This window comes from Ambystoma mexicanum, chromosome 12, assembly GCF_040938575.1.
Source record: "Ambystoma mexicanum isolate Mex_15411 chromosome 12, UKY_AmexF1_1, whole genome shotgun sequence".
Classification (NCBI taxonomy): Eukaryota; Metazoa; Chordata; class Amphibia; order Caudata; family Ambystomatidae; genus Ambystoma; species Ambystoma mexicanum.
This window is the reverse complement of record NC_090936.1, coordinates 783,299,314-783,587,671: the sequence shown is the minus strand read 5'-3', so window position 1 is coordinate 783,587,671 and position 288,358 is coordinate 783,299,314.

The window sequence follows — 288,358 nt, the reverse complement described above, 5'->3', positions numbered from 1 at the left end:
ATACCACTCATATCACACCCTGGAATCCCCCCCCCACCCCCAGTCACACTGAACCAGGAATCAGGCTTGTTTGCAAAGGTAAATATTTATTTATGTATTTAAAATTTAATTACAATATGTTTTTATAGATAAACAACAATCACCAATGGGGTGACAGGACACTGAATAATATCTTTAGTACACTAGGAATAGGTTATACACAGAAAATAATACTTTTGTGTTGCTTCAGATCAGATAGCACTGTGATTAGCAGTTCCCCCTGCAACACCCATCAGCCCCCCAATAGGCAATGTAACGAGATAGGAGGAGAGAGCAGGTATTCAGGAATAGCACAAATCGAACAGAATATCAGTCCCACTTTCCCCCTTTCAAACACAAGAGAAAACGCAATTGACTGTCCAGCTGTCAGAATGGTTGTTAAGATTGTCTTTAGAATGGACTGGGCAAAACACCAAATATGGTCAAAAATACTGAAATTGTTACAAATTCCTATGGGAGCCGCTTTGGATAGTTGCACACAAGCACAAGCAATGATATGGTCAGCAGAAAGCAATGGAAATCTTAAGGTCCAAGTCGGAAGCAGTTTGGAGCTATTTTACACGTGTAAAACTTTCAGATTTTTTAAATCGCAGCAAACATTTAATTGTGCAATATTCACGATAACGGGAGAATGCAGTGCGGTTTTGGGTTCTATGGATAGTTATGGATGTTGGCTACAAGTAGGAGTTTGTTTCTATCTCAAAAACTGAGGGAGTTGCAGAGGTTTTAGTAAAGGTTGTTTTTTCGAGATAGGTGCGAGAATGGAAAACACCTTGAATTGACAGATAGGTTTTCTTACGCTTTGTTAAAGACTACCAAAAAGTAAAATGCCACACAGGAAGGTCATTCACGGCCGCTCATAACAGTTCGGGTGTGATACGCTACTTTCTGTTTGGTTTGGGAATTACTTTCTCAATCAATCAATAGGAGGTTAGGAGGTTAGGGTTTAGGAACACATATGAGAGAAGAGTTTGTGCAAAGATAGTTCTAACAATACTGGTTCTAGATGAAAGATAGGATGGGAATAAACTAGGGAAAAGACTATGCAAAGTACATACGCTATGGGACACAATTCTTCCTATTTATACTCACTGGATAAGTTTTTAAATGGGACCGTCAGCTCTGGTCAGGTTTGGGCCTGGTCTAGGAAAAACAGCACATCAGGCAGGGGACTGGATCCTCCAGGCCGGTCACCAGATTGGCACAGGATCTGCTCTCCTGGTCTGTGGGTATTTGGATCTGCTGGATGGCGAGTTCCTCAGGCAAGCCTAGTGGTGGCAAGCCAGAGAATTTCTGGACACTGGTTCAAAATGGCCTTCTCACACCACAAAGCCCTTTACTGAGTGGGGAGAATACATTTGAGGATGGGGGCCTTGCTGGAAACCAATAGTCTCTATTGCTAGCAAGAGATTGCGGCATCTGGATCTGGAAGAATATTTAAAGCTGGATGTAGGAAGCTGGATCAGAGTGCTAGGCCGGAATCAGGACAGTGGCTGGTCAGAGAGTCCCTATGTGCTCTCAGCTGTCTCTATTTATGCCTTAAAAATGACTTCACAAAAGGGTGTATGGGCCAGCTTAGCTAAGCTTGCCCCTGTGAAAGGTGATCGGGTCAGAGTCTACTCTCTGCCTTGATAGGAGGAGAGAAACAGAGTATCATCTTTTTGATATAATTTTATGATGCTAAGAATCCACCCTAGCCACTGGGACACAAAGTCTAATTTTGGCAAAATACATATTTACACATGTGCAACCAATATAAACATCACATACACAGATTGCATATTTTACATAGCAGTTATTCCTCAAAACCCCGTAGCTGTGGGATCTTTTCTCCGCTTTCTACGGAATTTTTCCCTTTTCACTATGAACACACTTTCCAATTTTTCTGAAAAATTCCACAAGTGTACGTGTTTAACATCGGGATATGCGTGTAAGTTTTCACAACTCTAACAATAAGATATTTAGCATAAAATCACATATCTTGCCAACCCTGTCCAGAACATGTCACACAATTCTGCCGCCTCTTCACACGTGCAGCCAGAAATTAAATGAACAACTCTGTCATTTTTATATTTTTCACCATTTTGAATAGCAAGTTATACGTCTTTTAAAAAGTGTTCTTTGTTCATGTTCAGCAACAAATGGTTGCTTGGCTCTGCCTCTTTTTGTCTCCCTGCAGTGCAGGAGTATGTTCCTCCTTGTTTGTTCCTTTCAGAGGCCATTTACAACCTGCTTCACACTTCCAATTTCCTATGCTGCAGCTTGGTCATTGTTCCTTTGCTCTCTGTAGACCAGATTCTGTCCTACCCTGCAATTCACACCTCCCCATGAGCTTCTGCTAAGGGGAATGCCCTCCTACTGGAAGAACCCTGCTTTCCCAGTTATTTTCAACTTCAGCCAAGCTAATTACTTCTTAAGCTTAACAAAACCCGCCTTTGTTGCATCACATACAAATACATTTCTTCCTTGGCCTTAAAATCTGTGGAATCAAAAACAACTAAAATGTGTATTCCATTTTGGCAACAATCCTGTTTATGTTTGTTAATTCAGCAGACCTTTGAAGAGTTTTAGGTCATTTTAAAGCTACCTTAGTACTCCTCTGACAGCTGTCATTCAGGCATCCCCGGGTACTGCACCCAGATTTTGGCATAGAGGTAGTCAGTTTTTCAGACTTCGTATGTTTCACAATGTTTCATTTGATACATGGGTTTTAGCACGAGGCAAGATTATGAATGTTGAAAAGTGTTGATTTATAGGCATTTTTGACTTTTTGGCAGCAAAACACATGACAATTGTACGCACATTTTGGTTTCACTTGCAAAGTGCTGTTTTTCTCTCTGCACTCTGTTCGCTGGTCATGGAGCCCACTGCCACCTTTTCTGCAGGGTGTGCTCTATTCCCCGCACATGCACCATGGGTGGCAGGTTGTGCATTCCTCTTTTTGCGTGCTGAAGCACACGGTTTTTGTAGGTTTTTGGCGCGCACAAGGGTTTTGCCGCCATTGTTGCTGTTTCCTTCCCCACAACTGGCAAAGTGATGCCGCATAGCATTGCAGAGTCGGTCAATACATTCCACATTGTGGAGCAGGAAAGTTATTGACTTGCCAGTGGAAGTGGTTCTGCATTGTGAGTGTGCATGTGTGTGTGTCGAGGTGAGCATAAGGAGTGAATGTGAAATTATTTTTTATAGTTGGTGGGTGGAGAGTAGAAGTGGCATGATGAAGAGTGTAGTGGAAGAAGGGGAGTAGTAGTGGGTAGAGGAGAGTAGTGACGGACGAGGGGGAGTAGTAGAGGGAGAGAGGGAGAGAGATTAGTGGTGGAAGGAGGAGAGCATGAGTAGGAGAAGGAGTGTAGTTGAGGAATAAGGAGGTTAGTAAGGGTGGAGGAGAATAGTAGCAGTAGGAGGAGGGGAATAGTAGTGCAAAGTAGGGTAGTAGTAACAGAGAGGAAGAATAGTTAAATGGAGTTGAGGAGAAGTAATACCAAAGGAAGGAGGCAACAACTGGGAGGATTGGAACATCGCAGAGATACACAATTGGTTTGAGGTGTAAGTTGAAGGGTGATACAGGAACAGTAGAAGAGAACAGGTGAGTATGTGTGTGAGTGAACCAGCCTGGATTCAACCACGTACGTTCAAGGCTCTATACCAATTTCCTATTATACCACTAACCCTTGGATAAAGTAGGGACAGTTAGGAATTCCCTGAGGGAGTTTAGCTAGCTCGCATGTGAGGAGCCACCCATAGCATAAGAATGAGATTAGACAGTAGGGGTCAACATTTAGTAGTACTATCCAAGAGTTACAGGCATGTGGGTTAGGGAAGAGGGTTAACACAAGACAAGAAAGAAAGGGACATCCTAGGGCCCTACACAAAATAAAAACACATGAACTGTCTCCAAAGACTCAGAGTGATTTCTATGCCATCTGTGAGAGAAGCCTGCCACTAGCAATTGGTTATCATCAGTGCTCTATCATATTACTTACATGTGCAGCACCACAAATCTGTACATAAACATTGGATGAACCAAATTTCATTAAAATAATGCATTTTTTTCAATCCAGCTTGGGCCGGCTCCTGATATTGTACCAGAACACCAAACTCCAAAGGCCATTCAATGGGTTCAAAAATTGACTTTTAAAGAGAATCTGCAACTCAGATTATCATCCATCAAAGTCCTATGAAAGGTTAACAGATAGGCTCACTGACATTTATATTCATGGCACCAGCCATGCACAACCAAGAACAGTCACTGTTAATCGTAGTAACATGGAGGTGGAATATTTAAGCAGAGTGTCAACTTTACCCGTCAGTGGAGAACAGCTTCAATAGCACACCAAAGAAATTCCAATGGATTCACAATAACCAAAATCTTGCTTAAATGTGCAAAAATTAAACGTATTGATGCATCACAACGAAAAATCACGTTGACCCCAAATTTGGCGTTAGTAGATTAAAATAAGCTCCATTGGAATCTTGAAACTGAATTATGATGCAATGTTAGAAACGGCTCAAATTTGCCCAAAAAATCCATAGCAGCAACAAATATTTTCAGGGTTCAATCATCTAACATCTGAAAATGTTCACCCGAAGTACAGAATCTGAAAATATATGTGTCATTAAGTTAGCACAGATGAGATAGAAATTGGCTTCTCTTCAGAAAGGAGGAGCAGCCCTCCGACCTATTTACTCATGTGTAAATCAAAACACTACTCTTTGATAAACCAGGGGTGGGATTAGATGGAAATATAATAGGATGCCCAAAAATAGAGACAGACTCATTAATACTGGGTGAGGAAGAGACATAAGGGGAACATACTAGAGATTGGCGAAAAAGAGAACTGACTCTTGGCAGATGGCAGACAAGTCCATGAGAAATGTCAATTGAGAGAAGGAAGCCAGAGCTGCCCATAGATGGGTGACCAGCCTTCAATTGGGGATGGATTGAAAAAAGGCCACCTAAATGTAGGGTTTTCTGACAGGGTGATGTCTGCTTTACAGCTGTTTTTTTTCCCAAAACCAGAAGTTATATCTAAAAAGGTAAATCAACACCCAAACCCCATATTATCCAATTTTGATCAGGGGAGAATTTGGGAAGATAAAAGGACTGGGAATGCAAAAGGGGGCACACTTTAAAAACAGGAGTACATGTATTGATCAATGCATTGGGAGATGAATCTGTGAAATGTCTCCCTTCTCCCCAAAGTGGAGCCACCTCATTGAGGCTAGGGAGGTGAGCCCGTTCCTCAAGAACCTCCCTAAGGTTTTGGGCACATAGGACTCATTGGGAGTGAATCCCCCTTCAGAGATGAGGACTCCCTGGGTATAAGGGGGACCCCTGAGAAATGTATACTGCATCTGTATGGGAGCCACAGAAATTGTAAAGGTGAAAGCGCATGTTTGTTTTCTGACATTACTGTTGAACCCTCCTTATACTCAGAATCTTATAATCAGTACCACGCTACTTTTTGTAACATATCCTCCTAAAAAACACTGATGTCCTCAGTTGGAGGAGGACATTCCTTGAAGCCAATCCAAATGGAAGGGGAGGAGACATGCAGAGGGGTCGCTGCAGCACATAGCAACACGTCCAGGAGGCAGGACCACAGAGAGGATGTGGTGGACCAGAAGCCTGGGAAACACTGCTGAATCCAGGAACACCAGGGGTAAAAGATCTTCAGCCCCCATAGCCAGAAGCGCCGAAGGGAAGAGAGATGAGGCCCCAAGAAGGCTGCTGTAACAGGAGGCCATAGTGTGGCAGGTGTAGACATACACTGCCAATTGCAGCATCATTGGCAGTGCTGTGAGAGAACTGGTAGGCAGGCCACATAGGAAGAACAGAGGTGGTGGTTCAATGCTGCGGTAAAGCAGAAATCCTGAATACTCCACTGGTGAGTAAACCTGTGAATATCCTAAGCAGGAAGTGAAGTGTCTTGAGTAAAACAAGAAACCCAGTGGGTTAGACAACCCGCAAAAAGCCTACACATGGGTCAAGGTGTCCTGAAGGAAACAAGGACTGATAGCAATATTGAGGGAGAAGAGAACCATATTGAAAAACCCCATAAAGAAGAACAGGCGGAAACAGACAAAAGAAGCCCAGGTTTGGAGAACCCATGAATAGTCTACACAAGGGCAGAGGTGCCCCAAAGGAGAATAGGATTGATACCAATACTAAAGGCCAAGAGAGCCATAAACTAAAAACTGGAACACCCATGCTACTGGGAATTGTGAAGGCTTGTGTGAGAGGTTTAGGCCTTCAGATATAGAAATATTGAAGGGGGCAATGTCGAGTACCCCATTGGACTCATGCATTGAAACCTTAGTTAAATTGAGGTGTTCTTTTTTGAACACTTGCATTTTGAACGTTTTAATTCCTTCTTTGGAAAACTACTGTGGTGACCCATGCCAGGAACCATGTCCTGGGACAAATATTTGACTTTAAACATTGTCTACAGGAGAAGGAGTCAGCTAGGAGGCATAGACAACCTCCAGTGTCAAATTAGTTTGTTAATTTGTGTTTCCTATTTATCTAGTGGTAGGGCCAGTTAAATGGACAGGTAATGACGGAGGACTGTTTTGAGTTGTTTGACATCCTGACAAGCACCTTCCTTAGTTTTAGTAGTGAGGAAGGGAACCGCCCTTTTACAATTGGGATAATGGGGCATTTACTTTAATTTAACAAAATGTTCAGTGTTGGCCCATGTCCTCTGTTCTGAGTGTTACTTTTGGTTCACCAAAATGCCCCGTATCCCTGCATATATGTTGTCAAGGGGCTTGTGGGTAGAGACGTGCCCACAATGCCAAAAGGGAGAAAAGTACACAAGAAGCGGGAGTGCAAGGAGTCCTGCAGACAAGAAAAGATAGGCAACAAAGGCAGTGAACAGAAAAATGCAGTACAAGCAAAACAAAAACGTTAGATTCCCTCTTTGATGTATACAGAATGGGTTAAGAGTTTTCCAGAGAACGAGGGAAGCTCCAGCATACTGAGCAGTTACTATTACAGGGTCCCACTATAAATGCTCATGGAAAGGAGCAGCATCAGGGGGTGTCTGTGTCTGGACCCTAAGGCATGAATAAGGTAACAGTACTCACAAGACCAATGCCTGTATGAGCCCTCCACATACATACAGGAATGTCATCGCTAAAGAAACAGCAGATGTATAAATCACGGGGGCAATGTCTTTGAGAACATTCGTATTATGTGGTTAGTAGCCTGCTGAATTGCTCTTAGGTACACTACATGATTTCTCAATTTGTGTATATCCTGTTTTTGTTTATGCTGCACGTTTTATTAGTTCACATGTTGTCCTCAGAATGCTCAACTTTCTCCAGCTCTATGTCACACACTTTAAATGAGGCTATACTCTAAAGGGAGAAGATGGAACAAAAGCATTCACATATACATGTTTGGTTACTGTGTATTGCTCAATTTCTATTAGTGATCCAGCTAATAGTTGAAACAAGGAGTGGTACACATATCTCAAACTGTTCTGAAAGGGATATCAGCAACAATTAGTCAAAAATTATTTTCTTGGGTTTGTGGTTTTTTGGGTAGTTTATGCGTCCAGAGCAAATAGGTCATTTGGTTTCTTAAGAGAAGGGCAGCAGTGAACATACAACTTTTCACCCTTTTAAGGAACCTCGTCAAGTCTTCTCCAAACCTAAGGAGAGGAAGCAGCTCTCGATGGTCGGGCAGTGATCTACGGACAAGCCATTCGTTACTTGTTAGTTGAAAGGTAATTGTCTCAGGGACACACAATAAAATAACTCCCCCCCTGAGTAACGGATATGAATTACCTTTGTGGTCTTTGCTTGACTGTTAATGCTTTCTCATGGTGTGTTGTTCTGTCAAATTTCGTTAGGAATTGTTGTTTTTCTTCGATTCAATCGTTCATACGCTTGATTGATTAGTTATGTAATTCATCTCATCCTACGTTTCCACAGAAAGCAATTCATATTAGTTACTCAGGACGGATTTCTTTTAGTTATGTGTTCTACTCTTCTTCCACTCTTGTGAGGTCATCATTAGAGAGTTTTTTGCTTTCTTGTGTGCCTCATAATTATCTCCACGAGGCAGACTGTAGACGTCAGGCAATCATTGTAATGTATGTGTTTCTAAATTAATGAAGAGGACACGTTTGAAATGTAACATTTTAGGAAAACAACATATCCTATAAGGGCCCCTTAGCCTCAATATGAAGATCAATGTACAGTGCATTAAAATCAAAAAGAAAACATGGCGAACAGCATTATCTTTAAATGTCCTTCACCAACAAGCACTGTACTTTTGGCTTCATTCTGAAGGCTGTGGATTAACCCCAGGAAGAAGCCAGACCCTATCCTCTTTTTCTGACATCCTTGATGAGAGTGGGGAAAGGCAATGCAACCCAATATCCACCCAGGATCTCCCGTGAGATTCAGACTGGCATCTGCCCGGGTTCCCATGCCCTTCCCTACACACATTGAGTAATACATAGTGATCTCCATCTTGAGTGCACGGACAAAGAAGAGAGCTGCAAAGATGCCTGCAGCAGCAAACATGGCAGCTGCCAGTACTCTGCTGATTTCTTAGGATTGCATCTGCTTGTTAACGCTACAAGAAAAATCTGGAGAATGTGTTGAAATTATAGTGGTCCATGGGGATCAGAGTGTTGATCCCCAACAGCAGGGCGCGTTCTCACTTGGAGACCCCTGTGTTTGTTTACAGCATTGCACAGGGACTCCTATTAATGGAAGCAGGATGAAGAGATTAGGAGCAAAAGCTTGGGAAGTTATGGAAATCCATGTTCAATGTGTCAAAGGAATGCGAAAATAATTTAATGTAATACAATATTGAGTGGCACCATTTATTTTTGATTTTTTTATCGTTAAAGCTAGTTTAACAGTTGTAAAAGTCACACATTTGCAAACCACTTCATTCACTGAAAACGTAAGAGCACTGCTTATGGCATTTAAATTCTTTATATACCCGATACGGCCAGTTTTAAATTGAATTTCATCCAGATCAAACCTGATTTTTAGCAGTAACTTCACACACAGGTAAATTCTGCATTGTTCTGATATTTTGAAAAGAGAATTCACTCCCATCTGCACACTAGAGACTTATTCACTGATTGACAGACATGACTTGAAGGGATTCAAGTAAGAGAGACAATTATAGATAAAAACACAATGCATATATTTACATCCGTGACTGGTATGCAACTATCTTGTCAGTAAATGACATGTTTTATATGTGGCAAGTTAAAAAATGCCAGAAGATGTAACGTGTGGAAATAATTCGATGTGCTTAATTTCTTTCAGTTTCTAGGGATGGGAAAGAGATAAATGTTAGGCAGTACCTTTTGGGGGAAAAAAACGGTTTTAAGGCATTTTTAAATGTAATTGTAGAAACACAATTACTGCACCACACAACGTGGGTAATAATAAGCAGCCCTCAGATACCTGAGGGTTTGTAGCACTATATAAATGCTAATTTTTTATTATTACTGAATTGTAAACAATATTCCACCATCACAATACATTGCTGTTTAACAGGAAGACGTATATCTTATACTGTGGCAGAAATTATTAAAAAAAAAGAAAATGGTGGATTTTGCCATTCTCCTTAGAATGTGGTCAATTAAAATTGGGGTGTGATCTCCAGATAATTTAATGCCAATCATTAAACCCCTTAAAGTCCTTTGCTTGGGCAAATTGGTCACTGGGCACATCAGTAATTTAGTGGGTGACTTGGGCTTGGCCTGTGGTCCATCTGCTGGGCAGAGGGGCCTCTGAGCACGATTGGTGGTCATGTCCAGGGAACACAATATGTGGCTTAAAGATGCCTGAGTATCTATGAGATTCCCAGGCCATGTCCCAGGCATATCATCCACTGGGCATGACCTGCAGCCACAATGGGCTCTGAGAGCTGCCTCGGGCACTGCCTAAACTCATGGCCCAACCCAAGTGCTCACCAGTCGCGTTATCTGTGAGGTACCTGGGTCATACCATGATCGGACATAATTCACCCTCAAAAAGACTGATTTTTTTTTAAAACACTCCTTTGTGATGATAACAAATAGATTGATAAAAGAAGCAAATCAAAGTAGCGTATGAAATAGCAAATTGAATGTGAATGGGTGGACTGCTTCGTGAAGGAAATGAGTCAATCTGCGCCAAAAGCTATATGCCACGATCCATACAAGGGCATCCAGCGAAGGAATGCGCCAGTATTGTTTTTAGACAACCTTTAGAGCATGGCTGCTGTTTTCTTATTTATTCCGGTTTTAAACCCTTCTTGTTGTTAATGCATCTCATCTAATTTTGCCCCTAGATATTCAGTAAAATAATCCTTTAAACCAAGCATCCCATTGTAATGCACTTTGGAGAAAAGAGGTATAACAAAAAAAAAGAAAGAAGACATTCATTTGCATTTGAATGTGTGCAACATGTTCACTCTCAGGGTTTTCTAGTTAACGGTCCCGGTTATTCTGATTAGCGCCTAATAGAGTACAGCATTTCATAGAATAGCTCATGGATTTTGATTTTCATAGAAGTGACCATCTGGAAACGAAATACATCAGAAATTACTTTGAAAAGGACCCAATTTTAGTTACAGCCTGATCAGAAAGTGAATGTAACGTTATGAAATGCAGTAAAGATAAACATGAGAGAATTGCACTCAGATTTCCTGTTAGGATATTGCGTCTATTATTTTCTTAAGGTTTGGGCACGTTTTTCATGTTTGTTGTGCGCCATTCATCCCCCTACCTTGAGTTCCACCCGGTAGCAGTGAGATAAACTCGATATCAGGTGTTTCCTTATACATTAGTTGGAATCAAAGCCATGGTAAGTGAATGGCTGTTGCCATTATTATTGCTGTCGAATTCTTTTTTATCCTTTATTACATTCTTAGAATCCCAAAGAGATAAGCACTGGCACTGGCGGCTCTTATCAGTAGCAAGTAAATGCGAAAACGCTATTTGAACCAAATGCAATTTTACATGTCACCGTTGGACAGGCTGCCTGCCGTTGGAGTGCGTCAGATAATTAAGCATAAGAAAGAGCATTACATTTGAGGCATTTTACATTAAAGTTGAGTGACACTACTCCGTCTGATAAGTGAACGTGGTTAAACATACTGTGAAGGTTAAACATCAAAAAAGAAAGCTGTTTTTTAGGGTACGCGGGATGGAACAGAATCAGCTATTGTATCGTGTTTGGAGGTGTTGATGGAATTGTGACCACTGATTTCAGCTCATGCCTTAAAGGAGTGCCTTTGGAAGGGGTCCACAAGGTAAATAGGACAACTCCATTCAATGTCATAAAAATGTGAGCTGCTCTGTATGTCAGATGGCAAGAAGTGCTACAGGAGCGACCTTGCCCATGTGGAGTGTAATCAAAGGCCCCAAACTAAAGGTCCATGTGGAAAGGACCTACCTGTCATTACGAAAGGAAAAACAGCATTTTACTTCACAAAGCAAGAAGAAATTGAAAGGTCGCTTTCATTTGAAAAACAGGGTTTCCCTAAGGCCAGCATGGCTTGCAACCCAGCAGTTTATAACTGCAATAAAATGCGGTCTTCCTGAAAGGTGTTGTACCTGAAGGCTGGGTTCTGTGCAGAGACAAATGACTCTGGGTGGTGCATCCACGGAATGTAGAGAGGAGCTGTGACAACAGTGGCTACAATTAAGAGGAGCTTAACTTTGAAAGAAATACAAGAAATGGATGTCTTTCAGATTGAAATAGTGGTCCCCCCAGATAAGAGGACAGGCCTTGTGACATCACAGGGCCAGCTTGGCTCATTATCTACAATGGGGGATCTCAGTGTAGCAAATGCAGATCCTATTTATGAGCTGGAACTCCATCTTCAAAGAGACTAATAAAAACATTGTCCCAGAGTGGCAAATGGCGTGGAAGAAGGGAATATCAAATTTGCACATATGAAGATTCCCTTTGTTTAAAAGGACGATTATCATTTAAGCATTTTACTCAGCAACCATAGGCTGGATTTTATTTGATTTACATGTCATTTTTTACATCATTTCCTGGCAAATTTGGTGATATCAAATTCATCTACCTGTGACTTATGGAACTGTAATGGACAGTTAAGCTAGGATCCGGCTAATCTGAAAATGTCCTGAATTTAAGAGTTGGTGAACTGGTGAAGGGTGAAATTATGAATGTGGTGAGTAAATTACATGTTCATAAGTGTTATGCTGTCTGTGAAAATGGCAGAAAAGTGCAACATGGCCATGCAAAATGGTGCAGACCTGGCTGTTGTTTTATTAAATTCCCCTCGATTAGATAAAGCAGAAACTATGCATATATCAATTTAAAAACTTTGTTAAAGGGACGTTATGGTTAAGTTGCGCTACTAAAAACCTATGAAATTCAGTAAAAAAAAGTGTTAAAAGGATGTTATGGTTACAAGTAAAATTGAAAAAGCCCTGAAATTCGCCAATTATGGTAAACTAAGCAATCATAACTCACTCCACCACTGTGCACTGCTAAGACTAACACCAAGGACATCAAAGATGACATCACAAATATCATTGATGATATCACTGATGACATCACATGTGCATTTACTTTTCATACAATGGGTTGTAAATATAATGTTGGCAAAAAAGTATCAGGGATTATCAGGAGATGCGTAATAAACTACATACTTCATTATGCAATGTAGTGTTCTAAAGAACATTCCATTGCAGTGTTCTTTTTAGTACAGGAACCTGCTCATAAAGAAATGTAGGTATTGGCTGCAGCATATACCATAGAGATGCAATATTTGTAATTTTCCAAAGTTATATAATAAAGCAGTGAATGCTTCTATATCAGACTTTTCTCTACTGTGAAACATATACTAAGTAGCTAATAATGCATGACTTACTATTTTGACTAATACACATGAAACATAAATAAACTACAACTACAAACTACAAAATATGGGTCTTACATTTGGAAAGTAAAGTAAGCAAACAAGAGGCAGTATCATTAGAACTGTGCATAACCTACATGAGTGTATTCACGCACAAAACTGATTTCTGTGTTTCAGGCCTGTTTCTTCCCCTATATATGTATGATCATAAGATGTGATTAAAGTCTGAGGAATGTAGTGTAAGAACATGTGAGAATAGCAACATCTATAAATGAAATACCTTTTGAATGTTAAGTTTCTGGCTGTCAGTAAATAAAACCACTCGGCCTAGACATGTCAGTGAACAAAAAAGAAGGGGCTAGACATGTGATGTCATCAGTGATGTGATCAATGATATTTGTGATGTCATCTTTAAAGTCGTGGGTGTTAGTCTTAGTAGTGCATGGTGGTGGCACGAGTTATAGTTGCTTAGCTTACCATAACTGGCGAATTTCAAGGGTTTTTCAATTTTACTTGTAACCATAATGGCCTGTTAACAATGTTTTTTTACTGAATGTCATAGGATTTTAGTAGCACAACCTAACCATACGTCCATTTATCAAAGTGTTTTCATTGAATTTCATAGGTGTTTATTAGTGCAACTTAACCGTAACGTTCCTGTAACAAAATTATGTATTGAATCTACATATATATATAATGTAAATTTGATAAATGTTTACTAGGATGCCCTTAGTTTATATGCATTTAACATAAAACATACGGAACCCCCCACCTGCATTAGTGTGTCTGATATCTGCGGACCATGCGTCTGTTCGCGGACAGACTCGGACAACATCAACACTATCCAAAAACTCAGGGGGTATTTTACATTGTTATATCACCCAAAAAACACTAAACATGTTAAAAAAGGAGCACATAAATAAATTACATTCAATAATAAATAAGAAATGAAACTGTGTATGTAAGACACTAACAGTCCAATTACATAGCACATGCAACATAGTGGAATATATCAAAACACAATAAATATGCCTCCAACAGAATTACCTCACAGAAATTGCACAGCCAAAATCAACAGGACACCTATGCAGCAATCACAGCAAAACTTAGCAAGAAACTTGTGAGCACACTCAATTTATTGTATATATTTATAAACTCTCTCTATTAGGTAAACTAAAATTATTATTATTATTTTTTTTACACAGAAAAGTCCAGTACTTTGGAATGGCTGGAAGAAAATTCTGCTTGGGATGAAATGAGTGAAGACAGTGATACTAATGGTAGACACTACACTTCTCTATATAAACCAATTAAAAACCATTACTTCATGTGTACTTAACACATTTATTTTTCTAACAGACCGTACAGACATTAAAAATAATGTACCAATAGAGACGTTATAAAATCCTCTGCAGCAAATGGATCTAAAAATGAAACTTTGTGGAGGACCATATAAAAGACAACATTGAATATCACTGTCCCACATGTACCTCTTTCCCCACTCCATGTCCCAGCCAACTATCTCCAAAAACTCCCCAACAAAAAAAACATTGAGACTTCGATCCCTTCCTCCCCTCCCATCCATCATGTCCAAAACCCTAACTCCCCTGTATTTGTTTCAGTTTCTGCTTCCCCTTCTCTTTCATAATTTTTATACTGTTATACAATAATAAAATATTAAGTGTGTTGTTGGTATATTCCTCTGTGTCTCATTTTTGAAAAAAAAGCAGTTAGGGTGTCCTCGGACAGTGCTGCTTTCCGGTATGTCCTCAATTAACCAAAATGGGGGTGTCCTCAGGACACTATACCTGTTCGTGTTGTTGGCAATCAAAATGGAGGTTCCCTTAGGATACACAAGATGTCCGCCTGACCGTAATTATCCAAAATGGGGGTGTCCTAAGTACACTATAGCTGTTCGTATTGTTGGAAGTGAAAATGGAGGTGTTCTTAGGGCACACAAGATGTCCGCCTGTCTGTAATTAACCAAAATGGGAGTGTCCTAAATAAAGTGTCCTAAGAACATTTCCCCTGTTTGCATTGTCCGTAAACAGAATTAATGTGTCTGTAGAGCACAAAGCCCGTCCACCTGTCTGCAAAGTTATAACACACATTTGTTTTGTTCGGGGACCTGAACACTGTCCGTAGAACACCTGCGTGAATGCGTAGCACACCCTTGCCCCTACGAACATTGTGCCTGTCCTCAACTGTCCACTGCACGTGTGTCGCACCTTTAATTAGTTTAGGGACTGGAACACTCTCCGTAGAACCGCCACACGCATGCATACGCCCATCCCTGCGCATTTGGTGTCCTACGTATAGCCATCCCATTCGGCATCGTGTCCTCGACATCATCAATTACCCGCGCTAAGCGTAACGAACACTGTCCGGGCCCCCGGACACCTACAAAGTGTTTTTCCCAACAATCCAAGGTATGTTCCCGAGAAAGTTCACCCTTGCACATGTCCCACACTATGTCCCTTTTGATCTGCATACTTTTTGGAAATCTTTTAGCCCTTTCTTGGTGTTAGAAATGTTTGGGCACAGCGCAGATGTCCGCAAACCTCTTTATTCTTTGCGGTGCTACCCTGCCACAACCATTGAACTTTTCGTTGGGAGGAAGTGTGGGCTCTGAAAAGAGCGTTTTTGTGGTGTTTTTTTGTGTTTTGAAAACTTCAAATGGTCAACACCTACTGCAAAATGGATTGCTGTAATTCCAAAAAAGGTTGCATGCATTTTGTATATTTCGCAGAAAAATCTGATTGCCGGCATAAGTAAGATGTACTCCATCTCTGCGAAAAATGTGTGTACTATGAAACATACTATTTTCATTGTGAAAAGAGGGTACACCAACATCTCTCAAAAAGGCACAGACAGCCTTGTTAAAATTGCACCTTGCTTTCCCAAGTCCTTCTTTCATTGCAAATTGCAAATAGATTTCAGACACATGTCTTAAAATGTTCCCTCCACAATGAATAATAACAATGTCTGGATGACACTGTCACCAAAGTAGCACAAAGAGGTACCAAACCCATCCACTTCATTTCACGCACTCCATGCCAGTGCACTTCCACATGAGGGAATCCAAGATGTACAGCCACTCTGCGATCTGCATGCACCTCCAAACAATGTATCCACAAATCTCCCAAAATCCAGACAATCTGCTTTCTGAAACACACAGCCATATCTATCTTTTTGTATATTTTGCAGTAAAATCTAATTGCTAGCATACGTAAGATGTACTGCATCTCCGTGAAAAATGTGTGTGCTACGAAACATAATATTTTCATTGTGAAAAGAGGACATGCCAACATCTCTCAAAAAGGCACAAACAGCCTTATTGACATTGTGCCTCGTTTTCTCCATTTGTGGACCAAAATAAGAAGAATGTAGCAACATTTGTCTCTGTGAAATACGAGAAAAATTACTTGGGAATTTGGAAACATGTCCATGCCTTTCCCAAGTCCTTCTTTCATTGCAAAGACATTCCAGACACATGTCCTAATCTGTTCCTCCACAATGAATATTAATAATGTCTGGATGGCACTGTGTCACCAAAGTAGCACAAAGAGGTACCAAATCCAGCCACTTCATTCCATGCACCCCATGTCAGCGCACTTCCACATGAGGGAATCAAAGATGTGCAGCCACTCCACAGCGATCTGCATGCACCTCCAACCAATTTATCCATGAGTCTCCCAAAATCCAGACAATCTGCTTTCTGAAACACACATCCATAGCTATCTGCTCTCCCCTCAGGAAAAATACTTTCTAAACAAACTCTCTGCTCACACATCACACCCAGTAAACCCTGTTGACCAATCCCTTGCTGTGCTATGTCTCATTTTCATCCCTCTCAACCTAAAAAATCCTGTGTACGCGCTGCCCGCGGACAACCGCGGTGCCCATGGACAAATCAAAAAATCTGAGCGTGGGGAACTAAAATTGAAATAGTGTGCCCCATTTCCCCTTTGAGATTAGCTCTGAAAAGAGCCTTTTTTTGTTTTTTGCAGATGCTTTAGAAACCCCTTTTATTTTGTATTTTTTGGGGTTTTTTTTTCTAATTTTCTACCAAAAATGTTCACATTACCTTCTCCAAAGCAACCGTTATGTTCCAAAACAGCATGGCATTTCCCATAAAAGATAAAGACATTCCATCTTCCTTAAAGTAATCAACATTACCAGAGTCAATGGGGGTCATTCCGAGTTAGGCGTTAAGGGAAAAACGATGCCGTTAAAGGATTACCGGCATCGTTTACCTTTATGGGCCATTCTGACCCTCTGGACCGTTATTTACGGCTCCGTAAAGTACGAGGCCGTAAATAGCGGTCTTGTGGCACGTGCACGACACCCCATGCCGAAATTAGCGACATAGCTTAAACCGGAGCTGATCCCAAGTCATGCGGACATGCAAAAAACGGCCTCTACAAGGCTGCAAAGTATCTTACCAGCATGGAGTAAATACCGGCATCGCCGAGAAGGTGTTAAGAACCCTGAGCAGTGTTTCCACCTGGCCTAGATATGTATATATGAACAGAAACAAGTGAGTCATATATAAGTGATGTGATCAATGACATTTGACATTTGTGATGCCATCTTTGATGTCCTGGCGAATTTCTGAGGTTTTTAGGTTTTTGTAACCATAACGTCCCTTTAACAAAGTTTTTTCGGTAGCGGCCGTGTAGTTATGGTTGAGTTGCTAAACTCAAGAGGAAGAGAGCACTCTTTCGGCGTCTTATAACTTCGCTCCCCCTGGAAAATTCCTCACCAAACTTTGCAAAAAAAGTATATGGCCAGCTCTAAATGTTTTTGCCAAGTTGGGTAAGGTTTCGTGTGTGGGAGGGGAGTTATAGGGAGGGTCCCACATTTTTTTTCTCCATAGACGGAATATTGAAACATTTTGTGCATGGCTACAGCCCAGACCGATAGACAGATTTGTGGCAGGAGCGGGGGCTTGGGTAAGAAAGCATGCTTTTGTGTGTTTGGTGGGAATTTGATCAGTACTTTTGTTGCAAATGACTGAAATGTATGTCTCAAAAAATAAGGTGATATCAAAGTCTGCTCGGGGGTCGAAGTCTCATTGGCCTGCGGTATGCCGTTCTGTCAGCAAACAGTGGACGTGGCTGGTGGTTGGCTGGAAGGAAGCGTGCTGTGCAGCAAAGGTTTTGGGGAATGCTTCCATGGTGTATCGGAGGAGAGTGCGTCAGCGGAAGGGTCTGGAAAATATACCGTACACTATGTGTTGGTAGCAAGAAGGGAGGGAAAGGGTAAGCAGTGAGAAGTGGTTCATGTGAAATATGCAACTAGGTGGAAGAAGACGGAGGAGTGGCTGCAGTATTTGTACGTATTGCGCCAAATCGAGGGTACCTAGACAGGTGACTACTTTGTGTGGTGATTGGAGGCATCTGTCGTTACGGCCCGATAGCTTGTGCCATGACCTGTTTGTGCTGACCTGTTTCTGTGGTGAGTGGAGGCAGGTGATTTTCAGAAGGGGAGTGATTTGCACAAGACATAGGTTGGTTGGGAGCGTGGGTGGCTGTGCTGTGTGGATGGATTGCGGTTGTTGGGCACATGGTGGCATGCATGGATGCATGAAGTTGCGGTGTGTCTGTTGAAGGGTTAGACTATTCGGTGCATGGCCCAAGGCTGTATGCCATAGGGCATGCAGTCAAGAGCATAGGCCTTCAGCACACCCACTGCAGCAATGCATGTTTTACTCTGCATTCGGTAGAGAGTAGTGCTTCCATCATGTGGTGTGTGCAGATAGGTTGGAGTAGGGCCAATGTTGCAAACAGTATGTGGGTAGGTTGGCAGTGACAGAATGGTTTGAGCATGGAAGTGGGTATGGCCATAGTATGTGAATGAATGTGCACAGGGGTGCAGGAGACAGTTGTTTCTTTCTACATTATGGTAACGGTTCCACTATTTTGCTGCATAGCTCCATGTAGGTGCAGAGGGTGGGTAGGAGTGCTGAAGGCAGTGGTGTGAATGTGGATGCCATGCACTGAAGAGCCTAGGCCTTGAGCACACTGATGGCAGTAATGAATTTGTGACTTTGCAGTAGAAGGCGGTTGGCCATAGGCCATGCACTAAAGAGCCTAGGGCGTGAGCACAATCACGGCAGTAATGCATTTGTGACTCTGCATCAGTTAGAGGGTGGTGACTTGCACGGAATGGGTGAGGAGCACATTTCAGATGTAATAGAGCAGCAAAAGTGAGCTGGCATGTGTGTACATTCGGTTGCGAACATGAGATCGCTGTTGGGACATGGTTGCTGACATGTATGGTTGCATTATGGTGCAGGGAATGTGTGCAAGGAGCACACCCACTGCAGCAATGCATGTTTGATAGTGCATCAGGTACAGGGTGGTACAGGATGGTGGGCTTTGGAGAATATGTGTGGAGCACAGTGTAGATGTGCTGTAGTAGCACATGTGAGTTGAAAAGCGTTTATTGTGCATTCCATGGTGGTGGTGATAGTTACAACATGCTACAGTATTTGGTGTGCGGCAGGAGATGGTGCAGTGAGAAGTTTTGCAGTGTGGACACAGGGTGCAGTGTTTCCCTCTATTCAGGACTCTCAAACATGGGTGTTTTTCTCTCCTGTTTTAAAATTGCATTGTGAAAGTATTTAAAATTGCATTGTGGAGCCTTTTTCCCTCTATTCAGGACTCTCAAACTTAGGTGTGTCTCTCTCCTGTTTTAAAATTGCATTGTGATTGTCCTTTATATCTGACTGTCTGTCTTGTCCATTTGTTCAACTTCTCTCACCTCTCTCTGTCTCGTCTGCTTGCACCCTGCCCTGTGTCCATCCCCAGGTCTTCCTATCGCTGACACCTATACCAGTGCCTCCTCCAGGCACATTTTCTCCAACATTCTCTGTGTTGTTCCCTCACCAGACCTATGGACCCTACATATGGTCTCTGTGTTCTCTCCTTTCTCTTCTTCTCCCATTAATGGTGGCACCCAGTGGAAGGTCCTCCTGGCCTCCTTCGACTCCTCTGAGGTCATCATTAATGTTTATGTGAATGGTACCGTCTTGGTCCAAGGCCCTCAGGCCAACCTTCTCCTCTTCGATAGATGCTTCCTGCACCTCATCAATTTCCTTTCTTCTCCTACTGTCCTCTCCATCCTTCCACGGCTTCCTTGCCTCCCCCTACTGCCTCCTCCATGGCTACCTTGCCTCTGCTCTTTCCCTTTCTGCCCCCCCCCTCAGGCTTCTTCTACACCTCTGCAGGGCATACCTCTAATTTGTACCCCTCCCCGGAAGTCTTTCAAGGACGGCAACCTTCTCCACTCTTAACTCTTGCTCAGCTGTCAAACACTGCTCCGACATCTGACACCTTCTGGAGGAACTTGACCTCAATGTCCTCAGTCTCACTGAGACATGGTTCACGGCCAGCTCTGTCACAAGCTTTGACGCTCTCCTCCCTGATGGCTACACAATGCTCTCCACGCCCAGATCCCACTATTCCAGAGGTGGTAGAGCCCTGATCTTCCCCGAGTGGATTCCTGCCTCTGTCATTCCTATGCAGGCCTACTCCCCTTTTGAATGCTTCATCTGCAGGCTCTTTCTCTCTCCTAACCATTCCCTTACTGTGGCTACTATCTGCCAGCCACATGGTCAGATCTCCTCCTTTCTCTCTGAGTGGGCAGACCTCTCCTCCTCCCTCCTAGTCGTGACCACTCAATTCCTCATTCTTGGAGACTTCAACATCCACTTGGATGCTTCCAGTCCTTCCTCTTTTGCGACCTTTGTGACTCTCTCTATCTCTCGATTCTCCCCTCTGGCCAAACTCACTCTGCAGGGCACACTCTGGATTTTCTGATCTCCTCAGGCCTTCCATTTTTTATCCCTCTCACCACTCCTCTCTCCTAGAGTGATCACATTCTCCTTTCTTCCCAGCTCACCCTCTCTACCCCTTAGGCCAAGCCAATCCTATTACTGCCACCCACCTATCCGACCCATGAAGCGCGTGTCAGTTGATGCTTTCACCGGCACTTTCTCACCCTCACTCCCCCTTTGGCTGACCCGTCCCTGACACAGCCTTTCCATGCTCCACTCTGCTATATCTGATACTGTTGATGCTCTTGCTCTTTCATGAGGATCGGCGTGAAGCCCAAAGCCAAATGCAACTCTTGGTACGACTCAGACCTTGTCACCCTTAAACGCAAGTGCAGGGTGGCTGAGAGGAAATGGCATGCTTCATGTGCATCCTGTGACAAACTGGCGTGCCACCTGCTCCAAAGGCAATACTGGTTCTCTGAGCACACCAAGAAGAGAGCTCACATCCAGGCCTGCCTCTCTGAGGCATCTAACAACTTGGCTGAACTTTTCAAAATCTGCAAGGAACTGGCCATTCCTGCCGCAGTCTCTACCTCACATGTCCCTTCCCAGGCCCTCTGCACAACACTGGCTTCTAATTTCATCTCTAAAACTCAGGACATCCTGTCCTCTCCTCCTCCTCTCCCCTTCCTCTCAATACTCCCTGCTCTTCCTCTGGCCCTGCTTCCGCCACCTCTCGCCCCTCCTTCTCTGCCTTTCCCCTGTTCTACCCAGATGAGGTATCTAGACAAGTCCAATCTATGAAAGTCTTGTCAAAACAGGTTCATCCCTGTTCCTCCCAAACGATCAAGGACCACATTGACAACAGGGCCCCTGCCCTAGCCGACTTCTGTACCCGCTCCTTTGCCACTGGAGTCTTTGCTTCCCCTGGATGCACTCCCTTGTGCACCCTCTCCTTAAGAAATACTCTGCCGACCCGTCCTGTCTGGCTAACTATCACCCAATCTCCATCACTCCTTTCGTGGCCAAACTCTTGGAAAAGCTGGCCATCACCCAGCTTAAACTTCACACTGAATCTGCTGGTTGTCTCCATGATCATCAGTATGGCTTCAGAGCTGCCAGAAGCACAGACACTCCTCTCCTGAACATCCATGAAGACCTGCTCTCCAACCTTGATTCCAACACCCCGTGTATCCTCATCTTGCTTGATCTCTCTTCTGCCTTTGACAAGGTGAACCATGCCATCCTGCTCAACTGTCTCCATGATAACCTGGATATCACCGGTCAGGCCCTGGCATGGCTGACTTCTTTCCTCTCTAATCAACCCTCCCAGGTTTAACTTGGGTCCTTCCTCTCCTCTATCTCTATCTCTACCTGTGGTGTTCCCCAGGGGTCTAACCTCTCTCTCTGGCTTTTCAACCAATACCTGGAACTTCTTGTCCACCGCATTGCCGCACTCTGCGTAAAGTTTCAGTGCTATGCGGATGACACTCAGCTTATTTTCAGGAAACCCTCAGCCACCTCTTCTCCCTCTCTCATCTCTGATTGTCTGTCCGCCATCCAGGAGTGGTGTGCCACCAATGACTTCTGCTTTAATGCCAGTAAGACTGAGATTCTCCTCATCAACAAACCCCCTCCCTCCTTTCCTGTCACTCTCTGGCCAGCCTCTCTTTGCCCTCTTCCTGCTTCCACCTGTGAGGCCCAAAACCTTGGGGTCATCTTCGACTCCACGCTCTCCTTCTCTCCTCACATCTCTGATGTCTGTAAACAGTCTCACTACCAGCTGCACCTCCTCCGAGGTATTCTTCCTTTCCTCTCTTTCCCCCAGAAGCTCACTGTCTCCAGAGGCTGGACTCTTGCAACAGCCTCTTTCTAAATCTGCCTGCTTCTACTCTTCTCCCTTTGCAACACATCCAGAACAGGACTGCTAGACTTGTCATTGGTCTCAAGCCCAGGGATCGTATCCCTCCAGGACTGTAATCTTTTTACTGGCTCCCATTGGCTGTGAGGATTAAGTTCAAAACCATCTGCATTGTCCAAAAGGCCTTCTGGGGACTGGGGCCTCAATACATTCAACTCTCTCTTCCTAAATATCTTCCTTCTCGAGCTCTTCACTCGTCTGCCTCCAACTCCCTCAGGGTCAGTTGCTTCTCCAAGCAATGAGTTGGTGGTGATCTCTTTCTTCAGCTTGGGCCTCCCTCTGCAACAGCCTTCCTGCCTCCCTGAAACTTGAGGAGAATCATCTCCAGTTCCAGAAACACCTCAAAACCTTTCTCTTTGTGTTTGATTTTTCTCCTCCTCTCCCCTGCTATCTTCCTGGCTGATTCTAAAACTGCACTGTTTTCTGGCCACCATCTAATCTCAGGCCCAGATTGCACTTTTCACCTGCTGGCGGTACTTTTACTTAGTTATTTTTTTTATTATCCCATGTACTGCACTGTCCCCTCCTCCTGCACTTTCCTCCTTCCCCTTACCATGCACTTGCGTGATCTGAATGGCACCTGGCCTATTAAGATTGTTGTCTGTCTTTCCTCTGTTCCCCCTCCCTTGCCTCGTCGCGCCTTGAAACACTTGTGTATAGGCACGTTATAAATGCCATATCATATCATATCATATCATATCATATCATATCATATATCATATCATGTCATATATAATGTGAGTATGGAAGAGGGTATGATTGAAGTGCAGCTAATATGTGCTTGGTTAGTGTGCTGTGTGCAGATTTATGGAAGTTGCCCCAATGTTGGGAAGCTGTTGTGGTTAGTTTGCCAGTGACACAATACTTTGTGGATGGCAGTAGGTAGGGGTGGTGCAGGCTGTGGTATTTTCGTGGATTCTGCTAATTGTGACACGCTTGGTGACATGGTGACATGAATGGTGGCATTACGTTGCAGTGGGTGTGTTTAAGGCCTAGACCATGGGGTGCATGGCCGAAGGCTGTAGGCCGTAGGCCATGCACTCAAGAGCCTAGTCTTTGAGCACACCCACAGCAGTGATGCATTGGTGACTCTGCATCAGTTAGAGGGTGGCGACTTGTACAGAATGATTGTGGAGCATATTTCAGATGTAATACAGCAGCAGAAGTGAGATGCCATGGCGTACATATGGTTTTGCAGGTGAGGTCACTTTTAGAACATGGTAAAGTTTTTCATGTGTGCTTGGAGATTGTGCAGTGAAACGTCACGCATTGTGGGCACTGGGTACAGTGTTTGCATATTCTCAGTATGGTTGAAGAGGTTATGGTTGAAGTTTAGCTTATATGTGCTTGTATAGTGCACTGTGTGCAGATTGCTTGGAGTAGGGGCAATGTTGTGAACAGTTTGTGGTTAGGTTGGCAGTGACACAATACTTTCTGAGTCGAAGTGGGTAAGACCATAGCATGTGAATGAAAGGGTGTAGGGTTGCTGGAGACTGTGTAATGTTTGATATGGTAACTGTTGCATGTAATGCTGTATAGCTCCATTGCAGTGCAGAGATTGGGTAGAAGTGCTGGTGCCAGTGGTGCATAAGTGCACAGTGGTAGCTGGTGACATGCTGACATGCATGGATACATTACGGTGCGGGGAATGTTTGCAAGGAGCACACCCACTGCAGCAATGCAGGCCTGATAGTGCATTAAGCAAAGGGTGGTGATCCTTGGAGAAAGGGTGTTCCATGGTTGTGATGATAGTTGCAACATGCTACAGTATTTGATGTACGGTAGGAGATGGTGCAGTGAGAAGGTGTGCAGTGTGGCCACGTAGTGCAGTGTTTATGTAATGTGAGCATGGGAGTGAGTATGGTTCAAGTGCAGCTTATATGTGCTTCGTTAGTGTGCAGATTTATTGAATTAGGCCCAATGTTGTGAAGCAGTTGTGCTTAGGTTGCCAGTGACACAAAACTTTGTGAATGGCAGTAGGTAGCGGTGGTGCAGGCTGTGATATGTTTGTGGATTATGCTAATTGTGACACATTTTCATGAATGGATGCTCTATGGTGTGGGTGAGTTGGGTAGAAGTGCCAGGACGTATGTTACTTTTGTGCATATTGTTAGCTGCCCACATGGTTGCATGCATGTATCCATTGTGTTATGGTGGGTGTGGGCAAGGGCTGCACTGTTTTGTGCATGGCCAAAGGTGTGCTGGGTGTGCCGCAGGATCTTTGGTGATGCTGCAATCGTGCATTTGTTAGCAGAAGTTTCTGGTGGAGGGGTTTTGGAATGAAAGGGAACGTGCACTGCAGTGTGTAACGGTAAATATGAAGTGGTGTACAGAAATTATAGTGTGCAGGGGCGTGCCTTGGAGCTGACGCAGACAGCATGGCTCCCTGAAAGCTCCTGGCTGGACTCATCGATCGAGCATGTTTATTAAGCTAATCTCCTCCGCTGGGTGCCCAAAACACAACCGCAGTGTGCTGAAACAACTCTGCACCCAATGCTGAGTTTGGGTCTGCCGGAACAGCCCCAAAACCCAAATATTGCCAAGTGAATGCCGCGCTCGACTGGCAACGAAACGAAAATGGCCATTGCCAACCCACAGAACCTGGCAAGGAGTGGGAAAATACGGAGGAGCAGAAACAGCGCCAATGACCTGAAAGCCTAGCAGCACACCACGGCTGAGGTGTGCGATACATGCAGCGCGGGACCAGTGTGCTCCAAAACTGATGTGCCGGCGGAGAGCTGCGACCCAACACCGGCAGCCGAGGCTTACGTCAAGGGGCTTGAGTGTAGTGCCAGCACCAGAGGCACCGGAGGCGATGCACCAATGCCTGCCTGCTGGAACATACTGAGCCGAGCTGCCGGATGAATCGGGGGCACCGCAACCAGTAACCAGGGAGACATTGGTGCCAATGTGCCCTGCAGCGAGACCCATCCAGGCAACAGATAGAGGGACCAACGGGATCCAGCGCCCAACCATCTGGCATACCGTTGCAACCCGTCAGCCTGCACACACAAGGACGTGGCGCACAAGCTGGTCGGTAAGCTCCCTCCCTGCCGAGTTAAAGGGTGCAAGCTGACAACCCAGAATGGTGCTCTGAGCACTGTGCTACGTATCCAGACAACCGTAGTCGGCAGTCCAGGGGATCCCAGCAACACAGTGGGAGGCACTGCGGGGCTGACTGCCAGAGGGACTGGAGCGGGTGCACTAGTGAGCACGTCCTGCACGTGACCCAAGGGGGACTGGCATTAATACCTGGCACTGTCACGGCCCTCAGCTCTCAAGGGGGATGACCCATAGTGGTCCCAGTGGGGCCAACAGCAAGTTTCTAAACCTCCCTGCAAAGAAGAGAAGAAGGGCTCCAGGAGTACTTCAAAATAAAGGGGAAAGGCCAACTGATGCAGTGCCCCAGGAGAGACTAGGGCAAACATCAAACGCTGTGGAATACGCACCAGACAGAGGTGAGGTAGCACCAAGCCCTGGGACCAGCCAAAAAAGCACCACACAGTCCCGGGATCACTCCCCACCAAGAGACACTCCGATCCAGGCTCCATGTAGAGGGGAGACAAAATAGTCCATTAATCTAAACTATTACCAACGGAAAGCCCCCAACCCACCAGAAAAGCTGAGCCAACAGGCCCCCCAAGGCACGAGTGCACCCACTGTCATCCTGTTCCCCCTCCTGCCTACAAAGATGATGTGAAAACCACAGAAAGTGCCCTCCAATCTGAGGCTCAAACAGCTAAAGGGTTCAGCAGCAGAAGCAAGTAACCCCAGAGCCAGAAAGACACCTGGGGGGAGCACCAACACACAGCAGAACCAGGGACACAACCGCACACTAAGACAGAGCACCCAGCTGCCCTCATAGCATACCTGCAGCAGCTGAAGTTCCTGCATGCAAACCCAGAGGGTGGACGCATGCTACAGTGGGCTGGGTTCGAAACCAGCATAGCAGCCATGGCGAAAAGTGAAAAGGCAACGAAGCAAATGGACATCGTGGCCCTGATGGGCACACCGCCTCTGAGAAGCTAAAGAAAGCCGAACATACAACGGACTCTGTCACAGAGGTGGTCAACACACCCGAGTGAATGAAGTGGCCCAGTCGGCAACCAAGTCTGACCTCAAAGACCTACTGGTGGCAATAACAAAGGAGATCCAAAGGGGGACAGAAGAGGTCACAAAGAAGATCACATCACTTGATAAAAGGGTGGCAGAGGTGGAACAGCGCAAGAGACCTGGAAAATACTGTATGCGACCATGCCTTCGACCTAGAAAAAAACATGGTTGTAGCCCTGGAGGCGGGGGCTGACCTACTAGAGTCTAAGCAAGAGGACGTGGAAAATCATTCCAGGAGGAACAATATTCGCCCCTGGGGCATACCCACAGCAATCACAGATGCAGAACTGGAGAAATTTACAAGGGAGCTATTTAGATTAATCCTAACCCTACCAGATAACCCCCCCCCCGGAGCTCGACCAGGTTCATCGAGCAGCCCGAGACAATCTTCCCCATTTCCTCCCAACGTCCTAGCGAGAATCCACTTCTTCAAAATGAAGGAGGAGATCATGAGGAAGGCCAGAGCACCTAAACAGATTCTTTTCAGGTGGGCATGCATCTCATTGTATCAGGACCTAGACTTCACTACCCTACAGAAGCGGAAGGCACTAGTAACCACACAGAATGGCCATTAGAACGGAAGGTGCAGTATCACTGGAGTTTCCCAATGGCCCTAAACTTCACATGGGAGGGGCCTCGGAGGCACATCTGCACCCCAAGTGAAGGGGAGAAATTCAAGGGAAAAGGGCCAGAAAGTGGAGTCTCCGGATCCAAAGCACATAGCCAAGGCAAGATGAAACCCTCTCCGATTGGCACATGGACCTGGGCCAAGAGGAAGCGTAGACTCAGGGGCCCCTGGAAAGCTACTGATGTTACATTCCACTACCGCCGTTGGTCTTTTTGGCATCGCAGCAGAGTATACCGCTCTGTATTCCTGACCCCTCCTAAAATGGCCGCTGTTTACGCCTGCTTCGTTTCAGCGTGTGGCGCTGGATTCTCACTTACGGCATGGACACCGGCAGATGATCACGTGACAACATATAGTGGCAGCAGTTCCGCAATCTGATGCGTCGCTACCCCACAGCAAGATGCTCCATAAGTTTTTTGTTCCTAGAAGCCTTTCCCTTCACTAGTTGTGCTCTTCTCTTATCTCTTCCTTGATGTATATGTCCGTTTCTTCCTGGAATTTCACCTGCTGTCCTGCTAAGAACTACCATTACTCATTCCACAGAAACACTCCCACTTCTGGATCAGACAACCTTTCCAACGTTTCTCTTTGCCAGGACTTAAATCTCGAAGACTTCAGTAAGGGGATCTTTATCCGATTCAGTTAGTCAATCTACTTCTCAATCAGATCGGGTACTAATTCTGTTATTTTCCTTACCTTACCTCAGACGATCGAGTCCAGTTCTGATACGTTACGTATCCGCGCAGAATTCCTGTCTACCTTTCACTCCAGTGCTGACTAAGTAGGTTTCGCTACAATCCTTTCATGGCCTCCCATAATTAGAATTACCTGGCATCATACTCTCCTCTCTACCCCTTACAGAAAGGTTATCAGACCCGCCACTGCACAAAACGACAGCCATCCTCTATGCTATACAGGTGGGTGGTGTCCAGGGTTTCACTTTTTACTACTCTCAATATTCACTTAGAAGTAACATCTTCTCTCTCTTACTAGATACTTTCCTAAGAAGTTTTCGGGAGACTATTTGCTTCATACACTCACCATTGGATCAGAGAAACCTCCCAGATTCCTGAACTGAAGCCTCTGAAGTTACTACACTGTGCCAAGTCTCCTTCTACATCGACCAGGTTTTTTACCCCAGAGGGTTTCCCTGGGGGTGTTGCCTTCCACCGTTCCTGGTACTAGGACGGAGGGGTGGTAAGGCTCCCAGGGGGATTCTTAACTACTTCTTTCTGCTCTCTGCTGTCATCTGACCAGGTTGGTGGATTCTGCAGATTTCGTATTTGGGCATATTCAGAAATATAGTCATTACCGTTAGCGACGCCAATACAGAAAGTATGAAATAGGCGGAAGCCATGGAAAAACAGATGCAACAGCTGATGTCAGCCATGCAAACTTTATCTCATGAAGTACAGGGTCTTAAACAAGAAAATGCTCAGCTTCGGCAGCAAGTTGCTCAAGTGAGTCTGGAGGTACCCCCTTCAGCATTGCCCACTGGCAAGTTTGATGGGGAACCGCACAAACTTAAGGAATTCCTAGATGGTTGTACTATCCAGTCTACCTTTAAACCCGATACTTCACATCCGACAAGGATAAAGTAGGATTCCTAATCTCCCATATGACTGGTCCTGCACTAGCTTGGGCTACTCCCCTAGTTACATCAGGGAATCCTGTCCAGGACTCTTACCCAGCATTTGTAAATAGTTTGAAATCAATGTTCAACAGACAGGAGATTTCGATTGCTTCCCAAGAACGTCTCCTTGATCTCCGACAAGGGTCACAAGACCTTATGTCATACATCACTCGATTTAAACAACTGTTTTCAGAGACCGCCTGGCCTGATGATGCTCTCCTTACCCTTTTTCGGCGTGGTCTCACTGAAGAGCCCAAAGACAAAGTATATAGAGTTCTTTGTCTGGCTAATCTGGCCGATATGATCACGGTAACTATGCAGATGGATTACTGGCTTCAGGAACGTTCCCATGAACATTAAAAAAAAAGGGGCTACCCATCCCGCTCTGAGCCACTAATTTCTCCTGTCCGCTCAGTTTCCATGGATGAACCGATGCAGTTGGGCACGGCTAGAGGACCACTTTCCGCTGTGGAAAGAGACCGCCACAAATCCCAAAGCTTGTGTATGTATTGTGGATCATCCGGGCATGTCTTGAAGGATTGTACCCTGGTACCGCCCCGACGATCCGGGTTCTAGAATTCAGGAAACTCCCAGACCCAGCCGCAAGAGGAATCACGGCTAGGGTCACTAGGAATGGTTCCTCCACAACCCTAAATAACTCTCATACTACTCATTCAGTCGACCATTCCATGGTGGTTGTCATGCTCAGTTTAATGTTCCAAGAAAAGGAACTTCGTGGAATTCCTGCCTTGATAGACTGTGGAGCAGCCAGCAATTATATTGATGACAAATGGGCAGTGGAGCAGGGGTTTGGACGTACTCCTAAATCCATTGTTACTCCCATTCAAGGAGTAGACGGAAATCCTTTGAGTTCAGGACCAATGTGCGAGCAGACAATTCCTCTCACGTGTGTCATCATGTCCCACAGAGAAACTCTGCGTTTTGACTTGATAAAGGCTGCTCACTTCCCTATTATCCTTGGCCTACCATGGTTGCATTTACACAACCCCTATATCAATTGGTCGGCAGGTATCCTCTTTTTGGGTTCCGAATATTGTGTTTCTCACTGCCTATCCCAACAGTCCTTGGGTGTTCATGTTTCTCCTAACAATTCTCATCCTACAACTTTCACAACAGTTGGCAATGTAAGTCAAATTCTGGATTGCTACTCTGAATACTCAACAGTGTTCTCTAATCCCCAGTTCTCAAGACTCCCTCCTCATCGAAGAGAGGATTGTCATATTGAACTTCTACCAGATCAACCTATACCTTTTGGGCACATGTATATGCTTTCTCAACAAGAAAAAGAGGTTCTGAAGGATTATTTACAGTCTAATCTGCAGAATGGTCTGATAACCGAGTCTAACTCTCCGGCTGGAGCTTCTCTATTTTTTGTAAAGAAAAAAGACTCAAACGAATTACGACCTTGTATTGACTACAGGGGTCTCAACAGGATAACCGTGGCTGATAAATACCCAATGCCTTTAATCCCTGACATCCTGGTGGCCATGCGCGGAGCTACCATCTATACCAAAATAGATCTTCGAGGTGCTTATCATCTTATCCGGATTTCCCCAGGGGATGAATGGAAGGCTGCTTTCCATACGCCCTTTGGGAATTTCGAATACCGTGCAATTCCCTTTGGCCTTTCCAATGCTCCAGCAATATTTCAGCATTTTATGGACCACCTTTTTGCTGACGTTTTGTTGCATTATGTTGTCATTTACTTGGATGACATATTGATCTTTTCTTCTAACCCAACTGAACACATACGACACGTGTCATTAGTGTTGAATAGATTACAAGCAAATCAGCTATTCTGTAAGGTTGAAAATTAGGAATTCCACCAATCCAAGGTCACTTATCTCGAGTTCGTGCTCTCTTTTCATGGAGTTTCCATGGACCCAAGGAAAGTTTCAGCAGTATTAGAATGGCCAAATCCATCTAACATCAAATAAATACAACGATTCATCGGGTGTGCTAATTTCTATCGTAAATTCATTCCTGGATTCTCAGAATGAATTTCCCCTATTACACGACTACTGAAGAAGGGTGTTCATTTTTCCTGGGACTGTTCAGCGCAGGAAGCCTTCGAGAGGTTGAAGACTCTATTTACATCTGCTCCGATACTGGTCTCGCCTGATCAACATAAACCTTTCATTTTGGAGACTGATGCCTCTCACTATGCCCTTGGGGCCGTTCTGTTACAGGAGACTAGTCCTGGAAGTGAGTCCCCAGTAGCGTACCTTTCTAAAACGTTCACTCCATCTGAAATCAATTACTCCGTCCTAGAGAAAGAACTCCTGGCAATAAAACGCTCATTCGAAGAATGGAGGCACCTACTGTTGGGTTCACCGCATCCAGTTGTGGTTAGGATGGATCATCAAAACATCAAAGTCTTGCAACACGCCCAAACTTTCAATAGTCACCAAGCTCGTTGGGCACATTTCTTTCTACCCTACAGAATTCTGTTAACCTTCCTTCCTGGAAGACAAAATCTTAGGGCTGACGCTCTTTCACGCAAAGAACTTTCTACTTCTACGTTTTGTTCCAGAAGACTATTTCCTGGAGCCTGTATTCTCTTTGTCATTTCTTACTTTTTGTTTCAGATTATATGGGTGACTGCGGAACATGAACAATCCTGTTGTCAAATGAGAAATTATATTGTGCCTCTTATTGCAATGAATATATGTATATTGGCCTACGCCAAGCTGTGTATAAGTCGCTTGTGAAGAAATCCGTGTTGCAATGTCCTGACCTTAAAATCAATGTAAACCGCCATTTTAGGTCGATCCGCCATTTTAGGTTTGCTTTGTAAAGTCACCCTGTGAGTAAAATGGTGGACGATGTCATTCCGAAATACAACATGGCCGTCTTGACCTCTGTACATAGCTAATATGTAACTTGCCTGCAGGTCACTTGTTGAGGTCGTGAACTGAGACCTTGTCCTTCGTTGACCTGTGTGTAAAGGATGACTCGTGCAATGAAACTAATCCACGAGCATATGTTAAGAACAACGTATTCAAATACTGAACGTAGAACACTTGTTTAACTACATTGTATCAATGTTTGAGAAGACCTGCATGGGAAATCCCAGAATACACAGTTGCCGTGTAGGCTTGTTGATATATGTATTAAAAGCAAACCAGTTACATGTGGATATGCGAACTAGGCATGAACCCTAGATCAGTAATGTATTAGAGGAATATTAACCCGAAGTAGGGTTGGACATCGTGTTAGCAAATAGTATAAAAGAGCCATGAATATGGATAGGGCTTTCTCACTTGAAATTCAGAAAATCTATCCTTCTAAAGACCTTCATGTTTCCGACAAATTCATAGACAAATTGTTAAATGAACAAAGGCCTGGTGCCAGGGGTGGACTGGAAACCAAAAGAGGCCCTGGAAACAATTTTCAAAGTGGCCCCATATTACACATTTTCAGCGGCCAGTCCACCGCTGGTGATGTGCGTGCCATTCTGCCCGCACATTAATCAAATAGGGATTTGTGGGCAGAATGGCTCGCAAATCCCTATTTTACACGCAAATAATGCCATGAATCAGGGTGATACTCTGTAGGTGTTGTTTGTTTATGTGCCCACCCATTGCCTGCCCATGGCCATGCTAATCCCTATGGACATTCGCACCCATTCCTGCCTCTGCTCGCCCAAAACACATCCTTGTGGGAACACTTTGAGCTTGCTTTCATCAAGCCCTTCCATCAGGCTTTACATTCAATTTCATCAGGCTTTACATTCAAAGTGCCTGCCAGTGTTTGTTCAAAGCAGTCTTCTGAGAGATAATGACTTAATTGGAGCTGTAAACACGCCACTGGTGTAGTCAAAATGACTTACCAGGCCTGCCTTCGGGATTCAATTTATAAGCACTATGCATGTCCTACACTGAAGTCCTGTTAAAAACAAGCATTGGAAAAGCCACTGAAGTTCTGTTCAAAACAAGCATTGGAAAAACCAACATCTTTGGTGAGTGCATACGTTGTACGCTTTTATCAGGCACTGCCATTAGATGCCCAGGTACTTGCACCTTTTGCATCTGCTACCAACAGTAGTAGATAATATACCACTACGGCTGTGTCTGTTGAGTGTCTTCCCTTAACTACACAAAAGCCAAAACTGTTGGCATTGGCAATGCTGTTTAAATGACTTTGGTGTGCACCAGTAACAGGAAACAGATAGCTGTATGTTAGAATTCTAGAAAATTAAAATGGACACATTCATTTTTCACATGAAAATGTCCATGAACCATCATGGCATGAGTGTTTGTTTTCTTATTTTCCTATGTAAAGTGTCATGCAACCATAACACAGTAATATTACAGAGATGGTGAAAGAACATGTGCAGTTATGATTAACCAGATTGAGACACATAACTTTGGTGCCTGCGGAGAAAAGTACATGAACTCTGCACACAAAATCATGCACGCTGATAATCACGTTTGTGTTTTGCGTGTGGGCGCATGTGTATGTGCGTTTTGCCTTTGTGTTTAGAGATTCTTGCACACATGAATAGGGATTCCAGTCTTCAAAATCCGTAAATTAAGGGCATGAACACATTACCTTCGAAGTATGTCAGTGTTTGTTAAAAATAACTATAAAGCATTATACCACTTCATTATTAGCCCTTTGCTGCTGCACTGGGACCATTTCTGCTCACATCGCTTCCACTTCTGACTGCAGGATTACCCAGTGACGCCCAGTTCTACAGGTAGACTCCCTTAAAAGGGCGTGACTCTGCTCTTCATCAGATCATCCCACAAGCTTTTCCCTGGCTGAAACCCTTCACAGTTCGCAATCTCTATATTATTTCTGTTCATGCGTGTAAAATAATGTCTTCCTGGTTGGGTATCTCCTCCCACCCCACCCCCTGCCTGCCCGAAATCTGTGTGCCTGCTTAAGGTGCTGTCTCGGGCATTGGCTTTCCGGGCAGACTGCAGTGCTGCAGTGTGCAGTGCAACAAGCTGTGGACCTCACGCATATTTTTAAAATGAACAATACCACCGAAAAAAAAAATAAAAATGCACGCCGAGAGGCATTTCGCCTTCATGGAAAATGGCAATCAGATATTTTGTGTGTATTTCGTGGCACACTGCACTGCTTTCATTAAAAGCGTGCGTCTGCTTACCTTCGAGTCTCCAGCCGAAAGCCTCACTCCCGTAGGGACGGCTGCTGCCTGCTACCTGACCTGCGCAATATGTGTGCAGGTCACATGCGGTTCCCCAGTGCCCAGGCCCTCCAGCACACGCACGAGCCTTGATCCCTGCAATAAAGAAAAAAAAAAAACAGTGCAGCGCCTGTGGCAGCCAATTCAAAAGTAACCACCCAGGCGGATTCACGCCAAGTGTATCCTTCCCTTCCACACTAAAGAGGTCCTGTGAGGCCAGAGGCCTACCGGGGGATGTCCCAGTGTCCTGGTGGGGCAGTCCAGCCCTGCCTGGTGCCTCTGCGCCACCTCTGTATGTTCCTCTTCCTGCTGCTTTGCCTCTTCCTCCTGCTATTCCTGCTCTACCTGCTGTTGTTCCTGTTGTTCCTGCTCCTCCTAATGTTCCTCTTCCTCCAGCTCCTCCACCTCTTCTTATCGCACCAGTAACAGTACCTCCATTGAATTTGCCTGCTCCCTCTCTTCCAAGTGGTCCTGTGCTGCTTGTAGTCGATCGAGGTGCAGGGTCGAAGGTTGTCACTCGCAATACTGTACCTCCAAAGAAGAAACATGATTTGATTTCATGGGCTAAGCATTCTATGGAGAGGGATGATCAAGCTAATGTTTTTGCCACACTTTGTAATATGGACAATTTTCCTGAGAAAAATGTTTTTATTGAAGGTTTAGGGATTCATTTATGTGTAATGTGGGGTAAATTAAATAATGCAGATCTTCCGCAAGGGTTAAGGGATCTAAATACTTTAGCGTTTTCAAGAGACTCTGTGGAGAAAGTAAAAGAGCATGTCGTTAAGTTATTTGAGTATAGAAAGGAGTTAGAAAGGTTACAGAATGAGGATGACGAGGGGGAAAGTATGTATGTACAGCAACGGTTCCTTCCTTGTCGAAAAACGATATCTGAGGAAACACGAATTTGTACGAAGGACTCGCTTAGATGGATTTCAGATATGTTGATAACTCCAGTTGAAGTATATGACACTTAGAGTCAGTATATGCCAGAAATGCAGAGGAAAGTGATACAGGTAATGATAAAGTACCTACAGGATGATTGTGTAAAAAGTAAGATTAGTTGTCCCACAGAGTTATTGAGTATTTATTAGAGAGCTTTTTCACTTGACAATTCTTCGACTGCTTCAGGGCTCGTCTTAGCTCTGTTGCTTAGTAAGCGTTCAGAGTCACCTACTTCCCAGTTGCCTATGAGAGAGGTCCCTCCGACATTTGTCCCAAAGGTTGAGATTGCGGCCGATGCTGCACGGGGTATAGACGCTGTGGACATTCCTGCACATTATGTATCACAGTTTGTCTACGTCCCATTCTCAAGACAGGAAGTGAATACTATTAGACAATCTATTCCTGATATTAGGAAAAATCCGACAGGATTCAATAAAGAAATAGAGTCCGTCTTGCAGTCCGCAGTGTTCACCTTAGGGGATATTGATTTGTTATTTCCTGTACTCCTGCCCGTAGATTTGTGGAAACAAGTTAGAACTATAGACGACGTATCAGGGTTGGGAGGTACATGGGCGAATATAACTAGACTCGATGGAGAAAGGCCAGCTGGTGAAAGACCGCCTCAGGTGATACTAACTTTGCCTGATAGAATCATTGCAAAATTGAAAACTATAATTCCAGAGAAAATAATTATTTGGGACAAACTTACAGCCTCTGTCCAAGGGAAGTCTGAGGGTGCTACCGAGTTCTTTAATCGGTTCGAACAGGTATTCTCGGATTTCAGCGGACAAGACCTAGGCACAGAGTCTGGGAAAAGGTTATTTGTGGACAAATTTGTGCGTGGATTGCTGCCTGACATCCAGTCACAAATTATGTCTTCTGAGAGCGCTTGGCAGGCAAAGTCCCAATCAGAAGTACTGCATATGGCTCAGGACTACAAGAATCGTGTCAATAATGAAAAAGATAGAGTTGAAAAACAAAAAGGTGATTTAAAGACTACAGTGCTATTACAGCAAATTGTTAGAGGCCTCAGAGGGGGTAGTTCGCAGATTAGAGGTCAGTATGTCCCGCAAGGGAATGTGCCCTTGGGTCCTGTGAACATTAACCAGTGTGCCTATGGTCGTCAACAGGGCTATTGGCGTGCACAATGCCCCGTCCTTCGACAAAGGTCGAATAACACATTTGGGAATATGGGTAGACGATCCAGAGGTCGCCCGGGTGTAGGGGGCCCTGGTAGAGGTCAGTTTACACAGGATCCTCAGGAACCTTTTTCACAGGATAATCAGACTCCGAGTGTGGATACAAGGAACATATTTGATCATCCTTCTGCTGTATATTTATCTGAAAAGCTTCCTTTTGATGACATTCTGTTTCGTTAGGATTGCCCGAAGCAGGGTTTGGAACCTACACCTATTCCCGTCAATCAGAAAGGTCCCTACGCTGAAATGGTGGCAGGAAATAGGAAACATCAGTTTTTGATAGATACTGGAGCACAGAAGTGTTCCATTGATCATTCACGGGTTCCAAACATTCCACTGTCAGGGCAAACCAATGTTTCTGTAGGGTTTTCTGGCACGCCAGTTGTTTGTCCGGTTTCTTCGCCGGTACCCATTTCTTTGGGTCCCTTTACGGACCACTGTCCATTTCTGTTGACTTCGAATTGTGGAGAGAATTTGCTGGGGTTGAATTTGTTAAAATAATTAAATGCAGTGATTTATTGTTCTTTTGATTGAGTGCGCTTGACGATTTCACCACTGCAATTTTCTGTCTCGCAATTCTTGACTAGACCTTTGCCGCCAGAATTAATTGATGTACCAGAGAGCTTATGGGCTGTTGACGACAATGATGTCGGTGATTTACAGATTGAGCCTGTTAAGATAGCTTTGAAACATGGAATTGAGCTGCCACGCATTCCCCAGTATAAGACTTCAGTTGATGGCGAGCGAGCTTTGAAATGCATTGTTTCTGATTTTGTGCATTCCGGGGTGATTGAGGAAATTTCAGGAAGTTTGTGCAATAGTCTGATTTTACCCGTGTACAAGAAATGCAACAATGCAATTCCATTCTGTTTCATAATTGATTTATGTGCCATTAATAAAGTCGTCGCTCCACAATTTCCAATTGTTTCTGATGTGACGACAATATTGACCATGATTCCAGCTACGGCTACTTACTTTAGTGTTGTGGATCTAAAGAATGCTTTCTTTAGTATTCCTATACACAAGGATAGTAGATACTTGTTCGCGTTCACCTTAGGGGGACGCTCGTTCACATTTACTCGTGCACCTCAAGGGTACACAGAGTGTCCTAGCATTTATAGTAGGGCTTTAAAAGAACAGCTTGATACTCTTGAATTGCCCTCTACTTGTACATTGCTTCAGTATGTTGATGACTTGCTTTTAGCTGCTGACTCTGAGAGCACCTGTAAGGAGGGCACTGTGTTATTGCTTATCCATCTAGCTAAGCATGGTCACAAAGCTTTGTTTAAAAAGTTTCAATATTGTTGCCAGGAGGTCGCCTATTTAGGCTATCTCCTGTCAAAGGAGGGAAGAAGATTGACACCTGAAAGAATAAAACACATTTCTGGCATGTCTGTCCCAAATACACAGAAGGAAGTTAGAGCCTTGATAGGTATGGCTTCTTACTGTAGGTTGTGGATCCCAATTTTTTCACTAGTGATCAAACCGATGTTGGCTTTGACAAAGAAGGGCATTTCTTCGCCATTGCCGTGGAACGCGGAACACTAGCAATCGTTTGACTTGCTCAAGACTGCATTATGCTCTGCACCAGTTTTGGGCACACCAAACTATGAAAAGGCCTTTGTGTTGTTTGTGCATGAATGTGATGGATGTGCTTTGGCTGTATTAACACAGGAACATGGAGGGAAAAATAGGCTGTGCAGCTACTTTTATTCCGCCCTTGATCCTGTAGCATGCGCTTTACCAAGATGTTTGTGAGCTGTCACTGCTGCCGCTGCATCTGTAAAACAGAGTGAGGGAATAGTCCTAGGCCATGATCTAACCCTGATGGTGCCTCACTCTGTAGATGTTCTACTGAACTGAACCCAAACGCAACACCTCACTTCCACATGGTTGACAAGATATGAATTGATCTTGTTTGCTCCTCACATTCAAATTAAGAGGTGGTGTGTTCTTAATCCGGCTGAACTCCTACCTTTCCCGCAAGGCACTACTTGCAGCGATGAAGAGTCACATGACTGTCTGTATACTACCGAACAAGAGACAAAGGGTAGAATTGATTTGAAAGACACTCCTTTGGATAATCCGCAAGGAGAGCTGTTTTGTGATGGCTCCTGCTTCAAACTTCCGGATGGTACATCCACAGCTGCTTATGCAATCACCACATTCAGCAAAGTTGTGGAAATCAAGAGAATCACGCATAACTCTGTGCAGGCCGCAGAGATTATAGCATTGACCCGAGCTTGTGAACTTTCCGGAGGGCTTGCAGTAAACATATATACTGATAGTCAGTATGCCTTTGGGGTGGTTCACAACTTTGGGAGACTTTGGTCAGAGAGAGGGTTCTTAACTTCACATGGCGCTAAAATCCAACATGGCTCCCTAATAGTACAACTATTCTCAGTGCTTGCGCTCCCTACTCAGTTAGCTCAGTTAGATGCAGCACATCGAACGATTACAGATGACATAGGGAAAGGGAATGCTTTCGCTGATCAGATAGCTAGACAAACTACTACCGATCCCCTTACGGAGATATATGTTTCAAGGGAGACTGTAAATGCTTATGCAATGGATGAGCGTGTTGGGTCTGTATGGGATATCAAGCTGATGCCACGTTAGAAGAATCCAAGAGGTGGGCTGAAGGCTTGGGGAAACTTGATGATGACGGGTGTTGGGTGGACATAGTTGAAATTAAATGGCTACTCGCGTATATAATGATGATGGTCATCATGGCCCATGGTCCTACACATGTATGTGTCCAGAAAGTGACAAAAATGTCAGAGAAAGTTTGGGCAAATGACAAAATTTTGAAAATTGCCCAGCGCTACATACAGGATTGCATGATTTGCCTACAACACAATGTGGGAAAGGGGACAGCAACTGCAAGGGGACGTTTTGGGCCACCCTCTGTCCCCTTTGAAGTTATCCACTTTGATTTTCTTGAAATGGAGAGGTGCAACAATATGAAATACGTGCTGGTGGTCATCTGTGCTTTTAGCAAATGGGTTGAGGCTTTCCCCGTCAAAGATGCTACAGCCAAGACTACTGCAAAAACCATGTTAAAGGAATATTTTCCTCGGTTTGGGCTACCAAGAGTTATCTGGTCGGACAATGGTCCACATTTTATCGCTGCTGTAATTCTGAAGATATGTGCGGCATTGCAGATCGACAAACGGTTCCATTTGGCCAGACATGCTCAGAGCGCCAGACTAGTAGAAAGACACAACGGTATCATCAAGAACAAGCTTGCTAAGCCGTGTGCCGGGACTAAATTAAAATGGCCGGACGCCTTACCGATCGTTTTATTATACATGCGTATAACCCCTCAAACTAAGACTAGGCTCTCTCCATTTGAGGTGGTAATATGGAGACCTGGCAATATCTGGAACCATCCTAAATGCAGATTGTTAAGAAATGTTGAAAATGTATTACTTTCAGATTATTGCAGCCAGTTGACTAAAAACAGCATATGGCCTGGAAGTTGGGTGCTCATCAATGCATTTGAGCGCTATTCCTGCCTTGCACCTCACTGGTGGGGCCCGTTCCAAGTCCTGTTGGTCACCCAAACAGCAGTGTGGGTTTCTGGAAGAAAGAATTGGATCCACGAATCCCACGTCAAGAAACTGCCTCACCCTGTGCCACACGATACAGAAGAAACAGAAACCCTCACTAACGCTGCAACCAACGATCCCAAAGCAGTAAATAGCGCTGAGAGTGTGTCAGAGAATCTTTCTGAGCCCGAGAGAGTTTGGGGAAGCAGCCATCTTGTCTCCATACTCTCCAAAAGTTTTGCATCCGGAAACTGTTGTTTCAAATTTCGGTATCTTCCCTTGTCTCTGATACGTTGCTTCCAACGGGAAGTGACGACAGATTGTTTCTGGATCAATCAGTACCGGGAAAAGCAAGGTACAATGTTCGTCCAAGAAAATAGAGTTACGGCACGGTTCTGCTGTGCATCTGATAGACTTACGGCACGGTTCGGCTGTGCATTTGGAGAAGGAAAGGATCACAGAGGGCTTGTTTTTGCCCAAATTTGAGAAAAGGGGATTCTGTTGGCTAGGGTTGTGGAAAAACTAAGAAGTTGCGCGGCCGGGAGGTCGCCAGCAACGAACATTGGGGTTTCCATTTGAAGACACAATGCCTGCCACCGCTACCGCTCGTATGGGACTTGGAAATGATGGGGTGACCAACCGGGACAATGAACAATGCACCTGGGCCCCGAAAATGTATTGCTGTGTTTTTATAATGATATTTGTTTTTTTTAATAGTCACTGTCTTAGGTTTGTGGTACCTCGAGGAAACTCATCCTTTAGAGTCCTTGTTACCTTCTGAAAGTGTACCTACTGTTCCTTCTCCCTTTTTACATTTGTATACTATGTCCCCTAGGGACTCTCAGCATAGACAAAGGTACCACAATAATACTTATAATGAATGCTACGCATGCCATTTTTAATAAATCTAACTGTTGGGTCTGCTCACATTTACTGCAACACGAGGATAAGGGGCTAGATTAGTATATTCATCCTTTACCTTTGACAACTGCTTGTTATGCTTCTCTTAGAGCACTGTTCTTTGGCCGTTGAAATTATAGCATCTCAGGGAACTTTAACGGCGCTAATTTGAATAGCTTTGAGAAACGTGTTTTGACTCCCCTGGGATGCTCGCTTTTCGCAAACAGGAGTAAACCTAACGTTGCTTCTATTAGGCCTTCTGATAGACTGTCTCGTCCTTTCCAATCTTTGATTTCCTTTAAGATGGCTCCGATAGGCATGCCTCCTTCTTACACTGTTAACCATAGCCCCGATTCAGTTTCTTTTTGCATACAGAGGAATGGCACTCAGTCAATGGGAGATTTTCTAGGTTGTGTCAACTTTGCAAATTTGACTTGGGAAAACAGACCTTTGTATGTAGGTGAACCTGTCTACTTTGTCTGTGGTAATGTAGCATTTGCATGGTTGACCAGGGATTGGCAGGGAACCTAATTATTTTGGGAATCCTGTTTTTTCTTTGTTGCTGTATTCTCTGTCTACTTAGTATATGTTCGATGCTAGGGGGATGTTGCACACAAGCGATAGGTACGATAGGACATAAAGTGTATGCCCCAGATAAAACTTCCAAAGAATATGTGTTAAAAGAAATTGTAGCAAATTACCTAATGGCAATATATATCTCCGACAGCGATTCAGGGTGCATGGACAATGATACATGGAGTTATTTGCAAGGAGATTAGAAGTAGTTTAGCACTTGGCAAAGACCAAAAGGAGGGTTTGTCAAATGAGAAATTATATTGTGCCTCCTATTGCAATGAATATATGTATATTGACCTACGCCAAGCTGCTTATAAGTCGCTTGCGAAGAAATCTGTGTTGCAATGTCCTGACCTTAAAATCAATGTAAACTGCCATTTTAGGTCGATCCACCATTTTAGGTTTGCTTTGTAAAGTCACCCTGTTAGTAAAATGGTGGACGATGTCATTCCAAAATACAACATAGCCGTCTTGACCTCTGTACGTAGCTAATATGTAACTTGCCTGCAAGCCACTTGTTGAGGTCGTGAACTGAGACCTTGTACTTTGTTGACCTGTGTGTAAAGGATGACTCGTGCAATGAAACTAATCCACGAGCATATGTTAAGAACAATGTATTCAAATACTGAACGTAAAACACTTGTTTAACTACATTGTATTAATGTTTGAGAAGACCTGCATGGGAAATCCCAGAATACACAGTTGCCATGTAGGCTTGTTGATATATGTATTAAAAGCAAACCAGTTACATGTGGATATGCAAACTAGGCATGAACCCTAGATCAGTAATGTATTAGAGGAATATTAACCCGAAGTAGGGTTGGACATTGTGTTCGCAAATAGTATAAAAGAGCCATGAATTCTAATGTACAGCGTCTCTCACTGAACACACTGAACCACGCTGGCGTTCGCTGTATTGCACTGAGGGCCGATAGCTATCTGATTTTGCTCTGTTCTTTATAACTGAATTCAGTATAAAATAAAGTACTTTGTATGTTCCTTTGTAACCCGTGTTCGGTGTATTTCCTTTTGGGGTACTCAGCCTCGATATTTTGATCTTGTTTTCACACTGTGAGGACCTTGCTCCCGTTCACCAACTTATACGGGAGAAAGAGGTTTTCTTTCATGGGCAGCAAGTTTTTATCCCAACTGAAGATCTTTGGAAGGAAGTACTCAGAATTAGTCCCGATTCCCGAGCTGCAGGTCATCGGGGTATCCATACCACGTTTGATCTAATTAAACAACACTTCGGGTGGCCCTCTCTTCAGTCCGATGTTCAAGAGTATGTTTTGGCTTGTGCTGTTTGTCTCCAATCCAAGAACCCAAGACAAGCCCCCCTGGGACTGCTTTCTCGGATGCCAATTCCTGATAATCCATGGCACCATATATCCACAGATTTTATTGTGGATCTCCCTCCATCTGGAGGTCGGACAGTCATAATGGTTACCGTGGATTATTTTACCAAGATGGCTCATTTCACCCCTTTAGTCAAACTTCCTAATGCAGATCAGATGGCTGGGATCTTCATCTCTGAGATCTTTGCTCGTCATGGTCTACCCTTGGCTATTGTCTCTGACAGAGGTCCTCAATATACCTCTCATTTCTGGCAGAAGGTTTGTGACCGACTGGATATTCAGAGAGCTTTAAGTTCTGGCTATCATCCTCAGACCAATGGCCAGACTGAGTGATTGAATCAGACTTTGGAAACTTACCTGCGCTGTTTCGTCTCTTCCGCACAAGATGATTGGGTTGAATTGTTGCCCCTGGCTGAGTTTGCTTAAAATAATGCACCTCATTCTGCTCTAATGACTAGTCCTTTTCATTGCACCAAGGGCTATCATCCTTCGTTTGACCCAACAGTTGCCCCTGTTTTCACTCGTATTCCCAGAGTGGATGCTCTCCTCTCCGATATTCGGACTGGTCACCGTTCGGCACTCTTGGCCTTGCAGGCAGCACAAGATCGGGCCAGGCACTATGCCGATATTCGGAGGAGACCGGCTCCGAATCTTGTTGTGGGTGATAAAGTTTGGCTGGCCGCTCGTTTTCTTCCTCATCATCTTGTTAGGTCCAAATTATCTCCGAGGTATTTTGGTCCTTTCCGGATCCTCAGATTGGTGGGTGAGGCTGCAGTGCATCTTTGTCTTCCCTCGTCATGGTCCCGGATCCATCCGGTGTTCCACCTGTCTCAGATCAAGTTGGAGGTGCCCGATCGATTTCAGAGGACGCACTCAGTCTGTCTGTCTCCTATTGTTTCTCCTTTGGGTCCCGAGTTTTAGGTGGCAGGCATTTGTGATTCCCGCTATCACAGGGGTCGTTTGCAGTTTTTGATTGACTGGAAAGGTTACTTACCTGCTGAAAGGTCATGGGAGCCTGCTTCGGAGGTTCATGCTCCCAGATTGGTTCGCCGTTTCTATCGGCTTCATCCTGGTAAACCAGGTTGTGCGCCTCTGCGAGGGGGGCATACTGTTACATCCCATTACCGCTGTTGGTCTTTTTGGCATCGCAGCAGAGTATGGCGCTCTCTATTCCTGAACCCTACTAAAATGGCTGCTGTTTATGCCTGCTTCGTTTCAGAGTTTGATGCTGGATTCTCACGTACGCCATGGACACCGGCAGATGATCCGTAAGTTTTTCGTTCCTAGGAGCCTTTTCCTTCACTAGTTCTGCTCTTCTCTAATCTCTTCCTTGATTTATAGGTCTGTTTCTTCCCGGAACCTGCTCTCCCGCTAAGAACTATTGTTTCTCATTCCACAGAAACACTCCCTCTTCTGGATCAGACAACCTTTCCAACATTTCTCTTTGCCAGGACTTACCTCTCGAAGAGTTCAGTAAGGGGATCTTAATCCGATTCAGTTATTCAATCTACTTCTCAATCAGATCGGGTACTAATTCTGTTATTTTCCGTAGAGTCCTTACCTTACCTCAGACGATCGAGTCGAGTTCTTAAACGTTACATATCCATGCAGAATTCCTGTATACCTTTCGCTCCAGTGCTGACTAAGTAGGTTACGCTACAATCCTTTTTTGGCCTCCCATAATTAGAATTCCCTGGCATCATACTCTCCTCTCTTTCCCTTGCAGAAAGGTATCAGACCCGCCACTGCACAAAAAGACAGCCATCCTCTATGCTATACAGGTGGGTGGTGTCCAGGGTTTCACTTTTTACTACTCTGAAGTTTCACTTAGAAGTAACATCTTCTCTCTCTTACTAGATACTTACCTAAGAAATCTTTGGGAGACTGTTTGCTTCATACACTCACCAATGCATCAGAGAAACCTCCCAGATTCCTGAACCGAAGCCTCTGAAGTTACTACATGCTGTGCCAAGTCTCTTTCTACATCAACCAGGGTTTTGTACCCCAGAGGGTTTCCCTGGGGGTGTTACCTTCTGCCGTTCCTGGTTCTAGGATGCAGAGGTGGTAAGGCTCCCAGGGGGATTCTTAACTACTTCCTGCTGCTCATTGCTGTCGTCTGACCAGGTTGGTGGATTCTGCAGATTTCGTATTTGGGCATATTCAGAAGTATAGTCATTACAACTGATCCATACTGAACCAAGAATAACAACCACTACCAAAAGGCCAGCTGCCCATCGCGACAATGCAATCTCCCAAGGTGCTCCAGCAGCACAACCAAAGGCACCTTTGGGTGAGCTTGGACACACCGATGACCCAAGGTGGCACCACAGATACACAGACCCAATAAACTCTCACATTGAGCCCACCGCAGTGCACACAGTCCTACTCTATTAACCCTCACACTCTCTAGTCATCCTGTTGATGGCGTTTGGGGCCCATTGGCCACTATCAGCTTGACGATGAAGTCCAGCCAGCTTACCCCATTGGATGTGGCTGGTCTCATACCAAGGAGTTGGGGGGAGTTGGGGGAGACAGGGTGGGTGGAAAGTTGGGGTATTTTGGCCTCTAGGAAGGCCTACCAAGTTACAACTCAGACAAACACAGACATGACATGCACACATTTGCTAACGGGGGCCCCAAACCTTGTTGCGATGACCCAATATAAAGAAGCCCAAAGCAGCATTGACTCATGAACCTGACAGGGCCGGAGGAGGATAGAAACGTCTGCATTCTTACATGGAATAAGGGTGGCCTCAATTTGCTGTGGAAATGCAAATCAGTAGAGAATAGGCTCAACAACCTGGGGGGCGATATTGTAATCCTCCACGAGATGCACCTGTTGGCCACGGATGAGCACCACCTGAGGTTTAGGTGGTTTAAACAGACCTACTTTGCCTCCTCTGGGCAAAAGAAGCAGTGGGTAGCGATCCTGTTGAGCAACAATTCCCCAATCCGGGATCCCACCGTGAAAATAGACCCGGAAGGTAGATACCTATTAGTAAAGGGATATATCTCAGAACAAACAATCACCATAGCTGGGATTCACTGTCCCAATAAGGGCCAAGACAAATTCCTGCAGAACCTAATTCCAACACTGGTAACATTCACTACAGGACACCTTCTTATGGGAGGGAGGGGACTTTAACATGGTGCCCGACCCACTAGTAGACAAAACCCTCCCACCATCCAACTTGGATTCCACGTGAGCTCTAGCCTTTGCCAGGCGGCTGCAAGAAACGGAAACAGTAGACGCATGGCGGCTCACAAACCTAGGGTCCAGGGATTATATCTTCTACTCTTTTGCCCATGAAGGTCATTCGCGGATGAACCTATTACTAATCACTGGGGCCCTATTCCCATGTGTGGAGAAAATATAAATCCACACCCGGGTGATCTCAGATCATGCCCTGGTATCAGCAGACCTGGCAATAAGCGGGTTACCAGAACCCCCTCCGAGGTACTGGAAGCTAAACAACCCAATTCTCCTAGATGAAGTAATTAAAACAGGGGTGAGGGACTCACTGACTAAATACTTTAAGTAAAACACAACACCCAATACACCCATTGGAATAACATGGGAAGCCATGAAGCCCTTGATAAGGGGAATACTAATCAGCACAGCAGCGGAACAATACCTGATCGCTAAGATCCAAGCATCCACCCTGGAGCTGAAAGTCTCAGTGTTGGAGAGGAACCTAAAAAATTGCCATACCAGGAAGTTAAAAAGAGAGCTGAAGAAAGCGAGAGTCGCATGGGGAATCCACTGGGCAGATCGCTCGGCTAAAGCCCTTGCATACACTAAACATTTCTATTATAGCAAAAGTAATAAGGCAAACCGCATACTCGCCCATAAACTGCAGCGGGTACACAAAAGGAACAATATAGTCTGCATCACCAGGGAAGATGGCATAACCCGATATACAGACATTGAAAAAATGAATGCCCTTCTAGCCCATTACAAAACAATTTTGACTAGCCGGTCTACCCAAAAGGGAGATCAACGCCAAAGCAAACAATACCTACAATCCGTCATAGTGCCCAGCATGAAACTCCAGCTTGAATCCCTCGAAATTCCAATAACTATAGAGGAGGTTATGGATGCTATCAAGTCCCTGAAGAGCACCGCCCCGGGCACTGATGGGCTAACAGTGAAAATTCTTCAAACTGTATGCTCAGACACTAGCTCCTCAGCTCACACAGGTATTTAACTCATTCTTAGAATCCGGGAAGGTCACCAAGTCAATGGGGGAATTGCTTACCTTATTACTCCATAAACAGGGGAACAGGGGAACGACACAAAGGAGGTAGCCTCCTACAGACTGATAACGCTCATGAATATATACAGGAAGATCTACTCCAAAGTCTTGGCCACCAGACTGGGGAGGGTGATCCCAGACCTGATAGACAGGGACCAAACCGGTTTCATTCCTTGGAGGGGTACGTTTGATAACATCAGAAGAATGCTAGACATTACCGAGAGCGCCACACAGCAGGAGAAAGAAGTTCTGGTCATATCCCTAGATGCTCACAAAGCGTTTGACCTTGTAGGATGGGACTACATTAAGAGTACACTCGAAAAGATGGGTTTTGGCCACAACGTCATAACATGGAAAATCCCCAACTACTCAACTGCGGGTGAACGGGAGGAGATTGGAAAGCATAACCATAAATCAGGGAACACGCCAGGGTTGCCCACTCTCTCCCATGGTATTTGCACTGTCTATGGAGGCCTTTGCGTGAAGGATTAGACAAAACCAGGGCATACAAGGAATCTCAGTGGGTGGCAGGGAATATAAAGCAGCATTATATGCCAACAACGTTCTCCTAACAATAACTCATCCAATCACCTCCCTTGATCCCTTACTAGAAGAGCTGGAAGCATTTGTAAGAGTGCCGAGATTCAGTGCAAACTAAGACAAATCCTCTGCACTAGCAATTAACATCGCAAAGAAGAGGAGGGAGGAGCTTATCCCCAAATCCCCTATCCCATGGGTCGAAAGAGTAATCCAATACCTGTTGATCCACATTCCCAAAAGCCATACCCAGATCTATCAAAGCAACTTCCCACAACTGTTCAGAGACCTGAAAAGAGACATATGCCACTGGAATAAACAGGAGATCTCATGGCAGGGCAGAGTAGCAGCAATAAAAATGAACCTGATACCCAGACTAATCTACTACTGCCTGGCACTACCAGTACACATTCCAGAGAATGAACTAAAAGACCTACGGTGATCTATACTGGAATTCATCTGCAGGGGGAAGAGGGTCCGAATAGCGAAGTGGATCATGATCCGAGGCCGCAAAGCTGGAGGACTGGGAGTGCCACAGGTGTCCAGGTACAACTATCCCACCATTCACTTGGACACAAACAGCAGACCAACCATACTGGAAACAGATAGAAGAAGCATGGTGCAAATCCCCCCTAACTGACCTCCCACACATGTGTGTGCCAGAAAACCAGCTGAACACAGGACCCCTAAAAGCAACACACAATACAGTGGCGAACTGGGAAGCACCAGCTCAGAAATGGGGATGCACAGGAACACTGGGCCTTCTGACACTGTTATGGAGCAATCCAGACTTCTCACCACACCTTCAGCCCCCTGGTAAGAAGGGGGCCTTTGAACAATCTCAAACTTTCTAGAGGGAGGCAACCCACTCACATTTGAAGAGTGTAAATCCAAATTCAAAATCCCAGAAGGGGAACGGTTCAGATACTCCCAGATATGCCACTGGCTATCCCAAAGAACGGTCAAAGAAAAGGGCTCCAGGGACCTAACGGCACTAGAACTGACACTATCATCGGTCTGACCTAGAGGGAAGGTCTCCACACTATATCGGCTTCTGGATAAATCAGACCCCATGATCAAAGAGAGATATATGATCAGCTGGAAAAAGGACTTGGGGCGACCAATAGGCAATGAGACTTGGAACAAGATCTGGGCGAGAACCTATAAAAGCACCCATTGCATCACCAATAGAGAATGTGGATATACGATCTGTTACAGATATTACATCAACCCGACGCAGCTACACAAAGCCAACCCAAACATCCCAGCAGGCTACTGGAGGGGCTGCAAGGCCGAAGGAACATTATTCCACTTACTATGGACATGCCCACAGGCAGCGAACTATTGGAGAGAGGTACATGACCACATTAAAGTAATCACATGCCTTGCAATACCCTGGGACCCAGGGATTGTTTTACTAGGGAACACATGGGATGGGGAATTCCCTCTGACAGGTCACATAACTCGCTTATGTACACACCTCCTAACAGTAGCAAAAATCACATTAGCACGGCTCTGGAAGAATCCTACGGATCCATCAATCCCGCTATGGTGGGAAAAGTGTTGGGACATGGTGGTGGCTGAAAAGATTACAGCACTACGAGCAGGGAACCTGAACCAATTCCTGAACACTTGGGCCCCGTTTATGGACTTGGCAATGGAGTTCCCAACCCCCACTCGAAGACCCCCACTCACTCACGAGAGACTATGATACATCATAGTAGCAGCGCTATCACCTCCTCCCCTCTCACCCCGGAATGAGACACCCAATCCAGAATTAACCTCTCATCACCAAGAAACCAATAAGCCATTATGATAAAGTGTGTTATGATGCAATCTGGAATATACACAATGTCTGATGTTATTGTCATATGTTAAAATGTCAATAAAATGTTATGTTGAAAAAAAAGAAATGAAAGTGTGCAATGCAGAGGTTTTGTATGTGAAAGCTGCATGCATTCTTTGATAATTTGACAGCATTCAATGAGGGAACGGTGAAAAAATGACACTGCAAAGGGAAGAAGTATTGTGTCTGCTTTACTGGGCTGTGGCCTTCACTGTAGATGGGAAAGCGCATGTCGCACATCCTGCCATTATGAGAATGCTGGCCATGGAAATGTAATTGTGGGAAATAGGCAATTATAGTGTTTGGGGTGTGCTTCACAGGGAGGGGCGGTACCATTTTGTACCCATACTGTGTTGTGAAGTTGGTGGAGATGGAGAGACACACATTGCTTATCGTCAGTGATACTTTTGTGCACCATTTGCACAGGTGTTGTGTACAAAGAGGCGTTGCTGGTAATTTCGGGTTGGAAGGGGTGGATGCTTTCTGGGGCTATCAGGGTGACTGCAGTTTCGGCGGGATGGTTCGGCTTTGCAGATATGTGGCTTCTGTCACAAACGTATAATTTGTCATGGTGCACTATGGAAGTCTAAATTTGGGTTACATGTTGTGTGGACATTTAATCCGTCACCTGAAGAGGTTGCTGAATGCAGTGATGTAGATTTGTCCTACTGCCAAGGTTGCTTTCTCATGCATAACACCAAGAGGAGTATGGGCCCATGACGGTGTAATTTGTCCCCAGCCAGATGTCGGAAGGTGTGTTATAAACAGAATTATGCGTGAATTTATGCAGACTACTGGTGTGTTCCCCACCCACAATGAGATCATGAGGTCGTAAAATATGCAGTGGTTCCATAGAAATTACATTTATTTGAGCGCCATTGGCAATGCCGTTTTCTTTTACACTGTGCAAGAAGCATTGACCAGAATGTGGTAAAAATGTGAAGAGAGGCCAAACAGAAACGCACAAAAAAACAAAAAGGTTTGCTCGCACTCACGTTAAAAACAAAAACTTTTATACATCTACGAAGGAAGACCCAATCCCCTACCCAGCTTTATATTGCTTACCCCACCAAACCCTGCAACACTCTGCCCCCCTCCGACTACAATCATGAAAAGGTAGCGGATTCTGCGGTACTTTCAGGATTACACGCGCCACATCCTGGGTGGCAATGTGGTTGTATGCGGATGGAGAAATCGTGCATACTTTTACTGAACTTTGTAGTGGACAAGCTTTGGAATGGCACGACACTTGTACTGGAAATGTGTAACGGTACATTTGAAGTGTTGTACAGGTGTGACAGTGTTAGATGATAGTGACATTGATGTGATTGGTGGATGTGTGTGTGCCTATTTACTTGTGACCCAATGAGGTAGTGCTGCAGAGAAGATGCAAAGGGAAGAAAGACTGTTTCAGCTTTACAGGGCTGCAGCCCCCGCGATACTTTGGGAGGCACACGTGCCAGATTCTGCCCTTCGAGCATGTTGCTCAATTGCCATGGCACTATGGGGATTAGCCAATCAGGTACTGTGGGTGTGGTTAAGGGAATGGGCAGTGAAACTGTTGTACATTATTATCTCTGTACTGAGGGTGGCTGACATGGCCAAATGCATTGTGTTGACTGTAGGTGATCCCTTTGTCATAGATTTGCACAACTATGCCCTGGAAAGACACGTTAACAGCAATTTTGGTTTGGAAGGAGTGGATGCGTTGTGGAACTCTGTGTATGAGTGCAATTTCATCGATATGCATGCATTTTGCAAAGACCTAGCCATTTTTGCAGCAGTAGATGTTATTGTCACCCACTACGGCAGCATGCATATGGGTTACCTGGCTTGATTATATTTGTTCCGTAGACTGAGGAGATGGCTGGATGTCGTGAAGACGCTTTTTCCCACCGACAAGGTGCTTTTCTCATCCATAATACCACGAAGAGTATGGGCCACTGCTCATGGATGTTGTTCAGAGCCAGATGCAGGAAGGTGTCTCATCAACAGGATCAGGTATATTTTTTTGCCCGCTGTTCTTCTGCAACAAAGATCTCATTAGTTGTGGAAATGCAGAGTTCTTCCAAGAAAATGGCATTTTGTTGTCACCCATTGGCAATGACTTTTTGTCTACAGGATGCAGTGAATAATTTACTGTACTATTGTGATTACAAGAAACCACAAAAGCAAATAAAAACAAAAAAAGGTGTTTCTGTAGAAGCATCTAAAAAAAAGGCTCTTTTAACAGCTGCCCCTTACCACAAACTCCCCCACCCTGGTTGCAAGTTATTCCCCCTTGCCCGCACGCAGCACGAAAAGCCACATCTGGGAATTATGAGGGTGGCAGTCACGGAAATGGGACTGTGGGGACTGTCCAATGAGGTGCTTGGGGTGTGCAAAAATAGGAAGAAGGACTCCTGCTTCACTAGGGCCCAGCACTCGCCGTATTTGGGAAAGCGCATGTGCCACATTTGGCGCTTCTCAGCATGCTGGCCTACAGAAATGTGACTGTAGGGTTGTCCTATCAGGTGCTCAGGGTGTGTGTCACAGTAAATCGCGCCAGTAGGAAGAAGCATTCCTCATGCTTTACTGGGGCGCGGCCCTCCTGTACTTGGGCAAAGGCACATGCCACATTCTGTGCTTCTCACCATGCTGGCCAATGGAAATGGGACTATGGCCTTTGGCCAAACAGGTGCTCAGGGTGTACGTCACAGGAAAGAGCATCAACAGGGAGAAGGACTCCTCCTGCTTCACTGTGTTGCGGCACTCGTGCTAATTGGGGAAAGGCACGGGACACATTTTGCACTTCTCACCATGGCGGGCAGTGGAAATGGGAATATGGTCTTTGGCCAATCAGGTGCTCAGGGTGTACGTCAGATGAAAGGGCAGAAATTGTTTCTTCCATTACTTTGTGTAGTGCGGCTGGCCAACATGGCAGGACACACAGTTTTCGTCATGGGTGCTGCCTTTGTGGAAGATCTGGTCGTGTTTCCCCTCCAAGAAGGCTTTTTTGGTAATTTTGGCTTGGAGGGAGTGGAGGCTTTGTGGGGCAGTGTAGAAGCATGCTGTTTCAGCAGAGTGCTTGTAGAATGTCAACGTATGGCCAATTCCAGACCTGTACAATTTGTGGTTGTGCTCTTTGGAGCCTTCTTTTTGGGTTCCATGCCCTGTTCCCATGTGTACCGTCAACTGAAGAAGATGATGAAAACAGTGCAGCACATTTTTCCCACTGCCAAGGTGCTTTTCTCATGTATACTCCCCAGAATATTGTGGAACTATTCCAATGATTCCTTTCGCCATTCAGAGTTCGGAAGGGGTCTCATCACAGAAGCATGTGTGACTTGTTGAGTGCTGCTGGGATGTTCTCCTGTGAGAATGAAATTTGTTCTCGATATATGTACCCTTTCAAAGGAAATGGCATGTCTTTTTCGACCAGTGGCAATGACATTTTCTTTCACAATCTACAGGCTGCAGTGAAGACCCTATTGTAAAAATGTGAGCTGACGTAGAAAACTCAGAAATACTGCTTTTGTTTTAGAGTTTTGGGTATTGTGAAACGTGTAAGAGGTAGCTACCATTGCCTCAATAACTACATAATTGCACTACTGCACAGAAAACGAAAAGAGACCACAATGCATACATATATGAGCGTATACAGGGAAATTACAGTAGGCAAACAAGGAGCAGTATTACCAGAAAGTGTTCATAACATAACTGGTTACCTTCATGTATAGAAATGAATGCTGTGTTTTACGCTTTCTTCTTCCCCTATATATATATATGTATCGTACGATGTGAGTGAACCCTGAGGAAAGTAGTGCAAGAACTTATCAGAAGGGTGCCGTACACAAAGATAGAACCTTTTCAATTGTTACTTCCTGACTGATAGTGAAGAAGAGCACCTTGCCTACTTATGTTAGTGAACAAAAAAGGGGCAGCCACACATGTGATGGCATATTTGATGTCATGGGTGTTAGTCCTTGCAGTGCACACTGGTGGCGCCAGTTATGGTTGCTTAGCTTATCATAACTGGCGAAGTTTGCTTCTTTTTTTGGTTTTTACCTGTAACCATAACATCCCTGTAACAACTTTTTCCATTGAATTTCATGGGTTTTGCAAATGCAACTTAACCATAACGTTCTTTTAACAATGTTTTTGTTGGTGATTTATATATATACATATAGATATATATTCAGTAACAAAACTTTCTTAAAGGGACGTTATGGTTAAGTTGCGCTACTAAAAACCTACGAAATTCAGTGAACTTTTTTTGTTAAAGAGACGTCATGATTCCAAGTAAAACCGAAAAACCCCTGAAATTCCCCAGTATGGTAAGCTAAGCAACCTTAACTCGCGCCACCACTGTGCACTGCTAAGGCTAACACCCAGGACATAAAAGATGATATCACAAATGTCATTGATGACATGACATCACATGTCTGGCTCCCTCTTTTTTCTTTTACTGACATGTCTAGGCCAGTAACAGTCAGGCATTAAAAATCAAAAAAAGTACTATATTTGTAGACTTATACTTCAAATATGTTCTTACAGTAATTCACTTGGGGTTCACTCACAGCATATGAAACATATACATAGAGGAAACACAGACTTGGAAGACAGCAATGCTTTCTATGTAGGAAGATGATCAGTAAGGCTATGAACACTTTCTTATAGTTCTGCTGTTTTTTTTATTATTTTACTTTCCCTGTATATGCTCATATTTGTATACATTGTACTCACACTACTTTCCTTAGGGTCAAGTCACATTATGTGATATTTATACATAGGGAACTAGTAGCTTTGAAGCAGCACAATCATTTCTCTGCATGAAGATAATCAGTTAGGTTATGAAGATTGTCTGGTAATACTGCTGTTTTTTTGTTTACTTCATTTTCCCAGTATATGATCATATTTGAATGTGTTGTTTACTTGGTTTGTGAGGTATTGCAAAGTACTTTTTTGTTAGAACTCTGCGCACTTTTCTGTGACTTACTCTAATTGTCAGGTCACATTAACGTAGGTAACAATGGAGTCCTGGGTCCTCTACTCCATTCGGAAAGACAAAGATGAAAATGGTTACACTCACATTAAGCTAATGCACCCATTTTCTGAATTAGGTTCTGAAGAAAAAGATCAAAGCCTTTGTGTTTGATTCACAGAGTATTGATTTATATGTGTATTCAGTGCCCTTTTGTGATGACACGTGTTTCAACGTATAAACCGTCTTTTTCAAATCAGGTCTACATACCAAAAGTAAATCACAATCATTTGACTAAATAAAAACATGATTGGTCGCAATTGTCATGATCATGGCCAAATACCAAAGTGAAAAGCGAAAAAAATATTCAACATTGTGTGTATCCATACGCTATGAAAAATCCAACAATTGTGTGTACACATGTTAAACAAACATAAAGATGGCTATTTTAGGTAAGGGGGAAGCGTAGGAGGTTGTGGGTATTCAACAAGGAGAAAAAAAATGGATAAATCAATAGCAAACAGTAGAAAGAACATTATTAAAGTGTAGTCACCTTAGCTTGTGGTGACTTTCATTTGTACAAGTTACACTAGGTTGCAGCATGCTTGCGCATCTTACCCAGTCCTTTTGATGCACCTTATATTTTTCACAGCAATGACATCCTGTCACGGGATAATCCAAGTTTACCTATTGGAGAAACCCCCAGATCACATCCATGTAATGATACTTGTACAATTGTTATAGTGCAAACTATGTTCCTTTGCTTTGCACTTTTCCTAATGCCTGAGGCTAATGTAAGTTCCTTCGTATCCATTGGTTTCCACACTGTATGTCATTAATTCCTTATTCTGATTTTTTGTTTATAAATACGTGATGAAGTTCAAAAATCTTTTCTCTACACCGTGTACATGAAACAGTCTGAAATACTGACTGCACCAGTTCCTACACATGTGAAATGGTAGCCATGAAACTGAAACCGCGCATGTTAGTTACATGTGCGCGTTCAAGCAAGGATGAGGAAAGACTCTTTCCTCATATGACTAATGCGGGCACAGTCCATGAGGGTCCATGTGCGCTTATTAATCTATGGGCAATGCGCTTGCAACAAAGTCATAGGGTCCGTGTAACTCTTACCCTCGTCCTTCGTGTTCTGTGCTATTCGGTCCTCGTTCTAGTCTGTCCGCCGGCCATATTGTTATTAGGTCGGGTCGCTTGGCAACCTCGTCCTATTACTATTTCTATTTTAGTCACCATGTTTTGGGCTATTGTGCTTTCATTTTCATGTGTTCTACGTGCCTTTAATACCATTCCTACTGCTCCTTGCAACATTAAAATACATTTTTTCAACAGTATTAATTGTCCTTCGCACTTTGAACTACGTGTGTTCGTAGGGCTGTAATATTTGAATTTACACTCTACGTGTATTAATGATTAAGAATAGTGTGGTGAACAACTTTGTAAATAATCACTCGTGCTGTGCTGATTAACTTTCCTTGTAAAATTTTCAAGGAACCACAGAAGTTTCAAATATAGAAGTGCCCAGAGTAAGGAGATTTCCCTTTGTAGATAAGATAATTTCTGGCTTTGCCGTGATTTATGTGTCCCCTATTAACGCAAATTGTTGGGTAATTAGTGAGTTCTCTCCTGATTAAATGTTTACAGCAGAACCATACCTGGGATTGCGTCCCTTTTGTAATCAAAAGATGAGTGAATGATTTGTTTTCCCGTCTAAAAAACAGTGTCCCTTAAATAGTGTTGCGGTTAATGTATATGTCACTGTCCATGTACTCACATCATTTTGTTTCAAAGATCCTTCCTATAGATAAGCCATGCCAGAGATAGAAAAAAAAGGTTATTAATAGGGATATGCCAGACTCGACCAGGCATGTGTATATGCATGGCCGATAGCAATGGAATGTACATTTCATGTCCTGTGTTACATTTGTCAAGATCAAAGCATTATATTTTGAAGAAAAGAGTACATTTTATTGTCTGAGTTTAAGCCTCTTTCCACTGAGCGGAGTACATTTATCTCATTACAAGACCTAATTACAGTGTCTCAATTATTACTAATGCGACAAGGGTAATCAATATACACCTTATCCGTATCAGCTCCCAGTGGAGTGTTTGCTCTTCCAGAGGCATTCTGGAAGATGTAGTGTTATGTGGCTCAGGAGTCAGGGCAGTTATGCAAATGCCATGCAAACTATTTCATAGCACTGAGTTTGGTGTTCCTCATAAAATAATGAGAGTGTTGCTGGCTCTTGGGCAGGCATTTGTGTTTCTACGTGAGACGTAAGCGACGCAGTGGTTTCGGTGTTTCGTAAGGATTTTATCTAGATTACAAGTGCGGGTCCAAATTGGATGAAAGAATTATGCGTGTATTTACCATATTTGAAAACATATTATTTCCAGTTACCAGTTTCCATAATTAAACGCTTACAGTCATGAACATAAAATATTATTCCCAATTTGCATCGTTACATCATTATTCTTAGTGCAAAAATGATCCCTTGGCAATCTGTTCAATGCAAAATGCAGTGTGCAGAAGTCATAGAAAGTATGACATTTCATTGTCTGTATTGAGGCCGGTTTCCACACATCTGAAGAAATTAATGAGTTTGGCCTCCTCCTGGCATAGCAACAGTTCCTGGTTGCCTCCTCTGCACCCTAGAGTCACTTTTTTTAAACCAATACATTTGATATGTTGCTTATTGTCCATCTGGTGTGCGCGCTGCCAATGGTCAGTGAGAGGCAGATTCTTGTCCTGGCTTACGATCACTACCAGGTGTTCTCTAATCCTGAAGCGAAGTTCACGAATCGTACTCCCTATGTAGATTTTCCTGCAAGTGCAGATGATTGCATATATGACATGTTTACTTTTGCAATTTATCTGTTCTCATATCCTGATTTGAAGTCCATTGTCTGCTTTAAAGACATCTGTCATCGGTGTAGCATATTTGCACATTGTGCAGGTGCCACATTTTCTAAAAGCTGGACTCAATTCTTTTAGCCAGGTCGCAGTTGCCTCTTTTCTTTCTTCTGGTAGTAGTGACGGGCTGAGACTCTGTTTCAGGGTTTTTGCTCGTCTGTAGATCATCGACGGGTGGTCATGTATAAGTGCCCCAATATGGGGGTCCAACTTAAGTAAATGCCAATATTTTCTAAGAGATTTCGTGATAACATGCTTGTCTGCACAGTATGTGGTAATAAATCATATCTTGTCAGATGGAATGGGTTCAGTCCGTTGTGTCAAAGTCTGTATTCTCAGTATTTTTTGTGCTTTATTATGTGCAATTTCAATGCTCTTTGTCGAATAGCCCCTGGCTCGGAATCTTCTTGACAATATTTCACATTCTTCGTTGAAATGCGATAATTCTTTACAGTTTCGCCTTGCCCTAATGTACTCCCCTTTTGGGATATTCCTAATTACTGGTTAATGGTGGCAACTGGTGGCATATAGTGTAGAATTTACTTCTGTCTCTTTCCGGTATGTTCTGGTTTTGAGATGTTCTCCTGAAACATAGACATTCAGATCCAAGAAATTGACCTCTGACTTACTGCAAATTCCTGTGAATTCAATACCTAGTTTGTTATTGTTGATTTGAAGTCTGAAGGCTTCCAGTTCTTGTGGTGTCCCGTTCCATACGAAGAAAACGTCATCGATGTATCGAGTCCATTTGACGATGTGTCTATTATAAGTCTCTGTAGTATAAATTAGCAGGTACTCAAACATGCCCATTACTAGTTTTGCTAGTGCTGGTGCAAATTTAACCCCCATGGCTACCCCCCGTTTCTGTTTGAAAAAGATGTTGTTGAAGGTGAAAATGCTATTATCTAGGGTGGCCATGAGCATTTCTTTTAGCATGCAAACGAACATGAAATGTGATGCTGATTCTTCTTTAAAAATGTAGTAGACGGTATCAATGGCAAGATCATGTCCAATGGACGTATAGAGGGCCTTGACATCCCATGTGGCGAGATAGTATGTGGACTGCCAGCGAATGCTTTCAATGATATGTATTGCAGCAGTTGTATCTTTTAGGTAGGCTTTTACCAGTTTGACCTTGGGTCTTAGTATGTTATCAATGTATTCTGATGGTGGTTCCGTGGCCCAACCTATTCCACTCAGAATTGGTCTTCCTTCTGGGATGGTGGAGAAGGCCTTGTGCACCTTGGGAAGGAAGTAAATGGTTGGTAATATCGGTTTGGGAATGAACAGAAAGCTTTTTTCCTCATCCGTGATGAGGCCCTGTCGGTACCATCCGTCAATTGAATCCTTAAGGTCTTGGACAATCTTATTCTTCGGGTTACTTGTCAAAGCTTCATAGCAGTTTGGAGTGTCGAGATGATTTTGAGGCATCTTAATATAGTCCATACGGTTCATGACAACTATATTTCCACCTTTGTCGGCTTCTTTAATGACCAGGTGTCGATTGGTTTTCAGTTTGTGGAGTGCGCTTTTCTCTTGTAGTGTGAGGTTCTCCCGTTCTGTCTGTCTGCGGTTATTTCTCAGTTTGTCTTGAGTCTTGTACAGGTCTTTCGTGACTGATTTATAGAATGCATCTATCATATTGTCCGGGGGTATTTGTGGTAAGAATTTAGATGTGGGTTTGAGTTCTTTACTGATTAGACCAATAGGTAGGATTGTTAGTTCTTGCATGGTCTGATGAATGGGGAAATGTTCTGGTTCCTGTAATGATCTCAAAAGGTGAATGTTGCCTAGTTCCTCTATCGTGACTTCACTTGTTCTCACTGGATCTGAAGTTGGTTTCACTTTTTCTACTTGAGTCGTGAAGAATTTCTTAAGTTTTAATTTTCTCACAAATTTAAACAAATCTATATGCACTAGCATAGGTTCCATATAGGCAGTTGGTGCAAATGATAATCCTTTGTTAAGGAGAGAGATTTCATCCTGTGTCAGTTCTGTGTCTGATAGGTTAATCACAAGAGTATTCATTGGCTCTTCTTGGCCGCTGCAATTAATACTGTTAAAAAAAAATCTTCTAATGTTGCATGGAGCAGTAGGAATGGTATTAAAGGCACATAGAACACATGAAAATGAAAGCACAATAGCCCAAAACATGGCGACTAAAATAGAAATAGTAATAGGATGAGGCTACAAGCGAACTGACCTAATAACAATATGGCCGGTGGACAGCCTAGAACAAGGACCGAATTGCACAGAACACAAAGGACGAAGGTAAGAGTTACACGGACCCTATGACTTTGTTTCAAGCACATTGCCCACCGATTAATAAGCGCACGCGGACCCTCGTGGACTGTGCCCATTAGTCATAGGAGAAAACAATCTTTCCTCATCCTTCCTTGAACGTGCGCATGCAACTAACACACGCGGTTTCAGTTCCATGGCTACCATTTCACATGCATAGGAACTGGTGCAGTCTGTATTTCAGACTGTTTCATGTACACGGTGTAGAGAAAAGATTTTTGAACTTTAATACGTAATTATAAACAGAAAATGAAAATAAGTAATTAATAACATACAGTGTGGAAACCAATGGATACGAAGGAACTTACATTAGCCTCAGGCATTGGGAAAAGTGCAAAGCACAGAAACAAAGTTTGTGCTATAACATGTGTACAAGTATCATTACATTGATGTGATCCATTAATACCTGGCAACTCTCGCCCACTGCATTGCCATTTTCTGCTCAAATCCAGTGCTACGCTGACAACACTCAACTCATTTTCAGGCTGCCCTCTGCCACCTCCTCTCCCTCTCTCATCTCTGATTGCCTAACTGCCATTCAAGATTGGTGCGCGGCCAATGACCTTTGTCTGAATGCCAGCAAGATGGAGATCCTCCTCATCGGCACACCTTCACCATCCTTTCCCCTCACTCTCTGGCCGGCCTCCCTTGGCCCTCCTCCTACCCCCACCTGCGAGGCTAAGAACCTCAGGGTCATCTTTAACTCCACCCTTTCCTTCTCTGCCCACATCTCTGAGGTCTCTAAAAAGTCGAATTTCCGACTGCACCTCCTCAGAGGTACTCTGCCTTTCCTCTCCTTCCCCCAGAAGCTCATGGTATCTCAAGCTCTGGTTCTCTGTATCTTGGTCTATTGTAACAGCCTCTTTCTAAATCTACCTGCCTCTACTCTCCGCCCTCTGCAACTAATCCAGAACAGGACTGGGAGACTTGTCCTTGGCCTCAAGCCCTGGGATCGTATCTCTCCAGCTCTGAAATCTCTCCACTAGCTCCCAGTGGATGCAAGGATTAAATTCAAAACCCTCTGCATTGTCCACAAGGCTTTCTGGGGCCTGGGACCAAAATACCTTCAGCTATCCCTCCGCAAATACCTCCCCTCTCGAGCTCTTTGCTCCTTCTACCTCCAACTCACTCAGGGTCAGTCGTTTTTCTAAGACACGAGCTGGGGGTAGATCTCTGTCTTCAGCTGGGGCCTCCCTCTCGAACAGCCTCCCTGCCACTCTAAAACTTGAAGAGAACCATCTCCGGTTTCGGAAGCACCTCAAGACCTTCCTCTTTTCTTCTGCCTTTGCTCCCCCTCTCCCCTGATCTGTTCTCTCTTGGCACCATGCACCTGGCCACCCTCTGTCTTTTGGGCCCAAGTACTTTCTCATCCTGCCACCCTCCCGCACTGCCTCTGGGCCACCCCTTGCACTGGGGTCTGTCTCTGTACCCATACGCCCCCCCTTTTCTTCCTGCACTTATCAGACCTACCCTGTCTGTCGCCTTAAACCTAGCACTTGCAAATTGCTGGCTGCATTACCACTTTTTGTTGCCTTTATTATTTATTTATTGTTATTTATCTGTTTCTCCTCTGCTTCGCACTTTCCACCTCTCCCCTATCCAATGCACTTGCGCGTTCTCAATGTCACTGGGCCTAGTAGGATCACTGTTTTGTTCTCCCCTGTTCCCCTCCCTTGCCTTGTCGCGCTCTGAAACACGTGTGTATGAGCAAGATAGAAATAAAATATGAATCAATCAATCAATCTCGGGGTTTCTCCAATAGGTAAACTGTGATTATCCCGTGACAGGATGTCATTGCTGTGAAAAATATAAGGTGCATCAAAAGGACTGGGTAAGATGCGCAAACATGCTGCAACCTAGTGTAACTTGTACAAATGAAAGTCACCACAAGCTAAGGTGACTTTACACTTTAATAATGTTCTTTCTACTGTTTGCTATTGATGTATCCATTTTTCTTCTTTCTTTTTCTCTCTATTGTTGAATACCCACAACCTCCTACCCTTCCCCCGTCCCTAAAATGGCCATCTTTATTTTTGTTGAACATGTGTACACACAATTATTGCATTTTTCATAACGTATATGGATACACACAATGTTGAATATTCTTTTTTGCTTTTCTCTTTGGTATTTGGCAATGATCATAACAATTGCGACCAATCATGTTTTTATTTTGTGAAATGATTGTGATTTACTTTTGGTATGTAGCCCTGATTTGAAAAAGATGGTTTATACGTCGAAACATGTGTTATCACAAAAGGGCACTGAATACACATATAAATCAATACTCTTGTTAATCAAACACAAAGGTTTTGATCTTTTTCTGTAGAATCTAATTCAGAAAATGGGCGTATTAGCTTAATGTGAGTGTAACTATTTTCAACTTTGTCTTTCCGAATGGAGTAGAGGAACCAAGGACTCCATTGTTACCTACGTTAATGCGACCTGACAATTAGAGTAAGTCACAAAAAAGGGCACAGAGTTCTAAAAAAAAAGTACCTTGAAATAGGTTCCTCACAAACCAAGTATGTTATTTTGCAATTGGTACCCTAGAACCTGCAGACCGGGATTACCCCACAATTCAGACAAAACAAAAATATTTAGAAACCAGTGAAGAGGACGCTGTGAATCTTTTTGCTCCCAAAGAAAGTAATGCACATGCTTTTGATTCTAACATGCCAAAACCCAGAGAAGATCTATGCTACAAATTTGTCAAATTAGAAACAGCATCTCGAAAAAAAGTGGATAAGTATTGGGAAATCATATCACTAAAGAACTATGTATCCAAAAAGCAAACACCTAGAGGTTTAAGGATTCTGATTTTTCCAGAGTTCACCAAAGACGAAGACAAAGATCTATCAGACTCATGGGAAAAGAATCTCAACCAAAGTTTAAGCACTATGTTGGAACTCCTAATTAAACACGCCTCACAAAAACATAAGAGGATAACACAACAGATAGAAGCAATTATAACAGAAATCACAGAGGCCAAAGCCCTGGAAGTAACAAAGGAAAAGAATTACCAGAAAATGTCTGAAATCCTCAAAGACTACCAGGATGAAATCAAATTAAGAAAAATTAGAACATTTTTCCGAGATGACAGAGATTATCAGGATGACAAAGTTTATACTTTTCAGGAAAAATACAGACAAATCACAACACGGGTATCTAGCGAGAGCACTCCAAATACATCACCTGGCAGTTCAGATGCAGAATCAGAAGGAGATCAAAGGAGAGATACAGAAACACTGGAAAAGACAACGGAGGGAAAAGGTTTTCTCAATCAAATTAGAAGGTACAAGAAAAGTAACAAGATAATCTCCAGAAACAGGTTTGGTTTTTATCACCCCAACAGACCAATCTACAACAACAAACAGAAACAGGCAACCCAGACACTCTAGAAGACTTCAGGCGTTTAACAAGGGCAGAGGCGAGAGAAGCAGTGAAAAAGAATAAGTGAGTGACTTAGTCCTAATCCTATCGGATTATCATTTGAAAACAGAAGAGATCTCACTGTTGAATAAAGGTTTTTCCTTTGCTCCGTGCACCAATTTTGAAACAATAGATGTGCACATAGACCTTTTCAAATTCGTTAGAAAATTAAAATTAAAAAAATATTTTGCAATACAAGTTTCAATGTTCGATGCCAAAGAACCAGAAATTGAAGAAAGCGGTTACACAATTAAAGACCTAACAAACATTAATTTGCTCAGCTCACTGCAGGATATAGGTGAACGGCCGATTCATGAAACCATACATGACCTACGTACACAACAGACCAGTCTTCAAACACAGGACATGACATTAAAATCTAAATTCACACCACAATTGATGCCAGACAATCTTATGGACACCTTCTATAAAGCTGTCACTAAGGATCTCAATGACCTCATGGACAAAAAGAAATAAAACAAAAACCATTGCAAACATGAATATGACAATTTGACCAAAGCAGAAAGAACGGCCCTGTGGGAACTAAAGCGAGATCATGGTTTGACTATCAAGGCAGCAGACAAGTGTGGTAAAATTGTAGTCATGAATCGAGAAGACTACATAACAGTGGCTACTAATCATCTCAACACACCCTTTTGTTATACTAAACTTTATTCCAACCCAAAACAGAAAATAGTGATAGAGCTAAGAGACGCCATAACAAACTGGCACAGACAAGATTTAATCACGGATGAGGAAAAACTAATTTTACACATGCAACATCCAACCTTGCCTACAATATACTTTTTACCAAAAATCCATAAGGCCTTTGAAAGAAATACCAGAAGGGAGACCCATTCATAGTGGGATTATTTGGGCCGCAATGAATATGGCGGAGTACATTGATAATATACTTAGACCTCTTGTCAAACAAACCAAATCATATCTGAAAGACACCACCTCTGCAATCAATAAACTGGCCTCAATAGAGTGGGACTCTGATGACATACTAGCCACTTGGGATGTTAAACCACTGTATACATCTATCAGACATGATACGGCAATAGCAACAATAGATTACATTTTCGCTCAAGAGACTGCCTCAAAATTTCAATTAGTAAATATGCTCAAAGAAATGGTACTTTACTTTTAACTCTGCAAAACAATGTGTTTATTTTCAATTGTGGATTCCATCAACAAACGAGTGGCAATGGGGGTAAAATTTGCCCCCGTACTTGCCAATCTAGTGATGGCGATGTACGAGGATAAATAGATGTATGTAGATGAGGCATATCAAGAACATGTCACATTTTGGACTCAATTCATAGATGATGTTTTATTAATTTTGAGAGGAGAAGAAGAAGGTCTAAAACTATTTAGGAACAGAGCCAACTCTAACTCTATGGGAATAGAGTTCACTGGAACTTCAAGCAAAGACAAAATTAATTTCTTGGATCATAACATCTATGTTAAAGAGAACTGTTTGATGACCAAAACATTTAGAAAGGAAACAGAGGCAAACTCAAACTTATTTGCCACTAGCTGTCACCACAACTCGGTGATCAGGAATATTATAAGTGGAGAATATGTCAGAGCCCGTCGTAATTGCTCTGAATAAAAAACTTTTCAAGAAGAATGTCATCTGCTCTCAAGGAGGTTTAATGTGTACACACGGGGTAATCCTGTCCCCGAAAATGAAGGTCTGCAATAACTCCCTGCAGTCAAGGTTTTTACCTTCCTGAAAGACCCTGACAATGGTAGCTTACTTCATTGTCAGGAAGAAAAACAACCACCTTCTGAGTCTACATAAGCCTTTTTATTATTTAGGCTACTCTTGTAGCTTTTTATTTGTTTTTTTCTGAAAGGTTGTTAAAAAGAAACATGATTTTTTTTAACATAACAACAAGTAAAAATAGTGACAATGTGCAAATTTGTGAATAGTGCAAAAAATGCAGTCAATTACAGATATGGAAAGTAAACAAATGACATCTTCTTGTAATCATTAAAAGGGGACTAGAGATGAACACCCTATTGCTTCATATGGGTCTCAATCTCATAGTTCTAATTCTGTACGATGATGCATCTGGTTACTGCTTTCTTTAGTCCAAGTAGTATGGGCTGATAAGGCTTGAAAAGATAAAGGGCCTCATCACGATCTCGGCGGTAACGCCGGCGGTATTAGCGCGGGGGCTATTAGTGCGACTGCCATAGCCCCCGGCGCTAATAGCGCGGGATCATGAGTTGGGCGGACTTGGAAGTCCCCATTCCCCATTGAGCCCATTCGGGAATGCCCCAGGAAATTTTGCGCTCATACCGCCGGCGGATATCCCGCCGGTGGTATGAGCGCGAATTCTCTGCGGATTTCACACCAGCTTAGAGCTGGGTTGAAATCCGCCAAGGCCCTGATTCGGCGGACCCTTAAATCCGGCGGTAATAGCGCTACCGCTAGATTTAAGGGTTACTGTCGAGGTCGTGATGAGGCCCAAAGTCTGTTGGCGCCTAGCACTAGTAGTGTGCCCAGGAGGGGGTCAGACAGATTGTAAACAGTTAAGTCTGTCTATGTCTGGCATTTTGTGGAATGACCAGAAGGGACTGGTCTAAGACCAAGAGAGACTGGTCAACGTCTATGGACAGATAAAGAAAATTTGGTGTGGTCCTTGGTCGTGGTCCAACAAATGTTGCCACGAGGATCACTGATGTTTCGGTTATTGTGAGTCACAACCTTCTTCTGGGGCCTTGTGTATGCAGGTCACCCTAAAGATGGACAAAGGACAAATGTGTGCTCAGTGAAAGGTACATTGGTGTTTCTTGATTAAGTTAAGCAAGTGGAAAGTATAAAAACACCTTTACAATACAAGGTTCAAAAATAGGTGACGGGCTGTGGGCCCTTGGGACCCTTCTCACTGACCTTTCCTAGAAGCATTAGGGGGTCTCCTTGCTCAAGGTAATTCTTCGAGTTTTCAACCCAGCAGACATGCAGATATACGATTAGTCTGCTTGTAATGCACAGTGCTGCATATGCGCCAGTAACAGAGTGCTGGAGGTCCTGTCTGTGATGAATGCCCTGTAGTGAAAAGACACACAGAGAGGGGCAGTTTAGACAGAGATCCAGCCATAGGTAAAATCAAGATCTTGGTAAGTATGGAGTGCTCCCCATACAGTGGAAGCCTAGGTGGGGGACTACAGGTAGTTAGCTTTTAAAGTTCTGTGTGTGCACACTCACCTTTAAAAAGTTAGTCGCTCCGGGGTTCGCCGCAGTGCCTGTATGTTCCGAGAACCCTGCTAAAATGGAGCTGTGTGGAAGGCGTAGCCTCTGCACATGCCCACACAGTGTGTGTCTCCATAGCGTGCATGCACGTGTGGCAAAAATGTCCATGTTTAAGACATTGCCATGGAGACATAAGTTGCAGTGCGGGTTTGTAAACATTGTCGGTAATGCATCCTACTGGCGGGCATAGTGTTACTAATCAGATGGGCGTGTGTCTGTGCTGTGGCGAACCCAGCCATCCGTGTGCGCTAAAAGGCAACGGGACAGGGGGTTGGGACACTGCTAGATGCAACTGGGGAACTTTAAGATTTGTGGGTTTGAAAAAAGTGACTCTGGGACCAAGAGGAGGGAACCAGGAACTCAAATTATGGCAGGAAGAAGCCAGAATGATTTGTAAATTCCGCTCAGTGGACAGAGGCTTAAACTTGGAGAATGAGATGTACTCTTTTCTATAAAATATAATGCTTTGATCTTGACACTTGTAACAGAGGACAAGAAATGTACATACCATTGCTATCAGCCATGCATATACACATGTCTGGTTGAGTCTGGCATATCCCTATTAATAACCTTTTTTTGCTATCTCTGGCATGGCTTATCTATATGAAGGATCTTTGAAACGAAATTATGAGAGTACACTGACAGGGACATATACATTAACTGCAACAATCTTTAAGGGACACTGTTTTTTAGATGGGAAATCAAATCATTCACTCATCTTTTGATTACAAAAGGGACGTAATCCCAGGTATGGTTCTGCTGTAAACATTTAATCAGGAGAGAACTCACTAATTACCCAACAATTAGCGTTAATAGGGGACACATAAATCACGGCAAAGCCAGAAACTATCTTATCTACAAAGGGAAATCTCCTTACTCTAGGCACTTCTATATTTACAACTTCTGTGGTTCCTTGAATATTTTACAAGGAAAGTTAATCAGCACAGCAAAAGCGATTATTTACAAAATTGTACACCACGCTATTCTTAATTGTTATTGTTGTTATTGTTATTGTTATTTTGCATTTATATTGCGCCTTATATACCATCGGTATGGTCTGAAGGCGCTGGTAGGTTGAACGACCTTGGGAACCGAAGTTCATATCAGTAGAGAGAGTATAGAGAGTTAAAAAAAGGGTGCATGTGAGCACCGGGTATGTGTGCAGCTCATGCGGTATCCATGTAATAGCTGCTTTCTAGCGGTAGGTGTGTTGGTTGGGAGGTCAGGAGTATGTGTTAGTTCTGGCAGGATTTATCCAGATCGGATGTGGCTGCGTTAGACCTGAGGAGAACGCCTGGCTAGGGGTGTGTAACCAGCAGTGATTACTTAGAATGATGAGGAGTGAGCGGCGAGTGTTGGTATGAGAACAGTTATACCGAATGGTGTCATAGTATCACTGTGTTCTAGTTGAGTGGTGATGTAAGGAGAGATTAAGCGTCGTGGAGAGATAAGATGGGTTATATGCCCTTTCAGACATTCCCTGCATTCCAAATCGTACTATATACGTTGCGTCCTCCAGTCTGTTCCATGCACTCCTATCTACTCCATGCATCCCAGTCTGCTCCATATATTTCAGTCCGCTCCACGCATTCATGCATTCCGGCTTGCCGCCTGTGATTGAGTCCGCTCCGTGTGCTCCAGTTCATCATGCGTACTCCAGTCATTGTGGGTTATATGCTCTTCAAGCGTTCTTTGTGTTCCAAACCATACTTTAAACGTCACGCAATTCTATGCGCTCCAGTCCGTTCCATGCCCTCCTATCCACTCTTGTCTGCACCACGCGTGCACTCTTGTCTGCTTTGAGCATGTACTCTTGTCTGTCCCATGCTCTACGCATTTGGCAGCTCTACGTGTTCATCCATTCTACGCACTCATCAGTATTGAATGCAATCCATGCTTGTTCGTTCTACATACTCATCCGCTCTATGCAACATGTCCGTTCACTTTGGGCACTCGTTCGCTCTGGCATTCATCCGCTTTATCCCCTCACATGTACTAGGCGTTCACCTATTTTACGCATTTATCCCCTCACACTGCCTCTACGCACTCACCCCCTCCACGCACTCACCCCCTCTATGCACTCACCCCCTCTATGCACTCATCCCCTCTGCCCGCTCACCCCCTCTACCCGCTCACCCCCTCTACCCACTCACCCCCTCTACCCACTCACCAACCCATCCACTCACCCCCTCTACCCATTCACCCCCTCTACCCACTCACCCCCTCACCCCATCTACGTACTCACCCCCTCTACGTACTCACGCACTATAAGCACTCATCCCCTCTACGCTCTCATCCCTCTATGCACTCATCCCTCTACGCACTCATCCCTCTACGCACTCATCCCCTCTATGCACTCATCCCCTCTACGCACTCATCCCCCCTACGCACTCATCCCCCCCACGCAGTCAACCCCTCTACGCAGTCAACCCCTCTACGCAATTCATTCTCACTACACGTTCATCCCCACTACGCACTAATCCCTCTATGCATTTATCCCCTCTATGCACTCATCTGATCCCCACACTCATTTGCTCCCTGCATTCATATGTTCCCCGTACTCATCTGCTTTAAGCACTCGTGCCTTTTACGCATTCAACAGCAATATCCTGTCCTATATATTCATCACTACACTCATCTGTTCTATAGCTTCATCCGTTCTGTGCACTCATTCATTCTGTACACTTATCCACTCATACGCTCTATCTACTCATCAGCTTTATCCACTTATCTACTCTGTACACTTATGCACTCATGCGCTCTAACACTTTTCAGCTTTATCCACTCATCTACTCTGTACACTTATCCACTAATGCGCTCTAGCACTCATTCATTTTATCCACTCATCTACTCTATTCACGCATCCGTTCTATCCACTCATTCTCTCATCCGCCCTATCCACTCATTTTCTCATATGCCCTATCCACTCATTTTCTCATCCGCCCTATCCACTCATTTTCTCATCCACCCTATCCACTCATTCTCTCATCCGCTCTATACACTCATCCGCTCTATACACTCATCCACTCTATATACTTCTCCGCTCTATAAACTCCTCTGCTCTATACACTCATATGCTTTGTACATTCGCTAGGACCACACATTCTCCACACTTCCATATTCATGTGTTATCCATATTGAAGTGCTCTACATACTCATCAGGTTCACATACTCGTCTTTTCTACACACTTATCCCGTTTTACGCTCATCCGTTCTGGACATTCATCTGTTTTACGCTCCTCTGCATTCTACTCGCTTCCCTGTATTACGCGCTCATCGGCTCCATACGTTCATCCGGTCTACACACCCAGCCGCTCTACACATTCATCCACTCAACATGTTCATCCATTCCATATACTCATCTGGTCTACATATTCATATTTTAGAGAGCATGTACTCTTGTCTGTCCCATGCTCTACGCATTTGGCAGCTCTACGTGTTCATCCATTCTACGCACTCATCAGTATTGAATGCAATCCATGCTTGTTCGTTCTACGTACTCATCCGCTCTATGCAACATGTCCGTTCACTTTGGGCACTTGTTCGCTCTGGCATTCATCCGCTTTATCCCCTCACATGTACTAGGCGTTCACCTATTTTACGCATTTATCCCCTCACACCGCCTCTACGCACTCACCCCCTCCACGCACTCACCCCCTCTACGCACTCACCCCCTCTATGCACTCATCCCCTCTGCCCGCTCACCCCCTCTACCCGCTCACCCCCTCTACCCACTCACCCCCTCTACCCACTCACCAACCCATCCACTCACCCCCTCTACCCATTCACCCCCTCTACCCACTCACCCCCTCACCCCCTCTACGTACTCACCCCCTCTACGTACTCACACACTATAAGCACTCATCCCCTCTACGCTCTCATCCCTCTATGCACTCATCCCTCTACGCACTCATCCCTCTACGCACTGATCCCCTCTATGCACTCATCCCCTCTACGCACTCATCCCCCCTACGCACTCATCCCCTCCACGCAGTCAACCCCTCTACGCAGTCAACCCCTCTACGCAATTCATTCTCACTACACGTTCATCCCCACTACGCACTAATCCCTCTATGCATTTATCCCCTCTATGCACTTATCTGATCCCCACACTCATTTGCTCCCTGCATTCATATGTTCCCCGTACTCATCTGCTTTAAGCACTCGTGCCTTTTACGCATTCAACAGCAATATCCTGTCCTATATATTCATCACTACACTCATCTGTTCTATAGCTTCATCCGTTCTGTGCACTCATTCATTCTGTACACTTATCCACTCATACGCTCTATCTACTCATCAGCTTTATCCACTTATCTACTCTGTACACTTATGCACTCATGCGCTCTAACACTTATCAGCTTTATCCACTCATCTACTCTGTACACTTATCCACTAATGCGCTCTAGCACTCATTCATTTTATCCACTCATCTACTCTATTCACGCATCCGTTCTATCCACTCATTCTCTCATCCGCCCTATCCACTCATTTTCTCATATGCCCTATCCACTCATTTTCTCATCCGCCCTATCCACTCATTTTCTCATCCACCCTATCCACTCATTCTTTCATCCGCTCTATACACTCATCCGCTCTATACACTCATCCACTCTATATACTTCTCCGCTCTATAAACTCCTCTGCTCTATACACTCATATGCTTTGTACATTCGCTAGGACCACACATTCTCCACACTTCCATATTCATGTGTTATCCATATTGAAGTGCTCTACATACTCATCAGGTTCACATACTCGTCTTTTCTACACACTTATCCCGTTTTACGCTCATCCGTTCTGGACATTCATCTGTTTTACGCTCCTCTGCATTCTACTCGCTTCCCTGTATTACGCGCTCATCGGCTCCATACGTTCATCCGGTCTACACACCCAGCCGCTCTACACATTCATCCACTCAACATGTTCATCCATTCCATATACTCATCTGGTCTACATATTCATCTGATTCCCATATTCATTCGAACTATATAGTTATCTGTTCTAAGTAATTCATCCACGCCATTCACTTTTGTTCACTCTGCATGCATTTTATCCATTTTGGGAGTTTAAATTTCTTTCCTGATCCCGTATGATTTACTCTTATTAATCATTTCACTGCTTTGATCACCTTTATTAATTTAATTCTGTCTGCCCTTCTAGTTTACATTTGGGGTCGTTAGCTGTTAGTTTCTCGCATCAGGTGGTTTGATGGATTGGTGTCATTGTGTTGCTGTTGGTCTGTTTGGGTTACTTTGGTATGGGTTGGTTTTAGGGGAAGAGCCAGGTTTTCAGCAATTTGCGGAAAGCCATTAAATCCTCTGTCTGGCAGATTTGGGGTGGGAGTGAGTTCCATAGCATGGGGGCCAAGGCTGAGAATGATGATCCGCCTAACCTGATTGAGTTTGTCCTCGGAATGACAAGGAGGCCGGCTGAGCTTGATCTTAAGGTGTGTGGGGGATTGTAGGGTTTTAGCTTGTCTTGAAGATATTGAGGTCCGGTTTTATGCAGTGCTCGATGTGAGATGCACAAGGTTTTGAAAGTCACCCTTCGGGCTGCTGGAAGCCAGTGCAGTATCTTAAGGGCTGGGGGGATGTGGTCTCTTGGGCCAAGTGCAAGAAGCAATTTGGCTGCCGCGATTTGTGCCCTTTGGAGTTTATTCAGTTGGTAGGCGTGGAATCCGAGGTATAGGGGGTTTGCGTAGTCCAGTCTTGATATAACGATTGATTGGACCACGGAGAGTCTGTTGGGAAAGGAGAGATATGGAAAGATGCATCTAAGGGTTTTAAGGTGGTACTGGCAGGACTTTGAGACGTTGTCCACTTGGCGCAAGAGTGTTAGGTCAGAGTCAAGGGTGCATCCAAGATGTTTCACTGAGTTGGAGGGGGTCGGAGAGTTGCCCATGGCGGATGGCCAGGGTAGTGGTTGTGGAATAAGTTCCAGGTTGCCACATACCATGATTTCCGTTTTGGAGGGGTTTAACAGGAGGTGGCTTTGGGTCATCCAGAGTTCTATGTCAAGGAGACAGAAAGCCAGGTCAGGTCGGCAGTTGGGTTTTGAGTTCAGATGTTTGAGAATTAGTTGAGTGTCGTCAGCATAGTTGTAGCACAGGATGTTGTGCGAACAAATTATTGGTGGGAGGGTGATCAAGTAGAGGTTCAACAGGAGGGCGCATAGGCACGCTCCTTGTGAGACTCCCGTGTCGACTGGTCGGGCTTGGGAGGTATAGTTGGAGAGTATCGTTATTTGGTACTGATCCTTGTGGAATGAAGCTATCCATTTAAGAGCGATTCCACAAATTCCTAGGGAGTGGAGGCGGTCTAGGAGGATTGAGTGATTGATTGTGTCAAAGGCGGCGGATAGGTCAAGAAGGATTAGTGCCGCACATCCCACGGAGTCTGCAGTTATTTTAAGGTCATCCCAAATTGAGGTTAGGGTGGTTTCCTTTCTGTGACAGGCTCTGAAACCTGATTGAGCGGGGTCTAGGAGATTGTTGGCTTCGACAAAGGCGTTTAGTTGGGAGTAGGCAGTTCGGTCAATGAGTTTGGCAAGGAATCTGGTGTTTGAGATGGGGCAGTAGTGTTTGGGCTCGAGAGGGTCGATGTCATGATGCCTACCTCCAAGGAACCAGGTCCGACCCAGCAACCCCAGAGGCAGGCATCATTTCCCCCAGGGAAGTGCCAGCGGGCCCAAGCTGGGGCCCTTTGGACACAGTCCTGGCGCCTTAGGTGCCAGGCTCATGTTGGACCCCTGTCCTGGCGCCTTAGGCGCCAGGCTCATGTAGCTAGACATGTGTTCAAGTGTTTTAATGTGCACTTACCTGATGCAGACCATGCTGCTACATCCAGGCCCTCTTGAGGCCTGAATGGAACTACTTTACCTGTGGGACTACTTTCCCTGGGTGTGGTCAGGGAAGGATACATACTTGATCGGTGGAAGGATACATACCTGGAAATTCTTCCAAAGCTATTTAAACCACACCCGATCAGCAACTCACGCTTCGCGTTGTTCTGCTCCTCGCAGCTGGACGCTCACAGTGTCAGCTCCTGCTTCTGGACTTCAGCCACGCCTGTCAGCATCCTGGGTCACCTGCTAAGAGAGAATTGGAGAGAAAGAAGACCTTACCTGCTAAAGCAGCATCACGGAGACATCACACCAACAATCCTGAAAGGGAAGACATCATTTTAAAAGCATTTTGCTTCGATCGCTGCAGCGCTGCATTTCACTCACCTTTCCTGGGCACCTCCATCTTCAGCAGCGATCATCCAGATCCGCAGCCACTTGCCAGAGCCTAGAGAGAAAAAGACAAGAACACAAGGTGAGAGAAGGAAGGGAATAGGAAAAGCTCAGTTTCCTTCTAAGACTTACCTGTTGGGTAATTCCCATTTCATTTCGGGTCCTGCCGCTTCCTGGCATTCCGGACCCCGGCCCCTATGGGGAAAAAAGACAAAGACATTGAATGAGCGAATGCAAAGACATTACCCGAACGATCATCCAGAACTTACCTGTCATTTACTGGAACTGCACGTTTCACTTCGGGTCGACGCCATATCTCCGGCATTCCGAACCCCGGCCCCTAAGGGGAAAAAGACATAAGCGTTAGCGCTTGCTGCAATAAGACAATGAACATTATTATTAAGCTTGAACTTTTGAACTTGCTACAGAACTCTTACAGCGCCTTACCTGAATAGTCAAACTTATTTGAACTCCCATCAAACCTCAATCCAGTGAAGTAACTGGGTTTCAACGCGCCCCTGCATCAGAAGCAGGATGGAGAGCTCATCCTTCCTGACCCTAAGGTGAGACTTCACAGGGAATCGAGGAAGGGTATCGTGGAGGGTTGGAAGGGAGTGGGAGGCTTGAGCACTATTCCGCCAGTAGGTAATACTCCCTTTTCACGCACAGGGGAATATTCCTGCGAGCCAGTGAGTCCATCTTCAGAGTCCTGCGCTTCACCATTGAAGAAGCATCAGCACTCGAAGCCAGACCTGCGCCTCCGTGGGAATCAGGTGAGCGTGACAGTCGAGCAAAGGTTTTTTAATTAGAGAGTTGACATAGGCCGTTTTGAATGCGTCGGGAAAGATATCAGAGGAAAGGGAGGCATTTATGATGGATCTTGCGTGTTCACCTGCGCAGGTGGAAGTGAACATTTCTTTGAGGGTTGTGGCTGGGCATGGGTCCAGTGGCGAGCCAGAGGGTTTGCGGGCAGATAGAAGTTTGTGAAATTGCTCTGGTGATATTGGACTAAAGGATTCAAACGTTGGTTGTGTAATGGTTGCATCTGGTGGGGTGGCCGGTATGGGGGGAGAATTGCTTGCAGGATGTAAGAGAGCTAGGTTGGTGGCTAGAGTATTTGTTCTTTCGAGAGCCGTGGTGAAGAAGTGGAGGAAGAGTGAGTCGCACAGTGATTGTGAGGGAGTCGGGACGGTCGTGTTGCAAGCCGGATGGGTGAATTCGGAGATGATTTTGTGGAGTTCTTTGCTTGGGTTTTTGCAGTTTTGGATTCGGGAGTTGTAGTGGGTTTTTTTCGCTTTCCGGATTTCGGCCTTGTACTGATAAAGGTTGTGGGCCAAGGTAGCCTTATTCACCTGGGTTTTATCTTTCTGCCATTTGCGTTCTAGGTATTTATATAGTTGTTTAGTGATCTTCAACTCAGGAGTGAACCATCTGGGGAAGAGGCCACAGCGGGTTGATGGTTTGCAAGCGGGTGTGAGCCGCGTCAGAGATGCATTGAGCCATGAGTCAAAGGCGTCTGTCAATTGTGTCAGTGGGGACACGCAATTGGCACACTTCCAAGTTCCATTTGTACAGAGAAGATATTAGGCTATTAGGAGCACTTTTAGCTTCAACTGTATTTGGGAGGGCTTTCTTATTGTAGTTTTAAATTCAGTGGTTGCACGCTATTTGCACACTTCCAAGTTCCATTTGTACAGAGATGATATTAGGCTATTAGGAGCACTTCTAGCTTCAATTGTATACAGAGATCATATTAGGCTATTAGGTAGAATAGTAGATTCTAATACCTTTATACAGGGAGGGTATTGGCCAAGATTCTCTAGTTACTTCGCACTTTAGGGTTATTAGGGAGATTAGTCAGTTCAACTAGGCACGCACGGAATTAGATTATTTGGTTATTGGGCGCACTTCTAAATTCACAGAGAGGCTATTGGGCACACTTCTAAATTCATAGAGAGGTTATTGGGTACTCTTCTAAATCTGGCTTTACACAGAGAGGCTATTGGGCACATTTCTAAATTCACAGAGCGGCTACTGGGCACACTTCTAGATTCAGCAAGGCTGTTGGACACACTTCTAAATTCAAGTTCTAAATTCACATTTCTAGAATCACAGAGAGGCTGTTGAGCATACTTCTAAATTCAACAGGGAGGCAATTGGGCACACTTCTAAAATTCACGGGGAGGCTATTGGGAGCAATTCTAGATTCAGCGAGGCTGTTGGGCACACTTCTAAGTTCAACTTTTCAAGAGAGGCTATTGGGCACACTTCTAGATTCACAGAGCAGCTACTGGGAGCAATTCTAGATTCAGCGAGGCTGTTGGGCACACTTCTAAGTTCAACTTTTCAAGAGAGGCTATTGGGCACACTTCTAGATTCAACTTTTCACAGAGAGGCTATTGGGCACACTTCTGGATTTAGCTTTTCACAGAGAGGCTATGGTGCACACTTCTAGAAACAAGTGAGGCTATTGGGCACACTTCTAATTCAGCTTTCCACAGAGAGACTATTGGGCACACTTCTAGAATCAAGTGAGGCTATTGAGCACACTTCTAATTCAACTTCTAAATGTGCTTCTAAATTCAACTTTTCACGGAGAGGCTACTGGGCACACTTCTAGAATCACAGTGAGGCTATTGGGCATACTTCTAAGTTCAACTTTTCAAAGTGAGGCTATTGGGCACACTTCTAGAATCACAGTGAGCCTATCGGGCGCACATCTAATTCAACTTCTAAATGTGCTTCTAAATTCAGCTTTTCACAGAGGGGCTATTGGGCACACTTCTAGAATCACAGTGAGGCTATTGGGCACACTTCTAATTCAACTTATCACAGTGAGGCTATTGGGTACACTTATAATTCAACTTTCCACGGAGAGGCTATTGGGCACACTTCTAGAATCACAGTGAGGCTATTGGGCACACTTCTAAGTTCAACTTTTCAAAGTGAGGCTATTGGGCACACTTCTAGAATCACAGTGAGGCTATCGGGCGCACATCTAATTCAACTTCTAAATGTGCTTCTAAATTCAGCTTTTCACAGAGGGGCTATTGGGCACACTTCTAGAATCACAGTGAGGCTATTGGGCACCCTTCTAATTCAACTTATCACAGTGAGGCTATTGGGTACACTTATAATTCAACTTCTAAATGTGCTTCTAAATTCAGCTTTTCACGGAGAGGTTATTGGGCACACTTCTAGAATCACAGTGAGGCTATTGGGCACACATCAAATTCAACTTCTAAATGTGCTTCTAAATTCATCTTTTCACAGAGAGGCTATTGGGCACACTTCTAGAATCACAGTGAGGCTATTGGGCACACTTCTAATTCAACTTTCCACGGAGAGGCTATTGGGCACACTTCTAGAATCACAGTGAGGCTATTGGGCACACATCAAATTCAACTTCTAAATGTGCTTCTAAATTCATCTTTTCACAGAGAGGCTATTGGGCACACTTCTAGAATCACAGTGAGGCTATTGGGCACACTTCTAATTCAATTTATCACAGTGAGGCTATTGGGCACACTTCTAATTCAACTTCTAAATGTGCTTCTAAATTCAGATTTTCACAGAGAGGTTTTTGGGCACACTTCTAGAATCACAGTGAGGCTATTGTGCACACTTCTAATTCAACTTTCCACAGAGAGGCTATTGGGCACACTTCTAGATTCAACTTTCCACAGAGAGGCTATTGGGCACACTTCTAAATTCAACTTCTAAATGTGCTTCTAAATTCAGCTTTTCACAAAGAGGCTATTGGGCACACTTCTATGATCACACAGAGAGGCTATTGGGCACACTTCTAATTCAACTTTCCACAGAGAGGCTATTGGGCACACTTCTAATTCAACTTTCCACAGAGAGGCTACTGGGCACACTTCTAATTCAACTTTTCACAGAGAGGCTATTGGGCACACTTCTAGAATCACACAGTGAGGCTATTGGGCACACTTCTAATTCAACTTTTTACAGAAAGGCTATTGGGCACACTTTTGGAATCACAGAGAGAGGCTATTGGGCACACTTCTAATTCAACTTTCCACAGAGAGGCTATTGGGCACACTTCTAATTCAACTTTCCACAGAGAGGCTATTGGGCACACTTCTATGTTCTGCTTTTCACAGTGAGGCTATTGGGCACACTTCTAAGTTCACCTTTTCACAGTGAGGCTATTGGGCACACTTCTAATTCAACTTTTCACAGAGAGGCTATTGGGCACACTTCTAAGTTCAACTTTTCACAGTGAGGCTATTGGGCACACTTGTAATTCAACTTTTCACAGAGAGGCTATTGGGCACACTTCTAATTCAACTTTCCACAGAGAGGCTATTGGGCACACTTCTAAGTTCAACATCTAAATGTGCTTCTAAATTCAACTTTTCACATGTATATACATGTATCGGATAGAGTTACCAAATGCAAATAACTACAGATATAATGAATGTTAACTGGTGCTGCTTTGTTAAATGAGTGGTAGGGTAGTATGGCGTGAAGTAATTGCTTCAGTCCCCGCCCTTGCCACACTTACTTATTGTTGGCTTCTTGCTTCTCCTGCGGATACCTGCAGATACAGTCTGGAGCTGCCTCAGTAGGAGCCGTCATTTGCCTCGGGGTCCTTAGCCAAAGGGGGCTGTCGGGCAGAGGGCTGCCCTGGAAGGTCTGTATTGGCCTGTTAACATGGGCGGCGGACCAATCAGGGAAGGGGGGGCGGGACTAGCAACACCAGGAAGCGGGGAGGGAAGCGAGCCTGCGCAAGGGGAGGCCAGGCGTTTACAAACAAATTCCACACAAACTGGACGTTGGGTGAGGGCACCAAGGATGGGATTTTACTCACCAGGAGCTCAACACTGCAATCATTAATACACATAGAGTGTAAACGTAAATATTACAGCCCTATGAACACACGTAGTTCAAAGTGCGAAGGACAATTAATACTGTTAAAAAATATATTTTAATGTTGCACGGAGCAGTAGGAATTGTATTAAAGTCACGTAGAACACATGAAAATGAAAGCACAATAGCCCAAAACATGGCGACTAAAATAGAAATAGTAATAGGACGAGGTTGCCAGGCGACCTGACCTAATAACAATATGGCCGGTGGACAGACTAGAACGAGGACCGAATAGCACAAAACACGAAGAACGAAGGTAAGAGTTACACGGACCCTATGACTTTGTTTCAAATGCATTGCCCATAGATTAATAAGCGCACGCGGACCCTCGTGGACTGTGCCCATATTAGTCATAGGAGGAAACAGTCTTTCCTCATCCTTCCTTGAACGCGCGCATGTAACTAACACAGTTTCATGGCTACCATTTCACATGCGTAGGAACTGGTGCCGTCAGTATTTCAGACTGTTTAATGTACACGGTGTAGAGAAAAGATTTTTGAACTTTATCACGTATTTATAAATAAAAAATCAAAATAAGGAATTAATGACATACAGTGTGGAAACCAATGGATATGAAGGAACTTAAATTAGCCACAGGCATTAGGAAAAGTGCAAAGCACAGGAACATAGTTTGCGCTATAACATTTGTACAAGTATCATTACATTGATGTGATCTTAAGGGTTTCTCCAATAGGTAAACTGGGATTATCCCGTGACAGGATGTCATTGCTGTGAAAAATATAAGGTGCATCAAAAAGACTGGGTAAGATGTGCAAGCATGCTGCAACCTAGTGTAACTTGTACAAATGAAAGTCACCACAAGCTAAGGTGACATTACACTTTAATAATGTTCTTTCTACTGTGTGCTGTTGATTCATCCATTTTTTTCTCTTTCTTTTTTCTCTCTATTGTTGAATACCCACAACCTCCTTCCCTTCCCCCTTCCCTAAAATTGCCATCTTTATGTTTGTTTAACAAGTGTACACACAATTGTTGGATTTTTCATAATGTATATGGATACACACAATGTTGAATATTTTTTTCGCTTTTCACTTTGGTATTTGGCAATGATCATAACAATTGCGACCAATCATGTTTTTATTTTGTCAATTGATTGTGATTTACTTCTGGTATGTAGCCCTGATTTGAAAAGATGGTTTATACATCGAAACACGTGTCCTCCCAAAAGGGCACTGAATACACATATAAATCAATACTCTGTGAATCAAACACAAAGGCTTTGATCTTTTTCTTTAGAACCTAATTCAGAAAATGGGCGCATTAGCTTAATGTGAGTGTAACTATTTTTAACTTTGTATGTGTTGTTGTCTCTTTGTGTTTTGTTTGCATTAATGCAATTATGTAGTAAATGGGTGTTATTAGGTACTTATTAAATGTTTACAGTGTGGAAAACTCTAATGAGAAAGCATTTATAAGTGTAGTATTTAACCTAGCAAGATTATTAATATTGCATCTCCATCATATCTGCTGCACACTATACCTATACCTATACCTATACCTATACTATACCTATGTTTCTACATATGTACCTTGGTATCCTAGAAAAAACTTCACAATAGAATGCTATTTGGTTTAATGCATTGCTTAATGCATTGCTTAATGCACTACGCACCTCATGATATATCCAATGGTCCTTGACACTTTTTATTAACATTACAATAAGAATCCCTTGTACAGACATTTCATGAAAAGTAAATGTACATGTAATGTCTTCAGTCATGTCATCAATGACATTTGTGATGTCATCTTTGATGTCCTGGGTGTTAGTCTTAGCAGGGCACGGTAGTGGAGCGAGTTATTGTTGCTTAGCTTACCATAACTGGCGAATTTGAGGGGTTTTTCGGTTTTACTTGGAACCATAATGTCTCTTTAACAATGTTTCTTTTCACTGAATTTCATAGGTTTTTAGTAGTGCAACTTAACCATAAAGTCCCTTAACAAAGTTGTTTTACTGAATTTCATAGGTTTTAGTAGCGCAACTTAACCATAACATTACTGTAGCAAAGTTTTTTCACTGAATATAGATATAGATAATATTAATTTGATAAATGTTTACTAGGATTCCCTTAGTGTATATACATATAACATAGAAGATACTGAACCACCTACGTGCGCTAGTGGTTCTGATGTCTGCGGACCATGTGCATGTCCGCGGACGGACGTGGTCAATAGCAACACTATCCAAAAACTCAGGGGGTATCTTACATTGTTTTATCATCCAAGAATAACACTGAATATGTTAAAAAAAACAGCAGATGAATACATTACATTCAATAATAAATAAGAAGTGCAAACTGTATATGTAAGACACCAACCGTCCATTGACATAGCATATGCAACATAATGGAATATACCAAAACAAAATAAATATGCCTCCAACAAAATTACCTCACAGAAACTGCACATCAAAAATCAACAGCACACATACGCAGCAGTAACAGCAACACTTAGCAAGAAACTAGTGAGTATACTACGTTTATTGTATATATTTATAAACTTTCTGTATTAGGTACACTAAAATTAATATTTTATTTTTTTACACAGAAATGTCTAGTACTTTGGAATGGCTGGAAGAAAATTTTTCTCGGGATGAAATGAGTGAAAAGAGTGATACTAATGGTAGACACTACACTTCTATGTATAAACCAATTAATAACCATTACTTTATGTGTACCTAACACATTTCTTAGCAGACCATACAGACATTAAAAATACAGAAACAGAGACCTTAGAAAATCATCTGCAGCGGATGGAGCAAAAAATGGATCTATTAATGTCAAATTTCATTCTTTTGAAACACTTTGTGGAGGACCATATAAAAGAAAAAAATAAATATCACTGTTCCACATGCACCTGTACCGCTTCTCCATGTCCCAGCCAACCATCCCCAAAAACTCCCCTGCAAGAAAAACGTTATGAGACTTCAATCCCTTCCTCCCCTACCATCCATCATGTACAAACCTCTAATTCCCCTGTAATTGTATAAGTCTCTGCTTCCCCCTCTGTTTCATAATGTGTATACTTTTATGCAATAATAAAATATTAAGTGTGTTGTTACTATATTCCTCTGTGTCTTATTTTTTAAAAAAAAGTCAGTTAGGGTGTCCACGGACAGCGCAAGTGTCCAAGATGTCCATAATCAACCAAAATGGGGCTGTCCTACGGACACTATACCTGTTCGTACTGTTCGCAATCAAAATGGAGGTGTCCTTAGGACACACAAGATGTCTGCGTGTCCGCCATTGACGAAAATGGGGGTTTCCTAAGGACACTATACCTGTTCGCACTGTCCTCAATCAAGATGGAATTGTCCTTAGGACACACACGATGTCTGCCTGTCCGTGATTAACCAAAATGGGGGTGTCCTAAGGACACTGTACCTGTTAGAGCTGTCCGTAGTCAAAATGGGGATGTCCGCAGAACAAAGATGTCTGCATGTTCTTAACTATGCAAATTAAAGTGGCCTAAGAACATTCCCCTGTTCGCATTGTCCGTAACCAGAATGAATATGTCCGTAGAACACATAGCCTGTCCACCTGTCCGCAAAGTTGTGATGCACATTTATTTTGTTCGAGGACCTGAACACTGTCCATAGAACACTTGCACGCATGCGTTTCATATTCTTTGCCCCTACGAACATCGTGCCTGTCCGCAACTGTACACCGCACATGTGTTGCACTTTTAATTAGTTCGGGGATTGGAACACTGTACGTAAAACACCCGCACACATGCGTAGACCTGACCCCATGCATTTGGTGTCCTATGGACAGCTGCCCCATCCGCAAACGTGTATGCGACATTATCATGTGACTGCACCCGTGCTAAGTATAACAAACACTGTCCGGGCCCCAGAACACCTAAAAAGTGTTTTTTTGGGCAAACCAGGGTATTTTCCTGGGAAAGTTCACCTTGCACATGTCCCAGACCATGTCCCTTGTGATCTGCATACTTCTGGAACTTTTTGAGCCCATTCTTGGTGTTTGAAGTGTTCGCAGACAGCACGGGTGTCCACAAAGCACACCCCAGCACCCCTATAAAAGGCCATACCCCAGAGCTGCTCTTCTGTTTTTGGGCTTCCAGGACAGAGGCTGCTCCTTGTTGCATTGGATTGATCTTGCTCTTTAAAACAGCTGGCCTGATGGCATCCATGGCTGGTGCTACTGCTGTCTGAACGCCACTCCATCCTCTCCACCACCAACACCTACCCAAGAGCCTGCAGATGGGAACAGGAGTGAGGATACAGAGCAGAGTGATGAAGATGATGAAGAGAATGAGGTAGTGGAAGTCCCTACTACTAGTGCTCACTGTGATTCTTAGGTGTGGAGGTTATTTACCACTCATGATGGAGTACCAAAAGCATTTGCAAACAAGGTGACCTGCATTCAGTGTGTGATGGTGCTGAGTTGTGGGAAACCAGGTTTGTGCTGCTATGGTACTACCTCAATGAAGCGACTCCTAAAGTCGTTCCACGGTGGGGCTATTCGTAACGTTGTACCCTGCAATAAAAGTAGTAGGTTGAGTTCCCCTGCAGCATCCTCCGTTTCCGCTCTTGTTACCACAAGACACACTCCTGTGGGGCAGCGCATCCCTCTAGCTGCCTTGCAGGCCATACGTGACACTGTTGATCCTTACCTTTCAAAGGTCACAGTATTGTGCATGTACTGCGATACAGTACTCTGCAGGCGGGAGAACCTTCAAAGTGCTTTCGAGACTATGGTCAAGGAGCATGAGAAGGACTGCTACCTAGCTGAATAAGGTCCAACCTACATCTTGCTCTCTCCATCTGCTCTTTCTTATACCGGTGGTTGGTGTCCCTTCCTTACCCTCCTTTCCCTTCCTTTCCTTGTGAGTCGTATTTAAAAAAACTAAATAAAATATAAACCAACAAACCCCTCCAAAAAAAGGCTCTTTTCAGAGATGCCTTTCATGGTTCAAAAATGGAAGTGTCAATGAAATGCTGCAGGTTCCAATGCATTTTTAGAAGTCCGTGGTTTTTCTTGTGTTTCAAAAACTTCAAATGGTCAACACCTATTGCAAACTGGATTGCTGTATTTCCAAAAAAGGTTTCAATGCATTTTGTATATTTCGCAGAAAAATCTGGTTGCTTAAGCATAAGTAAGATGTTCTCCATCTCTGCAAAAAATGTGTGTACAACGAAATATAATGTTTTCATTGTAAAAAGAGGACATACCAACATCTCTCAAAAAGGCACAGGCAGCCGTGTTGACATTGCACCTTGCTTTCTCCATTTGTGGACCAAATGAAGAATAACACAGCCACATCTGTCTCTGCCCAATTCCTTCTTTCATTGCAAATTGCAAAGAGATTCCTGGCACATGTCCTAAACTGTTCCCTCCACAATGAATAATAATAATATCTTGATGACACTGTGTCACCAAAGTAGCACAAAGAGGTAGCAAATCCAGCCACTTCATGCCACGCACTCCATGCCTGTGCACTTCCACATGAGGAAATCTAAGATGTACAGCCACTCCACAGTGGTCTGCATGCACCTCCAACCAATTTATCCACAAATCTCCCAAAATCCAGACAATCTGCTTTCTGAAACACACAACCATAGCTATCTGCTCTCTTCTCAGGAAATACCCTTTCTGACAAAGTCTCTGCCAAACCTCACACCCAGTAAACCCTATTGACCAATCCCTTGCTCTGCTAAGTCTCATTTGCATGCCTCTCAACCTCAAAAATCCTGTATGTAATACATGCTGTCTGTGGACAACCACGGTGTCCGCGGACAAATCGTAAAATCTGAGCATGGGGAATAAACATTTAAATAGTGTGTCCCATTTCCACTTTGAGGTTGGCTCTGAAATGAACCTTTTTGTTTTGTTTTTTGCTTCAGAAACACCTTTTATTATGTAGTTGTGTGATTTTTTTTTCTTTATTTTCCTCCAAAAATCTTCACATTAGCTTCTCCAAAGCAAACCTTATGTTCCAAAACAGCATGCCATTTCCCATAAAAGATAAAGACATGCCATCTTCTTTAAAGTAATCAACATTACCAGAATCAATGTTGTCATTGTTGCAAAAGAACATGACAGCTCTAATCATAAAAGCAAACATGCCTCGGTTGATCAAACACCTACTAATATTTTGCTGAGGACAAAAAACAGAACTATTGTGTCACGATGCCCGCTCCCAGGGAGCCGGCTCAGGCCCTGCGTCCCCGAAAGCGGACAAAAAGTCCCTGGGGAAGGTCCCAGCAACCCCTTATAGGGGCCCTTTGGACAGCGTCCTGGCGCCTATGGCGCCAGGCTCATAGAAAACGTCAGTCCTGGCGCCATAGGCACCAGGCTCATTATGAAAGTGTTTGGGTGCACTTACCTGATGCAGACCATGCTGCAGAACCGCGGCCTCCTTGAGGCCTGAAAGGAACTACTTTACCTGTGGGACTCATTTACCACCCGGGGGTGGTCGGGGAAGGATACATACCTGATTGGAGGAAGGACACATTATAGGAACTTCTTCCAAGGCTATTTAAACCACACCCGATCAGCCACACGTGCTTCGCGTTGTTCTGCATCTAGCAGCTGGACGCTCACCGTGTCTGCTCCTGCATCTTGACTTCTGCCACACCTGCCAGCATCCTGAATCACCTGCAAAGGAAGGGAACAAGAGAACAGAAGAAGGAAAAGGCCTCACATGCTAAATTTGCATCCCAGAGACATTTCGCCGACAATCCTGAAAAGGAAGACATTTATTTTTAAAAGCACATTGCATCGATCACTGCAGCGCCGCATTCTACTCACCTTTACAGGGCGCCTCCATGTGCAGCAGCGACCATCCGGATTCGCAGTCGCGCCCCCGCGCTTAGGGAGAAAAAGACAAGAACAAAGGTGAGAGAAAGAAGGGAAAAGGGAAGCTAAACCTCCATATCAAGACTTACCTGTTGGGACATTCCCTTTTCATTTTGGGTCCGCACCGCATCCAGGCATTTTAGGGCCCCGGCCCCTAAGGGGAAAAAGACATCAGGGTTAATGAGTGAATGAAAAGACATTACCAAAACACTCATTAAGACTTACCTGATTTCCACAAGGATTTCACCGCTCACCTCGGGTCGGTGCCTGTTCCCCGGCATTCCGTACCCCGGCCCCTATGGGGAAAAAGACACTAGCATTAGAACATTAATGCATGGACACAAGGGGAACCACTTATAGAAAAACTTACCTGGAAGCCAAGCAAGTTTGGTTCTCACACATCCGAAAATCCAGTGACGTAACTGGATATCAACGCGCCCCTGCATCAGAAGCAGGATGGAGAGCTCGTCCTTCCAGACCCTAAGGTGAGACGCTACGGGGAAGCACAGAAGGATTTTGAGGAGGGTGAGAGGGGTAAGTGGGAGGCCGATTGCATTACCCCGCAGACAGTTAACCCCCTACTCTCACCTACAGGAGGATACTTCTGTGAGTCAGACAAGCCAGATCCTGGGCCCGGTCCAGTCCGTCTTCCGAACCCTGCGCATCACCTTAGACGAGGTCACAGCAGCGCGAACCAGGCCAGCGCCCCCGTGGGAGTCAGGTGAGCATTACAGAATGCAAAGCCTTCCTACAAATTCCCACCCAGGCGCTATGGAAACTTCTGAGACTGATCAGTTGGCCCAATTACTGGGGGAATTACGGGCCGAAGTACATGCCGCTCGTCAAGAGACTTATGCCCTCAAGAGGGAATTAATAATATCAAAGGAAAGAACTGATGACCTGGCCAGACAGCTTTTGCAAGGTCAAGCTGGACAAACTCCTCTACCCTGTTCCGGAGGGAACCCCGCTCCTGTGGTTCCCAGTAACCCTGTGCAGATTAATCTAAATGGAAACATGCCACTGGCCCCACCTGAACGCTTTGCTGGGGACCCTAAACGATTTGCAGTATTCATGAATCAGTGTTGTTTGCACTTCCTATGCAGACCTGGGGCCTTCCCTAATGATCAGACCAAAGTAGCCTTTGTATTGTCATATCTCAGCGGCTGCGCTGCCGATTGGTCAGTTCCACTGGTTACTCAAGATGACCCGATTGTCCATGATTTTCAAGGATTTCAAGCAAGCATGGAAGGTTATTTGCTCGACACTCTCAGGGGCAGGCTCTGGATGACGAACTTCTATCCCTGCGACAGGGCAATCAGGACCTCCTATCCTATATTGCAACCTTTAATAGACTAATTGTGGAAACGGGATGGCCAGAGGATAAAAGAGTCACGTTATTTTATCAAGGTCTACGCGGAGAACTTAAAGATGTCTCGGCCCAAGTTGTAAATCCGCCCCAAGAATGCACAGAATATATAGACTTAGTGGTCCAATTGGATCACAGACTTCAAAACAGAAAAACAGATCGGTCCAGGTTTGAGACCCGGGTGTTGGTAAAGACCCACGCTAACCCCAAGGGAGTTGATGTCTCTGAGCCTATGCAAATTGGAGGGGTTAAAGAACCCTTAACTCAAAAGGAACGTGAAAGGAGGCGGCAGTTAAAATTATGTCTTTATTGTGAGAACTCTGGACACTTTCTACGAGATTGCCAGGCGAAACCACCACGAAAAGCGGTAGGAGCCGCTGATAAAAACCATGAAGACTCTGTTTCAGGAAACAACTCAGCCCAACAAGCGTAGGGGTCCGCTTGCCGAGCTTGAAAACTAACTCTCAGACCTTGCATTTCATTGTGCCAATGGTTCTCATAGATCCAGAAAAGCCTAAGCGGTTGCATGCAATAAAGGCATACATCGATAGTGGGGCTATTGGAAACTATGTGGATCGTGAATTGGTCTCTAGGATTAACCTCCCTCTCCGTCCTAAAACCAGCAAAGATGTCATCACCACAGTCGATGGAACTGAAATTGCCTCTGGACCGGTAACACATTCCACTACTGAGGTGACTCTTATTGGTCCTGACGGCCATCGGGAGGCAGTTGTGTTTGATGTAATCAAGGCTCCACAGTTTCAGGTTATTCTTGGAATTCCTTGGTTAGAGACACATAATCCTCGAATTGATTGGCGAGCTAAGAGAATAACCTTCCCGGATTGTGCACAAACCTGCTACCCAGAAAAACTGAAGATTAATCTAGCATCTGTAACCTCTGCCTCCATGCAATCACCTCCGGAATACCAGGACTTTCAGGACGTCTTCCAAAAGGAACAGGCCAACACGTTACCTCCTCACCGATCGTACGATTGCCAAATCGATCTGGTGCCCGGTGCACAACCCCCTTGTAGCAGGATTTATGCCCTTACCGAACCTGAGAACCTGCATTTGAGACAATATTTGGATCAATACCTCGTCAATGGTATTATTCGCCCATCAAAGTCCCCGGCATCCTCGGCTTTGTTCTTCGTGCCTAAAAAAGAAGGCGACCTTAGAACTTGTATCGATTACCGCGCATTGAACCAGATAACGGTTAAAAACCGTTATCCTCTGCCTCTGATTCCTGAACTCCTTGACCAGGTGAAGGACGCTTGCATATACACCAAGTTAGATCTCCGGGGGGCATATCATCTGGTGCTAGTAAAAGAAGGTGACGAATGGAAAACAGCCTTCCGTACAAAATATGGATTATTCGAATACCAGGTAATGCCTTTCGGGTTGTGCAATGCGCCTGCTGCCTTCCAATTCTTCATGAATGTTGTCCTTCGGGAACTCATCGATGTTTGTGTTTTCGTCTATATCGATGACATTCTAGTGTACTCCTCTTCGGAATCTGATCACAGAAAACACGTTAGGGCAGTTCTTGGAAAACTGGGCCAACACATACTATTTGCTAAATTGGAAAAATGTGTTTTCCATACCACAGAAGTTGAGTTTCTCGGTTACATCCTGACATCCAAATGAGTCCGAATGGACTCAAGAAAAGTGGATGCCATCCTCAAATGGCCATCACCTAGCTCTGTAAAAGGGGTTCAAAGCATGCTCGGCTTTGTCAATTTCTATCGCAGGTTTATCCCGGAATTTTCACGCATAGTACAACCCATTACTGCACTCCTGAGGAAAAATAAACATTTTGAATGGTCTGAAGAAGCCGAGCAGGCCTTCCAGGATTTAAAAGCTAAGTTTACCTCTGCACCTATATTGAAACACCCATGTCCAGATCTCCCGTATGTCGTCGAAACTGACGCATCCAGCCTAGCCATGTGAGCAGTTCTGTCTCAAAGAGATCCTGAAACCAACCAACTGCATCCCGTAGAATTTTGGTCCAGAAAATTTTCGGCACCAGAGATTAATTATGCAATCACTGACAAAGAACTGTTAGCCATAAAGTCTGCTTTTAAAGCCTGGTGGCATTACCTGCTTGGCGCTCGACATACCATCACGGTGATCACTGATCACCGCAATTTACAGTATTTGAAAACCGCCAAGGCTCAGTCATCACGGCAGCTCTGATGGGCTTTGTTTTTCACTGAATTTGATTTCGTGATTACCTATCGACCTGGCTGCAAGAACGGCAAAGCAGACGCCTTATCCCGAATTGGAATGGGGGAATCTGATACAAACTCAGAACCAGTACCAATAATTCCCGAACAGAGAATTCTAGGCATGACTTTGTTACAGACGCTTGAAGACATTCAAGTCAGAGTGAAACAACTCCTGGACCCTACAGTCCTACAGGATTGGATACAAAAGGGATCAGACTTTACCATAGATAATGGTTTACCTTATTAACAAGGACGCTTATTCCTGCCGCACAAGGATTTACACGAACTAGTTATTTCAGGTTATCATGATACATTAATAGAGGGACACCCCGGTATTGGCAAGACAATGGAAAAGGTGAAATGACAATTCTGGTGGCCCTCTTGGCGAAAAGATGTTAAATCTTTTGTGATGTCCTGTGGTGTTTGCGCCCAAAATAAAGGTCAAAAGAAAAGACCAGCCGGTCTCCTTCAACCTCGAGACATACCGCCAGCACCCTGGCACACCGTATCAATGGATTTTATTACGGACTTGCCTCCTTGTTCGGGATACAATACCATTCTGGTAATTGTGGATTTGTTTTCCAAAATGGCCCACTTCATTCCTTTGAAAGGTTTACCTTCAGCTTCTGTCCTAGCCAAAGAATTCCTCGAAAATATTGTTCGGCTACATGGATTCCCATCTATACTAATCTCTGACCGGGGAAGCCAATTCATATCCCACTTCTGGCGCAAATGTTGTCAAATGGCACAAATCGACGTAAGATTATTGACCAGTCACCACCCTCAGACCGATGGTCAGACCGAGAGGACAAATCAGACCCTTGAGCAGTACTTACGGTGTATGTTACAGCAATATGAAAGCAACTGGAAAGACATTCTTTGGATAGCCGAATACGCATATAATAATTCGGTACACTCTGGAACTGGCCATAGTCCTTTTTATACCTTGTTTGGACATCACCCTCGAACCTCAAACCTCGACTCACCTCAGAACCTCGGAGTGCCCGCAGTAGAACATCTGCATTCTACCATTACCCGAGCCTTCAAAGAGGCAACCACACATTTACAACAAGCCAAGAGAAAATACAAGGAGAATGCTGACCTACATCGGAGTGAAGCACCTCCGTATCAAATTGGGGATCAAGTGTGGTTAGCTACCAGACATTTACCGCTCAAAGGGCCTCAAACTTTTAACCCAAAATATCTGGGACCTTATTCTATGACGGCAATAATTAACCCAGTAGCGGTTAAACTTGATTTACCAGCTAATATGTGAATTCACCCTGTTTTTCATGTGTCACTTCTGAAACCAGTGGTACCCGGAACCCGACTACTCAAACCTCCAGAACCTATTCAAATAGATGGGGAACCCGAATTCGAAGTGAAGAACATTTTAGATTAAAAAATGTTTAGGTCAAAGCTTTTCTACCTAATTGATTGAAAGGGGTACGGACCTCAGGAGAGGTTGTGGGAACCCAGTGACCATGTGGATGCACCTCGATTAGTCAGGAAATTCCACCGACTCTTCCCAAACAAACCAAAACCCCCGGAGGGAACAACCTTGGGAGGGGCCTTGGGGGGGGAGTGCTGTCACGATGCCCGCTCCCGGGGAGCCGGCTCAGGCCCTGCGTCCCCGAAAGCGGACATCAAGTCCCCGGTGAAGGTCCCAGCAACCCCTTCTAGGGGCCCTTTGTACAGCGTCCTGGCACCTATGGCGCCAGGCTCATAGAAAACGTCAGTCCTGGCGCCATAGGCGCCAGGCTCATTATGAAAGTGTTTGGGTGCACTTACCTGATGCAGACCATGCCGCAGAACCCCGGCTTCCTTGAGGCCTGAAAGGAACTACTTTACCTGTGGGACTCATTTACCACCCGGGCGTGGTCGGGGAAGGATACATACCTGATTGGAGGAAGGACACATTCTAGGAACTTCTTCCAAGGCTATTTAAACCACACCCGATCAGCCACACGTGCTTTGCGTTGTTCTGCATCTAGCAGCTGGACGCTCACCGTGTCTGCTCCTGCATCTTGACTTCTGCCACACCTGCCAGCATCCTGAATCACCTGCAAAGGAAGGGAACAAGAGAACAGAAGAAGAAAAAGGCCTCACCTGCTAAATCTGCATCCCAGAGACATTTCGCCGACAATCCTGAAAAGGAAGACATTTATTTTTAAAAGCACATCGCATCGATCGCTGCAGCGCCGCATTCTACTCACCTTTACAGGGCGCCTTCATTTTCAGCAGCGACCATCCGGATTCGCAGTCGCGCCCCCGCTCCTAGGGAGAAAAAGACAAGAACAAAGGTGAGAGAAAGAAGGGAAAAGGGAAGCTAAAACTCCATGTCAAGACTTACCTGTTGGGTCATTCCCTTTTCATTTCGGGTCCGCGCCGCATCCAGGCATTTTCGGACCCCGGCCCCTAAGGGGAAAAAGACATCAGCGTTAATGAGTGAATGAAAAGACATTACCAAAACACTCATTAAAGACTTACCTGATTTCCACAAGGATTTCACCGCTCACCTCCGGTCGGTGCCTGTTCCCCGGCATTCCATACCCCGGCCCCTATGGGGAAAAAGACACTAGCATTAGAACATTAATGCATGGACACAAGGGGAACCACTTATAGAAATCTTACCTGGAAGTCAAGCAAGTTTGGTTCTCACCCATCCGAAAATCCAGTGACGTAACTGGATACCAACGCGCCCCTGCATCAGAAGCAGGATGGAGAGCTCGTCCTTCCAGACCCTAAGGTGAGACGCTACGGGGAAGCACAGAAGGGTTTTGAGGAGGGTGAGAGGGGTAAGTGGGAGGCCGATTGCATTACCCCGCAGACAGTTAACCCCCTACTCTCACCTACAGAAGGATACTTCTGCGAGTCAGACAAGCCAGATTTGGGGCCCGGTCCAGTCCGTCTTCCGAACCCTGCGCATCACCTTAGACAAGGTCACAGCAGCGCGAACCAGGCCAGCGCCCTCGTGGGGGTCAGGTGAGCGTTACATATTGTCCCATATTGCACTAGGTATCAAACCAGAAAAAAATATCTTTGCATTTGGAGTTAGCTTCATTACCGCCTGAACCAAGTTTTGCAGATCTTCCATCAAAGAATGGGCACTGACATTAACCAAATGCAAAGCACCACAGTGCAGGACAACCACATGTGGACTGTTAACCCTAGCCATATATTGACACACTTCTACCATTGCTTGTAAATTGAAACCAGTCACAGCGCTCCACACCACATCCACTCATTTTACATCAAAACTGTTTCACACATTCCTACATTTTGCATACTGCTCCAAACCATTCACAAACACATCTCCAAGCAACAACACCCTGACTTTCTCCACCTCTGCCATCTTCACTACACACAACCTCTCTCAATACAAAGCAGAACCTCAACACCTGATTGGCTAATCCCTACAGCCCCTCTCCATGCTGGATTTGCTGAGAAACCCTGGATGTGGCATGCCCTGACCACGAACTGCCACAGCGTCTGCGCAATGCGTAACACTGGGACAGCCCTTCTACCCTTTCCACTTCACTCTCTGCACCATTCCTTCCTTGGCTACTGTTAAGCAGTCCCACAACCATCCACCAATCACATCCAAGATCTAACTCCATCATCACAATTCAGCACTTTAGATGTACTATTGATCACTCTGAGACAATTGGGCTGTTACTGCAAAGCACCTACAGCAACTACTAGTAAACTCTCCAACATTTCTACTTGCAGATTCATGCACATCCACATGCATGAACACAAACTACAGGTATGAATATTTTCCGCACAGTACATGTACATTTCTTGTATAAATGCACATACATGCCAACATTCAGAGCCACCTGGTAGGGAGATTTCCACAAGGAAATTGGGAGACCTACATTTCCCCATAGAAATGCATTGGGGCTACAGTACGTTTAGGCAGGAGAATGTGAAAAATAACTATATTTTTTACTGAAAAATCGGGAGTCTCCCGCCTAAATCGGGAGTGTTGGCATGTATGAATGCATATAAACAGAGTTACTGCCACTTACCCTGTATAACCTGTAAAACTAGCTCACTGTCATTTCTCCCATATGCTATGATCACGTGTCACTTGCAAAGTTGCCTGCTCTCAAAATTTTTATTTACTCATATTATTAACTCCAATGTGCAAACTGTTATTTTCTTCATTAATTCTACCATTTGTGTAACCACTGCCATCTATTTATCCACATTTCAACCGTAATAGAATTTAATGCATTATAGTGCATAAGATGTACATACAATTTACTTTCTATACGTTCTGCCAATTTAACATACATTCCATAATTTCAACTTACTTTCCAAATGATTATAATAATAATCAAACACAACACACAGCTATCTAACAACGTGTCATTTCATGTTAAAAGATGGGAAAAATAACAGTATAATTACAGAAAAAGGCGTTCTAGTGTCTTATCAAATGACACACACACACAGGATGAGTACCTGCATCTTTATGTGTGCACACAGATAGCCAATATCATTTGAAAAGCTCCCAGCTGAAACAACCCCATTGCCTCTACAATTGTTCTTCCAATCTAGACATCTCTTTCATTCCAGCTGGTTGCCCATTCCGTTCTAGAATTTACAACAGCATTCAACTATGCACATGTGCATTCATGTCTATAACATCATCTACAACTATGTACAGTGTTGTAAAGCAACCCATACAACATCTCACCCCTTCCCTTCAGTCTGCAAGATCATGGGTGTTAGTCTTAGCAGTGCACGGTGGTGAGGCGAGTTATGGTTGCTTAGCTTACCTTAACTGGTGAATTTCTAGGGTTTTTCGGTTTTACTTGTAACCACAATATGGATTGGTTTTTATTAGTGCAAAGTAACTGTAACGTTCCTTTAACAACATTTTTGCACTGAATTTGATAGGTTTTTATTAGGGCAACTGAACCATAACGTCCCTTTAACAAAGTGTTTTCACTGTAATATATATATATATATATATATATATATATATACATATATTACATGGCCACAGTAGTGGCCATGTAATTATGGTTAAGCTGCTGTTTCCATAGGAAGATCACTTTTTGGGCGGCTTATAACTTCGCTCCCCCTGGACGAATCCTCACCAAACTTTGCAAAAAAAAGTATATGGGCCACTCTGATGGTGAGGATTCGTCCAGGGGGGGAAAAGTTATAGGGGGGGGTCCCAAAACTTTTTTTTTCCCATAGACTGAATGGGAAAAAACTTTGCGCACGGCTACACCCCGAACCGCTGGACGGATTTACACCAAATTTGCGGCAGGAGCGGCAGCCTGGTCCCGAAAGCGTGCTTTTGCAAATTTGGTGTAAATCCGTCCAGTAGTTTTTTTAAAAATGACCAAAATGTAAGGCAAACAAATTAGTGATATCTGTGTTTGATTCGCGGACGGACTTCCCTGTTCGCTCCGCGGACAGCACCCCGATTGGCCCATGGCCTTGAGTCATGTCCGCGGACATGCGATGTGTTCGCTGATTGGATGGCGAGGGGCGTGGAGCGCATCAGATTTTCTGTGGCGCCCGCCATCTTGTATTCGCCAGCGACCGCGTACAGCGCGATGAAACATGGATAAAAAATTGTATTTAGTGCCGTGTGTTGGTGTGTAAGAGTATTTGGGGAGGGTGGGGGAGTATGAGATAGGTTCAATATTTTGTTTTTTTATGTGCTAGACGTTTTTGTTGCGTTTGATTTGTCCGCGGAGAACACGGCTGTTCTGACATTTTGTAAATAAACTAAATGGTGGGGTGTTTAGAGGACGGAGTATGTGTCATTTTTGTTCGCAAGGAAGGTAAAAATGAGCTATGAACACTCGCGGTGTACTTAATTGTTCGTAAATACACAAACTGGGGGTGTCCTCAGGACGCTGTCCATATTGTAATCTGTCTAGTTGAATGTGTTCTAAGAACACTTGCGGTGTCCCGAAATGGTTGCAATTACACAAAATGGGGGTGTTCTGAGAACGTTGTTTGTATTGTTCGTTGTCAGGGTGAAAGTGTTTTAAGACCACTCCTTAAGTCCGCTAATAGTACAATTTGCTATGGGCGTCAACCGACTTTTTGTCCACTAAAGAAACGATAAATCTGGCTGGTGTGCGCCGACATTATGTGATAATCCTATGACTGGCGCTATTGACCTGGATGACTTGCTTTTGCGACACTAAATCATATCTCCCGCCCCTAAACCTGATATTATCAAAGCATTCATATTCCCCGCCTCTCTCCGTGACGTTACAGGGTGCGTCATCAAACGCACCCAGTTCTCTGCAGTCCAAAGTGACTTTACACAGAACCCGGAAGACAACACATATTATGTCACAACACAATTCGGAATATGAAACTGTGGTTTAAAAGTAAACATCAGGATTGTAAATTTTGTAAAGTACATTTATTTGACATCAAATGTTTAGAGAATATTCAGCAATTTGCATTTGTCTTTGTTGTCGATCCGCAAAAGTTCACGTTGAGGCACGCGATGTTCCTTTGCGGTACAGAGGGTGTTAGATCAGCTTACAACTCAGTGCGACACAATTCGGAATATGAAACTGTGGATTAAAAGTAAACAGCAGGATTGTACATTTGGTAAAGTACATTTATTTCACATGAAATGTTTAGTGAATATTCAGCGATTTGCTATTGTCTCTGCTGTCGATCAGCAAAAGTTTATTTGGAGCCACGCGTTGTTCCTTTGCGGTAGATAGGCTGTTGGTTTATGATAAAAGCAGTAAATGGTCGCTCTGATAATCGGAAGGTTGCTCCAACAACGAGCCATTAGACCACCCTATTGGTTGGTATGTTGTTTGTAGCCGCTAGTACTGCGTAAGGGCATATTGGTCCTTGGTGATTGTCCCATAAAATGGTGAGGGTCATGAAGTTGCATATTTGGACCTGCACCTGGCAGTTGAAGACCCCATCCGCTGGAGTCTGTAAATCATGACATAGGCAAAATGGGGCCACATACCTGTTTTAAAAAACATAAATTAGTCTCACCAGCTGATCTTCATTAAAAATCATCAGTTTATTTATTAGGGCGTGAAACTATTTGCTATCGAAGATAGTGCAAAGGAGTATGTTAATAATAAAATAATAATATTTTCCCATTCATATAGCGCTAGGAACCGTGAGGTATCTAAGCAGTGCTTATTATTAACCACGGTGTGTGGTGCTCATTTATCGACCACGGAAGGATGAAAGGCTAAGTTTGGCCTTGCCGGGATTCGAACTTGCGTTAGCAAGCTGTGCACTGATGTCAAAGCGAGTGTTGTACTCGATGTGCCACTTGACAGGGTACAGTGAAGTGGCACAGCGATTAGAGCGCTTGACCGCCTATAGACCGGTTAAATTATTTCTATTAACCCACCCTGTGTTGTCTGCCTTTTTCAGAGCCCTCTAAACGACAGGGGATCAATTTGGCGGTGATAGTGCGCAGTAGAAAACATTATGCCACTTTCAACGAAAAAGTTCAACTTGAGCGGTCTTTAATGCTACGCTATTGTAATTATATTTGGTATAAAATAATCTAAAGGGTTACTTACAGTACAATTGCAATTTCCATTGTCTACGAGTGGTGCAGTCCCAAAATACGACTCTGCGTGTGCGAACGATCTTTCGCATAGTGATATAATATATAAAAGTGGTTTCGTTTCAGAAATGTCATCTTTACCTTCTCTTACATTTTAGCAACACTCCTTCAAGAGAAGTCTTTCATCACAATCTCTGTCTGTCAAGGTCAAAACACAATACAACCTTATAGTCCGCCTCGTGAGCCTCTCCGGGGACCGAGAAAAAAATGGAAGCAGCTGACCTTCACAGAGCATAAATTCTTACTTTGCAACATTCTGTGTAAAGCCATCTGTAGAAGTTGGTTTTTGCACGCCATGTTTGTATATTGTTTGCGTGATATTAAAAAAAGTTTGTTTAAGGGGCGTTATGGTTCTAAGTACAGCCGAAAGACCCCTGAAAATCGCAAGTTATAGTAAGCTATGAAAAATAACTTGCGCCACCACTAAGACTAAGACTAACACCCAGGACATCAAAGATGACATCGCAAATGTCATTGATGAAATCACTGATGACATCACATGTGTATGTACTTTTCATGGAATTTGTGTACTAGGTATTTTATTATAATGTTGCGAAAAAAGTGTCAAGGATATTGCAATAAATATCATACCGTTATTAGTGCTTTGAACGATGCATTGATATAAATAGCATTGTATTATGGGATTCTATCTAGTATACTGAGCTACTAATGGAGAAACATAGCATTGTGTGCAGAGTACAAGATGAAAGTATATTTGTAATGTTAATATGTTGAATAATGAAATGATAATTGTGCTGAAATGTTCGAAAATTCACAAAATGGGGGTGTTCTGCGGACGTTATTCGTATTGTGTGATTGCTTAGCTGTATGCAATGAGGGAATGGCACAGAGAGTAAAGTGGACGCCGTCCGCGGACACTGCGGCTGTTCGTGGACAGGGCGTGCTACATCTGGGTTTTTCCAGGAAATCCAACATGGAAAGAAGACTGTATGGATCAGCCAATCAGATGTCGAGGTTGTGGATTTGTGTTGAAAGAGACTGTGTGTAGTGAAGATGGCAGAAGTGGAGAAAGTCAGGGTGTTGGTGCTCGGAGATATGTTTGTGCATGGTTTGGAGCAGTATGCTAAATGCAGGAATGTGGCAACCAATTTTGATGTTAATGGAGTGGAGGTGGTGTGGAGCGCTGTGCCTGATTGCAATGTACAGGGAATTGTGCAAGTTTGTGAGGATATGGCCACGATGAACAGTCCACATGTGGTAGTTTTGCACTATGGTGCTTTCCGTTTGGGCAACGTCAATGCCCCTACTTTGTTGGCTGATTTGGAACGCTTGGTTCAAGCCGTAATGAAGATCCTTCCAAATGCGAAAGTAATTTTTTCTGGATTACTACCTAGGGCAATATGGGACAATAGTTTAGTTTTTTGTCCTCAGCAAAACATAGCTAGGTGTGTCATCAACTGAGGCATGTGTGCCTTCATGCTTAGAGCTGGTATGTTCTTCTGTAACAATGAGAATATTGATGCCAGTAATGCTGTTAATTTTAAAGAAGTTGGCATTTCTTTATCTTTTACGGGAAATGCCTTTCTATTTTGGAATGTAAGGGTTGCTTTGGAGAAGGTTATGTGAAGATTGTAGGAGTAAAGTAAGAAAAAAAACCAAGAAAAAAAATACAAAATAACAGGTGTCTGTCAAGCATCTGTAAAAAAAAATAAAAATACGGCTCTTTTCAGAGCCAACTTCAAAGGGGAAATGGGGCACACTATTTAAATTTACATTCACCACGCTCAGATTTCCGATATGTCCGTGGACATGGCGGTAGTCCGCGGACATGAAAATCACTACTACATAGTATGTTCTATGTTACATGTATATGAAGTCAGGGATATTATGGTTAAGTTGTGCTACTAAAAACCTATGAAATTCAGTAAAAACAACTTTGTTAAAGGGACGTTATGGTTAACTTGCGCTACTAAAAACCTATGAAATTCAGTGAAAACACTTTGCTTATGGGACATTATGGTTCAAAGTAAAACCGAAAAAAACCCTGAAATTCGGCAGTTATGGTAACATAAGCAACCATAACTCGCGCCACCGTGCACTGCTAACACTAACACCCAGGGCATCAAAGATGACATCACAAATGTCATTGATGACATCACTGATGACATCACATGGCTGGCTCTCCCTTTTTATCCTTTACTGATGTATCGAAGCCACATAGTTTTCTTCAGTAACATTCGGGAAGTAAAAATTGAAAAGGTACTATATTTGTATACTTAGGGTCAAGTCACATCATATGAAACATATACATAGCGGAAGACTCAGGCTTGAAAGAGAGCAATCCTTTCTGTGCATGAAGATAATCATTAGGGTTATCAGCACTTTCTCATAGTTTTATTTGTATTACTCTACCTTCCCTGTATATGCTCATATTTGTATACATTATACTCACTCTCCTTTCCTTTGGGTGCAGTCACATCATGTGATACACATACATATGGTAAGTAGCAGCTTTGAAACAGAGCAATAGTTTCTCTGCATAAAGACAATCAGTTAGGTTATGAACTATTTCTGCTACTGTTTCTGCTTTTTTTGTTTACTTCACTGTCCCTGTATATACTCATATTTGTATGTGTTGTTGTCTCTTTGTGTTTTGTCTGTAATAATTATGTATTAAGTGGGTTTTATTAACTACTTATTACATGTTTCACAGTACACAAAACTCTATTAAGAAAGCAGTTATCATTTCAGTATTCAACATAGCAAGATTATGAATATGGCAACTTCATCATGTATGCTGCACACACTGCCTATGTTTCTGCATGAGTAGCTTAGTATACTGGATAGAACTTCATAATAGAATGCTATTTATATCAATGCATTGCTTAATGCACTAATTAGCTCATGATATTTATCCCAATGATCCTTGACAGTTTTTGGTCAACATTATAAGAATCCCTCCTAAGGAGTTTTCATGAAAAGTAAATGCACATGTGATGTCATCAGTGATGTCATCAATGACATTTGTGATGTCTTCTTTGATGTCCTGGGTGTTAGTGTTAGCAGTGCACGGTGGCGTGAGTTATGGTTGCTTATGTTACCATAACTGCCGAATTTCAGTTTTTTTTTTCGGTTTTACTTTGAACCATAACGTCCCTTTAACAAAGTTTTTTCACTGAATTTCATAGGTTTTTAGTAGCGCAACTTAACCATAACGTCCCTTTAACAAAGTTTTTTTACTTTTTACTGAATATATATATATATATATATATATATATATATATATATATATATATATATATATATATATACATATTATGTCAGTTATTAGTAAATCACACATTTCTTGATACATAACTAGTTTTTGCCAAAATTGTGATATGAGATCAAACGGCGATTACAAATGGGAAGTGCCATATGTCTGCTCCAGACTCTTAAACCAATTTGTCGATAGAGTTGAGAGTTGGGAGGAGAGAGAAGGGTGACTGTCCAATCCTATTTGCAAGAACTCTTGTTGCAGGGTACTTGCCCAAGATTGTAAACTTAATGGTGTCATCGCTGCTATATAAAGTGGAATGCAGTGTGAGGAGGGGACAGAGCTGCTGAATCTTACCATCTGACAACTGCAAGGGAACCCTAGAGGAGATTGCTGAGAGTGCATCTGGAGCAGCTGTATATTTGTGGGAAGGCCTAAAAGCTGACTGGATGCTATGGTGGAGTGCTGGGGCCATCCTTGAGAGTGGAGTGACCAGTCCCCAGCCCTATCTTTCCAGAGGGTTATGAAATGCAGCTGGCTTTCCTGAACTAGAACTGAGCCCTGGGAAACCAAAAGGTGGGGGGTCTGATTGCCTTAACTTCTTTCCCTTTTTAATGGGTGAAGCAAAACTGTGTAGATTCTTAGTTTATTTGACTAAAAATATGAATGTAATGAATTCCCTTTGACAGAACACTACGTGGTGAGTTTTGTTAAAATTCAAAATTAACAAAGCTCACTTCTCAGTGTGCGCTGACAAACTATAGCCTACAATTTCATTGGGAACTCCTTTTTGTCCTGTTGACCCAAACTTCTTTAAGGAAGAGGGGTGTCTGTTCTTAAATCAGTCCTATCTTTTTGTCCAACTTTCCCCCAACACATGCCTTTCAGTGGAGGGGCTCTAATATCCAAAATTCTTCAATCAGCCTAATTTTTCTGGCAGACTTCCCCAACCCAGACCAAAGTAGGGAGAGGGGTCTGAAAAACAAACCGTTAAATTACCCTGTGCTTATTTGAAAGTAAAGGTGTGGGTGAAATAATAATTGCCACAGCCATTTGCCCAAATTTATAAAACTAAACTGCTAGACATTTATTCTTGCAGGAAAATCAAAATTGCACAGCACTACATTTGTAATTGATTGTGTTCACTGACCAGCGATAATTATTTCTTGTATTGAAATTGAAATAAAGTACTGTGATTTGTGTGTTTCCCCAATTCATGTATGTGATTTACTTGTGTAACAAGTAGTTGATTGTGAGCCACAAAGAAGGTGGTGGGTGTAGTTTGTGTGATTTTTCTTAACATCTAATTCAAATAAACAAATATATTTCCTGTACACTGCCTGTTGGCTCATTGATAGCCCAGGGGGAGGGATCCAAGGAATATTAGATGAATTGCAGGTAGGGCTGAATAAAATATTCCATTAAACAGTTTGTTGCGTGACACCTTGAATGGGGAGAGAAGGAATTCCCTGTGTTGAAGGTGACCTCTCAATAAACTATTACACCACTTACTACTAGATGTATACATGCAGGGGATGTTTATAACATGCACATAGCTAGAAATCAGCACAGTGTAGTACAATAGAGGAAGAGGTACATACCATATAAGGAGGAGGTGTGTGGGGTAAAAAAGGGTGTATAGTTGTATTTTGTCATATTTTGTAGGTGCAATATTTTTTGATGAGCAGGGTCTACACTTTTTTCCTGAAGTGCAGATTGGAGGAAGAGAGCCAGGGACTGAATTACAGAGCTTTTTCCAATCCGTATTTCCTATTGGAAAACAAGCTTTTATAAATCAGACTGCCGTCTGATGTTTGCACACACACACACACTCGCACAGTTACTGGCTTCTGATCACATGTCACACAGAAATGATATTCAAATAACTTGTGTTTGCTCAATGCTCTGATTTTTCTGACTAGAAACAAAGGGCCTGATTTACAAAAGCATTTTACAATGGTCTAATCCCATTGTAATTCAGATCCATGGTCTTGAAAGCAACTTTTCCTAATACACTAGATGCCTTTGAGGGATTTGCATTATTTTTAGTTAGTAGAGGTACAGTATATAAGTAAAAAAGAAATAAAACAAGAGTAAAATCAATATACTAGAGACAGATACCCTCTGACCTTTTGGGGTGTTTACAAGAATCTTGTATCAGCTTCAAGCCATGTTGTTCTGAGATACAATGTTCAACCAGTGGGACTTTGAACTGTGGGGAAATGATTCTCTCTGGGCTCACAAGATAATATTTTCTCTTTGGTGCCTTGTGAGTGAGTTTGCTGTAAGTGAAGGGAAGGTGTTCCTGTGGTTCATGACGCATTAACAGTGTTATAGGGTAAAGCCTATATTGACAGTGTTAAGAACAGGCACAAGCAGAGAATTAGCATGGCTTACAGCACCAATTGTGTGGGTGGTTATTACAAGATAGTCTGTAAAAACTGATTGCCACTCATGGATTACTATAATTTCATTACACAATAAAAACCTTCAAGTTGATAAAGATCTGCTCACACAATATGGTTCAAACACAAAGGTTTCTGAAAAGTGGATCAGACATTAGAGCACAGTGGGACAACTGAATCCCCTCTCAACTAATAAATACTGGGACTAACAACAATTTTATGGCACCTTAAAATACCTTGCTACCTAAAGGCAATCACTAAGCTAAAATAGAAACCTACAAATTGATACAACTTAACACCAAAACAAATTCTTCAGATGATCCACTGACACAGAACGTGGAGAAACATGTGTAGAGGTGATACAAAGAATTGACTGAGTCTTGCAAGCAATTAGAATGGAATATGAAACAGTGATCTTGTAAATATTTGACTGCAATCTATAATAAGGTAGTACTTGATTGGCATCTGAAATTAAGACCTATTCGAAAAATCTTGAATTAAAGTGAATTGAAACAATCATAAAGTTAGAAAGTGTGCTCTTTTCAGCCATTAGTACAGAATTGGCGCATACTGAATGATCCATCATTAAGACACAAAGGTTAAATAGCACTGTCTTATTTTCTATGCCTTTTCAAGGTCTCTAGTTATGCATAAAATATGAACATTGGATTCACTGATTTACATACCTATAGGGCTTTTCTTATTGTTACAACATCGTAATACAGGCTATAGGCAAAGTTCCTGAGTCTTTCTATACAGAGAACAAACAAATAAAAGAACAACTGTCTCATCTCTAGCTATACTATGTGATAATTGTGGAGAGCTGCTATAGAGGCTGCCAGGCACAAAATGCCAAGCCTAAATGTGAGCATTAAACATTTTGCTACATTTGGGATAACAGTATATATATACACTTCAAAACCTAGGTAGCTTTTGACCATTAGATACTGTGGTGATAATCTCTGGTTGTAACATAGATCATGTAACTCTTATATAAACCGATCTTTATATGCACCTCTGAAAATACTTTGGTATTGGTACCAAAAGCACAAGGATAAATGAAAAGTCCCTTAAGCTGTAGAACCTATATAATAGATTTTACATAATAAATCAAAGGTTTGTATTAGCCCTAGACAATGTCAGAAAATCTTGTAGAGATTCACCATAAACCAGTAAATCTTAGTTATTCAAAATCTTAAAACAATAAAACAGCTGGTTTATTTTGTTAACTTAGAAGATATACCTAGCAGACGCAACTCAAGTCTAACCAGAATAGAAGCGGCACTAAAAGGGAGACCCAGAAATTGTTTTAGTATGTTCTTTTCACTCAGGTGCAGAGATGTTCTGAAATCTTGACTCCATAATATGAAGCAGATATTGCTTGGTTTTTGTAAACTTCAACGGCATAATGGCATATAAAAATACAATACCTGCCTCTAAATCACTTAATAAAATGTACAGCGACCTCACCTCTTCATGCTAGAATAGGTCTACTCTTAGTTTAACAGACCATTTAATCAGTTTATCAAATCGCACCCCAACATAGTCAAAGCTGTCTACATTGTCTACAGATTCTCCATTAATAGAGATTATCAGCCTATAAGTCACTGGGCTCACATAGAGTAGCAAACTATTACATTTGCCAATGATGTATTTATTTTAAGGCTTTTCTCTAAAGCAGTTTCATAAAACATATGCATTTGACGCTGAAGACCAATTGGGATCTTAAGATCAAAATGGTATCATCCGCAAACAAGAGTACTGCAAGTTTGTGTCCACCAAGTCAAGGGGAACCTGTCTCAAGTTCATTCATAGCATCTATTATATTGTTAATATATAAAGAGAAAAATAAGGGGGTAAGTTGCACCCCTCTGTAACACCATTCTTGATGATTAATGATGCTGTGCACTCACATGTTTAGCCCAATCTTACAACTGCAAAGTTATCTGAGTTAAATATTTTATTAAAGATCTCAATGGAGACCATGCACCGAAGGGTCTGCCCACTGGTTGCGAGATCTTTCATAGTATGTGTACAGAATTGGACAGGGCCTCGGGCGCCTGGCTTATGTGTGTGGGTTGTAGCCACTGGCCAGATTCTTGGGTGCATGGCTGTATTATGGTGTGGTGGTTGTGACCAGCCACTAGACTCTTGGGTGCATGGTCAGAGGACATGCACCCAAGAGTCTGCCCACTGGCTTTAAGTATTGTAATAGTATGTGTACAGAAGTGGACAGGGCCTCGGGCGCCTGGCTTATGTGTGTTTGTTGTGGTCACTGGCCAGATTTATGTGTGAATGGTTGTATTATGCTCCTGGTGGTTGTGGTCAGCCACTAGATGTTTCGGTGCATTGGACAGAGGCCATGCACACAAGAGTCTGCCCACTGTTTGTAAGTACTGCAATAGTATGGGTACAGAGTTGGACGTGGCCTCTGGTGGCTGGCTTATGTGTGTGGGTTGTGGGCACTGGCCAGATTCTTGGGTGCATGGCTGTATTATGCTGTGATGTTTGTGGCCTGCCCCTAGACTCTTGGGTGCATGAGAGTCTGCCCACTGTTTGCAAGAACTGTATTAGTATGTGTACAGAAGTGGACAGGGCCTCGGGCACCTGTCTTATGTGTGTGGGTTGTGGCCACTGGCCAGATTCTTGGGTGCATGGCTGTAGTATGCTGTGGTTGTTGTGGCCAGCCACTAGACGCTTGGGTGCATGGCCAGAGGACATGCACCCACAAGTCTGTGCACTGGCTGTAAGTATTGTAATAGTCTATGTACAAAAGTGGACAGGGCCTCGAGTGGCTGGCTTATGTGTGTGGGTTGTGATCTCTGGCCAGATTCTTGTGTGAATGGCTGCATTATGCTGTGGTGGTTGTGGTCAGCCACTAGAAGTTTGAGTGCATTGGACGGAGGACATGCACCCAAGAGTCTGCCCACTGGTTGCAAGTACTGCAATAGTATGTGTACAGAAGTGGACAGAGCCTCTGGTGGCTGGCTTATGTGTGTGCATTGTGGGCACTGGCCACATTCTTGGGTGCATGGCTCTACTATACTGTGATGGTTGTGGCCTGCCCCTATACTCTTTGGTACATGAGAGTCTGCCCACTGGTTGCAAGAACTTTAATAGTATGTGTACAGAAGTGGACAGGGCCGTGGGAGCCTGGCGTATGTGTGTGGGTTGTGGCCACTGGCCAGATTCTTGGGTGCATGGCTGTATTATGCTGTGGTGGTTGTGGCCAGCCACTAGACACTTGGGTGCATGGCCGGAATCCATGTACCCAACAGAATGCTGAGTGGTTGCAAGTACTGCAATAATATGTGTACAGTACTGCATAGACCAGGCATTTGGTTAATATCAAGCTTTGCAGTCCAGTATGTGCAAAGTATTGAGGGGTTTGTAATTTCATATTTGTTTTCTGCTATAAGTTAGAAAGCTAATTCGAACCATCAGGATTCCTCACTGTCTTCTATTTTGTACACTATGGGCCTCATTACACGGTACGCGCTAAAAAACGGCATTTACCGGCATTGCGCTATTAACGTGTCCGCCTAGGCAAGAGGCCGCTTATTGCGTACCATTACGAGTACACAGACACGAGCATAGCGCCATGCCGTTAAAGACCCCAAAAAAAACCTTAGTGGCACCGACGAAAGCGCTGATAGCACTTCCGACCTCCTGCAGCACGCAAATAGCGGTCACCGCTATTAGCGGTCACCGTTAAATAGCAGAACTGGAAATAGCGTCATCGCACAGGAACAGGAAACAGCATGGCGGCCATCTTTAAAAACACAATCCATTGCCATCCTCTGCCCCCTGGACCTTTATCGACAACTGTGACATGCCAAAGCCACAAGGATCCCCTCACCATGCCAAAGGCCATTAAAAAAACACTGACCGCCAGCGTAAAGAGGAGTTTACGAACAAGGAACTCATAATGCTGACAGAGACCCTTGCAGCAAACTCTGATGTGGTATTTGCCAACGACATGCGCTGGGAGACCCTGATCCAGAACAAGGTCATCTGGGCAGAGGTCGCCCTGAAAGTGAGTGCGGTGGGCACCACCACCCGCATCGTCAGGGAGTGCAGGAAGCGGTGGGACAGAACGATTGGCGTTGAATCAAACGAGGGAGTCGGGAGCATGGAACATGGAGGATGGTGTGGCCACTACATCAGATGAAGGTGAGTGTACACATGAAACAATGCACTGTGAATGTTGAGGCACCCCCCAAATGTGAGCCCAGATTCACCTCATGGATGCGGCCACAATCATACATGCACACAACCCTGCCCATGTGAGTGTCACACCCCAACACACACTCATGCACGCATCATCACAGACAAGTGTCACACAGACCCATGCATGGATGACCCACTCAACAGCCCCATCACATGAATTCCCACCAATGAAGTCCCAATGCACAGAACGGCATGATGAACTGAATCTGCATGAAGCACGTTGAACCATCACCAATGCCATCCCCCTCTTTGTCCCCCACAAGCTCACATACAGAAAGCGAAGAACCTGCCACTGTGACTCAGGCTCCCCCTGCCAAGAAAAAACCCAGGGCACAGGAGACAGTGGACACCCCCACCACATCAAGGGGCACAGGGAGGAGTGAGCCCCTGCAGAGGGGCAAACATCGCAAGAGCGCCACTGCACCAATACCGCAGTCTACGCCAGCAACAATTGCCACACCCACTGATGTGAACCCCCCACCACAGGTTACACCCACGGAGGGCCCACCTTCCGCTGCCACAAGTTCTACTGGTGAGGCAGCAGACACAGCGCTGCTGTCAGATGTGGAGGACCCTATAGAGTTCACCATGCAAATGCACCCCCCAATCACCCAGGAAGCCCAGAAGCAACTCCACAGCCAACACCAGGATCCAGTGTCCATGGCCAGTCTGGCAAGGAGAACATGGGAGGGTGCTGGAGCCCACTGGTGGCCTCACCTGATATGCGGGACGTAGAGGTGGGTGCAGCAGCCACACCACGAGCTGGCCACAGTGGCCATGACCTGGCCACCATCAGGCAGCACCAGGAGGACATTACAGTGCTGGTTGGGCAGCATGTGGAAGAGGCTGCCCGTCTCAGGGGGGAGATCACGGAGACTGCTAGGCAGTCGAGGGAGGCGATGGAAGACTGTACCAACAGGCTGTGCCTGGAGATTGGCCAACTGAGGCAGGTCCTCACGCGTCTAGCGGACGCGATGGACCGCCAGTTCCTTCCACCACCACAGGGACAGACAGCCTCATCATCTGCGAGTTCAAGGCAGACAAGCCCCCTCCGCCGCTCCATGCACACCACGAGGCGCACATCATCCCAACCTTCTAATGGTGGTGGTGGCAATTGGAATTAGGGACAGCAGGGTCTAGCTGGCACATGTGCAGCAGGGCACCAACATTGTGCAAGGCACACATGGGGTCGTTGTGGGGGGAGGGGGGAAAGGGTGATTCGGGAGTGTTGCGGAGGGAGGGGGGAAAAGGGTGTTTCGGGAGTGTTGTGGGGAGAGGGGGGAAAGGGTGTTTCGGGAGTGTTGTGGGGGAGGTGGGAAAGGGTGTTTAGAGAGTGTTGTGGGTGGAGGGGTGGGTGAGAGGGGGGTGGGATAGTTGGGGACATGCACTTTTTCATCTCATTATACCTTAATACACTGGTGACTGGTTAAAACACAGGCTTGGACTTCGTCATTGTGTATGTGTACTTTATTGGTGACAGGGTCCATTGTGCGCTTCACCACAGACACCAGTGCACTAATACCCATATCCATCGTACAGAGTTAAACCATGTGTCTCAGAATATTTGGTTGATCAGATGCTGTTGTACATCGTGTCCCTACTGGGCATCGCCTCTTGCATGACCAGCATCCCCATCACTTCCGTCCTCATCACCATCATCATCCTCATCAGGTGGTTGCATTTCAATGTCAGGGGGCAGTGGCACATTCCATCTGATACACATATTGTGCAGCATGACACATGCCATGGTGATCTTGTCCACCTTCTCATGGCCGTACAGGAGAGCCCCACCTGACCTGCTTAAGCACCTGAACTGTGTCTTCCAAAGGCCAAATGTCTGCTCAATCACTACGCGGGTATGGGTATGTGCACAATTGCAGTCCTCTTCGTACCTGTTCTGTGGGTTCCGTACAGGGGTAAGGAGCCACCTCTTCAGGGGATAGCCAGCATCACCTGTATGGGGGAAGAATGGGGACCTGCTACTGTTCACCTCAAGTGCGGCCTGAAGATATCACACAAATCGACTTTGCAATGTGATTGAAATCCATGATTACCAGCATGCATGCAGACGATCTGTGTGACTGCAATGTGCAAAGGTGATCTCGACCCTGAAAGTGGACATGCCCAATTCATGCCTCCGACAGTAATTGGCATGTCCTGGGTGAGGCCAGGTCTTAGGTGTCCCTGGGGCCAGGCAAATTTGGTACCACACTGCTCGTGTACTGCCATTCCGACATTGATGATGCCATGCTGTGAAGCATCACTTCAGTGGTGCTATAGGTGTGTGGTTCAGTGCTATGGCTAGGGGGGATCCCTTTGCATGCATTCAAGGGCGCATTGCTGTATTGATGCAGTGCTGCACTAAGTCTGTATTACTATCTTGACGCCATGTGCTGATTTGTGTATTATGTGGTGTGGCATGATGTGCAATGTGGATGTGGATGGATGTGTAATATTTGGAAACCTGGATTGTTCTCAATGTTGTGCAGCTTCAAATTGCATGTGGGTTCTTCTCAAGTACATTGTGGCCTTCCCTGATGGACATTGGCATACGTCTGTATGTCCATTTGTCCTACGGACGACTGTCAACACCCAGTTGGAGTATGTATCTCTCCCCCCCAATCACACCCAGTTGGAGTATGTATCTCTCCCCCCAATCACACCCAATTGGAGTATGTATCTCCCCCCCAATCACACTGCCATGTGCTTGCCCTGCTACTCACCAAGTAGCCACGAACGTTGTCCGGCTTGTCGCTCCATGTAGCATGGCATGGTTCAGTTCCGCAGGACCATTGAATCATGGGTTGATCTGGGAAATCGGGAAATACAATGTGTGATTATCTTGTATGCGTCACATACCATTTGGACATTGATAGAGTGGAATTGCTTTCTGTTTCGGTAGACTACTTCATTGTGATGTGGGACCACCAATTCCACATGGGTACAGTCGATGGCCCCGATGCAACTTGGGATGCCTGCCAGTGAATAGAAGCCAACTTTGGTGTTTGCGTTCTCCTGGGCAGTCCGTGGCAGGAATATGTGTTCACGTGCATGCTTCAGGAGGGCATCGAGAACCTGGTTCAGCGTGCGTGAGAATACTGGTTGTGAGATGCCATGCATCTGCCCCACTGTATGCTGGTTGGTGCCTGTGGCCAAGAAGTGGAGCACAGTCACCACCTTCAGTAGAGGGGGGATGGCAGTTCTGATGTCTATGAGGCTCACAATGTCGTCATGTATCATGTCCACGATGCTGGTGATGGTATCCTGGTCCAGACGGTACAGGGTGTGTATCTGCTCAGGGGTTAGGTTAAATGGACTGCTCGGATCCTGGGGATTGGTGGCAGCCTCTGTGGTATTACTAGGTGCCCTGGTGGTGCATACTGCTCCTGTCTTGCCCTCCTCCTCCTCCTCCTCCTGCGTCTCCTCTGTGCTGCCTGTTGTTGTTGCTGCTGCACTGCAATCATGTCCTCCAGCCCATGTAATGCTGCTATTATTGGAACCATCTTGGTGTGGGAAGGGGTGTGTGAAGGGGTGTGGTGTGCTCCTTTTGTGCTGCCACAGTCTCCATTGCCTCCACCTGTGCTGATTGTGTCCACCTGTTGCAGGTGGGAACACTGCTCAGTTCTCTTAACGGGTGGTTCGCGATGCCAGTATTAGCGCCATGCCGGTAAGGGGTTTTTGGGGCTTTACCATGGCGCTATTAGCATGTCCGCATGGCTTGTGATGGTGTGCTATTAGCACCATGCCGCTATTTACGGGATGAAGGGTCGCACGCCCATGAACTACCCGCTATTAGTGGCACCGTACTTAGCGGTGCCGCTAATAGCGGTAACCCGGGTCGTAATTGGCATGGGTATTTAACAATACCGGTATTCCCTTACTGGTAACGTTAATCCCTTACCGCACAACGTGTAATGAGGCCCTATATCTATAGTTTTGGTGCTCTTTGTATAAAAGGTTCTGCGACAACACACACATACTTGGTTTGGTACTCCAGCAGATGTGCTTTTAAATTTTGCTATTTCGTTTTAGTATATGTGTATTAGAAGGTTGTCATATGTGAGGTTGCTGCTACCCTTTACTAAAGTTACTGGATTTTGTAAGAGCTCTACACTTTCAAAATATTTGCTTTGGATGTGGTCTATTTCTTCCAGGAGTTCTTTGGCTGTGCCATGTAGGAGAATGTGATTTAAATGCTCGAGTTTTGCTTAGTACAGTCTCGGGATGAGACTTTGTACAGTAGAATGGTGTGTTGCTAACATTTTGATGTGGTGGAAGGTGTTTTTGCAAGCGGGCCCAGAAATGCAGGCTAATGAATGTCCTCACAGTCCTGTTTATTTGCGCACTGGACTGGAGTTCATGGTTTGCAACATTTGCATTCTCATTTTCTCTTTAGCTTTCACATAGGGATTGAGGAATTGCTGTAAACATTTGGAGGATTGTTTATGTATGTTACACTTTGAGGAGCAGGGCCATTTGTATATGGGACGGATTGGTTCGGTGCAATGAAGAGCAATTGTAAGTTTGTTGGGGATATTCTTTCAATGAGCATTTCTTCTGCCATAAATGTGTTGTCTACCATTTCATACCCTGGGCCACTGCTATGTTTGGCAATTGGGTTTCTCTGCTCTTGTTTGTTTGCCTCTTGATTGAAATATGGCTCTGTGCTGGTTGTGTGAAGCCAGTCACCTGCACACAAGTTTGCAAAGGCATCTATGTTGACATTTAGCATGTTGCAAAGTACTTTTTGTAGTTTACTAATTAATTTTGTTAGTGGTATCAATCTGTTTAAAATGTATATAAACAATTTCCTTTTGAGGAGCAGTGCACTCTCTATGCGAGCTTCCAGGATCAATATTTTGTGGTAGGTTTTAAGGGCCATTTTTATAAGGTTCTGAAGGACTCAATGGTGGAATTTCTTTTGTAAAAGTAATTTTTTGGAATGCTTACCTGTGGCTACGTTAACATTGGAAGATGCAGTGTTAGCACTACTGGTAGTTGTATTCTTCTTCAAACATTTCTTTTTAGTTTTACATTTTGGAAGAGGGGTCACACCTGCTAGCTGGTTCAGTTTTGCTCGGTGACTGCATTACCTGATTTGTTTGAACATTTGGTACAAACTGTTTGAACATTTGGTACAAACTCTGCTAGAGGTGGATGACTATTTTGCATGCTTTTAGTTTATCTGCTCTATTTCTGCATTGTTTTCTGTGGAGTTGCTTTTTGATAGGCATTCTCTTGTGTCTGTTGGAGAAAAAAGGAAAGGGTGGGTTTGGAAGTTATGCAATGTATTTGTGTACACAGTGCATGAGTGTCTGAATATGACGGTAGGTACACATAGAGTGGTGTGTGATTGTGGAATGGGCTGTTACTTCTGGTTAAGAAGATTCTACTGGTATCTGTGTGTGTTGATTTGTGAAAGGGTTGCTTCAGGGTGTATGACAGTGTACGGTGGATGAATAAGTAAGGACATTACAATGTTTTCACAAAAGTATTGGGTGTTACCATACTGGTGTTCAGATGAGAATACAAAGAGTGGACCCGCTGAGATGCAATGAGTAAGAGGGATGCAAATGCATTTATTTATCCAAATTTACAGATAGCATTGTTGCCAATGTACACCTGCATGTGTGTGCTGTCCTTCCAATGGTGCATTTTGTTAATTGTACAATGTATGTACTTGACATGCTTTGGTGACGAAAATACAGTTTCCCTTTTCTTTGTGCATTCTGGGCATTTTACAGCAGGTGTTTTAGTAGGAGAAGTGGTTGTAAAAGTGACAAAATGTAAGAAGAAAAGAACAGTTTGTGCATTAGAATTGGTGATATAGGCAACCATGCATGTTGTCTTAATATATTGAAGTTTCACTTAGGATCTGGCACTTGAATTTGCTGTGCAAATGTTTCCAATGTGGTTTTCTTCTTTTGTTTTATAAACAAATCACAGAGAATGCTGACAAAATTGAAATATGTGGTTGCCAACTGTTATGCAAGTGGGCATTAAAATAAAATTTTGAAAGCATTCAGCCTTGTAAGTAACTGCCACTTGATGTCAGGAGATGGGGCAAATGAGACTATGATTACTGAGTAGGTTATGCAGGGTAAGTAGCAGGCACCCTGTTCACATGCATTTCCAAAAGAGTTGCAAATTTACTCTACAAAATATATGCATACCTGTAGTTTGTGTTGATGGATGCAGATGTGGATGAATCTGGAAGCAGAAATCTCAGAGAGTTTTACAGTACTTTTTGATGGAAGTGTTTTGGAATTACAGGAGACCTGTACTCCAAGTGTTCAACAGTACATCTAAAGTGTTCAACTGTGATGACAGAGTTCTTGGATGTGATTGGTGGATGGTTGTGTGACTGCTTAACAGTAGCCAATGAGGGAGTGCTGCAAAGAGTGAAGTGGAAAGGGAATAAGGGCTGCCCCCATGTTACGGGGTCCGCGGATACCACAGTAGTCTACAGACTAGGCGTGCCACATCCAGGGCTTCTCAGCATGCCTGGCATGGAAATGGGACTGTGGGGATTAGCCAATCAGGTGTTTAGGTTGTGCATTACAGGAAGAGTGGGTAATATTATTTCATTGCTGTGCTGTTTGTGTAGTGGAGATGGCTGGTTGGCGAGAGCCGCATAGAGTTACTGTATGTAGAGTGGGAGATTCCTTTGTATGTGATCTGGAGAGGTATGTGAGGAATAGGTGTTTCTGCTGATTTTAGTTTTCAAGGCTGGCAGGCTTTGTCGTACAGTGTGCCTGGTTGTAATTTGCAGGGAGTTGGTGCAAGAAATCATGCTGATTTTTCCAAGTGCAACGTTTTTTTTCATAAATACCACCAAGAGCACTATGGAAGAACTCTGATGTCCTTTGTCCCCAGGAAAATGCTGGAAGGTGCCTCATTACAGAGGCATGTGGACATTTTTTGCAACGTGCTAAAATGTTCTTTTTCCATAATCAGAACATTGATTCCCTTATTGTGCACTATTTCCCTGCAGATGTCATTTTGTGGTCCACCCTTACAAATTATATTTTATTTCGTAATCTAAGGGTTGCTTTGCAGAGGTTGATGTAAGGCAGTAAGGAGGACAAGAAGAGAAAACCCCTTAAAAAAATACAAAAGAAAAGGTGTTTGCCTACATGTACGTTTAAAGAAAAGGCTCTTTTCAGAGCCACCACTTTACTTTAACTTTAAATTTAACTTTAAACATTTGCATAGTGCAGCCATGGACTCAAGGGCGTTAGCGCGCAGACCAGAGGACAACAAAAAACATAATAGGTGCCCTTTCTAACACAGAAACTCCTCAACCAGTACTGTATAAGAGATTAAGTAAATAACCATGTTTTCAGTTTTTTCTTAAGATGTACTGAAGACACCTGACCACAGAGATCTGAGGGAAGTGAGTTCCAGGTTTTGCATGCTACTATAGAAAATGCTGCATTTTCCACCTTCTTGGTCTTACTTCTGGCCAATGTCAAATAGTTCTGATTGCTAGACCTCAAGGAACAGTTGTTCACCTTGTTTCAGATTAGGTCTTGTAGATAGCTAGGCATTAAGCCAAGTCTACATTTCAAGGTTATCACGAGTCGCTGATACAGAATTCGAGAAGCTACAGGGAGCCAGTCCAATGACCTTCTTGCGACCGATACATGATTGCGGCATGATAGTTTGACCACTACTCTTACGGCACCATGTTGCACCACTTAAAGCCTGTTTGTTGTGGCTTTACTAATCCCCACCAAAAGGCTACCACAATAATCTAACTTAGATCCGATAATTGCTCTGGCTATCGTTTCAGCATTAGCCTGGTCAATAAAGGGATGAAGGCGAGCCAACAATTTAATAAAATAGGCTGCAGAGGAAACTGTGCTCCCCACGTGACCTTTCATGCCCAATTGCAGAGAACAGGTTATCATGCCATGGTTTTTCTGGAGAGGGGTGCCTGCTACCTTTTTTGAAAATGTTTGCAAGGAACTTAGGGTTGGCTACCCTGAGTTACCAGGGGGAATCCAGACATGGACTCACTGCTCACTGTGTTCAGAGATGCGCAGCTCCACCTCACTGATGAGGCCCAACAAGGCTGAAATACGTGTATGGGGTTGCTGTTGGTACTCTTCTTCAGAAGGGAATTGCCATAGCATTTCGGTGCTGGACTGCCCAAGTGGGCGGGACAAAGACTGATATGCAAATGGTATTTCCCATCTGTGAAAGGTACAGTGAGCAAAAAGCGATTGCTGCAAACTCTCAAAGTGGGAAAAAACCACAGAACAGGTTATCATGGCATGTTCTTTCTGGAGAGGGGCGTCTGCTCCTTTTTTTGAAAATAATCCCAACCAAAAGGCTCCAACAATAATCTAGCTTAGATCCGATAATTGCTGTGGCTATCGTTATGGCTAAAGGTGAGCCAACAATTTAATCAAATAGGCTGCATAGGAAACTATGCTCCCCACGTGAGCTTTCATCTCCAATTGCTTATCAAAGATCATACCCAAAGTTGTTACCTTCTTCTGCGGTTTAATCGTGACCTCTCCTAGATTAAATTTGTAGTAGGAAGGGCCCAGCTTCGAAATCATTGCCTGAGTACCTACTATCATTAACTCCGTTTTTTCCCTATTAAGGATAAGAGTATTCTGAATCATCCAGTTTTCAATTTAGTTCATCCTCATCATGAGAATAGGAGCCCACAATAGGGACGACACACTGAGTGTTGTCTGCGTAATTGGTGAACAACACTCCCTCCTGTTCCAAGGTGTCAAAGAACAGGGTCATGAAGATGTTATATATATATGTACAAGGGGAGAGGCAGGCTCCCTGTGGGACTCCAAAAAACACTAATAAAGGATTACACACTACAAGAGGAAATCTCCTACTCAGGGTTAAATTTCTCTCCCCAACCCTTGAATTGGACAATTTATCCGCAGACACCGTGGTAGTCCGTGGATCGCACATGCCACAACTGGGGCTTTTGAGGATGTCAGGCAATTTAAATGGGACTGTGGAGGCCAGGGGATTGGCCAATATGGTTTGCTGGGTGCGGTGTTCAAGGAGACAGTGTGGCAGAGGGTCTGTTTGGTGACAGGAGTGCAGATGGCTATGGCTATGGCTGTGTCTTTCGGGTGGCAGAGTGTCTTGATTTTGGGGGACTCTTGGATACATGGGTTGAAGGTGTATGCAGAGCACTTTGGAGTGGCTGCCCATCTTGGATGTGCGCTGGTATGGAGTGCGCGGCATAAAGTGACTGGATTTGGTTCCCCTTTGTTCCACTTTGGAGACACGCCAAAATCCAGCTATTAGGTTCATTGTGGAGGGAAGAGTGTAGGCCATGTTACCAGAATCTCACTGCAGTTTGCAATGGAAGAGGCACTTGGGAAAGTCATGGACATGTTTCCAAACTTCCAAGTAATTACCCAGAGACAGATGTGGCTGTGCTCTTCTTATTTCATCCGCAAATGGAGAGAGTGAGGCGCAATGTCAACAAGGCTGTTGGAGCATTTTTTAGAGATGTTGGCATGTCATCCTTCCACACTGAAAACATTACATTTCATAGCATCCATACTTTTCACAGAGATGGAGTCCATTTTACTAATGCTGGCAATCAGCTTTTTTTGCCAAATTTCCAACATGCTTTGCTGCTCTTTTTACACATATAGCATGCACTTCATAGCAGGTGATGCATACTTTATCTGAAAACGTTGAAAAAAAACCTTCCAAAAACTAAAAACAGCAAAAGAAGGCTCTTTTCAGAGCTACCACTTCCTCCCTCAAAAGAGTGCTATGGTTTACATGCTGCCACCACCTACATGTTTTGGAAGTCCGTAGGTTTTTGTTGTTTTTTAATTTTTTTATGTTTTTTACATGACACACATGGAAGGAAAGGAAAGGGAGGGTAGGGAAGAGACACCAACCACAGGGATGAAGGGGCAGGTGAAGAGAGGAAGATGTTGGGTGGGCCTCATGGGGGTAAGGGGCACTTTCCCTCATGCTCCCAGACTGTTGCCTCAAAAGCACTCCAGAATTACTCACCCCTGCAGAGTGCCGCATTACAGTATATACAGAGTAAAGTGACCTTTGAAAGGTAAGGATCTGCTGCATTGTGTATGGCCTTTGAGGCTTGGTCAGGGATCTGCTGCCCCACAGGAGTGTCTCTTGCAGTGACAGGTGCAGATGCTGTAGAGGAACTCAACCTGCTACACTGTTCTAGGGGGACAACTCTCCGAACTTCTCCCTTGTGGTACGACCTCAGGTGTCGCCACATGGAGATGGTCCTGTAGCTCTACAGCCCAGGCTTGCTGAGTAAGTGCAGCAAACCTTGGCCACATGCGCCTCAGGTACCCACCCCCCCAGCACTGGTAAAGACCCTTCACACCCAAGACTCACATTGGCAGCTGGTAGTGGGGACTTCCATGAACTCATCCTCTTCCTCTTCTTCATCAACCTCTACTTCACCATGCCTGTTCCCATCCCCAGACCCTCCAGAAGATGCTGATTGTGGTGGGGGGGGGGGGTGATGAGGATCCAGCAGCAGCAGAAGCAGCAACAGATGCCATTATTGAGGAAATTAGTAATTCAGCAAGCCAGGAAACCAGCAAGCAGCAATCTGTATCAGTGCTCTGTCCTGGGTATCCAAAAAAAGAATGAGCAGCAGCACTGGGGCATGGCCTTTTATAAGGGTGCAGGGAAGTGATCTGCGAACAGTTGCGCGCTCAGCGGACACTTCGAACCCCAACCTGGGCTCAAAAAGTAGCAAAAAGTCTCTAGATTGCCTGGGGCATGGTCTAGGACCTCTGCATTGGTGATGCTTCACCCTAAAACACCTTAGATTGCTGAAAAAGCACTTGTTGGGTATCTGGGGGCCCAGACAGTGTCCACGAACAAGGACCGATGCTCAGCGTGGGTGTGGTCATGTGGTGACATCGCAAACATTTGCAGATGGGACAGCTTTTGGTAGGACACCTATTGCGCAGGATGCAATGTGCACATGCGCCAAGATGTTGGTAGGACAGGGGTGGGATCCCCAAACTAATTAATAGTGCAACAGATGCAGTGGACCTTGTGGACAGGCACAGTGTTCGGAGGGCACAGGGGATTAAATGTGCATGCGCCCAGTTGTCCGTAGGACAGGGGTGGAATCCCTGAACTAATTATAAGTATGCCACAAATTTGTAGACCGCCAGACAGGTGCGGCTTTTGGAGGGCAGAGGGGATTGGATGCGCATGCACTTCGGTGTCCGTAGGACACAGTAGAGATCCCCAAACTAATTAAACTACATCACGTTTCTACAGATATATGCGGACAGGGGCGGTGTTCGAAGGGCACAGGGGATCGGATGTGCATGTGACCAGGTGTCCGCAGGACAAGGCTTGGGCCCCCAAATCATATAAAGGTGTATCATCATTTTGTAGACATGTCGGGACAGGCGCGCTGTCCGTAGGACAACTCCATTTTGATTACGGACATGTGCATTGACCGTAGAACACCTCTATTTTGATTACGGACATGCCAGACAGTCGCACTGTCCATGGACTCCTAACAGGGCTTTTTTTAAAAAAAAAACACACACACACACTCAGCAACAATAAACACATACACATTTATTAAGACCGATCAAAAACATTAAATTAGGAAAAGCAAGGGGTAGTGGAATGGGAAACATACACAGGGAATTGGGTTTTTCATAGGCTAGTTATCTGGGGAGGAAAGGATGGAGATCTCATCATAATGTCTCTGATTACAGGGATTTTTTGGGGGTGGTTGGCTGGGATAGGGGGAAGGGGTACAGGTACAAGTGGGCAGTAGTACTTAATAATTTCCATTATATGCCTTTCTACAAATACTTTTATGTCGGGAAAACGGTTGTTCAATTGATTCATGTTTCCCCCCAGGCTCATTAGTTCATTTCCCACACTGTCACTTTGGGTATGTATGTGCCCATCCACTTGTATAGCAGCTGGTGCTTCTGGGCCATTCCATTCACTTGCAGTATGTACTGATAAAAACACAAAAAAATACATGTTTCAGTTGCATGTGAAGCAATGTTCATTAATTTTCCTACTTCTGAAATTTCACTGTGTACCATTAGAGTTTCTATCATCACTCATTTCTTCAAGAAGGAAATTCTCCTCAGGCCACCCCAGGGTGCTTGCCATTTCTGTGTAAAAAAGAAAATGCTTTTTACTGATTATGTACACAGAACAAACTCCACAGTTCCAGGAAGAAACATAATGCACATACCACTTTTGTGTATGGTTCTGCTGTTACTACGTTGCACTTCCCTGTGACAATTGGTTCTCAGTGTGTATGCAAAGTAGCACTGAGGTAATACGTTGGATGCACAGTTTATTTTTCTGCTTGTTGCACAACCAACGTAATTACACTGCTGCTTTTATAAGTACAGGGTTTGTAGACCTACTTCATTTTTCCTTCTAATAAACGTATGTGTTGCTCTTTAAACATCTACAGTTTCTTTGCTGCATGCTACAACAATGTAAGAAAACCGCTGAGCTTTTGGGTAGTGTGGATGCTGCCCAACATCCGCAAATAAACGCACAGTCTGCAGACTCTGTGGCTGTCCCATTGGGCCAGGGGGGTCAGTATGTTCTATGGTACATGCACACAAATTAGGGTATCCTGCTAAAAACCTATGAAATTCAGTGAAAAAGCTTTGTTAAAGGGACGTTATGGTTAAGTTGTGCTAATAAAAACCTATTAAATTCAGTGAAAAAAAATGTGGTTAAAGGGAGGTTATGGTTACTTTGCACTAATAAAAACCTATCAAAACCAACGGAGAAAGTGTGTTGAAAGGATATTAAGGTTACAAGTAAAATTGAAAAACCCCAGAATTTCTCCAGTTATGGTACACTGAGCAACCATAACTCACACCACCACTGTGCACTGCTAAGACTAACACCCATGACATTAAATGTGACATCAAAAACATCATTGATGACATCACTGATAACATCACATATGCATTTACTTTTCATGAAAAGTCTCTACAAGGGGTTGTGATTATAATGTTGGCAAAAAACTGTCAGGGGCTATCGGGAGACATATCATGACCTACGTATTTCATTAAGCAATGTATTGCTATAAACAACATTGCATTGCAGTGTTCTTCCTAGTATAGGCACCTACTCATGCAGAAACATAGGCATTGTCTATAGCATGCACCATAGAGCTGCAACATTCATAATCTTGCAATGTTGGATAGTAAAATGATGGCTGCTTCTGTGTCAGAGTTTTGCATACCGTGAAACATGTCATAAGTACCTATTAATGCCTCACTTACTACAAACTTGTACTACTACACACAAAACATAAAGAGATCACAATGCATACAAATATGCGGCAGATACAGGGAAAGTAAAGCAAGCAGAAAATCAGTTGTATTATCAGAAACTGTTCATAACCTAATTGATTATCTTCCTGCACAGTGTTGTGTTTCAGGCCTGCTTCTTCCCCTATGTATATGCATCATATGATGCGACTGACTGCTAAGGAAAGTAGTGTAAAAACATATGAGAAGGGTAATGTCTACAAATATAGTACCTTTTGAATGTTCAGTTTCTGACTGTCAGTGAAGAAAACCACCTTGCCTAGATAGAACGACCCAGACGTGATGTAATCAGTGATGTTATCAATGACATGTGTGATGTCGTCTTTGATGTCATGGCTGTTAGTCTTAGCAGTGCACAGTGGTGGTGCGAGTTATGGTTGCTTAGCTTACCGTAACTGGTGAATTTCTGGGGTTTTCCGATTTACTTGTAACCATAATATCCTTTAACACACTTTCTCCTCTGGTTTTGATCACTGCAAAGTAACCATAATGTCCCTTTAACAAAGATTTTTCATTGAATTTCATAGGTTTGTATTAGCGCAACTTAATCATAACATTCCTTTCACAAAGTTTTTTCACTGATACATATATATATATATTTCCTAATTGTACTTTATCGATTCTTACAGAGCACATGATCCTAACAACCTCATGTTTCATAAAAATGCATATTACACTGCAATCTTGCCATACTGTGCTACCATTGTTTAAAGGGAACAATTTTCATCCCCACATGCTTCCTGGCAACTTGCCGCCCTCCATCCCAATGGCAACATTTGTACAACTAAACTAGCGCAAATGTCCCTTCCTTTCCTCAGCCCCAACCACTAGCACCCGCTACCACTGCTTTCCCCCTCTATGCATCCTCGTTATTAACCACTCTCAGTGTCTCAAATTGACTTTTGTCTTCCATTGATTAGCCCTAGTTTATCTCCAGTGACCCTCCTCCAGATCAGATACCCTATCTAGGCTTGTGTACTTTGTGATGAATGGAAAGCACGACATCTGCAAGTTTCTCTGTGGGTCTCTGACCAGATAAAATAGCTTCTCCATGATAAATATTTTCTGCCCAACATTGATTAATTACCGCTTTCTGGTTCTATTCTTATTCTTCTAGCCTTTATCCAAGTTGACTCTTGACACTAAAAATAAACAATCCCCCACATGCATTCCCCATAGCATCACTTATAGCATCACTAATGTTCCCCCTTCTTCCTCCAGCCTGACCAGAATGATGGTCTCGTCGATCTTCCTCTCAATTCCATCCAACTCTTTTATCCACAATAGGACATCTCTCCAATATGTTTGCATTTCCCCACAGGACCACCACATGTGCCAGTACGTGCCAGGAACCTTGCACCCTCTACAACTGTGGGGTATAGCATCTGGGTACATCCTAGCTAGCTTTATCAGTGGATGTTGCCACCTGTGCAAAAAATTAAGGGCATGTAATCTATACTTTAAAGCTATAGCCGTTTGAGCCACCCCTCTGCACATGTGAATCCGCAATAGATCATTCATATCTCTCCTCATGTCACTCTCCCATTGCTTTCCAATCCACAGTGGGTCTGTTGCTTCGTGAGGAGAATTGATTTATAAAACAGCAATATCTTCCCTTTCACAAATCCAAAAGTCAATAATTCTTCCTCAAAGGGGGTAATGCCCCTCTTTAGGTTTTCTCCCCAATGCTTGTCCCTTAGAACCCCTTTAAATTGGTGATACAGGAAGGTGGATACTGGTTCACGTTGCAACAAATCCTAAAACTCTGGCAGCTCCACGAACCTCCTACCTATCCACATTTGTACAGCTTTTTCCAAACGGCCACATACCATAATTGAAAAGGATTAGGGTGCTTGATACCATCTCTAATTGGGGTGGCCCATATACAACTCAATGGGAAGGGCCACTTGGATAACGACCTATTATCTCACTTTTCTCTCCAAAGCTCCCAAAATATCTGGAAAACTGGGTGCAAAATAATTCTTTCTGGTCTTGTATTACAAACCACTCAAAGCAAGTTGCACACAGAAATCAGGTTTAGGATTGCATTCTCGAGACGGAATCATTGCAATATGCTGTTTGGATCTAAATGTTCGACTAGCAACCTTAATGCAACTGCTTTATAATAGGTTCCTAGGTCTGGGAATCCAACACTGCCTTGCTCTATGGGTGGGATAAGTGTGGAATACGTGATTCCAGGCCTTGCTCCATTCCATTAAAAAAAACAATAGGCTCCTTCTTACCTCTCCAAGGAAACCTGCTGGGAGCTTCGTGGACAGCATCTGGAAGGACCAGATATGAGACCTTGGGGAGGACATCCATCTTTATTATATTGAGATGCGCCATCCATGAGAATCCTCGTATGGCCCATTTTTGGAGGTCTTTTTTAATCTGCCCTCAAAGCTTTGGGTAATTCTGAGCATAGAGATGTTTTTGGGCCCCAAGTAAGAAAACTCCCAAGTATGCAATTGCACACTCCGTTATTAAAAAACCCTGTCTCATAATGTAGTCTCTCCTAGCCGGGGAGATTTGTCCTAAAGGTAGGATGTGTGATTTGCAATAGTTCACTTTAAAGCCTGTGTTCCAGCCAAACACCTTTATTTGTTTCTTTTCTTTTCTTTCTTTATTTGCATTTTTAAAGCGCTCACACAGCCCGTGGGCATCAAGGCGGTGTTACAGGAATTATTATTTTTTTTTTCTCCAAGGGGGAGAAGGAACATTGGATCCTTAATTAATATATCATCTGCACACAGGGCCAGTTTGTATTCTCCTTTTCGTACTCTAAATCCCTTTATACTCTTGTTCTACCGTAGCCCAATAGCAAGGTGTTCAATTATCACCATTTACAGCTGCTGGGATTGGGTACACCTCTGGTTCTGTTTTGTTTGCAGAGGTATATTCTCAGACTGGTGTCCATTTACCATCACTTTGGCCACTGGGTTGTAGTAAAGCACCTGACATACATATAGCCCAGTTTGACCCAAACCCCAGTTGACACAACACCTTGAACAGGACCGACCCTGGAAGATGTTATTCAAGCTGCAGTGACAGTATGATTGTCAATATCTTGACGTCCACATTGAACAAGGAAATTGGTCTGAAAGAAATGCACTTTGAGCTCTCATTCCACTCCTTTGGCATAGGAGTAGTCAATGCTTTGAGGAAAACTGCTCTCCCCTTTCCAGGATTTCATTAAAGACGTCCACCAAGACTGGAGCTACCACTCCACTGTAACACTTTGCAACAACTCTGGACACTTTGTCCCTTCTCCCCAGAGGGTACCCCCCCCCTTTGAGCATAAGGGGGTGAGCATGCTATACAAGACCTCCTCGGGGGTATGGGCACGTGGGAACTCACTGTGAGTGACAAATCTCTTGAGGACAAGGATTTCCATTCCAGATTGGAACTTCCAGTCCAAACCACCTTGTCTTCATATATCAATGTGGAAAAGATTGCAATATCACCTGTAACCACTATATTCTACAAAGATCCTTCTTTACCGTTATAGGCTAGAGGTAACGCTGAACACAACCTGAATACCATGGCCAACGACAAACGACACTGTTCCGTTTATTCCTGTAATGTGTATAAGAGAAGAGACTCCTATGGAATGAGGAGAACTGGTATGCAGAGGTGAGCCTCTGCAGCATCGATGTCCTGGAAGGGCAGAGTCAAGCTGGGCCGCAGAGCCAATGGCAGCAAAGAGGTGTAGCTAAATGCTAGCCGAATGCCTGAGGCCTGGTGTTCTACCCGACCAAGGAGCCGAGATCGGAGAAGGGGCCAAGATGGAAATGCACCTATCGCACCTGTCGGTGCAACCATGAAGGAAGTGTGGCTGGACGGTAGGCCGGTAACGGATGTCAAAACCAGATCATATGAGGGAGCCCGGATCCCTGAGCTTCGCACAAATCAAACCGTTGCTACTGAGAAAATTAGCCACAGAGAAAGTTGATGAGGTTACGGAAGTCTGAGAAGCCCAAAGTATAGCGTAACACTGAGAGCTATGAACACAAAGAGTGAATGCTATGAAAGCCGATGAGGTTACAGGAGATTGAAAAGCCTTATGGGGAACATACAACTGCAAAGTACAAACATTGTAAATAACTGTTATGAAAGCTACCAAGGTCATGGGAGCCTGAGAAACCGGAGTGTGCAAACAAACACCCTATGAACGGGGGATTGAGAGGGATACAAACGTTGTAAATAATGGCTGGGAAAGATATCAATGGTACGGGAGCCTGAGAAACCCAAGTGTAAAACCTATGTAAGGGGAAATAAAGAGACATGAACACTTTGATTTAGGGCTGAAAATGCCACAGAAGTCAAACAATTTTGTTTGATAAACCAGGGTGGACAGCTGCTCTATGTAAAATAATTTGGGTGAAAGAGAAGCAACCTGTCTGAGGATTACAGGACTGTGGGGGAGTCCCAATTCCTCAAAGGTGACTTTGTTTATATTTCCCAGGAATCCTTGAGGAATGTTAAAAGGAGAGATGGAAACCCATAACTAGATATAAAGACTGGGAAGAATATCCTGCTCTGAAAAAGGAACTTTGAAGCTATTAAATGCCAAGGTGTAACTTGTGATTGTTTATTGCATGCTTTGAAGCAATGTGTAGATTAGAGAGTTAGCACCAGGGGTGTGTCCGTTATTGACTCTCATTGGGGAGTTTGTTTTGTATTTTGGGGACTGCTCACTTTATAAGTTACATTACAATTGGTGGGGCAGTTGGCCCAGTATGGTTATGTAGTGAACGGCTTCATGTGATTGGATGATGGTTTGGCGGGACGTCGGACATCAAGTGCATCAGCAGGACTGGTTGGTGCGATGTGAAGGTCATGTTGGTTCTGGGTGAGGCGTTACATCTTGGCATTTAGGGAGAAAACCATATATTTCATATGTACATTTTTATTAGTTCACTGCAAATTGTTGACCAGGTGAAAGATGTGGGGGTAATTTCTTTCAGGGTCATGGGAGCACAGACACAGTGGAAGCATGAAAAGGATACATTTATAACATCGAGACATCCGTGGGACATGAGCTCAAGCAACACAGGTGCAGGAGGGGAAAAAGGTGGGGGTCATCAGTGCTTGTATTGAGTGATGCTGCAGCCGGGAGAGGAGACCTGGGCAAGACAATGAAATTGAACATACACATAATGGGTCTTCAGTAAGATTCACAAGTGCCATCTCTACATATGACCTGTAAGGGGGTTGGTTCAAGCTAAAGTTGACCTTTTACATGCATCACGTTACACGTCCCTGGTCATGTTCACTTTATAGGAAGATACAATTTTGGTTGTAACCGCCCTTGGGGCCACGAGAATTACATTGGGCCTCATTACGAGGTTGGTGCTAGTCATGGCGCTATTAGTGCAATGACTAGCACCAATAACGGGACCGTGTCCGCCCTCGTTCAATGGGGATTTACTGGTCCAGTCCGACCTTGGCGGGACCGGTAAGTCCCATTCCCCATTCCCATTTGAGCCCCCATAGGGCTCAATGGGAAGGCGTCAATAACATTACCGCAAATTGCGGTACCGTTATTGACCCCAGCATCTTTTAACGGGTCCCGTCCATAACACCTGGTAAAACCAGGCATTAAGGGAGGGACCCACTAAGGGACCTCGGAATAGGGCGCAAAGGGATTATCGGCACCGGTGTCATTACCGGTGCCCGGTATCCCTTTGCGCCCACCTCAGAATGAGGCCCATTATGTCACATGGTTCTTCTAGCATCATACCTATGCGTACATTATGTTAACAGCAATTGGCCTAGACTGTGGGGCATGGGTGCCTGTGCCCAAATCCCTTATCTACTACAATTAATCAGCTAACATATTTATCAAGCGTTCATTTAGACCTCTAGAAGGCTATTTTATTATGGTTTTAGTACAAAGAAGAATATATGGTGACACGTGAGATTAGTGATATGGGTGAATCTGAGTGGCAAACAATCGTGGGGCAGGCATCTGTTACATCAAATAAGGGGTGAGGTTAGAGGTTTTGTGAGTAGTATATCCTTTGAGTGTGGTCTGGGAGTGCCGAGCAGGTTTTTTGGAGATGGATGTTTTTTTTCCCAAGACCAGGCCTTGGCCCGGTCATTCACATGGCAGTGATGTAAGGAGGAAGGCGAGAGATACAGTGTTTGTTTGTAGCCTTTTGTGCCTAGCTTTCCTTGAGAACAGGACAGTCACAGAGACACCAGAGAGGAACTGGAGGGGGGAGTAGCAGACTAACTGACTGCCGACCTAGGGGAGAGGTGCAGGCCTGCAGGCTGGCATTTCTGTGAGGCCTACTAGAGCAGATACAAAATGTAGTCGGTGTTCATACAAAATGGAGTCAGTAATCAGTCCTCTTTTAGAGGTTGCACCTGATGTGTCATCGCGAGGCTGTCTGGCACTTTTGGCCAGAGGCGCATGACCAGCCTTGGAACAAGCATAGTGTGTGTAGGGAATGGGAATAGAGGGGATGGGCCTAAACAACCATTCCCCCCATACACAATTTAGTTAGGTGTCTTTATGTTGGACTTGCATCCTTAGCTTTTGTTTTGCTATGCAGGGGACTTTCCTCATAGTGATAGGGCTAGTTAAGCATTTTGGTTCTATATTTTAATAAAACTCATTGCATATGATCATCCGAGTCCTTCTACTAGTCCATCACACATGTTGTGAGATGTGGGTTATAGGCCAGTTGATATAAAATGATGAAACCTCCTCTTCACTAAGATGGTTGAGAAAGCCAAGAGCCCCTATCCTGACCACTCCACAATCTATTAGTTTTTACTCATATAGGTTGGAAACCTTACTCAAAACCAAGAGGGATCAATGGGTTTTGTAGAGAAGAATCTGAGAGGGGAGAAGCAGAGGAAATCTTCCACTTTTCAACATATCCTAAAACACCTATTTCCATTTTTATTGAGAGTAGGGTTCCTCAAGAAAATCCTCACAAGCAGGGTAATACTTTTATGTCAACAATGTGAAGTAACAGAGATGATAAAAATAAAAACCCCCTAGAACCTCTATTTATCATCTCCAAAAGCATGACCTTGTAGAGAGGTTTGATCAAACCCTGAAAAGTATTCTCTGCAGGTTGGTAGAGGCAGATGGCAGAAAGGGGGACGTTATGAATCCATGAGCACTATTTGGGTCAGGAAATCCCTTCTGCCATCTCTAGGCTATACATAGTTTGAATTTCTGCATGGGTGAGTGCCTCAAGACATTTTTAATATGTTGAAAGAGACCTGAGAGGAAAGGGAAGACGCCATCCTACCCATTTACCAGACAGCCAGAAGTTAAAATCCCATATGGATGCTTCATGGGAAATTGGCACGGGAACATCAAACACCCCTACATCATAGACACGCAGTAGCCAGATCTTTTTCAATAGTAGAATCTGCCCGATTTCTCCTTTCGACCTCAGAGAACAAAATGATGTCCAAATGATTCAGATCCAACACAATTCTAGCAAACAAAGGTCCATTAGACTATGTAGTGGCCCAACCAAACAGACAACAGAAAACCCATTTACCATGCCAACCTGTTAAAAGAATGGAAGGTTGACCCTGTAGAGGAGACCATGTTGACCATGGCCACCTTCCTTATAGACCCTGATCTCTACCACTCTGCCAACCTTTTAGAGAAATTTCCAGAGGTATTTTTGGAACAACCTTGCAGAGTGTAGAATGTTATTCATTATATCCGGACCCGAACTGGACATACAGTGAACTTAAAACCTTACTGGATCATGGCAGCAATAAGGACAGTTATCAAGAGGGAACTCCATGAGATGCTCAAGGCCAATATCATTGAGCCCTCAGAAAGTCCTTGGTCATCCACCATTGTCCTAGCAGCCAAACTGGACAAGTCATGGAGATTTTGCATAGAAATAAAATTAAATTCTATCTCCACCTTTGACAATTACCCTATGCCCAGAATTGACAAACTCATTGAGAAGCTAGGGCTGATCACATATATTTCCATGCTGGACCTTACCAAAGGTTAATGGCAGGTGCCTCTGGATTGACAGGCTACTACCGAAGGTTCATACCAAATTATTCCATCTTGCAAGCCAAATAATGACAAGCTCAAGATCTCCCATCAACAAAAACTAGTCATTGAGAATGCAGATCAGTAAAGTTTTGAAGGCCTCAGATAAATCCTATGCCAAGAGCCGGTTCTAAAAATTGCAACCACAAATTAGATCTGCAGACAGATGCTTCTATGGTCGGAATAGGAGCCATGCTATACTCAAGCTGAAAACTGTTCCCCAGAGAACAGGCATATGCTACAGTAGAAATTGAAGCCCTAGCCATCAAATGGGCAATCCTAAACTTAAAATACTATCTTTCAGAAGAAGACTCCGGCTTTTGACTGACCACTCTCACCTAATTTAGAAGAGTCGGAGAAAGTATCCTAATGCCTGAGTCATGAGATTGTTTTTAAATCTACAACCATTTTGTTTCTTGGTTGAAAATCGAAAGCGGAAAGAACAAGGCAATGTGGAATTTTTAAGTTGTTTCACACTTCCAAATCAAGGGGGAGGCTTTCTTTTAACAAGCTGGGTATTTGACAAATCATAACCGAAAACAAACCCATCTCATCTGGGGGTACGATCACAAGGGAGCTGGGGTGGGCCATTGGGCTGGTAACACATGCTGAGTCCAGATCATATGAGGGAGGCCAGGTCTGTGAACTCTGAATAAGTCAGACTGTAGAAACTGAGACAAGTAGCCATGGAGAAAGCTGACGAAGATCCAGGAGCCTGAGAAACCCGTCTGAGAGCATACCGCTGAGAGGTACGAACACACTGAGTGAAGACTACGAAAGGCAACAAGGTTACGGGAGCCTGAGAAACCCGACGGAGAACATACCGCTACAAGGTACAAGGTACTAACATTAAAAATAACGACTGCAAAAGATATCAAGGTCACAGAAGCCTGTGAAATCCAAGGGTGCAAACACCCTATGAAAGGGGGATTCAGAGGGCTATTAATATTGTGAATTATGGCTAGAAAAGCTATTAAGGTTATAGGGAACCTGAGAAACCTGTGTGTACAAATACCATATATGAGGGGGAAAGAAAGAGACATGAACTTAAGGTTGAAAAATGCCACAGCAGTTTCAAATGTTTGACAAATTAGGGTGGATAGCCACCCTATGTAAAAGAACATGGATGAAAGAGAACCAACCTGTTTGAGGATTACAGGACTTTGGGGGAGGTCCAATGCCTCAAATGTGGACCTGTTTTTATTTCCAAGGAATTCTAAAGGAATGAAAATGTTCACACTAAGAGACAGTTTTCTTCATTAAAAGGAGAAGGTGAAACCCATAACTTGTGAAGAATATCCTGCTGTGAAAAAGGAATTTAGAATACTGAGAACAAGTCAAGTGTAGACCAGGCAGAAGCCCTGATGAGGCTATTTCACAAATGTTCCCTTTTACATTTTTAGTTAGGTGTTTTCTAAAGTGGTAGATCCATTTAGTCGGATAGGATTTAGACCAAAGAGCTTTATTTTGGACTTTAACCTATACCCATAGCTTTTGTTTTGCTAGGTAGGGACTTCCCTCATAGTGATAGGGCTCGTTAGGCATTTTGGTTCTTTTAATTTAATAAAACCTATCGAGGTGATATGCCCCTCTGTGGTGGGCCCACCCTGTGGATAATGGCCCACTGCCCAGGTTAAGGGCCAGAGCGAAGAGTTGGCCCAGCCACCGAGGGGCATATTGCCATTAGCACCCATGTAGCAAGCTACGCATGTGCTAATGTCTTTTTTTTAAAAATTGAAAGTATTTTCTTTCCGTGAACGGGACACCTTGAAGCATCCCAATCACGGAGAGAAAATACTGTACCAACATGGCCACCATGGAATAGGAAGGCAGGGCTCCCTATGGAGCCCCTCTTCCATTTCCATGGCAACCAGAGCGAGGATGGGAGAGGCAGTAGCTGAAGCAGCGAGTCCTGACGCCACAAATAACAGGTAAGTGAAATATGGGGCAGGGATTTAAAAAAAACAGGGTTTGTGGCAGTAAGATTGCGGGCGGGGAGCTGGCCTTCAGGCGGCATAAAACCCGGGCTTTCACTGGTAGTGTCAGCCCACGTTCCTAGCCACCTGATTGGCTGGCTACCCTACCCAGGGTGCTAATGAATATCATAACCCAAGCCCTTCTTCATGTTCACCACAACTTGTAAATGGTGTTTGTGTACCCATCTTCCCTCAGAGTTTTCCCTGTCACATGCCCCTCAAAAACCTGTTGAACCGCCTCCACTGTATTCCTCACATCCAATTTCAAAGCTCCTTCAGTTGTGAGTCCCTGCATGGTGAACCCTCCAAAAATCCACCCATCTCATGTTCATTTTCTCTCTCCTCCTTAGCATACAACCTTCCATAATATGTGGTGAAGGACTTTGTCAGGTCCTGGGATTATTCTACCCTCTTCTCTAGTTATCTATAATTTCCTTTACCCTCCTATGTCGGCTCTGTGTCCTTAAACTGTGCAAAAGCAGGTTCCCAGTTCTATCCCCCTTCTTATAGTATTGCTGTTGGACCAAGTTCATTCTCTGATCAATTTTATTTAAACTTTATTTGCAGAGTCATGACTTTAGACATGTATATCCTGGACATATCCTTAGAAATGTATATGTTACCTTTCGGTCCTGTCTCCAATTAAACTCTTCCTCCTGCTGTCTAATATTTCTACATAAATCATCCTCCAGAGCAGAATCCTTTTTTTTTTCTCTGGGTTCCCTCAGCAATGACCAACACCCTAATAGTTGCTTTTGCAACCTTCCAGACCAGCTCCTTCCCCAACTTCTATATATCATTCTCCTGAAAGAACAGCTTCATCTCTTCCTTCACCGATTCCCAAAATCCTACACCTTGGAACGGTTCTATGTATTTAGGCCGTGCACAAAAGGTTGCACCCACATTTGCAGCACATCATTTTTGTCTGTCCATTTTACTATGCTATGAACAGATGTATCTGCTTGCTGATTGAAGCAGAAGGCATGTTTAAAAGGGCAGGCACAGTGGATGTTATTTTTGCAGTTTTAACTTACGTAGCAAGTGCTTTGAGAAGGATAATATTAGACTTAAGATACTGAATATATGAGATAAATAATGTAAAAATTACTTTTTATGAATTGTATGTGCAATTGTGAAAAGGTAGGTGTACATTATTAATATTTGTTCCATGCTCCTCGGTGCCAGTCATCTGGCTTACTTTCTGCGAACCCGAGCAGATCAGGGATCAAATCCCCTCCACCCTCTAAAGCCAATAGGTTGCTGCTACTTTCAGGACTTGTCCTCACTCCTACTGTGGCATTTGGCTCTGTATCATCAGGCGACACTACTGCAAGAAGGCCTCTGCTCCACCCCTCTCCTAGCGACCTTTGCTGATCGAGGGTCAACTTCCGCTGGGCTCAGAGCCCGCTCACTGCCCATAGTCAGTTCATGCCTCTCTCACCAAAGCTGAAAAAGGGGATTCCATAGGGTAGCACCCAATTTGTGCTTTCACATAAGTCTTTTACCGGGGTGTTTAATTTCTCTGTCAGGGCTTGGACAGGGAATTCCACAGTTAAGCTGACATCTTCCATGCCAGAAACAGAATACATGTTACCAGTATAGGCACCTGATGACAACAAGGGCTAGAATAATTATGAATATCTAATGTCAACAAGAAAGGATCAAGATCACTTTCTGAATTTGATTTTACCATGAAGGTTATTGAATATTACCAATCTGATAAACCAACCAAAATATAATCTATATGGGATTTTCTCTACTGTTGGCAATCTCCCTCCATCCTTCCTTTACATCTTCTTAGGCCTAAATCCTATAGGAACGAAGCTAAACATTCAATAATTTTGCGTCCAAACTAGGTGAAGGATCAAATTGCAAACTATAATCACCAACAATGATGACAGTGTCAACAATTATTTGAATTCCATTGCAATTCAAACAAATGCATTGCCATTTCTAAAAGTAAATAATTCAATAAATATAAAATAATGCCTCTAGAAAATTGAATTTGTAATGTTTGCTTGACAGGAAGAGACTTCTGTAGTACTGTACAGTTCTCACTGAGTGCTGTTAAACCCAGACCAGCAGTACTCCACTTGCACATACTCTAGGGCCCTTCAGAGCAGGGCAGTAATATGAGGATAACCAATCATATGTGTTGGTTCTAATAACCAGGTGCCCTGTAAACATATTCCATCAAAGTATCACTACATTTTGATAATCCAGATCCTCTTGCAAATTACTCAGATCAAAGATGTTCCAGGAAAGAACACTAAATCCAAGTATGAAACCTGAGGATGCCACATGATATGACAGAAAAGAGCTATGAATAGATATACAATTGCCTTTGTCAGGTGGATCAAGATGTCTATCCAAATCAATAATATTTGCAACTGAAATGGGCACAATTTGACCAGGTGTAGCTACGGTCCTGATGAAGGAGGCATTTTTCCTCATGATAGGAATCAAAATTGAGAGTAAAGATGGAAAATGTATGTGGGTTATTGGGAATTTCCCTCCACATTTGGATCATTGACACTATTGGAGGGAAGGGCCTATAATCAATGGAGTGGAACCATCTTTCTAAGAGCCCACTTAGAGTTAGATTTATTAGACAGCCTTGCAACTTATTTTAAGATTGACCGAATTACCGAATGTTAACTCTTCCAATGGTGGCGCCTGTAAATGCACTTTTTAGATATCCTCTAGTACCTGAAGATAACATCTGAACCCTTGTAATATATGCTGTTATGGCCCCAGATGGAGCCAAGAATATTGCAAATGACTGGGGATTGGAGATGGGTGTAGTTGGTCAAGTCATATCTTTATTAAAGTACCAGTGGAGGGGGACAAAACATAGTGCCACATGAATGCCAGCCACAAGCAGGTATGAACTTTGATGGTGTTTTAGGAGAAGAAGGGTGACCCCCGTCCTCCCAAACACCTATCGAAGTCTTGGAAATAAAAAGAGTCACTGCCCCCTTGTGCCAAGACCTGAAGCTTCTACTGCACGATTTGCTTGTGGCCCAATAAAACACACTCACCTTTGCACAAACAAAAGTCTAACTGGCACTTCAGTGGAGAAGTGGAAAAAATGACATCAGCAGTATAAAAAACGACATCTTCTTCTGCCCTTTGGCATTCTCTCCAAAGATACCCTCTGATAGCCCATCCAGCTGCTCCAATTGATATTTCCAATAATGGCTATCAGCCAACTTAATGGCATTGGCTGCGTAGGAATAATGGCCTGCATTCACACTGTCAGAGTGTGGGCAGGCGCCACGTCTGGCGATGTTTAACCCCCTGAGCTAGCATCTTAAATTTGAGCTAGTAGTGTAATCTTACAACCCAGAAATCTTCATGGAAAGCATTTGAATTATCTTACATTGGAGCATTTATGTCCAGTTCTCCCAAAGAGCAAACCGAAAGGACCCGTGTTGCAGTGCATCAGAAATGCCAGGTATATACAGTTAATTGATTTTAGATATTGAAAGCTGTCTAGGTGTGGGAATTCCAATTTAGTGCTGAGGCAATCTCACACCAATTAGTAGGTTGTCATACATTCATGCTCTTGTGGGTTAATGTAACACTTTCCAGTTCTCTCAATTTATCAGTCAATGAACCCAATAGTTCAATAAAAGCCTGACTTGTTAAACTCCAATTACATACCTCTTTTATGAAAACAGTGATGAGTTGTTATGCATTATATCAAAATAAGGTATATACAGGGTAGGGCCTGAGTAGGCAAGGCCCACCCAAAATCTGTAAATGCCCACTCAGCAACGCTGGGTGGTATTTTCGGATATTAACGTCCCTGAGGTGGGCCCAACTACGTTAGCTTCAGGCCCCACTTGTTTTATATATAGTATCCAAACTGATCATTTCCAAATGATTGTATGGTAAATTTGGCCAAATTCGGCCATTACCATTTAGATCGTTTGGAAACAATAAGATTGGGTAATCACTGCCAAACATGGGGAGCGTAGGTTGCAGGGGTGTCCCCTGCTCCCCATTTTGGTAGTAATGGCCTTTGGGGGTAGCAGGGTTGTCCCCTGCTTCTGGAGGTTTGGAGGTGGAGGACGGGAAAAAAAGAAAAGCAGACCCAGCAGCGTCGGATCCGACCCGCGTAGGAGGGACAGATCCGACGGCACAGGGTCAGAATATGAGCAGACGTCAAAAGGTTAGTAGGGAGTGGGTGGCGGAAAGTATTAGGGCTAATGGGGTGTTTAAGTTCGGCCAGATTTGGCCGGGGCATAATTGTCTTCGTGGCCAAAATGATCACAGTCAATATGCCCACAAATAATTGTGCCACGGCCAAATCTTATACATCCGTGAGACAATCCTGGCTACGCCTTAACTAACAAATATTGGATGACCAGTCAATTTGCTTCATGGAATGACGATATATAACTGCATGGTATTTGACAACTTTGGCTGAACCTGTCAGTGACACAGAATCATGTTTTAACAGCATCAAACACGTTCTCCCTACTGTATTGACAATTTACATTGTTTTAATATTATTTGACATTTTAGGTGACCTCCTATTACAATAAAGCACAATGTGTACCACACATATTACTATTACTGACCACAAATCGAGAACACTTGCAAAACCAAGCAGACACACCTAAATCATTTTACAAACCTGCCAGTTTACCGCATCCATTTTCTGCTTGTGATATTTGGCTCCAACTACAGTCAACTTCTAAAAACGATCGTTTGAAACTGGAGCTAGTCAATTTAACGTTGGCGCCATCATTATGCTCTTGCAACAACATACTGACTAACTTAACAAACTCAAGACAATTCGTAAACAAAACATGTTCTAAATGTGCTAAAATATTTAAAATTCTACTACCAATCTAGCAAGCAAGTAAGGAATTCAGAAATGTACAGCTTTAAAATTAATGGAAGCCTTACATTGCATTGGATTTGAATGAGTCAACAGTTGCTCATTTGTGCAATAATGAGGGTTACACAATTAGGCATCTTTTAATAAGTAACGTACACCGAGCAACACGAAGCAAGCTCTCATTACCGTGTGCTTAATTCATAGGAAAATGATAAATGGTGTGTCTCCTAAAGTTTTATCCAGTATGCTCAAAACAAAGTTCCCTACGAAGAAAGGAAATTCCTGCTAACGAGCGATCTGCACCATGATGCATAAAAGCACACAGACAGATGCTCAAACATATTTTGTGTAATGCTAGGCTGCTCAACATCATCTATGGATAATGAACCATGTCAACACGCGTTTGATGAAGCACACGCTGGTAGGGGGACGTTGAGGAGCATTTGTATACTGCGAAAATGAAAGCAGAGAAACACACGCTGTCTTTTCCTCCCCATCCCAAACCATCTCTGCATCTGCAAAGATGTAATTTGTCTCAGCTTGACACTTCGGTGAGATCATAAACACATTTTAAAATGGTGGCAAAATGTTACCACATTGCTTCCCACTGCTTCCCACTGAAAATACACATAGTGCAGTGACTTATTCCTGACTTTCTATTAATGATTATGCAAGGTGAGATATGGGGCCTCATTACAACTCACCCAGTATGGAAACAACGGTGGCGGTAAACCCCCTGCCACCGTTGTTTCCATACCGGGTGATCACAACTCCTGCAGGTGGAGGCATCAATCCCGCCAGGTCTGACCAGGTTTAACACCACCCGCCTGCAGGCGGACGAGGAAACACCGGCACCATCACGAGATGGTGCTGGTGTTTCCATGATCCCCATTCCCATTGAGTCCTGTTGGAGATTTACACCATTTCGCCTCCGGAATTCCCAGGTCACCGGAGTTGTAATGCCCCGGTAATTCCGGGAATCACGGAGGCGGAATGGTAATAAGAGTCCAGCGGTAACCAGGCAGTTTTACCCCCTTGGTTACCACCGGACTCGTAATGAAGCCCATGGTCTTCCAGCTACCAGAAGGGAAGTAGCCAGGAATGCCAATGTGAACCTCTGTTTCAATCTAGGTGAGTGAGAGTGATTGCACATTTCAGTTCTGATTGCCTAGCCTCCTCGAAATTCGAGATCAATCGCCTGGTTAGACTCGCTCTAAATAGTGCACAAACAAAAGGGTCAGGGAGATGCAGGTGAGTTCCACAAAAAAATCAGGACTACTGAATTTCTCAAAGAGATTAGGCTGGCCTATCAGTGCCCTCTCACGTCTAGGGCGGTGGGCCGTGTTTAGGTGCACCTGACTTGTGCCTCCCCACCCCTCTGTTTTGGAGCAGCGCCTTCAGCGCAGCTCCCATTCAGGTGTGCCCTGTTGTTCGCAGCTGTTATAGAACTGCTAACAGTAATATCCAGGTGCAGAGACCTCGGGAGGATTGCTAAGGGGCAACGTGCTCGCCTTGGAAGCAAGATGTCATGGAGCAACACAGGTTTGATCCCCGGTCCGCGCTTAGAAACTTCTGGATATTAAGCGCGTTACAAAAAACCTATCATGTCATCATACTCAGGCCAGCATGATTTTGCCACATAGCTTGAAAAAAAATTAAACTAAATGGCGAGGCACACCAAAATAAAGGTTAGTGGATTCCACTGATGAGCAAGCCTGTTATTATTCTCTAGCTTAAAAGTGCTGGGAGGGAATACAAGCAGTCTCTCCCTGCTGCCCACTTGCACATTCAGTATAGAGGTTTGGGATGCACTCAAATGTGTAACGTTTAAGATTGTCAAGAAATATTGACAATCTTAAACGTTACACTGGTGTTTTTTAAGCAAATTGTTTAGGTAGGCGTTGCCATTATATTCTCTGTGTGAAGAAATGACTACTGCTCTGCAAGAGTACTGGATGAGTAGTGGCTAAAAGTCTTACTAAGCCCGCACACTTCTACAAAGCAAGAGTGATCCCAATCATTAAGGTGAAACAGGCACAGTCAAGATGTATACCCCCTTCGCTTTTGGTTGTAACATGTGCCGAGGGCAGGATATACGCTTTAGAGAGGAGTAGCAAACCAAACAGCAATAGTACAAGACTCTGACATAAAGGAATGCCCAATCAAGAATATACGTGTACATATAGACATGCATATAGACACACTTCAATACAAACATATGGAAAATAACTGACTATAAAAATACTAGCAAAAACCCACTCCTGTGGAAAGAACACAAAAAATGCAGAACATGGATATGAAGGTACACTGGGAACTCTAGCAGGGGTGAAGAGGAAGACATTGCAACAATATCACTTCAAAAGCATATGTCCCAAAGAAAAAAGTGCAAAGGTATGGCTTATCAGTCACTATGGTTTCAAAAGTATCTTATTCTCTTCTTGGTGATTCTACAGTGTTGAACGGGGCTTTTCAGCTCTGTAGGTGGGTCAAACTGGGTTCAAATGCATCGAGTCATGGTGATCCAGGAGACAAGTCAGAGTCAAATTGGGTTCAATGTAAAGCACCATGCTGTTTGATGCAGCATCAGAACGGCACAGTAAGAAGGGCCCACCAGTTTAGGTTTGATAGTTGAGCCTGGTTGAGATGATGGGTACTGATGGGTCGAGTCTATGGGCAAAAACTATGTTTCAGTGGTTCAGGTCGAAGTCCAGTTTGTCTAGAGGCAATGATTTTAGCAATTTGACGTTCAAGACGTCTGCAGATATTAGCTTCTTTTATACAGCTAGAGCAGTGACAGACTATTTTGGCACAATGCAGTGGTGAAGTGGTTTAATGCAGCAAAACAGTATTTTCGAGGAGGGTGTCAAAGGCAGCACCATGGGTTCTTTTTGGTTCGATTGCTTAAAAACGTGGTTAGACTCAGGTCAAAACCACTTTGAAGTGAAGTCCTGTGCCAGAGAATGGCAGGGGATGCAGATCCGGAGACCGATGCAGCATGGCATATTTGTTTACTATGCTTTACATGGAACTTTATACAGGAAGGGTCTGATCAGCAGACCACCCTTTCTGAGATGGGGCACCGGTATCATTGTATTATTTAATACAATTTTTAAAAGCCAGGCTTCAACAATGTTACGAGGTGGCAAAACATTGAACCCTGTACTCAGTCTGGCTAAATTGCTGTACAACTGTCTGTGGCTTGAGTCACCATCTCATTCTGCTTGGCTGCTGCCTCGCCCCTGCCACATGCCTCTGACATCCTAGAGAGCCTGGGAGCTCCATGCTCAGCTCACAGCAGCATTTGCTGCTGTCTTCTGCTGCCTGCCCTGTGACCTGAACTGTGCTACATTGCAGGGGTTCCTACCCTCGGAGTTCCCACTTGTGCTTGGCACAGGGCTGAAAGCAGGGCTTGGGCAAACCTCCACCTGGCCTCTTCCCTCCTGTGTCACCTTGACAGAAGAGTAAGATCCCCTTCCTGGGCAATGCTGTGTGAAGTCTGTGTAAGTTGCTGCACTGCTATCTGCAGCTGACCCATCTCGTCCTGCTTGGCTGCTGCCTTGCCGCTACCACCTGCCTCCGACTGCCTGGAGTGCCTGGGAACTACGTCCTTGGCTCACAGCTGCATTTACTGCTGTCCTCCACTACCTGCCCTATGACCTGAACTGTGCAACTTCAGAGGGGTTACTCCCACCCTGGGTTCCTGCTTGTGCCTGGCACAGGGTTCAAAGCCATGCTCGGACCCACATCCACTGGACCCTCCCTCTTGTGCCACCTGGTCAGAAGGGATAAGATCTCCTTCCTGGGTGAAACTCACCGAAGGCTGGCTAAGTCACTGTGCAGCTGTCTATGGCTGTCGGTGGGTGAAGGCTGTTCTGTATCTTTGTTTCTTCCGAACTTGGAATATCAATGTCTATAATGCTGTTCTCTTTCATCTCTAAATACAATTACCTGCACAATTATTCTACTCATCTTGCCCGACTTCCTTCTTAATTTGTGCTGAAAGTCTTCCGAACTGACTTATTATTTACGATCACTCTGGCACCCGTTAGTTCATTCTTCTTCAGTTTTTTCTGCTTTCATAGCTTTTGATTATCTCTCCTAAATCTTTTGTTTATTATGTCTTCATTTTCCCACCCCCCCTTTACATTCCTCCTTTCGTAACCCGTTAAATTTTATTTACCCTCCATGCACCATCTTCCCCCTGTCAACCTTGATCTAGGGAATGCGGGTTCTCTCTGCATTAAGGCCCACAATGCTATTGACTTGTTTTTTACGTCTCAACTTGCATTTCTTAGGTGCTACTGAAACTTGCATCGCTCCCATTAACACCATTACTTCGGCTGCTCTCTCTTCCACTTTTATGGGTTTCATACACACTAACCACACTTCAGGTAGTGGCGGAGGGGTTGGTATCCTTTACCACTCCTTTTTTCCATTTTACACTCTCCTGTTGATCTCCCCTCATTTTCAAATTCTGAATATCAATTTTCTTCCTTCAAGGGACCTTTTTCTGTAGATTTATTGACCCCCTTGCCATATTAATTCTTTCAGTGATGACCTTGACTTTTGTCTTTCAGTGCTTCTTCTTCTAATGTCCCGCTTATTCTTCTGGGAGATTTCAATCTCCATCTTTTTTCTACTCACTGTGCTGCCCCTTTAATCTCTATTCTTAACTCCTATCATCAGTCTGCTGTTTTTTTCACCTCCATCTCATATATATGGTTCCTCTCTAGATATAATATTCTCCTCTGCTCTCTCTATCTGATCACCATCCACTCTCCTTCTCAATTATTCCTGCTCCTACTCAACCTGCTTCCCCCTCAGTCAAGGATTTTCTCCATTGCAATTTCTGCTCATTTGATGCATCTTCTTTCATCTGTACTTTTACTTCTTTACTCCCTTTATCATCTGATTTTGTTCTGACTTCTGTGGATTTTGCTGCCTCTTCTTTGTTTTGTTCTTGTCTAACCACCCTCGATTTTCCTTATCCCACATTTTCTTTCTTCCCCACTTGTAAATCTCCCCAACTCTGGCATACTCTGCAGCTTTGGTACTTAAGGCACATTCTTTGTCGGGCTGAGCACCGTTGGTGCAAGACCAATGCTCTCTCTGATATCTCTTCCCTTTCTTCTTTTCATGTTGCTTTTGATTCTGCTCTTCTCTCTGCTAAGCGCTCTATTATGATCTTTTGCACTCCTACTCCTCTACATCCCCATTGTCTTTTCCAAACTGTTACTCATTGTCTCTCACCTCCATCTCATTTCCCTGCCCTTTCCTCTTCTCTTTCAGCTACTGATTTTTGCCTCTTATTTTTCTTCTTAAATTACTCTCCTTTGTTCTGCTATCACTCTCTCTGCTTCCTCCTGTTCTTCACTTTCTCTATCTGCATCTACTGCATCTCTTTCTCTCTTTACCCCTCTTGTGGATGCTGATATCTCTGCATTGTTGACAAACGAACATCCTGCTTCAGCACCCTTAAAACCTCTTCTATCTTCACTTATTCTTATAGTCTATCCTTGTATCCTTCCATTTCTTTTTTTTTATTTTAATGATTTTTATTGTTAAAATATTGATTTTGATACAGATATCAACGGGTTACAGACTTTGAATAAAACAAGAACCACAAAGAAATGACATAGTAAATGATTTTGGTCTCTTATAATAGTATTTCTATAAGGCTGAGTCATTTGTTAAAATTACTTACGAATATAATATGAACTATAGTAGATATAAACCGCATTAATATAACAAGTAGTATAAAATGAATAATAGCACAAGTCTGCAAAGAGTGACTTATATGTAGTGAAAATAGAGATTAGGGGGTAGACGTACAGGGAGACAGACTAGAGACATATAAGGATAAGGAGGGTAGAGGATAGCGGGGAGAATGGGTATATTGGATTATTTCATCAAAATAATCTAATCATTTCAAACATTATCAAGTTCTGGCATTTCTGAATGAGTATGGAAATATGAATAATGATGCAAATATAAGGGTGTAGATTCATGTACCATGAGCAGTTGCATTAAAACAGTTAAGATACCTGGTGAAATAATATCATTTAGCATTATATTTAGGAATTGTGTTATGATTATTGGCCATGCACATCTCCAGTTTATGAGTGTTACAAATGGTATTCCACCAGATTTTGGTAGAAAGCAAACTAGAGTCTTTCCAGTTAGCAGTAATGCATTTTAAAGCTACACAGATGAATAAATCATAAAGACTTGCAGAGTCAGATGGGAAATAAGTTGTAATGGCTATACTTCCTAAAATATGTTAACAAAGGAAAAGGGCACATCAACAAAGAAGATACATTGAAGAAGCTTCCAGATTTCCTGCCAAAATTTAACAGTAAATGAACATTCAAAAAACATATGCATATACGTGGCGGGAGATATGCCACATGAGCAACATTTAGCATTATAATTCGGATTAGACTTAGCCAATTTGGCCGGAGTAATAAATGCTCTGTGCATGAAGAAATAATAGTGTTGTGAAATATTTGCTGATACCGATATTTGTTTGATTTTAGCAAACAGACAATGCCATATTTCATCTTCAAACATGAAGCCCAAATCAAGTTCCCATTTCAGACGTATAGGGCAAATCTTAAAAGTTGAGGTGAGCATATTGTTTATTTTTTTTTTTTTTTTTTTTTTATTGATTTGGTTGAATTTAATCAACCTTTCAAACACAAGAAAGAAAAAAGTACAAAAATACAACATTTAACATAAATTCCAACAATCATTGTATAGAAAAGACAACATTTGGTCAATGGTCAATATAAAAAATCTTAAAAGGCAACATTTTGTATGCATTATTCACCACTTAAAAAGATTTGAGAAAGCTATAATTTGCAACATTTAATTAAAATCTCGTTTAAATTAATTGTCTGTTTATTTTATTTATTTTATTTTTAATGTGATACAGTTTTTTTAAAAACAAAAACTTTACACATAAATCAACAAAATAATTTTTCTTCTTACAATTTTTAAACAGCAATTCATCATTTAAAAGAAGAAAAAACGTTTAAAATCATGTTCATATTCATTCTTATTAGAAATTTCATAGGTTATAGCCTGAAGTTAACTTTCATACAGTTTCATGTGATTTCATATAAAGACTCGTTTATTATTTATTGATGCTGAGAGAATTAGCTAGCCTTCAAATTTCAAGTATTCCCTTAACTGTATACCATACTCTATATAAGGCCAAATGTAGGCTAGGATTCAAGGTGTTAATACATGCTATCCAGAAGTCTTTGGACTTAATATGGTCAAGATTGTGTACATATCTGCTATAATGTTTTATGTAAGTTAAACCCAAACTAGGGCATAGTGTGAGAACGTGTCTTGCAGTTTCAAGTAAGTCTTTATTCTTACATACCCTGCAAAAACGCTCTGTTTTAGGAATGGCCCGTTCAGGGCCCAACACCGCTAGGACTGGTAGATGGTTGATACGTAGGAGTAATAAGAAGCGTCTTAAATTAGCCGAGGGGCAAAGGTTGAGATATCCTTGTGCTCTTCTGAAGGTATATAAAACATGAGTTATAAATCCGTAGCTGTGAAGACTCGCAAGATGACTAAAATTGTCTTGCCAGTCCCAAATTTTAAGTCGTTCTGCCATTTGGGACTTTAGATTTATAAAATTGTCTTCCCAGTTAGGGATCCATTCTATCGTCTTAAATAGAGCATTCATTTCTCTCGCAAAACGGGCCTGCTTATTCCTATCAATATCTTCTTTCACGGTTATCAAAAGGGGATTAATCGGGTTAGTATGCAGCTTAATATAGACCTCGGCTCTTTTCTTCAAGACCAGAGCTTTTAGAGAGGGTAAACCCAGCTCTAATCTTAGTATCGCCATTGGTATTCCCGGTGGCAATCCCAGCAGCTTTCGCCAAAAACGTCCTTCCAGTTTCTGTAGCCAATCCAAATTAAGGTTAACTAGGGCTTCCAGTCCATAGATTACCGTGGGTATCAGGCACTGGACGTAAAGTTGGCGGGCTGCCCACATGGGAAAACTGATATATCATAGAGGTAAGTTGCGCTGCTTTTGTTTTGCGGGCTTGTACACATGATTGGGAATTTCCCTTAGAGTCGAATTCAACTCCCAGGTATTTATAGCTATGGGTATATTGAATTTCCTGACCTCTTATAGTCATTCTAGGGCGGCTCACTTTGCCATGACTATATAGGATCAACTCTGTTTTCGTGTGATTAATTGTGAGTTCATTCTCCTCCGCATACTCCCAAAGTCGCTCAGCCGAGCGTAGGATGCCACTAAATGTGTGGTCAAAAATAACCACATCATCTGCGTACGCCAGGATTAAGCAGTGTTGAGAGCCAACTTTGGGAGGGCAGTTACTCACCTCTCTGATACATTCTGGAATATCGGAAACAAACAAATTATATAACATGGGTGCGGTAACACAGCCATGTTTCACCCCTCTTGTTTGCTCTATCACCCTAGTTGTAGATCCACTTCCGTCAAGCCTCAGCTGGACTGTGGTGTTATGATGTAAGAGTTGCAGATAATGGAGCAAGCCTTCAGGGCACGCCAGGCCCCTAAGCTTCCTCCATAACTTCTCTCTATTAACCATGTCAAACGCTGCCTTAAAATCTATATATAAGGCATACAGTGGCGGATTATTGGGGAGTAGGGCTTTATCTATAAGGCTATTCATGATGAAAAGATTGTGAGTGGTAGAGTAACCAGATCTGAATCCGCTTTGAAAGCGGTCCAGAATCCCTTCCGTTTCAGTCCAAGATTGTAATTTCTGTAACAGTAAGGAGGCAAATAATTTACCAGAGCAATCTAACATAGATAGCAAAGGGTAATTGGCTGGATCAGATCTATTGCCTTTCTTAAAAATTGGCACTAAAATTGCTCTGCCAGGTCTCAGGTATTATTCCCTCTTTTAAGACTTTTTCAAAGAGGATTTTCATAAGGTTAGCCCAGAAGACTGGGGTACTCTTCATAAGTAAATTAGAGAGACCGTTAGGCCCCGGGGCTCGGGAAGATTTAAGTTTAGCAATCTTACCTATCAGGTCTTCTAGAGAAATAGGGAACGGCTTCGGAACTAAAGAGATGGTTGGAAGAATTTCGGGGTTAGCTGCTGCCGTACCATTACGCGTTTCCAAAAAATTAACCCATTCCTCGGCATCAATCGGGTTTATTTGGGGAGTTACCCTGCTTCCCCTAGCTTCTCCTAGAAGTGCCCAGATATTCCGGGGATTTCTCGAGCAAATAGTCTTCACAGTTTTTGCCAATTTGCCAATTTTTTCGATCTGTTCCAGTATTTTAACCATGTCCTATACCTATATTTTATCTCTCTGATCTTAGTATGTATATCCATAATTAGATGGGAGTGGGCTCTGATTCTACGTATCTCCCCTCTCAGAGTACGTTTAGCATCACGAATTGTCTTGTCATAAACCTCAATCGAGCCCTGTTCTCTAATCACAAGTAATGATTTTTTTGTAGCATATTTACCCGTAAAATTATAGATCCACCCTTCGAGATGTTCTATTGAGAGGTTAACAAACATAGTGTGATAATCAGTATCCCATTCACCACAATCATGACATGCTTTAGATATATTTTTCTCAGACCATATTAATCGTGAACCAGCATGATTAACCAACACACTTCCTATCGATATTGTTGAAGGAAATACAGGATCACATTTCAGACTTAAACTCAGGCCTCTATGATCACTCCAATCATTGTCTATTATTTCCATGTCATTAACCAGGGATGCCACCTCCGGGCTAATGAAACAATAATCAAGAGTGCGGCGAGCAACACCTGCTTTCCAGGTATAATGTCCCGGGCGGTCACTCATAGTTCGACCGTTTAGACATTCCAAGTCCCAGCTCTTCATGAAACATAGCCACTTCTCCCCTTCTTCATCACTATAATTCTGAAGCATGAGGGGATACGGGTGTAAATACTTGTTATTAGATGTACCACCATCCCCTTTAATGGAGCAATTGAAATCTCCAGCAATAACAAAAAAATTATTTTGGCGTTCATTCGTCCACTTAGTGAGTATATCGTGTAGTCTATCTTGTATTTGATCACTCATTGATGCATCGTATGGATTATAAACATTGACCAGCAAGAGTTTCGTTTGACTATTTTTGATCGGTATAATCACCTCCACCGCATTAATATTATCCTCAAGATCGATAGTAATTTCACTGGATGCTATAGTTTTACTTACACCGATCAACAACCCCCCAAAAGGTCTTCCCCTTTGGCCTTTTTTGGCAAAAGTATGGTACAACTTATACCCATCTATTATAATTGGTGCGGTTAGCCAGGTTTCCTGCAGCAGAAAAAAGGGATAATTCATAATAAAAGGTAACGAGCCATTAGTTACAGTAATATGTTTGAAACCCCTGGTATTCCAGGATAGTAATGAGCAAGTTCAGGGTTGATTTATAACCGTGGGCAAAGCCTCTGCAAGCCATTTTAGAGTGTTCTGAATGTCACTCATTTGGACTTGGGTCCCAGTAAGAGGAGGTGGTTTAGTTTTATTGTCAGTTTTAGTAGGCTCAGGAGCTTCTTTAATCAGAGGGTCTACATCGTCAGGATTCACATCTACCCCCAAACCTACTTGCGCTAAATTGACTTTATGCTTACGGATCAACTGAGCTGAGGCCAGGACCGTACAATGCAGCGCTGTAACATTAGGGTTAGTGGTACATAAAGGCTCAACAAATGAGAAATCCTCAGATCTAATAACTCTTAATTGAGGTATTAGATGAAGTTTCTCGAGCATGCCTGTCCGAGGAAGCCATTTGCCATGGCATTGCTGATTCAGATTCTTTACAATGCAAATCTTATTTCCTTCTCTATTCTCTTCCCTTGCTAGAGCCGGTGTATCACTTTCAGTTTCCATGCTTTCAAATGTACTGTTAGGGTTATTCCTTTAAGGGGTAGAAAACTGATTATCAATTGAATGGTTTTCTGTAAGAATAGAGTATTGGCTAACATTGCTCACTGCGGAAATTTCTTTGGATTTTTCGTCAATATCCAGCTAGTGAGTGTACCCGGACCTTTATTTCGGTTTTTCTTTCTTTTAAGAGCCCTTTTTCTTGCCTTTTTAGATTTCTGTTGTGGAATTGCTGTATTTGGTAGTGGAGAGGCCACCTCTACCGGAACATTTCTTAAGGCTGTTCTTTTCGCCATTCTACGCTGTTTCTTAGTCAGATGAGCATTTCCTTCATTTGTCGGATGTTCGTTCCCCTCGACGTTAATTGGGCTAGATGGAATCTGAGGCTCCTTTACCTCTACAGGACCTACTTCATAATCTAAATCTGGAACGGGGAGATTCAACTGTAAAATTGTATTCACATGTATTCTACCACATAGTTTGAGGAGCATTTTTAGGGCAAATTGGAGAGAGGATAAGGATGCCTGCATCTCAGTAATGGCTACAGAGTTTAGCTGTGAAAGCTCACTAGGTTGATCGGCCTTAATTTGCTCTGGCTCCTCTAAGTCGATCAGTAGATTTGGTGATTCAGACAGTCGGCCAGAACATAAAGTTCTCTGAGGAGAATTAGCAGGTTGTAACACTTGAGCCTCCACTGTTATACTTGCAACTTTCTTGGTAGTCCCCATCTCGATAATCCCTAATTCTCCTGAATTAGGAGGAGGAGCCATAGATTTTTGTATGGACAGGCATAAATCCAATAACGAATTATTATCAATATCGTCAAAGGATGTAGCATCCAGTGGTCGGCTTGCGTTCTGTTCAGCTGGAAGTGTCTCCTCCGTATGTTCGTCAGTGCATTCAGGCGAGATTTTTTTTTTAAATAGCTCCGGAATGGTACCTTTAACGTTAGCTGGCGATTTCAAACTGTCCCCACCACTTGGATTGTTAGTAGGTGTATAGGGAGGATTTGTCCTGACTTTTCGTAAATTGTAGGGCGCTTTTGCCCCGCGTGCTTTAGGCGGCATATAGGCTCAGAAAAGTAGCGAGGGAGAAAGTAAAGATAATAAGCCAGGAGAGCCAATATCTTTAGCAGTGCCAAATCGCTCAACAGTCAAATACGTGCAGTTCAGGTTAGAGGATCTATATAGAAGGTTATTAATTCCTAGTAAGGATCAAAGGAGATTGTAATCTTCCACAGACTCCCCTAGACTATGCCGATAGATGATACTTAATTGTGCGGTCAGGCTTACCTTTAACTTCACGTTCAGTAGTAAGGCTCAGAGGCTGATGCGCCCGCGCGCCAAACAGCCGCACAACAGCCAGTGGACTTTACTCGCCCGGGCTTAACGCCGCAAGGGTGGCTCTCGGCTCAATATGAGTTCCAAAGATGTCACGTGTTCAGTCATATTGTAAATTTTTGAGGCTCGAACTTCGCCAACTATGGTAAGGTGCATTAGTCTAAGGGCATCTGGAGTAAGAATTTCATTGGAAAATTGAGCAAGTGCATCAAGGCAGGAATTAATTAAGTTGTTATAAAATTGAAAGTCCTTCTTAGGAATGTTAAAAGTGGTGGAGAATTGCTGGAAGGAAAGGACATACGGGTCATCTATAATGTGTTGGATGAATCTGATACCTTTTTGAATCCATGTTTTGCGGTTAAGGATCTTGTTATTAATTACTATGTTCTTATTATGCCATAATAATGGGGAAAGAAGCTTACTAGGAGTTATAGTGTGAGGAAAAAGAAAGGTTTGTAGAGCAGAGATTAAAGCTTTAATAGGGTCTAAAATCTTTATAGCCAAATGTTTAAAAATGTATATGTAGTCCGTGATGTCGTGTGGTAAAACTACTTGTTTTTCTAATGTACACCAGGTCGGGATATCAGCGGATATAGGATCCATGAACCATTGACGAGATTGTTTTATAAGAAATGCTTGGTGATATGATTTAAAGTCAGGGAATCTAACTCCCCCCATATCATAGGGGGCTTTCAGTTTCGTCAGAGCAATTCTCTTACTTTTTCGTTTTCCCCATAGAAAATTAAGTAGTATAGAGTAAATGGATTTGAAAAAGGAAAGGGATAATGGGACGGAGAGAAGTTGCAAATAGTATAGTATTATGGGAGTAAGCATCATCTTGATAGTATCTAAGCGCCCCCACCAGGAGAGGTATAGTGGAGACCATTTGGATGTTAGATCCTTAAGGGTGCTCAGTAGTGTTTCAGTATTGAGTTTGATCGTATTAGGGATAGTTGAGGCAAAACGAAGACCTAAGTATTTGATAGAGCTACTGCACCATTTGAGGCCAAAAGTGACAATATCATGTTTAAGGCAGTATGGATTTAGGGGCATAATTTCTGATTTCTGCGTATTTAATTTATATCCTGAGACCTGACCAAATTGCGATAAAACACTCAAGAAGTTGGGAATGTAAAGTTTGGGGTTTTTAATTAATATAAGAATATCATCCGCATATGCAGCTATTTTATTTATTGAAGCACCGACTTGAATTCCCGGGATGTTTTTGTTAGATCTTATTGATTCTAGAAGTGGTTCAAGAGAGAGGATATATAGTAATGGTGAGAAGGGGAAGCCTTGACGCGTTCCTCTTAGTAAGGGAAAGGAGGAGGAAGTTTGACCATTTAAGTAAATTGCAGAATTGGGGGCAGAATAAAGCAGTTTGACCAGTGAAATGAATTTTTCACCACACCCATGCCAGCGTAGAGCTTGAAATATAAAATTCCAGTCAACACGATCGAAAGCTTTTTCCGCATCTAATGCAATGGCCGCATAGCCTTGTGTGTCTTTTTTGTCATTGGCTGCAAGGTTGATGGCGTTTAATAGGAGTCTTGCATTAGAGGATATATTACGTCCTTTTACATATCCTGTTTGGTCTGGTTTAACTAGACTTGGGAGTGAGGATTCGATTCTATTGGCAAGTATTTTGGCAAAAATTTTGCTTTCAATATTGATAAGGGAAATGGGTCGATAGTTGCTAGGAAGAGTAGGGTCCTTGTCAGGTTTTGGAAAAATGATAAGTAAAGCTTCAGAAAATGATCCAGAGGAACATTTTTGTGAGATGAAATATGAAAAAAGTTTTTTGAGCTTAGGTGTTAAGGATTGAGAGAATGTGTTGTAGAATTCTGTGGATAGTCCATCAGGGCCTGGTGCTTTACCTTTTCCGAGGCCATGGATGGCTTTGGTAATCTTGATAGAAGTGATGTCTTTTTCTAGATGAGATAGATCAATTTCAGGGTAGGTGGTTCTACTGATATTATTCAAAAAGGAATCAATGTTTTCTCTAGGAATAGCGCATTCTGGAGTATATAGATCCGTATAAAATCTCCTAAAGCATTCCAATATTTCATCAGGCCTATGATGCATCTTGCCCAACTTATCTTGAATCTGAGAGACTTGAACTTTTTCTTTTTTGGTTTTTAGATAAGAGGCTAGCATTTGACCTGCTTTATTAGAAGTTTGATAGATCTTAGTTTTATATTTAAGAATGGTTCCTGCAGCTAACTCAGTAATTTCTTTATTGATTTCAAAGCGTATCTTAATGACTTGTCGTAGATTAGCTGAGTTAGTGTCAGTATAATAGTGTGGTTCTGCAATAGTGAGTTTAGAATAAAGATCATCGAGATATTTTATTCTTGCCTGATAGGGCCATTATGTGACCACAAAGGGTCGCTTTGAAAGCATCCCAATTATTGACAGTGGAGGTATCTTGATCTTGGTTTTCGTTAAAGTATTGTTGAATGAAAGTATTGATGGACTGAATAGATTTAGGATCATTTAAAAGAAAATTGTTAAGTTTCCATCTGGGAGAACCTTTGTTCATATCTGTAAGGGAGAAGGAAGTGATGACAGGAGCGTGGTCAGAAATAATGATATTGGCAATCTTGGAGTCTATAATGGATCCAGAAAGAGTCTTTGTAGTGAAAATATAATCAATACGTGACAATGTGTTGTATGGGGGAGAATGGAAGGTATAATCCAAATGTGAAGGATGAGATATCCTCCATGAATCAATTAGTCCTGTTTCTCCTAGACAACTTATAAAGGATTTGTGAGTTTTGTTGGGTTTAAATATGCAGCTGGATTTTCGATCCAAAAAAGGGTCAAGAACCTGATTGACATTGCCACACATTATCAGGTTGATGAAGTCATTTTTCTAAATCATTTGTTTGATATTATTCCAAAAGGAGGGATCTGGTAGTGTAGGTCCGTAAATATTGAGAATTGATACTTGTGTCGTGTCAATTTGCAGTTTAACCCAAACGCATCTACCATTTGTATCTGCATCTTGGGCAAGGATTTTGTAGGGTTGTTTTTTACTAATAAGTATAGCGACACCATTTTTCTTGGATAAAGCTGGGCTAGCAACAACTTCCTTCACCCAAAGAGACTTGAGTTTCATTGATTCTTTGAGGGATAAGTGTGTCTCTTGTAGACAAGCTATGGTTGGTTTAAATTTATTTAAGTGAGATAATACTTTACATCTTTTCATTGGATTCTTGCAACCCTTAATATTCCATGTTATGCATTTAAATATCATCTAGCTGGAGGAAATTTGATATTCATACATCTTATAGCTATCGTACAAAAATAAGCATATACCATTGTCATTCGATTGAAATTATGTTTACACCAATATTTGTGCAGAAGGAAGGAACATTGGGGGTCAGGGAGGGGAGAGAGGGGTTTGATCACACCTTGACGGGTAGTATACCATGACGAATGAATGATTTTAGGGATCAAACAGGACATGGGATAAGGAGTTAAGGGGAGATATATATAGGGGATAGGAAACGCCTACCGGGTCGCTAAGTAGGAAAAAGCGACTACTTGTGGAAGATGGACCCAAAAGAGCGCCCACCCCACATAGTAATTATCAAAGTAAAATCATAGCATTAGGTAATTGGATACTTATGAGTATAGAAGTCGAGTGATGGAGATCCAGTTTCAAGTAGTAGATGAAGTTGAGGCCGCCGCTGGAGAAGAGGTGTCCATATTTTCATTTTTGATGGATTTTATGAAGAGCCTTAAATCAGCGGGATCATCAAAGACTGCAGAGCGTCCTTCGTATGTGACCTTAAAGGAGCAAGGATGGAATAAGCCATATCGGACATTAAGTTGTTTAAAAGCAGGCCGGAATGCAAGAAAGACTTTTCTTCTTTGTGCTGTGCTTCTTGCAACATCCTGTGAGATATATAGCTTGCTGCCATGACAGATTAGGGATTTACGTTCTTTAACTGTGGAGATGATAAGTTGCAGTTGAGAGTATTCCAAAAGGTAAAATATTAGCGTTCTTGGTGGCTGACGAGATGAGGGAGAGACTGAGGGTTGGCCAATCCTATGGGCTCGTTGTATGTTAAAAGTAGTTTCCAAAGGCAAATGTAGTATGGCCGGTAAGAATTTTTGTAGGAAAACAATAGGGTCCGTGCCCTCAGCTCCTTCAGGAAGGACAGAGATACGTAGGTTATTGCGCCTACTTCGATTTTCCAAATCTTCATTGTGCTTTTGAAGTTCTTTAATGGATTTCTCCATTTGTGCTACCTTAGGCGATAGATCTTCAAGCACGCCAATTATTTTCTCTGCCTCTTCTACTCTGTTGTTAACTCCCATCCACCTTTCATCAAGTTGCTGTAACTTAATATTTGTGGTTTCCATAAAGGGTTTAAGTGCCCTGATTTCAGCAAGAATGGTTTCAATAGCTGGGTCTGAGATTCCACTTGGAGGAGGAGAGTCACTTTTGGGTCTTTTCAGAGTAGTTGAGGAGGCGGTAGCGTCTTTGATAGAGGAGCCATTTTTTTGGTTGGTTTTGCTGGTTGCCATATTTGTGCCGAAGTTGATAAATATAAATTGTTATGGCGTCTAATTCTTTGTAGAGGATCTTTATGCTGACTAGTAGTATATAATTATTACTTCCATATTATTCTTAGGCTTTACTCTGTGTTAGAGGGACCAAAAAATGGAAATACCCAAAATAATAAGGCATATACTACTGAAGATTAAGTATGATATATTGTGTAGGGCTGTTATCCAAATATAGAGGTTTAAGTCTGTGGGGCTGTAGAGTTCAGCAGTTGGATGATTATAAACCAGTCAATTAATACAGTATTGGAAGGTTGCAGCAATGAGGCATGGCAGTGGTGTAAAATTTAAAAGCAGTGCTTAATATTTGCAGAAGGGAGACTTAATAGCTTGTTCAGTATTATGGTTTTAAAGGAGAGTTTATGAAATGTGGCTTAAAAGCCTGTTCACTGCTCTTGCAGACTCCTTTTTGAGGTGTAAAACTAAAATATCCTCGCTTATTGATCTAACTTATTCTCTCTTCTTATTTTTTTTTTTCTTTCCTTTAAATATATCTTTTTTTCTTCTGTATAAATTATTATAATGTAAACTGTTCGCTTCTAATATTATTATTCCTTACTTTAATTTGTTTACTGGTTTTATTGGAGTCCTGCAGGTGGCGCACTCGTGAGGAAGCGTAGTAGTTTAGGGCCCAGACCGGGGAGTCAGCTGATGTAACACCGCCGTGTCTCTCCTCACGTGAGGCGGATCGCGTTCCTGTATGCATCCGATGCGGAAGTTGGAGAGTGGAGCCTGTCACGTGAGAAGCCGTTCTACACGCTGGCGCCGCGAAAAAAGACCAACAGGTAGAAGCGGAGTGTCGGCAGAGCTCAAGAAGGAGAAAAAAGGTAAGTAAAACGATGTTAGAGTTAACCTAATGCTATTTTATATGAAATGTGAGGTGGAGCCGCTGTCTTAGGCTGCCATCTTGCCTCAGCGTCAAGCCACGCCCCCATCTTTCCATTTCTTGCTTCCTTATTCAATGATTCTTTCCTCACCTCTATCGTTCTTTGTTTTTTTGAAGACACACCATCCTCCTATTCTGAAAAAGAATTCCTCAACCTCTTCCCTTCCATCAAAAATTTGCCCTATATCTCCCCTTCCTTACCAAGATATGATAGGATATGATATGATATGGCATTTATGATCTAAACTCTTAGAGCCTGCAGCTTATTCTCTAGTCTGTTCTTTCATCACGTCAAACTCTTTGCCCCCCCATTTCTAATCTGGTTTTCACCTCACCATTCCACAGAAACTCTATGTGTGAAATTCTCTACTATCTGCGTGCATCACTAAACACTCTTCTCTTTTAATACACCTTCATCTGTCAGCAGCATTTTACACTGTTGACCACTCTCTTATTCTTTACCTTTCTTCTCTTGGTTTTTGTGGGTCTGTCTTCAAATAATTCAAATTGTATCTATCTAACTGTTCTTATTCTGTTTCCTGGAATGGTAATATCTGCTCTATTTTTTTCCTTCACTATGGTGTCCATCAGGGATCTGTCCTTGGCCCTCTACTCTTCTTCCTTTACACCTGCCCTCTTGCTTCTATTATCTCTACTTTCAAGCTCTCACACCATTGTTATGCTGATGATAATCAACATGTTCAAAGACCTTTATTCTTTCTCATCTCTGACCCATGAGAATATTACTTCTTGCTTAGTGGCCATCCATTCGTGAATGGCTGATCACTTTTTAGTTTTAAATTCTTCTCAAATGGAGGTCCTCGTCTTTCTCTATGGCTCCTCCTGCGTTTCCACCTGCTTCTATCTCTTTTCCTCCCTCTATTTTATCAATTTCCCCTACAGCTCAGTCTTGGAGTCTATCTGGACCCTTCACTCACCTTTGCACATCACATTTGTTCCATATCCCTTTTCTGTCATCCACATCTCAATAACATTTGTAAAGGTAATCCTTTTCTTTCTGTTCACACTACAAAACGTTTACTAATCTCACTTATAATTTCTTGCCTTTTTTATTGTTCTTGTCTTCTTTTCAGTCTTCCTGTCATTCACCTAAGTCCCCTTAAATTTATTTATAACTTGTCTATTAGTTTAGTATTCTTTCTGTCATCTCATGACTCCATCTCTTCGGCTCTTTCCTCTTTGCATTGGCTTCCTTTTCATTATCACCTTAAATTCGACTTCCTCTGTCTAGTCTTTTAGTCTCTCCATATTAGCTCCCCAACATAGTTCCCTTCTCTTGGGTCTTTTTACTCCCCTCCTTGGACTCTACACACACACTCACAGTTCCTCCTCACTGTCTCTCATCCTCCTAGTACTCAATCCCATTTTCATTACTTTGTCTTGTTGGCTCTGCTGCACTGGAACGTGCTTTCACTTTATCTTCACACTCTTTCTTCTTACCCTCTTTTCCACTTTCACTTCAACACTATCCTATCTCCATTTAACTGATCTTTTTGTATTTTCCTTATTGCCCATATTTGAAGTACCATTTTTTATTTGTTTGGCGCTTTGGTGTGAAATGTCTTATAAATACAAGTAAATACTGAAACTATTGAGATGAAGCTTTTGTAATTATACTCCCAGGAAGTACCATCATTTTCACACGTGTGCTCTGGCCTTCACATTACATGCCATATTTTCAAAAGCCCTGTGTCTCACGCCATTTCAAAGTTTTGTTATCAATATATCAAGCATTCGCACCATTGGCAGATGTTGCCTCAATGACCTAAGGTATTTGGACCGTTGCCATCCATTTCCCAGTTACTCTTCATTTTCAGGATATGGACAAGTATCACAGAATTTAAATGTTTTCCTATTTGAAGGTAACATGGCATTACCATATTCCAGTTACCACAGTTTGCAGAGCAGTGCCAGGTTCCATTATTTCCAGTTGGCAAAATACTGCCAAGATGCATTTCGACCAGCATTACAGTGCAGGGCTCCAGTGTTCCCCAAGAGGACTGCAATGCTAAGTTCCATTATGCTCACTTAGCACGGTAAGGCCAGGTAATACCATAACAAGTAAGCACAGCAATGCTGAATTCCATAATGCCCACTCAGCACAGTATGGCAATATTCCATTATTCATAGTTGTCCCTAGAAACTAGATACAATAAGGCTATCTTTCTATATGCTCAGGTAGCACTTCAACCGTGATCTGTGGTGCTATATTTGTGTGGTGCTGGGGGCAGTGTGTGTGTCTGCAGTGCTATGATGAGGGCGGGTCATCTGTGCAGTGTCGGATGTAGTGTGTGCATGTGTGCAGTGCCGTGCTGGGGTTGAGTGTGTGTATTTGTATGCGTGTACGAAGTGCATTGTTGAGGCCATGTATGTGCATTGCGGTTTTAGAGCTATCTGTGTAAATTGCAGTGCTGGGGACAGTGCAGGTGTGATGCACTGGTGGGGATTGGATCTGGTTTTAACTGTTTTTTATTGTGTTTTATACTGTGGCTTGTTGTAAATCATGCTGCTTACTGCATCGAATATAACATTCTGCCTTGTTACACATATCAGTTGTATCTTAGACATTAGATTAAACCATTATTTTCTGCATCATACCTTCACCTAACCGGACTGACGTTGCCCACATGGTATCACAAAACCCTTCCCCCTTATTTCATATCTCCATCCTCATGTCTGTGGCAACTATCCCCTCTTGCCAATTCTCTAATCTTTACACAGCTTCTTTTCTCCTGCAGACATGACAACAGTCTAAATACCCCTAACCGGGTTCAATATGCCATCTTCTGGACAAGCTTAGGCACCCATAGACCACGGCAGTAGTGATTTGGCACAATACAAAAAATTATGAATTCCATACATAGAATTTAGTTATTGGGGAAACTGCAAATCAGCACTTTATTTGTATAATATTTTTATTTATTTGTTTATATATGGCGCCGGAAACCCGCAGGCATCGGGGTGCCAACAAAAACAGAGGGAACAACAGAAAAAAGAAAACAGGACTAGCAGAAGGGAAATAATGGAGTCTTAGTGAAAAAGCAATGTTTTCCGTTTTCGGTGAAATGCGCTAAATTCTTTCAGCAGTCTAAGATCCAGAGGAACATAATTCCTGTCCTTAACAGCTGTTACAGGAAAAGATCTTTCTGAGCTATTGACGAGCTGGAATTGTGGGATTTCCACCAGTGCTAATGTGGATGACCGCCGTTTTCTTAAGGGCTCATAAGTAAACACTACATTTTTTATGTAAGCTAGCACACAGTCATGTATTGATTTCTGGACCAGTATTGCCACCTTGAATTCTAAGCGAGCCGAATTCGGAAGCAAATGTAGTTCTTGCCGGCAGATGGTGATATGTTCTCTCCTGGACTTCCTTTTTATGATGCACACAGCATCATTTTGTATCACCTGTAAATAATGTATATTTTTCTTCGAGGCACCAAGCAAAATGGTTTCTCTTGCACCTGAAGCACAGTTAGAATAGAATAGGAAAGGGAAACAATGCCATGAGCCAATCATTGTGAGTGGGATAGATTTTAGTGTTGTGAAGATGCTAAGATTATTGGGGTTACCTTAGCAGAATTCTGTGAAGGAATTGTTATGGTAGGTATCAGGGAAAAGTCTCTTGAAGAATCAGACCTTGAAGTTCTTTTTGAGATTGCCAAAGTGTTTGATTGTTCGTAGGTGAGATATGCTGTTGCGCAAAAGGAGTAGAGACCCATCCACTGCTTTTAGTATTTAGCTGGGATTACCTGTTTTCCTCCTGTAGATCTATTTGCCTCCCATGAAGGTACGCTTTCATGTAAGATGAAAGATATGTTACGTCTTTGTAATAAGTGACACAGTGTACTATGCAGATGATTTTTAAACTGGGGGAGATGGAACCTCGGGATTCTAGGACAAGCACCAGTCTGGTTGCTCAGACACACGTGCAGCTGAAGTGTTGCCTTACTCAACCTAAAATGGAGGGTATAACAATATTCAGGATTGGATAGTGCTATGGAGAGCTGGGGCTTTCGATTGTTCTCATGTTATGGTCGGGTTATTCTACACAGCCTGTGCAATTAAAAGTGCTATTTTCCTTGCAATTTCATTTATTTGGGGTTTAAACAACAGTTCTTGGTCGAAAGTAGTCCAAGGAATTTTGCTTTCCCTGTGGGGTTGTTTCTGGACATTGAAAGGGAAATTTGAGGGTCGTGGAATCAGAGATAACATGATTTTAGTCTTAGTGGCATTCAAACACCGTTTATTATCAAACATCCAATTTCGTGTTGCTTTTACAAGGTATGATATAATTCCTATTTGAGGTATTGTTCAGGTTGAAGGTAAGAGAGTACAGTATATTAAATGACGCGTAATGATATTCAAAAGACAGGAACGTAAGTAGACCCTTAAGAGGAGGAAGAAGAGTGCAAGAAGAGTGATAGAAAATACCAGTTTCACCCTCCCTATTGAACCAGGAGTGTGGGGAAAGCATGTAGTAGAAGAAAGAGCAGCAACAGCTGCCAAGTGTAAATGGGATATCTGAGGTTCCGTAACAAACAGAAACTGTAGATTCAGCCAGATAAAGAGATTAAGAATCAAATATGTCTATTACACACATAATCTATATTCCATAGGGATGCTCAGAACAGAACAGGTCGAAAGAGGAAGATCAATCAGGCTTACTATGCTGCAAGAATGTAATGGACTGGAATATATCTAGTCATTTTAAGAACATATAGGGAAATCACAAAAAAGAAAAAGAATCAAGAACTGCAAGGAGGAGTTTACCAAAGGACTTTGCAATATTAAGTGATTGAAACACAGGGCCCATATTGAATAGTTGATGCTGGCAGGAAAGCAGAAAGAAAACATGTCTAGGGATGCTTGTGGTCTCCGGCAGAAGGGACTTGACCTGGTAGTTCTGGTTGCACAGCCCTTTTGGGGGTGGAACCAAGCCTGATTTGCATATGGTCTTTATCCTTTCTGTAATGGCTTGGCAGGCAAATAACAATAATCCGGAGGGTTGCCCAAAGCAATTGCCAGAGGTTTAAGATTAATTCTATACTTTCCAGCCATCACCACTTTGTTTTGCACTGGTATGAAAAAGGGTAGGCCGCCAATGCCCAAGCACAGGACTCCAGGTTAGGAGCCGCTGATCGAACAACACATAGCTAGCAAGCTGAGCAGTCATCAGCTGCAGATAGCTCAGACTTGCCCACAGCTTCACCATGGAAGTGATTGTATGTCCCTCCGGCTCGCTGACTCTCTGAGGTGGAGATGAGGTAACAGATGATCTTGAAGACAGGCAGGCAGGTGTGGCTGCTCATTGAGCCACAGATGATGCTAGAAGGGATGCAGGCAATCTGCCATCAATAGCACTGTCACAGAAGACAATGGCAGGTATGCCGGTGAGGAGTCACAAACACAATAACGTGCAGCTTTGATTCCAGACAGTCGTCAGCTACAGGCAGCACAGACTTGAGTCTTGTCCAGATCAACCGGATACACTGAGACTGTATAAAACTTTGCTGATCTGGTGATTTGACAAAACACTTGACACACATGATCAGTTCTAAGGAGTTTTATTAGTGCAGTTAGATTGGCAGATGGGATACATGGCTCTGAGAACTATGAATGTATCTACGACTAAATGGATGTTCCTTTAATTCAACAAACAAAGCAAAACGTGTCAGGAAGGGGCAAATAAAAAAGGTATAGAAGTTATTTCTACAATAAGAATAATCTTCTGCTTCAGGACTATACTACACACAATTTATTTCGTGCCCAAATCATAGTCACAGAGATAAAGCGACAATCTTGCTATTTGTAATCCAACCAGGAGGATGGTTTATCATCATCATCAGCCTTTATTCAAAATGAGTCATTTGGCTAACAGCTCAACATGCAAAATGTAGTTAAGCACGAGAAAAATAATACATATAACTCAAAAGAAAACCACATGTCCATAGCAAATGTTGCATCCAAGCTACCTTGTCATCCATTAAAAACCCATTAATATACAGACTTTGTGTAAAAATTAAAAACCGTCCAGTCAAATTATGACAGTACATACTGTAAACTGTTCAATCAGCTGACCTGGCGTACTCTATGAAGCCAAGCTCGATGAACAAATTTAGCAATGAAATTAACCACATTCAGTCAGGAATATTTCTTCCTTTTGGGGTTTTTATGTTCAGTTCACTTAGGGATAGTCTGCCCCTCTCACTCTATAGGAATATAGCTCCACCTTAACACATCAGGGATATAATGATCAGTGCATTTTTTAGGAATGCAGTGCCTGGCTCGCTGTTCTCTAGTCCCTGATCTGGCAGGATGGTTAGGCTTCTGAGCCTCCAAGGTCCCTCAACTGTATGGGGCTCAGGAGCTTGCTAAGGTCTGCAAACCTCTCCAGGGATCTCAGGTTCCTCATTATTCTCAGTTTCTCAAGATCTTTTGACCTCAACATCTCTACAGATTCTCTACTTTCCTGCATAGTCCTGGGTATTCTCATTGCCCTGACTGTTCTTAAGCGTCTTGATGACTGCTTTCCACTCTCGTCCCTTCCTCTGTCTTGTTCTATCATGACTCCTGATTGTATGGATGTGCACTCTTATTTGTTTGCAACCTCTGGATAGGCACCAGCATCCATCTTCCTCATTTGTCCCAGATGTGGTTATACACATCACTAAAGGGCTTTGCAGCCATGTTTATCGGGGGCAGAAATCCTATCTTCCATCTGGAGGCAGCAATCTTCTGATGGGGCAGCTAGAGCTGCATGGTTTCTTTTATAGTCTTACCTCACACATTATGTGGACCTGGGTCATTGGGCCCTGAAGCACTCTTGTAGGCTGCAGATAGTCCACATGTCCCTTTATCCACACATAGGGAAATTCTGCAGGTGTGCCCCGGGAAACAAGGAATCCTGCAAGAGAAGAATTCTCTCATTCTCTCATGGTCTCTCATCCTGGATTATGCAGCTGATCTGGGGCAAATTGAGGAGTCTAACTGGTATAAAGTCCCCCTGTCTCTAAAGCTAATAAATAAACGAGTGAAATACATATCCCTACAGGCAGATATGACATACTTAGGATTGGATTCAACAATTGGGTTCCTGGCTTGGAGCCTATTCTACCCAGGAGGGTTATTTATGAAACAAAGATTACAGTTGAATAGGTCCAGAGAGAATTTTGCTCGAGTGTAATCCTACTCCATATCACCTTCAGCATATATAAAGAAAAATCACTTGTTCATATTCTGTTTATGGAAAAAAATCATAGTTTTATGTAAAGTTGAATGGATCAACAACACATGAATATTTAGAGATATGACATCAAACAGTAATTTATATGATATCAAACTGTAACACCAGGCCCCACAGAGCTTCACAGTGACTCAGCATTCCAAGACGAAGCCGTTCACTCGAGCGGCCCGCCGTGTGTGAGCCACCCAGCCGCACAGGACTTTCTCCACGGGGCAAAAATGCAAAAGATTTTGAACAGGCTGACATTATAGATACGAAAGCCTCCATGGAGAGGACCCCACAAAGATCCCCCATTACCGCAAGCAGATTCCCACAATAGTGCCTGTGGAAATAATTACCCATAGTACAGACTTCACATCGTACAGCATCCCGTCCTGATGAAGGCTGTGTACTAGACGAGGCATAACAGGCCCACCTAAATGGCTGAAACACCCCGGTGTAGATGCACTACTTCCAATCACAGTGCATTGTCACTGTTCCATACAAAGAGAACCATTGTCATTAACATTTGTTTTGTTGTCACTATGCCTAACTGTTTTTCTGTGTATTTTATCATGTGAGTTTTCTGACAAACAACGACTAAGATTGAGTTTGTCCTACACACACAAATTGTTTTCACGCCAAAAAATGTACGGCCCTGTGTGCTGTAAATATTTTCTATTTGTACTTCCGGCAAATTACCGTTTGATGTCATATCTCTAAATATTCATGTGTTGTTAATCCGTAAAACTATGATTTTTTCCATAAACAGAGTATGAAAAAGTGTGTTTTTCTTTATATATGCAGAAGGTGATATGCAGTAGGATTACACTCGAGCAAAATTCTCTCTGGACCTATTCAACTGTAATCTTTGTTTCATACTTAGGATTGGGAAATATGTGGGGGCAGCAGGGAGACTATTTCCTACCCTGTATCACATTCAAGTTGCTTGTGCACCTGGTAGCAAGTTCCTGATAGTCTGGCATTCCTGGCCTACACATTCCCCTCCAGGTTTTGAAATTGATTCAGGCACCTGACCTCATTAGATGTATTTCCCTTTCTATCCTTTGTTCCTTTAAGGAGAAATCTTTCCAGTGTCTTATTTTCACTGAGTCCTACTTCTTATCCAACATGTGAAGTACAAGCCGGAAAATCCTCTGGTAAGCCTGCAAAACTGTCTGCTGCAATTATAACTTCATCACAGGAGAGCTGCGATTTTGTAACTACTGTGATGTTCACGGAGGAAGGAGAATAGGTTTTCTTTATTTACTTTCCGCGCATACAACATGAGTCTGTTTTCCTGCATGACCATGCAAGTTTGGGTTATATCTGTTGGGCTACCCTACTCTCTGCAAGTAAGATACATAAAGGGACATATTTCCCCCTGTAACAGTGGTGAAGAGCACAAGTGTATTTCCCCACTTTCTTTTGTCTTGGAATTGTCCAATGCTGAGAGTCTGGGTGTGTTTATGTAGCTGAGATGCCCCTATAAGGGAGTCACCATGAAGGGAATGAAAGCTTTCAGGGTCCTTAACTTCTCCCTTTCCCCCCTGCTTGTCACATGTGCCTGTAGAAGTGGTGTGAGTGTATTTGCTATTTTAACTGCCTACTGGCTTGGTAGGGAGCCAGTTTGGTTGGGCTGTGGGTCTGCCAAGTACATGATCAAGTCCAGCAATTACTAGATTGGGAGCACCACAGGCGCCTTTGAACAAACCTCTGTTATCAGCTCCCATGGTCAGGCAGTGGACTTAGTCAAAGGTCTCATGCTAGGTAATACACATGTACTACTCTTGTATTGACAGAAAATAAGTAAGACTGTACACTAAAATTCAACCTAATTATCTGGGCATCATTGTTCTTATGACTGGACAACCATGTAAGAGTGGCATGCTTTGTTATAAGTTTAATCTTCACCAATAGTGCTTCAGTGCTTCTACTACTTCTGATGACCACTTGTTTGGTTAAAGATTATATTATATCACTGCATCAATGCTCTTGTGGGGTAAGAGCTTCTAACTGAAGTATATTATTGGCTTATCGATTCCGCTGAGTTCCTCCAAAATGACTGACCCATGTCTAATACCGGGGTCAGAGGTATGCAAAATAAACAAACTCTCACCGATGAACATGGCTAGCAAAGGTAGGTGGCACTGTGATTTCAACAGGAATTGAAAAACTCTTGTCTTTAGCTCCTAAGCAAGTACATGTTCTAGGTTTTGCAGCTTTCAGCATATTGGTTGAGGGCCTGGCTCTTGAAGAAAAATAAGATGAATCATCACAAATATGTCTCTAACCCTTGAAAGGATCTCAGCTCATTCTTAATGGTCCATAGTCCTCTCTTGCTATATGTTGCAGGCTCAGACCTCTGATTGTATGGACATATGCTTTATTTGTCTATAGCCTCCAGAACAGCTTTCATAACTGAAATCTTTATCATTTCACTGAGCTGCTGTGTTCAGCAGCAATAGTAGCCATTAAAGGCCTTACAATATTCTGTGTTGAGAGCAGAAAACTTAGCCTCTGTGTCTTGCAGTCTTCCGGTGGGTTCCAGTTTCGAGTTGTATTGTGACCTTCCCCATCAACGCTTAACTTTTGTCATGGCTAAGTGATATTGATGATTCCTGTGGCCCTCTTGGATTTCCTAGAGCAGCTTGAGATGCTGATCATCTCACCAGCATATTCCATATATTTAGTTTTTTTCTTCTGTATCCTCTAGAGGATCTTTCTGGGTGATAGAACCTAACCACACTCTTGTAGGTAGGAGGTGATCTGGAAGTCTCTTTTTCCATATTCCGGGAACTTGCCTACATGGAGTTCCCCTGTGATATCAGGGATCATGCAGAGAAGTAGTCCCTGAGCTGGCTTCTTCTCTTGGAAAATGGTGCTGATCTAAGAGGTATACTGGCGTTTATAGATATGTCTTTATACGTGCTTAAACAAAGAAAGGTCAATGGCTGAGTAATAACCCAATGTTGTGTCAGATCTATTAACTCTACATGCACTAGCAGCCAAAGAGGTTTTGTTATTTCATATAAGCCTGTACAAATAAATTCATCAGAACCCCAACACACCCAGTTTTTTATGAATTGTGGTGTTTCAGGTTTAGTCTAACCTTTGAGAAATTCAGACAAATGATACATGTTAAGCTCATGTCAATTCATGTTGATGAAATGTTGCTGTAAAAATTGGGTTCAAGAGATCAGACGCTCTCCTGCCAGTACATGTTCAACACAAACAACATATAATATTAATGGAACAGGTCAGACGTTCAGAATAATTTCTGCCAGTAATGATAAGAAAACAGCAACATGCCTAAATGACTAATGCCTTGCACCTGGTTGTTTCTTTAATCTGGAAACCAAATGTAACTCTTTGTTCTGAACTAACAATAAATTATAATTAAAAAGCTCACACTGGTGGCAGTCACATTTTCAAGGAGCTATGTTGCAGTTCAAATGATGTGCTGGCCAGCCCCCTTAAATGCATGCATGTATGGGACTCCCGGCACCTACATAGATGCCAGGAGTGCATTTCACCTTCACCATGACAGTCCCTCAAAGGCGCTGTCATTTTGGAATGTTTATAGAAATGTCTATATCCCTGTTTAAAGGGTAATATGTAATTGGAACAGCAAAAGTTCAAACTGCTATTTTCCCAAATTTTAGAAATGACCGTGTCATGCATTGCACTTTCATAGTGCCCGTTCCAAAGAAACATAGAGGAACATGCTTGTATTCTGCACATTTGATTGTGCATCTCATGCCTGAATTTGGGATGCACATTCAAATGTGCAGAAGCACCCACTCATTTGTGTGAATGTGCAGAGGATATGAAGGCTATCTGTGTACATTTATGATGCACACATTCAAAGGAACTTTGTGAGTTGGGCACCTCTGTTTGTGGGTGCAAGTGATGAGATGCACCAGTGCACCAGTGCATCTCATCACTTGTTCAAACACATTTTTCTTTAGACAAGGCCTGTAAATGTAGGTATATGTTGCGTGTTTATTCCTGTGTACAGAGCTCATAACATTAGTCATCATACATGACTAAATGGAATTTCTTTGAGTAACGACAGAACATATATCATGAATGATTGACGTGACTAACTCTGTCTTATCCATATTGACAATTCTGGGGTCATTGGCCTATGGCCATGAACTCTACCTATTATTAAATAAAGTCAGAAGTCCTTATGGAAGCAAACTTTGAAGGCTGTGTAAAGGAGCAGGTGGACACGTCTACCCTAGCGCCTGCCCCCTCACTGCTGCTATACTGGGCCAGCTGGAGATGGGCTATTTGTAGAAAACCATGTGTTATGCCGTTACTACATTGAGTGAATGAGAGATGTTATGCACTCAGACAGCCATACAGAATGTATCCTCACAAACACGTACCTATGGGCATCATGGAATGTTAAAGAGAAATCTGATGAGGGCAGAGTAATGCAATGAAGAAGTAATGCCATGCTACGTACCAGCTCCCTTGAACCTTTCCGCCCTCCCTGCTACCATGCACAACACCCCCCTTCAAGTACTATCCTATAATCATTCTACATAAACATGACCGAGCATCTATTCAACCTCCCTCGCATCGTGTAACAGCCAGATCCTCCGCTATACATATGCATTTACCTAACCGTCCTTACTGGCTTGCTAATTACTGTTCACCCTCAAAAATAAGTGCCTTCTCAGCTATTACATTGCATGCCATTGCACCCTGATGCAAACTGTAATATTTGATATTTATGGATTTGAATACATCGTATGACCTTAGATTATATTGGGCACCCATGCTTAGTCTGAACGGTAATTATTACTTTTTAAATTAGCATCTGCCATGTTACACTCATGTATACTGCATTAGGCCCCTCCAATACTAGCTCTACAGTGGTGTAAATCGAATTCTATATTTCATTAACTGTATACTAGCCTGCATGAAACACGTGTATTGCATATACTCTGATAATATAAGAAATTGAGCTAACTAGATGACTTAACTCCTGCTACCCAATCTCTCCAAGTCAGGGAACCACAACCCCTTACTACGCTACACTATGAATATCAGATTCATATGAATATCAGTAGTAGCATCGCTCTTACAAACCTTTGCCTCAAATCACTTCACTACCCAATCTCAATTAGGCGCACCCCCACCCACTATGGCTAATATCTTGACTGTAAATTCACAAGGGGGGTCCTGGGAGTCCCTCTGCCAGAAATAAATCCTGGTTACGAGAGACTTACCCAGAGTCTTTAGCTCACTATCTTTCACAGAGAAGAAATATCCCAAACATATCAGTCTTTGTCCTGCCCTGGGGCAGTCCAGCACCAAAATGTTAGGCAATTCTCCTCTGAACAAGTGTACCAACAGCATCCCCAGACACATGTTTCAGTCCGGTTGGACCTCATCCGTAGGGGGGAGCTGTGCCTTTCTAAGAATAGTGAGCAAGGGGTCCACGTCTGGATTCCCCTAGTAACTTAGGGTGAGACCCAAAGTTACTTAAATATGCAAATTCACAAGGGGGGTCCTGGGTGTCCCTCTGCCAGACATTAGTCCTGGTTATGAGAGATTTACCCAGAGTCTTTAGCTCACTATCTTTCACAGAGAAGAAATATCCCAAACATATCAGTCTTTGTCCTGCCCTGAGGCAGTCCAGCACCGAAATGCTAGGTAATTCTCCTCTGAACAAGAGTACCAACAGCATCCCCAGACATGTGTTTCGGTCCGGTCTGACCTCATCAGTAGGGAGGAGCTGTGCCTCTCTAAGAATAGTGAGCAAGGGGTCTGCGTCTGGATTCCCCTAGTAAGCCTTGCTCACTGTTCCTAGAGAGGCACAGCACAGCTCCGCCTCACTGACGAGCCCAACCAGGCCGAAACACGTGTCTAGGGTTGCTGTTGGTACTCTTGTTCAGAAGAGAATTGCCAGGAATTTCGGTGCTGGACAGCCCTTGGGCAGGACAAAGACTGATATGTAGTGGACATTTCTCTTCTGTGAAAGGATGGTGAGCTACAGACTCTGGTTGAGACTCTAACCCGGGATATTGGCCGGTAGTTGAGAAACTCCCAGAACCCCCCTTGTTTTTGCATATTAAGTAGCTTTGGGTTTTCACCCTAAGTTACTAGGGTAATCCAGACGTGGAACCCTTGCTCACTGTGCCTAAAGAGGCACAGCTCCACCTCACGGATGAGGCCCCACCAGGCCGAAACACGTGTCTGGGGTTGCTGTTGGTACTCTTGTTCAGAAGAGAATTGCCAGGCATTTCGGTGCTGGTCTGCCCTTGGGCAGGACAAAGACTGATATGTAGTGGACATTTCTCTTCTGTGAAAGGATGGTGAGCTAAAGACTCTGGTTGAGACTCTAACCCGGGATATTGGCAGGCAGTAGAGAAACTCCCAGAACCTCCCTTGTTTTAACATCTTGACTGTACCCTGCCCTCTCACGGCAAGACATTACAAACTCTGTGTGGGACTACCGCGCATCCACCAATTACCAGCCAACCACAGATCTCACCACAACAAACCTCTCAATAACAACCTTTCCAAAGTGAACTCTCCTCACGACCCAATTAAATCATCTACACAAACTTCACAGAAATTAACCAATGTAAAAATTCCCACAATCAAATCTACACCGCCTGAATGTTCAAACATACAGACTCCAATCAAATCTCTGATAATTAAGGCTGCATTGATTAATGCCAGATCCCTTGTGGCTCATGCCCTAGAAATAGCAGACCTCATTAGTATGAATAACCTCGACATCCTAGCAGTCACTGAGCCTGCAGCAGGACCAGCACTCTCCCTAGCAGTCCCGGAAAATTACCAAATTATCAGAGCTGACAGGTCTGAAACAAGAGGAGGTGGTATCGCCCTCATTGCTAAATCGAACCTAGAAATTAGGCTACTTCCCTCACCTCTAATCTCATTGTGCAAAATCCTCACAGCCAAAGTACCTATCTCCAATTCTAGTACTCTAACAATCTACTTAGTATACCGACCTCCAGGACCAATTGGCTCCTTCGAGGATGACATCTAGAGTATTCTATCGAACAATACTAAAGAGACTTCACAAGTACTCTTATTGGGTGACTCTAGCCTTGGTATTAATGACTCAATGGACAAAGATGCCAAGGCAATCAATAACATGCTCACAGAACAGGGATTCTCCCAAAAAGTAACACTGCCAACACACTGCAAATGCAGGACCCTTGATTGGGTCACCCACCTCACCTGCAAACTATCCATTAATGACTCAATACCATTACCATGGATTGAACATCACTTCATAACTTTCACCATGCAATAAAAAAACAGCCACACCTTACCGAGCCATAGCCCCTCCACAGTGTACAAGGAACAAAAAAAATATCACCAGTGACAGACCACTGTCTCAAATCCTCCCCACATTGAACTCTCTCTCACCCTCAACTAATCCTGATATCCTAGTTGAAGTATACAATAACACGATGTCTAAAGCCTTAGACCTTATTGAACCTCTTAAGTTATGCAAAAGTAAACCCCAGGCTCACCTGAATGCATGGTTCACCCCACATTTAAAAGCCCTGAGACCGGAAAAGAGAAAACTGGAAGCCCTATGGCACCATACTCCTTATGACGAACACAAAACCACATTAACAAAGTTTGCTGATAACTACAAAAAAGTAATAATACGCACAAAGAAAGAACTATATAATGATAGGATCTCCAAAGCGAGATCCAACACAAAGGAGCTATTCACTATTTTACAAGAAATGGAGGCGGCCATCCCATCAGCCGATAATCTAGTTAAAGACAAAATCTGGTGCACCAGCATACAGAATGCCCTAGCTAAAAAAATAGTACTCCTGAAAGACAAGATAACCAAAAAAAATCTTCAATACTCAAACAAGTCATTCATACTCCAATCTCCAAGGACCCATCCAAAACACCTGACCAATTCAAATTCTCGAAAGTATCCTCTGTGGAAGTAGAGAAGATCATTTCCTCACTGAAACCCTGAAGATGCCAGGGCAACATTTGCCCTCCACAATTAATTAAAGATGCAGCCAGAGACCTGGCCCCATTCATTTCCAAACTCATTAACTCATCTTTCTCCACCAACAATGTCCCAAGTAACTTGAATGAGTCATGGGTATTAGCCTTACTCAAAAAACAAACATTAGAATCATCCATTCCAAGAAACTATAGGCCCATTACGACCGTTCCCTTCCTTCTGAAGATACTTGACAAAGTTGAGTATCTCCAGATTCAGCAATAGCTGGAATCTAATCTTCTTACATGGAACCGAAACGGCGCTCATCGACCTAAAGACCCAAATCGAGGAACTAAAAGACAAAGGGAAAACAGCCATGATACTCCTCCTTGATTTGTCAGCTGCCTTTGACTTGGTGGACCATGAAGTCCTTTGTAACCACCATGGCGGCCCACTTCTCTAAGGATGCAATAGCCTGAGTCCAATCGTTCCTCAACAATAGAACTATGCAAGTCTTCTCCCCATCATATTCAGCAGACCCAATTCCCATAACATGTGGCGTACCCCAAGATTCATGTGTCTCGACCACCATGTACAATATCTTCACAAAGCCATTGTTTGACAAATTGGATAATCTAGGTGTCTCCTACACTAATTATGCAGACAGATCCTCATACCCCTTCTGGGCAATCACCTCAGTGACATGGCTCTTGTGAACAAGATCTATCTCCTCATTCAGGCATGGATGGCCACCCATGGCCTATGCCTGAATGATGACAAGACTGAATTATTGATCATGGGAACCCCACCCTGACCAACCTCAAAAACCTTGTTTAATATTGACGCCAACTCCATTAAGGTGGTTAAAGAGGTCAGAACCCCTGGTTTTTACCTGGACTCCACCCTGATGTCGACCAAACTAGTCAACTCATTGGCCTCTACAACGGCATACACATGCAAGCTAATCAGGGCATGTAGACCATACCTAGCTGCACTTAGCTGCATTACATTAGCCAACGCCCTTATACTCTCAAGACTAGACTACTGTAACACACCCTATCTGGGTGATAATAAGTATATCTACAACAAGATCCAGACACTGTACAACAATGCTCTAAGAACAGCTCTAAATATCCCAATTAAAGATCATATCTCTGATCACCGAAGATAAAATCATTGGCTAACTTTTAAGGACAGAATCTTGCTCAAAATGATATCTTTGACATCCAAATGCCTGAACAACGCCACCCCAACATATCTCACCAACCGAATTGTTAGGAAAACCTCTAATCGCCCTGCCAGGAGCACCAATGCCTTCTGCCTAAATGTACCGCGATTCAACCTAGCTAAATCTGGTGACAGAAGCTTCCCAGTTCTGGCAGTCCAAACATGGAACTCACTCCCTCTTACACTACGTACTAATTAAACCTACCCTAGTTTCAGGTGCAACGTTCAGAAATGGGCGAGAACTAATGATAATCACCCAGGGACCAAACTCCCAAGAACATTTCTTAACCCAATGCCTGCTTCAACTCCTATCTCTGAACAACAACGTCCAATTGACTCATTTCTCTGCACCTAGAATATGGTCCGTTTCTTTTCTAACCAAGTGTAATGTATACACCTTGTAATTATTGTACATTTGATTTACATGTATATACACTTGGGACTATACCTGTACCTTTCAAATGTTTGTATCTTATAATGCTTAACATGTTTATATGTGTCTTATATTGTATCCTAAGCTTAACATTGTCTTGTACTGCTTTGCGCACAGTTACCTTCGGGTTTGGCTGCGCTTTACAAACAAATAAACAAACAAACAAACAAATAAACAAGATATATAAACCTATGTTAAAATAAGATGAAAATACTTAAGAAGTAACAATGTTACTAACGCACCAAGAGAAACAGGCAACTAAGGCTAAAGTAATCGTGAATACAAAGAGGATGATGTAACTTACTGGTCAATTACTGTAAATATGCAGTAGGTAGAAAGGAAACATATAGAGGCTTGCTATAGAGGAATATATAAAGTGGTAAGGACCGCCATGATAGGAAAATGGAAGCTGGCTCATGTCGAATTCAGCCAAGCTACCTCAGAGACAAACCAAGGTTGCAGAATCAGGAGAGGCTGAACATCTCGGTGTTCCATAAAACAGGAAGGCTATGCTGGCCCAGGATCAAGGATGCTATTTTAAGGAATAATTGCAAGGCACAAGGGGAGTTAACAAGGATAAGCTATGAACGAAGAGCACATTTCTCTTCGATTAGACAAGAAGAAGACAACATCAGAAATGGCCAAACTATTGGACAATTAAAAGTCTATGAAGTTGATACAAGATAGAGTTATCAAGTCTCTAGAGGCTATGAGGAGCATTAGAAGCCTCCATAAATAAATCAAATAGCAGTAAATAAGAGGCTGAAATCGACAATTTTATGGTCTCTTCACATGTGACTCAGAAGTCGAAAACATGTACTATTCATTATAGCATCAGATGGAGCGAGTGGTGTGCTCATGCTCTGTTAAAAGTTCCAGGACAGTGAGCATGCTGCAAGGTCAACTACAGATGGAAGACTTTGGCTTATGACCAACCGATGAGAGATGATGGACTAATTGGGAAAATGGGGAGTAGTCTGATGATATTCAAACACCTAAGTTTTATTTTACATATGTGTTGCTTAAGAGCCAAATGTCCAAGTTTGGGATAGCATGCCAGCCAATCAGAGGGTCTAAGAGGCAACCTAACATACAATGTTGCATAGATCACTATGCACTATACCACTGCCATTTTGTCTGCTTTATTCAGTAATATACATTCTAGAGGAAGTTCAAGGTGTGCCCTACAGACAAGGGGCAGCCAATGATATATTAATTTGTATATGTTCTATATGAAGATATGTTCCCTTATCTAATCCCTTCCTTTAATAGGTTTTATAATTTCAGACTAACATCATAGATGACACATATTGCAGTATAAAACCTCTATATAATCAAGCTAATATGTGAGTGTGCATGCATCAGTCTGATGCCTGCCAGTTTTGCCTGCTTTATTAAATGAGAATAAAGAACTACTTTGCCATATTTTTGAGTATTTTCAATTATTTGGTGTGAGACTATTATTTGTAATCTAAACTAGCACAAACGATGCTTCAAGGTGCTAGAGAAATTTTTGGTAACAGTGTGGATGTTTACGGTTTAATTAACGTAGGCGAGATCCAGGCCGCCGGATGCTTGGCTGCTCCCGTCATTAGCCAGAAGACAGCAGAGATTCCTCTGTAGAGTGGCACTCAGAGTCACATGCAAGAAGATTAATTTGGCAGGTGCCCTTTTGATGAAATTCCTGTCTGGTACCCACAGGTGTGCCGTGGATGGAAGGCAAACTGGTTGGTTGAAGGAGAGTCGAAGCCGAGGGACTCAAGGTGGGTTAAGGATGTAAGTATAACAATGAAAGTTGTAAAATAGCAGGCGGGATTGTGTTGTAATTGTAAATAATGTGTATAAAAAAGTAACAGGGTTTTTTGGGGAGATTATAAAGAGAAGAAGTAGATAACTCAAATCCTGGTTCCAAGGGTGCAGAAGGGTACGCACTAAGGTAAAGACTCCAAATAGGGGCGTTAAGGATTCCCGAGGCAAGGCCCGCAGAAGAGTCTGTATCCAACTGCAAAATGAAGTGAAACGGAAAAGGGATACTTTTACTAAAATAGTAAAGGAAGGCGCATGCAGTAACATTGAAAAAGTGCACATGTGTGGGTTTATAAACATTTCAATATAAAGCTTTTGTTGTGTTAAGACTAATACATTTAAAACAATAGTAAAACATTAAGGAGATTGGTGAACATTTAGACCAAGAGATTGAAGTCAGTCAAGAGGGTAAAAATGAAAGGAAATTCATATATAAATAAAGAAGAGAGACTCTTAAAAAACTAATAATAAAAGAACGAGATAACAAAACTTGATAGAAAGTGTAAATGAAGGACTCAACTGATCATCATTGCATATATATATTTTTTAAAGTAAGCATTTAAAATATTTCTTTTTGGGATTATAAACAGTGACTGATGGTGACTGTGCCAATTGATAGGTGTGGTATATTCGCTAAAATAAATAATCAAATAAAAGAACGAGTAAGAATTGACAGTCAATACCGACTCGTCATCATGGGGGACAGTCCACTTTTACATCTGTGCAGGTCATTGCCGAGATACACAGCGAAGATAAGGAAATATCATTCGGAATGTGTCCAAGACACAATTAATAAGACACTCATGCTGGGCTCTCCGGAAGATTCGCTGTTGAAAACCATATTTTGTGGCAAATGACAACTTATTTGTATGCTATATAAAAGTGGAAAAGGTTTTAGAATGATGGAAGATGTACCAGAGTTAGAAGATCCAGCTGAGAGGGAGTGTCGTGAACCGTTGAATACGTCCCTTTTGGACTTCCTGGTCCTTGACACATCGGGGTTTACACTCTGCTGTACTTCCAACATGGCCGTTAAACACAGAACGCTGTCTACCAGTTTTCACGTCAGATGTAGCACATTCAATAAAGAAGCCACGCCTCCGCGGCCCCGCACGTCTCAACGCTACTGATCGCTGTGGCTAGATTTGTGCTCCATAGTTTGCCTTCGCTGAACTCTGTAGTTCCTGGTTCCCGGACTCTCGCTTCCTCCTTCTATCTTCCCTTCATCCTTATCCTGTCTTACATCCCGGATTCCATGTACCCGCCTCCGAGTACACCTCCTTCGTTTCCTGGACTTCCTGGAGATTCCTGGCGATCATAGACGTAGAAAGCTGAACCACGCTGGAACCCGAAGACGCTCGTATGGGGTTGTACAAAACCCAAACCGTACGCAAGAAGACTCCTTCCAAGAATTACAGCAAACATCGAACACAGGTGAGAAAGGGGGAAACATGTGACAGATTGAGACGCCACCTAACTGAAGTCAATACAGACATGGTGGCGTCAGTTCAAGATCTTATTTGCTGCATGCAAGAACTAATGACCGAAGTACAAAATCTAAAAGCGGAGAATGCCGCATTAAAACAATTAGTCTTGTCCCGTGACTCCGCTACGAAAGAAAGAGTACTATTGGGCGGTATTGTTGACAAGTACGATGGGTCTGCAAAAAACCTTTGTGGATTCCTTGACTCCTGTTTAGTCCACTTTACTTTTAAGCCCTATTATTTCTCTACTCCCTGGGCTTAGGTGGGCTTTATTATTTTGCACCTTTCCGTGAATGCATTAACCTTGGCCACACCTTTAGTTAATGCTGGAGATGCCCTCCTGGATGACTATGATGGATTCATTCAGGCTCTTAAGACCATGTTTGACCACCCAGAACAGCTCTAAAGTGCTCATGAACGTCTACTCAATTTCCAACAAGGCTCCGAGGACATGCTTACGTATGTAACGCGATTTAAACAATTGGCTAAAAAAGCAGATTGGTCCTTAGAAGCCTGCTTCACTCTTTTTCGAAGAGGGCTAAATGAAGACATCAAGGATGAACTAGCCAGAGTGGCTCGCCCAAGTTCATTCCAAGCCCTTATGGATCTTGCTCTGCAGATAGACTTCCGCATCCAGGAAAGGAAGGCAGAGAAAAGGAAAACCAAGATGCCCTTCCAGAAAATCCCTATAGAGACCTCCTCGAAGTCTGATTCTACTCCTGCCCCTAGTAACGAACCTGAACCCATGCAACTAGGGGCTTTCCGCTGACCCATATCCCCCAAGAAAGGATGTGAAGGATCCACACGGGGTTAGGTATGTATTGTGCCTCGGACAAACATCTAGTGAGAGAGTATCCTTTAGCCCCTCCATGGCGTCCGGGAAACGCCAGCTCCCGATCTTAGATGGAGCACAGTTTCGGGAGAGAGATGTTTGCTCCACATCTATTCCATCCTTGAACTCTCCTGGACAAAACAATCTGGTAATATTACAGGCCTTTCTTTCGCCATCCAAGAAGGAAACCTACCCCATTTTGGCATTGGTGGATTGTGGAGCCATGCGGATATTCATAGATCAGGTTTGGGTCTTTAACCACCATATTCCATATGAAACCCGAGATATCTTGCAACCCGTAGAAGCAATCGATGGAAGACCCCTTTCTTCAGGACCCATAAACCTTCAAACCAAGGAAATTGAGCTCTCAATAAATCACAATTAAGAGAAGATAAAGTTTGACATCATAAAGTCTGCCCATTACCCAATGGTTTTGGGTATGCCCTGGCTACAAAAACACAACCCATACATCAATTGGGTAGCAGGTTCCTCGTTCCTGGGTTCCCAACATTGCATGTCTCATTGCCTACTCCTGGATCCCGCGCCGACACCTTCGGAAGGAACTTTGACAGACCAGCAAGGCCCGCTCACAGTCTCAAATATTATCCAGCTTCCTAAAGTCTATCAGGAATACGCCGATGTATTCTCTTCTGCATTAGTTCAAGCCTTACCTCCCCATAGACCTGAAGATTGTGCTATTGATACTGAACCTTCAGCTGTGATTTCCTTTGGAAGGATGTTCATTTTATTCGAACCTGAGAAAAGGGCCCTGCGTGAATACTTAGATACTAACCTTGAAAATGGCACCATACGACCATCCAAATCTCCAGCCGGACCCTCACTGTTTTTTGTTCCAAAAAACAATACTAATGAGCTCCGACCTTGTCTTGATTATCGTGGTCTAAATCAGTGCACCCTGAAAAATTGCTATCCATTGCCCTTGATCTCAGATATCCTGGAAGCAGTAAGAGGAGTTGTAATCTTCACTAAATTGGATCTCAGAGGTGCGTACCATCTGGTCCATATTAGATAAGGAGACAAATGGAAAACCGCCTTTAGAACACCCTTCGGTCACTTTGATTACTTGGTCATGTCCTTCGGTCTTGCAAATGCCCCAGCGGTCTTCCAACGCTTCATGGATCGGGTGTTTTCAGATATGTTGTTCCTCTTCGTCATAGTTGATCTGGACGATATCTTAATATTCTCTAAGGACCATCTTAAGCATGAGGAGCATGTTAAGGCAGTGTTACAACGGTTACGTGAACACAAGCTCCTCGCTAAACCCAAAAAATGCCTTTTCCATGTCTCTACTGTTCACTATCTAGGATTTGTCCTTAGCCCAGAAGGTATTGGAATGGATAACTCCAAAGTAAAAGCCATACTATCCTGGCCTGTTCCGACTACCGTGAAACAAATCCAATCCTTTCTGGGGCTTGCTAACTTTTACCGGAAAATCATACCTTCCTTTTCCGAGATAGTGCAACCGATCATTGCCTTGTTGAAAAAAGATACTCCCTTTCTTTGAAAAACAGCCCAAGAAGAGGCATTCCAACGGTTAAAGACAGAGTTTACACAAGCTCCCATCCTGGCTCAAGATGACATCAATCGGCCTTTCCTAGTGGAAACAGACGCTTCTAACTACGCCATTGGGGCAGTTCTAAAACAGGAATTCGAAGACATTCAGGAACAGCCCATTGCTTATCTTTCACAGACACTAACTCCCATTGAAACCCATTATTCTGTTTTGGAAAAGGAACTGCTAGCCATCCATCAAGCCTTCTCAGAGTGGTGTCATCTACTTCTAGGAGAAAAACATCCTGTCCAGGTCCGCACGGACCATCGGAATCTGCAGGTTTTACAGGCTCTGGAATGTAGAAATAGTCGTCAAGCCTGTTGGGCCTTCTTCTTTGCCCAGTATCAGTTCCAGATCCATCATGTCCCTGGAACACAGAATATAGTAGCTGACGCCTTATCCCGACGTCCCGACTATGAAACTCTTGAAGGTCGGTCCTTCCCCAAGATGTTTCCCAACACAATTTTTGTAGCCCAAGCAATCAGCCTCCTGGAAGATGTTCGGATACAAACCCAGTCCTCCGACCTCTGGAAGGAATTTACAGGGAAGAATCACTGGAGTCTAAAAACTAAGGACGGGTATCTGTTTAAGGATAACAGCCTGGTCATCCCCACACAGAAACTACAACAAAGGATCATAAATCTCTGCCACGATACCCTTCACTCAGGACATCGCAGCGTCACCAATACCCTCCGTCTGATACAGAGACAATTCTGGTGGCCAAGAATGAAGACTGATGTTCAGCTGTATATCCAAACCTGTGCAGTCTGCAATCAAAATAAACATGATAATAAGAAGCCGGTGGGTCTCCTACTTCAACCTTCATTACCAACAAGACCTTGGGAAGTCATTGCTACAGATTTCATAGTACAATTACCCCCTTCCAGGGGATACACGACCATCATGGTCACTATTGATTTGTTAACTCACATGGCCCATTTTACTCCTCTGTATAAACTACCATCTTCATCAGAACTTGCTGGAAACTTCCTGGAACACATGTTCCGACTTCATGGACTCCCCTCCAAGATTATTTCAGACAGAGGGCCCCAATACATTTCTCAGTTTTGGAAACACCTATGCTGAATACTAGGGATCCAACGTGCCCTCTCCTCTGGTTATCATCCACAGACCAACGGAGCTATGGAACGGGTGAACCAAACTCTAGAGCAGTATCTCCGTCGCTTCACTACTAAGTTACAGGACGATTGGTCACTCCTAATACCCCTGGCTGAATTCGCCAACAAGAATTCGGACCACTCAGCTGTCAAGACCAGCCCTTTTTTCTGCAGCCAAGGATTCCATCCTTCAGTCCTACCTTCCATTCTTCAACATTCTACACCAGTACCCACACTCAACACCTGGATCGAAACTCTCATCAATGTACACAGGGAAGCCAAGGAATACCTAGAAAGGGCCCGAAATCACACCAAGCAGTATGCGGATTCCAAAAGAAGACCAGGACCATTCTACGCAGTGGGTGATAAGGTTTGGCTATCCTCAAAACTACTGCCTCGCCATCTACAACCTAATAAACTGGCTCCCCGGTACTATGGCCCTTTTCCCATAAAGGAAATCATTAATCCAGTGGCCTTCCGGCTCAAACTACCAGACTCTTGGAAGAAGATCCATCCAGTGTTCCATACATCTTTAATGAAGCCTTACATCCAATCCTCCCGGACTGCCCCCAGGCCTAATCCTGTAATCATCAATGACCATCTGGAATACGAAGTGTCCAGGATATGTGACTCCAGGTAAAAACGTGGTCAGCTGCAATACCTGGTTGAGTGGAAAGGGTACCCTCCTAGTGAACGCACCTGGGAACCAATCTCAAATTGAAATGCTCGTAGATTACTCAGAAGGTATCATCTCATACACCCGTGCAAGCCCGGAGGGACAGGTCTTTGGAGGAGGCATGCTGCCATGACCCGCCAGATACGTCCCTTTTGGACTTCCTGGTCCTTGACACATCGGGGCTTACACTCTGCTGTACTTCCAACATGGCCATTAAACACAGAACGCTGTCTACCAGCTTTCACGTCAGATGTAGCATGCTCTATAAAGAAGCCACGCCCCCGTGGCCCCGCTCATCTCAACGCTACTGATCCCTGTGGCTAGACGTGTGCTCCGTAGTTCGCCTTCGCTGAACTCTGTAGTTCCTGGTTCCCGGACCCTCACTTCCTCCTTCTATCTTGCCTTCCTCCTTATCCTGTCTTACATCCCGGATTCCGTATACCCACCTCCGAGTACACCTCCTTCATTTCCTGGACTTCCTGGAGATTCCTGGCGATCCTAGACGTAGAACGCTGAATGCATGCTGGAACCCGAAGACGCCCGTACGGGGTTGTACAAAACCCGAACAGTACGCAAGAAGACTCCTTCCAAGAATTCCAGCAAACATCGAACTCAGGTGAGAAAGGGGGAAACCGGTGACAGGAAGAGGATTATGATTTGTTATTTATACCACACTTAATACCCAAAGGTATCTAAGCACGGATCGGAGGATCAAACCTGTATTTCTCCATGTCTTCTTGCTTCCAAGGCAAGTGTATTGCCCCGAGTTATCCTTCTTGTTTTGCTCAATCAGTATAAAAGGGGAGGATAAAATGCCTTTGGCTCCTCTTCCCCCTCCTGAAGATAAGAGCGTAGAAATAGAGGAGAAGGGATTTTACCCTTTAAAGGAATTTAAAGTTGTGGTGGGGTATGATAATCCAACATCAACATCGCGCTCCCCGCTTATAGCAGCAAGGATAATGTGGAAGAGAGCAAAAGCAGAGAATGCAAAGATATATCAACACGCAATGAAAGTAAACAGCGTGATTAGAGAAAGGACATGCACGACAGACAAATGGAGATAGAGGAAGCAAAGCAACAGAACAGAAGGAAATAAAGGATAAGGGAATAACAATAGCACAGAACGAATGGATGGGAGGACAAATATTGATTAAGCTAGACAATAAGGGAATTGATGGGGTTCGAGAAAGAGAGGAAAGAGAAGAGTGGGAAAAGAAAGAGAAGGAAGAAGAAACAGCATACAAAAAAGAGTGGGATAAAAAATGCAAGCAAAGGGAAGAACGAAGACCATATGAGGCAAGGAAAGAAACGGTGAGATTAGAAAGGAAGAAAGAAGAAGTGATAGAAGCCCAAAGAATGGAAGTATTGAGGTTGCAAAGAAGGTGAGAAGAAGATGAATTTAGGGAGAAGAGGAGAAGAGAAGAATACATGAACAGGATTAGGGGATTAAAAGATGATGAGATATAATATTTATATCATAGGAGCATAGTGACGATTGATGCGCGAGAAGGATTGGAGGAAGAGAGAGGGTCACAACAGCCCCATAGGGACCTGCAAGGAATGCTGAGATCGGCGTAGGCTGATGGGCAGGACACAGAAGATACAGCGCAAAGACTTGGGAATTTATACAGGCAAATGACAGATAAAGACAGGTATATAACCGAAGAGAATGCAGAGGGATCCCTATTAAGGGAAACTGAAGGTAGATTATATGATGTCTTAACAGACAAGTACAGAATCTTGTCTTTAAAAAGGTTAGATCTCGATGATGCAGAGAGGAATAACAGCCATACGAACTGGGGTATAATGATGTCAGACGAAGAAAGGGAGGAGAAAGATAGGGTGCAAAGATAGGGTGCATGCAGGTTTTGAAGAGAATCAAATGTAGAGGAAGGAGTAAAATGGCCTGACCTGGAGGACCCTAAAGAAAAAACACCAGAACTAACACCATATACTGAGTGACCACAAAAACGATTGCGCATATGCGATATGTCATTGCCATATGTAAGCAGATTAATATTACTACCAGTAAGAAGGCTATGGGCAAGACTAACCCCACCTGGAAGGCGAGGAGTGTAGGCAAGTATGAGTATGGACTGGGATTTTCACAATTTCAATTACTGGAGAAGGGGGGGGCACAATATATGCCATAAAAAAGATGTATAAATACAATTTATGATGTAAATTTCCAAGTTTAACTTCTGGTGCCGTAAAATGGATTCATGAGTTAGAAAGACTGAGATTAGGAATTTTGCTAGCTATAGATGATGTAAAAGGCTTGCTAGCAGGTATCTTAGGGGAGAGAGAGAGCAGATGACATTTAGACACGAGCGGAATATGCAGGTGTGACTGCACAAAACACGACACATGATGGAGCGCCATTTATTAATTGCAGACCAGACATATGGCGGGCGCTCAGAGTGCAATACCCCAATAAATCAGACATGGGTGCGATTGTTACTAGGAAAATGGGGGATGATGATGACCCTGTTGTTTATATTCAAGATATTCAAGACAGATGGCATCAGGAGAGTTGTGAACCATGCCATAAAACGGTCGCATTATTTTATCACACTTTGTATCAGGGGCTGCCCAAGCCATTGCAATGGCAATTGAAGAAACAGGTGGGAATGGAAGCAAAGCCACTGCCAGAAATACAATTTACATAAATACATCACTGCTGAATTAATGCACAAGAAGAATTAAAAGAAAGCTGCGAATAGAAAGCAGGAGGAAGCGAAGTTAGTCCAGAAGAAGTTATCAAACATTGCCATAGAGGGAGCGGAATTGATGAGTAATGAAGGAGGGGTGACAAAGGAGATGCAGTCAGGGCAGCAAAATAATGCAAGGTATCCCAAAGATCAGACTGGGCCTTGATGAGTAGGAGGAGGTGGATTTCAACACCCTTCAGTACTATCAGTGACATTAAACCCCCAAGAGGAACCCAGGGTCAAGCTAATGATAGGAGGCAAGACATTTTAATTTCTCGTATACATTGCAGCTACTCGTTCCTGTGTCCGTGAGGAAAAATACCCAATGTCAGGTACTGCTATGAATGCTCACAAATTCTCTGGGCAATGAGTTTAGTTCCTTTCACAGATTAATATAGCTTAATAGACCTGCAGCGAGGGTCATACCGGGTGTTATGGGCCCTGAAGACAGAGTTAATGGCCCGAGCGAAGCAAGGGCCTTTAACGAGGTATGAGGGACCATAACGCCCGGTACGGCCCTCGCTGCAGGTCTATAAAGCTATTAGAACACCCTCACTGTTTAATTAAAGGAGAATAAATGAGACATCTTTAATTGAAGTACAATAAAAATGTAAAATGGTAAATAAATGTTGCAGACATTTTTTGTACTTCAATTAAAAATGTTTCATTTTTTTTAATAGGGTGGTGGTAGGTGCCAGGGTGGGAGGAGTATAGTACTAAGGTGGAATCAGGTGTGGGTATGCCTGCCTCCTGTTCTAATTACATTTACTTCAGGTGTGCTCTCCCCGCCGCCCCACTACACAATTGTTAGCCACTAGCTACTCCACACAAATATGCAAGTTATCAAACTTGTGCAAACACCACATGTACATGCATTCAATTAACAGCCAATTCATTTACATACCTTTCTGTGCCCTTTCCCTCCATTGCCATTTTCATGCTACACTGAACCTTCAGCAGTGCCGCAACATTCCATTTAATTTCCTTGGTAAATATAAACTTCTGCATACGTTCTTGTAGTAAATTTCTCTCAATGAAGACAGGAGCCTCTGATCTGTTTACGATGTATTTAATAACTCAACCAGATTCGCGCAGTATACACACAACGTGCGTGCATTACTGATAAAGGCCAACGGGCCTGAGTTGGCAGAGAGAAAGCTCTGTTAATTAAAGTCCCCGCCTCGTAAGGAGCGGGCCCCTGTAGCAGGAGGGCTGTGCAGGACGCGCCTTCTACGTCGTCCGCTCGTTCGATAATCCCCGCGAAAGGGCGCGGGGCGGAGCATCCTCGGGCCGCGAGATCTCGCGAGAGCACGGGCTCTCGCGGTGTCTCTACAGTTCCCCATTATGCTGTTGTGCAGCTCATGTCAGCCCCTTGCCAATTTGAAACGCTGGGAAACACTGGGAAAGCGTTTCCTTTGCTTTTATTATTTCACATCTTTGCGCCTCACGCTGGGAAAGCATTTCTTTTGTTTTCCTTCTTTATTGTATGTTCTCGAGCCTCACGCTGGGAAAGCATTTCCATTGCTTTCCTTTGTTTCTTGTTGCAGTACGAACGTGTATTTTGGAACGGAATGTTAACTCTTTCCGTTCAGACATTACACCAAGATCAACGCAGCAACTTTTCAGGCTTAGTTGGGCGCCGGCAGCTGCAACATGTAAGTAATCAAAACACTACCTGCGGGCTGTATTCCATCTGCGGGCTACACCAATTCATATAGCCCGCAGATTGACCAATCAGGATTGTGAAACACCTACTAGGGTGTTCTAATAGTTGATACATGTGTGTAGTAACAAGACTAAAGGCTGGAGGATCTACTTATTCCACTGGCAGTAATGCTCTAAGATATCAAGGACATGTTCTAACCCAACTTGTTATATTTCGTTCTTCATTCACAGAGTTCAGTGCCATTAACTTGTTCTATCACACAAATCCAGGTAGGGCAGACATTAATATTCAGCAGTGCATTTGCTAGCATCTGATGGTGCATCTGTAATGAGTAGCAGGTGATGCAGGGCATAGGAAAGTATTCATGAAGCAAACTGTGAATTGTGTTTTTAACACATCTTGTATTTCCATAAGTGCTCGATACAGAGTATTGCACACTAATGCAACTGTTATCACCAGACAGGGTTGAGCTGCTTTAATTGTGAACATTTTTGACTAACCTACCGCAATAGCCAGTGAAAAATGATGTCCTGTCCGAGAAATAGCAAGAGGCTTTAAAACATGGCAGGACTTTTGGAAGTATTATTGCCATTTGGAATGCAGATACTTTAGTCTAATATTTACTGACACATATCTTCATAACGCACACAAAAGGTAATTAGAGATAACAACATAAATATTCCAATACTTATATCACTTTGTTTATGTTTATTCATGTTTATTTGTTTGTAGGTTGGTCACTGCAAACTTAATTACTTCTCTGCAATTCTTGTAGATTTATGCCAGTGGTGGCTGTGCCAGGATAAAAAACAGATGGGTCTTGAGTTATTCCCGAAAGACATCAGATTGGATGCGATTAATTTGTCTTCTAGCGGGTTATTTCAGCAGCGGAGAATGATTGCAATAAATTGTCTGACACCTCAGGTCTTGTGTGCCTATTGAGTCATTTATTTCCAGGAACTTATGCCTAAAAATTTGAAGGCCATCAATACAGATGCCTGTGCAAGACATTTTGACACATACTAACACTAAGATGTACACATGGACACATTGTGCGGCATTTTTATGAAAATGAGTGTAGTCTGAATTGCAGGTACAAACATGTATTACTTTTCTTCAGCATGCCAGGAGGGCACAGCGAACCTTATGGAGGAGTGGTTTCACCTGCCTCCAATGAAGATATCACAGTGGGCTCCAGGGTGCCATACCTAGCCTTTCTTTTTCTTTTTCATTTTTTCCTTATGATGATGACATCTATTTTGGTTCTTCTTTCTTCCCCCTCCACTTCATTAATTTGCCCTTCGCCGACCTGTAATCCATATAGTCATAATATAATATCGGTTCATAGACATAATTTCGAATACAAAATATTCGAAAGTCAAAAAGTCGAAAAAAAAACGTCGAAAAAAAAAATGTCGAACTTTTTTTTAATGACGTTTTTTTTTCGAAATAGGGGGGTTCCCCCCCAACCCCCCTTTTTTTTATTTTTACCTATTTTTTTCACAGAAACTAGAGCCCAAAAAAAAATATCGAAAAAAAAAAACAATTCGACATTTTTTTTTTCGACATTTTTTATTCGACTTTTTTGACTTTCGAAATTATGTTTTCGAAATTATGACTAGACACCTATAATATCACCTACTGTTGCTTCTCCTTCTCTTTCCACTGGCCTTATCATTGCCTGCCTTGTTTGCAACACAACCCACCCCCTTCTTGATATCTTTTTCTGATTTAATCTTCAAATAATTATTTTTACGGAAACTTCTATTCACTCTTCGGATACTCTTACACCTGCTACAAATGCTCTCTTTATTCTCACGGTCCCTTCAGAACCGGTGGCGGCACTGGCATTCCCTTTCTTGTTTCTACTCGTTTTCCTCCTCCGCCTCTCCCTTCATCCCTTTCCTATGAAAATCACTATGCCTGATTCTCTAATCCCTATTCTACTGAATTCCACAATCCTTGTCTTCGTTCTCTAATAATATTGACTCCCTTCTTTCTCTTCTGCATCCTCTTCTCTTTCAATTTGTTCCTCTTGGTAACTGTATTCTTCATCGCACCTCTTCTCATGCTTCCTGTTCCCTCTTTCCTCTTCTTTCTTACAATCTTACTAAATAACTCTCGCCACCTTCTCAGAAGTTTAATTCATCCCTTGATTCGAATTCATCTTTTTCTCACCTCCCGCATCTGTATCTGCCTCCCCTTTTCACACCTCCGATCATGCCCTTATCTTGCATTTCTCCATCGCCCTCCTTTCGTTACTTCCCCTTCTTCTTGTCTCCTTAGCTTCAAAGGACACTGGGCCTCATTATAATGTTGGTGGATACGGTATGAACGGTGCCAGTAAGGCACCAGCGCCGTTCATACCGTACCGCTGAATTACGAGTTCTGCTCGCAGGTGCCTGACAGTCCGCCAGGTCTGACCTGGCGGGCTGTGTGGCACCCGCAAGCATAACTCGTAATTGCACCGGCACCGTTATCAACAGTGCTGGTGCAACCATGCTCCCCACCCCCATTCTGCCCTCTGGGGCAGAATGGGGATTGGGAGCCTGGCAATACTGCCACCAGCGAATGGGCAATTATCACCCCATTCAACTCGTAATGGGCGGGTTATTGCTTAATCTCGGGTGGCGGTGCCGGTAGCGAGTTTGGCAGCAGCCGTGCCTGTAAAACAGCCACGGCTACCGCCAAACTCGTAATGAGGCCTACTGTCTTAAGGACTTTGACTCTCCTTTCTTTCTTTCTTCTCTTTCCACATCCTTACCCCACTTCCCGCCTTCTCTGTTTTATCCTCTATTCAGATTCTCCTTTCATAAGCTCAATTCCAAAAGCATAGTGTACCTGTACCCTGCTGTATCAGTATTCTGATCTGCAGTGCCTGTTCAACCAGTTGAACAGAGGAGGTCAAAGGTTCCCTCTTGACACCTGTAGTGACAGCCAAGTCTCTGCAGCACAGGGTGATCATGTAAGATATGCGCCCTGTTCCACAATATGATTATGGATGGCCCATGTGGGTGGCAGGGTAACTCTAAATATAAGTTATGCCTGAGTTAGGGTATGGTGCACATCACTGCTCATAATCATTTGAATCAGCTCTAGTTTGATATTATAAATGTGTCAGCTCCTGTGGGCCAGCTCAGCTGTGGAAGATGATGTGTATTCTGGCCAGATGGACTGGTCCTGATAAGTGACAGGACAACAGGAAAGGGAATGATGATGCCTCTTCTTTGCTGTGTTTTGTGAGGGCAGAAAACAACCTCACAAGAGACAGACACTCAACAGGAAGCGATCTTGGGCCCAGGAATCAAATGAGCACACTCACTTGATAGAAGTAGCCTTACACCAGGGTGCTGCAGGCCAAATGGGCTATTGATCCTAATGAGAAGTGAGAGGAGTGGAGATAATGTAGACAGGGAAAGCTCTGCACAGTTGTGGAGGATTCTACCATCTTATTTCTCTCTGCCTCTCCTTCCTGTACCCTCCACTTCCACTAGCATAGATCACTTTGGCTGTGATGTCAGAAGGGCAAAGTCCTCTTTATTCAAGAACAGGGATTGGATGGACCAGACTAGCTTTAGTCCAATCACCTGTGGAATGTTCACTTTAAAACAAAACAAGGGACCTCACATCACTTCTTTGAATCATCTTTTGGACTCCAACCTTTGAAGAAGATTTTGTTTGGACCCTGGTGGGACCACAGTCCTTTCCAGAGTCCAGAGAGAGCAGATTTCAAAAAGGCAACACGTGTTCAGTGGTCGAAGTGTAATAAAAGAAGTAGTGAAACTATGTTCCCTGCTGGCCTGCCCCTGCTCCCCACACACCCCATTGCCACAACCCCTCTCACACACAATACACTCCCCCAAACACTTGCACCTGCTGTTTAGCGGAATGTTCAGTGCAGTGCACTGAAAGTGAAGGTTTCAGCTTCTTCCTACACGTTTATTTTAAAACAAAACCATTCCGGAACTGTTTCATTTTAAAATAAAAGTATAGGAGCTGTAAAAGGTAATTAAAAAAAAGTAGAGGAGCACCGCTCCCGACCCGTCCCGCTCACTTCGACCACTGCACGTGTTCCTATAATTCTTAGACTCCCTTGGCTTCGCAAGCATAATATCTACATGAGCAGGTCTGCCTGTATTTTGTTTCTTGAACCGGAGTACTGTATGCTGCTTTATCTATCCAAAGTTAATGCACATTCCTTTGAGACTTCAGCTCCTTTTCCATTACAACCAGTATGGAGTCCGCCGACTTCATCTGTAGGTATTCTACCCTGAAATGACCCTGCCTGTATGATGGGTTTCTGGATCCAGATGAAAAATAGCTCAGACCTCATCACATATTTGATTGTGTCATTGAACTAGTTCCCGATACATTTTGGATTTGAGGGGAAATATAATTTAATCCATATAATACGTGGTGACAAATGGAAGATGGCATTTCACACAACCTTTTAATACACCCTTGGGCCATTTTGAGTACAGGTGTATGCCCTTTGGGCTGACCAAGGCCATTGCTTTACTGCAGTGTTTCTTGGAACATTTGTTCGCAAACCTTTTGTTTCAAACAGTCTTTGTGCATCAAGATGATATTCCATTTTTGTCCAACTGATCCCTGGGACCACACACAGCCTGTCACTGAGGTCTTAAGAAAGACTGCGTCAACACTCTCTCTTCGCTAACCCTGAGAAATGCATGTTTGTAAGACATCTTTGACCTGTTTGGATTATATTGTGTAAGCTTAGGCGATATCAATGGCCTTTAGTAATATATCTTCAATCTTGGTCTGGTGTTCTCTTACTTATATCAGAGACACAGGAATTGTTGGGACTGGCAAGTCTTTATTTGAAGGTTCATCAAGCAAAACTCCATAATGGTTAATCCAAAAACTTACCTGTGAAAACAGGGCAGTCCGTTTTCATGGAGGGAGCAAGCCAAAGATGAATTTTAGGACCTCCAGAAATGCTTTATTTCTAAACCATTGTCATGTGGATTCCTCCAAACCTTTCAAACAAATTCTTAGAACCACACTTTTGTTGTATAAAAGGAAATATACAAAACATTCCATATAACGTTTGGTATCGTTGTGAAGCTTATAATTTTCTCAATAACATTCTCAAAAGCCCACCACCACCTCTCCCTCATAATACCAACAAGAGGGTTAATACAATTCAACTTTCCACATCGGGATCATTATTAAAACCATAACACAAAGCAGAGGAACATAATAATACTTTTTTGGATCGGGTGTAGCAGATATTGTCAACTGTTTTATAGGATGTCTATGGCCCTCATTACGACCCTGGCGGAAAGTGACTGACCGGACCGCCACAGCGTAAATAGCGTTTCCGCCATTGCACGATGGAGCAAAGTGCGGCTCATTCCGACCCATCGGGCACGAGCACCACGCCATGGCGGAAGTGCAAAGTCCGCGATGGCGGAAATGACCCCAAAACGGCCCACACCGCCGCCGTACGGCGCCCTAGGTGCAATACCGCCACCCATCTTAAAGGACACCGCAGTGAGCGCCAACCGGAAAGTACGGTGACCGTAAATATACAGAAACGGAAGTAAAAGCATGGTCCCGGAACGGGAAACATCACGCCGTACACCTATAAAACCACTAAATCCACACAACCATTAAAAATACTACCCTGAGACACATCCCAACCCGTCATCCACCCTAGTGAAACCAAGAAAAATGGGAAAAGTAGCGAAGAAAGCGTGCGACCGCAAGCGGCAGGTCCACTTCTCCCGTGAGGAACTCACCGTACTCACGGAGACCCTCCAGGAGAATGCAGCCGCCATCTTCTCCACGCAAATGACCAGGACGGCACTTGCGAAGAAGGCCATATGGGCCCTGGTGGCACAGCGGGTAAGTGCGGTGGGGACCGCACCCCGCAACCCACAGCAATGCAGAAAGCGATGGGACGACCTGCGGATACGCGTCCGTAGCATACTTTCTGCCAACCGCAACATTGCCACAGCCACCGGGGGAGGATCGGAATCACCCATCAAGTTGACCCCCTGGGAAGAAATCTGTGCCTCCACCATAGGAATGGAGAGCATAGAGGGAGTCGGAGGGATGGAGAAAGGAGTGCAGACATCCGAAGAATCAGGTAGGTGGCCCAAATAAAACAATGCCAAAACCACAATGTCCAATCATGTGAAGTACCACGTGCCCACATAGTGCAACAGTAACACATGTCCAGGAGAACGTCCACATACATAGGCCTGATAGCACACTTCAAAACTCACATCAAATACATAAATAATTAAAAATCCTAAAAACACCCTCTACACGTGCAGCAGGCACACCCTAACTGCAGGCTGCCAAACAACTGCACCCTCACTCCACACACAAATGAAACCACCTCCAAGGCCCCGACCCAAATCACCCTCAGGTACCACCCCAATGCATGTGATACATTGCCATTCCAATTCCCACAGACCCATTAATAACGCACGCCCTCCCTTACTCCACCACAGGGTCCGATCCAAACGACGTGCTCCAGGACACCCCTACCAGCACACCTGCAAAGAGGGCCAAGACCAACGGCCAAAGACCCTCCACCTCAGCTGCACGCATCAAGACACGGCAGCAGCACAAATCAAGTGGCAGCACAGAGGAGGGAACTCCAACAGGCACCCCAGCAGCCAGCATGCCCACACCACCACCACCACAGGTCCCCCCAATGGATGCCACAGTAGGCACTGCTTCTGGTGGCAGCAGCACCATAGGTGACACTGCATTAATGGCAGCATGCTCCGACACAGAAAACGGGGATGTCGAAGTCAGATCCATCCATGACCTGTCCCAATCCCCCTGTCTGTTCCATCCCGTACACCATGAGGATACCACGCAGGGGCACCCACAAGACGACGACTGGCCATCCCCCACAAGCCCTGTGGCAGGGCAACATGAGGCGAACAGCCACTCTGTGACACCACCGCAAATGGCCATGGCCCAGCAGAGGCAACAGTCCCTCGACCAGTTAATCGTGCAACAGCAGCAACTGGCCACGCTCCTCAAGGACCATGCCGATGAATGTGGGGGCACTAAGGCAGACATAGAAACATCAACTGAGACACTTAGGGCAGAAATGGAGAGAAGTACAGAGACACTAAGGGCACAAATGGAGAGTAGCACCGAGTGCCTGAGAGTCCAAATGGAGAGTAGCACCGAGAGCCTGAGAGTCCAAATGGAGAGAAGCACCGAGAGCCTGAGGGGGGAACTGCATGCGACGTCCAAAGACGTATGTGCCGAACTTGCCGCAGTGCGCCGTGTGCTCACTGAGCTCTCACAAACCCTTAGGGACATGCATGGACGTGAGCAGGCAGAGACATCATCCGTTGCAAGTTCCGTCCAGGGCAGCCCCCAACGTAGATCTGGGAGGAACCTGCGCTCCACAGGCAGGGGTGCCCCTGATACCCACAGAGGGGGCTTGCAATAGCGACTGCCCACTGACAATGAGCATCTCTGGACACTGGTGTTCGGGGGGGAGGTAGGAGGGTGGAGAGGGGGTGTTGGGCTCACTTGGGTGGCGGGTCGATAGGGTGTTTAACATGATATCACATATGCCATAAACAATGCACGATCAACCAATGAGATGTGTGGACATTGATCTTTGTGTACGAGGCCATTATAGGCGTACAGTCCATATTGTGCATGTACCAGACACACACAGTGCCACGAGTCCCGTGTCCATGTATCAGCCACCAGGCGTGAGTGCTAGAAGCATGCATCTATGAGATGCTGACGAATGTCACGGCCCTCCTGTGCCTCGCAGACTCCTTGAGGTGCTGCCACATCCCCACCCTCATCATGACCATCTTCAGGTGCTTGCAGTTCTGCGTCAGGGGGCATGGGCACATTTCTACGTACGCACATGTTGTGTAGCATGACACATGCCATCACCATCTTCGCAACCTTCACATGGCGGTACAGGAGTGCCCCGCCAGACCTGCTGAGGCACCGGAAACGAGTCTTCAGTAGGCCGAATGCCTGTTCTATGACTACACGGGTACGTGAGTGGGCATGGTTGTAGTCCTCCTCATGCTGGTCCCGTGGGTTCCGGACTGGTGTGAGGAGCCATCTCTTCAGTGGATATCCGGCATCACCTGTATGTGGACGATAAACGAATTATGTGGAATGCCATTGCTACGTACGCACCCCCCCCCCTTCCTGCTAGGTCATTGCCGCATCACATACCCCACATCATCATGCATGAAATGAGACTCACCGAGTAGCCAGGATCTGTTCCCTGCGTGTCGCTCCATGTAGCGTGGTATTGTAGAGTTCCTCAAGATCATAGAATCATGGGTTGATCCAGGGAATCGGGCACAACAATGTGTAATGATCCTGTTGGAGTCACACACCATTTGTACATTCAGAGAATGAAATTGTTTCCGGTTGCGGTACTGGGCCTCCATGGCATTTGGCACGACCAATTCCACATGGGTGCAGTCGATGGCACCAATGCAACCCGGTATGCCGGCAAGTGCATGGAATCCCACTTTTGTGTTGGTAATTTCCTGCTCCGAGCGTGGTAGAGAGATGTAGTCGTCTGCGTGCTGCAGGAGGGCATCGAGCACTTGCAATAGTGTCCGTGAGAACAGTGGCTGTGAAATGCCATGCAACTGTCCGACTGTGTGCTGGTAGGTGCCTGTGGCCAGGAAGTGGAGTACAGACACCACCTTCAGTAGGGGTGGGATGGCGTTTGGGCTATCTATCATGCTGACAAGGTCAGCCTGTGTCATGTCCACAATGGCGGTTATGGTGTCCCGGTCCAAACGGTAGAGGGTGTGGATCTGCTCATCAGTGAGGTTGAACGGATGTGCTCAGAGGTGTGGGATTGCGGGCTGCCTGCGTGGTGGTAGTGGCTGTGCTGGCGCCCTTGCTGGCCCTGCCTTGCCCTCCTCCTCCTCCTGCGTCTCCTCCGTGCGGCCGGTTGTAGTTGGTGTTCGTCTTCTTCTTGAAGTTGGAGTACTTGCAGTGCTATCAGGTCCCCCAGGGCCAACATAGCTAGTCCTGCCGGTAGCATTTCGGAGTGGTTGTGGGAGGAGACTGGGTGTGCAATTTATGTGTTTTCAGGCTGTATGGCCTCCACCTGTGGTGATTCATTCCACCTGTGCAAGCTGCTCTCCCCTTTGGGCGAGCACGTCCCGCACACAACGCTGCAATTCGACGAATGGCATCTTGCTATTACAATCATGTATTTGTACCCGATGGCAGTGTAACATTGGTTGATATGTTCATTCGGCTATGGTCCCATTGTTTCACATACTATCTTTGCAGTCGCGAACAGACTTGTGAAGGGTCAGTGGAACGTAGTACTCGAGTAACGGTGGACCCTCATGCATCACTGTACCGAGGTTCAACGACGGGCGGGGCGTCCCATTTGTGAGTGAAGGCAGTTGCCATTTTCACACACAGCCGCACTAGATGGATTAATTTGTGATTTCAAGCGGCCACAGATGCCTTTTCGACGTGATGTTGCAAATGAGGAATTCGAAGGGCGGCGCTTTCGGTTTTCAGCTAGCGGCGAGGAGATGCCCACAGGTCTGACTGCAAATATAACGTTCTATTGTTCAATGTCCTTGGGACAGGGGCCATGGCGAGGATGCAATGATTGATATGAATAGTTTGGGATGCGCAATGGCGAAGTGGACGATGAGGCCGGACGTTCCCAAATACATGTTACTTCACAACACTGGAATTACGGGCTGGGGCACAGTGGATTTTGCAGGCTGCATAACGCACAGACTCAATGGAAATTTCACATGTTATGTGAGTATGGAAACAGGCGTTTTCATTACGGGATGAGGGAATGATGAATGGATGCATAGACAGATGAATTGATACAGAGTTTGCCATGTACAGGGCTTCTTGGAATCTGTCCGCCTCCCCTGCGCTATGTGATGCAGGGCTGCCATAGTGGGACCATCGTCTATCTGGCCTTGTTGAGCCCTCCCTGTCTCGACGCGCCTTCAGACACTTGTGTCTATGCACGTTACCAATCCCATCTGATGGATTCTGTTTTAACAGATGCATGCACAGGTACACTAGTTTGTGATGGTGTTTTCACCTCGATATAGATAGTTATGATTCGCAAGTGGTTTTTGGGTGGTGATGATCCTTTGGAGTGGGCTAGCATGCATATGGCTGTGGATTTGGTGTGATCATTGAAGTGAGTAATTCAAATGTAGTTCTGATGGCCATACTATTCTTTTTCATTTCATTTGGTTGACAGGTATCTCCTCCCCTTTTGCCACTGCCATCTGTATGCCACTCCTGCAGATGGATTTTACTCCCGACACCTGCTGCTTCGTGTTAATCAGTGGAGCAGCATTACGATCTTATGGGACGATCGCCAATGGGCCACATGCCCTTACGCAGTACTAGTGGCTCGGAGCAACATTTCGGCCTTTCAGCTGGACTAGTGCCTCCCTATTGGGACGGCCCTGCGGTTCTAGGCGCTTCCATGTTGCCTTTTCGTACGAGAATGTAGCCCCTGTGTAGCCCCTGTGTACCATGAAGGAACAGGGCGTCACAAAAGAAGTAGCTGGTCATTTATTGCGGATGCAGCCCACAATGGTGAAAAGTGATGTGGCATATTCCTATTTGGGGAGCGATGTATTGTGAGGAGATCTGCATTGGGTTCCAGCTTCGGAGTATAGTTGCGTGGTACTGTGCTGGGCGCGTTTGCCTACGAAGCCCAGTGAGGTCAGGGATGAGGGCTGCCAGTATGACTGTTTTAATGATGTCATGCTCAGGGGCGGGGGATTAGCTTTTGTGTAACAGATGCCGGTCAGCCAGGTGGATTGGTGGAATGATGTGATTTTCGGAATATTGCTGGTCACAGGTGCCTGTGTTTGCGTGCGTTTCTTGGTGGGAGACTGAGGTCATGTCCATTGGGATGGCTTCTGTATTCGTGCCATCTGTGCCCTGCAGCTCCCATTGGCCCCTCTTGAGATTCATTTGTTCGTTGGCAGGCATGGATGACTAGTACATTTCACTGGTTGCATTGTGTGACTTCATTGCACCTACGGGGAGTTGTACAATGTGGCCAGGGAGCGGTGTACAGGCACTCAGTGGGGCCGTTTACGGTTGGTTCGCGATGCCGTACTTCTCACCATGGCGGAATGGTACTTTCCGCCGTGCTTGATGGCGTTAGGTGCATGTCCGCTAGGGTCAGAATTCGCGTACCGTTGCGCCATGGTGGTAATTACGGTTTGGCATGGCGCGCGCGTACTTGGTGCAGTTAGCGTTGGCGTTCACTACGGTGTCGCTAATGGCATCGTACTTTGCGGTGACGGGTCATAATCGCACCAAGCGCTATTCGATGGCGGTATTGCATTTCCGTCATCGTTTTTCGATTTCCGCCAGGGTCGTAATGAGGCCCTATGACTTTTATAATGTTTCGCACACATTCTACTGAGTGATGTATTTAGCCTGAAATTCTGACCATTCATTTTCATCTGAGGTGTGGTCCCCATGAAGGGCCGCAGTCAGGTTGTCCATTCTATAAATGTTTTGTGCGACACCTATCCATTCTGTTTTGGTAGGGAGCCTAGCCCTCTTCCACACCATAGTGAGACAAGCTCTTGCGGACATCAGTAGGCCTTGTATCATTTTTGGTGGTTTAATGGTTGTCTCTTCTGTTTCGATCAGGCCAAATAGAATCAACAATGGTTGTTTCTCCATTTCTTCATCATCTAACTCTTTGATCCAACTGAAAAATTCTGACCAGTAAGCTTGGACCGCCCCACATCCCCACCACATATGCCAATAGTCAGCTTTCTTTCCACAACCCCTCCAGCAGTATGGGCTTACTCCTTGATATATTGTAGCTAATCTAAGTGGGTTGTATTGCCATCTGTATATTAGCTTGATGGCATGCAGGTTGTATTGGCAGGATATGGATGATTTCGCTGTTCTCCTACATATGTGTAACCATAGTGAGATGTGTCTACCCATATCTGCTTCCCATTTGCTCTTCAGCGTGAGGGATGGTGTGATGGAAACCTCAATCAGCGCCAAGTACATTGCGCTTATTAGGCCTTTAGAGCTTGCACAGGTATCAAGAATTCTTTCGAACGGGGTGAGGTCCCTTTGTAGTTGGTTCTTCCATATTGCCCTTGTCATAACCCCCTTGAGTCTCAAGTATAAGAACACAGAGAGTGGGCCTATACCAAGTGCCTCTTGTAGCTCCCTAATGGTGATAAAGGTATTATTCCTCCACAGCTGCCCAGCTCTTTCTAGTCCCGCCTGATACCAGTCCTCAAAGCTCCCGGGGTCCGGGATCGCGTCTCGGATTCCCGGCGCCCACAGGTGTCCCAGGGTGGAGGGTCAAGTCGTAAACCCCTCCATTTTCTTGCCAGGTTTCCACAGTGCCCATATTGTTCCAATGATGGGGTGAGTTTTAATGTTGTTCCGTAATTGGGGCCCTGGAACCCAAAGCCATTCACCTAGAATGAATGGGCAAAGATAGTAATTGTCTAGGGCTATCCATTGCGGGTCCGACTGTTGCCTGACGTGCAGAATTAATACGCGCAATTGGGTCACTCTGTAATTTGTTTCTATGTCTGGGAGGCCACCCACTGCATTGTCTTTTCGTAGTTGGAGCAAGGATCTGGGGACTCTGGGCTTTTGATTTTGCCATAGGAAGGTTAACAGGGACTTTCTAGTGTCAGTGAAATATTCTTTGGGCATTGTGATGGGCAGCATTTGAAACAAGTAGAGTATTTTGGGCAGTATCACGATTTTTATAGCGTTTAGGCAGCCATACCAGGAGACGGTGAGTCTCACCACCTTTCGATATCTTTCTGGAGGGTACGTGATAGCGGAGGGAAATTAGCTTGATATAAAGAGTCTAATTCTCGGGTAACGTTAATGCCCAGCTATCTGAGTGTGGAGAGGCTGACCTTCACCCCTAGCGGAGTGAAACGTTCCACTTCGGAGTACTTGCTTTTATCAATTGGGAGGAGGATCGATTTTCCTGTATTAATTTTGAGGCCGGCTAATTCGCCATATTCTTCAATTATGCATAGTGCAGCTGGGACTGAGTTTAAAGGATCAGTTAAATGTAGGAGAATATCGTCAGAATAAAGGCCCAGTTTATATTCTTGTTCTCCCACTTTAATTCCTTTAACCCTGTCATTGTGTCTTAGTTTCTGCACCAGCAGTTCGACGGACAGAACAAACAGTATAGCGGACAGTGGACAGCCTTGTCTCGTTCGCCTTTCCAAAGAGAACCACCTTGAGTAGCCTCTGTTCACTGTCACAGATGTCGTGGGAGATGTGTACAGTGCCTTAATGGCGTGACAGAGTTTTGGTCCCAACCCATTCCAAACTAATACTCTCTCCAGGAAGTCCCAGGCCACCCTGTCAAAGGCCTTTTCAGCATCTAAGGACAGAAGAGATGGGTCTTCTCCCATTCCTTGTGCTTTGTGTATCAGATGGAGTGTTTTTCTCATTGTATCAGCTCCCTGTCTCCTGATGACAAAGCCAACTTGGTCAGAATGTATAAGTCACGGTAAATACATTTCAAGCCGGCCTACGTATATTTTAGCATCGATGTTAAGAAGAGAGATGGGTCGATAAGAGCTGCAATGTTTAGGGTCTCTGCCTTCTTTTGGAATGACGGCGAGGAGGGCCTGAGTAAAGGATGGGGGCGCTTGGCCCATTTCAAAGATGTAGTTAAACCGAGTTGCCAGGAAGGGGGCAAGGAGTGTAGAAAACGCTTTATAAAAACCAGGCGTGAAGCCATCCTCCCCTGGGGCCTTTCCTGTCTTTAAGCACTTTATGGCAGCAGTAACTTCCTCTTCTGTGACTGGAGTGTCTAGGGATTCAGCCTCCGTGTGTGTGAGTGTAGGGAGCCCTGTATCCTTAAGGTATGAGTCAGTATTTCCTAATGGAGGGGGGGTCGCAAGTATAAAGATCTTCATATAAAGAGGCAAATGCTTATTGTATTCCCTTCGGACATGTTTCTATCGTGTCTAGGAGGGTGCCATCTGTCCTCTCTATGGAGTCCACCCTTCGTTCTGTTTTTTGCGCTCGAAGACGGGCCGCCAGGAGGGCATCTGCTTTATCGCCTTTTTGATAATATTTCTGGTTCAAATATTGCAGGTTTTGAGTTACTTTGCCAATAAGTATTCTCAATTCCTCACTGAGTTCTCTGGCTTCGCCAATATACTTGGATCTGTCATGTGGGGAAGACTTCGCCAGTTTTTCGGCCGTACAAAGCTTTTACCTAATGTTCTTTTCCAACAGGGCACGTTCCCTCTTTTTCCGGGCGCCTTCTCTAATGAGGATTCCCCTCCATGTGGCCTTGGCTGCCTCCCATACGGACACCTTCCCAACCTCGCCTGTGTCATTGGTTTTGAAAAATTGTTTAATTTCGTACTCAAGGTCTTCTCTAAAGACTGTGTCGGACCATAAAGATTTGTTGCATCTCCATTTAGTGTTCCGGGGGGCAAGTTCATTCCAGCCTATATCCACAGAGACCATGTCATGATCTGACCACGCTGTGGGGTGTATGTCTGCAGTATGGAGCACTTGTAGCAGGCCTTCAGAGAGGAAGATGTAGTCAATACGCATGAGAGTGTCATGGGGGATGGAGTGGAAAGTGAAGCCTCTATCTACTGGGTGTAGGTGGCACCAACTATCGGTGAGGCCATAGAGGTTGAGAGTTATTTTGATTTCAGCTTGTTCTTGTGACCGTGGAGGGTTAAGTGCATATGTTTTAGTTTGCCTATCCATAAAGCTGTCCATCCACGTGTTAAAGTCTCCTCCAAGAACTGTGTGTCCCTGTGCCATAGTGAAAACTTTCTCAGTGTTTTGTGGAGGAACCTATTTTGCCCTTGATTGGGTGCCTAGAGTGTGGAAAAAGTAACAATTGTGCCGCAAATGTTTCCCACAACTACTAGAGCCCTTCCTTCTGTGTCGGACCAAGACCCAAGAGTTGTCATACGGAGGCCTTTGCGAATTAGAATCCCCACTCCTGCCTTTTTTGAAATTCCAGAGCTCCAGAGGGAGAGACGTACTTCATGGCATGGGATCACTTTCGCTTCCCCTCTTTGATAACGTGTTTCTTGAAGAAATAGAATATCTATGTTGGATCGCCTGAGTTCCCTGGCCACCATAGATCGTTTTGTGGGAGAGTTCAGGCCCTTTACATATGCGTAGTGTATCATTTTAGAATTTGGGTGACATCTTGAACTATGGGTGTGTGCTTAAATGCCCAAAATGTCTGTTTTAGTGCCTCTGTTGTGTTGGGTGGCCTTGTGTCTGATTTGTTACCATTGGGTCAGGTCCTATTAGGCCCTAAGAGGGTCACTAAATGACCCTTCCGGTTCCCATCATGATCCCTCATGGTCCCATTTTGTATCCCTCTTCTTTTCAACCCTTCCCTTCTATAAACTCTGAGTTGTTCTCTGACCCCACCCTCCCATCCCGCCCCACCCCTTTTTTCAGTCGGCGTCCGATCCGGCCAGGTTAACATCACCCAGTCATTCTCGGACCACCAGTAGGAACCACGAAACAAGCGGTCCTATTTCAATATACCCATATTAACAGTGAACCCCCAACATGTTGCTCATAATTCAGGAAAAAAGAAAAATCCCATTTTCTAGGCCCGAGTTCCAACCCCGTTCTTAGTCATCAATTTGGTGTCTGACTTACATCAGGTCCCCATCAGCATACCCCGAGGACTTTCATTAGAACCAGCATTTTCCATGTCCCAAACGCCTTTCCCTTCCCCTTCCAACACCCCTCATCCTTCAGAGTTGCCCAGTGTTGGGCCCAGTTCCTTGCATGCGATTGCTGAGCACTGATCTCCAGTGCCCAGCTACGATTTTACTGTGATCTCATCGTCTGATGCTTGTTATATAAACACAAAGGGACAAATGGGAGGGAAGATCAGTGCTCCATGTCTTGAGAGTTAATCATTCTCCTGAACTTGCTGAATCCCTGGATCCTCTTTCGCCTCAACCCCTTGGTGTGCCATTCTCTGTCCTCATCCTTCCGTCCACCTGATGATGTTCCTTCTCCCTGTGCGCCCAGTAAGTCCGATATGCAGCTGGCGATCCCTTTTTCAGAGGTGATTTTGATTGTAGATCCTTCCCACTCAAATGTGAGTGAGAAAGGATAGCCCCATCAATATCTCATACCTTTGTCCTTGAGCATTCTTGTGATCGGTAAGCACTTTCTTCTCAATGCCAGTGTGAGGGAGGATAAGTCTTGATAAATAGAAATGTCTGAGTCTCCCAGTCCTAGCTGCGTTGTGTGTCTGGCCTTCTCCAAAATTTGCGTCCTATCCGAGTAATTGTGGAATTGAGCTAATACTGATCTTGGGCCACCTTGTCTGCCACCAGCTCTGTGAATGCAGTCGGTTTTGGGTTCATCCACTGAATCATCTTTAAAAAGGAGCTTCAAAATGGTGTGTAAGTTCTTATTAAGATCGAGCTCAGTTTTGCCTTCCTTTTCTGGAATTCCAAACACATGTATGTTATTGCGGCGTTCCCTGTTTTCGAGATCGTCGACCTTTAAGCAAATTTCTTCTTCCTTGTGTTCAATCTCTGCTATCCGAAGGTCCATCTGAGTTTCCAAGGTGTTCAGGGAGGTTTGGTTATGTTCGACTTCTCCCAACCTGTCCTCCATTTTATCCATCCTGTGTGTGATTTTGTCTATCTTGTTTCCAATGTCGGCTCTCATGCTCCTCATTTCGGTAAGTAAATCAGCAACGTCTGCCTTGGTCGCAAGCCGCGTCGGATCCCGTTGCCGACATTTTGCTAGCGCCGGATGACTGCAGGGATTCGTGAGGTGGAGAGAATTTGTATTTCACCAATTTATTTTTAATGTCCATGAGCAGCATGTCCTCAGTTGTGAGATGAGCAGGTGTCCGCTGAGCACGGTGGAGGCCAATGCTACCTGAGGTAGGGGAAGTTTAGAGGATCTGAGGGGGGCCACACCCTGTATCACAGGGGTCCGGCTCACAATTCCACATTGCAACGACAAGTTCTTGAGGTGCCCCCTGAGTCAGGTGCGGAGCGTTCCTAGGTAAGTTGAAGTCTCTTGCTGTGGTTGCGTAGTATTCAACAGGTTGGAGAGGATTTCTGTGGCCCTTGGTGTGGGGATCGGAGGAGGTACATGGTGCCTCCGAGGAGGGCACATGCCCCAGACCATGGGGGCCCAACCCTCAGGTACACATGCCAGTATGTCACCCAAATGCCCCTTTGTGGAGGCCTGCGTTTGCCCCCTCTTTGACTGTAGTCTTGCCTCCTTGGTGTAACAGCCGCCTGGTGTAATTTGATGGTAGTGTGAGGGCCCCTGCGTCAATCAATCAGGACCTACACCTATGTGAGTCTGTCAGGGGCCGGGGGGCCAAGTTGTGGCGAGCTGTGTTGGTGCTCTGTCGGGTAGCGGGCCCAGTGATTGGGAGGGTTGGGGTTGTGAGTACCTGAGCTCCGCAGGGCCTTCTCTGGTGTTCCGCTCTTTCGTAGATCAGGATGGGCAGCTCTGGACAGGTCAGTTGGATGCAATGGAACTTTCAACAGGCAGATCGGGTGTCCATGCCACTTGCCACTCACCTGTGGGGGTGCTCCGAGTGCGGGTGTCACCAGCTGGGGTTCATTCATGCCGCAGGACAGAGACAGCGTCCCCTCCCCTGATGCAGCAGTTTGTTTGCGCGCGTGCCGGGGTCCCAGGCTACGCGGGGAGCTGCGTTTGTGGGCCTAATATGCAGCGGAAAACTAGAGTTCTCAGTCGAGTTTTCTCAGCGAAGATCACTCCGATTTTTGTTGGGTTTTCTCCGGGGGGTGCCCGGCTCCTTCAGGCATCCAATTTTAGTGATTGTTGGGCCTGGGGGGGGGTCTCGGGGTCGGGGCTCAGTCCACGTTAACGGACCCAGGCGCGGAGCTCACGTGAAGGATGTCTCCATTCACGCGCCCCCTGGTGGCCAGTAGGACCACACTTTTGAAGCCGTTTTGCAACAGATATTGGCAGATGAAGAAAACCATCATGTAGCCTACTGATACTGGAATCCTAGTAAAGTCAATTATTTTGTTCAGGGGAAAAGATTTACTGGCAATAAAACAAGCATATCAGGAATGGAGACATCTACTGCTGGGAGCAGCACATCTGGTGGAAATGGGAACAGACCACCAGAATCTTCAAGTCCTCTGCTAGATTGAATGTAGACACTGTCAGCAGGCTCATTGGTCATTCTTTTTTTGCACAGTACAACCTGGTCATCACTTTTATTCCTGCTTCCATCAACAGTGTGGCGATGACCTCTCAAGACATCATTCTGACAAGCTGCAATGACAACTTCTGAGTTCTGCAATCGTTTGGTTAATACCCACCAAAGGGCTGACCACTAGCATAGATGTATTCTTTTATAAAGACCAGTTATATCAGCCAGATCCTGACTTGTAAAAATATGTGTTACGGACTGAATCCAATGAGAGTCCTTACAGCCTGAACAGCCCCTGGTCTGTTCTGTGTGTTTGTCTGGAGGCAGGGCTACTTTTTTAAAACATTGGCCTAGGAGTGGAGCGTGGTGGAGTCCACGCAGAGTCCTTACAGTCCTTGCAGTCCATGCATAAGGTGCATGTGGAAGTTATATGTGTGGCTGCCTCCTGGTCACTCCTGATCTCCAGCCAGTGCACAAAACACCACTGTCTATTACGCGGAACTCGGCAACTCAGCAATTCAGCATCCGAGTAAGAGGGCATTTTTACTGAGTTAGTTGCATCTTCATGGTTGCTGCTGTTGCTCCATAATGGTTGCAGTTCTTGTAAGGCTTTTAAGTGTTTTCAATACCAAGGGGCAGAGGGGAAAGAGACAGACTCAGGAAGCTCCTTAAGCCATCGGGCATGCCCTGCCCTTGGCTTTAGATTTGTACTGATTTGTACTGACTTGTACTGTCTCTTTCTTCTTCTCTTGATGGCCTCTGAAAACTGGTGGTTGTCCTGCTGCTTTTCTTTACTGCATTACAATACTTTGATATCTACCTGTCCTGTATTTTTATCTGCACTCTGCATGCACCTTAGTGGCAGTTTCTCTCCCCTTCGGAGGCAGCGGTTGGGCAGTGGGGTCTGCAACCAGGAAACCCCTGTGTGCTTATTGATGACTGTAAAGGTTACAAGACTATCAATTTACACCAGTTTACAAGCCTGTAAGACTGCTGGACACATAAAAAACATCTCTTATGTGGCAACGTTATGTGGCATTGCTTACTTTTGTACATATTGGACTGCCTAAACCACTAAAGCCTTCATCAATCATCGTGTATTAACCACTTCATTTTATCTATTTTAGTGTGATATTTATGGTCTTACTGTTTACTATGTGTTAATGATGTTTTATTAGGATTGTGTTTTCTATGTTTTAATGACATTTTTACACTTGTACTTTCTCAGTGCTTGTGTAGCCCTGTATTGGTGCATATGTTTTTAGATACTTAGCTTAGTGTCCTTTTTTTACTATGTCTAAGCGTAAAGCCAGAGATGTACTTCTGGTGGTGAATAGAACTGAAAAAAGAAAACCTAGTCAGATTGTGGGAGGCATGACCCTTTGCTGACCACGGTTAAAACTAAACAATGTAAATTTAGCCAGGTTGTTTCAGGGCCAGGCTCATCCACCCACCAGTCAACTTTGAATGAGTATTTGAAACAAATGGCTGGAAAAATAGAGGAGCACATTTTGAATACGGAAAGGTCAATTGAAGTGGCTATTTCCCACTCTACTGACCGCAAGTGTAAATTACTCCCATTGCCCTCTGCAAATAGTAGTCCCCCTAGTATATCTCAATGTTTTGAACAGGTGGTGGTGGTGGTACTGTCCTGCCCGGGTACGCCAGGTAAGGAGTCTGCCTTGGTCAGAAGGAATCCAGCGACACTTGGCATGGATGGTCTAGGACTACCTCCATTACCACAATCATTACGTTTTATTGATATCCCTAGAATCAACCTCTGGTGATTTTAAAATATTAGATGAGGTTTTATATAAAAAAAATAAAAAAACTGACCCCTGTTCCTTGTGGTATTGCATAACAGAAGGACTCTTTGAATGTATCTCTCTCCATTAAGATGACCTAATTAGAGGGATGAAGAGTGATGTACAAGAGCGTAGGGCAATCGTAGACTTAAGAAATGTACCTACCCTACGTAAGAAAGAAACTCCAATTTTAACTCAGAAAGAGACCTGTGGTACAAACAACTCTGAGCCCCCACTAGTCTCAGTTCACATACACCACCATAGAGAAGGTCCAAAGGGGGATGCTCTAACAGCTATTAAAAATTCAATGCTGACACCTATTTCTGGTCAACCACTCTGGATACCTGTTGTGCTGGGCAGAAATCAAGTATGTTGTTGATATTCCACCTGGAGCTGCACCTTTAGTAGCAGCAATAACAGGGCGCTGCTGTTTAGCGAAAGGAGTGGAAGAGTCAACAACTTCCCGGATGAACAAAACTTTCCATTGAATGAATACCCGTTTACCTGGGATGAAGATTAATCGTAGGGGCATCTTCATAGCAAGAAGGGTGGCTTGGGTTGGAAAAACGACCAAAAGAATGGAGAGGGATTGTGTTGTAGTCTCAATCAAAGCTGTGATTATGCTGGAACCTTGTCTCTAGAACTTAATCCAGCTTGGTGGACTATGGTGTCCAGCTTTGAAACAAGCTCTTTCTTCCACCTGTCTGTCTTTTACCCACTGCACACTTCTCATTCATTGTATACTCCACCAATGAGCCAATGGCAGGAGTGGGAGGCACCTAAGTTGAGGAGGGGGTTAGTGGTACGCTGGGTAGGGGTCAGGGTAGAGGATGGGTGGGGAAGGACGGTAACTGTTACTGCCAATTGTTTTGACGTTCTTGCAGGTATTGAGGAATTGGATTGACCCGTTTGCCTCAGAGGCAGGGTCCTTGACTCGCAAGGGCCTCTGAAGGAACAAATAATGGTAACAAGTTGCCCTATTATGAAGTGTGTGCCCCCCCACCCCCCACCAAAGGCAGCCATGACACTCCTCTGCTGGAACATTGCAGGTTTAGTGTCTACATTTTTGAGAAGGGAAGTGGTGATATCCCTGATGTCTAACAACATCAATTTTTTACCGGAATTGTGGGCAATGAACCATGTTTGTTTGGATGGCTATATTTGTATATGTACATCAGCAAGGAAGGGTAAAAGAGGTTGTTGTTATGGGGGAATGCAATGTTGCTTAGAGCCTACCTGAAACATCATATAGTGGAGAGGAAATTGAACAATCAGACTCTACAATGTGTGGCAGTTTTCCCTGAGCAAGGCCAGGAACTGCTCTTGGTTAACTTTTATAACAGCCGGCATGCTTCGGATAAAGACTGCCTAAGGGCATTGAAATAACTTGTTAAATCTAATTACTTCTCTACCTTGAGTGAGCATACAGTTGTGGTTTTGGGAGGGGATTTTAATATTAAATTGGTTAAAGAGACCCCCAATTGATTTGGTGGACCAGGGTGAGGTTTTGCATATGGGATCCCTAGTCCCACACTTGTCCGACGACAGAATGTGCTCTAAGGGTTTTCAGTTGAATACTTGACTTGTTGACTGGGGAGTTCATTGTTTGAATGGACGTGTAGGCTCAGATGTACCTGGGAAGACTACATGTGTAAGTACCCAAGGCTCATCTATTATTGAATATTTTTGTATACAAATCCAGCACTGCCCGTCAATTGTGGACTTCGCAGTCATGGACGAAATTAGTAGTGATCATTTCCCCCTGAGGATGGTCTTGAGCCTTGTTCACCCCTGTACTTTGATTGTTAAGCACGTGTGCTTGGACCTCTGTGATGTTAACCCTTTATGTAAACATAGGATAAAATGGGCCAGGAGTGACCCAGCGTCTGTCCAGCTCAAGGTTATCCAATTGAATCTGGCCACATTGTATCTACACTTTCCCATGATTCAGCCCCAAGGGCTATTTTACTTGAAACACAAACAATATGGAATTCCCTGAAAGACTTATTCCAACACGATTTTAAAACCAAAAAAAGTAACACAGAGTTGGTTTGATGATATGTGCAGGACAGCATATAATAATCTGAAAGGGACCTTGCGGGATACGTTTTGAGAATTTGATGCAGGTGGCCCGGCTTTTAAAAGGGGAAAGACTCACAGAGAGAATCATGTGAGTGCTGGGGCCAAGTCAGACTTTTTAAGTCTCTATTCCAGGGGCAGACAGCCAGATATGAGGATGGGAAGAGTGCTCTAGACTTCGCTTGACTCTGAAAGAGGTGCAGAACACTGTCAGTCAGCAATTACATAATGTAGCGCCGACTCCAGATGCAATGCCTGTTAATTTATTTAAGGAGAAACAGTAATTGCGGGTTCCTTTGTTGACAAAGTGTTTTAATGCTTATTTGGAATTTGGGGAATGCCCAAAATCCAGTAAAAACGCTATTATCTACCCTATTTTTAAAAGAGAGATCCAGCAAGCCCCCTATCATATAGACCAATCTCCTTACTTGACACTTCCTTTAAGTTCTTTGGGCGTGCTGTTCAGGAGCATTTGGAAAGGTGGATTGCTGATAAGGATATTCTTTCAGATATCCAATATGGTTTCATGCCGGGTTTGGGGACACGAGATCAAGCTCTTAACCTGGCTGGAGCGTCCTCCATTTTTGTAAGGGGTGAACCAATCTACTTGGCATTCATGGACCTGAGCACTGCCTTTGTTAGAGTGGATAGAGCTACACTGTGGCAGGTGCTCAGGTCCATTGGGTGACCTGCTGAACTGGTAAATGTACTACAGATTATTCATGAGGATACCAGAGCATGTGTGAGATTTGGGGAACAGGGCCAATGCACAGGATACTTTGAGGTGGCTTCGGGAGTAGGCCAAGGTTGTGTTATAGCCCCTGTGTTGTCCGCCCTTAATATTCATGGCCTATAAACAAAACTGCTTAATACAATGGCCGACTATCTTAAGATCGATGCGCTTCTCCTTCCTGTCTTAGCATACACAGATGATACCGTTCTGATTGCCCATACCCCAATCACTCTGCAACTTCTAATAGATGATTAAACTGCTTTTATATTTGATTTAAAACTATCTGTGAACACAAAGAAGTCAGCAGTGTTGGTATGCTCTAGTAGGGGAGGCGAAAGGATAAAAATGCAAAGACTGGTGAGCAATGGTGAAACCATACCGCAGGTAGAAAAATTTGATTATTTGGGCATCACATTTCGAAAAAACTGGCGGGGGACTCTACATCTAGAGAAACAGTGCTCTAGAATGAAGGAGGCATTGGGGGGCTTGTCTCGCTTTATGAACGTGTGTCAAGGTCAGCCAATTAAACTTATTTTGGAAGTCTATAGAGCGCAAACTAAGGCTGCAACAAATTATGGCAAGCTTTGTGGGGTAATGAAAAAATGTTGGCCATAGAAGTCATAGAGAACATGTTTTTTAAAAAAAACTATTGGATCTCCCTGACTGCACCAATTTACGCTGTACATATTGAATTTTGTACCACATTTAGGGTATGATTGGCATATGTCCTCTCTCCCGCATTGGCTGGCGCTTTGGTCAAATGCAAGAGCTAAGCTGTCGCACATGATTATGAAAACCTTGATGCAGAGTTCTTTCTGCCGTAAGATCCCTTGGTTGAATTTCATTTCTCACTGCTTACTGCAAATGAACACTCTAAGTCTGCAGTGCCCCTCTGTTCTTTAAACTCTGACTATGGCTAAAAAATACAAACAGTTGTTCTTCTCTATATTTGTTGTCGGACAGGGAAACATCTGGTATTATGCTCGCATCCAATAGGAAACAACTGCAGATTTCAGCACCTCATGGTATTCAACCTTACCTATTACACAGTAACAAAATAGTGGACCATTGGGCATTGACTAGGGCAAGATTTACCTTATTATGGCTCAGGACTATTACTAAGAATTCCTTACGTGCTGTCCAGTATACAGTTTGTCCAGGGTGCAGCGCTGCAGAAGAAGATTTGCAGCATTTTATTTTACTCTACCCTCTCTGTCATGATATTAGAAAGAATACTATTGCCCCACTGCTTAAGGTTTCAAACTTTACACTAGCGCGCCCTGCTTTGATGTTTTTTATTGCTTGCCAAAACAACGCCAATAGCTTGTGTCTGCTTGGAGTTTGTGAGAAAAGACTGGTATCGGAAGAAAAAGTTGCTTGAGGGGAAATTTTAAATTGTATTTTTAACTTGATTTGTCTTTTGTTTTTAAATTGATATGTATTCTGATTGTATTCAAGTTTATTGATTTTTCTGATGTATTGATGTATTGTAGTTTTTATGTTTGGTTTAGGAATATCTTATCCGAAAAAACTTGATGATGATTATTACGAATGTGCCACACCACCTCTGCAGCGGGTCACCAGGGTGTCTCTGTATCCAGACATACCACAGGAAGATGTTACTGGTGGCCTACTGTGGCCAAGGATATTCTATCCTGCATCACATGTTATTCTGTTTGTACACAATCAGAGTTCTTACACACCTCTCCTGCCAGGAACCCTATTATCAGAATTAGCAGAATTCCAATGGAAAATAAAATGTACAGATTTTATAGTTGATCTGCCCCATCAGAAGGGTGTATGTTTCTCATGGTTACCATAAATACTTATACCCAAATGGCTCTTTTTTGTACTCACCATTGTGGGCTGCCCAGTGCTGATGCTATGTCCTCCATCTTCCTCAAAGACATCTTTCGTCTACGTGGACTTCTTTCCAGGGAATTATTTAATTGCACTAACATTGAAAACTAGCTCTCTTTAAAATGGGACAAAGTTAATTTCTAATGATCACTTTAAGTATATATTGTAGTCAAAATAGGAAGTTGAATTTGTCTTACAGAATAAAGCACATTATCAAAACCTAGAATAATCATGTAAATCCTTTTCTGATAGAATGCTGTCATTCTGTCTCCTTGTAGTCCAGGAGTTGTCCAGCAATTATCTCCCTGCTCAGAATAGAGAACCTTTCCTGTTATCATGAGCCTGGTTTCGTAGATGTACTCTCAACGGTGAACACAAAGATCCTGCCAGGTTACATTCAAAAGTGAATGAACAAACATGACATACTCTCTTGGTATCAGATGGGGTTCGGAGATTGAAGCTGGGCCATTGAACAGAGCCTACTTCTTATCCGGATTAAGAACAAATGAGTTGTCATGAACGTTAGCCTTGTGCTTTATTGTATAGCTGTAAGTAGTCCTTGGACTTAAATGAACCAGGCCTCTCTGTGGGGTTTCTTTGAGTACATTATCATGGATCTTCTTCATTTGAAAGCAATCCAAAATACTGTATGCCTCTAAATCTGCTTATGTCTGCTAGATTTTGAGTGGGAAAATTCCCTGTGCTGGCATGATACAAGGTTACGTTCTCACTCCATTACTCTTCAAACACCTCTTCAATGCTGGATGTTCCCACAATAAATGCTGTTTGTCACGTGACATAGATATGCCTGTTTGGACATGGATGCTTTTGGTATCCCTCCTGACAAGTCTTTACAGTTTTGTGCTGCAAAGGATTTGGAGGTTAACATTTTGAAAGGGTTCTGGCTAAAGGGCCCGGGCTGAAGAAATTATTCTTGGTTGGTGCCCTCTCCCTAAAGCAAGCAAAATAACATTACCACATTGTCATCCATATTGCCTTCTCCAGTTCTTTGGTTTGCAAGTCAACAAAATTGTGTTGCAGGTGGCTAGCAGGGTTCTCGGCTTAAACTGGAATTTTGTCAGAGGTCTGGTGACCGAAGCCATACTTGAATGTCAGATTAAGGGCCTGATTTAAAAAGCATGTTTAATATGGGAAACTCCCATTTATTTATTTTTTCATAAATCAGGTCCTAAATCTGTTCCTAATAGACTGTATGTAAATTCATTATGTGAAGTATACATGCCGCATTGCCAAGCCCTAGCACATCATTACTTGTGGCACAAGTTTTTGGGATCCCATTGCACACACTGTTAGCTCTGTTTGAGTGGAGACGGTGCCCCTACCCTCCATCAGATAGATCTTAGTCCAGATTTGCTCTTGGTCTTTACTTGGGCAATCCTTGTAGCTCAGCTCTGTAAATAATCCAGTAACAATCTGCTGTAGCATGGGGGGGCTGTTTGGTTTCCTTGGTTGAAACTTGTTTCTATTTCTCTTCTCTTACACAACCATGTTGAAATATGGTTCCCTTCAGAGAAGATCGATCATAGTGTCTTTTCTTTGATATGGCCAAAGTTCAGAGGCCAGAGACAGTTATCTGACACTGCCCTAAACATAGACAATATGCTATATTTTGGAGGAAAGGATTGCTGCATCTTCGAACCATACCTGCCTGAAGGTAACTAGTCCACATAATACCCATTTTTTGAAGGGCTAAATAATGCTGGATTCATGGTATGCCCTTGCCAGCCAGTGGTGGAAACAATTGCATAATTGTATGCTGTCTGACACATTTGTATATGGATCATGAAGGTCCATAACAGTTTGTTTAATAATAATGAGACACAAAGTATAATCACAGATAGCCACATCATTCTCCTCCAAGAAACATGGGTCACTAAACCAGTCAATTTAGATGTGCATTCTTCATTTCAACAGATGGCAACCCCTAGTCAAAATGTTCTACTTAAATCCACAGAAATTATTTCATACTCATTTTATGGACTGTTGGCAATGAAAGTAGATCTGGAAGGGGTGGTATCTCATGAACCATTGTTCTTAATCAACACATATTGGCATCCCCAGAGTACCCAGAGTACCAACTTGGATTGCTTTCTTTTGCGTGATTCAGATCTGTTCGATAAGATTAAGGTTGATATGTCAGGGAATAATTTCATATTGGTGGAGGGACCTAAATTTGGATTGTAGGAACGAGACTACAGATAGCTCCATGGAGAGAAGATGTGGGCCTGGTATTGCATGTAAAAATTGAAAGAATTGAGTGAATTGTTTAAGATATGGGACTTGATGGTGGCTAATGGCAACATACTGTGGAATTTTCCAGGTAAACCTACCTGGACTGGGAACAACATGTTATTTCTCTTTAGACTTTTTGGTGCTCAGTACATCATTGTTTGAGTGATGTGACTCACTGGATATAACAGAAAAGACAACAAGTGATAAAAGTCCACTAAGTGCAATCTTCAATATAGGGACTAATGTCATTCGAACAGGAGAACCTGCCAATTTTACGGCTCATATTAATGGCCATACAATTATTAAGAAAGTGCGTAATACATCTAGGTTTACACAGCAAGTACAAGTCACTTTAGACCACGTGTCGATGGAAGGAAAACTTTCATTACATTCTCCCTCATAATTTATTTCTTTCCAACATGACTGCAATGATCTCCCTTGTCATCTATCAATCACAAAGCAGCCTCTTTTATGCTTTGTCGACATGCAAATCCTAATAAAAAAGAGAGATTTTAGGGCCTCCTTGAGCTGGCTAAGTCGCTCTTGCGCAAGTGAGCAAGACTATAGCAGCCAGGAAATCTAGCTACGATTACAAAAATTGGTTAAGAGCTCGAAAATATGATAGAAAGGAAAGAGAGGGGGAATTTATTTTGCAGATTATAGTGATGAAAAACATGCATCATTTTTGGTCCCTGATAAATAATTTAACTGCAACAGAGGAGATTCATAAAGCCAATGCAGTGAGTGAGGCTGCTTTGGCATGCCATATAGTATGTATTTATCGACTTCAGGATCAATCTGCCCCCATGCCAACTCCTGACTATGACTGATCTCTGGTTATCACAATTGAGGATATTGAAAATTTGCATGAATTTCCGGGTAAGTGGCCCTAATGTGCTAAGTAAGCACATTCTTCTGTCGGATACAACTGTTAAAGATGGCGTCACTAGGGCGCAGCGTACCTGTTCGTCCGGTAGTCGGCTTAGTAGACGATGCCAGAATGCCAGAAGTTCTGTGGTGATGTGAGAGTGACACAAGGAACCAGCCCAACTCCCATCCAAATGGATACTGGACTGGAGGTGAACCAGCTCCCGATGCCACAGGTTAGCTCACCCCTGATTAACGTGGCATCAGGACAGTGCAAGCACTGACAGGGGGAGCCTGATAGTCTTTGGCTAGAAGTTCTCTGCAGACAAGTGGAGCAAGAAGAGTTGCGAGTTGAATCCAGGAGCAGGAATCCAGGAGGCAGCAGAATGCAAGGGAAGGCAGGAAGGCAAGGGAACCAAGGAGGACCAAGAACCCAGAAGAAGAACAGAGAACAACTGAGAAGGGGGGAACCACCCCAGCAGGAAGGGAGCAAGGAGAAGGGAACCAGGGAGACCCCTACCCGGGCAAGGAAGGGCAGGTCTATAAAGAAGGGACTGGAAAGACCAGGCAGGACAGAGCGGAACTCAGGTCAAGGCAGGAGCAAAACAACGATCCGGTCAGACCACGTTGAGACGCGGTTTGATCAAACCGCCGGGCTCCTTAAGTAGGGCCTCCCACACCCGGGAGGCTTGGAACGCAAGCCGTGCTGTTTCCCAGGTGCTGGGAGGCCCAAAGCGAGGCCTGGGCCGCAAACCGGCCGGGAGCCGAGAGCATCATGTACCGCGCATGCGCGGAAAGCGGGAAGGGGTCGGCCGCGCATGCGCGGAACGGCACGCCCCGGGAACCCGGAAGAGCGCAGGAACCGGAGCAGCCGACCGTGTACGCGCGAAACCAAGCGTCCCGAAGATCCAGGAGCAACCGGTACCCAGGACCGCCCCGTACCCCCCAGGCGAAAGCTGGGGTAAACCCTCCAAGGCGTGGCACGCCGCATCAGATAAGTGGGCTGGAACAAGCCCGGGTTGGGCGGCGTAACAACAACACTTTGGGCTGGTATATTGCATATATTCTTTATCAATATCTTGCATAATAAACCGTTACCAAGCCCTTGGAGAAAGGCTGTTATCATTGAATCTATAAGCAGGGTGACAGATCTGAACCTGAAAATTATCGCCCTATCACCTTACTGGAACCGGATATCAAAATATGTTCCTTTTTAGTGCTATACGAATTAGAAGATTGAGCATCTTCATTTGGGAAGCTGTGCAAAATGCAAGCTGTGTTCCGTATAACCACTAATGGATAATTTATCAGTTGCCAGCAGGAGACTGCTATGAGAACTGGAGGCTGCCAATCTATTTTGCTGCCATAGATCTCTCACAGACCTTTGACACAGTTAATCGCAAATGCTTGTGGTCAGAATTAAGAAGCTGGTATATCCCTGAACATTTACTAGCTCCCTTGATGACAATTCATGAGGATACACCTGTCCAGGTGAGGTTGAACGGGCAGGCCCATCTAACAGAAGAGCTTAAAACATTACACCCATTCAACCTCTACTTGGCAGACTTAGAGTCCTATTGGAGGCAGTTGCGTTCACTTCCTCAAAAAATGTATGGCTTGAAGTTCTACTGGATGTCATATGCTGACGATGTTATCTTGGTGGACATGATGCTGATTGGTCTGAAGAGAGTGATTAATGCCATTGTCTCATATCCCCACAAAAATTATCAAAGGATAAATAGTAAAAAGACTATTATCATTAGGCTTTGTGGTCAATCCAATAGGCCTTATGCTTATACTTGATCAGTGGGAAACAATAGCATTATTCCATCGTCAGATTTTTAATATCTGGGGATGGTACTCATGTCACACCCACATACCTCAGCAGTTATTATGCAGATAAAAATCATAACGGCCCAAAATGCAGCACAGTTAAAGTTGCTAAATTCTAGGTTTTGCTGCTTCACAATAAAGCCATTGCTGGAATATTATAAGCTAAATATTGTTCCATCTATACTCTATGGACAAGAAGTATCTTTCTTGATGGGTGAAATTGATTGGGATGCTATTGAGGCAATTATGTGGAGAAAAGCCCTCAATTTATCATCGTGCATGCATTTGTCAGTTTTGCGCTTTGAGTTAGAGTTAATATCACTTAAGAGCTGGTATGTCTAGAACATGTTGTTGCTATATAGAAATCTCATAGTGCCCGCAAATGAGTCTACATTTGGTGAACTTGGAGTAGAAATACAGCCTGAGAATACTAAACATCCCATTGGGCTCTTCTGTCTATGTGAAAATAATATATTGGCAGAGAGTAATGTGCTCTCAAATTATTTGATAAGAGCCCCAAACTTTGTGAAAATATTACATTTCCGTAAAGATTGGATGGTAATAATTGATAGGATGAGATCATTTCCTCTTTATAAGAGCTTGGCATTGTATGACAAGCCAATTGGTATTTTTCCAAAGTACCTTGACAGATTCAGAAATTCTCCTTGGCGTTTGCAGTTCCTCTGTTTTATGCTAAATCTAATCCAGACTGGGGAGATTGCTGCCATTCGTGCTGGGGTGGATCCAGTTCTTCATCGCTGTCCATTATTCAAAGAGCATGGCATTTCTGAATACAAAGCTCTGCAAGATAAAAGAAACAATTATTTTGGTAGATTTGTCTGTGAAAACGGACTAATACCAGAGCAGTATATATGACATGTCTCAACAAACAGACCAGGCAGAGTCAGTCAATTACTGGTACCTACACACACCTGACTTCTATCACACTTCCCCACACAGATAAAAGGTAGAGCACGAAAGCACACTATGACCAAGGGCAAATGCACGAGGAAGCAGCTATTCAGGATGGCAGTCTAAACTGAGGAGAAAGGCAGCGAAACCAGAGAGGACGACAAGCAGGGAGTTACCCTTGTCCTTTTCATGAAAGGATCGCTTTTTTCAAGAAGCCTCAAGGAAAAGAAATATAAGACCAGGAATTCCAGCTGACAACCGTTATAGCATGTGTCAAAGGTACACAGGGTCATCCTGCCTTGATAGCCAAGGCGGGGAGAAGCAAATGCCACTGTGGCACTGTCCTTGACTCCGACAGTAAAGCAACGGCAATGAGTTCAGCACATCCGGTGAGTCGGGAGAAACTGATAGAAGACCGGACTGTTTTATGCTCAATTTTGCAAGCAGCAACATTGTATGAACAATGACCTTGTGTTCGATTGAACTTTAAGAAAACCCAGGTTAGTGCCAGGTACAGAGTGCTCCGGTGCCACGCGGATGCTCACTAGAAGGTCTCTGTTTGGTACCTCCCCAGAGCAAGTGCATATTGAATGGTGAAATCCAAGTGGTTGTGCAGCGGGTTAAGTTAAATTCTGTGCACATTAGAAAGGCTTCAATTATTTGCGAACTGAAATTGGTCTGAGCCCGGAAGGGGGGGACTAATTAGTTGAAAAGGGGAGTTGAGCCTGGAAGAGGGGGATCCAGGGTGAACCGTAAAACTCACTTGCGAAGATATTGTTGTGGCTAACAAGAACCTGAGTGAGGCATGCCTACGGACTGAAATTGGTCTGAGCCAGGAGGAGGGGGACTAATAGGTTGAAAAGGGGATTTCAGCAGCCTGGAACAGGGGGATCCAGGGTGAACAATAAAACTCACATGCAGAGATATTGTTGTGGCAAATGTGAACCCGACTGAGGGATGGCTGTGAATTAAAGTTGGTCTGCACCCGACTGAGGGAGGCTAATTGTGAAAGAAGGATCCGAGCCCAGCTGAGGGGGATTTAAGGCGAAGAGTAAACCATCCGGATTAAATTTTTCGGAAAGAACTTTTCTTTGTTGTTTATGGTGAATCGAGCCCTCCGAGCAAGAGACTTTGCACGAAAGAGACTTGGGCACAGAAGGCTCTGATGTTGATAAAAGGAACTGTGACCTTGTGTCAAAGAAGCTCAAGAGTGTACTGTGCTCGAGAGACCCACCTTGTCCCATGCTTAAAACTTGGGTAAGGGGGGCCCACGGCCTAAGTATCCTGACTTATCATTTTGTGAACACTTCTTTCTTTTTGTGAACATTATCCCATACTATTTTGTAGCATAGCGGTAAGGATTGGCAATAGTTTTTTTTTTTAGTATAGGCCCTTTTTATTTCACTAGACTCCACTAGTTCTGCATTATTATTGTTTGATGGTCATAGCTTGCTCCCATCTTGGATTTAGGCCTAGATAGGCATTTTTCACACCCCTGAGAAAAGTTCAATAAACACCCTTGAACTCTGATCACTTGTGTCTGTCTTACTTTGATACCATGCCTTCATTCGAGAGGCCTGCTAAAGTTGAATACTTATTGGTTTGTGATACTGAAGGAGTTAAAGCTTGGGAAAGGCAACCCCTGAGAAGCTTGAATATGAACTGTGTTTATTTCTTTTGGTTGTGAGTTAAAGTTTAGGGAAGGGAATCCCAAGGAACGTAAGACATTGAAAGTGTTTGAGACTATTGCAAGAACTCTGGAGTAGGTCTTATGAAAGCCCCTTTTGATTGACCTCATTTTTGTGAAACTGACAAACCTACACCTGGTGAGATGACCATCTGAAACCAACCTTGGTTTTCCTATTTTCTGCTGAACTGCTATATTTTTCTTTTAAGATACTTCCTAATGCAGTTTGTCAAAGAGTGAGGGCAAGCATTCAATGGCCCTTAGAAACATCAGTTATTGGAACCATCCCTTTAGAGTTAGGGCCAGTTAGGCATTACACCAACCCAAGAACCTTAGTAAATTAAGGTTTTGAAAGATCATCTTTGAGTCTGTCTCTCTTGATACCATGCCTGCATCACAATAGTTATTTTTATATATTAAAATTAAAACGTGAATCATGTTTCTAAGTTAGCTCTTTATTTCTGTATTTTTAGGATAGTTGATAAACTGCCAAGGACATTTTTATTCTCTCGCTGTTTTAGTCTGTGCAACCTGAAGACAAGCCAGCTGCCCTATGCTTGTCATGCTAGCTATTAGGAACAATTTTAGATCTGTAATTTGAGATTTCCCAGTTTCTTTTAACAGCAAACCCCAGAAGGCTTTGTTTAATTTGCCGTTTAAGGTAAAGGGTTCTATCGATGTCATGGACAAAGTTCATTATTTCTTGGCAACCTGTTAATTACAGTATGGAGAAAACAGTTTTAGAGGAACATAAAAAACACAGTAGGTGTAAACTGATGGGCTAAAACAAATGGAGGGAACACATAGAGGCAGAAAAGGCAAGAGCGAGTCAAGTGGCTTATTAATCAATTGCTACTACACACCTTACACTGCAAAGTCATATTTCAGGGGTGCGTGGAGCACAGTAAAACTGATTAAACATTTGATTAATTAGGAAGGCCGACAAAAGCGCCTATGAATTGCCTTTTGCCTCTTTCGCACATTACTAAAAGTCAGTATATTTGCAAAATTGAGGTGTACCATGTCTCACACACAATCTAAAACAGAATAATACAGGCAGCCTTTAATATTTGTATACATGCCTGTAAATGCGTTTCTTACTACAGGCAGGTCGCGACATCCCGACTCGCCTGTGATAACAAAATATCACTAACGCAATTTTATGATCTCATTGCATTTGGTTATGATGTCAGAATGCTGCAGCTTGAGCTATAACAGAGAAGATTGTCAGCTATCACTGCAAAACTTAAAGCCATTAATTGATGAGGGACAGTGTATGGGTGAATGATTATGTAGTGCATTTCTGCAGTTTAAAGCATAATATAAGAATATATCTATATCTTATCATTAACTTTAAAACCAGGAAAAGTGTTTTAGACACATTTAATTATGCTGCTTAAACTAGTTTTCTGCAACCCACTACACACTGTATGTTAGTGTCTACCCCACAGATTCGACATTAACATAATGTATCAACAACTGTACGGTCTCCTACCGTAGCAGATGCCAGGTAGTAAAGGGGATGGCACCATTTGGCGAATACCCCTGACCATATGTAAAAAGGAAAAGGCAAGTTACCTCGGAGTTCCATTACCTTAGTCAAGGAACTCCTCAGTGATATGCAATCTCCTTATTGTGTACGGTGAGGGCCCTTTATCCCATAGAGTGGAATCTAATCAGCTTCTTCATAGTGTTCATACTTTTCAGTAAGGCTTTCACCTCGGCATGGGGACAGAATCTGTGATGGTTGCTCTCATGGATATCATTGCTTTTCTGCAAGACCGTGGAGAGGTGGGAGCTCTGATTTCCCTTCACATCTCTGCAGCCTTTGATACTGTTGACCATCAGAAGGTGGGAATTTAAGGCATCCCGCTTCAGTGGTTTACCTCTTTTCTGTAAGACTGGGTTCAAACAGTTTCCTTTCCTCCTTTCACATCTTTTCCCACCGCATTGAAGTGTGGGGCCCCACAGTGATCTGCCCAGCTTCCCATTTTGTTCAATTCATATATGTGGGCTCTGGCTAATTTGATCACTGGCCATGGGGTAAATTTGTACTTATATGCTGATGACATACAGATCCATTTTCACCTCAATGTCCCGTCGTCTGACCCTCCCTCTAAATTGAAAGACTGCCCATTTGCGGTCGGAGAGTGGATGGCCAATAATTGGCTTAAACTGAATGGAGACAAAACAAAGGTCCTCCTGGTTGGCCCAAACAGCATAGGAAGGTCATGGACCTGTGACTATTGGCCAACCTCCATAGGCCCCTGTCCTGAGCCTACTGCAATAGTGAATAGCATAAACTAATGGGCATTGGCTCTAGGGAGGCCCAAATCTCTGTGGTCTGCCAATCTGGTTACACCAAACTGAAAGTTTTGAAAAAAGTATTACCTTTCCTGCCATTTAAATTTAGGACCAAGATTGTCACTGCGTCCATTATGGGTTTGATGGACTCGTGCAACGGCACCAATCTTGGACAACCTGAGACTTTACTACAATGTTTGCAGACTCTTCAAAAAGCAACTGCCCATTTTGCCCTGGGAGCCCCCAGATTATCGCATTCTTTGGATTTACTTTGCCAACTGCACTGGCTCCCTGTTAGGAGCTGAGTCAAGTTTAACATTATGTCTCGTACATCAAGCCATCCACAATGCTGGAGCAGAATTCTTACGGTCTGGGCTCACACCCTGTAATCCTAGCAGACTTCTTTGTTCTGCTAATCCATCCCTGTTATGTATCCCCAGATTCTGCCGTGCCAGGGCTGGAGGAAAATCTTTCCCGGTGCTAGCCGCTATGCACTGGAACGCCCGGCTACTTGACCTCTGCAACATTTCTGAATATCTTTCTTTCTGGAAAATCTTTAAATCTCATCTGTTTTAGACCTGTTTTTGATTTGTCCTCATCTCTAACCGACTGGCCCCTTGATGCCTTTTTGTTCTTTATCTGTGCTCTATAAATATCTATACAAAATAATACAATACAATATTTTCTTCGATCTTCTAAATATATGTACTAAGAAAATCACATGGTGATGTTTTTCATTTAGTCGTTTGTAGATTCAGGCATACTACAGAAACTTTGCAGTGGTGCAACTGCAATTAGCACTGGGATAACAATTGCACTATTGCAAAGAAATCATTCTTTCAATTAATTTTTGCAACTCACACAGGAATCGGAATGGGTTAAACATTACCCTTGTGAAATAATGCATCAAAAGTGTATGTTTTTTGCATTAAGGCCATTTCACCCTTTAGCTAATTGCACTTTACACCAAAGCAAAGTTTCTGCAGTACTGCACAGGTTAACTATGGCTTCATTCTTAATAATCAAAGTCTGAACGTCTACAGCCATCTCCTTAATGTCTCTATCAAATTGTCCACATTTTTATGAGTATGTCATGCTAGCACTTTGCAAAACACATAAATAAATACAATGAAAATTATAGTATTCTAGCAAAAGAAATATGGATGGCAGCGTCTTGTGTAAGGAAGGCATGGTATCAAACAATACGACAGACACAAGTGATCACAGTTCAAGGTTGTTAATTGAACTTCAATTTGGTTTGAAAGACAACTATCTAATCCAAAATCTGAAGATGGGAGCAAGCTACAACCATCAAAAAATAATAACACAGTCCTAGTCGAGTTTGCCAAAATAAAAGGGCCTGGGCTAAAAAAACTATTGCCAATCCTTACTTCTAAATACAAATTGTGTGGGAAACAATGTTCTGCAAAAGAGAAGTGCTCAAGAAATGATATGTCAGGATAAAAAATTATTGGCTTCCCTTCCCCACATTTTCAGCATGGGACAAGGCGGAACACTCGAGCTTAGCACAGTCTCTTGCATCTCTATCATGAGGGTACAGTTCAAAACGTCAACATCATGGCCTTCCAAAGTCTCTTTGCCATTCAAAGTCTCTCATTTCAGAGGGCCTGATGCAACACGACAAACATCAAAGTTCCTCTGGATTTCACATGCACACATTCTCAGGTGATTTTCTGTTCACCCCGGGTCCCCCTCCGCCAGGCTCAGAACAACTTTAACACAACACCTTCTCGGGTGATTTTTGCTTCACTCTGGGTCCCCCTCAGCTGGCCTCAGACCCATTTTACATAAATCTTTCAATTGATCTCCCTCTGCGGGGCTTGGACCAACTTTATCTACTTTTCCCATAAACTTTGTTTACTGTATCAACATCGAATACTTTCGATTGTGCGCAGGATTTCTATTGACCTGTTGCAGGACCAATTCGAGTCACAATTCTTTACAACTCTTTCACTTTTGCCACCTCTCAGCTGGATACCTTACCGAGACCTTCGATTGAGCACACACATGGTGCCAGACCACTCTGTCAAAGGTATCATATCTTGGTTTCAAAGTTCAATCACTCATAAGCAGTTTAACTTTACATGCGTTAATTATCACACGTGTTTCAACGAATGTTCATTCCAGCTCTCACCATACAATGTTGCCACATGCAACCTTGGCTTCAACACAGACCGGTTTTGTATTGGTCGTCCCAACTCACCAGCTGTATTGATCTCACTGACGCAATGTTGTTCTTGAAGCCAAGGACAGTTCCACGGCGGATGGCACCTCTCCCTGCCTTGATTACCGACATGTGAGGGCCCCCTGTGGTACCTCCGTCACACAATGCAGGACTCCTCAACATGGTTTCCTGGTCCTATGCTTTCTATTCTCAAGGTTTTAGGAAAGTAACGGTTCCTTGTCGAAAAGGTCAAGGGAACTTCCTTCCTTGCCACCCCCTTCTGTCTTTCCATCTTTCTCCTTCTCGTTAAACTGCCAACTTGGAACTGCTGTTTCCTTGTGTGTCTTGTCTTGCTCAGAGTGTGCTCTTGTGTACTGCCTTTTATCCATGTGAGAAGGATTAATGGAAGTCAGGTGTATGTGATGGTCAGTAATTGCCTGACCTGGCCTGACCATAGTATTGGGACACGTCAGGTATACAGCTCGGGTGTTTGTTTGCGCTCATAGTGGGCTGCCTGTTGAAAAGTGTCTGTGTTGTAAAAGTGGGGTAGAGTTCCTAAATATAGTACCAGGTAGGATGGGGTAAAAGTGTTGCAGGGAAGGGCATACCATCTGGTCTCTGCCTCCCACTCGCCAAAGATCCCTCACCCAGGTGATCCTCCTGCACTGGTCCACCCCCAGGAACTGGATCCAAAAGCGATGGCTGTGTCCTGGCCACCTGGATGACAGACCCTCAGGGACAAGTGGATGACAAACCTTCTGGAGTCTCACACTTGTCACAATAACAATGTCACAGCTCTTGAGTTCTAAAATAAATATAGTAGCAGTAGGATTTAGGATGTTAGAGTTTCCTCCATTTTCTTAAGAAGCCATCCGTGCTCATTCCCAATCAAAATGATTGTGTCTTGGTTAGGCCTGGTCAAAAATTTTGTAAACTGTCTCGTAAAACTTTCAAATCACTTTATAGTGATTCAAACTGCCTTGAGACTCGAACCGCAGAGTTTACTATGGTACTGTGCCTCAGCTCGAATCTCGAACCAATTTAAAATTCTTTCAATAAAAAGCACCATAAATTGTTTGGAAGTGGTTTGAGCATTTACACTGTGGCAAGTTGGAATCGACTCATACCTGGTTCGGATTGGATCAATCTACTTTGAGCAAATAGTTCTCAATTGCTCGAATTAGATTACAGCTTTTTTAAGTAAACCTATTGATTTGAATCAGTTTAATCTTGTTCAAGCTATAGGAATATATTGATTTGAGCCAAGTCGAGTCAACTCAACCGAGAGAAAATAAATCTGAAAACAAAACATCCTGTTTCCAGTTGTTACAATGCAGGCAGAGAATGAGCTGGGCTGATTGTTTATGTTTGTCTTTGCAGTGTGATCCTGCGAAATGGAGGAAGGGACTGTGAGAGTAGGAGGGAAAGGGGAAGAAATCGTTAAAACTTCGGAGGGGGGGGGGTGCTGATTTCCTCGCCTGCGCAAACACTGAAGACGCCTTATACAGTCTCAGGAGCAGTAGCAGCAGACACTGAATCAGGATGCTGATGTGCAGAAGTGGGCTCGACCAGCCACACCTGTGCTACAACAAGGGCACCTGGAAAACACCAAACATCAACGCCTGTTGGTGCAGAATGGGATTCTGGCTAAGAGACATGGAAGTATTTCACTGCCAGTCCAGGTGAGCTCCTCATCAAGAAGGCAGCTAAAGTGATGTGCAACCTTTGTTGGGTGGTCATTGGGTGGTCATAGGTAGGGGAAGAGGGCACCGTTTGACCACCACTAGTAGCCTAAGGTACCTGAGTTGGAAGCGTAACATCTATGACTCTGCATGTGTCCTAGCAGCCGCTCCTACTTCTTGAAATATGGGAAACACATAAAAAAGAAACAAAAGAAACACTTTATACAGTGGTTTATGCTGAATTTGTCCCATCTCTAAACAATGTAATACATGTAGTTATCAAACAATCAATTCAAAGTTTATTTCGGATTGCCAGCCATAAACATACAATAAACACAGTGAAAGCAATAATTTAGAATCATTAAAAGCACATTGGGACTCATCATAACGAGTGTGCCGGTCCGTTAGCGGACCGGCACATTCCGAGTCTGCGGACGACCGCCGCCGTGCCCATCAAGTTTGACCCGGCGGGCGGGACGGCACAAGCCTGCAGACTTTCACGGTAGCACCGGCACGTTTATTAACGGTGCCAGTTCTACTGTCATCCCCATTCCCATTTAGTCCTATGGGACTCAAATGGGAATGGGGATTAACGATTTTCCGGCGCCTGACTTCCAGGAACACCCGGGTCGTAATCCCCTGTTGTTTCCGTGAAGTCAGGCGCTGGAAAAAATCACAGCTCCGGCGGCAGCCTGCCGGTTTTACCTGCATAGATACCACCAGAGTTGTAATGAGGCCCATTGGAGCTTAATAAAACAAGCATTGCCAATGCCAATAGTTTTGGCTTTTACTGTTGTTCGTTGCATTTTGCATTTATAGGCACGAAGCTGCAAGGAGGAGAAATCAAAGTTTCAAAGGAGGATGTGCTAAGTGGTGCAGGTGTGCAATGGAATAAGAAGGTGAATAGAGGAAGGGAGGAGGCCATTGATAGTGGGTGCACTGGTGATGAGCTAGGAGAAATATTAAGAAAGAGAGTGTAAGCATGCAGCACAGAGTGACAACACAGAGAGAGAGTGCGCATAGAAAGCATCGAAAGAGCCAGCTCACAGAGAGAAAGAGCGCAGGGAGATAGAATTCAGACAGAGAAGTAGCAACGTATCTATTACAGCCTATAAGAGAAGGAAAGCACTAACATTGAATTCTGTGAACTGTTTAATTCCCAAAGTATCTGCTAAAGACTGTGGGAGAAGAAAAGTCCTGGCACTGCATTGTGGAAAGGTCGATATTGTGCGACAGTGTTCCCATAAAGAGTGTGACAGACAAGACGCAGACAATGCATTCTTGGAGACGAAGTCCAGAAGTTTTTTTATAAGAGACGGATGCGAATGCTTAGACCCTGAACCTTGGAAATGAATGTCCGGGGCCTTAGAAAGACATTCAGGAGCAGAAGCACCATCAAATAGTGCCACCGCCAGGCAAAGACGTAAGAATCCCTAAACGCTGGCCTGGAACTTCTGTGCCCAGGGCCTGCTGTGCCCTTCCTACCCGAGGCACGCAAGATAGCTCAGTAAGTTACATGCTCTCCCCAAACATCTGTGTTCAGCTTGCAGGGCACAGGTTGGGATCCCGGCAGGCAGGACTCAGCCCTTCCCGCTAATAATACTTACTATTAAAGCGATTCAAACCATGTGCATCAGGCATGATGCACTATATAAACCACTTGATGACATACATTATCACCACGGAAGGCATTTATGATCATGATTATTTCGACATATCTTGTCACAGTTCACATTGTTCATGATGCGGGCAATAGAAAGGGTGCGGGGTGTTTGTGGCAAGGCAGCTCTGTAGCCGCTCCACTGTTCCTTTAAAGATTCGACCATTTCCTTTCACTGTTCCCAGAAGACGGCGATTCCATGATGAACGGCGCTTGCAGTTTGAAAACTAGATTACATAAATATGCATATGTTAATATCAAAATCAGGTACAGGGCTTCGTGACTGATTAGCATCTTCGTTTATTATCCGGATTAATAAACGATTAAGGGCTGAGTAGGGCCTGGCATGATCCGAACTGGCTGAGCACAGCCTTAGCCCATATCAGAGGTAAGCGCTTAACCCGTGAGCTATCCGCCCGGGGTGTTTGATTTTCTGACACTGTTGTGAGGGTATTTATTGCTGACAGATTGCTTTACTGTTTTAGAGAACACTTTGCTTGTATAGTTCATAAGAGTCTTTTCGGTGCTAGAAGGAAGGTGAAAAAACATATCAGAGACGAGCAGTGTATCCCAAGACGAGCGGAAAGTGAAGAAACCGCAGTGCAATGTGGTCACCAAGGTAACCCACGTGGTCACGCATGGACAAGTGCCTGGCCAGAGTCTACCCGTGGTACCACAGAATAAAACAGTGAAACGGTGGAGAAGAAAAGCGATGATAAAGCGATTCGGAAAATATGATGGCCTAACATTCCGTCAAGGCGAATGGACAAGCAGCCTTGAGGCGCAGAGAGGCAGCCAAGGCTGCTTGATAAATAGACCCCAGAGTGGAGGAAAAGGCAAGCAGGGCCACTGTGGCACCAAATGGCCAGGACCCAGGAGGGGGTAAAGATCCTACCTCCCACACGGCTAGGAGTGACGCAAGCACTATGCAAGGGAATTCAACGTCAGATGCACCTCTCCCCGAACGAGTCGATTCTTAAAGCTGTTAACATGAGTGATTCGTGTGAGAGAAGGACGGGAGCCAGCAAGAACCCTCTGTTCACAATCAACTTTTTAAAGATGTGTTAATATCCGTGATGACTACTGTCTTGGCATGCAAAAAATAAATGTGTTTTATGTCACTAACCAAATGTCTTCAACATCATGAATAACTACGAGCTGGAAGTTGAAATCCTGCCAGGGTGACGGCAAACTGTTACATTGTACAGCCCTGCTGGCACCACCGGTCCAGTCCCCCCCCTCTATTCCCGGTGGGCCACGGTCCACCTAGTCCCTGCATCCCAGGTTGTGGCTTATTAAATATTGTTTTGAAGTGGGAGAATGGGAGAAAAGACTCCCCCCAATCTCCTCACGACCCTGGCCCAGAGGATCGCAGCCCAGACACCTGCCACGAGATGAATTTGTCTATCTACCAGATGACCAAATACCCTGGTTCAAGAATATATGGATGTGCCCACCAGCCTGCCCACCAGCCTGCCCTACTCAAGCCGACACCTGCGGCATGGATGAACTCGACTAACACCTCAACAACAAGCACCCACATCGTTAGAGATGCCATGACGACCTAGCCAACTGTCAAGAACACACGTGCCACCATGCACACTGGACACTCCCACACCAACCCACACAAAGAATATACTCAGTGCTATGACATAGGTGACGGATACACCCAATAACGCGCATCTTTATTATTTTTCACATAGGTTTTCTGAAATGCAGAAACGCAAGACGCACAAAGCACTCGCTTACACGCTTGCTGACGCTTCTCCCGACCCTTGCATCGTGATGAAAATACAACGAAGATATGATACTGCCTATAAAGCCATGTCACACCGCAACATAAGTACCGTGCATTACATATCCCCACCTATGAACCAGGCCCAAGTAGGTCACAAGCAAGAGCCGCCATGAACACTGAACGAGCAAGAGTACAAGTGCTGACCATGCAGAACGAGCCCAGCGAGAGCTGACAGCCAAGGGAGCGATGTTGCAACTCGTATGCTACCAGCCGATGCCAAGGTCACACCTGTAAGCAAAACCAGGCACGCAGAAGCAAATACTACTTTAAATGTGCAGAATTCTGCCTTAGCCACGGTCTCTCCTCACGTGACCAAGCCAAACCTGACAAGGTGCCAGACCCACGAAGGAGAAGTTGCCTGGGTCCCACGTCTGGGACACAGGCTGCAACAATGAGATTACCCAATGGACACCTACAGCGATGGGAATGGTCTGCTCCCAGGCCTATGAGCAAATCCACACATTGTCTGCACAAACACATAGTTACATATTGTTGCAAATGACAGGTACACCGCGAGCTGGGAACAACGATGGTCCCAGGCTGGGGGGCTCGCGAGTGGATCAATCAGAACATGGGGCACTCATCACTGACGCCTCTAACATTAGCCAATCATTAGGGGTCTTCGTGTAACAATTTTCAAGTATCTAATAGAAGGGACAACTCAAGTATACCACCTGACTGACCCTCAACCACTAAAAATGTTTTCTATATGTATGCTATACTAACCCTCAAGGAACCAATCCAGAGTGGCGATAGGTTTTTTCGCTAACTTTCCCAGGTGACGTAAGTAGCGCGTCATACTGAGGCAAAAAGGGCCTGCGAGCCCCACGAATTTTGAGAGTCTGGACGGACCCGTACGATCCTAGACCCATCCCTGCCGTTGTTCAATAAACAGCATAACCACCTTGCTTCTTGCATGTGTCTCATACTCATTTTTGGGAAACACGGGAGGAGTTGGGGCCTCCCAGCCCGGAGGTCCGCGGACGGCCCAGCCGACCCCGGGAGAAACACCCCGACAAGTTGGAGGCACTGCTGAGATCTGGTTACGATCTACCTTTTTATTTTTCTGAGTACTCTCGTTGCGAGGAGGCCCGGCGGCGCGGCCCCCCTCTGCTGCTGCCCCTTTTTGAGGACTACAGGACCATCGCGGAACTGCGAGAAGACCGGACAGCGCAATCCGGATATTGGCCCTCGGGAGCCGGTTGAGAAGTATCCCACCCGCGGTTGGCGAATGTCCAGACATGGTCCAGACGAGGGGAGGTGACGAGCCGCTTAGAGGGGTGCACGCAGTCGAGCGACCCCGCATCAAGAGAACTTGGTGAGTATGCCACACCCAACAAGCAATGTGAGATTGTGAGGGAGGGGGGAGGAGTGAAATAAGGGTGGTGGGAGGTGTTACTAAGGTGTGCGGCGAAGATTTGATAAATTAGTGTTGACGGTGAAGTGAATGGTAGCTGGACAAGCGCGAGAGCCGTCCGCTACGTTACGGAGAAGAGTGGGCGGAGCATGAGAACATCACGTGAGGCTGCTCGTAGACACTGATTGGCCTAGGTCGTGATCACCTGTAAGGGTGCGTGTGTATGTGTGTGTGGCTTCCTACGAATTGGCGGTTATTGATCAATGAGTAGATGAGGATCCCTATTGATCGAGCAGCGAAACTCGTTAGATAGATGACGTTTTCCTGTAGGTGGTAGCGCGTCATACTGAGGCAAAAAGGGCCTGCAAGCCCCACGAATTTTGAGAGTCTGGACGGACGCGTACGATCCTAGACCCATCCCTGCCGTTGTTCAATAAACAGCAGAACCACCTTGCTTCTTGCGTGTGTCTCATACTCATTTTTGGGGAACACGGGAGGAGTTGGGGCCTCCAAGCCTGAGGTCCGCGGACGGCCCAGCCGACTCCGGGAAAAACACCCCGACAAGTTGGAGGCACTGCTGCGATCTGGTTACGATCTACCTTTTTATTTTTCCGTGTACTCTCGTTGCGAGGAGGCCCGGCGGCGCGGCCCCCTCTGCCGCTGCCCCTTTTTGAGGACTACAGGACCATCGCGGAACTGCGAGAAGACCGGACAGCTCAATCCGGATATTGGCCCTCGGGAGCCGGTTGAGAAGTATCCCGCCCGCGGTTGGCGAGTGTCCAGACGTGGTCCAGACGAGGGGAGGTGGCGAGCCGCTTAGAGGGGTGCACGCAGTCGAGCGACCCCGCATCAAGAGAACTTGGTGAGTATGCCACACCCAACAAGCAATGTGAGATTGTGAGGGAGGGGGGAGGAGTGAAATAAGGGTGGTGGGAGGTGTTACTAAGGTGTGCGGCGAAGATTTGATAAATTAGTGTTGATGGTGAAGTGAATGGTAGCTGGACAAGCGCGAAAGCCGTCCGCTACGTTACGGAGAAGAGTGGGCGGAGCACGAGAACATCACGTGCAGCTGCTCGTAGACACTGATTGGCCTAGGTCGTGATCACCTGTAAGGGTACGTGTGTATGTGTGTGTGGCTTCCTACGAATTGGCGGTTATTGATCAATGAGTAGATGAGGATCCCTATTGATCGAGCAGCGAAACTCGATAGATAGATGACGTTTTCCTGTAGGTGGTAGCTAGCTGGTTGCCTAATACGGAAGATAATTGGCTGGTTAAGCCCTCCTGTTAAGGGGCGCATCACACGCGAGCCGACGCAGCATGCGCAGTCTGATTATATTATTGGTTACCTTGTTCCAGGCATGACAAGAGGACAGCTGTGGGGTTAACGGGGACAAATAGCAAAATTTATTTTGAGCTTTCTGAAGTGTAAAAGATCTTACCGATAGTTTTGGAAGAGGTCGGTGACGTCACCCGTAGGGCTTTCATAGGATACCTCGACCACCCAGAATTTTTGAAGAGTGGTGGGGAAGTGAATAGTGGTAAAGGGGTGGGCACGAAGGTTAACGGCAATGTTAAATCCGGGACAGGTGGAGAGGGGGAAGTGACCGTGCACGGAGAACGCCGGCCACGACGAGTGAGGAAGGAGGAGGAGGGGTGAAGAAAAGTGGGACGGCTGTATAAGCACGTCACACAGGGCACGCAGCCGCAGGAGGCTATGTGCGCCTTGGCCGTAGGGGGCCGTAATGGTATTAAGGAAGAGGAACAAAGACAGAGAAAAGACTACATCCTTGCAAGCATTATATTTGGCTGTTTTTCCTTTTAGCGGACGGTCGAAAGTCCCCAAATTACGGGGCCAGGTAACACATCTGCAATTGTCATATTTGACTCAGTCCCTTTTTAGCGGACGGTCGTAAGTCCCCAAACTACGGGGCCAGGTAACGACTACTATACTGAAGGGAACTAAAACAACACAGTGTAACTAAGTCATACGGGTTAGGATCGGGAGGGTGGGGGAACACCCTCACTACCCCACTACAGCATATATGTAAAACACTGTCACCCCATAGGGAGAAACTGATTCAGCATAGAATGGACACAAGGTACGGACAACAAAATGACGAGACCCTGGCTGCCTAACGGCAGTTTCGACCCATACGTCCAACACTCGCTACTGAAACATCTACACAACACATACAAGGGGAAGAAGTTGACGCACCACGTGGAGGTGTTTAACTTATGGAGGATGTTCCAGGGGTCCCGACCAGGACCAACCGGAATGTTCACTGTAGAGGAAACGAAGGAGGAGAAGAAGATTAAGGAGGAAGAAGGGAATGGGGAAAAGGAGGGTGAAAGCGCACAGTGTGCGGGAAAAGGCCGAGAGGGGGAGGAAAAGCTTAGCAACATAAATGAAACAGAAATAAAAAAGGAACGGACCGACGACATGCCTTTAGCGAATGTAGTGAAAAAGGAGGAAGGGGGCCTATATCCTGTAACGGAACTACGGGAAGTGGTAAGGCATGAACTAACGGCGGCTGAGGGGTTTTCGAACCCAGCATACAGCCCACCACCATATACATCTACAGGTGGATACACAGGGGGGGGTGACAAGTACGGTAGGCCCAACTTATACGAAGATGCACGCAAGGGAAGAGAAGACTAGTGAAGAACCAATCCCAGCCATAGGACATGACGAGTGGGTAGCAGCACAGGTGCTATTAAAATTGCGAGGGACATTAACGGGAGAAGAGAAGGAGGTAGTAAGGAAAATGAACGAGGACGATGAGAGTAGCAGTGAAATAAAAGGGGAAAGAGGCAAAAAGAAAGAAGGGGAGCTGTTACGAGCAGAGGAGGAGATGTTGGAGGAACGATTGGCGGAGTTAAGGAATGAGCAAAACGCCCTGATTAAACAGCTTGAGAGGGAGGAACGAGAGAAAAGGAGGGAAAGGAAGGAAAGTAAGGACGAGTCAGAAAAAATGAGGGAGCGAACTGAATAACGGAAGAGGGAAGCTGAAAGGATGAAGGCGATAGCAGAAAGGGTATCTCGAGCAGCGCAGCGCGACAGGAAAAGGGAGAAAGAAGAGAAAGAAAAGGAAATGGAAATATGGAAGAGGAAAATACTATCAGAAACCACCAAGAAATACGAGGAAGGGAAGGTAATAGAAAGCATATTAGAAAGGGAGAGAGAGAGATGGGAAAGGAGGAGAGAGGAAGAAAGGATATTAGAAAAGGTGAGTAGTGAGGTGATGGAGGAATTAAAGAAGAAAAGAGAGGAAATAGGTGGTGAAATAGTAGAGAAAAGGGAAGGGGAAAGAGGAGATAGGAAAGGAGAAAGTAGGGTAAGGAAATATGTATGCAGGGACACAAAAGTAGCAACAACATCAGCACAAAGGGGAGCAATTGGTAAAGAAGAAGTGGGAGGAACGGATTTAATAGATTTAAAAACAGTGACGATTAGGGGGAAAAAGACAGATTGGGGGTTGTCGCTCCTGGATGATTTTTGCAGCGAGGAAGAAGAAGGAATGGGGGAGAAGGAAGAAGCGGCGAAAGGGAAAGCTTAGACAAATTGTACATCACCTGCATCAACAGGGAATCGCCATGGGCATGTAGAAGGAAGGAAGAGTTGGGGGGAAGTGAGGAGAAAGAACAAGGAATGGCGGGAAGGCAAACACGTGCAGCTACACCCGCATCATCCCGTCCAACATGTCCACCCACACCCGCTCATGAACACACCCCCTACGCCGGCAGGCTTAGAGATCTCCCCGGACGCAGGCAGGAACAACTAACACACATGCCCACATCAAATAAAGGAAATAATAAGAGAAGGGGAAGAGATGAAGGGGAAACCGCAATGAGCGGGGGAAATATGAACATAACAGATGACGTAGACGACACAGAAGAAGAGGAGGGGTATACGGACTCTACACCGCGACAACTGGGGGGACTGATGGGACACAATCTTATGCCACTATTGGAGAGGGGGGATTAGACCACAATACGTCCCTTGGAAGCATGCAGATAAGGAAAATATAAAGTGTAGGCTCCCATCACTCAGTGGAGGAGCGGAAAAATGGATATATGAGATGGAAAAACACACTGCAGGACAGAAACTAGCAGTGGGGGACGTGAAGGGCCTACTAATATCAATATTGGGGGATGCAGCAGATGACATCTGGAAGAGAGCGGGTTTCCCCGGGGTGACAATAACGAACACATCACATGACGGGGCGCCATTTGCGAATTGCAAACATGCATTATGGCAAGCACTGAGGGTACAATACCCACACACCTCAGACATAGGAGCAATTACGTCACGCAAGATGCGTGAGAACGAAGATCCTGTTGATTATATCCAGGAAATTCAGGAGAAGTGGCGTATGGAAACTAGAGAGCAATGGGACAAGACACCGGCAATATTTTACCACATACAGGCCTCAGGAACTCACCTCGAGCGCCAATTTCCATCTGGACGCATCGAGGTGAGTGCAGCACACCCAAGACCCTTCTGGGCCCTGATCCTGACCCCATTCAGCCCCTGTAGAGGCCCCCTGCACCTGCGTGCACCGTAGCTCATCCCGGCCCTCGCGCTCTCTCTTCCCCTCCCGACCCGCCTCCCAGCCCGCACCCTCCCCTGATAGGCCACCCGAATTCCTTGTAGGAACTAGGCCTCGGGAACTCACCTCGAGCGCCAATTTCCATCTGGACGCATCGAGGTGAGTGCAGCACACCCAAGACCCTTCTGGGCCCTGATCCTGACCCCATCCAGCCCCTGTAGAGGCCCCCTGCACCTGCGTGCACTGTAGCTCGTCCCGGCCCTCGCGCTCTCTCTTCCCCTCCCGACCCGCCTCCCAGCCCGCCCCCTCCCCTGATAGGCCCTAACAAGAAGATCTGCACTCATTACCAGTCCCTCCAGGGCAGCCCTCTGCCGGGCAGCCCATCGGCTAAGGACCTGAGGCAAAGGACGGCTCCTACAGAGACGGCTCCAGGTTGTATCTGCAGGTATCAGCAGGAGAAGCAAGAAGACAACATCAAGTAAGTGTGGAAAGGGCGGGGCCAGAAGCAATTACTTCACACCATGCTACCCTACCACTCAACTAACAAAGCATCACCACTGTAAATTCATTATATTTGTATTCAGAAACTCTGCCCTCTGCATGTGAAAATTGCATTTTAGAAGTGTACCTATAACCTTGATGAGAAAGCTGCATTTGGAAGTTGCACCCAATAGCCTCTCTGAGGAAAAGGTGCATTTAGAAGTGTACCCTTTAGCCTAAGTGTGTATTTAGAAGTTGTGCCCAATGGCCTCCCTGAGAAAGTTGCATTTGAAATGTGCCCAATAGCCTCTCTCTGAATTGCGCCCAATAGCCTCTCTGAGGAAAATTGCATTCAGAAGTGTTCCCAATTGCTTTCAAGAGTTACGCCCAATAGCCCCTCTAAGGAAAGTTGCATTCAGAAGTGTTCTCAAGTGCATTCAGTAGTGTTCCCAACAGTATTTAATAGTGTTCCCAGTTGCATTTAAGTATTGTGCCCGATAGCCTCTCTGGGGAAAACTGCATTAAGAAGTGTTCCCAGTTGCATTTTGGTGTTGTGCCCGATAGCCTCTCTGAGGAAAATTGCATTTAGAAGTGTTCCCAGTTGCATTTCGAGGTTATGCCCAATGGCCTCTCTGAGAAAAGTTGCATTTGGAAGTGTGCCCTTAACCTAAGTGTGTATTTAGAAGTTGTGCCCAATGGCCTCCCTGAGAAAGTTGCATTTGGAAGTGTGCCCTTAACCTAAGTGTGTATTTAGAAGTTGTGCCCAATGGCCTCCCTGAGAAAGTTGCACTTGAAATGTGCCCAATAGCCTCTCCCTGAATTGCGCCCAATAACCTCTCTGAGGAAAATTGCATTGCATTTAGAAGTGTTCCCAATTGCATTTGATATTGTGCCCATTAGCCTCTCTAAGGAAAAGTGCATTGAAGTGTTCCCAATTACATTTAGGTGTTTTGCCCAATAGCCTCTCTGAAGAAAGTTGCATCTAGAAGTGTTCCAATTGCATTTAGGTATTGCGCCCATTAGCCTCTCTGAGGAAAATTGCATTTAGAAGTTGTGCCCAATAGCCTCTCTGAGAAAAGTTGCATTTAGAAATGTACCCTTTAGCCTAAGTGTGTATTTAGAAGTTGTGCCCAATGGCCTCCCCGAGAAAGTTGCACTTGAAATGTACCCAATAGCCTCTCTCTGAATCTCGCCCAATAACCTCTCTGAGGAAAATTGCATTGCATTTAGAAGTGTTCCCAATTGCATCTGATATTGTGCCCATTAGCCTCTCTAAGGAAAATTGCATTAGAAGTGTTCCCAATTACATTTAAGTGTTGTGCCCAATAGCCTCTCTGAGGAAAATTGCATTTAGAAGTGTTCCCAACTGCATTCAGGAGCTGCGCCCAATAGCCTCTCTGAGGAAAATTACATTTAGAAGTGCTCCCAATTGCATTTGATATTGTGCCCATTAGCCTCTCTAAGGAAAATTGCATTTAGAAGTGTTCCCAATTACAATTAAGTGTTGTGCCCAATAGCCCCTCTAAGGAAAGTTGCACTTAGAAGTGTTCTCATGTGCATCCAGTAGTGTTCCCAACCGTATTTAATAGTGTTCCCAATTGCATTTAGGTATTGTGCCCAATAGCCTCTCTGAGGAAAATTCGCATTTTGAAGTATTCCCAATTGCATTTTGGTGTTGTGCCCAATAGCCTGTCTGAAGAAAGTTGCATCTAGAAGTGCTCCCAATTGCATTTAGGTATTGCGCCCATTAGCCTCTCTGAGGAAAATTGCATTTAGAAGTGTTCCCAAGTGCATTCAGTAGTGTGCCCAACTGTATTTAATAGTGTTCCCAATTGCATTTAGGTATTGTGACCATTAGCCTCTCTGAGGAAAGTTGCATTTAGAAGTACTCACAATTGCATCTAGCTGTGTTCCCAACTGCATCCTGAAGCTGCGCCCAATAGCCTCTCGCAGGAAAGTTGCATTTAGAAATGTTCCCAATTGCTTTTAGAATAGCCTCTCACCTAATCCCTATTGCATTTAGTAAGTGATCCCAATTGCATTCTGAAGTTACGCCCATTAGCCTCTCTAATGAAAATTGCATCTAGAAGTGTCCTCATTTACATTTAATAATGTTCCCAATTGCATCTAGGTGTTGTGCCCAATAGTCTCTCTGAGGAAAATTGCATTTAGAAGTGTTCCCAATCACATTCAGGAGTCGTGCCCAATAGCCCCTCGCAGGAAAGTTGCATTTAGAAGTGTTCTCAAGTACATTCAATAGTGTTCCCAACTGCATTTAATAGTGTTCCCAATTGCATTTAGGTGTTGGGCCCAATAGCCTCTCCGAGGAAAACTGCATTTAGAAGTGTTCCCAATTGCATTCAGGAGTTGCGCCCAATAGCCTCTCGCAGGAAAGTTCAATTAGAAGTGTTCCCATTTGCATTTAGTAGTTGCGCCCAATAGCCTCGAGTAGTGCTCCCAATTACATTAAGTATTGTTACCAATTGCACTTAAGTGTTGCGCCCAATAGCCTCTCTCAGGAAAGTTGCATTTAGAAGATCACACAATTCCATTTAGTAGTGTTCCCAACCGCATTTAATAGTGCTCCCAATTGCATTTAGGTGTTGCGCCCAATAGCCTCTCTGAGGAAAGTTGCATTCTAGAAGTGTTCCCAATACCATTTAGTAGTGTTCGCAACTGCATTTAATAGTGCTCCCAATTGCATTTAGGTGTTGCGCCCAATAGCCTCTCTGTGGAAAGTTGCATTTTAGAAGTATTCCTAATACCAGTTTATAGTATTCGCAACTGCATTGAAGAGTGCTCCCAATTGCATTTAGGTGTTGCACCCAATAGCCTCTCTGAAGAAAGCTGCATTTAGAAGTGTTCCCAATTGTATTTCTGAAGCTGCCCCCAATAGCCTCTCTAAGAAACTGGCATTTAGAATTGTTCCCCAAAATTACAATTAGAAGCTGCGCCCAATAACCTCTCTGAAAAATCTCATGCTATTGGAAGGGTCTCCGGTCTGGAATGGGAAGGAGTTGGATATCACATCTCATGTTATAGGAAGGATCTCAGGTTTGAGCAGTTGAACCCTAAAGTGTGCCTAAAAGCGTGTCATCACCGACCTCAGAACTACAATCAGAAAACCCTCCTAAACCAATCTTAAAACTCGCACCAATCATGAGTACACCCACTCCACCAGAATCAGTCAGAAACACCATCTCCGATCTGTCCTCCGTCCCTTCCCGCCTCTCCCAAACCCCCCCACCCTCTCTCGCACCCCCTGCTTTTCCCCTCTCCAAACACCAAGCAAGGGGGGCACGTTGGCGAGCCACCCACCCCAAGACCACTCATCCCCTGAACCCCACCCCGACCCACCAGCATTACCCATACCCGCTCCCCTCTCTATCATACCTAACACACCCCACCCTGCAATCACCCAACTCCCGCCCTCCCCTTATACCCCTGCCACCATCCCCACCCGACCTCACCCCTTCCCCTCCCTAAAAACTGCACGGCTAGCCCTAGCAAGAACCGAAGCTGCCTCCCAATCACCCTCCGACCCCCCCACTCTCTCCCACACACCAGTCGCAGCAAGGAAACTAAAGAGGAAACGTTCTTGGTCCCCCTCAATCTCACAGCACTCCTCGCCCCCCCTATCTCGACCAATCACATCTATCCTGCAATCCCCCCTCTCCCCCGCGGCGTCGCCCCGCCTGAAACCCCTCTCCCTCGATTTCTCATCAGCTGCAACTGAAACTCCTAACCTTCAACATCCCTCTTTCAAATCCTCCTTCCAAGACCCAACCATCCTATCACACGCAGCATCCCAACCCCTCCCGAAGCCTGCCAATCTCTCTGCTCGCCCACTATTCCCATCTATCATCACCCAACCTACCCCCCCCCAAACTCTCCACCACTGCGCCCTCCCCCTCCACCACAAAGATCATCCCCGACTGCCGATGTGAACTGCATCCTATTTAACGCCCGATCAATAGCAAAAAACAGACATTCCATCTTTGACCTCCTCACCTCTGACAAACCAGACCTAGTTTTCATCACTGAAACCTGGTTCTCTGACGACTTCGGCCCAATCGCCAACGAAGCCTTTCCCCCCAACTACTCCCTCATCCCACTGAACCGTCCGTCCAGGGGAGGAGGGGTAGCACTCGTCTTCAAATCTCTCTTCCGCGCCTCAATCATCGATAACCAACCCTCCATTCCATCCTGCGAATCTCTCCTTGTTAAACTATCCCTCTCACCATCGCTCTCACATAGCTTCCTATTAATCTACAGGCCCCCAGGCTACGATAGACACTTCGCAAATAACCTTTGCGACTCTATTGCCACCCTCCAACTAAACCATCCCAACCTCACCCTTCTTGGAGACTTCAACATATGGCTCGACATCCCCACCAACCCTATGACATACTCCCTGGTTGACGGATTAGATGCAAGTAACCTCCAACCCCACATAAACGGACTGACCCACTATAAAGGACACACTCTCGATGCCATCTTTAGCTCCAACAACCTGATTCAGCTAATGCCGCCCACCCCTATCATCTGGTCTGATCACTTCATTCTCTCTTTCACCATCCACTCACCCAAACCCCTCCCCTTACTCATATCCGAACCTCCGAATATAGGCAAATGCTGGAAGAAACTAATAATCACCCCAGACTTAGCCGAGGTTCTCCTCCAGTCTCCACCACCATCCTGCCCTCTCAACAACCATCTCACCCCTGAGGCCCTTGATTCATGGCTTAGTGCACCTCTGATGCGCCTCACCCCCTCCTGCAAACCATCAACCCGCCGTGGCCCTTTCCCCAGATGGTTCACTCCTGAGCTGAAGACCACTAAACGACTATACAAACACCTAGAACGCAAATGGCATAAAGAGAAAACCCATGAGAGCAGGACCACCCTGGCCCGACACCTGTATCGGTACAAAGCCGAAATCCGGAAAACAAAAAAGGCCCACTACAACTCCCGAATCCTAAACTGCAAAAACCCAAGTAAAGAACTCCACAAAATTATCTCCGAATTCACCAATCCAGCTTGTAACACAACCATCCCGACCGCATCGCAATCACTCTGTGACTCACTCTCCCTCCACTTCTACTCCACGGCTATAGAAAGGACAAATACTCTAACCTCCAAACTAGCACTCTTACAGCCACTAGACAATCCTCAGCCCGTACCACCCAACCCATCAGCTGCAACCTCCACGCAACCAACGTTCGACTCCTTCAGTCCATTAACAACAGAACAGTTTCTCAAACTCCTATCTGCCCGCAAACCATCCGGATCACCATTGGATCCATGCCCAGCCACTACCCTTAAAGAAATCTTTGCCTCCACCTGCGCAGGAGAACACGCAAGATCTATCATAAATGCTTCCCTCTCTTCCGGTACTTTTCCAGACGCATTCAAATTGGCGCACGTCAAACCCCTGATTAAAAAACCCTCGCTCGATCCGCTTGTGCCCAAAAACTACCGCCCCATATCAAACACCAGATTCCTCGCCAAACTCATTGATTGAACCGCCTACTCTCAACTTAACGCCTTTGTTGAAGCCAACAAACTCCTAGACCCCGCCCAATCAGGCTTCAGAACTTGTCACGGAACTGAAACCACCCTAACCTCTATCTGGGACGACCTTAAATTGACTGCTGACTCCGCGGGATGCGCCGCACTAATCCTTCTCGACCTATCAGCCGCCTTTGACACGATCAATCACTCAATACTCCTTGATCGCCTCCACTCCCTAGAAATACGTGGAACCGCCCTCAAATGGATAGCCTCATTCCTCAAAGACAGGCACCAAATAATGACACTCTCCAACTTTACCTCCCAAGCCCGACCAGTCGACACAGGAGTCCCACAAGGAGCGTTTCTATCTGCCCTCCTCTTCAATCTCTACCTGACCACCCTCCCACCGATAATTCGTGCACACAACATCCTATGTTACAATTACGCCGATGACACACAACTAATTCTAAAATTCCTGAACACGAATCCTAACTCACGACCAGACCTGGCATCCTGCCTCCTTGACATTGAACGCTGGATGACCCAAAACCACCTCCTGTTAAACCCCTCCAAAACAGAAATCATGGTGTGCGGCAACCCAGATCTTCTCCCGCACCCTCTACCCTGGCCAACCGCCATGGGCAACTCACCGATACCCTCCAACACAGTGAAAAATCTTGGATGCACCCTAGACTCTGACCTAACACTCTCGCGCCAAGTCAACAATGTCTCAAAGTCCTGCCACTACCACCTCAAAAACCTTAGGCGCGTCTTTCCATATCTATCATTTCCTAACAGAGTCTCTGCGGTACAATCAATCGTCATCTCACGGCTAGACTACGGCAACCCCCTATACCTCGGAATCCATGCCTACCAAATGAACAAACTTCAAAGAGCACAAAACGCAGCGGCCAAAGTGTTACTTGCGCTTGGTCCAAGAGACCACGTATCCCCAGCCCTCAAGACACTGCACTGGCTTCCAGTAGCCCGTAGGGTAGCTTTCAAAACCTTATGCCTCACCCATCGAGCAGTACATAAAACTGGACCGCAATATCTTCAAGAAAAACTAATAGCTTATCACCCCACTCGCACCCTCAGATCAAGCACAGCCGGCCTCCTAATAATTCCTAAGACTAACTCAGTCAGGTTAGGCGGAGCATCATTCTCAGCCCTAGCCCCAACCCTGTGGAACTCTCTCCCACCCCACATCAGGCTAACCGAGGAGCTAACAGCTTTCCGCAAACTACTGAAAACCTGGCTCTTTCCCTAAACCAACCGGTTCCGTGCTAGCATCATCAAAATAACACTGACCCAGCGAAGCACCTAAAGCAATATCAAAAGCAAAAAAAAACAAAAAAAAAACGGATTGTATCAAATGTTCACAAAAGAAATTAAAACGAGTAATGTAGATCTAAACAGTGAAGTCAATAACACAAATTGATCACTGGACAAAAGAAAAATAGAGCGTGGACGAGCTTGGAAAGCCGATGAGTGTGGTGAACGGATAAGTGAGAAGGGCGAATGAATAAAGATGATTCTAGACAAGTATAATTGAATGTGGAGGATGAAAGCGGTTGACAAGTGCGCCTGGAAGACGGTTGGGTCTGGAGACCCGATGAATAATACGAGCAAAATCAATGGGGCTGACGGATGAGTGTGTAAACCAATTGACTGTAGAAAGCGGTCCGAGTATGGAGAGCGCTATGTGTAGAAAGTGGAGGAAGGTGGAGAATGGAAGAGCATGCAGAGCGAAGGAGCTTGTTGAGCGAAGAGAGCATACAGAGCAGAAGAACGTAGAGAGCAGATGCGTGTAATGAGTAGAGAACGGTATCAACGACTGAATAGGGGAGCGACAGGGTGTGGAGAGCGGAAGAATGTGGAAAACGGAGGAATGTGGAGGGTGAGAGGCCGGAAGTGGGAGACCGACTGAGTACCGACGAGTGGAATGCGCATGGAAGATGAACGCTGCTGACAGATGATTGTGGAGAGCCGATGACTGTGGAAGGCGGATGACTGTGGAGGGCGGATGACGGTGGAGGGCGGATGACGGTGGAGGGCGGATGACGGTGGAGGGCGGATGACGGTGGAGGGCGGATTTACTGCTGAGGGCGGATTACTGCGGAGTGCGGATGATTGCGGAGGGCGGATGACCGTGGAGGGCGGATGACCGTGGAGGGCGGATGACTGTGGAGGGCGGATAACTGTGGAGTGCGGATGACTGTGGGGGGCGGATGACTGTGGGGGGCGGATGACTGTGGAGGGCGGATGATTGTGGAGGGCGGATGACTGTGGAGGACGAATGACTGTAGAGGGCGGATGGCTGTGGAGAGCGGATGACTGGGCAGGGCGGATGACTGGGCAGGGCGGTTGACTGTGGAGGGTGTATGCCTGTGGAGGGTGTATGCCTGTGGAAGATGACTGTGGAGCGCGGATGACTGTGGAGGGCGGACGACTGAGCAGGGCGGATGAATGTGGAAGGTGGATGCCTGTGGTAGATGACTGTGGAGGGCGGATGTCTGTGGAGAGCGGATGTCTGTGGAGAGCGGATGACGGTGGAGGGCGGATGACGGTGGAGGGTGGATGACGGCGGAGGGCGGATGACGGCGGAGGGCGGATGACGGTGGAGGGCGGATGACGGTGGAGGGTGGATGACTTTGGAGGGCAGATGACCGTGGAAGGCAGATAACTGTGGAGGGCGGACGACTGTGGAGGGCGAATGCCTGTGGAAGATGGGTGTGGATGTCGGAAGACTGTGGAGGGCGGATGCCTGTGGAAGATGAGTGTGGAGGGCGGATGCCTGTGGAAGATGAGTGTGGAAGGTGGATGACCATGGAGGGCGGATGACCGTGGAAGGCGGATGACCGTGGAAGGCGGATGACTGTGGAGGGCGGATGACTGTGGAGGGCGGATAACTGTGGAGGGCGGATGACTGTGGAGGGCGGATAACTGTGGAGGGCAGATGACTGTGGAGGGGCGGATGCCTTTGGAAGATGAGTGTGGATGGCGGATGACCGTGGAAGACGGATGACTATGGAGGGCGGATGACTGTGGAGGGCGGATGACTGTAGAGGGCGGATGACTGTAGAGGGCGGATGACTGTAGAGGGCGGATGACTGCGGAGGGCGGATGACTCCGGAGGGCGGATGACTGCGGAGGGCGGATGACCGCGGAGGGCAGATGACTGCCGAGGACGAATGATTGCGGAAGGCGGATGATTGCGGAGGGCGGATGACTGCGGAGGGCGGATGACTGCGGAGGGCGGATGATTGCGGAAGGCGGATGATTGCGGAGGGCGGATGACTGCGGAGGGCGGATGACTGTGGAGGGCGGATGACTGCGGAGGGAGGATGACTGCGGAGGGCGGATGACTGCGGAGGGCGGATGACTGCGGAGGGCGGATGATTGCGGAGGGCGGATGATTGCGGAAGGCGGATGATTGCAGAAGGCGGATGATTGCGGAGGGCAGATGATTGCGGAGGGCGGATGATTGCGGAGGGCGGATGATTGCGGAGGGCGGATGATTGCGGAGGGCGGATGATTGCGGAGGGCTGATGACTGTGGAGGGCGGATGACTGTGGAGGGCCGTGAGCGTACCGAGCGAACGAATATGAAGAGCCAATAAATGTGGTGGACAGATGAATGTGGAGAACACACAGTGTAGAATGCGGCTGAATGAATATGGAGAGCACATGAATGTAGAAAACGGTTGAGTGTAATGAGGGGAAGAACATGGACCGCGGAGTAAAGCTATCGGCTGAATCTGACGAGCGACGGAATGTAGCGAGCGGCTGAGTATCGCAAGCAGCTGAGTATGTCGGGCGACCTGAGTAAGCGGCTGAGTATGGCGAGAGAACGGGTATGCGTCGAACGAACGAGAAATAAGAGCGAGAAAACGAGTGTACACAAAACAGTTAAGTACATTGTACGGAAGAGTGAACGGAGCTGATGAATGCAGAACTGACAAGTGGCGGATGAGCATCTGATGCGATTGAGTGCGTAACAGATGAGCCTGGGGAGCGGGTGAACGCACGAAATAAATGAATGAATGGACCAGAGCGCATGATTAGCGTACTCCTCCATGCTAGATGGAGGAGTACGCTATACGGAAGAATTTGCCGACCCGATGAATAGTGCATAAGAGCAGATGAGAAACAAAACACATCGCACAGACCGGACCGGACCCCCCTGAATTGCGTAATGTGCAGACTTTGATGTGGAACGCAAGGAACCGTTGTAAGAGCATACTTCATTTCACACCCCACGCTTACTCTCTCCTTACACCACCACTCAAGTAGAACACAGAGATACTATGACACCATTCGGTATATCTGTTCTCATATCAACATCCGCCGCTCACTCCCCATCACTCTAAGTAAACATTGCTGGTTTCTCACCCCCAGCCAAGCGTTCTCGTCAGGCCTAACGCTGCCTCACTCGGACTGGATAACTCCTGCCAGACCGAACACATACTCCTGATTCCTCAACCACCACACCTATCGCTAGGAAGCAGCTACCACAGAAATTCCGCACCAGCTGCACACATACCTGGTGCGCACACGCACCTTTGACCCTCTCTAATCTCTCCACTGACCCGAACCTCGGTTCCCAAGGGCGTTCAACCTACCAGCGCCTTCAGACCATACCAATGGTATATAAGGCGCTATATAAATGCAAAATAACAATAACAATAACAATACTAACACAAGGGCTCCCAGAGGCAGTTGAAAAATAATTGAAGAAAGTAGTGGGGATGGAAGCAAAGGCTTGGCCAGAAATACAACTGACAATAGTACGCCATTGTAGGACGTGGCAAGAAAAGATGAAACAAAAGGAAGGAGATAGAAAAGCGGAACAGGCTAAATTAGTGCAGAAAAAACTGACTAAGTATACGATGGAAGGTGCACTAATAACTACACCAACAACAATGACACCAAACCCCACGCAAGTAGTGGCCGCACAGGATCCCTCCCAACTACAATCACCACGAATTATAACACAACAGCTGCCACCACCCCCACCATACACGGCTAACATGGGAGGAGGATACATGACATCAGGAACTGGATATTATAATAACATCAGGGGAACTGGAGGAATGATGAGGGGGAGGGGATATGGCTATCCTGCACAACAACAAGGGGGAGGATTCCGAAGCTTCTACCCCACTGGGCAACCAGTGTACCAGGACAATTCAGGAAGTTTCCCATGGCAGACCAAGGAACCACCTGTATGTTGGATTTGTGGAATGTTAGGACACATGTCACGCACATGTAGAATGAGACCCTCCACACCAGCATGGGGGGAACAAGGACAACAAGGGCCTACAAGGGAGCAGCAGGGTTACCAACAACTGCAGGGGCTGCCACAGAACAGCACACAGCAACAGTTTCTAACACAACAACAGCCACAGACATATTCACTACCGCAACAACAGGTAGCAATAACACAACAACACCAAGTACAGCCAGTGCAGCAGCCCACTCAAATACAGGACCATAAGGTAACCTCCACCGATACACAGCTACAACAAACACAATTGCAAAGGGTGACTGTCCTGGGACACAACCCTTACATAGGAAGCGGTCAATCATTATACCCACAATAGGACAGCCCACAGACGTCCTTGGTGTGTCCCATGCTGTCGATAAATCCTAATAGTGCGGAGGAACCACGCATTGAGGTAACGATAGGTGACAAAAAATGATCATTCCTTGTTGATACTGGGGCAACCCGGTCTTGCATAAGGGAAGGTAGATTTAAGATGTCAGGCGAGGCCATGAACACCCAAGGATTATCTGGGGCTAGGGGGTTGGTTCCCTTTACTGATAACATCTCCTTATATATTGGAGATTATGACATGTCTGTCCCGCTCCTGTATTCAAGGGAGTCACCAGTGAACATACTTGGGAGGGACATAATGAGCAGGCTAAATATGACATTCTCCTTCACTGAGGATGGCATAATTTGTTCCACTCCGGGAATAAATATGCTCACTGCATGACAAATACTGCAAGCATACTGTGGACAGACAGTAACTAGGGCTGAGCCAGTGGATGGCGAACTGTTCCAGTACAGAACGGACATGGCATTTGCCTGGATGCCAGGGATAGAAGGAAAGATCTGGAGGAGGCCAGCAGCATATTTGTTCAGGCCTGAGACACCAGCCAACGAACCAGAAGGGAAGGTGATTTCGGTGAGCATCAAGAGTATTATAGCGACTGCTGATTATATCGCAGTACATGTCCAAGACCGGGAAAGGAGAGCATGGAGGGCAGTGATAGCCCTGGCTGAGGGATGCAGGCTCACCCAGGTGTCCGATGAAGAGCTCTTCTCAGAAGACAAGGAAGAGGGTGAAATGGTATTTATGATGAGTGTGGATATATGGCTAAGAGTGACATATAAGCAAGTGGCACAGAAAATGGCCATGGCACTTGAAGCACCCGCATCTACCCCAGTTCCCTTTTACGAGGAAGATATGACAAAAGTTCCAACATCACTGTTGACCACCAGTCCCTATGACGTAGGCTGCATAAAGAGTATCGGGGGTGTAAGAATAAAGCTGAAACAATACCCACTATCAAAAGAGACAGATGAGGGCATATACGAAACAATAACGGCCCTAATAAACAATGGTATATTGGTACCATCAGAATCACCATGTAACACGGCTGTGTACCCAGTGCGCAAAGCTAAAGGAGGGTATGGGCGTTTTATCCAGGACCTCAGACCCTTGAACAACATTGTGGAAGCAGAATACCCCATAGCAGCAAACCCGGCCACAATATTATGTGGAATTCCGGCAGAGGCCTCACGGTTTACAGTGATTGACCTCAAAAATGCCTTTTTCTCAATACCCCTGCACCCAGATTCACAAGACCTGACAAGCTTCACATACAGAAACACAAAATGGAAACACACCAGGTTACCACAAGGGTACTGTGAGTCACCCTCAATTTTCAACAGAGTAATACAGATGAACTTGGGAAACGTTGAATTGGAAAGTACAGTGCTGCAATATGTTGACGATATAATAATTTGCAGCACAAGCGAGGAAAGGTGCAGGGAAGACTCATTGAAAATGCTGACAGTATTGGCTGAAAAAGGTTACAAGGTAGACAAAGAAAAGTTACAGTACTGTCAGGAACAGGTATTATACATTGGTCAACTAATATCCCAACAGGGAAGAAATTTTGCACCACAAAGAGCACAAGCTATATCAAACACGCCACTACCACAAACAGTGAGGGAACTGCAGCAGTTCCTGGGATTGTGCAACTACTGTAGAGCATGGGTTTTTGATTACAGCTCATACATAGGACCCCTAATTGAAGCATTGAGAGAAGCACACAAAGGGGACAAAACATTGGGGTGGACAAGGGAAATGAAGGAAGCATTTGACGAGTTGAAGAACGCAATATCAACTGCTCCGGTACTGGCCACCCCAGATTATGAACGGCAGTTCTTTATCTTTTCACATTGCGACTCAGCAGTAATGAAAGCAGTATTGACTCAGAAAACCAGTATGGGACACAAGCCAATAGCGTTCTACAGCGGTCACTTGGACCCTGTTATGTTAGGTCATTTCCCTTGCGAACAGAGTCTCGCCGCAGCTGCATTTGCGGTAGAGAAATCATTGTCTATTACAATGGGGTGCCCAACCACACTATTTGTGGAGCATGCACTGTTTGCAATATTGAATAAGCCCAAGTCCACACTAACCACGCAGAGGGCGTCAGGTTATGAGATCATTTTGTCTAGACCTGAACTGTCAATTGTCAGATGTAGTACAGTTAACCCAGCAAGGTTTATAGCGGAAGTTATTGAGGAAGGTGATTATGCCCACGATTGCACGCAGACTATCGAAATGTATTCATGCACTAGGAAAGTTGAAGAGGATGCTGTAGTGATAAGCAAAATTGCAACTTTGCCAATCAGGGCTTTAGATGACAGCATTAGTAGCTGAAAGCCAATAGTTTATTCAAAGTATGTGCCAAAAATGCTGACAGTAGTCTGTTGTAGCACTTCCATTATGCAGTAGTGAGCTACAAGGAATGTGCAGGCCTAGTAGGAGTGATAGGTCACATTATGCATTGTTGATAGACAGGCAGGGCGAAGGCCCCAGCTCTGTAGCTAATAGACATTATTGGAGTGTTTGGAACATTATGGCACCTATATAGCGCTTAGATAGCCAATCTTAAGCGCTATGAACACTAAGCTATGAGAGCATGCCTTTTAGAGCTTGCTCACATGGGGTTAATTCATCTCGGCTTCTCTTAGAATATTCTGCCTTTCTAACTGTAGCCCTGCATGGCTTCGTAAACTAATCTTCCTTTCTCTGGAATGGCACTGATAAGACATTCCTGAGCTTTCACGCAGATGGGCTCCAAGCAGGGAGGGGCACAGAAAAGGAGCACAGTGGAAATGGGTTTTTCCATGAGCAAGCCTATATTTTGCACAGGGAAAGTTCTGGAACTGTGCGTCATGGCACGAGATTATAAAAATGCATGCCCACATGACTCAGGTGGTAGATCGATCTGTGGACTTGGTTCGAGCAAGATCAAGTGTCTGGAATTTATGGTTCTGTCGGCACCCTGCAGCGCTGTCCTCTGAGCGGGGCTTGTTACAGCTAGCTTATGAGGGCCAGGGTCTCCCAGTGCTGATTGAAGGGGCGTAAGACTGTGTTTCTCTATGTTTCTCTGTTTTTCTAAGTTCTATGTTTCTCTATATTTTGCATTTCTCTAAGTTTTGTGCTTTGTAATCTTCTCTAACTTGAATCCCAAGATGTTGCTGAAATTCACTGTTTAGAATAAAATACTAAAACTTATTGAAGGTGTCATTTGTCACTAGCATGAGTTCACTGCTCGGCACAATAGAACCTGTATTTTGGGCTGAATTGGGTAATTTTTGCTCCCAAGGGCTGGTCCTGAGGAAGATTTTCCCCTTTTCAAGACATTTGGTGTCAGCTTGGGGATTTGTGCAGAGCAGTGCCTTGCTGTGAAATGACAAATTGTGTGAGAGAACACAGTGCAGAGTGAGGAGCAGGCTGTCGCATTTCCTTGGTGGTCTCACTGCAGCTCTGAGACACAAAAGACAGCAACGTTGTGTCGGCTTGCCGTGGCCGATAGCTTGTGTGGTTAAGAATCCCTTCAGTAAATCAGTCGTGGCTGACTTATTTCTTGGGAATGGTGCCAGGGAGCACATGGCGATAAACAAGCGGGAAATGGCTATGTTTAAAGCGCTCCGATGAATGGTCAAGAAAGATTTATGTTCAATTAGGAAAGAATTTTATCATGCGGTTTCCCCAAGTTTAAAGTTGTAATTTGAAATGCAAAGTGAGACGGAGTTCTCAACTCTATTCTGTCATGAGGGCAGGAAAATAGTTGTGAGGATTTGACATGCAAATTGTGAATAGTAATTCTAACCATTGATTCAGCCCCAGTGTGCTAGCGAGTGGGGGGTTGTAATGTACGGAGGTGAAGGTTCGCTTTTTAAATGTATGCTTTTGAAGTGCTCACATTCCTGAAGATAACGTGGGAATGAGCCGTGTTTAGGAGAAAGCGTAACATCTGTGTTGAGAGCCTAAAGGGTTTGGTTTTTCTTTTTTGGCAACAGTGAATTCCATGTGCTGGTGGTGCATTCTGTTTTAAGGAAACACACTAAAATGGCTACATTGCATTTTAGCTGTGCCATGCTTACAATGGGTGAGAGACTCAACTAAAAAAGAAAGTGAGTGAATGGTATTTGGATTTCTGATTTTTGTGTATTGATTTGGAATTGCAGAATCAGTTTACAATGGTTGGGGGGAAAAGACAATTTATATTTTTCTAAATTGCCCCTAAATTGCCCCTGGAGTATTTTTGACTGTTCCCACGCTATGCCATGGATTTGTACTGTTGCGTTATAAGTGATGTATGTTTTGGAAATAGTGACCTGTTCACTGAGGTACATAGTAAAAAATGTTGTTGACACATTAACAGCCCCCAAGCAATATAGAGTGTGGGTTGCTCTTGCAGAGAAAAAAAACGTGCATGGAGCGGCACTACACATGGCATGTTTTAAATGCACTGAAATAAGTGGTTATATTCTGGCAATGGTACAACAGAATGAAACATCTGTGTGTGATAAGACAGCACAAAGATTTAGTGGGTTGCGGGTTCTTTTTAAAGATCGCACATTGCATTGGAGTGAGTTTGTGAAGCCAAACTACAAGGTTACGAGGAAAAAGAAAAAAAAAATGTATGCCTTTAAATGGAACATTGATCAGTTTCAAAACAGGCTAAAAGACGCTTAGACATTTTGCTAAATTACATGGAGTAGAATCTGATGACAAGAAAAAGTGCCTCTTTTGAAAATAAGAATCTTGCTGTGCAGAGCTTGTGCCTTGAAGATAACTTGCACTATCTTGGGCGAGGTGCACGAAGAAAAAAAAAACTGTTGGAGGAAAGCAGTGCAGGAAATAGTTAATCTGGATGAACTGTCTGAAACGAGTGCCTTTCATTGAAGCCGCCACAGTTTAAGAGTTATAGGCAAAGAGATAAGTTTGCTGCGCGCTCATGGCGCTGCCATGTGCACATGAAAGATAAACAATGACATTCCTGCATTCCATCCCCTGTGAGAGACACCATCAGTGTGAGCAAAAACTGAGGAGGGGGGTGCAAAGACAGAATGCTGAAACAGAACTGAAGGCAATAATTGCTGTGAGTGAGAAATTGAAAAAGAGTGCAATCTACCTTACATGCTGATGTATGCATGCTTTCGGACACTGGCATGCACTAACAGAGCTGATCATAAGTAAAGAAATTGCCCAGTAACAACACTGGAAGGAACACAAATGCTGCATGCAGAATGGCAGATGGGCACATCACATCTGAACATTTGGGAAACCATTTGCATCTGTGAATGGGCTAAGAAAAGACAGCTGCCCATTTCAAGAGACATTGCTGTGCAAGCTGCATCCCCATGCGCCATGTGATGTGAACTGAAGTAAAGCGACATTGCCGTGCAAGCTGCATCCCAGTGCTCCATGTGATGTGAACTGAAGTAAAGCGCTGTGCACTGGAGAAGAAACCTCTAGGCGCTTTGAGAAGTAAAAATACACAGCTGGCAAAAATGCAAGCTACATTGCCAGGGCTGGAGTAACTGACAAAGACATTATGGTGTTCCAGATGGAATCAAACTGACAAAGGTAGCCGTTTTGCAAGAGACAACATGCAGAGCGGGGCTTTGGAGTATAACATGAACACTGCACATTAGCCATGATCCAGAAGCCTCACGGCTTAGTGCAAGAATGAATGATTTGTTGAAGCAAATAAAAGGAACTGATTCAGACTATCGCTCTCAAAGGGGTGGGCCAAGAAATCAGCAGACACCCTTTGGGAAAATGGCACGTGGAAAACCAGAGGCTTGAAAGACACTAGCTGTATGGAGAAAAATAAACAAAGCTGCTTGTGCAACTAACTGCAGGCGGTATTGGACTGAAGGACTTTACCTTTGAAATATGGAGTGATGCCAGCAGGGCAACCTAAATCAAGATCATGAAACACTGGAAGCAAGTTGGTGCCTGGCATTCGTGATCGCGTTGGTGAAAAAGAAAAGCATTGATCCATTGAGAAGTGCAACCTGGATACTTATTATATGGCTTTTGTAAAATCACAGATCAGTCTGAAGTACCATTGACCAACTAGAATCGCATTGCACAAATGAGTTTGTGATTAGGTAGTTACACCCCTTATGGTTGAGTGCAAATAAGCCCCCAGTAACATGCAGAAGGGTGACAAATAATTGTGGTAGCAATGATAATGTATGTAGTTACCTGATGAGACTTCTGAAGGCGGGGGTGGTGTTAAGGGAAGGGGTGGATAACGCTGATATTGTAGCTTTGATGACATCCTAACGTGAATAACAATGACATTGTACTTTTGATGAAATCCTAACATTTCTGTTTGTATTTTGCCTAGGCAAAAAAGCAAGACAGTTTCGTGCCATGATTGGGGTAGATGTGTGCAATTTGCGGGTGACACTGATCAGTCAAGCAGACGCATTCTCAGAGAAAGCGAGTCACTGCGTGATGATATATGAACTTTGAACCTGTCCTGCACCGCACTCAATGCTGCTAACATGCATGACGTATGAGGACCTTTGTTCTGCAACCTGCGAAAGGTGTCCAACAGAGTAATAACTTTTGCTGAACTGGCACGGTGCAGACTTGGCTAGTTATCAAATATTTGATGCTGCACATTCAAATGATTCAGTTGCTGGAAATAACCTGGTTGATATGTTTTGCCTTTCTTGTTTAAAGGACTGTGGACAATAGGTTGTGGACTGTGACATCATGCACCACAAACAGCTGTGTGACACAGCACTTGAATGCTAACACATTGAAAAATGTTTTTTTAAATGCACTTTTTGAGATGAATCTGAAAAAACGAAAGGTTTTGCTTTTCCAACTGAATTGCTTTAACCAGACATATTTTGCCTTTTCTAAAACTACTACGTTGCACATAGGCAGGAAAATGATTCATGAATTGGTGGGGAAGCAGGATTATGCAAGCAGGAGCGTAATTTATTTTGAGATAAAATGAGTGCGCACACCAAAGTCAGCTGTGCGTAGGTTAAGGTTCTTAATTGGAAGTAATGCTGCCAAGTGTGTGAGCTCTAATTTGAGATGGTAACCTTTGAAACACTGGATACTTTTACAGCTAGCCTTAAGGCGGGTAAATGAAACCATGACTGACTTGATATTTGATTTTATGACAGTGTGTGAAACGGTTTTTGTTAAACCAACCAGTTTCATGTTTTTGTGGGGACAGCTGTCTCCAGCACACTAATGCAAAGAGTCACCTTTTGATTGTAGACATGTAGAATAATTCTTTGGAAAAGCGCTACAAATGAGTATCCACATGGAATTGCTAGCGTACTGGCCTGGCACATTGGCGGGCATCTTTTGTTACTGACTCATATGACTGGTGTCTATGAAATCCTAGGCCCAAATGTTTCAGTGAATGGATCCAACAATTTGTTTTATGTTTTTTCTGACCAAGAACTGCAGCGAGTGTTCTCGCCAAGATTTTATGGACTATAATTTGACTAAATGCATTTCACACAATGGTGTGATGAAACAGCCACTGCCGGATGATAGTATGGTGTTTGTAGCTAAAACTAATATTGTATATAGTAGGCATCCCTCTTGGAGAAGGGTATTCTCCAAGTCACACAAGATAGAAACTGTGAACATGTTAGATTTTCTAGTAGTAAGGCAACATTTAAATTGTAGGCTGGTAATGCACACCTCTATTATTACAGTGATACACTTAGACATAGATTTATCATGAGGCAATGTTTCCTTAGTACTACCAAGCTGCTACAAATGGAGTCCATTTCTATGGCCCATCACCAGAGTGTGCATAGCTAGCGAGCTAGATTCATTAATTGCGGGAGCAGCGGGGAGTAACAGGAGCTTTATACGTTTTTGACATAGAAACTGTGCGCAATAAGCTAGCCACTATGGGTTCTGATGCCAGCTCTGCTATAAAACTTCTGGTCTAGTGGGGCCCGTTGATACGCCCAACACTGCTACAAGTATTGGCAACCACTGGAGATGGCAGAATTTTAGGTATAAAGACATTTTTTCTGCCATAGGGCAGGTCAACAAGACTGCTAAATACACACGATGCATTTTATCGCAAACATTGCTAAATCAGCAGGTGTTGGCTTTTCACTCTGAGTGGGGGCGACCATCCTCCACACACTGGCACACAGAGCTACACTTACCAGCATACATATGGATCAAATCGCTTGCTTTTGATTGCATGAATAACACATGCCATCCTTTAATGCAAATTAGTAGAATTGTTTTTATTTAGATAACCTGGTGCCCATGGGTTCACCTTGCTCATGAAATTAGATGGTTTCTGGTTGGGTTCCACATACATGGGGGAAGTGTCTAATCACACAGCCCATAGTCACGTTTGAATGCCCTGGGATCAGGGGGAGGGTAGGCCCTTAGAGTGAAAGGCTGCCAGGTTTAGAATTGGTAACCATACATAAATACAATAGTGCATTGTAGATTAGACTACACTGGATTGCCTTGACATTCTAACTGCATGCTGCTTTTTAACTGACAATCAGTTATACAATAATTATTTAGGTATTTTTGTGTAGGCCAGGTTTTGGCTAGAGTAAATGTCCATGTTCACTTTGTGTAGGTATTTTTGTGTAGGCCAGGTTTTGGCAAGGGTATATGTCACTGTTCACTTTGTGTACATTTTTGTTTAGGTAGTGTTTTTACTAACCTTGCATGCCACGCTGACTAACCGCTAGAAGATAGTTTGCTTAAACCTCTTGCAAAGCCCCAAGGTCTTTATCACTGCACTAAATACTATATTGATGAGTATTAGTCAGCATTGTCGCACACACTTTGAATAGGGGTGGAATGTAGTGATAAGCAAAATTGCAACTTTGCCAATCAGGGCTTTAGATGACAGCATTAGCAGCTGAAAGCCAATAGTGTATTCAAAGTATGTGCCAAAAATGCTGACAGTAGTCTGTTGTAGCACTTCCATTATGCAGTAGTGAGCTACAAGGAATGTGCAGGCCTAGTAGGAGTGATAGGTCACATTATGCATTGTTGATAGACAGGCAGGGCGAAGGCCCCACCTCTGTAGCTAATAGACATTATTGGAGTGTTTGGAACATTATGGCACCTATATAGCGCTTAGATAGCCAATCTTAAGCGCTATGAACACTAAGCTATGAGTGCATGCCTTTTAGAGCTTGCTCACATGGGGTTAATTCATCTCGGCTTCTCTTAGAGTATTCTGCCTTATCTTCCTTTCTCTGGAAAGGCACTGATAAGACATTCCTGAGCTTTCGCGCAGATGGGCTCAAAGCAGGGAGGGGCACAGAAAAGGAGCACAGTGGAAATTCACAGAGTTGGGTTTTTCCATGAGCAAGCCTATATTATGCACAGGGAAAGTGTGCGTCATGGCACGAGATTATAAAAATGCATGCCCACATGACTCAGGTGGGAGATCGATCTGTGGACTTGGTTCGAGCAAGATCAAGTGTCCGGAATTTATGGCTCTGTCGGCACTCTGCAGCGCTTTCCTCTGAGCGGGGCTTGTTACAGCTATCTTATGAGGGCCAAGGTCTCCCAGTGCTGATTGAAGGGGCGTAAGACTGTTTTTCTCTATGTTTCTCTGTTTTTCTAAGTTCTATGTTTCTCTATATTTTGCATTTCTCTAAGTTTTGTGCTTTGTAATCTTCTCTAACTTGAATCCCAAGATGTTGCTCAAATTCACTGTTTAGAATAAAATACTAAAACTTATTGAAGGTGTCATTTGTCACTAGCATGAGTTCACTGCTCGGCACAATAGAACCTGTATTTTGGGCTGAATTGGGTAATTTTTGCTCCCAAGGGCTGGTCCTGAGGAAGATTTTCCCCTTTTCAAGACAGATGCACTCAAGGGTGGAGACATTTTGTTCATTGATGGGTCATCGACAATAGACCAGAGTGATGGGATAAGGAGAACTGGGGCAGCAGTTGTAAAAATGATAGAAGATTTGATGTGTGCCCCGGTGAAATGTGTACAGTTACCACAGCATTATTCGGCTCAAGCAGCAGAATTGGTTGCACTGATCTTGGCGTTGAAGGAAAGCATTGACAAAACAGTTACTATATATTCTGATAGCGCATATGTCACGTCAACTGTCCACTCGGGGTTGATAAAATGGCAGAGAAGGGGGTTTAGGAGAGCCGATGGCACCCCAGTGCAACATGCTCTCTTGTTAGCTGAATTAATTGAAGTAATTAATGATCCCCAAGAAATAGCTTTGGTCAAATGTCCCGCACACACTAATGAAGAAGATCATATATCAAAAGGGAATGAAACGGCAGATGCACATGCCAAACATGCGGCGTACTTTGGTGAAATATGGAACCCCCCAGAGTCAGAGAGAGGGAGAGGGAGGGAGATGGCCAAACAGATGTTGATGAAAGAAGGGTACACCCATTTCCCAGCCACACAGATAATGGAATTACAGGAGGCTGCACCAATGGCAGAAAAGGAACTATGGGTAAAAAGAGGATGCACGATGTCCCCAACTGACGCACTGTGGCGTCAAAGTAACACCGGAAAGGTGGTCATGCCGTTGGCACTGTTGAACACCGCCTTGACCCAGCTCCATCACCCAGCTCATACAGGAAAGGAAGTAATTGCAGCACGAATTAGGAAAGACTGGTTCGGCCCGAGTTAAATTCTCATGTAACAAATTTTATCTGCAACTGCCTTACATGCCAACAGTTTACGGCCGGTCACACGCTGCAAGTGATAAAAAGTACTTTACCCCGGCCAGATGGACCCTTCCTGCACATTCACTTTGACTACGTTGATATGATCAATGTATGTCAAGGAAATAGGTATCTGATTGTAGTGGTATGCCCCTTCTCCAGGTGGATCGAGGCCGGACCATGCTCACATGCAGATGCATTCAGAGCAGCTAAATTTCTAGTGAGAGAGGTTTTCCCCAGGTGGGGTGTGTGTGAAGTGTTGCGGTCAGATAATGGCCCACACTTTGCTAATGAAATGTTTCAGCACATCACGTCCTTGCTGAACATTAAGCATAAATTTGCGTGTGCATACCACCCACAGGCCAACGGTATATGTGAACGCCTGAATGGCCTATTGAAAGAAGAAATAGCAAAGATACAGCAAACAACAAAGAAGAGCTGGTTGTACTGTCTTCGCTAGCTCTTTTTGAGCTAAGGAATAGGCCAGGGTCTGATCACCACCTCACTCCTCACGAGGTGGTGACAGGGAGTCAAATGCGCCTTCCTCTAACGCCTACATCAAGAGCATTCACAGACTATGAAAACACTGCAACTGTTCTTGGTGACGAAATGTAACAATATGTGTCTTCCTTGATTACTAGTGTAGCGTTTGTATCTCAACAGCTCGAGCGCACGCGGGGCGGGTCGAAGAGTTCTCAACAAGAAGACACCAACAAGGAACTGGAAAAATTGCTAAAGGGGACCATGTGCTACTCCGCAACTTCAATAGAAAGTGGAACGGCCACGCTTTACTGGTCCTCATATGGTAGAAGAGGTAGCTACCAGAGCAGTGAAATTGCAGGATAAGCGTGCTTGGAATCACCTACACGACGTGAAAATCTACAAACTCCAGACCCGCCCTAGCGTTAACGACAGGGCCATTGGAAGAGCAACGACAGCAACGGAATTGGCTACGGAGAAGGAAACGTTGGCCACAGCTGATGACAGTAGTGTCACCATACGTGATCACACCGCAGATTCCCCAGAGGCAACTACTGAAATAGACACTGGACACTTGCCCACAGCCCATCCCATGGTCACGAGATCGAAAAGTAAACAGACTTCTGCCAATTGAGCCCCAAACCCCCTCCCCGCTAAGGTCACCCCCAATTGAAGGACACTGTTTTGTGCACACACACATGTAAACACTTGTATGTTGTCTCTTTTTTCTTCTCTCGCACATGCAAGTACTGTGTATAATTGTTCTGTTAAGAAATTAGGAGACTAACAGTGTACTGTGCCAAGGAGTAGATGCTGCCCACTGATGATAACACCCCGGAAGCACTATCACACCAATTTGTATACCACATAAAAAGACCGAAGTACCTGAAAAGAAGGAGGGTACGTGTATATTACACAGCATTTGTTTTGGCCATAGAACAATCATTTCCCCATCTTCACCAGCACTTACCCGCACTAAGGGATAGATCACTAAGGTTAGCGTGGGAAAAGCTCTTCGCCTGGGCACTGAACGATTACTTGATAGGGAGAGCTTGATAACAACAACTAACAATAATAACAAGCGCATTGAGGATTTTCAGGCGGGCAACTTTAACGTCGCAAGAATAAGCTGCCGGACTGCAGCAAGGTAAGAGCAAATGCCGGTGAGACTAGCTTTTGTAATAGAAATGATAGGAGTATTGGTCATCACTGGTCTATTGGCTGCCTCTGTATGGCAGAAAAGTTATGCTATCAATATTATGGCTGCACCCAAACCTAACATACCCCCTCGCACGGCTGCAACAGGTGTGACATCAGGTGGTACTAGCAACCCTCCGCATAAGGGAAGTAGAGTTAAACGCAGCACATATTCAGACAGTAAGGGTATTGATAATTACATACCAGACTCAGCACACGTCTCAAACAACATGTGGTACCAGCACATGACTCAAATAGGTAAGCAGACAACAGAAGATAGCTGTTATGTTTGCTCATTGATCCCATATGCCATGAGCGCTTCTCGAACATTTGTCGTCACAGAAATAGAAGAAAAGACGGCACGATGTATAGTATATCTGGCACTATTCCAAACGAGAGGGCGATTTAAAGGAACGGTGATGAGAATGGAGTGGAAAACAAGAGACACATACCCATACGAAAACAATTTCCTCAAGTCGTATTTGAGTTACCATAAGAGCAGTTTGCATGCTGAAGCGTTCAGATAAATGACAAGTGGCCCTGAAAAAGGAGAAATGAAGAAAGTAACACTACAATACCTACCATGTGATTGGTACACCACTGAAGTTCCTGGTACACAAGGCTGTTGGGAAAGGCCACTGGTAACAATAACAGGGAAGGTATACATGAACAATGAATGGGACATAAGAGTGGTCGGTACCAACATGGTAACAAGAGAAAATATTACCACCATAAAGGAACACAATGACAGATGTTGGACGACATGGGGCAAGTACGTACCCATGCTGACATGGATGGAGAAGGATGAAGACCCAATCAGCATACTACCGCTGACCGCGCCCAAGTTATGCTACCAACACAGAGGAAATGTGGAGGTGGGATACAACACCAACTGTGGAAGCGTGTTAGAATTACCAGAGGGGGGTGCTGGAATGGCAGTGATAATGGATCACTATTGGGCCTGCGAAAATAAGGCATATCACACCTTGCCCCCGTTGTGGAAAGATATATGCACAATGGTATACATCAATGTACCATCGCTAGTGGTGCCCCAAAAACATGTGAATATGGCCAACTTCCCCAAGATGGATGAAGGGAACAAGAGCAAGAAGAGATATGTACAATCACAGGAGAGAGAGAACAACAACAACAACAATAATGTCCTAAACAGGAAAAAGAGACAAGGAGAACCCCTAACAGGAAACTACCTGTGGGGAAGGTCGGAAACAGTACTCACTTCTATCCCACCAGAACACAGGTTATTTAGCAGGGCTGCTATGTTCTTCTCGTCAATAATACATCCTGGACTTCAAGCTTATGCGAATGCTAAATGGCTCCAGATAACCCGATGGGAACTGATGATGACGATTAATTCAACGGTAAACGGATTCAATGCAATAAAAGAGGAACTGCGAGCGGTGAGAATGGTAGCACTACAGAACAAATATGTATTGGATCTCCTCACAGCGATGGAGGGAGGAGTTTGCGCAAAGATAGGACAATCATGCTGCACATTTATTCCTGCTAACGATGCCGATAATGGTACACTTACCGAAGCAGTATCACAACTGGCCCAAATGCACTCCAAGATGATGGAAGAAAGTAAAGGAGTGAAGAAGGATGATAGCTGGTTCTCATTGTTATGGTCATGGATGCCATCATGGCTGTCGGACGGGCTGAAGATTATAGTTGGATGCATAATACTGGCTGGAGCTGTATTGATCATAATAAGGTTTTGGAAGGCCAGGAAGGCACGCACTACAGACGAAATGATCGAAATGGTCGACATGCACCCCTTGATGCCAACTGATGATGACCATCACACAGACACTATTATAAAGGAAAGAGAGAAACTGCGCAGACAGATCATCGCCAATCACCTAGACCCACCATCCGTAAAGCTCGAAAACCCAAAAAACCAGAGGAGCTATATCGGAAGATGGGTATACTGCAAACCGGGAGGAAGCTGTGTGTACATGTATTGGTCATTTGAGGACCATGTCAACCACTATGGACACCTGGGAGGAGTGATTAAAATATGGAGAGTAAGAGGAGATAAAGAAAAAGATATGTTTGTGGTCGACAAGTCAACCAGAGGGGGGACTGAAGTGGGAGAATGGGAGAAAAGACTCCCCCCAATCTCCTTGCGACCCTGGCTGAGAGGATCGCGGCCCAGGCACCCGCCACAAGATGAATTTGTCTATCTACCAGACAACCAAATACCCTGTTTCAAGAATATACGGATGTGCCCACCAGCCTGCCCTACTCAAGCCGACACCTGCGGCATGGATGAACTCGACTAACACCTCAACAACAAGCACCCACATCGTTAGAGATGCCATGACGACCTAGCCAACTGTCAAGAACACACGTGCCACCGTGCACACTGGACACTCCCACACCAACCCACACGAAGAATATACTCAGTGCTATGACGTAGGTGACAGATACACCCACTGACGCGCATCTTTATTATTTTTCACATAGGTTTTCCGAAATGCAGAAATGCAAGACGCACAAAGCACTGGCTTACACGCTTGCTGACGCTTCTCCTGACCCTTGCAACGTGATGAAAATACAACGAAGATATGATACTGCCTATAAAGCCATGTCACACCACAACATAAGTACCGTGCATTACATATCCCCACCTATGAACCAGGCCCAAGTAGGCCGCAAGCAAGAGCCGCCATGAACACTGAACGAGCAAGAGTACAAGTGCTGACCATGCAGAACGAGCCCAGCGAGAGCTGACAGCCAAGGGAGCGATGTTGCAACTTGTATGCTACCAGCCGACGCCAAGGTCACACCTGTAAGCAAAACCAGGCACGCAGAAGCAAATACTACTTTAAATGTGCAGAATTCTGCCTCAGCCACGGTCTCTCCTCACGTGACCAAGCCAAACCTGACAAGGTGCCAGACCCACGAAGGAGAAGTCGCCTGGGTCCCACGTCTGGGACACAGGCTGCAACAATGAAATGACCCAATGGACACCTACAGCGATGGGAATGGTCTGCTCTCAGGCCTATGAGCAATCCACACATTGTCTGCACGAACACATAGTTACATATTGTTGCAAATGACAGGTACATGCGAGCTGGGAACAACGATGGTCCCAGGCTGGGGGGCTCGCAAATGGACCAATCAGAACATGGGGGCACTCATCACTGACGCCACTAACATTATCCAATCATTAGGGGTCTTCGTGTAACAATTTTCAAGTATCTAATAGAAGGGACAACCCAAGTATACCACCTGACTGACCCTCAACCACTAACAATGTTCTCTATGTGTATGCTATACTAACCCTACCACTCAAGGAACCAATCCAGAGTGGCGATAGGTTTTTTTGCTAACTTTCCCAGGTGACGCAAGTAGCGCGTCATACTGAGGCAAAAAGGGCCTGCGAGCCCCACGAATTTTGAGAGTCTGGACGGACGCGTACGATCCTAGACCCATCCCTGCCGTTGTTCAATAAACAGCAGAACCACCTTGCTTCTTGCGTGTGTCTCATACTCATTTTTGGGGAACACGGGAGGAGTTGGGGCCTCCCAGCCCGGAGGTCCGCGGATGGCCCAGCCGACCCCGGGAGAAACACCCCTACAGTTTCCTTCTCTTCTCTCTGATGCAGGGTAACAAATGACACCTCACAGCCTGCATGATGAAATCTCACCCAGGCGGCCGCGAGGATCCCCCTGAGCGCAAGACCTGGGGCAGTTTGCCCCCCCCGCACCCTCCTCGTGACGGCTCTGGACAGCTGTGCAAACGCATAGGGTATCGGGCTTCAGCCAGCTCCCACCACTTGCATATTATGAGGGCTGAGGCCAATACATGAAGGAAAGAAGCAAAGTGCTGCATAAAAGTATGTTGTACGTGCGCAGAGGGGGGTTGGTGGGGGGGTAAAGAGGGAAAGCGCTGGATAAGCTGGATGAGGGGGGCGCTGGCAGGGGGCTGCGGTGGCTGCCTGCATGACACAGACAGAGGGAGTGTCAGGGAGAGCCACAGGTTACACCACGCCAAGCATGGGAAGGGAAACAAGGCCATGGGGGAAGGGGCGGGCTGGGCACCCGAGTCCCAGCCTGCTGTGGCATACGCCGCACGGGGAGAGGTGCTCCCCAACCCCCTTCCATACTTACTCTGGCTGTCTCCAAAATGTGGGACGCAGGACCAAAGCGAAGGTGGCCCGTGCCTCGATAGCACTCTCTGTCCTCAACAGAGCAGTCCCTCTCGCGCTGTGCTAGTCTCCCTCATGGAAATGGCTGCAGCTTCGGTTTGGTGGATCACTCCACGATACTTCAAACATAATCCATCGAAATTCTAGGAACTAAAAACATAGATGAATACAAATCAAAACATAATGGACACATTGTTTAGTGCACTCATTTTCTTCCTACTTGGGAGCACGCAAAGCTCCACAGCAACAGCAGCATGCCAGCAGACATCGGCGAGAAGGTCAAAGCCCACATGGTGCTTCAGCCGTTTCATAGCCAAGCATTGGCAAATTGCCATGCCAACACCATACTCTGCTGCTGAAGTCACTTTTTCATGTACAGTAACTATGTTTTTGGTGAGATTTTGGTGGTTAAACCACGTAAATGTGACAAAACCAACAAAGGGATGGGAACGTTGAACCTCCGATGACATGTCCCCACAGAGGAGAACACATTTGTGGCTCAACATTTACCCTTCAATAGTTTACATATTCTTGCGCATGCATTCCTCAAAAAACTAGCTGGGGCAAAATATACTGGCAAATTAGATGACACTAATAATAATAACTAAGTATGCCCACTGTTAGGAACGTTTCCCATTTATGTGCAATGTTCCCTCCAGTTGTGTACCCCCCAACTTTTTGCTGCTGTTTAAACACCATAGTCTGACTTTTACCAGTGAAGCACAGCCTTCAGCTGCACTCCACTGGGCTTTCGCTCACTTTATATGGGGAAACTGACATGTCCTTAAAGACAGTCAGTACTGGGAAACTTTGTTTCCCTTCGTCCTTTCCAATGTTGCAACTTTTCTGCAACATGTCACAAGTGCACAATGTACTTTACAGTACAGTGCGCTTGGGTCTTCTTCTCATTTCCAAAGGCTCTAGACCTCCTCAAAGGATTTTTTAGGACAAGTGCAGCTGTGCCTTGCACAGCGCTGGTGGCAGCTTATCTTCTCACTTAATTTTAAACCTTTTCTTGCCATACAAACCGCATTTACAGTGGTTGGCACAGGAAGGTGGCCTGGCTCCAAAATGGCCATGCCACAAGGTTCTTTGTCCTGTCCTTTGTCCATCTGACCCGGGTCAGTCTGTCCTTATTGGGCATGCATTGCCCCACAAAATGCCAGGCTTTTGCAGGCTTCTGCATTCCTTGTGTGTGTGCCTCCAGGGGCTGGACTGTCTTTGAACGCAAAAAAGTGAACACACATGACAGAAAAGAAGTGATAGGAAAGAAGACTTATCACCATTAAAAACACAAGCAACATTATACCCCTGATGAATGTCCTACATTGGTCTATGTTCTAGGGACAGGAACTTGTGCAAGTTGGGTTTAGAAAACAATAATAGCATTTTAGAGAAAAAGGAAAACAACTCCAGTGTGAAGTATAACGCAGAGTTTTGATCTAGTTATTAGAAGAATCAACCCACATTGTTTGTACTTCCTGTGTTCTGTGAGATATATGTTGTATATGTTTTTATGGAGTTGTATGTAATGTGATCATTTTATGAGCGCTGGTTTCTATATGTTTAATAAAAGAAAATGTAATGTTCATGTATGAATTTTTGGGTATTAGATATACCTTCTGTCATTTTACCTTTGGGTTTAGACACTTGTCAGTACATCTTCTTTTTGTATAATACATATCTTATCCATGTGGTAAGAATTGTATGATCCCATAGCATGGTACTTGCTGTTTGAGAATAGCTGTCTAGTTCCAATACATATCCTGGGTGCCAGAGAGTCTGGTGTGATGGGAATGACTGGGCCCACCGTGGTCCTTGATTGGTCCACATCTGGTGTGCCTGTATGTGAGCAGATCTCCCATTGGGTCCTCTTCGTTTTGGCGCAAGGGAGATTCTGGATAAGAGAAGGCTCCAAACAACCATACCAGGTTGATCTCTTGAGTTCTCACTGAACCTAAGATAGGATCCAAATATCCTGATACTAAGAAGCTGTGTTGAGGAACCGCTGGTGACCCGCTGGAAGGTTTGACACCCTGAGCCCGCCGTTATCCTGCTGGACCCCGCTGCATCTGATCGAACCAGAAGATATGCAAAGGCGCTTTGACCCATTTGAATAGTGGAACTAACTATTCACGGCACCATCATCCAAACCTGTAAGTAAGCCTCTTCGGAAGTGTCCCTGGGCCAACCAGTGGGCTAACCAGCTTGCACAGGACCTTTTCTCTGAAAGCGCCACCGTTTAGAGGAGACCCTTGAAACTACGTACATCACAAGCTCTGTGTTCACGGCACTCTCACACTTGGCATTCCCAGGTCTGGAATAAAGAGAGAGCACCCGAACCAGAGTGCACACAGTCATTGTGTCTCCCAGCCATGGTGACAAGCTTTGCAGGTGTCTTGCTGTGGTGCCCCTCTGTGCCATGAAGCCTGCTATAGTGAAAGGGGCATGATCCAGCCCCCAGGAGTGGAGAAATTGCCACTGATCCACCAAGCTGTAACTTCGCCGAAGAAAGCTCCAGGGCCCACAACTGCAAAAGTTTGGTCCGGAGTGCGCCGGTGGTTGGTGAGAACCTGCAACCATTACCGGTGGCCCCTAGCACATCCATCAATTTTTACGCACAAGTGTCCCCTGAGGGCCACTCACTTTTCCACAGGTGGCCCGAGCTACTGCCCCATTCCCAACTCATGGAACCTGCTCTGCCCTTTTGGGGAGACCCTCCACAAATATTGGGAACCTGTTCTGCATTACCTCACCCAACTTCATGAGCTGCTACAAACCCCATGAGAGACCCTGCTTATGCACCAGCCCTTGAAAGTACTTTTGAACGTTAGGCTCCGCTCTTCGTAGGGACTGAACTGCCTCTCAGTTAGGGAATGATTGATGTGGACCTTCTAAAATCTATCTGCACTGCTTGCTCCCTTTCTAATTCAGCTGTGGACCCATACTGTGCTTTAATCCTTTAGGCCACTTGGTATTGTATATATGTGTTATAGTAGTGTTATATTGGTTTGACATATTACTATTGATAATTACTTTATGTTGAACTTCAAAGGACTTGAATGTATGTAAATGTATTGTTGATATATATACACCTGGCTAGGAGTGATTTGTAGTGTCCTTTACTCTGTGTGTTCATTGAGGTCTTTCAGTCACCCTCATCCCTCTTGAGACCTAGTCTTGACCGCCGCCAGTGCTACCTTGTTTGGTGTGGCTTGTCCAGAAGGTTACCTTGTTCCAAGAAACTATGCTGGCCTTCTGAACATCAGCCCACCAGGTCAGAGTTCACAAATCCATCTTAACACCCACAAGAAACATTTTCCTAAAATCATTATACAATGGGGAAAATAGGACACGATGTGTAAGAGGCTCAAGGTCCCCACATTAACAATTATTTAGAGCATCAAGAGGATCTTTCTAAAACTTACAGCTGGCAGCTTTCACGGGCAAATTGTTAAATTTGCTCTTGTAAAAAACAATACTATGTTGGCTAAAATAAACATGTAAAAGATCTGCTGCAGCTCCCCCCACTGGAGATATCCGGACATAGGCTCTTACCTGAGCTTTCAGAATGATATCCTCTTCTCCAAAAGCCTCCAGTGAGTTCATATTCTTCCGCGTTAGTTATGTTTTAGAGCTGCTGTTTACCCTTTCAGTATTCTCAAAAAGAGAGGCCATATCAAGTGTTTTAACAAGAGCTTCATATGCGAAAGACAACCCACTTTGCAAGACTTAGCTAGAGAAAGGATATTCCCTGCTAACTCTTTGGTAAGGGAACATTGTTGGCCTACCCATAAGGCCTTCCAGGCTAACAAACATCTCAGACAGATCACGTCCATTAGATATGTAGTAGCTATTTCTACATGCATTGAGTATACTGAAGTTGTGGAGGGAACCATTAATAAGCGTGACAAAAAATAATACTGCACTTTCTGGAGACAAGCCCACTGAGAATTCCCATACCCCAGATTTCATACCCACAGGTACCTGCTTCGATTGTCTTGCCCTTATAAATTGTGAGAATATGTTCCACTGAGCTATGATTGATGATTTTACCAAATTTTAAAATGCCACCCAATACTTCTTGCATTTTAAGTGATGGTTTGGTAAGACGTTCAGCCCAGTCAGTTTACTGTTGAATCTAAGACCTCGAAGGTCAAAAGAAGAGCACTAGGACAGGATCTGGCCATTCAACACAATCCGAGGGGTCCTAACAGTAGTTTGAGAAAATGTAATCAAAAACACTTAGCCAAATTAAACCTTAGGCATGTTGCCCAAATACATACAGAATAGCCCTCAACTAACACCTGTATAGATGTTGGATTTTTAACCAGGAGAGCATCATCATCAGTGTCACAGAGAGCTGGCAGTCTATTGGCCCCACATCAAGGAACATAGAATTCCAAGGATGCCAAATTAGAGGCCAAAGATTTCACATAAAGTTAAAAAAGGAAAGAGCCAAAACACAGCCCGATGAACCCCCTTGTTGACCCTCATTGTCTTACTAATTTCACTGTCAGGGGCTTACCGGACATATACCCTTGAGTTACTGTGCAAGGCTTCCAGCATGTGAATTAAGGGTGTTGGCACCCACATTAGTTCAAGTGTTACCCAGAGAAGTCTCCTAGCTACGTGGTCAAAAGCGGAAGTAAGGTTAATAAATGCCACATAGACTTCAAAACAAATGCATATTTAGCCAAAATCAAATATAGATTAAGACACTGGTGAGCGGTTCCTGTGCCCTTAATGAAATCCAGCGCTTTGTCGCAGAAAATACTATTGTCATCAACCCATTCCTCCAAGATGGGTAGATTGGAGCAATCAGCCTCATTTTCCAACTAGACAGAATAATGAAGTTGGAGTGAATTGCATTAAATACCTGTAATAAAAATGGACCACATAGATTACAATAGGAGCAGAATAAATCAATAGGGACACCATCTTGGCCAGGAGCCTTACCAGGCGTCTTCCTAGTTAAAATAATTACCAGCTCTTCCTGCGGGAAAGGAGAGAGATGAACTCCCTCATTCCCATAGTTGTTTGTACAAACCCCCACAATAAAGGTATCATTAGAATTATATAAAACCTTGAAGTGGTCAACCCAAACCTCCACTTAGATATGCTCCAGAAAGGAGTGCACAGACCCAGTGTCTAACCTTGTGCTATTCCTAGAGACAATATTCCTGAAGGATCTGGAGTCCAAAGGAGCTGCAGCTTCGCATAGAGTGTCCCACTGTTTATTTCCAAGATGGGTCCTACTTGCCTTAGGCAAAGCATATCTAAAAAATACAATTGCAGATCATCAACAATTCATAAAACTTAGCTAAAATGGCGAATGAGTCAGACTCTGGACTATTAATATTGTAACTCATTCCAAAGGAAATCATATTCTGAATACTTTTTTTTCTGAGAGGCATAGAAACTCCAGTATGTTACGCGTGTGTGAGAAATAAATATGACTTATTTTCTGTGGGCCAGAAATAAACCCATGGTCTACTAAGCAATTTATGTTAGTTCCCAGCCAGCCTCATCTCTTGTAGCGAAGCCGCACCTTGAAAAAATATTAACGATCATCCCTTGAATGAAAGACACGCCTTGAATAATTAAGGGTCATCCCTTGGCTTTTACCAAAAATGTAACTTGAGTAATTGTTAATGGTCATCTATTGTATGAAAGCTGTTTCAATCTGGCTTTTCCATTCCTATTTGAGACTCATAAAGCAAGCCCTTTGGTGCCTATAGGTTAGAAGGGTCTCAAATAGACTCCATGCATAATTTCTTTCTGAGCCCACACAAGAAATTCAGTCCGGTACACCTAAATAACATTGTAAGGCAGACACATTTCCCCAGAGAAATAAAGGGATAAACACCACACAAGAAACTCAGCCCAGAACACCTGGGGTTATTGGCCCGGAACTGATAATTCAGTCTGTGAATTAAACTGTGGCTGCATGCACACATAGCTTGTTTATGAGAGACCACAAAAGATGTGCAGCCCAAAACACCAGAATTTTATTTCAGGCAGATAAACATATCTCCACCACTAAGTAAAGATGGAAAACACGTATGTACAATTTGCTTGCGAGGCCACAGAGAATATGCGGGCACAAACACGTGCATTGTTGTCAGCTAGAAAACCGCACATGGAGCAAACCAAGTACAAGGGAAATAATTCACATACATGTTTTATTAAATACTTTTTAGCTGTATGCATAATGAATACTTTGAAAACTGAAACAAAATGTTAAAATGATGCTGACAATAAATTGAAGTGGAATATAAAATCTTGTATTGAGCAACACATTCCTGTCACTGTGAAAAAAGCAAACTGAAAAAAGCCCTCAAATTGATTTCAAAATATTCTTATTTCAGGGAGTGACTACCCCTCTGTAAGACTTTCACACATTCAGGAGTGACTCACTTGTTTTCAGACATCATGAGCACGTTTGGATGGCTGTGACAACAGTAGGACGGTAACATTTTACTGGTACGAATAGCAGTGACATGTCCTCATCATCATCAAGTCAGCATGCGGTGATGGCCTGGTAGTGGCCCCTCAGTCAATACTAGAGCTATCTGTTTCCCAAACACATACCCCATAAAACATCCTCATTCCAGTTTTGGGTGTCAGGCACGTAGTGGTGGTGGCAGGTAACAAGTCATCACAGTCCTTAGTGCTGCTGTGTTGACTGTGGGTAGATCTCTTACTGTAGCCTGGCACAATGAAGTGCTCATTAATTTTAAAACTGGTTCTAAATTTAGCAGTGATAGCCTCCTCCTGAATAAAGATATAATAGCCCTAGACACACTGAACACCCTCTCTGTGAGGAGTGGCTTTTTTGATTTTTAATACATAAAATGATGTAGGTAATTCCTTCTGAAAAGTCGTAATCTTCTAACTAGACCCACCTTTCTTACAACTCCATACCAAACGCACTGTGACCTTGTGCCCTGCTGCATCAGTAGCCTGATCCACAGCACCCACTCTGTTTATGGCACAGAGCAGGTTCAAAGGTCACGAGATGCCCACTTGAGTATGGCAGTGCCACACCGGGGCGATACTTTAGGATGTTCCTGTGGTACCCAAATCACAATGATCAGGAGTACCCTATGCTGGTGGCAGGGTAATCTCTAAAAATGAACAATGCCTGGGTTCATGCCTTGTGCATGGCGATACTTATGATCATGGCCGCCACATCCAAACTGATATTGCACATATTTCAGCTCCTGAAAGCCAGGCCTACTGTGGGAAAGATGGTGTATTCTGGTAAGACTGGCCAATACTGCCACGCGTCAGGACAGAAACCCTCTCTTTGATTCTCATGTGAGGGCTGTTAAACCCCTCCCCTGGAGACATCTTTAGAGCAGGATGTACCGTGCCCAGGTATAAAAGGGGGCATAATGCATATAGTGAACGCTCACAACCTTTTCTTGTTAGATAATCCTTATGGTTTAATCACTATTCATTTGGAATTTAAAGAAGGGTGCAAACCCGCTGTAAAGGTGCCTCCGTGGAATGGCACACAACCAAAACAGGGGGTGTGGACCAAGGCCGTTAAGCCAGCGGTGCGGGCTGCACTCCCAAACACCACTCGTGGTGTATAGATTCAATGTAGTTCAAGCAAAAAGTAATAAACTTCCGTCAATTTACTGCAAAAAATGATAGTTTAATTTCTGAGTTTTGTCTTCAATTTCAATAATTGTACATCTTAGAAAAAGCAAATGTACAGGGCGAGCTCCAACAATGGGCCAATGAATTTTGGAACAGTGTTCCTTCGTCAGGGCCAGCTCTTTCACAAGCTAATCAGATCCGAATGTCAAAAAGTTGAACAAACGAATCTATTGGATAACCCACAGCATATAAGCAATATTAGTTGGTTAAACATACAACAATCATGAAGCAAATCCACATAAATCATAACAGAACAAGTAAACGAAGCCATCAGCGTGTACATCATCATGATTATGATTTTTGAAGTTTTTCAAGTATGCCGGGTATGGGTACATCATGCCCAAAAATGGCGGTATGGATACACAAATTCAGTCATACAAATCGCAATAAACAACAAGATTTCGACACATACCAGGAGAAAAAATTAAATACAATAAAAAGTACATATTTATCATCAGCCATACGGATTTCAATGAATACCAGTAATGAAAAAGTAAAATAGAAAGTACATACGTGCAATCCCATTACATGTGCATGATGACAGATCGCAGAATCAGAGCAAAGAAAGAAAAAGGTAGAAAAAATGACCACAAGAATGCCATATACTACTCTTCCTTATTAACACCAAGTAATCACATAAATATAACTACACTAACCTTGCCATGGATACAGCATAGGCTTTAAATCTTGAACCAACACTTCGAAGTGAAGATTCTTGAAAGGCGTTTCAATATGCATGCAGACTCTTGTCTGAAAGAGACATGCAGCGTGGTAAGCAGCGTGTCAACATATCATGCTGTTAAAGAGGCTCAGATTCCTACGAGCACCGCAGCGCTCGGTCTTGTTGCAAGACGCTTCTTACCTGACAGCAGGGAGAAAGTGAACCAACTGAAGACGCCGCTAGGACACGTTCGTCGTAGCCATGGTGTTATTTACTATGGTTCTTTCAAGTTGCCAAGGCAACACATGGAGCCGCGAATGCAGCGAAACGCCAGCGGCCATGTTTGAAAGGCTGGCGGTATATATTACGGACATCATGTGCCTCATTCAGTGTATGCTTAATGTCGGCTGAGAGCTATAACAGACACGTTCACGCTGGAAAATTAAGCATTACTACGTAGGAGCATAGAGCATACGTTAAAGGATTATTATTACATGATTGAAAATTATACGAAAATATAAAACAAAACAAGATACAAAGAAAACAACACGATATCAATCATTAGAAATGTGCCTACATTGTCCTGAAACCTAATACCACGGCGGGCATTGGCACAGGTGAGGCTAAGTTAAAGCTGTGTAATCCCCTGTTCTGATTCGTAGACATCCTTAGTAGGAAGTAAAGGACAGTAAGGGACAGATCAAGGTCCCCTTAAGTGCAGGATCAAAAAAAAGGAAAAAGAAAAAAAGGAAAAGAGAGGACAAAACATTTAAACAGAGTTCTCCGGAAGTGTGCTGTTGATAACCTGGATGGATGGATCCAAGGTGTGTGTACAGTTCCTTATTGGTCGCTTAGGCCATATTGTTTATCGTGAAGGCAAGTACATTCCTGGCCATACCACTTATGGCATATCCAAAGTAAGCCAAAAATTGGCTCAGTGTCATAGTACGATCTGACATACTGCACATTATCAACCCCAAAATAAATCATGATACAGCTACTCAAGCATCAAAGGAAGCAGCTGAGGTCGAACTCCTCATTCATTCCATTTAGTGACAGCAAGTCGAGTTTGTTAATCCAAATGCCTCTTTCTGTTCTCGCCACTGTTTAATGTCTCGAGATTGTCCTTTGGGAGGCATAACTTCAAGTACAAGAAACCTCAATTGGCTCACCGTGTGCCCATTGTCGTTGAAATGTCTAGCAACGGTTGACATCCTATTCTTATTCCTAATGTTAGATTTATGCTCATTTATCCTGATCCTAATTTTACGTGAGGTCTCTCACACGTAATACTTTCCACAGGGACACCTTATTGCATAAATAACATTCTCTGAGAGACATGTAGCGGGTTGTCTTAATGCAAATATTTTGCCAGTTCGTGGATGTGTGACTGTGCTACCTTTGATGATACTGTTACAGTTCCCACAGCTCATACAGGGATGAGTCCACGGGAATTTGTCTGGTGTCATGGCTGGTATTTTCTCTCTGGTGTTTACTAGTAAATTCCACAAATTACTACTTGTTTGATACGCAAATATCGGTTGAGTAGGAAACAGGTCAGCGGTACGTTCGGCGCTTGTGAGAACATTCCATCTGTTTTGTATTATGGCCTTAATCTGCTTACTGTGTATGGAATATTTGGTAACGAAGACCAATTCTGGACTGTCTTTCGCAGGTTTCTTCACTAACAGTCGATGGCGTTCTTGTGCATTAGTCTTATCACGAGCAATAGCTAGATCTGTCTCTGGATATCCTCTTGCTTGTAGTTTTTCTTGCAATTTCTGCAATTGTATGTGACAATCCTCTGGATCACTTACAATCCTTTTAACCCTTAACATCTGACCGTAAGGCAAATTCTGGAGAGTCTTGGGCGGATGAAAGCTGAGCCGATGAAGCAGATTGTTTCGATCTGTAGGCTTTGTGTACAGTGTTGTGGTAATCCTGTTGACCTGGATGACAGTTTGTACATCAAGATAATGTACATTAGGATTACCTACATCAATAGTAAATTGGATACGTTGGTCGATCCCATTGAGGAATGTCAATAAAAGGGGGCATACCCATTCTGGATGAGTAGCCTCACACCAGGGTGCTGCACATTCAAGGGTCTTTGTTGTTCAGTCAGAGGGAAGTGGGTGGGAGTAGGATAGGCAGGAGTGCTCTGGACAGAGCAAGAAGCCTTCCACACGTTGCCTCTTGCTTTCTTTCTTTCTCTTTCCTCTGTCCCCCACTTACTCTGGAGCAAATCACTCTGGGTGCTAGATCAAGAGGGCAAAGCCCCCTTCAGTCAGGAGCAGGGATTTGTCTCCTGAAGCAGGCTAGCTTTAGACCAATTACCTTGAGACCATTCCCCTTACAAGAGTGAGTCTCACACATCTTTACCAGAACACCCTTCAGTTCTTCTAGGATACTTCAAGTCTGAAGGTTTGGCAATCTGGCTTCCGTCCATGTCACGGTACAGAAACCCACCTCCTCGACCTAAAAAATCAGATCAATGAGAGTATGGACACTGTAAAAACCAGCCCTTCTCCTACCACTAGCCGGGTTTGTGGCTCAGTAGACTAATACATCTACTACAGGGGCCTGTGTTTGACCTGATGGTCACAAGTTCGCATCCCGGCAGCCCTTCATCCTTCTGAAGTCAACAAAATGAGTACCATTAAGTTGTGTAACAATAAACATGTGTTATTAGCACCAAGATGCCCCTTGAGGGTTGAATGTGCGCTTTACAAATACACCTGTTATGCTCCAAAAATAGTCCATAGGCACCACTCTGAAAGTACGAACATGGCTAAATTACCTGTTCTTTCGGAAGGTACCCACTGGAGAGTCTGCAGCCACACTTTAGCTCACTGTACCTTTCACAAAAGGGAAATATCCATTTACATATCAGCCTTTGTCCCGCCCACATGGGCAGTCCAGCACCGAAATACTATGGCAATTCTCTTCTGAACAAGAGTACCAACAGAAACCCCATGCACATATTTCTGCCTTGTTGGGCCTCATCAATGAGGTCGAGCTGTGCCTATCTGAGCACAGTGAGCAAAGGGGTCCATGTCTTGATGACCCTAGGAAACATAGGGTGACTAAACCTAAGTCCCTTAAACAAGCAAAACATCATCCATAGGGGCATCTCTGCGAGTACAAGCACTGCTAAATGACCTTTTCTTTGGAAAGGTACCCACTCGAGAGTCCACAGCCACACTTTAGCTCACTGTACTTTTCGCAGAAGGGAAATATCCATTTGCATATCAGTCTTTATTTTGCCCACGTGGGCAGTCCAGCACCGAGATGCTATGGCAATTCTCTTCTGGACAAGAGTACCAACAGCAACCCCATACACATGTTTCATCCTTGTTGGAGCTCATCAGTGAGGTGGAGCTGTGCCTCTCTGAGCATAGTGAACAAGGGGTCCACATCTGGATGACCCTAGGAAACCTAGGGTGACTAAACCTAAGTCACGGTGACACTGAACTACCACCACAGTCCACTTGAGTTCTAGAGATTGGTTAGGTCACAATCGCCCATGTCTTCACCAATGTATCCTTTTTATAGTACCTTACCTACCACATTGGAACTATACTCAGAGTGCTTCTTTCTCCAGCCTGGTGCATCCCTTCTGTTCTTTCCTTTGATGTTTTTTTTTTAATAGTAATCACTTTCACTCCTCTTGCATATGGTGTGCTTTATCAAGGTGTTTATATTTTTATAAAACCTTAATTGATCATTCCCTTTATTTTTAGACTACAACACTGTGCTGTTTGGGTCACTAATTGTTCACCTTCACATCCCTCTTAGGAGTACAGCCTGCCCGCGGTTGGCGTTACCACAAAAGGTGAAGGAGGTATAGCTCTCAACTGTCCCTGTTTTACCCTTATGATTGCTTTGTGTTTTGGTTTGTAGAATTGTGAGGGCTAAACACGCCATGTTGTCCCTGCTCACCCTTGTACTCCTGCAAGGCAGAATCCAATTCATCACCCTCTCTGACTGTACACTTGTGGGAGACATTTTTACAATTTATTGAAAAATACATTACATGTAATGTTATTAATGGGCCCGTTGTTAGCATGTTCCCCATTCCCATTTTCGCCCTATGGGGGCTTGAATGGGAATGGGGATGGGTTCCCTGAATGGGGAAATACCGGGTCCTCCAAGGTTGGAATGGCCCTATAATTCCCCATTCAGTGAACTCGGACCTGGTATGCGGTAAGGGGGTAGCCATGGCACTAATAGAGCCATGGCTACCTCCAACCTCATAAAGACGCCCCCCCCCCCTAAGTATTAACAGGACAAAGTAATCCTTGTGACACAGCTGTCCTGCTGTTTTGCAATCCCCAGAAAGAAATGTAAACAATACAAAGACATAAAATATTTGATGATGAGCATCATCAAGAAGAAGAGATAGAAAATGAAATTGGTAATGGAACTCCAGAAAGGAGTCCACCATCTCTTGCAGGTAGCCAGAAACCACTTATTGAAAATGAAGCAGAAATGGAAATGATCCAAGTAGGAAACACCATGGTTCAATGCGAGTAATCACAACACGATCATCAGTGCTCATATCACGGTGGAATGATGAACAAGTCAGCATTTACCTGGAAGCCACTGTACAAATTGAACATGGATTACACCATGAAAACAAAACATACATTGCAAAAATTGCAAATCTCTGACCTTGCATATTAGTAGTGAAGCTGGTTGTGACAACACTTTTCTAACTATCACAATGTGCAAATGTTTACAAAATAAACAGACAGAAACATTACAGCTGTTGTAACAGCCCCCACAGATTTACCTGCTTACTACGTAGGAGCTGTAACTTTACACTCGTCCCTGTTGAGCATCAACACAAATTAGAATATCAGAAATTGTCAATAAAAGTTGTATTTGATGTATGCACAATTCTACAAAAAATAAAAGTTCTACTAACAGATGGAGTAAGCATGGTTTCTAACTAAATGCAAGCCTTAATTCACCTTGGAATGCAAGAAGTCCTTAAGACTGGATATGAAGAACTGTTTTGAGGAAAACATATCATTGTATCATTGTGTTTGGTGATCTCCTACAGTTAACACCAGTCAAAGACCAACCCATATTCAAAACATTAGGTTACATGCAATGCTCTTCCATGCTCAACAGCATAGGAATATTAATCTATGGTGTCACTTTTGCTACAGAGAACTTTTACAAAATATTCATCAGCCAGCAGACCCAACAGATGCTCCAATTTTAAGGAGCATAAGAATTGCTGTACTTACTGAGCACACAAAAGCAATGTTAAAAAGTAGAATTTTAAATGAACACATCAGAGCAAAGTAAACAGTGTGTGTGTTTAAAGTCAGCCATTGCAAACAGTGCACAATTAAGTGACACAATGCTAAAAAAAACAATTGCAACCCATAGCCCACATTAGCTGCATAGACAAATTAGACGTCCATAGCATGACACTCCATATGTGCCAACAAGCAACGGCACATCTAAATATCCTAAAAGACTCAAACTATTATTATATTATATTAACTCTCTGCCTCAATCAACTGCATAACAATACTAAGAGGGACCTTGAGTTAGATCAAGGTTTAATTAATGGAGAAATGGGAAAAGTGGTTGGCTTGCAAACATATGCTAATATAAATACTATCTAATTTGTCCTCATCAAGATTGACAATCTTGACAAAACAAAAGAAATTCCCAGCACTACAGCATGTTTCCTTCTTTTTAGAGACATGTATGTTCACAGAGAACATTTATGTTCACTCTTGCAAATTCTATAACAATTCACAAGCCACACTGTCAAACCCTCAACCATGCCCTTTTAGACACAGGCAGCACAGTCTTCAAAGAAGATATGATGTACGTAACACTTTTACAGGTTTTACACTTACCTGTCTCTTAGACTAATCTTTAATGCAAACACAGCCAAAGTTGCATTCCTTGCATCCTTGAAAATAACAGATCACATGCACTGTACACTCCACATTTGGATTTGTACCATGTACCTGAAAAAAGGAAACATTCAAAAAGAGAACAAGTACACAATACAACACTATCACACCTTCCTATAATACCCATAAAAAACAATTACACAAACTTCAAATTCACCATATTCCACCTCCGCTGGTCCCTTAACACTTCGGAACATAACTGGTTTCAATTGCAGTGGAAATGAAGCAATCAATCTCTGTTCCAATTGTCACCATTTGTCAACAATATTTATTTGCATGACTCTGAACTGCTATGTTGTCATGTTTGCAACTGCTACTCCTGCATAGAAATGCCACTAACAACACTGCCACTATATGCACTGTATTGTGTTACAGGACAGGTAGTGGACCAATGCATAAGACTTTTTACATTCACCATAAATACACAAAAGGATCCCCAAGAATATAAAAGTACTTACTAGAAGGATTTGAGAGAGAAAACCTTCCTGTAAATATAATCCTACAGATCACATACATGTGGAAACATGCATGCATCCTCTACAATGATGTTTCACAAGAACATGTTCCCAATTAACGATTTGTGTATGTATCTATACCAAATCGTGATACTATACTATTTCAACAACGTTGACCTAATGCCAAACATGGCATGTTGTGCTCATTTTGAAATGATTCCTTCAACAATAAAAATAGATACACATAGCCAATATGTTACCCTAATGCTTTTAAGATATTAATCGGATGGTGTAAAAAATACCAAACCTGCAAACTAACCAACTTCACATATGCACAAGTCTCTCGTGGTGGAAACACATTCACCATACTAGGCTAATATACTTCTCAGGTGGTGCAGCTTCTTCCAGATAATATAATGCACTTGCCAAACAAAGAGATTGTCGATTTGAAAGTAACAACATTTCTGCTAAACAAAAATAAAGATTACCAAACAACCTAAAGAAGACCTACCTAATATTCCTTAAGCCAAAATGCAATCACTAAATTATACATCAAATGTATATTTTCTATAATCATACAGTTTGAATTCACTAATGGGTTGCTAACAACTTTAAAACACAAAGGAATAGACAAAACAAAAAGAAAACAGAAACATATACTAAACAAAAAGTGTTGACTTACCTATAATATACCTTTCTGAAACACATTACAGTTAGAATACACCATCAGGTATCTAACTACTTTAAATCTACTATAAAAGATATAGCTACCATTATCTAAAAATCTACTTACACTCACTCAAGAATACAATTGTTTTCCAATCCTCCTCAGTTGTATCCCATGGCTTAATGATTAGAAACATGTTCAAACAACAACAGTGTAATACAAACACAGGTTGTAAAAATATTTCTGTTGATACTTTGACACTTTGCACATAATGTGTAAACCTTCCATAACCTCTAATAAGTCATAAAGCAAGCACTTTCATTTGCTCCATTGACCCTATTATTCCCTCCTCCATCTCCTCCAAGAGGTGGTTCTGGAGATAGTGGTGGCCTATGAAAAAAAGAAATAACAATCAGTGTTGCCATGCAGTAGTTACCCCTCAAACTTCTTTGTCTACTTCAGGCACAGCACTGGTGTTGAACATCAATATAGAAACTGGATGGGTCCACTGGATATACTGCCCACAGTCTCCACCCTTTTCACAAATGTCAGAGGTTTGAAAATGGCAGGAAAATGTGACCACAATGGAGAGAATAACTACATTCTGAAGTAACACTTGCACAACAACGCAGATTGAATGTTAGAGGTTATAGTAAGCTACCATGATAGCAAACATCATCAAAACTAACTATGACTGAAAGTAAAATATGTCATTTTTTTCAATCCACCTCTGATTTTTTCCCATGAACCAACGATTAGAAATATGTTAGTAAAACAACATATTACACAAACGTTGTGCAAAGCGTAGTACATACCATGTTCTACATATGAGAGTAAACAAGTATTGTATGCATATTTTCGTTATCACATTTTACTATGAACTATACTTTATTTTATTTGCAGACAGACAACATATTCTATGGCCTGGTTACAATTTGCATACCAAAACAACTTACAGACACGAGCACTCTCCTCAATATCTATGGCATGGTTATTTTAAAAACAGCACAAATCATCTCAAAGTAGGCATTGCACATTTACCAAGCCATCCTAAGAGCCAGCTTTAACCCCACAGACAGACTATATTGCAAACCCATCTAATCCTCTTGGTGCATACCCTTGATACTGGCCAGGCCCACTACCAACCTCAATACTTGGGTCCTTCATTGCCTCTGTATCACTTTCAACCTGCGGTGTCCCCCAGGGGTGTAACCTCTCTCCCTTGCTCTTCAACCAATACCTGGCACTGCTCGCACACTGCATCACTGATCTCTGCTCAAGCTTTCAATGCTATACAGATGACACCCAACTTGTTTTTAGGCTCCCCTCTGCCACCTCTTCTCCCTCTCTCATCTCCCACTGTTTGTCTGCAATCCAGGAGTGGTGCGCTGCCAACGACCTCTGCCTTAATACCAGTAAGACAGAGATCCTCCTCATCGGCACACCTGCACTTTCCTTTCCTGTCACTCTCTGGCCGGCCTCCCTTGTCCCCCTCCCTGCTCCCACCTGCGAAGCAAAGAACATTGGGTCATCTTTGACACCATGCTTTCCTTTTCTCCTCACATATCTGACGTCTCAAAAAAGTCTAACTACCAACTGCACCTCCTCAGAGGTGTTCTTCCTTTCCTCTCCTTCCCCCAGAAGCTCACTGTCTCCAGAGCTCTGGTTCTCTCTAGGCTGGACTATTGCAAAATCCTCTTTCTAAATCGGCCTGCAACTACTCTCCATCCTCTGCAGCTCATCCAGAACAGGACTGCGAGACCTGTACTTGGCCTCAGCCCTAGGAGCGTATCTCTCCAGCCCTGAAATCTCTTCCTTGACTCCCAGTGGCTGCAAGGATTAAATTGAAGACCATTTGCATTGTACACAAGGCTTTCTGGGGCCTGGGTCCATAATACCTTCAACTTTCCCTCCATAAATACATTTCTACTCAAGCTGTTCACTCCTTCACCTCCAACTCCCTTAGGGTCAGTCGCTTCTCCAAGCAACGAGTTGTGGGTAGATCCCTTTCCTCGGCTGGGACCTCCCTCTGAAACATTCTCCCTGCATCTCTGAAACTTGAGGAAGACCATCTTCGGTTCCAGAAGCACCCCAAGACCTTCCTCTTTCCTTCTACCTTCGCTCTTCCTCTCCCCTGCTAATCTGTCTGCTTTGGCACCGGGCACCTGGTTACCCTCTGATTTCAGGTCCAGATCCCGGCCTTCTGAGCCACACACCTGCACTGCCTCCTGGCAACCACTGCACTTGGGTCTGTATCTGCAACCCTTCAGTCCCCTTCCAGCACTTATTAGACACACGTTGTCTACAATTTATTCTCACACTTACCACCTGCTGGCCGCACTACCTGTTGTTGTTCTATCACATGTTCAGCACTCTCCATTCCCCACCTCCCCCTTGCACTTTCCCCCTTCACTCTCCCCTGCACTTCCACATTCTCAATGTCACTGGGCCTAGTAAGATTGTTGTTTTGTTCTCCCTTGTTTCCCCTCCCTTGCCTCGTCGCGCTCTGAAACAATTATGTATGGGCATGATACAAATTAAATACCATATCACATCATCCCTCATGGCCATCCTAATTGGCCAGATTTTTGGCCATGACCACAACCCAAAAGACCCACAGTCCAACAGTCCAACAGACGCACCTAGCACATCCTTCAATTCCCCCCAAACTATCTGCCTACTGGCCATGTCCAAAAGGTAATTTTGCACACATTTACCAAAACTAAGGCCCACACTCACTTTTGTCTATCTGTAATACAGCGAGCATTTGCCACTTCTCACATGTTGCACACATGCAGTCTCCCCAATCCCTGTGTCTAGTTTACAGACATGCCCACTGTTCACAATCCCTTGTTAATGGCCGTTGGCCCTTTTGCAAACCTCGCTGTGCATCCCAAAGTACACATTCTCCATGCAGCAGGCCAGTCCCATTGCATACTTTAACCCCATAGAAAGACTATAATGCACATGGCATTAATCATCTCAAAGAACACACAGGTCATTGTAACAGGCCGGGCCCATTGCCAACTGCAATCCCATACATCATACCTCACAGCCCAAATTAATCTGGCCACTAGCCATATCCACAAACCAACTTTGCACCGCCTTCTGTAAGGGAGGCATGTTATCACAGCAGGTACAATTTGTAAAACCTTTATTCAATTTTTGGGGTTTAGAAAAATACTTGCTTTGCCCTATGGCTATGATGGGAGTAGTCTCTACCATCAAATAATAAAGAAAGCACAGTCCTAGACAGTCTCTGTCAAATCAAAGATGGCCTATACTAACAAAACCTAATGCCTGCCCTATCTCTTAAACAAAACGTGTCTAAAGGAGAATATGTATGCAAACGAAAATCAGTGTCAGAATATAAAGAATCAATGTGGTTGAGTCAGCTCTCCTCGCCATGTTAGACAGCAAGAGGTAGGGCTGTCCACATAGACAGGATGACACACTCTGACTCACGTTCTCGAAACAAAGACAGTTCAAAATGGGGATCGAGGCCCGCCTGGCCTTCACATCAAAGTCTCTAATTTCAGCTTTCAAAAGTTCTTTCACTGTTCAACAAAGTTTCACACAGGTCTCCCTAGATGAGGCTCGGACCTCTCAAACTAAAAGGTTCAGTAAGGTCACCCTAAATCGGGCTCAGACCTTTCAAACACAGCATTTGCAGGGGTTCCCTTCCCCAAGCTTAATTCACATCCTTTAGGGGTACCCTTCCCCTAACATATCACACTTCTGATCTCACTCAGTCGAGCTCAGACCTTTTCCTGATGTTGAAGACTTTCAAATGTGCAAGGCTTTTACTATAGACCTCATCTGCAGGACCACTTTGACTAACCCATCAGCTCACACTCTTGTGCTATTCGCCCCAGTGCCTCTTGGTCTGGGTAGTTCAGTATCATAAGCACAAAAGGTCAACATTTACCATTTTACTTCCCCCTTTTGCCAGGGTTAATCTTGACCATTACGCTTTTAAGAGTTAACTCACTTTATTGCTTCATATAAAAAACATTTCACCTTTCGCAGAGATTTTGATTGGGCTACTTCTTTTCACCACAGGTCTGCCTTCCTTCATGTTTCATCCATACGCGTGCAGCCTTTAATTGTGAGATATACTATTGTAACTCCAACCTTTCCTTAACACATACCGGTCTTTCATGTTGCTCGCCAACTCACCGACTGTGTGCATTTTTTTTGTCTTTGCAGTTTTAATTCACAAGTCAAGGTTAATACCACAGGCTTGGGCTCGCCTCCCCAACTCTGTCGTTCACACAGGAGGGTTGCTGGTGTCCTTGAAATACAATAAAGTCTTTTTGTCTGGGATTTGGCCTTCTCCACGTATCTTTCAGGACTCTTCGGAGACAACAACCTCCTGCAGGGATCTCCTGGGTTTCTCTAACCTTTGCTCTCATCCCTCTGTCGGTCGCTCTGCTATAGTAGGTTCGCCTTCACCCCAGAGGTTCTGCTCCTTCTCGTGCTCCACCTTCTCAGAGTGTGTCATTATGTTCCGCATTTTATCCATGTGGAGAGAGCTAATGAGTATCAGATGTATGTAATTAAAGTCAAGTGCCTGACTTTGCCTTACCAGATTAGCAGGACATGTCCAATGAGATATGTAAGGGTAGCCTCTTTACTCTCAGTTGTCCTCTTCCTTGGCCAGGTGTTTGTGTAGAAAAGTAGGAGGGGTTGGGACATTGGAGAATCCAATAAAATAGGATGGATCATGGGTATGGGAAAGGTGTGAACACTGTAGCTCACTATCAGTCGCCTCACCCCCTCTCCCCGAAGACCCCTCACCCAGGTGATCCTCCCAAACATTAGTCCACTAGTCCACCCCCAGGGTCTGGATCCAAAGGTGATGGCTCTGCCCTGGCCACCTGAGAGAGAGATCACCGGGGACTAGTAGGTGAGACACCCTTTGGTTTCTCACACTTCCCTTCCCCCGTGCGATGTAGCCGCACCTGTTTCACAGGGAAACCGTGAAAGGAAATCAATGTTCTCCTTTTCTTTACCTTTTCGGTGTTCCACAGTGAAGCTGTAGGGTTATAGGTATAACAACCATTGCATGACCCGAGGGTTAGAGTCTTTCCTTGACTTACCCATTCCAAAGGTGAGAGTTCAGTGATGAGTGTGAATTTTCTAAATACAAGATAGTACCTAAAATGGATAATTGGCCATTTGATGGCAAGGGCTTCCAGTTCTAACACAGAGTAATTCTTCCCATGGGGGAAGAGTTTACGACTAGTGAATAGAATGGGGTGCTCTAATCCATTGTGTATTTGCTGTAATACCATTCCTAACCGTGTGAGGGAGGCATCGGTCTGTAATACAAATTCCTTTGAGAAGTATTCTACTTTTTATATTAGATGTTGGCATAATGTTTGTTTCAGGTTATTGTAACAAGCATCATCCTCAACAGTCTAACACATTTCCTGGGGTTCCACATTTCTTAGTTTGTCTGTCAATCTGGCGGTTCTATCTGAAATGTTTGTGATAAACCTACAATAATAACCAATCAATCCAAGGAATGCCCTGAGATCTATCTTGGTCTTGGGTGTGGGCATCTAGGATGGCTTTCACTTTTTCTTGCTGGGGCTGGGCACTGCCATTACCTACAAAGAAGCCTAGGTATTTCACTGCTGGATGAGCCAGCTTAAATTTTGATGGATTGGTAGTTAAGCCGGCCTCTCGGAGGGTTCTCATAATAGTAGAAAGTTGGAAAAGATGATATTCTCAAGTGTTACTGTCATGGCCACAGGCCCCAGAGCACAAAAACCACACCATCTAATGATGGGGGCAATGGGTCACTTGACTCACGTATGTCCCTTTGGGACCCATAAACACAGGGGCCCTGGCTGGACTCATTCCTGGCGCCTTTGTCGCCAGGCTCATATAGAGATGTGAGCAGGAACACTTTCTTTCAGTGCAGGAGTGCTTTTACTTTACTTCAGTGCAGCAGTGCTTTTATTTTACAAGAACTTTCCAGGAGCTGAAAGCCTTTATTCCAGAGAACATCCTCATGTGCTGACTCATCGACGGTGTCTCCCTAGGCCTGGTCTTCATGTGCTGACTCATCGGGTGTGGCAGGGTGTGATAAGCGAGCTGAACCTGGTGGGCATGGCTTCAGAAGCTCTGCTATATAAGCTGCTACATCCTTAAGGCTGGTGCTTCACATTACTGTGCACTTGCGTGCAATGTGATGCTCGCCGCCACTTGGACCAGTTTACTTACCTTTGAAACCAGGCGTTCTCCTGCATACTCACCTCCAGAAAACCGGTGCTTCATCACTTCATCTGCAGACTCATCTCCTGACATCCAGTGATCTTGAACCCGACGCTGCAGCACCGCACTCCACATGCACAAACTCAGGCCCTGTGAAGAAGAAGAAAGACAAGGTTAGAACACCCGTCCTAGTGCCGTGCCACATTTGAACCCTGCACACACCCTAGTTAACAATTTACCAGCTACTGTACCACTGCATCTTCGTTCCTCATTCTGTCCGGCTGCCGCCTCGAGCTCTGCAGCTTCTGCCGGGCCGGCAACATCACCTGCAAGGGAAGAAAGCAAAAGAGCAAACATTAAAAGTGTAATAGACAGCAGTACAATACAACAAACTTTACAACACAACAAAAACAAATGAGGAAACACAAAGGCAAACAGGAACACTTACCTGAAGTATATTGGCTTAGTCGCAGCAGAACTGGACAACCACGTGCAAAGCACCAGTGAAGGAATTTGGTTCAGATCATACAAGCACCCCTGCCAGAAGCAGCAGGACAGAGTGCTTGCCAAAACTAATCAACAGGTGAGCTTTCTAGGGACAGCGCATCCCACGGGTACCACGGTTTGGGAGAAGGAGTCTGGAAGGTGATCAGGCACACAATCTGGAATACTCACGCCCCCTATTCTCCACGCAGAAGCAGTCCCTAGCAACATCACCTATCAACACAAGTCACCACATAAGCGCAGAGGGCGAAGTCGGACCCAAAGCGACCTCACCCCGAGAGGCCTGCAACCGTGCCCCAACGCATCTGCAGAGACCAGGTGAGCGTAACAGATACCATAAATGACTATGTCGTCAATATAGGCCTCACAGAAATCGTTATAAGGCTGTAAATATCCTGAAAGTTGCTGAGGCCCCATGCAATCCAAAAGAGAGGATTTTGAATTGGGGCTGTCTTTTCATAATAATAATAATTAATAATAATTTAGCATTTATATAGCGCAACGAACCTTCAGATATATGAGCGCTGCTTATTATTACACACAGTGTGTGGTGTTCATTTATCGGCCTCAGAAGGATCAAAGGCTGAGTTTGGCCCTCCATGATTCGAACCTGCGTCAGCAGGCTCTGCACAGAAGTCAAAGTGAGCGCTCTACTCGCTGTGCTATCAGACCGGCAACTGGTCCATGTACAGGGACTTGACAATATCCCTTGGTTAAATCTAGTGTTGACAAGAATGTGGCATTTCCAAGTTTATCTATTAAATCATTTATGTGTGGCATAGGAAATACATCAAAGGTGGAGATGGTGCTGACTTGCCTGAAGTCTATGCAAAACCTCCAAGAGTGATTGGGTTTAGTCACCAACACAATAGAGGAGGACCATGGGCTCGAAGAGGCTTCAATGATATTTGCCTTTAAAAAAAAATAACCTCATCAATTACTATCTGCTTTTGTGCTTCTGGGAGTCTGTATGGCTTCAAATGGACTACTTTCCCCTTTGGAGTTCTGATATAGTGGTAAGTACCATGTACTCTCCCTGGTTTTTCACAAAATACATTGGGGAATGCAGCAATAAGTATTGTTCAAATTCTCTTGTTTATGTTTAGATAGTTAATGGGGAATAAGTTAAGGGTTGTCTATCCCCTCAGGTATTAAACAAGACAATATAGAGGAGGTAGTAGCGGAAGGATTTACATTCCATTCTTTCAGGAGATTTACATGGTAGTGGTGGGTCTTTTGCCTTCTATTGGGTTGGGCTATTTTATAGGTACATGTTCGTGTTGGCTCTAGCACCTCATAGGGCCTGTGCCACTTAGAAACAAGTTTATTTTCAGAGGTAGGTAAGAAGGCTAACACTTGCTGTCCTAGTGAAAATGATATTAGATTTACCTTCTTGTCATAAGTACATTTTTGTTGGGCTTGAGCTTTCGCCATATGAGCGTGGACTAAACTCTGGATGAGTTTCATGTGCTCTTACAATTGGGTAGCTGTCTGTGAGAGGGGGATTGGTGCCTCTTCTCTTTCTTCCCAGGTCTCCCAGAGCATGTATAAGACATCTCTTGGCGCTCTACCGCAGAGAAACTCAAAAGGGGAGAAACCGGTGGATGCCTGAGGGGTCCTTCTCACTGCAAATAGGGCCATCAGGATCAAATGTTCCTAGTCCTTCCCATCCTCATCTACTAGCTTGCTCTGAATAATTCTGAGGGTCTTATCTAATCTCTCTACCAATCTGTCCTTTTGGGGGTGGTATTTTGAAGGTCTTATTTAATCTCTCTACCAATCTGTCCATTTGGGGGTGCTAAAATGAGCTTCTTAAGGTGGTAATGTGTAGTAATTCCTTAACTTCACCCATGAATTTACTCATGAAATTGGATCCCTGGTCCGTTAGAATATTCTTGGGGAAACCAACCCTAGAAAAGAATGGCAATAGGTGTTTTAGAATTTGTGAGGTTGTGTTGTTCTGCATGGGGAAGGCTTCTGGGTACTGTGTAGCCTAATCAATGATTATGAGAACATATTTATTACCCAATTTAGAAGTTTCCAATTTTTACAATAATATTCATCCCGATTCTAGAGAAGGGGACTTCTAATATCAGTAATGGGTTTGGAGGGGAATGTAGAGGAATAGGTGTACTGTTTCCTTGGCATATCTCGCATGTCTGAATGAAGTTTTTCATGTCTGCATGGATACTCGGCCAATAGAATTTCCCACTGATGTGAGCTTGGGTTTAAGATTGTCTCAAGTGTCCCCCTGTGAAATGAGAGTGTGCAAGCTCGAGTGGGATCTTGCGATGGGATTTGGGTAAGTCTTACTTAGGCCTTCCCTGGTTTCAGGAAGAAAAAGGGTCTCCCCTTTTCTTTCCCTTCTCCCTCAGGAATCACTTGTAAGAAAGTCTCTGCGAGTACTTGATCATTTCACTGGGCAAAGGCTAGGTCAGGAAGGGTGCTAGCTTCCTCTTCCCTTTTTGCTTTGATGGTACGTATCTCATCGGTCTCCACAAAGCCTAAGTTACCGCTCTCAGTCTCCTCTGGTTCAATATCTTCCTCAAAACGTGGAAATAAAGCTTTCTCAGGAATTGCCTGTGCAATTTTATCCCCAGGACGTATTTCGAATGGGGTCTCACCGTGGTTCTGTAAGAGAACTTTTATGTATCCCCAAAAGTCTTGATCCATTATGCCTGCAAGGACATCCAGACCAAATTTCCAGGCTAGGCCAGATTTTGGGGCCAATCTTAAATATCAACCTGCTGGGGGTATTAGAACTAAGTCTGTGGGAATCATACCTCATTTCCCAGGAAGGATATCGGCTTCTCTGTTGCTACAAATATCTAAGCCTATGGATTCTTTTGTGGCAGTATAGTTTTTCTGGAATTTTAGGGTCTCCCAAATTGTTTCAATTGAGTTGTATCCCACTCTGGCATTTATTCAATTTTCGGCATTTGGAAAAAGTCCTGCTTTGCCGTACAGCTACGATGGGAGTAGTGTCTACCATCAAATAATAAAGAAAACACAGTCCTAGTCAGTCTCTGTCAAATCAAAGGTGGCCTATACTACCAAAATGCAATGCATGCCCTATCTCATGTACAAAACGTGTGTAAAGGGTAATATGTACGCAAAGGAAAATCAGTGTTAGAATATAACGAATCAATGTGGTTGAGTCAGCTATCCTCCCCACATTAGACATCATGGAGTAAGGGGGTTCACGTAGAATGGAAGACACACTCTGGCTCAGGTTTGCAAAACAAAGGCAGTTATAAATGTGGATTAAGCCCCGCCTGGCCGGCCACGTCAAAGTCTCTAATTTACGCTTGCAAAAGTTCTTTTACTGTTCAACAAATGTTCACGCAAGTCTCCCTCGATTGGGCTTGGACCTCTCATAGCAAAAAGTTTACAAAGGTCTCCTTCAGTCAAGCTCGGACCTTTCAAGCACAGCACTTGCAGGGGTTACCTTCCCTAAGCTTGATTCACATCCTTTAGGATTTCCCTTCCCCTAACTTATCACATTTCCGGAATCCCTCAGTGAGGCTCAGACCTTTTCCTGATGTCGATGACTTTCAAATGCACAAGCACTTTCTGTAGACCTCTGCAGGACCACTTTGTGTTTCCCTTCAGCTCACACTCTTGTGTTGCTCGCCCCAGTACCTCTTGGTTTGGGTAGTTCAGTATCATAAGCACAAAAGTTCAACATTCACCTTTTTACTTCCCCCTTTTGCTGGGGTTAATCTTGATCATTACGTTTTATCGCTTCTGTAATGAAGGCATGGTATCAACATTAAGACAGACACAAATGACCACAGTTCAAGGGTGTTTATTGAACTTTAACAAGGGTATGATAAACGCCTATCTAATCCTAAATCTGCAGATGGGATCAAGCTATGACCGTCAAATAATAATATCGCAGTGCTAGTGGTGTCTTGTCAAAATTGTAATTGTAATTGTAATTGGTTATTTATAACGTGCTTAATACCCAGAGGTTTCTAAGTGCGTTCCCGGGGGTTGGACCTGTGTTACTCCATGTCGTCTTGCTTTCAAGGTGAGCGCATTGCACCTAGCTATCCTCCCAGCCCAAATAAAAGGGCCTATAAAAAAAACGATTGCCAATCCTTAACTCTATATACAAATAGTGAAGGGGTAGTGTTTATGAAAAAGAAAGAAGTGTTCACAAAATTATATGTCAGGATGTTCACACCATTGTCCTCCCTTCTCCACATTTTCAGCATGGGACAAGGTGGTTCACTCGAGCGTAGCACAAACACTGGCTTAGTCGGCACAAGATAGAGTTCAATCACTAGTATCAGGGCCTTCTGTGCCCAAGTCTCTTTACATACCAAAGTCTCTTGATTCAGAGGGCCTCATGTACCAAAACAAAGGAAAATGTGTCTGCCTCTTACAAGTACTCAATTCCGATGATTCATTATTCACCCGGATCCCTTTCAGCTGTGCTCAAATCACTTTAATACAATGATCAATACTTTTGATCCCCCTTTTTAAATGTTCATAGAATATTCTTTCTCAGGTGACTCCCGGTTCACCCGGGATCCCCTTCAGCCGTTCTCAAATCCTCCTCTTAAAAAATGATTCTCCCTCAGCCGAATTCGGACCAATTTCAGTTAGCATCAACTATCAAAGACTTTTGAATGTGCACAGGGTTTGGCTTGACCCGTTGCAGGACCACTTTGATTTCACAATTCCTTTTTACATTCGCCACCTCTCCATTTGATGTCTTACAGAGACCTTCAAATGAGCACCCACATGGGGCCGGACAACTCTGTTTACGGTATCTGTCTTGGCTTCAAAGGTTCAGTCTCTCATCTGCTGTTTAATTATTCACATTGCTGATTACATACACTTCACACACTGTTCTACATCGCTGATTACATACACTTCACACACTGTTCTCTCCAGAGTTCTTCATACAATGTTGCCACTTGCAGCCTTGGCTGTAAAGCGCCCGGACTGGTATCATTCTTTCTGACTCACCGGCTGTGCTGACTTTACTGGCACTGCTTTGTTATAGTAGCCAAGGACAGTACCACAGCGGCAAACACTTCTCCGCGCCTTGGTTATCGATGCAGGAGAGCTCGGATACCTCAGGCACACAATTCAGAGTTGTTCAGCTTCAATTCAAGGGCTTAAGTTTCTTATTCTCGAAGGTTCATAAAAGTAACGGTCTTTCTCTGAAAAGGTCAAGGTCACTTCCCTCCTTGCAACCCTCTACGGTCTTGCCATCTTTCTCCTCGTATTAAACTGCCATCTTGGAACTGCTGCTTCCTTGTCTGCTTTGCCTTGCTCAGAGTGTGCTTTCATGCTCCACCTTTTATCTGTGCAGGGAAGTGTGATGGAAGTCAGGTGTGTGTAATTATCAATAATTGCCTGACTCTGCATGACCCTCGTGTTGGAGCATGTCAGGTATACGGCTCCGGTGTTAGTCCATTTTCTCTCACAGTGAGATGTCCGTGACAAAGTGTATGTGTCAGGAAAGGTGTGGGGGTGTTGAGTTCCTAAGTATCCTACCTGGTAGGATGGGGAAAATGTGTTACAGGGTAGGAGATACCACATCTTGCCGTATGGTGTCCCACTTCCACTCCCGGAAGACCCCTTACCCAGGTGATCCTCCTGCACTGGTCCACTCCCAGGATCTGGATCCAAAGGCAAATGCCTTGCCCTGACCCCCTGAGGTAGAGATCCCTGGGTTCGAGTAGGTGAGACACCCTTTGGTTTCTCACACTTCCAATACCACAAACAATGTGGCTGCTGGCCATGTAACCAAGTTAGTGTGGCAGGTAGCCATACCCACAAGTCACCTTTGCACCCCGTGCCCATACCCCAAACAATCTGGTTACTAGCCATTTCACAAAGCAACTTGGCCCGTTATCAAAAATAGGGCCCACACTCGCGTTTCCCTATCTGTAAAATAATAAAATCTGTCCCAATATGCATATAATCAATGTACATTAAATAAATGACCATAAGTGTAACATCAGACTCCCACCATAGTTAATGTGTTTGTTGGGTTCTGCTGACAGCAAAATAACCTTGGACGTATTCCGATATCCACAACCATAAAACAGAGACTGTGAACATGGTACAAAATATAACACTCTTTTTTGCACAGTTAAAACTATATTGTATGCCTCCCTACCGACCATTTCCCTCCCCAAATACTCTTTCATGAGTAACCGAAGAGCAATTGTGTTTGTTAATAGTTTTACACATCTAATATTTCTTGGCTGGCCAATCAGCACCTCTCGTTTGATGTCTGAGGACATTATGCTGCTCCTTGATTGGCCCAGGGGTGTCCGTGGACACAGAATCAGGAAGTGAGTCTGCAGACCATACAGAGATATCACTAATCATTTTGTTTACCTTTTCTTTCCACATTTGAAAAAACCAAGCTGGGTGGACTAACACCAAATTTGCAAAAGGGCTCTTTCGGGACAAGCTCTGCGGTCGGAAGTTTGGTACAAATCCGTCCAGCAGATCGTGTTGTAACTAATTTACAATGTTTTGTGCCGATTCGTCGAACTGCACCAAAGTCCTAAGCCACCCAATACTGTTCTCCCTATTGGAAAGCCAACCTACGCATATCTACAGGGCCATTATCACTGAAACATGATAATCTCTTTAGAATAGAACATATGTTTCCACTTCAGTTTTGAGATATGGTGAATGTTCTATTTTTGGGTGATTCTACTTTGTTAACAAATGATACGGATAGTGTATGCAAAACATTGATAAATGCCACTTTTCTGTATGCAAAGTGCACCTAAAATGGAGAAAAAATACTCTAAGAGTAAAATCCATCTATATGTATTTCCACTTCCATCCAAAACACAAACCCAAGAGCCATGACCAACCCCAAAACCATTTTAACTTGAAAAGGATTCAAGTGGAGCTCTGAAGGCTCCAAGAACTGGCCCCCCAAAAGGACTTGCGTCTGAAATTAAATCACATTTATGTACCACCATTTGTTTGCACCCCCACCACAGGCCATGCACCTCTCTGCATACCATCTGGTGCATACTGCTGTGCCTCTGCACTGCCTGCTTCCTGTCACTGACCCCTTCAAATAGTATCCTGCCCAGTTTCCACCAACCTCACTCCTGTGGTGAAGACCTGTGGTCTAGAACATAACAACCTGCAGATAGACTTTATGTCCACACTCAATCAGCCATCCACTTGGACCATAGTTTAAAGGTGGGAAAAATACATTTCAATGAAGACAAGCTTTGAGTTCTAGTGAACAGCAGCGTAAAAGAGAATCTCTGACTCTTTGGGTCCAAGATGTCCCAAACCCTAGCACATCTCCAAACCAAACTGAAGGAGGCCATCTGAACCAATACCAATGCAATTCATGGGACCACACACCTTGAATGAGATCACAAAGCATTAGTAAGATCGGCAGTGGTTGTACCTTGCCAAAAGAGTAACCTCCCTACTTACACCTACATCCTACACCTGGAAGTCCCAAATGCCACCTTGGATGCTCTGAAAGTTGTATAGCGTAGCAGCGTACCACAGTACACCTCATCAGAGGACTAAGAACATTTGAAAACATCACCGAGATCCACAAGAAGTTGTAATGACTACCCTTTAAAGAACACAGCATGTTCAAGACTGTCTGGATCAACTACAAAGCATTAACAACCAAAACACCACTTTACTTGGTCGGGAAACTGACCATCTTTGGAGGCCAGTGCACCACCAAAAGCCACAACATTGTCAGGCTGGAAACACAGAACTGCAAAAGAGAAAATAACAATAAACAAGCCTTTTCTTACAATGCGCCCAGTCTCTGGAACAAGTTACCAACATGGATAGGTGCTGGCTCCCTGCATCCTACACTTTTGAAGGACCCGAAGCCCAAACTCTCCAGAGCATCTCTTCAGTTGCTGATCGTTTCACTCAACCACATTCTCTCCCTCTGCTACTCTCGCTAACCATCTCAGATCATCTGCCCAGATCATCAACTTGGGCCATTCTCCTGGCTCACCTCACTACTCCTGACCTCACTGTTCAGCTGGGTCCGGGGTCCTCAAGCTCTGTGACACTACATTAGACCAGTGACTGCCCATGCCCACCCTGCTTCCATCTTCCACTGCAATCTGTCTTCCTCCACTGATCTACCTACAGTAACTCAGGCACTCCTCCTGGCTGACCTCACTACTCCTCTTCTTGGCCTCACCCTTCTTGACCCAGAACTTACTACACTTAAGTTCTGCGACAATACCTCAAGACCAAGGCTGATGGTGCAGCGTCCACGTCCACTCCACTCCTGATCCTCCAATGTACTCTGTCTACCACCACTGGACTGCCTGCAGCAACCTGTCTCCACGTGATCAGCTCACCTCACCGCCCAGTACTGGCTGCTCGCCTAACTGTTTATGGACGTTCTGCTGCCGAAGCTACTCACACCCCCTCTACAGAGTTTCAGCCATCCCACTCTATTAACCTTACACTCTCCTCACCCTCCCCAAAACCATCTGTGCTCTTTGCACTGTCTATGGATGCTCTGCTGCCAATGCTACTCATTCCTCCTCCTCAGGCACTAATCAACCCCATCCAATTAGCCTCATCCTTCCTCATCTCTCCCTGAACCCACTGTGCTCACTGGATTGTCTGGGGACGCTCTGCTGCCGAGGCTACCACCCATCCCCTTCCTGGCCTCATCCAGCCCTGCTACTGAGGCTACCTACCCCTCTTCTTTTGGACCTCTCTCATCTCTGGCCTGTTAGCCTCTTCATCCGTCTCCTGATACTGCTGTGCACACTACTTGTCTGAGGTTCCTGCTGTGCACATTACTTATCTGGGGACGCTCGGCTGCTGAAGCTACCTGCCCATACTCAATCTTCCTCTTGTCATGCGCTCTGTCTGCCCCTCCCCTCCTCATTCACCCTCCTCTCTCATCCCACCTTCCTCCCCCTCCTCCTTCCTCTCTTCCTCATGCCCGCCCCCATGATTTACCCCCTCCCCCGCTCGCCCCTGCCTCCTCACACTTCCCCTCCTCGTCCCAACCTCATCTACCCTCCAGCATCATTAACATTGCACACTGGAATGCCAGATCCATCTGCAATAAGACTGCTGTGGCACTCGAAATGTTCTTCCGACTCAACCTCCCTTTCCTCTGCATCATGGAAACTTGGATCTCCCTCACCAATTCCACTGTCCCTGCTTCTCTCACCACCCCCTCTTGCTCTTTCTCCCATGTCTGCCGCCCCTCTGGTCATGGCAGCGGCATTGGTCTCACCCACCACCCTAAATTTCTTTCCCCTACACCCACCCTATCGCTCCCTACCTTCTCTTCTTTTGAATATATTTTCAAATCTTTTATCCTACCCTCATGTAATTTCCTTCTTAATTATTTACAGACCTCCTGACCCCCTCTCTTCCTTTTATGAGGACCTTGACTATCTCCTCTCTCTCATCTCCCCTCCCTCAC